The 288,358-nt window shown below is 42.8% G+C and overlaps 2 protein-coding genes across 2 annotated transcripts; both read left to right on the forward strand.

Moving 5' to 3' along the window:
• The first annotated feature begins 34,772 nt into the window (after positions 1 to 34,772).
• On the forward strand, positions 34,773 to 213,138 carry CNR1 (cannabinoid receptor 1). Its single transcript, XM_073589592.1, has 2 exons — positions 34,773 to 35,612; positions 208,348 to 213,138. The coding sequence occupies exon 2, from the start codon at positions 208,406 to 208,408 to the stop codon at positions 209,792 to 209,794; it is 1,389 nt and encodes a 462-aa protein (XP_073445693.1). The 5' UTR covers positions 34,773 to 35,612; positions 208,348 to 208,405; the 3' UTR covers positions 209,795 to 213,138.
• Positions 87,050 to 96,388, forward strand: LOC141100930 (uncharacterized). The gene is made up of 3 exons (XM_073589705.1): positions 87,050 to 88,681; positions 90,195 to 91,857; positions 96,376 to 96,388. Exons 2-3 carry the CDS (start codon positions 90,695 to 90,697, stop codon positions 96,386 to 96,388), a joined length of 1,176 nt encoding a protein of 391 aa, XP_073445806.1. The 5' UTR covers positions 87,050 to 88,681; positions 90,195 to 90,694.
• Positions 213,139 to 288,358: the final 75,220 nt, after the last annotated feature.

The following is a 288,358-nucleotide window of genomic DNA, read 5'->3' on the forward strand; positions in this document are numbered from 1 at the left end:
TAGTAATGGAGAGCCATCTATAAGATGCCCAAATTACTAACCCCATAGTCATATTGTGAAAAAATAGCACCCAAAATAAAGTATTTTATTTGAAAAATGACACAGACTCTTGTATTGCCTCTAAGTTACCGAAAAACAGTACCTTACGCCCAATCCACTGAAGCCAATGTCCCATTTAAAAGAATTCAAATAATAATCATATTCCTCACCTGTTCGAAGTGAAGAGATAATCCATAAAGTCCCATGATGATCCTAATGACTTTGAGAGCAGTCACATCAGCAGTCACTGATGTGACTGCTCTCAAGGACTGCAGGCTCACACTTCCACAGGAAGCAATTGATGAGCTCACTGACAGTGCTGCTGCGTGAGAGCTTTCTCACACAACAGTGGTGCTGTAAGAGAGATCATCAGGGATCATTAGCTGATGAACTAATAATCTTTGGAAATTCGTGGAGAACAGGAGAAGTCCCAGAAGACTGGAGAAGAGCAAATGTTGTTCCTGTCTGCAAAAAGGGGAAGAAGGTGGACCCAGGCAACTATAGGCCGGTGAGTCTGACTTCTATACCAGGAAAGATCTTTGAGCAAATTATTAAACAACATGTATGTCAGTCCCTGGATAAGAATGAAGTGATTAAACAGAGTCAGCATTTGTTTGTAACTAATAACTCATGTCAGACTAACTTAATTTCCTTCTATGACGGAATCACTGATTGGGTGGATCAGGGAAATGCTGTAGATATAGTATATCTTGACTTCAGCAAAGCATTTGACAAAGTATCTCGCACAATCCTTATTGAAAAAATGACTAGGTATGGAATGGACAAGGCAACTGTTAGGTGGATTCATAACTGGCTTAGTGATCGGACCCAAAGAGTGGTCGTAAATGACTTCACATCCAGTTGGAAGAATGTCTCAAGTGGGGTACCACAGGGCTCTGTCCTGGGCCCTGTATTGCTCAACATCTTTATCAACAATTTAGATTAAGGAATTGAGGGTAAACTGATTAAATTTGCTGATTACACAAAGCTAGGAGGGATAGCTAACACTAGAGAAGAGAGAGAGAGAATTCAAAAAGATATAAATAAACTGGAGCAGTGGGCAGCAACTAACAGAATGGTTTTTAACAGGTAAAAATGCAAAGTACTACATCTGGGCAATAAAAATGAAAAAAGCATATACGGAATGGGGGGAATAGGGCTAAGCAACAGCACATGTGAAAAAGACTTGGGTATACTAATAGATCACAGACTGAATATGCGTCAACAGTGTGATGCAGCAGCAAAAAAGTCAAATGCAATTCTAGGATGTATTAACAGAAGCATACAGTCTAGATCACGTGAAGTCATTATTGCCCTCTACTCCTCTATGATCAGACCTCATCTGGAATACTGTGTCAAGTTTTGGGCACCACATTTTAAAAAAGACATCAACAAACTGGAGCAAGTTCATAAAAGAGCGACCAGAATGGTGACCGGTCTGCAAACCCTGTCATATGAGGAAAGGTTGCATGATTTGGGAATGTTTAGCTTGCAAAAGAGAAGACTGAGAGGAAACTTAATAGCTGTCTACAAATATCTCAAGGGCTGTCACATTGTAGAAGGATCAACTTTATTCTCATTTGCACAAGGAAAGACTAGAAGCAATGGGATGAAACTGAATGGGAGGAGACACAGATTAGATATTAGAAAAACTTTTCTCAGTTAGAGTGATCAATGAGTGGAACAGGCTGCCACGAGAAGTGGTGAGTTCTCCTTCAATGGAAGTCTTCAAGCAGAGCCTGGACAGACATCTGTCTGGGATGATTTAGCAAATCCTGCTTTGAGCAGGGGGTTGGACCAGATGGCCCAGGAGGTCCCTTCCATCTCTACGATTCTATGATTCTATGAACTCTTGTGAACTATCGCAGCTCAGCACTACACACTGCAGGAGCGATAACATGTTCCTAACAGTGTATAGCTGGGTAGAGCTGTTGCATCAGCTGATGTGACTGCTCTACAAGTGATCTAAATCATAATGGAACATTATGGATTATGGTGGATAGGTGAAGAGTACGGTTGTTTATTTTTGTTTCCAGGTGACACCGGCATTGGGGATTAGGAGCTAAGGTTTTCATTTTTTTACAGGAGACAAGGGCTTTAGGGATTTGTTGAATGTGAATACACTGTGTTTTTTATTTTTATTTCAATACTTATATTTTTTAACATTTTTTTTCTTTACTTTAAGCACAGGTGCTGGCTGATGACTACGCTCATCAGCAGCGCCTGCTCTCACTCTTCTCAGCAACAGTAGGCATAGGCTGATGGGATCAAGAAAGGAATATCCCACTAGTAATGGACAAAAGAAAATTTTGGACTGAAATAATTTTGATTAAAAATTGTCTTTATTTTATGTCTTTATGTATATGGCTGGCAAATAGTAGTATAAGGCTGGTTTCACATTTACGTCTGTTTGCGCAGCATTTCATCTGCAGCAATCCGTATGTGTCATGTTTCCCTATCTTTAACATGGTGTACGCAGGGGCTTGTGTTTGCATCAGTTCGCATGCATCAGTGTACACATGCGTTGTTTTTCAATGTGCGGTGGGGTCCAGCAAATGCAACATTTTGGATTTTTGGAAGCGGCAAAAATCCACCAAATATGCATGTGGATGAGTGCGTCAAATAAACGCATTACTGTCTATGGGAACGCATGTGTATGCAAGGACATGCGTATGCACATGCGTTCTATACGCATGCATTTTTTTAATGAGTTGGTCCATTAAGTGATTAAACCACCTGATAATTGAGAGCTCTATAAAAGGAAATGTGGACTCTCTGGACTCTGGACGATACCACAACACTGGCTATGTAAGTATAGAACCTTAGAAAATGTAATCCTCCCTCACTGCTGTTTGTACTTTGTACTAAATTTTTTTTCTGTTTACTTTTAGACGTGTCGACTGGCCTGGTACAGTGTTTGGCTCCTGGTTGGCTCCTGGTGCAGCGGTTTTCTCCAGTTTGTCTCCTGGTGCTCCTTTCTGTCATGGTGAGGACAACACTGTCTATGTAAGTATAGAAGCTTTGGAAATGTCTGTCTCACTGAATGCTTTTTCTGTTCCTTGTAGACTGGCTGATTCTCTCTGGCGCAATGGGTGTCTCCTGGTGCAGCGGTTTTATTCATTTCATCTCCTGGTGCTGCTTTCTGTCGTGGTGAGGACAACACTGTCTATGTAAGTATAGAAGCTTTGCAAATGTCTGTTTCTCTGAATGCTTTTTTTGTTCCTTGTAGACTGGCCGATTCTCTCTGGCTCAGTGGGTGTCTCCTGGAGCAGCGGTTTTCTACTAGTCGTCTCCTGGTGCTGTGGTTATCTCCTGTTGCTGCCATCTGTCACTGGCCTGTGCTGACTGCTGTGGTGTTGGACTACTGCCTGTAATGTAATTATTGTCCTTTTTTTTGGTCTACATTATTTTTGGATGTTTACAAGTTTAATTTTTCTTCTGTTCTTTTCTGTAATGTTTCACTTGCCTGCTGCCTGCTCTTCAAAATGTCCTCAAGTGTAGAGCAGACTTCTTCCCAGGTTGGACCGGATAAAGATTATGTAATTACATTTGCTGTACTGATTGGTATGTATTGACTGGCAATACTACATGTGTTAAATCATTTAATTTCTTTACAGGTACCTGGCAGTGATGAAGAGCAGGAGCAGTCCAGTGGAGAGGATTCTTCCCAGGATCGTCAGGTTCTTGTGTCTCAGGAGGAAAGACGGGGTGTAAGTATTCCTTTCATCAGAGTTGTAATATAATTTTTTTTCAATTTTACTTAAAATTCTTTTTTTCTATTTTATCTATAGGTTTCACAATTGGAAGAAGCCACACTCGACATAGAAAACAAGCAACTTATTCATCTTGTGCAAGAGAGAGTACTGTTGTGGGACACCCGTGACCATCAGCACTCCGACAATGTGGTGATTCGACGGCTCTGGGAAGAAGTGGCAACATCGCTGCTGCCTGGTTGGGACCCTGCCACGCTGCGAGACAGAACTGATTTTGGTAGGTATTTCAATGTGGTCTAGACCGGCAGTGAAGCTGTGAATGGATGTGCATTGTTTTCTATTTTTTTTTTCCCTTCACAGTGAAGTGAATTAAAACCCCTTGGCGCTCAATGAAGGATAGCTTCAACAAGGACATGAGAGAGGAGGTTCGGGTTTGAAGTGGTTCTGTTGCAAGGTCCCGCAAATACAAGTACCACCGGAACCTTGCCTTTCTGAGGCCTGCACGTGCTCAGTGAATGTAAGTATATCATTTTTTTTTCTTTTTACTAATGTTTATTTTTTTTCCACACGCAGAACCAGGAGCAGCACATTTTGATTTTTGCACTAATGTTTTTCTCTCTTCCACACAGAACCTCGTGCAGCATCACACAACCCGGATCATCCTTGGTTGAAGCTGCCCCTCATCTAGCAGCCACTGAACAGATGCAGTCCCAGTCATCCACCAGTGATGGAGTAACTTTGCAGGTTTCACAGGCTGGGGAACAGGCAGCCTGTTCATCAGGTTTTCCCCTCTCCCAGCCCTCTGCCTCTGCTTTTGCTGGGTCTTCTCGTCAGCGGCAGAGGGCCTGGGAGAGGTCAGGCATGCCCGAGTTTCTGCAATTAAGTTCGGTCTTCCAGGATGGGATTATGTTGATTGCTGACAGAGTGAAGAGTGGGTTCAAGGAAGTCAACAAATGTCTTGACCGCCTGGAAGCTGACCTTGAGAGACCGGCGCAACATTTTTTTCTGCAATTGAGTGGAGCGTGTCGGAAAACCTTACACCTCAACTCCAGCTGAACGTCATGCAGGCCTGCCAGTTTGCTTACAGCCATGCATTACAGCAGCAGCAGTCCCAGCAGCAGTCACAATCCTACAATTAACAGGCCGGAGAATATTACCAACAGCCAATTTACTTTCCAGCTCCCAAAGCACTGAACTATCCACCACCACAGTTCACCAAGTGACCACGCTGCCACGTGTATCAACCCTGCAACCGGCAGAATCCACCATGCTCCAGAATCCAGCACCCATGCAGTCAGCAGTATCAACAATGCTGCCCAGTCCACCACCCCTGCTCACTACAGCACCCCTGCCCAGTCCAGCACCCCTGCCCATTCCAGCACCCCTGCCCACTACAGCACCCCTGCAGCCAGCAGTATCCACAATGCGGCCCAGTCCAGCACCATGACAGATGACTGCTACAGAGCCCAGCACTCCCACTCAGCCAAGAAAAGTGAGGTCCAAAAGAAAAATTCTTCGCATCAGGACAAAAACCAGGAGCCAAAAAAATATGCCCAAATTGAACCCACCACCTCCACCCTCACCTACCAAATTGTCAATACCTTCCCTTGTGTCTCTGTCTGTTCCTTCCAGTTTGTCTATCGATTCCCATGATTCCTCTTTGCCATCCCTGATCCAATCCTTCAATTTGTTGCCCCTTCCCCTGTAGACTCTTCCCCTGTAACTCCTTCCTCATCAACTACCACCCAATCCTCACAGCTCCACACCCCCAAGGTCCTCCCCATTTCACCCTCACGTAAACCCCGGAGAAAAAACAAATCACCCCAACCTTAACAATTTTTTTTGTAAAAGTGTTGAAAATAAAAGTTGTATTTTGTTAGCACTATATCTTGTTTTTTTTTTTATCTTTAAGCGCCGCTGCCGACACAAACACACTTTATTTTTTAGGTAAGGTACGACACAAACACGCTTTATTTTTGAGGGAAGGTAATTTATATTTAACTCAGCAAACATTAAGGGGTACATTTTTACATTACATGTACATGTTAACATCACAGGTACATTTAAACATAACAGGTATGCAATATTTGACATTACAGGAATGTTTTAAACATAACAGGTACAAAGCATAGCAGGTATATTTAACTTAGTGGCTTAAATCATTTCATCTTGCCATGCCACATGTCCATTATCTGAAACAAAGTAAGTGGCAAACTTATCCCTTATCTAGGCAAATTCCACTGTGGTTCTCAGAGGGTGAAATTGGTAATCATGCAATGTAACAGGTTCCTCAGGTTGTACGCTTGGTCGCTCTTTTACCATGATTTAGTTGTGCAGAACAACAAATGCTTTCACAACCTCATCAATATCGTCAATTTTTAGATTAATGGATGTGCACAAAATGCGCCATTTTGATACCAGCAGTCCAAATGCACACTCCACGGTTCTTTGTGCCCTTGTCAGTCTGTAGTTGAAATTTTTTTGTGTGATTTAAGTTCTGACTTTAGTATGATTTAATGAGGTTGGCACACATTTGGAATGCCTCATCACCAACAACAACAAAAGGCATTGGCGGTCCATCAGTGTTGGGCAGAGGTTGTGGCGTGGGGAAAATTAAAATCAATCCCATACAGACGTTGGCCCATGTCTGAATTTTTGAACATCTGCGAGCCATTGCCTCGTCCAAATGAGACAATGTCCACGGCAACAAATCTACAATCGGCATCCACAATAGCCATTAGAACAAAGAAAAAATATTTTTTATAATTGAAGTACTCTGTTCCACTTCCTGCTGGTTTCATAATCCTAATGTGCTTGCCGTCCACAGCCCCCACACAGTTAGGAAAATTGCAAATTTCCTGGAATTTGGAAGCATTTTCAATCCAGAGTTCACTTGTGGGTTGGGGGAGGAATTCTTGCCACAGAATGCCCACTAAAGTACGACAAGTGTCTACAATAATCTCAGAAAGGGTGGATACCCCAATCTGGAATTGGGAAATGTAGCGATGACAATGTCTCTCCAGTAACCAGGAATCTGAGGAAAAGAAAATGAGAAACAAAAATCAGTACACTGCTTAGGGTTAGGGATAGGGTTAGGGTAGGGTTAGGGTTATTTGTGACAGGAGTTTCTTTTTCAACACTACATACCTTAGGGTGACCAAGAGACGTTCCTCAGCAGCAATTGCTCGACGGAGCAGTGTGACCTGCCTGGTGATGGATCCTTGGACACGTAGCAGCAAGTCATGAAAGCTCTGTTGCAATATCATGTAGTCAAAAAACTTCTCCGGGTTTTGCTGCAGCTCGGTGTACAAAGAGTGGTAGGCTCCACTCTCTCGGAGTTCAAGGATGGGGTGTTGCCAATAGCGATGATGACATCTTCTCCGTCTTTCTCTTCTTCTGTGTTCTTGCCAAGCAAAAGCAAAGGCAGCAGAGAACTTCAGTTGTAAATCCAGGAAGCTGTCCAGGTCAAGATCCATCTTGCAACTAGATACAGCAGCCAAAGATGAGTGCAGTGTGTCTATATACTGTACATAGAAATCCCATGCGACATGCCTACTGGGTGTCTGATGTCAAGGAAAAGCTACTGGAAAAAATTGGAAATTTCTAACGCATGCGCATAAAAAGCGCAAACGCATTCAATAACGCATATACACACATGTAAACGCTGCGTATTTTGCCATCATGCGTAAGATGATGAGGATAAAAAGCGCTGCATTAACATGTGTTTGCATGCATTTTTGCATGCATTTGGGAATGCGGATGATACGCTGCGGAATCAAACGCAAATGTGATCCTATCCTAAGTTTTAAAAACAAGTGCCTGTGCTCGGAAAAAAAAATATATATGTAAAAATACAAATAGAGTAGATTAAATATCATAATTGATGTATGAATATACTGTATATGTGACGGACCCATAACAAAAATTATTAATCAATTCATGATGTTATATGTTATAGGTAAAATATCCAGAAATGTATTGTTTTAAAGTAGAAGAATCCCAATTAGATCAAGGGTGAATAAAATAAAAAAATAAATATACTGTATATACTCGTGTATAAGCCGATCTGTGTATAAGCCGACCCCCCTAATTTTGCCACAAAAAACTGGGAAAACTTATTGACTCGCGTATAAGCCTAGGGTGGAAAATGCAGCAGCTACTGGTAAATTTCAAAAATTAAAATAGATACTAATAAAAGTAAAATTAATTGAGACATCAGTAGGTTAAATGTTTTTGAATATCCATATTGAAAAAGGGGCCCCATATAATGCTCCATACAGTTCATGATGGGCCCCATAAGATGCTCCATACAAAATACACCCCATATAATGCTGCACAAAGGTTAATAATGCACCATAAGATGCTCCATAGAATAATTTGCCCCATATAATGCTATGTAAAGGTTATGGCCCCATAAGATGCTCCATAGATTATGCCCGATAAGATGCTCCATAGATTATTCCCCCATAAGATGCTCCATAGATTATGCCCCATAACATGCTCCATAGATTATGCCCCCATAAGATGCTCCATAGATTATGCCCCAATAAGATGCTCCATAGATTATGCCTCCATAAGATGCTCCATAGATTATGCCACAATAAGATGCTCCATAGATTATGCCCTCATATGCTGCCCCATAGAATATGCCCCCGTATGCTGCTCCATAGAGTATGCCCCCATATGCTGCCCCCATATTCTGCTCCATAGAATATGCCAGCATATGCTGATCCATAGAATATACCCCCATATGCTGCCCCATAGAATATGCCCCCATATGCTGCCCCATAGAATATGCCCCCATATGCTGCTCCATAGAATATGCCCCCATATGCTGCTTCATAGAATATCCCCCCATATGCTGCCCCATAGAATATGCCCCCATATGCTGCCCCATAGAATATGCCCCCATATGCTGCCCCATAGAATATGCCCTCATATGCTGCTCCATAGAATATGCCCCCATATGCTGCCCCCATAAGATGCTCCATATATTATGCCCCCATATGCTGCTGCAAAAAAAAAAAATGCCATACTCACCTCTCCTGCTCAGGACCCGACACCTGAGATATTCACCTGTCCCCCGGTCCATCGCTGCTCACCGCTGTCTGCCACGTCGTCTGTCAGTGAAGTTCAGGCAGCAGAGGGCACTGCATGCACTAACCACGTCACCGCGCCCTCTGCTGGCTAAACGTCACAGACAGAGGACGCAGCAGAGACCGGTGAGCAGCGATGGACCGGGGACAGGTGAGTATTGCTATACTTACCCCCTCCTGGCACAGTCTCTGCAGCCCCATTTCTCCACGGTCTCCCTTCCTGCCTTCAGCGGTCACGTGATGCCGCTCATTACACTCATGAATATGCTCATATTCATGAGTTTAATGAGCGGTACCACGTGACCACTGAAGGCAGGAAGGGAGAATGTGGAGAAGCGGGGGGCTGCAGAAACCACGCTGGGGGGTAAGTATGATCTGTGACACAACCACTCACCCTCCTCCGCCGACCCCAAGGAATATGACTCGTGTGTAAGCCGAGAGGGGGACTTTCAGCCCAAAAAAATGGGCTGAAGGGCTGAAAATCTCGGCTTATGCACGAGTATATACGGTAATGATTTATAAAAGAAATGAAAAACTTATATTGATTGCATATATAAGTGCAGTGAGTGATAAAAAAATCCCAGTAATATGGAGAAAACAGTATAAAGTGTCTTTGTGCAATAAGAAAGGTAAAGTGACACTATGCAGGGATTCAATGATAGGATAAATTACCATGGTGAAACTTTAGGGTCCGTCTGATGGCCGGCACAGCGCACTCCCCTAAATTTTTTATCTGGATATTTTACCTATAACATATAACATCATGAATTGATTAATCATATTTGTTTATGGGTCCATCACATATATATTCATACATCAATATATGTATGAATTATAATATTTAATTTATTTGTATTTTTATATATTTTTTTTTCTGAGCACAGGCACTTGTTTTTAAAACTTATACTGCTATTTGCCAGCCATGTAAATAAAGGCAATTTTTCATCAAAATTATTTCAGTCCAAAATTTTATATTGTCCGTTACTAGTGGGATATTCCTTTCTTGATTTCAATTTGAGTGGTTCTTCACTCCTCTTATCCAACACACCTAGCAATTAATAGATACTGTATATATTCTATTGTTATGTATTTTTTCTTCCAGAATTGTTGATTTCTCTATAATATGTAGGTGTGCTGTATTTATTAGTAGGCTGATGGGAGTAGTAATCTCTCATCAGACAACGCCTGTGACCAGCAGTAAATTTTTTACCGTGAGTCACAGTCAGAGTTGTGGGTTCACGCTGACATCTTACAGCATGAGCCAGCAGTGCTCTTACTGTCGGTAACGATCTTACCGCTGGGCAGAGCCGCCGATGTTTTTTGCACTGTCACACAAATGAGAGCATGGGAAACACCATAAGAAGTCCGTAAAAACACAAGCAAAAACTCAGCAAATCTGCAAACATTTTTATACCTGTGTATTTACTGCACATTTGACTGACTCAATTGAAGTCAATGATTGAAAAATGAGGCAAAAATGCACAAAGAATTGACATGCTGAGGATTTCAAAGCAGCACAAATCCTGAAATGAAAAATACTGATTATGTGCACAGCACTTCAGGATTTTCATTGAATTTGCTGGCATAAGGATTCCCTAACATTTTTGGGCCAATTTTATGCAGAAAAAACGCCCCAAAACACACCAAAAGTGCATCATGTGCACACAGCCTAAGAGGTTTCGGCTTGATGGTTAAACACATCGGCACATTACATAGCTTATTCAGTACAATTTCACAGTGATACAGATCCGATACCCTCATGACATTTCTTTCTACCTTCAGCAATCCAGCTTCCGGCAGCTATTTCCTCAGATGCTCCTCTAAGGCAAGACTAGAATTCCTTTCCTAAATCTTCCATAGTAGGTTTGCACCTATCAGTCCATCACTGGTACAGGACAACACACTCAGCCATCAGCAGTCTGAGGACACCTAGCAGCTCATCTCCCCTCTTCTCCCTCTATGGCTTCTCCTCATTTCCCACTGATCAGTACTCACTTTCTCCTGGATAAGTACTTCTGCCATTTTTTAATCACTCCGTTTCTGCTGGACTTGCTGTCACTGATGCTCACTGTACTTCAATAAATGGAAGTCTGGTTGTCCAAGCCTTTACAACCCTCAATATGGTTTAAGCCACTCCTCAGGTTCTGAACCAGCTATTAACTCTTTACTGTTCAAATGCATTTTATCCCTTTAAATTTGCATGAAAAGGTACAATTTTAAAAAATCATCACATTCCACATCAATCTACACTACAGATATCACAGAAAAGACATATAAGCACAGAAGAACATAGTATTAGATCAACACCAGCAGATCTTCAAAGAGTGTAAACGATCTTCCGCTCCTTTACATGACCTTCAGTGATCCTGAGACTGAAGGACCAACAGTGCAACTGTTCTGCTCTCAGTGTAGCTTTGTACGTAAAATAGTGCAGGGGATGCAACACTGAGCTATCACTGCAGTTCCTTCATTCTTAGGATCAGTGTAAATCCCAGATGTTGGATGTCGGTAAAGTTAGGGCAATTATTTGTTCTAAGGTTGGAACACTCTTTAAAAGTATCACTCCAGCATTAGCTATCAGTAAGATAGGTTTAGTGCATGCTCTAAAATACTGTCATGTAGTGACTTGTCCTGTGTGACGCGACCAGCAAGTCGGTAACTGAAACAACAAGACAAACAAGAGAACCCCGGGGACACAGTTACAAAGGTGGGCCCTACAATAGGGAACGGGGATGTAGACACCTCCTGCACTCTTCTGAGGCTGTGTCCCTGAACACTCCTAGCATTACCTACACAGGCTCTTAACCTGTTGCCGACCAGGATACCTAGTCCCTCACTAGCCCTGCACGTATCCCTCAATAGGGAACTGGCTAGTGCGGACACTGGTCCCACTGCTGTACTAATATAACATTAGGGAAAACAATGAACAGGGGAAAACAAACAACTTAGCTTTCTCTTTTGCCAGTGCTCCTGAGGCAACAGAGTATGGCACCCGAATACAGCTTCCAACTGAACAGCTGAAACACCAAAGCTTTGGATGGGCTGCAAAGCACTGATCCCAGTAGCTCCTCTCTCCTCCAAGGTTGGTTAGGAAATGACCAGTATCACCAACAGTGATCCAGAGCACCTGACACCCTTTTATAGGAAGGAGGGGAGGGTTAACACCTGCTGGCTAATTTAACGTGTAGCAACCCCAGCGGCCACCGGAGGCAAAACCCATTAGCAGCCACCAAGGTTGTAATAATACCGGCAGCCACTGGGGCCAAAAACTAACATGAAGCCAGAGGCTTGAAGGAAAAAAAAGGTTATATGTGAGCCCAGATTTGCCACAGATCTAAGCATGGATTGTGACAGTACCCACTCTCAATGAGGGGCCTCTGGACCCTCAAGACCGCACCTCACCGGAAAACCACCTACAGTGAGCATGCCCAGATCCACCAGAGTTCACTTCAGCAACTACCCGACTCTCAAGTTTATGGCAAACATGGGCAGATGGAAGTGGCAATGTATGCTCCGGAGGCACCACAAATCTCCAGAGCGCCGACCTGGGGAACGAGTTGTGCATGGGCATATTTAGGGTTAACTCCATCTGGTAAGTCCCCGGGCCGAGGATGGCCGACACCCGATATGGCCCGATCACCTGAGAACTCCTGACCCCAGCAGCACACTTACACTGGATGTTTTTGGTGGCCACCCATACATACTCGTTCACACACACAGGTCTGGACCTGAACGTTTATTGCCACACATACGTTTGCCACAAGACGGTGAACTCTTTACGGAACTGACAACAGAGGCATCCCCCTGTGTCACCACACTCACACCCCGCAATTCACAGAGGGAACCACCACCCTCCTCCAACCCCTACTCCTATGAGGCCTCCGCCTCTCAGGGTTGGCTAATGGCGAGGGTTGAGACTTGCCCCTACTCCCCGGCAGCACCTCTGCTGCTCCCACTGGAGATGAAGGGGACGGTTGTAGAGAGACGGCAGAGACAGTAGCCCCCAGGCAGCAGCCCTCACACAACTGATCCCAGATGAATACTTCCCTAGACCGCCAATCTATGACAGGGTTGTGTTTCTCCAACCAAGGGAGGCCTAAAACGATAGGTGATGGCATTCCCCCCAAGACATAGCATGACAAGGACTCTACATGAGTTCCTAAACACAGATGTATATTTTCTACAACTTGGGTCAACCTCCCCTGGCTCAGTGGGACAGAGTCAATGGCCTGGATGCTTAGAGGTTTGGCCAGTGTCCTACACTTCAGGCCATGAGACTGGACAAAGTGAGCATCCACCAGACTGACTCCAGCTCCACTGTCCACAAGCACTGCTATTCCCTCAGGTACCCCGCCAACCACCAATTCTGCTGACATAGTACCTTGAGAGGGCAAAATGGAGGAAATATACACTCCCTGGTCGTCTCCCTCCACACTAACAGGGGCACGCGGCTTCTTAGCTGGTACAGATGATTTGGCACACGTTGGGCAGGCTTTGAGAAAATGATCATTCTGCCCACAGTAAAAACATGCCCCCACCACACCTCGAACCGTAGGTGACACTGTTTAGAAACTAGCTCTTCCTACATGTATGGGTTCGTCCGAAGGTTTGGCACGCACTGGGCAGGCTCCAATAAAATGGTTAGTCTGCCCACAGAAAAAACATGCCCCCTCATCACGGCGAACCACAGGCAACCCCTTTTTAACACCAACTACTCCGAGCTGCATGGGTTTCTCCGTCCATACTGGTGTGAATTCCTCCCTAGTAAGGACTGTAGGGGGCACATATGGTGTATGTCTCTCCCTGAGGTGTCTATCCACCAGGATGGCAAGGGATATGGTGGCCTCCAACGACCTGGGAGTGGAGTACTGCACCAGAGTATCCTGCAACTTGGGAGACAGACCCTACGCAAAATGACTCCTAAGTGCAGGGTCATTCCACTGCGTGTCAGTGGCCCACCTCCTAAACTCTGAGCAGTACTCCTCAGCAGGCCGGCCTCCCTGCTTAATCTTATGGAGTTGGGTTTCCGCCAGGGAGACGCCATCAGGATCTCCATACACCAGTGCCAATGCTGCAAAAAACTCGTCCACTGATTGTAAGGATGGTGAATCGACCGGCAGGAAGAAGGCCCAGGATTGGGGATCACCCTTCAGAAGGGACATACTAATACCCACCCATTGCTTCTCACTCCCTGATGAACGAGCACGGAGCCTGAAGTATAACTTGCAGGCCTCCTGGAAAACCAAGAATTTATCTCCCCCTCCAGAAAACCTGTCAGGGAGGGATATCTTGGGTTCTGGCTGAGCCTGAACCAAGGCCCCAAACCCCACCAATTGCTGCAGCTGCTGCACCACCTCCCCACGCAGCAACCTAAGCTCATCAGTGAGGGGCTGAAGCAGTTGGTAGAGACCTGTATATGGGTCATGGCTCACCAGAAATAATAGGCAGGGGTTGGTGATAATGTCACGTAGTGACTAGTCCTGTGTGACGCGACCAGCAGGTCAATAACTGAAACAACGAGGGGCGTGGTTTGCAGGGGAAGGGAGCAGACCTGTTCATCAGGAGCTCCTGCAATTCCCCTATTTGAAGCGGCTTAAATCTACTAAAGGTGGAAAATTTTGTGACTTAAAACCTTTAGAACATGCCTGGATCCACCTACAAGAAGAAAGAAGCTGATATTGCTGAGAAAAATCATATGCTGGGACGAGAAAGCAGTGGAAGACCAGGCAGAGGTCTGACTTCAGCCGGAGGTAAACAAGCTGTACCTGCACCTCAAGCCAGACAAGCCTTGGTGAAGTCAGAGCCTTCCAAAGCACCTTGGATTCATGGGACACCTGTAGGGAAGAAATCCTCCCCTAAAGCAACTCCAGTACTTGAAGACAGACCTAGGAAAGAAAGTCGGGAGATCGCAGTGAGCCCAGGTGCTGGGAGGCAGAAGAGAGGAGCCAGAGATGACTCAGCAGTTCTCACAAAGCCAAGACCTGTTGGTAGATCTACAATCAAGCAGGCAGGAGGATTAAGAGTGGAAGCGCCAGCTTTTGTTCCTTGGACACAAACAAAAAATGGATTTACAACAGAGGATGCGACTAAGGAGGAGCAGGAGACAGTGACAAGCACATGGAACCGGCCTGGGGAATCCCTAGGTCTCCGGACAGAGAGGGAGCCACCTGGAGTGCATTTTGGAGAACGGGAGCAGGAGGGGAGAGCCATGACAACAGGGAAGGAGAAAGCAGGACAAAGGAGTACACAAAAGTCTGAAAAAGTTCAGCAGACAACTGAAGGGGTAAGCAGACTCATACAATTCATTTCTACATCCCCTATTATGAAGCGGAGTACCTCTATTAAATCTTCCCATAAGAGCCCTAAAGTTACAGATCGCGTGGAAAATAGTTATGTATGTAATGAGAAGCCATGCAATAACAAATTTAATAGAGGGGAAGATAGAGGGAATGTTCATAACAAGGAAAAATCACAGCAGTCTCTGATTACATGCTTTAATTCTTGTGAGTCTGGTCTGCAGTTAAATGGGACTAAACCTGCTCCTTCTGCTGATAAGAGTGGAGTACATATGGGACTGTTGGTTGAGGGGGGCTCTACTTCCGATCCCCAAGAATATATGGTAAAAGCTAATGTAAAACTTAAAGGGGCACCCCTAAGTAAATCCTCAAAGCACCCGGAATCTTTGGTTGGGAGATCAGATCAATTGGAGGACTCTCTTTATTTATCAGAAGAACTGGAGAGTGTATATTCAGAGAAGATTTTTAAAGGGACAGATTTTTTTGAACTCAGTAAAAGTGATTATTTTAATGATGATTCTGATGAATCTTCATCCACAAATTCCTACTTGGGAGTTGATGATATACGGGGAAACTTAGAGCCTATTGAAAATTCTTTACAACAACTGGACATAGCTAAATTGGATCAGGGGAAACATGGAAAATCCTCTTCCAATTTGATAGACGAGATACCTGCATCTGACGACTATCCAACAGAGGCCTTTATGATTAGCATGTTTAAAGCTCTTCTTACATCAGTGGAACTTTTGGGGAAAGAAGATAATGCTGATATCATCTGTAATGTATCCTGTGATCCCACTCTTAAAAACATTGACCTTAAGCAATTAAATAAATCCAAAGCCTCTGAGGCTTTCATAAAAATACTTTTTAGTGATACATTAATGATTTTGACCGACGACACCCATTCAACCTCGTCTAGAGTCTCTGATGGTCCTCTTTGTGGTCGGAAAATGAAGATCCCCTCTAATAATAAAAAATGCGAAATAACGCAACATAGAGATGTTCATATTTCCCCTACATTAACAGATTCATTAGATAAGATTCGAAAAGATATTGCTTCTCTAGAAATTCATATGGCTAACTTCGAGGACTTTAGAAGAAAAAATAATGTCAAGATCAGAGGGATTTCTGAGTCAATACACTCTTCTCAATTAAAAGATTATATATCCTCGATGATCTCTCACTTGATCCCTGACATTAATGAGAGATGTTTGGCTGAGAGAGCGTTTAGGATACGAAGGCCGCCCTCTCTGCCGCAGGGCTTAACAAGTGATATAATTGTATCCTTTTACCCCAACTGGATAAGAAGTGCGCTCCTGAGTATTTCAAAAGAGCCAAGATTTCTATCTTCCAAATACAGTCATCTGATCTTCCTCAAGGACCTTTCAAGAGAGACTTTACAAAAAAGGAAAGCGTTTGCACACACCACACGTGAACTCCGGCGAGCTGAGATACCATACACCTGGACTCTTTCTTCAACTCTTCAAGTAAAATATGCATCAAGAGTGATTCCTATTTCTTCTCCGGATGAGGGAAAGGACTTCCTCGAGTGCGCTGGAATAAGTACTCAAAAGGTTATCCCAAGACTTTCAACGTCGAAATCGGATCTTCCTCTTGGCTGATGGTCTTGTAATTTATTTGTTGCTGTTCAATCTAGAGTTACATATAGAATTGTATAAAGAAATATTTTCCACTTTTATATAGTTTTTTTTTTTAAAGAACCAATTTTTTGCCTCCGCTCAGTCCTAGGGACATCACTGGATGTCCCGGACAGGACAGGCTTTCATATTCTTTATATTCAATTTAATATGATTTTTTTTTAGGTATAGCGGTATCTATGATATATATAACGTACCTAGCTATTTAAAAATTTTTCTGAAGTATCAGGAATATAATACGTGTATTGATCTTTTTTTTTTTTGAGCTACCACAATTGTGTAAAATTTAACACAATATGTGTACTGTTTTTTTTTTCTGACGGCTATTATAAGTATATTGATCTTTGCATTTGTATTGTAATCCTTTCTTCCTACAGGTTTTTTGCTAAAAAAGCAAAAATTGATTAGTACATTCTTACAGACATAGGTACTTAGAGTTGAATAGCATACAATTTGCTTTGTGATTTGTTACACTACTTGTACAACACGTATGTTTGCCTGTCTAATTCCCCACTTTGTGGGGTATCCCTGTCTTTACAGGGATTATGTTTTCCCTACCCTAATCCCTTCGTTTTGTTCTGTACCCTTTTCCCCTTCCCTCAAAAAATTCTAAAATTAATAAAAAATATTGAAACAATAACTGAAACAACAAGACAAACAAGGGAACCCCGGGGACACATTTACAAAGGTGGGCCCTACAATAGGGAACGGGGATGTGGACACCTCCTGCACTCTCCTGAGGCTGTGTCCCTGAACACTCCTAACCTTCCCTATACAGGCTCTTTACCTGTCACCGACCAGGATACCTAGTCCCTCACTAGCCCTGCACCTATCCCTTACTAGGGAACTGGCTAGTGCGGACACTGGTCCCACCGCTGTACTAATATAACATTAGGGAAAACAACAAAAAGGGGAAAACAAACAACTTAGCTTTCTCTTTTGCCAATGCTCCTGAGGCAACAGAGAACGGCATCCGGATACAGCTTTCAACTGAACAGTTGAAACCCTTTTATAGGAAGGAGGGTCTTGAAGGAAAAAAAAAGGTTGTATGTGAGCCCAGATCTGCCACAGATCCAAACATGGATTGTGACAAATACTTACCGGTCTCTTTCTTCTGTTACTTGCAGCACTGCTCTTGTCCCTCTCCTGTATCAAGTGACCACAGTCCTTTCTTGCTGTCTCACAAGGTTGACCATTACTTCCTTACATTAAAGGGGTGGTCCACTACTAGGACAACCCCTTCTTAAACTAAATGTTTGGCCCCGATAAAATAATAAAACCTGTACTCACCTCACATGCAGAGGTGTTGGCACTCGCAATCCTGGGGCTGTGATGAGGTAGAGTGACACGTGAAGCCGGCATCCAATCAGCCCTTGCGTCACTGTATCTGCCTTCAGACAAACTGAACATGAAGAGGAAGTCAGAGATCAGTTGCAGCTTGGGCTTCCTCTTCATGTTCAGTTTGTCCGAAGGCAGAGACAGCAACGCTGACTGGCAGCTGGCATCACGTGTCACAACGCATCAAAGCCCTGGGGAGAGCAAATGCCGAAACTGCGGGAATGACACCGGCATGGGAGGTGAATACAGGCTTTATTATTTTATCAGGGCTGAATATTTCAATTAAGAAGGACTTATCCTAGTAATGGACATCCCCTTTAATGTAAGTGTATGAGAGCCTCGCTGTGAATCCCATAGACTTACTATATTTGACTTTCGGTCCCCAAAGACATGTTGCGTGTGCTATGTGGTCATAGCTGTGATTACACAGTGTAGAAGAGGACTGCAGAAGTGCTGAAAATGGTAAGTATTTTAATGTGTACTTCATATGTAGACTTTAATCTAGGAGAGGATTCACATTAGGCAGGTCCCAGCACCGAGAATCGAATATCGTGGATGCTGGGTACACATGAATTGCCAATTTAGGCTGGAGTCACACACAGCGAATAAAAAATCGGTCCCATTTTAACGGTACGAAATCGCACAAAGAATTCTTGTCCAGGGATCCGTCTGTCATCCCATTTTCCGGCGATGAACCGATTTTATTCGCATCTAAGCATCAAATTGACATCCAATGTCAATGCCTGATGCTCTTTCCTGTTGACCTGGAGAAGTCTTGCGATTTAATCGCAAGTCACACATGTGGTGTGTTTTCAATGCGTTTTTTAATCGCATCCATAGACTTGCATTGTCGAATCCGATCCGAAAGTCTCCAGGTCCAGATGAATTACACCCCAGAGTACTGAAGGAGATAGCAGAAGAAATTTTTGAACCCCTCTCCATAATATTTGAAAATTCTTGGAGAACAGGAGAAGTCCCAGAAGACTGGAGAAGAGCAAATGTTGTTCCTATCTTCAAAAAGGGGAAGAAGGTGGACCCAGGCAACTATAGGCCGGTGAGTCTGACTTCTATACCAGGAAAGATCTTTGAACAAATTATTAAACAACATGTATGTCAGTACCTGGATAAGAATGAAGTGATTAAACAGAGTCAGCATGGGTTTGTAACTAATAAGTCATGTCAGACTAACTTAATTTCCTTCTATGACGGAATCACTGATTGGGTGGATCAAGGAAATGCTGTAGATATAGTATATCTTGACTTCAGCAAAGCATTTGACAAAGTATCTCATACAATCCTTATTGAAAAAATGACTAAGTATGGAATGGACAAGGCAACTGTTAGGTGGATTCAAAACTGGCTTAGTGATCGGACCCAAAGAGTGGTCGTAAATGGCAGCACATCCAGTTGGAAGAATGTCTCAAGTGGGGTACCACAGGGCTCTGTCCTGGGCCCTTTATTGTTCAACATCTTTATCAACGATTTAGATGAAGGAATTGAGGGTAAACTGATTAAATTTGCTGATGACACAAAGCTAGGAGGGATAGCTAATACTAGAGAAGAGAGAGAGAGGATTCAAAAAGATATAAATAAACTGGAGAAGTGGGCAGCAACTAACAGAATGGTTTTTAACAGGGAAAAATGCAAAGTACTACATCTGGGCAATAAAAATGAAAAAAGCATATACAGAATGGGAGGAATAGGCCTAAGCAACAGCACATGTGAAAAAGACTTGGGTATACTAATAGATCACAAACTGAATATGAGTCAACAGTGTGATGCAGCAGCAAAAAAAGCAAATGCAATTCTAGGATGTATTAACAGAAGCATACAGTCTAGATCACGTGAAGTCATTATTTCCCTCTACTCCTCTTTGGTCAGACCTCATCTGGAATATTGTGTCCAGTTTTGGGCACCACATTTTAAAAAAGACATCAACAAACTGGAGCAAGTTCAGAAAAGAGCAACCAGAATGGTGACCGGTCTGCAAACCCTGTCTTATGAGGAAAGATTGCAGGATTTGGGATTGTTTAGTTTGCAAAAGAGAAGACTGAGAGGAGACATAATAGCTGTCTACAAATATCTCAAGGGCTGTCACATTGTAGAAGGATCATCTTTATTCTCATTTGCACAAGGAAAGACTAGAAGCAATGGGATGAAACTGAATGGGAGGAGACACAGATTAGATATTAGAAAAAACTTTTTGACAGTTAGAGTGATCAATGAGTGGACCAAGCTGCCACGAGAAGTGGTGAGTTCTCCTTCAATGGATGTCTTCAAACAGAGGCTGGACAGACATCTGACTGGGATGATTTAGCGAATCCTGCTTTGAGCAGGGGGTTGGACCAGATGGCCCAGGAGGTCCCTTCCAACTCTACGATTCTATGATTCTATGATTCTATGATTCTATGACTCTATGATTCTATGAAAATCGGTGACAATCGCAGCATGCTGCGATTGTCTCAATCCGAGGAACGGATCCGATAAAAAAACGCATGATTGGAGCAGCACCATAGAATAACATTGGGACGAATGCAATGCGATTTTTTATCGCATTGCATTCGTCCGATTTTATAGCTAGTGTGACTCCGGCCTTATGCGCTAAGTATTCTCAATTTTTCATATGTTCTAGTGCAGTAATGCAATTCAATTTTCATATTTCATGTTTGCATGCTATAGCGCTACAGATTGCTTCTTTATTTGTTTAGTTGTATATGGAGATGGCTACTCTTAGTAAGCACCTGTTCACACCTGATTTCTGTTTGAAAGTGACAGTCAGTCTTTTGATATTTATTTTAATGTATACACTGAACGTACATTATTGACATCTAATGAATGCATAAAAAGAAATGCTGGAGTGATATTTTAACTGCAGTATAGTTATCAAGTGAACTAAAAGGGCACTTCCCCACAGCATTAAAGAGGAAGAGTGGCCGTTTTTTGCTGTTTTTTTCCCCATAGTATTCAGTTTTTATTAATACATCATATGATTCCTGAGATACACCCCAGAGAATCTGTGGGACCAAAGAAAATCAGCACTAAATTAAAAGACCCATAACTCTGGATCCGTATGATGGATCTATAAGTACTGTACATATATATATATATTATATACTGTATATATAGTAGGGATTCGACTCGCTTTGGTGCAGTGGGAGACAAATATGCGACAGGTTCTTCCCAAAGTTCATGAGGTTTATTTGCATCTTAAACCCACAAGGCAGCACATTACCAAAATAGCCTCTAGCTTAGGCCAAAGAACACAAATGTCCATGGTTGGAGACTCGGACCGAGAGTCTCAGCACATGCTGGGAGGTGTAGTCCTCCCCATATACAACTTTCTGTAGTGTCCCACCTGAACACATGGAAGTCTGTCCACACTCTGACAGACTCCCTCTCACTCTCTCCTATGTGCCAAACACCTCAATTACATAGCCCTGTAACCACACCCACAGGTGCTCACCTGACTATGACATCACTAAAGGTTGTATTGCACATAGACACACACAGGCTTCCCTGACACAGTGTAACAGAAATATCAGCAGTACCTCTGCTGATCAATACACCCTGGAGCCTGCATCCCAAGGCCACCCACCTTGAGACCCATAATGGTCATTTAGGACCCTGCTCCTGTTACCACACTGAATGTGCCTGTACACCCGTCCTGGGACACCCACACAGCACCCCCTAGCTGACATAGTGGTCACTACACCACAATATATATATATATATATATATATATATTATGTGAGACAGTGAGGGGGATCATATGCAAGAGTCGCTATGTATCCTGTAGGACACGCATAGAAGCATATCGAGGCCGCTGGAGTACATTGCAGTCATAGGCATAGCTGTGATTGCAGTGCAAAGTAAAAGTAAGTTTGGTCTTAGACAAGCTATTTTCCCAAGGCAGATTGAAGAAAACCCGGCATGGGCTTTTATTTCACAGGTCTGCAAAAAAAAATTTTTCAAGAGCTGTTTTGGTTATTCCACGTAATCTTTATGTTTTTGAGTGTGCTGAATCCGAAAATGACCTCCGTTTTGTCATAGGACATCACGTTTTCTGACAATTTACAGTCATATGTTAAAGTTTGGGCACCCCTATTAATGTTAACCTTTTTTCTTTATAACAATTTTGGTTTTTGCAACAGCTATTTCAGTTTCATATATCTAAAAACTGATGGACTCAGTTATATTTCTGGATTCAAATGAGGTTTATTGTACTAACAGAAAATGTGCAATCTGCATTTAAACAAAATTTGACCGGTGCAAAAGTATGGGCACCCTTATCATTTTCTTGATTTGAACACTCCTAACTACTTTTTACTGACTTCCTGAAGCACTAAATTGGTTTTGTAACCTCATTGAGCTTTGAACTTCATAGCCAGGTGTATCAAATCATGAGAAAAGGTATTTAAGGTGGCCACTTGCAAGTAGTTCTCCTATTTGATTCTCCTATGAAGAGTGGCATCATGGGCTCCTCAAAACAACTCTCAAATGATCTGAAAACAAAGATTATTCAACATAGCTTTTCAGGGGAAGGATACAAAAAGTTGGCTCAGAGATTTAACCTGTCAGTTTCCACTGTGAGGAACATAGTAAGGAAATGGAAGAACACAGGTACAGTTCTTGTTATGCCCAGAAGTGGCAGGCCAAGAAAAATATCAGAAAGGCAGAGAAGAAGAATGGTGAGAAGAGTCAAGGACAATCCACAGACCACCTCCAAAGACCTGCAGCATCATCTTGCTGCAGATGGTGTCACTGTGCATCGGTCAACAATACAGCGCACTTTGCACAAGGAGAAGCTGTATGGGAGAGTGATGCGAAAGAAGCCGTTTCTGCAAGCACGCCACAAACAGAGTCGCCTGAGGTATGCAAAAGCACATTTGGACAAGCCAGTTACATTTTGGAAGAAGGTCCTGTGGACTGATGAAACAAAGATTGAGTTGTTTGGTCATACAAAAAGGCGTTATGCATGGAGGCTAAAAAACACAGCATTCCAAGAAAAACACTTGCTACCCACAGTAAAATTTGGTGGAGGTTCCATCATGCTTTGGGGCTGTGTGGCCAATGCCGGCACCAGGAATCTTGTTAAAGTTGAGGGTCGCATGGATTCAACTCAGTATCAGCAGATTCTTGACAATAATGTGCAAGAATCAGTGACGAAGTTGAAGTTACGCAGGGGATGGATATTTCAGCAAGATAATGATCCAAAACACCGCTCCAAATCTACTCAGGCATTCATGCAGAGGAACAATTACAATGTTCTGGAATGGCCATCCCAGTTCCCAGACCTGAATATCATTGACCATCTGTGGGATGATTTGAAGCGGGCTGTCCATGCTTGGCGACCATCAAACTTAACTGAACTGGAATTGTTTTGTAAACAGGAATGGTCACAAATACCTTCATCCAGGATCCAGGAACTCATTAATAGCTACAGGAAGCGACTAGAGGCTGTTATTTTTGCAAAAGGAGGATCTACGAAATATTAATGTCACTTTTATGTTGAGGTGCCCATACTTTTGCACAGGTCAAATTTTGTTTAAATGCAGATTGCACATTTTCTGTTAGTACAATAAACCTCATTTGAATCCAGAAATATAACTGAGTCCATCAGTTATCAGATATATGAAACTGAAATAGCTGTTGCAAAAACCAAAATTGTTATAAAGAAAAAAGGTTAACATTAATAGGGGTGCCCAAACTTTAACATATGACTGTAAGTAACTATGTTAAATAAGACAATACCTCAAAATAAATGAAAATAATAGACTCATAAAATTAATTTTTTATTACAAATGTTTCATGAAAATCATTTTTTTAACTGCAATGAGCTCACTAACACACACTAAAATCGATTCTTCTTCCCTTTGAGGCTTTTCTTGGTACATTTACGCTTGTGAGTAGCATCTGTAATGTCTCTCTGAAGCGTCCAACAGTAGTTTGCCATCATTGTAATGCTCCATCTTCCCTGGTATCTTCTTTCCATCTCTTTAATGTCCTTGTGGAATCGTTCACCTTGCTCTTCACTCACAGCTTCCAAATTTTCAGGAAAGTTGTCAAGGTGGGAATGGAGGAAATGCACTTTCAAACTTATCAGGCAACCAAAAGCTTGAAACGCTTTCAGCATTCGTCAGACGATTTTTTTGTAGTCAGGGTCTTTGTTATTGCCTAAAAATGTCTCTACGACCTCTTTAAATGCAATCCACCCTTCTTTTTGAGGATGCGTCATGGTATTGATAAACTCTTGATCAGCTATATGTGACTTCTGTCTGCGAATCTGGGCTGCAGTAGGAACAAGACCCCAAGACCCTTAACCCCTATACAGGGATCTGGAATTGTAGCAAGGCCAAGGGGGTAGCTGTTTAGGGGAGCAGTGGACCAGAGCAGAGCGGTCGTCCAGGGGTTAAAACTAAAAACCCGTAATCGTGGTCCGGAGGCAGGAGTCGGAGGCCGGCGGGCAGCAGAGGTAGAAAATCAGCAGGCAGAAGAAGGGTCTAAAGTCCGGGCCAAGGTCAATAAAAAACCAGGAGGGCAGCAAAGGTACAAAATCAGCAGGCAGAAGAAGGGTCAGGAATCCAGCCTAAGGTCAGCGTCACAAATCGGGAGAGAGGAAGAGGTACAAAAACGGCAGGCAATAGAATGGTCAGAAATCCAGGCAGAGGTCAGAGTTAACTATAGCAAATCACACAGTAGCACGCAGGGGAACCAAGAATATATACGGCGGCTTGCAAGACCAGTCCCAAGGTACTTGAGGGATCAGGTCATCCCTCACAGGTTCCCGGATTAATGATGTCATTAGGACCGCCCCCAGGGCTAGGCCAGATGGTGATGCAGTAAGCCCCTGATGACTGACAGAGGGGCGGAGCCTGCGCCCACCGGATGCCTGCGCAGGAGCCCCTTCTCTGACACCACCATCACCCACGGGCGAACCACGGCGCCTCCCAGTGGCCAAGGCAGGATCAGCCATCCCCGAGTCTGACGGCGAAGTGACGGTCCGGCGCCTCCTAGTGGCCGAGACCGGAACAGCAGGCCCCGAGTCTGATGGCGACGTGACAGACCGGCGCCCCCTAGTGGCCGAGGCCGGAACAGCAGGCCCCGAGTCTGGCGGCGGCATGCCAGTCCGGCGCCTCCTAGTGGCTGAAGCTGGAACAGCAGGCCCTGAGTCTGACAGCGACGTGACAGTACCCTCCCTCCAAGAGGGGCCTCCGGCACCTCAAAACCTGGTTTGTCAGGGTGAAGGAGGTGAAACCTTCTGATTAACCCCTTGGCATGGATGTCACTAGCGGGGACCCAGGACATCTCCTCTGGACCATAGCCCTTCCAATGCACCAAATATTGCACGGACCCTCTCACCAAACGGGAATCAAGGATATCCTGGACTTCGTACTCCAAGGCACCCTTGACCAAAACTGGAGGAGGAGGGGACTGGACGGGATGAATTGGGGAGCGGTACATCTTGAGGAGGGATTTGTGGAAAACATTGGGTTTTTTAAAGGACTGAGGGAGCTTTAAATGAAAGGCTACCAGGTTAATTACCTCTAATATCTCATAGGGACCAATAAACCTGGGACCCAGTTTGGCAGATGGCACCTTAAGCTTAATGTTCTTGCTAGACAGCCAAACTTTGCCCCCAACTCTTAGGTGTGGCTCCGTGGACCGCCGTCTATTTGCGGCCGAAGCCTGCCTGACCTGGGACCCTTTCAAGTTTGTGTTCACCTCCGACCAGATTGTCCTTAAGTGACATATGGATTTCTCTACCCCCTGGGAGTTCCGACATCTTGGCCGAAAATGAACCAAAACGTGGGTGCAAACCGTGATTGCAGAAGAACGGGGTGGTTGTGATAGATTCCTGGTATTGGTTTTTTAAGGCAAATTCAGCTAACAGGAGATGTTCCACCCAATCGGACTGATGTTCTGAGATATAGCAGTGGAGATATAGAATCATAGAATCATAGAATCATAGAATCATAGAATCGTAGAGTTGGAAGGGACCTCCTGGGCCATCTGGTCCAACCCCCTGCTCAAAGCAGGATTCGCTAAATCATCCCAGTCAGATGTCTGTCCAGCCTCTGTTTGAAGACTTCCATTGAAGGAGAACTCACCACTTCTCGTGGCAGCCTGTTCCACTCATTGATCACTCTAACTGTCAAAAAGTTTTTTCTAATATCTAATCTGTGCCTCCTCCCATTCAGTTTCATCCCATTGCTTCTAGTCTTTCCTCGTGCAAATGAGAATAAAGTTGATCCTTCTAAAATGTGACAGCCCTTTAGATATTTGTAGACAGCTATTAAGTCTCCTCTCAGTCTTCTCTTTTGCAAACTAAACATTCCCAAATCCTGCAACCTTTCCTCTTAAGACAGGGTTTGCAGACCGGTCACCATTCTGGTCGCTCTTTTCTGGACTTGCTCCAGTTTGTTGATGTCTTTTTTAAAATGTGGTGCCCAAAACTGGACACAATATTCCAGATGAGGTCTGACCAAAGAGGAGTAGAGGGAAATAATGACTTCATGTGATCTAGACTGTATGCTTCTGTTAATACATCCTAGAATTGCATTTGCCTTTTTTGCTGCTGCATCACACTGTTGACTCATATTCAGTCTGTGATCTATTAGTATACCCAAGTCTTTTTCACATGTGCTGTCACTTAGCCCTATTCCTCCCATTCTATATCTGCTTTTTTCATTTTTATTGCCCAGATGTAGTACTTTGCATTTCTCCCTGTTAAAAACCATTCTGTTAGTTGCTGCCCACTTCTCCAGTTTATTTAAATCTTTTTGAATCCTCTCTCTCTCTTCTCTAGTATTAGCTATCCCTCCTAGCTTTGTGTCATCAGCAAATTTAGTCAGTTTACCCTCAATTCCTTCATCTAAATCGTTGATAAGGATGTTGAACAATACAGGGCCCAGGACATATTGCTCTAGAGCCTGGTTGGTGCACTCAGTTTGACCATTGGTCTCAGGGTGTTAAGCTGAGGAGATGGATAATTCAGCGCCAATGCGTTTGCAGAATGCCCTCCAGAATTTAGAAACGAACTGCGTACCTCAGTTGGACACGATATTCACTGGAGCGCCATGCAGTCGTTATACATGAATAATGAACAACTTACTCAAAGTTTCTGAATTAGGTAGTCCAGACAGGGGAACAAAATGGCATTGCTTACTGAACCTGTCCACCACCACCCAGATACATGTCTTCCATTCTGAGGGCGGCAGGTCAGTAATGAAGTCCATGGAGATGTGGGTCCATGGACTCACAGGGGCGGGCAAGGACTGAAGCCAGCTGGCAGGCCGAATCTGGGGGGACTTGGTGCGAGCACAGATTTCGCAAGCTAGTATGTAATCTTTACAGTCCTTAACTACCGTCGGCCACCAAAAATTCCAAGGCACTAGTCTGGCGGTATTATTGACACCAGGATGGCCTGCCAGGACAGAGTCATGCGACTCCTTCAGAACTTGTAGACGAAACAAGGCTGGAAAGAACAATTTCTGGGGGGGCGTCATGTCAGGGGCTGGTTCTGAGGACCTACGGATCTTCTCCAGAAGGTCCAGAGACACTGCCGACACAACGATCCCATTGGCCAGTATTGGAACTGGTTCCGAGTCCTCGGCCTGTGAGGGGCAGAAACTTTGAGAGAGGGCATCAGCCCTTACATTTTTAGTCCCTGGACGAAACGTGATCACAAAGTTAAACCTTGAGAAGAATAAAGTCCACCAAGCCTGCCTAGGATTCAGTCGTTTAGCTGACTCCAAGTAGGTCAGGTTCTTGTGATCTGTGATCACTGTAATCTTGTGTTTAGCACCTTCGAGGAAGTGGCGCCATTCCTTGAAGGTCCATTTTATGGCCAACAATTCCCAATTCCCAATATCATAATTTTTCTCAGTAGAAGAGAATTTTCGGGAAAAGAAGGCACATGGACAGAGTTGAGTGAGGGAGGCAGTGCCTTGGGAAAGCACTGCCCCTACTCCAACCTCAGAGGCATCGACCTCTACCACAAAGGGGCGGTTTAGATCAGGCTGGATTAATATCGGGTTGGCAGAAAAACAATCCTTTAAAACAGAAAATGCCTGAAATGCCTCAGGCTTCCAATTAACCACGTCTGCCCCCTTCCGGGGCAAGTCCTTGAGCGGTTTGGCATTCTCCGAGAAGCCTTTGATAAATTTACGGTAGTAATTTGTAAACTCCAAGAATTGCTGCAGCGCTTTTAGAGTTTTGGGTTGCACCTATTCTCTAATGGGTCGGATCTTGGCAGGATCCATGCGGAACCCCTTAGCAGAAATCATGTACCCCAAAAATTGTACCTTAAAAACACACTTTTCCAGCTTAGCAAATAGAGAATGTTCTCGAAGTCTCTGGAGCACAGAACAGACATGTTGTGCGTGTGTTAGAACATCAGCAGAGTAGATCAGGATGTCATCTAAATAAAGCACTACATATACCCCACAGATATCCCTGAAGATATCATTCACAATGTTTTGGAACACGGAAGGTGAGTTACTTAACCCGAACAGCATAACAAGATACTCAAAATGACCAAGGGCTGTGTTAAACGTGGTTTTCCACTCATATCCCTCTCTTATGCGGACAAGATTGTAAGCTCCTCGGAGATCAAGCTTAGTAAACCAACAGGCTCCCAGTAGCTGATTAAAAAGATCAGGGATGAGTGGAAGCGGATACTGATTCTTTACAGTAATAGCGTTCAGCTCACGATAATCAATGCAAGGTCTGAGTCCACCATCTTTTTTTTCTACAAAGAAAAACCCAGCCCCTACAGGTGAGGTGGATGGTCTAATAAAGCCTTTTCGTAGGCTGTCTGCTATGTAGTCATTCATGGCTGCACGCTCTGGACCAGAGAGATTAAATATTCTCCCCTTAGGGAGACGGGAACCTGGGACCCAGTCTATAGGACAGTCATACTCTCTATGAGGAGGTAATTTCTCAGACTCCACTATGGAAAAGACATCCTCATAGTCCCTGAATGCATATGGTATAAAGGGTGTTTTAATTTTAATTTGGTTCACTGACACTGACATACAGTTATTCTGACACTGTGGACTCCAGCGCATGATATCACCTAGGTGCCAGTCAATAACAGGATTATGCTGGTGCAACCATGGCGTACCTAAAACAACTGCATGTGATAAATTGTGAATAACAAAAAATGACATCTGCTGTTCGGTCTGTAATGTCCCCACTGACATAGCAATTTCTGTAGTGATTCAACTGCACCCTGGATAATAGATGTACCATTAATCACAGTGGTCTGGACAGGGGTATTAAGCCTTAGCAGAGTTACACCAAGATTCCTTGCAAGCAAAAAATCCATAAAGTTGCCTGCAGACCCACAATCCACATAAGCCTTTACACACAGAGATTTCTTAGAAAACGAGAGAGAGACGGGTAACAAAACTTTAGCCACATTTGCGGGCAATACGTGAGCCCCCGGGCAGGTTTGACCAGAACTGCCCAGGGGCTGATGTCCCAGGAATGTGGATTTCTGATGCCCAGCATTTCCCTTGAAGTCTCCAGGCTGCAGCATGCTGGTATAAGAAGATGGGAGTGTTCCTTCAGGCTGTGCTCTGAAGCAGGTGTTAGGCCAAGAAATCAGCTCAGGCAGGAGAAGAAGGGAAAAAAAAAAGTTCAGGAGACTGCTTTTATATATACTGGACATACATACAAAAATCAGTCTTTTTTGGGCCGGTTAAAATGTGACGTCTGTCTGCGAATCTGGGCTGCAGTAGGAACAGCGCCCCGAGTAACCCCAAGACCCTTAACCCCTATACAGGGATCTGGAATTGTAGCAAGGCCCAGGGGGTAGCTGTTTAGGGGAGCAGTGGACCAGAGCAGAGCGGTCGTCAAGGAGTTAAAACTAAAAACCCGTAATCGTGGTCCGGAGGCAGGAGTCGGAGGCCGGCGAGCAGCAGAGGTACAAAATAAGCAGGCAGAAGAAGGGTCTAAAGTCAGGGCCAAGGTCAGTAAAAAACCAGGAGGGCAGCAAAGGTACAAAATCAGCAGGCAGAAGAAGGGTCATGAATCCAACCTAAGGTCAGCGTCAAAAATCGGGAGAGAGGCAGAGGTACAAAAATGGCAGTCAATAGAATGGTCAGAAATCCAGGCAGAGGTCAGAGTTAACTATAGCAAATCACACAGTAGCACGCAGGGGAACCAAGAATATATCCGGCGGCTTGCAAGACCAGTCCCAAGGTATTTGAGGGATCAGGTCATCTCTCACAGGTTCCTGGGCTGATGATGTCATTAGGACCGCCCCAGGACTAGGCCAGATGTTGATGCAGTAAGCCCCTGATGACTGACAGAGGGGAGGAGCCTGCACCCACCAGATGCCTGCGCAGGAGCCCCTTCACTCACACCACCATCACCCACGGGCGAACTATGGCGCCTCCCAGTGGCCAAGGCAGGAACAGCCGTCCCCGAGTCTGGCGGCGAAGTGACGGTCAGGCGCCTCCTAGTGGCCGAGACCGGAACAGCAGGCCCCGAGTCTTACAGCGACATGACAGACTGGCGCCTCCTAGTGGCTGAGGCCGGAACAGCAGGCCCCGAGTCTGGCGGCGACGTGCCAGTCCGGCGTCTCCTAGTGGCTGAAGCCAGAACAGCAGGCCCTGAGTCTGACAGCGACGTGACTCTATAAGCCTTCTAATGTCTGGTGCGACGAACACACCTTCCTTCACTTTTGCCTCTGAGAGGCCTGGAAAGTTGGTGACCAAGTATTTGAAGCATTCTCCATCTTTTGGAAGTGATTTTACAAATTGCTTCATCAATCCCAATTTGATGTGGAGAGGTGGTAGAAGAACTTTATGGGGAGGAACCAAAGTTTCTCGGAGGACATTTTTTTCACCAACTGTGAGCACCCTCAGCTGCCAATTCTTCTTGGTCCAGTGATTTTGTCGGTCTCGACTGTCCCATAGACACAGAAAACAAGGGTATCTGGTATACCCAGCTTGTTGCCCGAGCAGCATGCACAAGACTTTCAAATCCCCTCACACTTGCCAACCGTGGTCTTCATATTTAAGTTTACGAAGAACCAATTCCAAGTTCTCGTAGGTTTCCTTGAGGTGTACGGAATGACCTACAGGGAGGGAAGCATAAAAACCACCGTTGTAAAGTAAAACTACTTTGAGACTTCTTTTTGAAGAATCTATAAAAAGAAGCCATTGCGCTGAATCATATTGGATTTTGAATTGACCCATCAAACCTTCTACATTGATGCAATAAACCAACTTATCTTCCTGGGCAAAGTAAGGAACAAACTCGTCTTCACGATCTCTGAACCATGAAAAAGACACTCCTGGCAACAATAAATTCTTGCCTTTGAGCCTTGATCCGAGTAACTCAGCGGCATCTTTGGGAAGATTCAAGTCTCTTACCAAATCATTCATCTCCTCCTGGGAAAACAATTTTGGTCTTGTATCATCTTCAAAGTCAGAACATGATTCATCATCTGGTTCAGGTATGACTCCACCTTCATCAGAGCAAGTTATCTCTTCCTAGGTAGCAGGGGCCTTGGGTACTGGTATATCTGTGCCATGGGGGATGGGACGAATTGCTGAGTGAATATTGGGGTATGAAATGGAATGCTTCCATTTTGAATTATACCCTTTCACATCGCATGAACAAAAGTAACAATCGTCAATATGGTTCTTTTGCTCTCGCCATACCATAGGAATCCCACAACGGAAAGCTTTTTTCTTACCCTTGAACCAATTTTGGAGGTCCTCAACACACCGTTTGCACACTTTATGAGGCGCCCAAGCTTTATCTTGATCTCCAAGCTTTAGTCTGAAATATGCGGAGTATACTTTTTTCACAAAGTCTGTAATATTCAGCTGTTGCTTCAACACTGTATATTCACCACAAATGTAACAGAAACTGTCAGGCGAATTAATACACTTCCGCTGAGCCATAATGCTAATTTTGGGAAACACGGTTGAATATGACGAGCTAACACGAACTGAGATTAAAAAGTGTGAACAGGCGAGAACCAAGATAAAACAATTGAAACAAGCCCGGGCCTGTCAGAGCCCGCTTGTTCAGCTTGCAACTTGTTGATGCTGGTTTCATTAGATCACTCTGCAAGTTCTTTTCTTTGAAAGTTATTTTTTTTTGGCATTGTATATCTTCAATGCATTGATGTGAATTAATTAATAGTAATTTTGACTTTCAAAACCCTAAGATAAAAAAAACAAAAATTGAGAAAAATTTACTAAATTTGAAGATAATTTTGCATCTTGTGTCAAATCCTGACGTCCAGTATTTTTTTCAATATTTTTTTTGTTTTCTGCACACCAAAATACATGGAAATTAGATGAAAATAATCAAACAGCTTTTAAGTCGCAGTCCTGTGATTTTTGGAGCAAAATACAGGATGGCAGTGGGGCGGTTTGCTCCCTCCAGACCGGGTCTTACAAGTGGCCCCTAACCACAGACTCTATTTAAAAATCTGCAGCAAGGGTTGGGTGGGTCAGTATTGGTTTTTGCAAATTGCAGAGCAGGTGGCTCTTCCACATCCAGCTTAGGTGCGCAGTAACACAGAGCCAAGGGAAGCAAATGCCTGGCACCCCCTCAGCATTATTACACGGTGGTGCAGTCGCCCACGGCAATTGGACTCAGATACGTACTGTTTTGATGCCCCGACTTCAATCCGGAGGATACCATTTCTTTTCCAGTTGTGAGTTTCTTTGGACATTTGATTTGAACTTTCATATGGCCCCTGCCTATCTATTGCACTGCACCAACTATGCTGCACTACAGTATATATATATATATATATATATATATATACAGTATATATATACATATATATACCGTTTATATATATATATATACATATGTTGCTCAGGGGAGCAGCAGGAATAAAACAAGAGGTACAACTGGTGGCAGGTTCTCTTCATTATTTAATCACTATATTTGCATACCTGTGAATCAACCTGTAAATCCTACTGAAAGCAGCAATATCATGAAGCACTTCACTTACTTGAATGATAGGGCATAGGAAACCCCAGGTGTTACAATCATTTTCCCTGTTAATTGAAAGTGCTCTGATCATAAATTTCTCAAGTGGAAGGCCAGCTTAAGTCCCAAAAGGCAAGATCCAATATATTTTAAAAAGAACAATCATCCTTCCTCACCCAAGGTTGTGATAAGACTGGATCCTAATTCCTCTGTGCGGGAGTTACAGAAACAGTTGAGCAGGCGCACACCTCTCCAAATCCTTATCCTGATGTGGCAGCTAGTAAATGCCACATCAGATGAGAGAAGGTTTAAAGGGCTTGTCCACCACTCGACAACCCTTATGAATGCACCCTAGTGTGCTTAATGAAATCAGAAAAGTATACTTCCCATTCTGGAGTAGGTGTGGGCATCTACACCTCCTGTATCTGACCTTTATGGCATAAGCTACACCTTAAATGTCTAAAAGTGGAATGCCATTTCAAAGTAAAACTTTAGAATCCAAGCAATTTTTATTTAAAATATCTTTATTTGGTTAACTATAATTACAAGTCATTCTGATATGACAACTAGTTTGTGAAACTGGCTATTTCTAATCACTTGCTTGCAATACAGAAACATATTGAAGAATGGTTCATAAAAATATTAAAAGTAAATTACGAGAGGCTTTAGGTTATTCTAAAGAGGTGTGCCCTCTGTCAGTTTTGTGGTGAACTGCATTGGCAGTTTTCTGGAAGCCTAATAGCTAGAGTCGTTTTTATGGCAACTTCACATTTCCACTGTAATCTGAATGTTACTGTTACGACACAGAGTAAACAGATGCGCTCAATTATAGGACATGACAAACGTCCGACCTAATTCTGTTTCAGAGAAAGTAGATGATCAATGTCATGAAGTGTCAAATTGGCAAAGAATCAGTATCATCGGTTGCAGAAGTAAAGTCTTGCTACACGTATGTATAGATTGCAACACTATGGTGGTGGAGAGAGCTGTAGTATCCAGCCTTATTGTGCCTGCAGATTTTAGAGATATAACACATCTTCACAGAATCAGTGCCCTATGGATTCAGAAGTAAAATCTCCCTATAAGCGCTCCTCTTGGAGACTTTACATCTGATACTGATTCTGTGAAGATGTGTTCTATTTTTTAAACCTATAGGCACAATATGGCTGGATACTACAGCTCTCTCCGCCACCATAGTGTTCCAAAAAGAGCTGTAGAATCCAGTCATATTGTGCCTACAGGTTTCAGGAATCTTCACAGATATATAAATGGAAAAAAACATGCACTGAGTAACAACAAGTGTAAGGTACAACAGTAACAAAAACAATACCGCTGATTAGGACATATCAACACATATAAGGAACAGCCAAAAATCACACACTAAACATACTGATGGCTGACGTGATGAGCTCTGAGAAGTCGGAGTGTCTGGGGGACTATGTGTATAGGTCATACCTTAGTCTCTCTATGAAAAGGTTCATGTGTGACGAGGGCTGGGGGAGGGGATGCTCACTATAGGATGCACTAGTGTCAGTGATGGGTGGGATGTGTGGGAGTAATGAGAACACTTGTGTATTGCATCCAAGGAAGGCAATAAACGAAGTGTAGTGCCTAGAAGGATGACTGTGCCCTTCTGTAGGCATGCAGAGCCTTACTGTATATTCCTATCTATGGTCCTTGCTAGCATTAGTCATCTTGTGATAGAGTATGCACAGGGTAAATAGAATGGAGTACTCCTGCATGGGCAGGGCATGCCAACTTCAGGCCGTGGGAGCTGATTATTGGAGGCGGCTTTGGGATGGGTGTTCCTGTTGTGTAGTGCTGTGACTGTCCAGGCTCCTGTTCTCCCAATGCCTCACACAGCTCCTAGAGTACTTGGTATTGCAGTCTGTGCTAGTGATTGTGACGGTGCCAGAACTAAAACAGATTAACACGTGATGAAGAGCAGCTTGATAAATGGGACCTGAGAGCACTGGGACCAAAAGGAAAAACACAAAGCAGACGAGAGGAGCTGGGAGTGAAGGAGGGAGCTGGCTGAGCAGAGGGGAGCAAATCAGCTGCAAGCAAACAGCAGGCAAGCACAAGTGTCAGTGACACAGGCGACTCAGAACATGAATGCCAGCAAGTGCCAGGCAATCCCACATAGCAGGGTGTGTGACTTGAGCTGAAGCAGATCTCCAGTGCAGATACATGAAGTGGAGAACGACGCCTTGTCTTTTCACCAGAGCTGTGGGCATCGTTTGCTTTCACCCAGTGAGCTGAGTAGTGTTTGTGCTATAACTAAGGTCTGTGCCCGGGGCACTGCTCTGTGGCATCTCCTTCCAGTGCTTCCTCTGGGGGGCAGCAGTTCAGCACCACATTAGTGGACAGCGCGAAAAGCTCAAGCGCAGAGCCCTGCAAGTGGATCAAAAGAGCCCTGCTGGAAGGAGAGCTGGAGCCTGAAGCAAGGGACAGGAGCATCATACATGGAGAAGGGCTCCAGACACTGACATGTGAACAGGGGTAAGAGCTGCTCATTCATCATGTATGACCTCCATATCCATGTGCTGCTGCTGTTCGGAGTGGGTTTGATCTCAGATTGCTCTTGTATGATTATCAGGAAACATGTTACAGATTAGAAACTTTTTGATTTTCATTAAAATTCTATTCAGCTGGATGGAAATGACAAGCAGAATGCTACCAGCAGCAGAAGAGCTGGATGAGAATCAGCCCATTAATATTAGATTAAAAAGACATTCCCTCACATTCCTTTTATCTGGGGATGATTTCACTCCATGTGTCTCTTCTAGATAGATAGATCAATATAGCCATATCCATATCTATATACACATATTGGTAAGGATTCTGTTATGTAATCTTACATGCCTTGTATAAATATTGATCACTCTAAACAAGCAAAAGAGTACATTTATTTATTTGGGTGTGATATATTTTGTATATCTACAACCTAAACCACAATATCAGATATTATTAGGTAGATTTTGGGCGTCTTTTCCAGAAAAAGAGGTTATCTAAGATATCTTGCATTATTAATATGACACATAATGAAGGAGTCAAGGACAAGACAAGCAGAGAGAACTGCAGACAACACTTGAGTACAATTGTTACTGTCATATGAGGATTACAAAGGAAAAGGTAAAGGTTCCTCTTCCATTTCAGGTTACAATTTACTATGATATATTTCATATTAATCCCTAATATGCATGGAGCACAGCGATCAAGTCTGAAGCAATCCTAGAACACGTTCACCAGAGTTTGGCATGTTTTCCTCCTGACAGATTGGAATATTGTAGATTTAGCTGAAATGTCTTGATTGGGCATCTGTTAGTAACTGGTGAATGGGAGGTTTCAGAAAGGAGTCTTGCTTCCACAGTGAAGTCTGTGGAGTTCGTCCTATTCGATTCACACCTCTATAAGCTGAGAACTGACATAAATGTTTGATCAAGGCTGTGGGGCTGGGTTCTAGAAGGGATCGGGGCTTAGGACCATGAACTTTGAAACTGAAGGACAAGGAAAATTCTTTAAATATATATATATATACATATAGTATTTGTCATAATTTAGAGACACCAATAGAGGTATATGCTGACCTGCTTTGCTGGGTTTTCTAGACTGTGACATGATATATTATGTGAGAGGTAATAACTATGAAGCTATGCTGTTAATACCATCTGTAGCGCTTGGTTCTACGTACAAATTCAATATATGTTTCGTAAAGCAGAGCCTTTCTTTGCCCTGATGTCCAGTATTATGTGTAATGTTCAACATTGGAAACATTATTAAGTTTTGTATTTATGCAATAACTTCATTTTTGCTCTTTAAAATGGCCTTTTTTTATTTATTGACATACAATTTATGTTTAAATTATCATAAAATTGTATTTTCGGTTAACATGTAATCCATATTCTCTGAGGCTTTAAATGCTTCCCTGGAATAAATGTCATAAGCCTTCACTCTACCTTGGTCAACTACTGTTTGGAATTTAAATAATAAGCTAATGATAATGTTATGGTGAGCTGTGGTATTTTAACTACATGGCAATAAATGGCATCTGATGGGGCTAAAAACTATCATGATATGTAATCAATTCACATAACATAGCTTTCAATTTGTATACATTTGTTGGTGTTAATGGTATATAGACTTATAGCACTAATTCACTACTTTCCTATCCTGTCATCCAGCTTAATAAATGATAGATTGAATTAATTCCATCACCTTTTACAAGTTGCGTTTTACTATATATCTGATATAAAATCCATTTGTTACCCCCTTGTAAAACCTGTGCACAGTAGTTGTGCTGATCATCTTTAGCAGGGTATGCTTTTGATGTTCCCGTGTGATGAATGTGATAATTAGTTTTTTTGCATAACATGTGAATACATGGTGCAGCTGTTGTGATCCGGATAGACACATATTGACAAAGATGCTCCTCATCATCTACTGTTAAGAGAAATGTTAGTTTTTCGGGGAGGGGAGTTGACACAGTGATTGTCTCATTTAAGATCATTATTTGGTTTTCTATTTTACAGTTATTTCAAATGCAACCTTTGAACTTTGTGCCTGAGAGTTTATGTGATCAACAAATATACAATTCAATGTATATTAGGTTTTTCAATATGACTTGCGAGATAATCTATGTACGTTGGTTTTTCCAAACTTCCCTAACCATCACCATACAATAAAGCTAATTACCGTGCTATGGGTCCCATATCAATGCTGATGTGTAAAATTTCTGCAAAGCTCCAATATTGGAATACCAGATATAAATATAGATATTAGATATCTATTGCTTTCTCTACGAATATCATACTAATAAGAAATGGAAAACCCTTTGCAGTATATAGAAAGAAAACTATAAATAAGACTGTATTCTGTGATTAAAAAATAAGAGTATAAGAGTTTATAAGACTATCCCTTTGCCGAATGCAAAAAGTTGTTTAAACTGGTAAATTGCTTTATATGTAAGTAAAACTAAAGTCAGTTCATGTGACATTAATTTCACATACTGGGTCCTTTTTAGAGGATGTATTGAGTGTCTGTGCTACTTCCTATGAAATCTAGGGTTTTTAAAATGTTGGTATACTATAGATTATTAGGAGCTTGTCTTTATTAGTTGCTTTTTTTGTTCACCAAAGTTTTTATGCAGTTACATGTCAGTAAACAATAAATAATATTTCCCGTCTACTTATGATAGTAGGAATAGCTGCTGTAGTATATAGTGGACTTCCCATAAAATAGGCTTTCCGGTACATAGGTTGGCTAAAAAACATGTAGATACTAAGAACTAACTAGTCATTCAAAATGAAAATTCAATATGCAAATAAATATCACCAATACTGTAAAACATTTACTGATATATATGGTATGTGGGAGTGTTATTAGCTCCGCTGAGAGTGTTGCCTGGCCTATAAGACTCCATTTACCATCCAGTAGCCTCCACAAGGAAAAGCAGTGCCATATCCCCCTAGATCTATTGGGGTCTGCAACAGTAACTTACTAGAATGGCACGAAAGCTACAGAAAGGCAAAATAAACCAGTTACTTTTGTGAGTTTTTTTATCCTAAAGGGATGTACAGATATAGCAGAGCTGTAGTAAATTGTCCATTAACTGATAATCAGTTACTTACCCCTGAGAGTCATTTATAATGTCTCTCTGGGGTAGCATAATGCTCTTGGTTTACAGCCATAGCTATCCAAAATTAGACACAACACTTTGTGATTTAATACCGATCTAAGCAACATCTGGGGTATTTTTTTTTTAGCTGTTTTTCTAGAAGAGTCAACAATACCTTTTGGTCAAGACAAAATAATCCATGAGGTTTCCATATCAATTTTAATCATTTTTTTTTTTATTTATCCTCCAGCTCCAACATTTTTTCTGGTGCGTTCCAAAGAGTAAATCCAAAAGCAGAATCAGGGAAAACAAAGTACATATTGAATGGCAGACATTGCGGGCAATGTGAACTAATATTTTGTTAGACGAGGAGACACAAGGTTAGAAGGCCTCTCTCATTAATACTATAATCTAACCATTGCAATAAAAAGTATCCCTCTATAGAGGAGTTTGGCGAACCTATGAATATGTTCTTTTTTCTATTCATTGTATAAATGGAAGAATAGTATAGAATAGTACTGCCTATCCTACCTATCAGTCACGGCTTTCCTAATTTCTTGATCACTATAATTTTACATATTGTTTTGAAACTGCCAGAAGAAGAAGCCGTAATAGTCCCTGTGGATTTTGCCATGACAATGCCTACGGGAAGAGTGAATAATACACATAGTGGGTGTGAGTGATTCTCTTGCTGTTAGAAGGAATACAATAATGAGTATGGCATGAATTTTTAATTATCAATATTTTTGTTTGCAAATCCTAATTTTGCTCCTTTGTTTGTTGCAACCTACAAGGAAAATATGATGATACAGATTCTGAGTCAATAAAATCAAGATGCTAAACAGAAGATATAATATGTCAAATGATAGAACAGAATGATGTCTTATGGACTTGTCATAAAACAACCTGATAGGTAAATTGATGCAACTATTATTGTAGCTACCTTTAGTAATATGTATTTATGTATTATTGTACCTTACTAATATGTGTGTATTTATACACACATGTACGAATATATATATATATATATATTTGTGTGTGATATCTTTAAGTTTAGTAGTCATAGTAATACAAACACGGCTCACACGCAGGAAGCAAGGGATTATGTGTCTGCTTAATAATTACTGCACTCTGCATCAGGGGAGCAAGCATTGGATATTCTATGTATGACTGCATGTATGTGACAATATGTTGCTTTTGAACCCTCGGGCGGAAAACCTGAAATCATTGAAACGCAATAGAAACAGTCATTTGATCCCACAATTCGACTTCAGCCATGTAATATGGGGGGTAAACAGTATCTCTTATGTAAGCATAGTTTTACTTAGAGAGCGTATTTGCTAATCAATAAGCAAAACAGAGATATTCCTATAGATAGATCATTTACAGTACTGTGATTGGGAGCATCAACAGTGAATGCCTTTATCTATAGGCATCATGGCTCGTCCCTGACTGATCATCATTTTGAAGATGTATGCTAAAGACATTCGTGATTTATAGGGGACATTTTCTCTATGGATTTCTGGTTTTATAAGTGGCATGTGTTCTCAGTTAACTTGTGCTTTACATACCAATCAGGCATTTAATTGAGCTATTAACATAGCATATAATAATCCATCATAGCCCTTATCGCATTTTTGCCATTATCAGAAACTATTTGGCTTTTTCTATGTTAAACTCATTGCTTATAATTCCTAAGTCTGTATAAGGAAACTGCAAAATAGCAATAACAACATGAAGTCAGGTTATAATGTACAATATATTATTAGAATCAACAATATTTTTTACCCTATCAAAAATTTAAAAAAATCTATGTTTTGTTAGTATTCATCACAATACTTTATTTTCTCAAATTATTAACTGCTTTGTTAGTATAATAGATGGTGAAGTGCTTCCAGTAATAGTAATGGAAACCATAACATTAAAAGCAATAGCCTAATATTTTAAAAGTCGCATTGCACCACAACAACTTTTCTGACCCATGAAGGTGTCTTGTAGTATCTACAACTAAGATGTTTTCTGCAGATCCTTCTTAATAGTTGTAAAATGGGGCCTCAATGGATTGGATGGCCTTTAATGAGCTTTGAGTTCTCCTGACCTTGCTGCGGGTTTAATGCCTCTCCGTCCTTGGACCCCTGTTGATAAATGCTAAATAGAGTTGATCGAAAAGTTTGAAATTTGAATATGCCAACTTTGCCAAATCTTCCCAAAGGATTTGAGTTTCAATACTGCAAAGCCTCTAGTTGCCCTAAGAATAGGGGAAGCACACTCAGAGGCCTCCTAGGATTGTATTGAACCAATTTTGAGCTCTCTAATGCGAACACATCTTTGTAGTCTGAAGACAGTAGACGATAGAAGCTGAGACACAGAGTTCAATGATGTATCATTTATTATCCTGTGTGGTGCTGTTTACTTATAGTCTTATAGCATAGGTTTTATCACCTTGTGATTAGACCAAAGAGAGCCTGATGTGGAAGGAGACAGCTTTATGATCTCTGCTGCATTCTACATCTAAAAGCTCTGGTTGTGTCAGAACTGCTGCACACAGAAATCTAAGGGATACATGGTTGGAAACAGATTCTCTTTCCCTAAATTATTTTGCTCTCAGATGATATAGAAAAATCCTGATGACAGATTCCCTTTACTGTCAATTTGATCCCAACCTATCTTGCTAGGAGAAAACAGATGGTAACTGGAGGTAAATAGCTGAATTCAGGCGGCTTGTATGTGTCTAAATTTCTCGATTCTGGAAATATTTATTTAAAAAAAGACAATTTTTTTGTCTGTGAAACACAAGCCTAGGTTTCAAGATTCTTCTTTAGTAGTAAAATTAGGGGACAGTGAATTAAACTGCCCTCCTATTTGCAAGTGCAGTGTGTGAAGATTGAAAGAAAACTGCTATTAAGGTGCTCTTCTTTTACTGCAATATATCTCAAATCAATAATTTCACAGTCATGCTAATTATACAGGTACAGCATCTCCTTATATCACTGGGAATCTTTGGGTTAGTATTCACAGATTGAAAACCACTCACATTTTCTATGTGCTTCAACAATAATGCAGTAGTACAACGCAATCCAATTTGGCACTTTTTCTGTCTTTATGTCGAATTAGATGTGCGCACCGACCTCCTATCCTTACATTGTAAAAGCATAAAGTGGGGCTGCTTGGCTGGCTCTCAGCTTTTATACTGGCTGTGATAGTCTGCCCTGATTGGCTGCGCTAGACTATTTAATGTGATAGCTGAAGGGCATTATGGGGAACACTAGACTGCCTGGCAACACTAGACTTCATTAGCCAACTCTGTGACTCTTCAGAAATCTGTGACTTTTTTGGGGGGGGATAATCTATATAAATCAAAACTGTTCAAGTCTCTGGGCATTCAGGAAATTTGACTCAAAGTGGATTCTTTATGGATCACTTCGATAATCTTCTGTACTAAATAATGAATATGATGATCACCCCACAATACTTGTCACAATTTTGAAGAATTTGACCTAGTTATTTAGCCATCTCAATGTATCCCTTGTAAAAAAAAGCACAGATCTTTATGTTTGAATATTTCTCTGCTTCAACATATTAAGAACAGACTGTCCATTTGCTGCCTAATAAATCCAGCAGATGGAAATCTCATTAGATAATCAATGCTTTTCCTTACTTAATTCAAGGAAAAGGCAGCACAATCTCTGGTGTGTGCTAGATTCTACAAGGGAAACCAATACAGGTTAGCAAATTTATTAGAGTGAATTTCAATTCAACTGGATTATATGAAAAAATCAGCATTTTGAAAACATGGATTTTTGTAAATTTGCTGCTTAAGGATTTAGCAAAATGGTGGCCATTTGGCCGCCATTTTGCTGAACAGTAGATGGCTGGCAAAAGATTAGAAAAAAACCCTGTACTTACCTCACTGCTTACTTGTTTTACCCTTCCTCTACTTGTTGCCCTCTGTCAGTTTCTTAGAGATGCTTCTTTCCCTTATTGCAAGCCATGTTTTAAGGCCTTTTCACTCAAGGCCAGGACTTCCAGCTGCAACCAGGCCTCAGAGATCACTCTGAGGTCTGGTTGCAGCTGAAAGTCTCACCCAAGATTGAACAGGTCAAAGATGCAATAGCAGAAGAGATAGGTCCAGACAGCAGGCAGCGCTGCTCGTTGCCTCAGTGCCCCTTCATTTTTCCTTTGTAGCTGCAGCCTGTTTACACATGCCTGGGACTTCTGGCTACAATCAGGCTTCATAGGTCTCTCTGACATCACGTTTGTGCCACACACAGTGAATTCCAAGGCCGGGTAGAGGACGGGAGTCCCGGCCTAGACTGAACAAGCAAGGAGATGCAGCTTGTAAAGGCAGAATGAAGTGTGTGCTGTCAGGGCTAAACAAGAGGCAGAGAGCAACAAATGAGCAAGACAGGTGAGTGGTCAGTATAATTTTTGTTACATATTATGTTTATTATGCTTTTGGGGCTGAGGAGACCCCAGAGCATAATAAGAGATATTCAATTCACAGAAAATATCCTTACTGCAAATTGAATTTTTTGGTAAAATTTGCATGACTTAACGAACTTGAATTTTGTCAGATCCTCGTTTCTTTAAAACCCAGCTCAGTAATCTCTCCAAAAATATCCAGAGAAAAGATGATGCAGCACATCCAATTGGTGAAAAGTAGTGGTGAGCGAATATATTCGGCACTATTTGTTACTCGCACGAATAGTACGCTATTCGGGCTATTCATTACTCAGCAAGTAATTTGGTATTCACCTCGGTATATTCGAGTGACCCACTCCGCGTATTTGGCGCTTTATTTGCAGCCAGTCACAGTAATGCTATTTCAATCTTTGGTGTGGAATCACTGTGATTGGGTGCCCGAACACCGGGTGTTTGTTACGTTGTCATGAGCATGACAGCGCGGCAAATACCCCTTTTTATCGGCGGTGATGATTTCAGAGGATCGCTGTTCCCAAGCTGTGATCGAAAAGTTTAACTCTGATCACTGGTGTCAGCTGATGGGACTACAGCTCCCATCCGCTGATACCTTCTGCCTCTAACAACAGAGAAATCAGGATCGGCTGATGGGAGTATTCATTAGTCGGCTCCTGCACTGTAAATGAATAACTAAATAAAATGGCATGGGTTCCCCTGTATTTTTGATAACCAGCCAGGCAAAACTCACAGCTGGGGTCTGCAACCCTCAGCTGTCAGCTTCTGCAAGTCTGGTTATCAAGAATAGAGTGGTCCTCACCCATATTTTTTAAATATTTAATTCTTATTGCTATATTGTAAATAAAGACAGTGGAATTAGGCGTTAGGTGAGTATACCTATGTTTGTTATTTTTAAATACTGTAAAAATGGAAAACTATGTTTGTTTTATTTCTAATTAAAGACTTTATTTTGGCTGTATCTTTATTTACAATATAATTATAGGATTAGTAATGGATCAGTGTCTTATAGACGCCTTTCCATTAATAATCCATGGGCTTGATGTCACCAGACAATACAAAGGTAACATCAACCCCACAAACATAAACCCCACTTGCTACCGCTACAGGGTAAGTGGGAAGAGTCGGACAAAGCGCCAGAAATGGCACATCTAATAGATGCACCTTTTATGGGTGGCTGCCGGCTGCTATTTTTAGGCTGGGAGGAGGCAATATCCATGGCCCCTAATGCCTAAGAATACCAGCCCCCAACTGTCTGCTTGTCAAAAATGGGGGGGTCCCCACACCATTTTTAAAGTTATTTAAATACTTAAAATATGGCATGGGGACCCCTCTATTCTTGATAACCAACCTTGTTAACACTTACAGCTGAGGTTTGCAGTCCCCAGCTGTCAGTTTTGCCTGGCTGGTTATAGAAAGTACAGGGGAACCCATGCCATTTTTTTAATTTATAGTGCAGGTGGCAGGTGAGGAATACTCCCATCAGCCGCTCCTGCTGTCATTGTTATTAACAGCTGCAGGTGTTAGCTGATGGGAGTAATAGTCCCAAAAGCCACCATCTGCTGTCATTGTTCTCACTTGAATACAACTCTTATTCTCCCCTGTTCGTGCTGAGTCATCTTCAGCACCAGGTGCCGGGGAACAGAGCTTACTGTACCGCTGCTTCCCTGGCATACACCATGGATACTGATGTGGCACACGGGCAGCACATGGTTGCTACACAAATTACACACATGGGGAAGCGCCGTGGGAAAATTTCTAACGGTGCTTGTGCTAACATCAGAAAAGTGAAGTGAGTTCATTGGCTGTGAACTCTCATGAGCTTTCTGAAGGCACCCAGAGCATGAGAACTTTCTCACACTCGCGGTGATGACAGACAGGTCCTAACAGTTCATTGCAAAACACTGGGCAGTGGTAGCAAACGGTGCTCAGTTTCTTTGCTGGATGTCAGGCTGTATGGTCGCATCATGCAAACATGCAGCCTGCCATCTAGATGTAGCAGAGCTATACCCACCATGGGACACATGGATTATCTCTGCGGAAAGGTGAGAAATATTGTTGCCTTCCTAGGCTATGAATATCAGGACACAGCTATCTGCATAGCCTTTGCTGGTTATTAATTAAAGGGGGGCCCTACATCATTTTTTTGGAGGGTCCTCAATTTTAATAGCCAGTAAAGGCTAAGTATAGAGCAGTGAACTGATATTAACAGCCTAGGAAGCTCCATGGGTATTGCCCCCTTCCCAGGCTATAAACAACTGCCCCCAGCCATCGGCTTTCCCTCTGCTGGTTAAGAAAATTATGCAGGAGCCCATGCCATTTTTTTCTGAAAAATAACCTTTTAATAATTAAGTACTTGTACAGTAAGCTGCACACACACTCTACTAATTATATTTGTCACTGACATCTATATATCTACCTATTCTTTGTGTACTTAGACTATTACTATATATATTCCTATACCGTGTATATATATATATATATATATATCTACTGTATATATATATCTGTATATATATACACATATATATATATACAGATATACACTCACTGGCCACTTTATTAGGTACACCATGCTAGTAAGGGGTTGGACCCCCTTTTGCCTTCAGAACTGCCTCAATTCTTCGTGGCAGAGATTCAACAAGGTGCTGGAAGCATTCCTCAGAGATTTTGGACCATATTGACATGATGGCATCACACAGTTGGCGCAGATTTGTCGGCTGCACATCCTTGATGCGAATCTCCCGTTCCACCACATCCCAAAGATGCTCTATTGGATTGAGATCTGGTGACTGAGGAGGCCATTTGAGTACAGTAAACTCATTGTCATGTTCAAGAAATCAATCTGAGATGATTCGAGCTTTATGACATGGCGCATTATCCTGCTGAAAGTAGCCATCAGATGTTGGGTACATTGTGGTCATAAAGGGATGGACATGGTCAGCAACAATACTCAGGTAGGCTGTGGCGTTGCAACGATGCTCAATTGGTACCAAGGGGCCCAAAGAGTGCCCAGAAAAAATTCCCCACACCATGACACCACCACCACCAGCCTGAACCGTTGATACAAGGCAGGATGGATCCATGCTTTCATGTTGTTTACGCCAAATTCTGACCCTACCATCCGAATGTCGCAGCAGAAATCGAGACTCATCAGACCAGGCAACGTTTTTCCAATCTTCTACTGTCCAATTTCGATGAGATTGTGCAAATTGTAGCCTCAGTTTCCTGTTCTTAGCTGAGAGGAGTGGTACCCAGTGTGGTCTTCTGCTGCTGTAGCCCATCTGTCTCAAAGTTCGACGCACTGTGCGTTCAGAGATGCTCTTCTGCCTACCTTGGTTGTAACGGGTGGCAATTTGAGTCACTGTTGCCTTTCTATCAGCTCGAACCAGTCTGCCCATTCTCCTCTGACCTCTGGCATCAACATGGCATTTCTGGCCACAGAACTGCCGCTCACTGGATTTTTTTTCTTTTTCAGACCATTCTCTGTAAACCCTAGAGATGGTTGTGCGTGAAAATCCCAGTAGATCAGCAGTTTCTGAAATTCTCAGACCAGCCCTTCTGGCACCAACAATCATGCCACGTTCAAAGGCACTCAAATCACCTTTCTTCCCCATACTGATGCTCGGTTTGAACTGCAGGAGATTGTCTTGACCATGTCTACATGCCTAAATGCACTGAGTTGCCGCCATGTGATTGGCTGATTAGAAATTAAGTCTTAACACACAGTTGGACAGGTGTACCTAATAAAGTGGCCAGTGAGTGTATATATTTGTGTCACTGACATCTATACATCTAACTATTTTATGTGTATATAATATCTATTCTATCTATTCTATTCTATCCTATGACACTGTGATTTTACTGTGCGTGGTAGATGAATTGCCAGCTTTTCATCTGTATCTATCCATCTATCCCATGCATTTCAGCTTTTTACTCATGCCCCCAGACCTGCTTGTTGGGTCCAGCAGAAAAAAAGTCGGCTTTTCATTTACTTGCATTGGATCCATTGTTCGGTACAAATACATGGATATTAGAAAGTATTTGTGCCGGTTTTCCCGAATCCTAATATTTCACTATTCGCTCATCACTAGTGAAAAAGATTAAATCACTCTTTACCTATTCAAACTCAATTTAGACTTTCTATATGGAGCCTTTTCACCAAATGTATAATGTTGCTGCCTCAACTGTTTTTTTGGATATTGTGTGCAAAAGATTAGGCAGATGTGGGTAAAATGCAGCAAAGGAAGAATGCTTTCAAAAACAGAAATGTTCATAATTTATTTTTATCAGCTAACAAAATGCAAACTGTATAAACAGAAGAGAAGTCTAACCAGAGAGATCTTCTGTACATGTGAACGTGTGGAATCTTTTCTTTCTCTTCATGTAATCACAAAACAGTCTTGATAATGTTACCTCTTTAGGTGGTATTGTTGATTAGCATCTGCATGTATTTCTCAGCTTTTAGTACACCATTAATCATGACCAAATTGCTAACTCCATTCACTGAAACACAGCCCCAAGATTGCAAGGTACCTCCACCATGCTTCATTGTTACTGTAAACACATTATTGCACGGCTCTCCAACAAATTGATGAGCAAACGACCTTCTGTTACAGCCAAATATTTCACATTTTGACCAATCAATTCAGTGCACTTGCTACCATTTTGTTTCACCCAGTTTCTGTATTTTCATGTATACTTGATTCACCTGGCCTTGTTTCTATATCAAAGGTATAGTTTTCTTGGCCACAGTTCTCCCATGAAGACCATGTCTAGTCAGAGTTCTCTGAACAATAGATGGATGTTGCTTTTTCCCACTAATTGCTGGGTACTCATGGACATATCCTGATTTTGAAGGAATAATGTATCTTTCACTTGCTGCACTAAGTTTTCCTAACCAATGTGACTATGATCCACAACAATGCCAATTTCTTGGTATCCTGCATATGATTATCTCCAAATTCATTGTGCAGTAGCACAATGAATCGAAACATACAGCCAGTGTCATTAAGAACTATCATCAGAGTAAAGAAGAACAGGGAGACCTGTAAGTGATAATGTGGTGTCCACAGAGCCCTGATATGAACATCATTAAGTCTGTCTTGGATTCCATGTAGTGTAAGAAAGATTTGCACAAGAGTAAATATCCTTACTGCAAATCAAATTTTCTTTGAAAATTTGCATGATTTGTCAAATTTGAATTTATGGATAAAGTAAACAATAATGAAAAATGCAGAATGTAGGTCATGTAATGGATGAATTTTTAATATTACAAAAGCTAATTTTGCAGAAAAATATTAATTCAAATAGATCAGGTAGTATTTAGAGTAAAAATAAATGATATCTAATGCATAACGCTTATATCTATTTTAAGATATGAGTGAGTTAAAAACAAACTCAAAAGAAGTGATCAACAGTCTTGCCTATAGCAAAGGTCTCACCTCAAAATTGTACCCATAGTTTCAGATGACAGATATACAGTGGGGCAAAAAAGTATTTAGTCAGTCAGCAATAGTGCAAGTTCCACCACTTAAAAAGATGAGAGGCGTCTGTAATTTACATCATAGGTAGACCTCAACTATGGGAGACAAACTGAGAAAAAAAAATCCAGAAAATCACATTGTCTGTTTTTTTTCCATTTTATTTGCATATTATGGTGGAAAATAAGTATTTGGTCAGAAACAAGCAATCAAGATTTCTGGCTCTCACAGACCTGTAACTTCTTCTTTAAGAGTCTCCTCTTTCCTCCACTCATTACCTGTAGTAATGGCACCTGTTTAAACTTGTTATCAGTATAAAAAGACACCTGTGCACACCCTCAAACAGTCTGACTCCAAACTCCACTATGGTGAAGACCAAAGAGCTGTCAAGGGACACCAGAAACAAAATTGTAGCCCTGCACCAGGCTGGGAAGACTGAATATGCAATAGCCAACCAGCTTGGAGTGAAGAAATCAACTGTGGGAGCAATAATTAGAAAATGGAAGACATACAAGACCACTGATAATCTCCCTCGATCTGGTGCTCCACGCAAAATCCCACCCCGTGGGGTCAGAATGATCACAAGAACGGTGAGCAAAAATCCCAGAACCACGCGGGGGGACCTAGTGAATGAACTGCAGAGAGCTGGGACCAATGTAACAAGGCCTACCATAAGTAACACACTACGCCACCATGGACTCAGATCCTGCAGTGCCAGACGTGTCCCACTGCTTAAGCCTGTACATGTCCGGGCCCGTCTGAAGTTTGCTAGAGAGCATTTGGATGATCCAGAGGAGTTTTGGAAGAATGTCCTATGGTCTGATGAAACCAAACTGGATCTGTTTGGTAGAAACACAACTTGTTGTGTTTGGAGGAAAAAGAATACTGAGTTGCATCCATCAAACACCATACCTACTGTAAAGCATGGTGGTGGAAACATCATGCTTTGGGGCTGTTTCTCTGCAAAGGGGCCAGGACGACTGATCCGGGTACATGAAAGAATGAATGGGGCCATGTATCGTGAGATTTTGAGTGCAAACCTCCTTCCATCAGCAAGGGCATTGATGATGAAACGTGGCTGGGTCTTTCAACATGACAATGATCCAAAGCACACCGCCAGGGCAACGAAGGAGTGGCTTCGTAAGAAGCATTTCAAGGTCCTGGAGTGGCCTAGCCAGTCTCCAGATCTCAACCCTATAGAAAACCTTTGGAGGGAGTTGAAAGTCCGTGTTGCCAAGCGAAAAGCCAAAAACATCACTGCTCTAGAGGAGATCTGCATGGAGGAATGGGCCAACATACGAACAACAGTGTGTGGCAACCTTGTGAAGACTTACAGAAAACGTTTGACCTCTGTCATTGCCAACAAAGGATATATCACAAAGTATTGAGATGAAATTTTGTTTCTGACCAAATACTTATTTTCCACCATAATATGCAAATAAAATGAAAAAAAAACAGACAATGTGATTTTCTGGATTTTTTTTTCTCAGTTTGTCTCCCATAGTTGAGGTCTACCTATGATGTAAATTACAGACGCCTCTCATCTTTTTAAGTGGTGGAACTTGCACTATTGCTGACTGACTAAATACTTTTTTGCCCCACTGTATATAAGATATATATAAGGGATGTGTACTTATTTCACACGTGTCAATGGTGGAAAAAAAGAACAAAATCTAAAACTTTACGCATAACCATAGCTCATATTAAAAGGAATCTGTCAGTAGGATCAACCCTCCTAAGCTGTCTAAAAGGGCATGTAGGTCATAGATAGTTGAATAAAATGATACCTTGATATGTGTAATCTCATGTTTAATTCTAGAGACATCTACATTTTTCATAAAAAGTAAATGAGTTGTTAAGATCTGTGGTCAGGAAACTGATCTCCCTGAGAATCTGTCTCAGCTTATTTAAATGAGAGGGGGCTTTACCAGTGGGAGACACGTAGGTCAGGTGAGCAGACTGTCAGTCACTACATCTCTCATACTAGCAATGGCCCCTTTCATTTATAAAAAGGAGGCAGATTCTCAAGGACATCTACAGGTGATTCTCACAAGGGCTTACCCTCCTTGTGCAGCGTGTCAATGACAGTCTTCTGGATATCTGTCAAGTCAGGAGTCTTCCCCATGATTGTGGAGCCTACTGAGACAGACTAAGGGACACTTAGGAAGCCTTTGCAGGTATATTTGTTAATTTTTTTATTTACTTAGATAATGACCCCTGCGTTTTCAATAGCTGTAAGCCATAGTCATCAACATTAACAGAAATAAATACTTGAAATAGGTCACTCTATTTGTAATGGCACTATATGAGTTTTACTTTTGCATTGAAGAACAGAAATAAATTAACTTTTTGATGATTTTCAAACTTTGTGAGAAGAACCTGTATGTACTGCCCATGGATCTTAACAGCTATCTTACATATAAGAAAAATATGGATTTCTCTGGAATAAAACAGACTACAGAAATCAAAGTATCATTCTATTCAACTTTCTATGACCTACACGCCCATATAGATGACTTGAGAGGGTTAATCCTACTGACAGATGCCCTTTAATAGGATAAAGCATGAAAATACTGGAAGCCATAGTATTCATATAATGGATAAAAATTGTGTTATACCTCAAGTATACACACAAAGCAGCATATTCTGAAAAGTAACTAGAAATGATAAGTAGCCTTTAACAACCTGGTTTTGATATTTGGTCCTACTTGTAATATACCTACTGTTCCCAACCCTTTGTGAAATGCTCAGGGCTGCATCTTCTTCTCTTCAGTCATTGTTTGCTCATTTATTAAATGATAATTTGACTAGAAAAGAACCTAAAAGAACTCCGAAAAATCCAAGTGTAGACTTTCTAATCATATTTAAACCCATCTAATGTTGCTACTTATTTACAATACCTATATAGTATTGCTAGCCACAGTAAGTGGCTCTATAACATTACTGTCATGTGTGTACAAAGTCATGGCAGAATAGTTTTCAATTATGGACTGAGACTCTGACTAAGCTCTGTAGACTGTGTGCGTCACTACTAGTAAAAATACATTTCCCATGCATCTATATGTAGACTATTCTGGACATGTAGAAAAAGAAGACGATAGATTATTAAAAAAAAAATGAATATGTAATTATGAAGAAAAAATAAAACTCCCAAATGTATTTCTATGGTCAGTAAGCAGGTTTTCAGATGTAATGAGTGTGACATTGTAACACAGAGGCTAAAGGTAAGAAGTAAAAGACCAATTTTTAACTATAATTACAATAAATTATGGTATTGGAGTAATGGTTACACTGAAAATAACAATAGAAGAAAACAGTACAAAAATCTCAGTTTGAAGCATTTAATATTCCAGGAATAGAGAAGATATGTCAAAGGACATAAGTAAAAGTCTGTGTTATTCAAGAAAGCAGGAGAGATTTCTTGGAAGTTATTTTTGGTTGTGTTTTCTAGTGAGGTTTTACAAAGAGATACAAGTGGGGGCCCTGCATTGATTTATGAAGAATCAACTTGTAGTAAAAGATAGCGTAATATTAATTTCAGTAAAAAGTAAAAACCTAAGAATACTAATGAGAAAGGAAATGTTTAGAGAAGAGAAATCAAAGAAAAAAAGTAATTAGTATTGACTTCTTGACTTGTCAATGATGTTTGTGAAATCAACTTAGTGAAAGCTAAATCATAAAAAACAAATGAATATGACTTACCCAATGGCTTACTAGTATGAAAAGAGAAGAGGACATTTTTGAAGCTAGATTTAATGAGTAGGTTTTGAGAATTTGAATAAATAGGGTATTCTTTGAAGTGATTCTGACGGCTGATGCATTTTGCCCCGTGCGTGTTATGATTTCAGGAAAGTATGTTTGACTCTCTGGTGCTGTAGAGTTTCAGACAAAAACATACTGTAAAACTCGATGGAGACCGAGTAGCTCTGAAGACAAATAAGACAGGTGGGTCCCCGGTAGCTTCTCCCCTCTCGCTGCCCTAGATTGACAGGTCTCTGCCTATTTGCATAGTAAGGTTCACTTTAATGAAAAGTGATAGTTATAACTAATGCACTAAAAAGAGAAGAGGACCATTTTAGAAAATAGGTAAACTAACAAAATGTATTAGCAACACAACAACTGTGACTGCTGCTTTGTACATTTTCAAATGGTATTTTACAAGCATTTTTTATTAGATATTCTGATGACTGCTGTTCCTCCCCAACGTTTGCAGAGTAGCGCTAGTTATTATGAATAGTTACTAGATATAAGGAAAAGCTCACCATTAATTAAGTGCATGTAAGGTTTATAAAATGCAAGTATATGTCCTACCATTTTTGTCTATAGCCTCCTATATAGATATACTGTATGTGCCTCCATATTTGCAGTTTACGCACAAACATTGTGTTGTCTGATTCTTCAGTCATATTTCCTTTTAACTGTCCCTTATGTTTTGCTAAACTTCAAAATATTTATCAGTAAGAAGTGAAGAGAGAATGGAAGGGAATGTTATTAAAGGATCGATCTATACAGGTTTATAGTTTATTACTATTGAGATGTTGAGGACTGCATTATTATTATTTATTATTATAGCGCCATTTATTCCATGGCATTTTACATGTGAGGAGGGGTATACATAATACATACAAGTACAGAAATCTTAAACAATACAAGTCATGACTGGTACAGGATGAGAAAGGACCCTGCCCGTGAGGGCTCACAATCTACAACGGGATGGGTGAGGATACAGTAGGTGAGGGTAGAGCTGGTCGTGCAGCGGTTTGGTCGATCGGTGGTTACTGCAGGTTGTAGGCTTGTCGGAAGAGGTAGGTCTTCAAGTTCTTTTTGAAGGTTTCCATGGTAGGCAAGAGTCTGATATGTTGGGGTAGAGAGTTCCAGAGTAGAGGGGATGAGTGGGAGAAATCTTGTATGCGATTGTGGGAAGAGGAGATAAGAGGGGAGTACAGAAGGAGATCTTGTGAGGATCGGAGGTTTCGTGCAGGTAAGTACCGGGAGACTAGGTCACAGATGTACGGAGGATTCAGGTTGTGGATGGCTTTGTATGTCATGGTTAGGGTTTTGAACTGGAGTCTTTGGGTAATGGGGAGCCAATGCAGGGATTGACAGAGGGGAGAGGCCGGGGAATAGCGGGGGGACAGGTGTATTAGTCGGGCAGCAGAGTTAAGAATAGATTGGAGGGGTGCGAGAGTGTTAGAGGGGAGGCCACAGAGCAGGAAGTTGCAGTAGTCAAGGCGGGAGATGATGAGGACATGGACTAGGGTTTTTGCAGATTCTTGGTTGAGGAATGTACGGATCCGTGAAATATTTTTGAGTTGAAGTCGGCAGGAAGCGGAAAAGGCTTGGATATATGGTTTGAAAGAGAGATCAGTGTCAAGGATAACCCCGAGGCAGCGAGCTTGTGGGACTGGAGAGAGTGGGCAGCCATTTACATTAATGGATAGGTCCATTGGGAGGGGTCATGTGAGATGGGCAAAAGATGATTAATTCTGTTTTGTCCATATTAAGTTTTAGAAATCTAGCGGAGAAGAAGGATGAAATAGCAGACAGACATTGAGGGATTCTGTTTAGTAGGGAGGTGATATCTGGTCCAGAGATGTAGATCTGTGTGTCATCAGCATAGAGATGATACTGAAAGCCATGAGATTCTATGAGCTGTCTGAGGCTGAAGGTGAAAATGGAGAAGAGCAGGGGCCCTAGGACTGAACCTTGCGGGACTTCGACGGATAGGGGGCGCGGTGAGGAGGTGGTGTGCGAATGGGAGATGCTGAATGTCCGGTTTGCTAGGTATGATGCAATCCAAGATAGGGCCATGTATGTGATACCAAGAGATGAGAGGGTCTGTAGTAATAGGGAATGGTCCACTGTGTCAAAGGCAGAGGACGGTTCAAGGAGGAGGAGGACAGAGTAGTGTCGCTTGGCCTTGGTGGCTAGTAGGTCATTGGAGACCTTAGTTAGGGCAGTTTCAGTGGAGTGGTGTGGCCGGAAGCTGGATTGCAAGTGGTCAAGGAGGGAGCAAGAAGAGAGGTGGGAGGATAGTTCAAGATGGACATGTTGTTCCAGTAGTATTGAGGCATGGGGAGAAGTGATATAGGGCGATAGCTAGATACAGAGGATGGGTCAAGAGAGGGATTTTTGAGGATAGGTGTGATTGAGGCATGTTTCACGCTTGAGGGAAAAACACCAGTTGTTAGTGTTAGGTTGAAGAGATGGGTTAGTGTTGGGATTAAGACTGCGGTGAGGTTTGGGATGAAGTGGGATGGGATCGGGTCAAGTGCACAGGTAGTGAGATGTGATCTTGAGAGTAGAGTGGAGAGTCGATCTTCTGTAATGGTGGAGAAGTTGGTTTTGGGGGAGGAGGGCAGGGCAGGTAGGAGGAAGGGCACTGGGGGTTGTTGACCAAAACTGTCTCTGATGTTATCAATCTTCACCTTGAAAAATGAGGCAAAGTCTTCAGCTGAGTTGAGTGTAGAGGGAAGAGGTGCTGGAGGGCGGAGGAGAGAATTGAAGGTGTTGAATAACTGTTTAGGGTTGTGAGACAGGGAGGAGATGAGAGATGAGAAGTAGGTTTGTTTTGCTGCAGCGAGTGTGCCCTTGAAAGTAGTGAGGGACTGTTTGAATGTGATGAAGTCCTCATTGGAGTGGGATTTTTTCCATCTCCGCTCAGCAGCCCTGGAAGCCCACCTCAGTTCTTTGGTCAGACTAGTGTGCCAGGGCTGTCTGTTGATTTTGCGAGCTTTGGTATGTTTGAGAGGGGCAACTGATTCCAAAGCTACAGCTATTGTGGTGTTATATAGAGCGGCAGCGGCATCCGCATTGTGTAGGGAACTTATGTCTGTAAGAGGGAGGAGGGATTCAGACAGTGAGTGTAGATCGAGGTGTTGAAGATTTTTGAGAGAGTGTGCGAGTTTTTGAGGTGGGGTTTGTGGACCTGAGGAGGAGAGGGAAGAGAATGTAAGTAGGTTGTGGTCAGAGAGAGGAAGAGGTGAGTTAGAGAGGCTAGATAGGGAGCAGAGGCGGGTGAAGATGAGGTCTAGTGTGTGGCCATCTTTGTGAGTGGCTGCAGAAGACCATTGAGTGAGGCCGACGGAGGAAGTGAGAGATAGAAGTTTAGTGGCAGCTGAGAGGGAAATGTCAATGGGGATGTTGAAATCGCCCAAGATGATAGTGGGGATATCAGTGGAAAGGAAATTAAGTAGCCAAGTGGTGAAGTGGTCAAAGAAGGTGGTGGCTGACCCTGGAGGGCGGTATATGACAGCGGTATATGACTGCATAGATGTCGTATACACATATGGTCATTTGGACAGGTGCGCTGGAGATCCATCTTACATAAAATTATGTGTCACACACCAGCTTTTGTTCTTTAATAAAAATGGCTCTTTCAGGGATGCGAAAAAATTAGGCTAGACAATAATTGCCATAAAATAGCAAAACATCTATTACATTTTGAATTCTGTCATTCCTGTGTTGCTGCTCTGTTTTTTCCTCACCTTTCTCCATTTATGTCTCTGCAATTGACATAAAGTTATGTTTGTATATATATTGACATTTTTTGACATAGATGTTTTGAGACCTCTCAGGCTAGTGATTGGCTAAAGAGATGGCATGTGTAGATGCCATTTGACGCCTGCAGAAGTGAAAAGAGCGCTCTGGTAAATACATGATAGGCCACATTCACACGTTCAGTATTTGATCAGTATTTTACATCAGTATTTATGAGCCAAAACCAGGAGAGGAACAATCCTGGGAACAGTATAATAGAAACACGTCACCACTTCTGTATTTCTCACCCACTCCTGGCGTTGGCTGACAAATACTGACCAAATACTGAGTATGTGAACGTGGCCTAATAGGACCCTAAAACATCAGTGAAAACAGGTCTCAAGTATGTGTATAGTGTTTGCTTGTAGCTGTCCTGTAGGTGGCTGTAAACATCTGGATGGTGTGTATCTTGGAAAACTTTGGTTGCAGAATAAAAATAATGACTACGTACTTAAAAATCAAATTCTATAACAGAAGAGTATAGATCATAACATTCACAGTTCTATTACTTACAGATTCTACTTGCAATAGATGTATCTCCTTGCTGATAGCAAGTGGCAGCATATTACCTTACAATTGCAATTTGGCTTCACAGTACAGCACGATTAGTTCCCTCAATCTTCCTCTCACTTTGTCTCTATAATATGGCATCGACACAGTCCCACAAGGTCCCTGTCTCGCTAGTCTAGCATTTTTTCACCATCTCCTTAGACCCGGCCAACAGTTGGTTCCCAGTCCCACCTTAGCAAGGTGCTACTGCCAACCCCAGGTTGCCATTGGACTCTTCTTAACTGAAGCAATCCCTTCTCTCAGTCTTTGTTCTAGGGAGTACTGGATTTTCTCCCCTTTCTGTGTTGTAACTTCACCTAAACTCCAATTCTTCCTTTACAAATTTTGATACTCTAAAATCCAGTTGCTTCTTTCTTCCTATTACAGATTTCTCTCTCACACACACTATGACCCACTCTGAAACTCTCAACTATACTCCCCACTTGATATTAACTAAACTCCTCCACTTTTCCAGAGCTTTCTGCATCTTAATTAGTTATTAACTCCCTTTTGCCTAGTGTGTTATACATATGCAGAACATATTCTGCCAATAACACATTTATGCAGTGTGATTAGTAAAAGGCAAGATATACTGTATAGTACAATTCTATATTTAAAAAATTTTATACTTCTAATCCTTTGAGGGTGCTGGTACATCTGCCACTCCTTTATAAAAGTGCACACCGATCAGCCGGAGCACTAGACTGGTAGTGCTTGAGTGACAGTGGATTCTTTAAGAATGTATCGGATTTAGTTTTTTTTATAACATTTACTGCCTTTGGAACACCCCAGGTAACACTACAACAAAATTATGTTGCTAAACAGTTTCAGAAAAGTATAGAATTTGTCGTCATTGAAATCTCAGTGCAATTTAAAAATGTGTTTTTTTTCACCCTTTTCCCTCAATCATATAGTTTAATTCAATAACAGAATTCAACAACATCCCATCTCTTACCGAGCTGAAATATTTAGTATGAAATATGATATTTGGAAGCAGCAGCATACACATGATTGACATTGCCTTTTTTTTACTTTAATAAAATATTTACAAGACTGAATCAAAACCGAGCAAGAAGATTTGAGCAGAAATCAAGAGGAGGCACTTTGTGGTCACCAGCAGTACACAGCTTGTGCTCTTTGGATGCCCTTCAGATGCTGTTAAAGCTTCTGACTTTCTACAATCCTGAGGGATTCGAATATAGAAGCAGCACAAAGAAAGGGAGGTTTGAAGTATAAATGAAATACTACCTATTTAGTCACATATCAACATATTAAATTACAAATAATAATTTTCCTAATAATTTATCTAAGTTTATATACTAGGCATGTCTATTTTGAAAATCTTAAATTAGTCACAGGCTTAGCTCCAAACCTATAAACCTACTCACATTTGTTTCTTAGTTTTTAAGAACCTTTCATATACTGTATATTAAAGTATGAATTAATGGTTGTGCAATTTTTGGACAACTTTTCAAATTGTGAGTGTCCTGGACCCCCCTTGATTCACTGCTCTCACTATAGGAATTAGAGCATAAATGCGCATTACAAAAGTTTACAAAAGGTTGCATTCACACATCCTTGTGACAAGATTTTTTTTATTAGTATTATTATTATTTATTTTTATAGTATCATTGATTATATAGTGCTGTACATGTGAAAAGGGGTTGCATACAAAATACAAGTATAAATTACAATGAACAAACTAACATTGACAGTCTGAAAGAGAGCGGGAGAGGGCCCTGCCCTTGCGGACTTACTATTCAGTCTTCAGGATAACGAGACAGTAGGTTGGAGGGTTTGAAGGTGGTCAGGTGGCAGCAGTTTCATTGCAGGCTGTAAGCTTTTATGAAGAGATGTGCTTTCAAGTTTCATATGAAAGTTCCAAATGTAGTGGATAATTGGACGTGTTGGGGTACAGAGGATTTCAGAGATGGGCAATGCTCAGGAGAAGTCTTAGATGTGATTTGGTGAGGATTGTATGAGTGTGTAGTAGAGAAGGAGGTCTTGGGGGGACTAGAGTGGAGATTACATGTGGGAAATTATAGGAAGATAAGCTCAGAGATGTATGGGGGAGACAGATTATGGACAGCTTTGTAGCTCAATGTTAGAATGGAGAGTTGAAAGAGAATCAGCAGGAAGGCCACAGAGGTTATTGCAGTAGTCAAAGTGGGAGATGATGAGTAGTGATGAGCGAATTTGTTCGGAAAACAATCGCCAAACATAAGTTTGGCACGAATATGGCACATTCGGATTTGTAATCGGAAATCCAAGCAAAATTTTATAAAATCGGTAAAAATTGGTAAAAGTGCGGGAAAATATTTGCGTTGCCACTAAAATATTTTCTGCACTTTACCAATAATAATGGTGGTCTATCATGAGCACTTGGCACATGTTTGAGGGCAAGAGGTTTGCAGAGCTCAGAAGTATGGTGTTCTTGTAAGCACAGCAGTCATTTTTTTCCCTAACTTTATGTGTGCACATTTCAGCTAACCAATCAGGACGCAGGAAACACCCACAATGTCCTGACACAACAGCTTGGGTCACTGGCTGATGAAATCACATGTCCCTTTCCATTTAAATAGTGGACATCTTGTTTTAGCACCATTTTTGCACTGTAACAGCACAGAGTGGCTGCTCCTGATGCTGCCATTGTTAACAGCAAGTTAGGCGGTTGTATATCAGTCAGATAGCGTAGCTAGATAGTGTCTAGTGTGTCTGTTAAATTTACCTTCCAGAATTTTTTTTTTTTGGGGGGGGCATTGCTCAGGTCTATTGTGCTCCATGCACAAGTATAGCATTCTAAATAATATTTTTTCAATAGCTAAATGTGAAAAAGCCTGTTGTATCCCACTTTGTCATTTATTGCTGTGGTGATATTAAACTGTCTGCAGACTTAAGGCGCATTAAAAAAATGAGAATTTTTTCTGTTGCTGAATGAGATACAGCCCGCCATATTCCACATTGTCATGTTGTGGTGGTGAGATGAACCTGTCTGCAGACCTAACGCGCATTAAAAAAAATTATAATTTTTTTCTGTAAACATGACACGGCCGCTATATCCAACGTCTTCATTTAGTGGCAAGGAAATTGTTCTGTATGCAGAGCTGTTGCACATTAAAATTAATTTATTTTATTTACAAATGTGATACAGCAGCTGAGTTCTGAGTTTGAAATTGTTTTGAGCCTATCTTCTACATTATGTGCATATTTAGCATCCAGTTTCTCATGGACATCTTTTATACCTAGCTTGAGACACACATCTGTTACATCTATCTTCTGACGAGCATGAAATGCTCTCTGGTAATTGGTGTTGGGTAGATGAGTAATAATTCTAGACTGGATCCTGGATCTTGTATTTCCCATAGCAGCCCTGTTGTTGATCCTGTTGTACGCTCCCATTCCTGCCCAAAAAATTTCTTCTGTTACTAACGTGATACAGTAGGGGACATGTCATGTCACTTTTAAATTGTTTGGCGCATCCACTCAATCTTATACAGGCCTCATCTACAAGCCCCCAAAAATTCTTCTGTTACTAAAGTCATACAGAAGGGGAGATTTTAAATTGTTTGGAGTACATCTTCTTTGTCAAACAGGTCTCATCCACACAGATTGTTTTTTTCTGTGACTAATTCGATACAGCATGCCAAATTTCACCTTATCATTTAGTGCCACTGAAATTCAGCTGTGCAGAGTAAACATCTAATTTTTAGTTGCTAGTACTGTTCTCATAGCACTCTATGTGAGCAACATGACTGGTAAAAAGTGAGGTCATGCTGGAAGGTGGATTAGGCTCGGTGTTCATGGTCTAAATGAGGTAGGTGATGAAATTCATGCCACTTTATTGGTGTCTGCCACTAATTTTTGGAAATGTGTACACTCTTGGTTGGGTGTCCTTTAGCTGGGTTAGCTATAGTGGAAGATGCATCGGTCCCTATTATACTATTTCTATTCTCTTGAAATTGATACCACTTTGTTGGTGTCACCAACTAATTTTTGGAAATGTGTGCACTCGTCATTGGGTATACATCTACACATCTGGTTTGGCTGTAGTGGAAATTTGTCGGTCCCTATTATACTATTTCTACTTTGGTGAAATTGATGTCACTTTGTTGGTGTCTGCCAATACATTTTTAGAAATATATAGACTCCTGGTTGAGTCTCCTTCATGTGCTGCCTGTAGCAGTAGGCCTCTGAGATCGGCAGTCCTCCACTGTCATGGAGTCAACTACCCGTGTTTACTATTCTTTCATTTTTCTGACAATAGTAATCAATAAAACTGATATTTGTGCTATCTGAGTGTGGCTGAGCATCAATTTCAAATGTTTTTATCATCGACATTCACTTTACAGACATTACTGCCACTGTCACCATTGGGACTCACAATCAAAAATTAATATCTGTATGTCTTTGGAGTGTGAGTAGAAAAACAAGTACTGAGAGGAAACCTTTGCATACATGGTTAGAACATACAAACTCTTTGCAGATGCTGTCCTTGATGGGGTTGGAACACAGGACTCCAGCGCTGCAAGGCTGATAATGATTTTGCGTTGATGACTCAACATTTCTGTGGTTGTAAGCCTATCACGGTGATGCAAAATGTGTGCGTCACTGCTGTTGGGGTAAAGCACTGTCAAGATTGTCTTCAAGCATATTTTGATACTGCAGAATGGGCGCTTCCCTTTTTCAGGTGGGGAGCTAACTGGCAAAATGTACTTTTGTATCATGGATAGAACACACTGGCACCCAGAAGTCAGCACTATTTTGAAGCATAACTATACGGGTAACAATGATGCTGAAGATAGTGCAACACAGTGTGTTGGTGGCGGGATAACACTCAAGCTTTCTTCCTCCATCCTTTTGTGGTAACAGAGAGGGAATCATTATCCTCTTCATTTCCTACCTGGTGCACATCCTCCATCAACTATTCCTTCTCATCCTTTTCATGGTCCTTCTCCATTTGCTTCTCCTCCATTGGTTCCTCCTTTGACCACCACCTTTGAGACAACAGACCTGAACTTAGAGATATTGTTAACCCTAAAGGCATCCTCCTCTTCTTCCTTGTCTTTCCCTGGGACCACCACCACTTCCTCACCCAGACTATTTAAAAAATGTGGTCCGGCCTTTAGATGAATGTAATAGTAATGCTGATGACAGCATCGTCACCGTTAACCACCTAAGCAGTCATTTCGAAAACATGCAGAAGGGTGCAGAGGTCCTTCATCTGTGTCCGCTACGCAAGTGTGAATTGCACCACGTCCATACTGCGATGTGCCATGGTATGCAAAATGTCATACTGTACCAGGTCTCGGTGCAACTTCCACAGTTGCTGCAACATGTGCAGAGTTGAAATCCACGGGTGGTCACTTCGCATATCAATTGGTTTCCCAGTAGTCTGAAAGATCTCTGTACCAACTTAAGTGGAATGGTGAAAGTGAACACACAATGACAGTGTTTTCTACAGCAGCACATCCATGCTTAGACAGTGGTGTAGGAATTGTTGTACCATCAGGTTGAGGATGCGAGCCATGCAAGGTACATGTGTAAAGTTGACCTGATGTAGGGCCGCCACCAGGTTTGCACCGTTATCGCACACGACCTTCCCTGGCTCCAGGTGGAGTGTAGGCAGCCATTGCTCAACCTCGGCATGGATAGCTGTCCACAACTGTTGATCCGTATGAATTCGATCTCCAAAGCATATTAATTTAAAAGCTGCCTGATTGCGGTGAGCCATGGCTGCATAGTACAGAGGTGGGGGGATTCCCTCTGCAGTGTTGTAACGTCTGTTTCATTAAGGCGGAGGTTGAGGGCAGAGGTGGAGGCGCTAAAGGAGATGGAGGAGGCAGAAGCACTGGAGGAAGTATTAGATACAGAGGTTTGTTCCACAAGCCCTGGGGATTCCAAGACCTGGTGTCTAGTGACACCTTGCTGTCTAGTGCTTTAAGTCTCCAACCCCTGGGTGTATTAGCTTAGTTCTCCAACCTCTGTTGTCTAGTAGTTTAGTTATCCATTGTATGTTGTGTAGTGGTTTAGTTCTACAACCCTAGCTGTTTAGTAGCTTAGTTCTCCAAACCTTGTTATCTATTAGTTATACATCATGTGTTGTGCAGTGGTTTAGTTCTACAACTCTAGTTGTTTAGTGGTTTAGTTCTCAAATCCCTGTTGTCTAGTAGTTTAGTTCTTCATGTTCTGTTGTGTATTTGTTTAGTTCTCCAGTCATAGCTGTTTAGTAGTTTAGTTCTCCAACCCCTGTTGTGTGATAGTTTAGTTATCCATCTTGTGGATGTGTATTGGTTTAGTTCTACAACCCTAGCTGTTTAGTAGTTCAGTTCTCCAACCCTTGTTGTCTACTAGTTTAGTTATCCATCATATGTTGTGTATTGGTTTAGTTCTAGAACCCTAGATGTTTAGTAGTTTAGTTCTACAATCCCTGTTGTCTAGTAGTTTAGTTATCCATCTTATGGTGTGTAGTACCTTATTTTTCCATCCCCAAGCGCTCTGCAAGCCTTGGAGATTACAAAACTTGTGGAGCAGCCCCTTCTCTGACTGCCCCTACAGCCACCAGAGTAACCCAGTGCCCAGTCATGTAGCTGTAATTCCCCTGTACATGCTTGCTCGTCCTGGTGTCATTGTTGGCGGTATACTATGCAGCTAATCTCATTTCCCAATAAGGAGTACACACTATAAGGTGGAGTGAGATTAATAGTGGCTCTGGTCTAATTAATAACACTGCATTTATTTTCATGTAGTGATATGGTAATTGCATGATAAGAGACAACCTATGTTAGTATACATAATTATTGGCATATGCTTTTTCTGCCAAATTTTTCTCATTTTACTCAGAGGATATAATTGACCAATAATTTATGGGGACAATGGTCAAAATCTCCTCAGATTAATCATATAATTCTCACATAGTTCTGCCTATTAGAATCAGTGTGGTCACTTATGATATTGGAGACCCAATATACATCCATTTGATGTATGTAAATGATTTTATAATTATTTTAATTAATGGAATAAAGGTTAAATTTTAGTTACACATTATCTTCTCTTTTTTCTATATTGTATTCAAAAGTGGTTGTGTCATGATCCAGGACGGGATTTCGCTTTGACCTGTCCTGGTTAGACTAGGGGTTAATTGTGCTGCCTCTCTCTGGCAGCAGGAGGCTATTTAGTGCTCACTGGACCTGGGTCCGGTGTCAGTTATACTCCTGCCCTCGGCTGAGTTAAGTGACCTCTTGTATACGTGTGCCTTGTGCCTGATATCTTGCTTGTTTGTTCGGTTGTGATCTAGTTCTGTCCCTGTTACGAGTTCTGCCTGACCCTCTTGTACTGCGCTACCTCTCGTGTATGACTCTCTGCTTGTGACCCAACTCCTCTCTGCTTGTCCCCTTGGTACCACGTCGCCCTCTTGTGTATAACCTTTGGCTCTGTCTGACTACCCGTCTGTTCGTCCCTCCTGTACCTCGTTCGCCCGTACTGTGTGTGACCTCTGTTTTGCCTGACTCTGAGTTGTTGTATGGTGTCCTGTCCTATCTGAATACAGGACGCTAAGCCCCGCCCCCTTGCAGTCACATGACCATAGGTCCCGTGCACATTATTCAGTTTTAGTGTCCGCAGGTCCTATGCACCTTTACTTTCCAGCACTGACTGGATCCTGACACTATTAGCCTGAAGCACGCCTGGTCACCTCTGCTGCCCTGCTCCCCAGGTATCTTTTAGCACTGCTTCTGTTCTCAGGACACGCGCACTGGCTCTATGAGCAAGTGTAGTGCGGTGTCTCTGACATTATAACTGAACCATACCATTTTTTTTTCTCTGCTCCCATTCACCTGTGTGTGTGATGGATCCTATGCATGCTCTTTCTGAGCAGGTTAAGCATCTGACGCAGATGTCTCAGAAACTCTTTGGAGAACAAAGAGTCCTGGCTCAGTCTCAGCAGCTGATCGCCGACACTGTGCAGGGGGTTCTTTCATTGGGGGATCGGGATGTTGCATTAATTTCCCCTGAGTCTCCAGTGAAGTTACCAGATACCTTTTCTGGAGATAAAAATGACTTCAGAGTGTTCAAGGAGGGCTGTAAGCTTTTTTTTTCCTTAAGACCACACTCTTCTGGGGATGAAAGTCAGAGATTGGGGGTCATTATGTCTCTGTTAAGGGGAGCCCCCCAAGCTTGGGCTTTCTCCCTTCCTACCACGGCCCCTGAGCGTATGACTGTGGATGCATTTTTTGAGGCCCTGGGGCATATTTATGATGAGCCTGATCGGGTGCGTATGGCTGAGGACAGGCTGATGAATGTTTGCCAGGGGAAACACTCAGCCGAGTGGTTTTGCTCAGAGTTCAGACGCTGGGCTGCTGAGGTCTGCTGGAACGACGCTGCTCTCCGGGGGTTGTTCCGCAGAGGCCTGTCTGAGCATCTGAAAGACGCCTTAGCTCTCCACCCCCCACCTGATGCCCTGGAGGAAGCTATGACACAGTCCGTCCGAATGGATCGCAGGTTACGGGCAAGGGGAGTGATACAAACCGAGACATCATTGTTCTCCCAAGGAAGGGGAGCCAGTTCTTCACTGAAAATCACGGCGATGGGAACCATCAACCGTAAGGAGGAAGAAAGGAGGCAACGGCACGTGAAAAAATGCTGTGTTCACAGTGGCGAGTCTGGACATGGGAAAAAGGATTGCCCCTCCCGGCCACTAACCAACAAACGACTGAGCCCGGGTGATTATCGTGGAGGTCACCCAGGCTCTCAGGTACCCTTTTCTGCATTTTCTAAAATGTCATTCCAAGTGGAACTTTGTTGTGGGGGTGTCTCCACATCCACAACTGCCTTCGTGGATTGCGGTTCATCATTGAACTTTATTGACTCTGACTTGGTGGCCAGGTGTAAGTTAGGGACAGTTAGGTTGGAGACTCCGATTCACCTTGTTGCTTTTGACAAAACACCACTGGGTAAGAATGACATTGTGTTTTGTACTGAAGAGTTTCTCCTTAAAGTGAGTTCCTTACATCAGGAACGTATTTCATGTTTTGTAATGAACAACCTGCCTGCGGGACTGGTGTTGGGGTTCCCCTGGTTACAGCTGCATAATCCTGTGATTAATTGGGAATCTCGGGATATTGTTAAATGGGGTCCCTATTGCTCTGAGAAATGTCTTGTTTCTGTGTCTGTGTCGTCCGTGGGTCTAGAAGGCATTCCGGAGTGCCTGATAGATTATACTGACGTTTTCTCCGAAAAAGAGGCTGAGGTTTTACCACCACACCGCCCATTTGATTGTGCCATTGACCTGGTTCCAGGTGCTAAATTGCCCAAAGCCCGCCTGTATAACCTCTCGGGTCCGGAACGGGCTGCGATGAAGGAATATATTTCTGAGAGCCTCCGTAAGGGACATATTTGTCCTTCTGTTTCTCCTGTGGCGGCAGGGTTCTTTTTTGTAAAAAAAAAGACGGTGGTTTGCGCCCATGCCTCGATTTTCATGAGTTAAATAAAATAACTGTGAGGAATACTTATCCCCTTCCACTTATTCCTGATTTATACAATCAGTTGTCCGGAGCTAAGTGGTTTTCGAAATTAGACCTACGGGGAGCGTATAACCTTATCCGAGTCCGGGATGGAGATGAATGGAAGACCGCCTTTCTCACTACTGAAGGGTTGTTTGAAAATTTGGTAATGCCCTTCGGCCTGACCAACGCTCCAGCGGTCTTCCAAAATTTCATAAATCATGTGTTCTCCGATTTGATTGGACGTTTTATGATGGTGTATTTGGATGACATTTTAATCTACTCGCCTGATAAACAGACTCACATTGGTCATGTTCGGGCAGTTCTCCAAAGGCTCAGGGAGAACTGTCTGTTTGCTAAACTTGAAAAATGTTTATTTTTTGTTCAGGAACTGTCCTTTCTGGGGTTCATCATGTCTGCTGAAGGGTATCGCATGGATCCTAATAAGGTGCAGGCCATTCTCGAGTGGGTTCAACCGTGTGATTTGAAGGGTCTGCAACGTTTCCTAGGGTTCGCTAATTATTATCGGAAATTTATAAGGGGGTTCTCACAGGTGGTTAAACCCCTCACAGACATGACTCAAAAGGGGGCCGATATCAAGAATTGGTCAACCGCAGCGGTAGCGGCATTTCAGTTTTTGAAAAAATGTTTCATGTCGGCCCCGGTTCTTATCCAACCGGACCCCTCTGAACCATTTATTGTTGAGGTAGACGCCTCAGAGGTGGGGGTGGGGGCGGTATTGTCCCAGGGACCCGCCATTTTGACCAATTTAAGACCTTGCGCCTTTTTCTCAAAGAAGTTCTCTCCGGCAGAGAGAAACTATGATGTGGGGAATCGGGAACTTCTGGCCGTAAAATTGGCTTTTGCAGAATGGAGGCATTTTTTGGAGGGGGCTGTCCATCCTATAACGGTAATCACGGACCACAAAAACCTAGCTTACATCGAGTCTGCTAAAAGGTTGACTCCCAGACAGGCTAGATGGTCACTTTTTTTTTCTCGATTCAACTTCTCGATCACTTTCCGACCAGGATCCAAGAATATCAGAGCGGATGCGTTGTCACGCAGTCTAGATCCGGTGTCCCCCCCGGAACCTCCATCCTCCATTCTTCAGCCTGGGGTGGTGGTGGCAGAGGTTTCTAATGTGTTTGAACGAGAGATTCGAGAAGCCCAGGCTCTTGCACCTCCAGCTAAGCCGGTGGATAAACTTTATGTGCCAGCTCAGTTTCGTCTCAAGGTCCTCCAGGAGTTCCATGACTCAGTTCTGGGTGGACATCCAGGGATCTCAGCGACTCGGAAGGCCATTGCTAGAATGTTCTGGTGGTCTTCTTTAGCCTCTGATGTTGGGGAGTATGTGTCTGCGTGTGAGGTTTGTGCCCGTGCGAAAACTCCCCATAACCGGCCGGCCGGGGAATTGGTACCACTGCCAATTCCTGAGAGACCATGGACTCATCTGTCCATGGATTTCATCACCAACCTTCCCCCTTCCAAGGGTAATACCGTGGTCTGGGTCGTAGTGGACAGGTTTAGTAAGCAGGCACATTTTGTACCTTTGGCAGCTCTATCTAATGCGGAAACATTGTCCAGATTGTTTGTGGAGCATGTGGTGCGGTTGCATGGGGTACCCCTGAATGTGGTGTCTGATAGGGGAGTGCAATTTGTGTCCAGATTTTGGAGAGCTTTTTGTAGGAGGTTGGGTATTAGTCTGTCCTTTTCATCCGCCTACCATCCGGAGACTAATGGGCAGACTGAGCGGACCAATCAGTCTCTGGAGCAAATTCTGCGTTGTTTGACCTCAGCCCGACAGGATGATTGGTGTTCTGTGTTACCATTGGCTGAGTTTGCTTTTAACAACCGCACTAACCAGTCTACGGGTACATCTCCTTTTTTTTGCAATTATGGGTTTCATCCTCATTTTGGAGAATTTTCCCGCTTGAATTCTGGGTGTCCTGGGGCGGACGAGTCGATCCAGCGGTTGGGGGAGGTATGGCGGGAGGTCCAGAATAACATTACGAAGGTCCAGGACAAATTTAAATTTTTTGCGGACAAAAAACGATCCGTGGGTCCAGTGTTTCAGGTCGGGGATAAGGTATGGTTATCCACCAAAAATATAAGGCTCAAGGTCCCCTCTGCGAAGCTTGGACCCAAGTTTATAGGTCCCTATGTAATTACCGAAGCAGTTAACCCGGTGGCTTTTCGGTTGTAGCTCCCGCCATCTCTGCGGATCCCAAATGTTTTCCATAAGGCCCTTTTGAAACCTGTGAGGTCCAGTGGGGAGGGATCATCATCTTCCCCGACACCGGTTCTGGTAGATGGGCAGGCTGAGTACGAGGTGGAACGAATTGTCGACTCCAGGTTGGTCCGTCGCGCCCTTCAGTATTTGATACATTGGAAGGGCTACGGTCCTGAGGAACGCTCGTGGGTTCCTGCTCGATCAGTTCATGTGGATCGGTTGATCCGAGCCTTTCACGCCAAGTACCCTGAGAGACCTGGGGGTCCGGTGGCCCCCCATTGAGAGGAGGGTACTGTCATGATCCAGGACGGGATTTTGCTTTGACCTGTCCTGGTTAGACAAGGGGTTAATTGTGCTGCCTCTCTCTGGCAGCAGGAGGCTATTTAGGGCTCACTGGACCTCGGTCCAGTGTCAGTTATACTCCTGCCCTCGGCTGAGTTAAGTGACCTCTTGTATACGTGTGCCTTGTGCCTGATATCTTGCTTGTTTGTTCGGTTGTGATCTGGTTCTGTCCCTGTTACGAGTTCTGCCTGACCCTCTTGTACTGCGCTACCTCTCGTGTATGACTCTCTGCTTGTGACCCAACTCCTCTCTGCTTGTCCCCTTGGTACCACGTCGCCCTCTTGTGTATGACCTTTGGCTCTGTCTGACTACCCGTCTGTTCGTCCCTCCTGTACCTCGTTCGCCCGTACTGTGTGTGACCTCTGTTTTGCCTGACTCTGAGTTGTTGTATGGTGTCCTGTCCTATCTGAATACAGGATGCTAAGCCCCGCCCCCTTGCAGTCACATGACCATAGGTCCCGTGCACATTATTCAGTTTTAGTGTCCGCAGGTCCTATGCACCTTTACTTTCCAGCACTGACTGGATCCTGACACTATTAGCCTGAAGCACGCCTGGTCATCTCTGCTGCCCTGCTCCCCAGGTATCTTTTAGCACTGCTTCTGTTCTCAGGACACGCGCACTGGCTCTATGAGCAAGTGTAGTGCGGTGTCTCTGACAGGTTGGTGGTGTACACCTATGTGTGACTTTGTCTTATAAGGATGGACTAACCATAAAGCTATCATTCACCACAACAGTAGGGGGTAAACAAGTGGAGGTTCTTTGGCCGGAAACCTGTGTGACAACACTTGCCACGGTGAGGGAGGAGGAAGAATCAGAAGATGCGATTGATGGGGTGGTGTTGTGAACTCTCTTGATCTGACTTCTGAGTCGGGGCTCCCTCTGGTATTTACAGTGGGTAGTGGAGCTGGTCTTATTGACAGAAGTCTATCACCTGAAGATGATGATTGGAAGTCAGGGGTTACAGACTGGGAGGATTTAAGTGAGCAAGCTTCCTTCAGTTGCTGCCAGTGACTTGTTTGTCTTCCTGTGCATTGTGAAGTCTGCTTTTTCCCCTCCTTGGTCTTGCATCATTCAGGTAAGTTATTTGTTTGCTGAATCTTTTGCATTTAATATAGTTTTTGCCTTTGTCTGCTTTCTGCTTTGCTGTGCGAGTTCAGCATTATTCCCTGCTGGGATTTGTGCTGGACCCTGCTCATATGTCACAGTTTATGTCATTCTGTTCAGTATTGCTAATCCCCTGTTATAATTAGTACCTTTTGCTTTGCTTCCAGTTCACACCAGAATGCTGATCTAGCGGGGAGAGGTCGTGTCGCCTCAGTGTTTTTGTATATCAGACGTGTTGGATTTTTTAGGGTTTTTGCGTGATTGCAGACAATATTTTTTCTGTCCTATCCTATCTAGACAGTTTGGGCCCCATCATTTGCTCACTCTATTTTCTGCCTGCGTTTGTGCCTCATCTTGTCTCACCGACAATATATGTTATGGGGCTGTCTATTCTTTTGGGGTTCTACTCCGGGGCAGTTTAGCTTTCCCCTTTCTTGCTTTAGGCCTAGTTAACTCTTTGGCTGCGTCTAGGGCATCGTAGGCACGTCCCACGGCTAATGCTAGTTGTGTTGTTAGGTTTAGGGGTCTGCAATCCGCTAAGTTGCTAACCTTTCTGGTTTCCTGTTTGCTTAGCTAATTCCCCGGTAATCCTCCTCAGTGACCGAATCATAACAGGTGGACAGTGGGTGGCGAGACCTGCCAGGCTGCATTTTAGCACAATGACATTCCCAGATTAACACGTTGATCATGCATGTAGTACTGAAATTATTTACTTTTTTTACTCTACTTGGTTGTTTTTAAAAGAGTTGACAGATAACATGATTTTTTAGATTTTTGCCAATTTGAAAAAAAGACCCAAGCTAGGTAACTGCAGAACCATGAACGCTGCTGTCCACTGCCAGAGTTGGGCCTCAGGATGCATTGGTTGTCATGGTTGAATAACTGTGTCTACGTAACCTCCTCATCTTCCACCTCCTCCTGCTGAGCTACTCAGCTGCATGCCTCTGGATTTACACCAAGCGCGTGTCACGTCCGCCATGTCTGTTTTGCCTCATGACCCCTGGAGCGGTGTGCACGCGCATCTCATGTCTGCTATCCTGCATGTTCCCTAGAGCAGTGTGCACACTCACCTCATGACTGTTGGGCTGCAAGATGCCTGCGTTTCTGCTCTGCCTTCTGTGATCATCTCTGTGTTCCAAAACCCCTGATCATGTGACCTTTCCTAGGCTCCAGTGCTGTCTGGTCCTGCAATCATCTCTGCATGTCTGGAATCCTGATCATGTGACCTTTCCTAGCTTCCAGTACTGTCTGGTTCTGCAATCATCTCTGCATGTCTGGAATCCCTGGTCATGTGACTGCTCTCTGTGATCCTGGAGGACTGAACTGGAAGCTCTCCCCTGGTCCTGACCCGGAAGTACTGATGCTATGGTGCTATATGAGACCGCCCCTCCCTATGGTCAGGGCCTGATTATTGTGTTGCTTCCCTGCATGGCTGCTTGGTCTGCTGGGTCGCTCCCTCTATTCTGTGCCCTTGCTCTCTGCCCTGTCGTATGTCTCTGTACACGCTCCGTGCTTGTACTCTGCCTCTTGTCTCGTGCCATGTCTTGTGTTGTCTCTCGTGCCATGTTTGCCCTTGCCTTGCTTTGTTTTGTGGTACTTCCGCTATTCTCTGCCTTAGCCTGTTTTGCTATGTCTTGCCTTAGCTATTCTTTGACTTGTAGTCCTTCCTCTGTTCTCTGCCTTGCTTGTTTCACCATGTCTGGTCTTTGCTATTCTGAGCCTATTCTGAGCCTTGTAGTACTTCTCATGTTTTTTGTCTCAGCCTGGTTTTCCGTACTCTTCCCTATGGTGCTCTCTTGCACGTCTCCAAGTCTAGTCCCAAGGTACTCCCTTGGCCCAGCTCTGGGCTTCGGCCTACGCTCCGCTGCTAGACTCTGTCCTATGGTGCTCTCTTGCACATTTCCATGTCTAGTCCCACGGTGCTCCCTTGGCCCGGCTCTGGGCTTCGGCCTACGCTCTGCTGCTAGACTCTGTCCTCACTCTGTCCAGGCTCTGTCTCTGCCTATGTTCTGCTCTGTGTTCCGTACCTTGTCTTGCCTTGTTTCTCGCCTAGTCTTGCCTTGTTCCTTGCCTTGTTCTTGTCTTGAACCCCGGCGTGGGTTCCCCTTGGCCGTCACCTGTGCCGTGGTAAGTGCATCGTGTTTGTGTACAGCCGTGTGCACTGGCCAGTGAGGCATGCCTCCTGCGTGGCTCCTAGCATGCAGCCCTTCCTTGAACCCTGGCGTGGCTCCTATCACGTACCCTGCCTTAAACCCTGGCGTGGCTCCTAGCCCGCACCCTGCCCTGAACCTGGGGTGGCTCCTAGCGCGAAGGTTCCTTTGCCCGCCTCCTGTGCCTTAGTCATGCCTCATGCTGGTGTTACAGCCGTGTGCACTGGCCAGTGAGGTGTGCATCCCGCGTGGCTCCTAGCATGTGTCCTGCCCTGAACCCTGGCGTGGCTCCTAGCACGCACCCTGCCTTGAACCCTGACCCTGGCGTGTCTCTTTGCACGTGCAGGACTCTGCTTTGTTACCTTGTGCTTTGGCGTGTCTCTATACATGCACCCTGTCTTGTTTGTTACCTTGTGCCTTGGCTTGTCTCTATACACACACCTGGTCTTGTTTGTTACCTTGTGCCTTGGCATGTCTCTATACACGCACCCTGTCTTGTTTGTTACCTTGTGCCTTGGCATGTCTCTACACACACACCTTGCCTTGCACCTTGCTTTGTACCTTGGCGTGTCCCCTACACACGCACCTAGCCTTGCACCTTACCCTGGACCCTGGTGTGCCCCTAGCACGCACCCTGCCTGGAATCCTGCCTTGGACCTCGGCGTGTTCCTTAACATGCACCATGCGTGAACCCTGGTTTGCCTGCTGTATGCCCGGAACCTGCCGATCGCTGCCAGAGATCGTAAGCATGATGACTGCGGCCTGATGCCCGGAACTGATGTCCGCAGCCTGATGCCTGATCATGTTGATCGTTGCCAGCTGTCCAGAGTCCGATGCCATTGTGCCATTTCCTATACCCAGGCATGCCTCCTGGCACATACCATGCTATGGACCTTGGCGTGCCCACGCACGCACCTTTCCGTGTTTGCTTTCTCACATTTTTACACTGAATGTGATCCTGAGTTATCCTAATGAAGATACCTTGCACCTACGTCTTGTCTTATCTTGCTTCCTGCTCGTCCTTGTCGTCATACACTTGCACATAGTGTTCCCCTGAGCTGGCCATCTGGTCCCAGCAGTCGTGGTGGCTCACCCCCTTGGTCTTGCCCCTGACACTCCCTGTATAGGGGGGGATTCTCACAAGGTCAGCTCGCCCTCGGTGGGTGGGTGCCACGACCCAGACGGTTCTACTACCTCATCGTCATCCTCTCTGTTCTCCCACTCCTCGCCCTGAGTGTCAACCTCCTCCTCTTCCTGCCTTGTCAGCAAAATACAGTCCATGGGCGCCTCAAATATCTGAATCTCGTCACAAATTGGTCACCATCACCCAACGGGGTTAACGTTTGTTGAAGAGGGTTTGGTTTATGCTCGGACAAAGCTTCATTCGGCCAAAGATCTAAGTCAGAAAAAATTTGGCCATCTGTGCAGATGATTTTCTCCTCTTGACTATGTAAATCTTTAGAGCAGACTTCTGATATGCATGAAATAGAATGTGTGAATAGCTCTGCAGAATGTCCCATTTGTAGTTCCCCACAGTTAGTTGGGTGCTTGGAGAGTTGTAATGTGGGGAAAAAAGGTTAATTGGGGTGCCACCACTGAGGACTGTACTGTGTGTGATGTTAAGGTGGAGGAAGAGGACCAGAGGCCACTTGATGCAGCATTTGCCATCTACTGGAGCACATGTTCTTTATGGCTCTCATCTACTACAAAGCATACCGTTTTACTGCTGCCAAAGAAAAGGAGCGGAGTTGCCCGGCCAGTAACAGAAGTTGTAAAAATGCTGCGCAAATTCTGACTGCAACAAATCAAACCAACTTCTCATCCCTCATATCATACCTGTCTCACAACCCTAAACAGCTATTCAGTACTTTCAATTATTTCCTGCATCCACCAGTTCCCCCTCCCTCTGCTCTCATCTCAGCTTAATACTTTGCCTCACCACCTGTGACTTTACCACAGTCTTCATCACAAGCATAACCCACCTCTTTAACCTGTCACTAACAACTGGTGTCTTCCTTCCTGATTGAAACACACCTCGATCACACCCATCCTCAAGAAGCTCACCCTTGACCCATCCTCTGTGTATAGCTATCACCCCATATCATTTCTCCCCATATGCCACAAAAAACTACTGGAACAACATGTCCATTTTGAACTGTCCTCCCATATCTCCTCTTGATCCCTCTTTGACCGCGAACAATCTGACTTCAGACCTCACCATTCCACTGAATCTGCCCTTACTAAAGTCACCAACGACATACTAACCGCCAAATGAAAGCAACGCAAGTTTTTACTCCTCCTCCTGAACCTGGCATCTCTCTTTGACACAGTGGACCATTTCCTTTTACTAAAGATTTTCTGATCTGTTGACATTACAGACTTGGCCCTTTGTTGGATCTCCTCCTACCTAACAGACAGGATGTTTAGTGTCTTCCACTCACACACCACCTCCTCATCTTGCCCCCTATGTATCGGTGTCCACCAAGGTTCAGTTGTAGGACCGGAAACTATACTTAGAGAGTGCACTCGCACCCTCCCTCCTTCTTAAAGAGACCGCCCGCATGAACCTAAGGTATCCCCAACCTGTAGCTAGCTGACACCTTTTATTTAAGGCTTCTCCAATATGGAGGTGCCTGAGCTACGTTGTTAGTTTGCCTTGCATGCTCGCTAGTTGTCAGGTTCCCCAGGTCTGTCTGTCTGCTTGTATACCCTGTACCCTTCTGCTCTTACCTGTCTGTACCCATCTACTCGTACCTGTCTGTGCTCTTCTGTCCAGCAGCCATTCCAGATCGCACCTCTCAGCAACCATCTGTGTAGCACCTGGTCCAGCCCACACCTGCTAGTGCTTTTCTGTTCCTCAGCCGGTCCCATCTGCGCACCCATGGTTCCAGCATCCCTAAAGTGCCTGCCTGCATTTTTCATCCCTCCTTTGGGTCTTCTCAGCTTTCCCACTGTAGGGGGCCAGCTGGTAGATTCTGTAGGTCAGCGATAGAGTAACACCTGGTGCCACCTTTTTGTACCTTTTGGGCCGCAGTTTTCACCTGCTGCCACTTGTTTGTGTGGGATTTGGTAGGCCACCTAGTTACGCCCCTTCCAGGCTTTCAGATGGATACAGAATAGTGATTCCACCACCTTGCCCTTTACAGTCTCCATCTGCTGAGTTGGCTGTAGTGGAAGAGGTGTCGGTCCCCGCTATATTAATTCTACCGTATTGCAATTGATGCCACTTTGTTGATGTCTGCCATTATTTTTTGTAAATGTGTAGACTACTGGTTGGGTCTGTAGCAGTAGGGCTCTGAGACTGTCAGGTCTCCATCTCCTTGGACTCAACTACCCGTGTAACTATCCTTAAATTTTTCTGACAATGGTAGTCTAGAATACTGATATTTGTGCCACCTAAGTGTGGCTCAGCATGAAAGCAGGTAGAGGTGTTGCATGTGGTATCACCGCTCCCTGCAAAGTGGCCCTACATCAATCCCTCACCCACCCTGTCTTACTGTGACGTTCAATTGAAAGCTGTAAATGCTGTCCCAGACCCCGATACCTCATTCCTGGCTGATTACTGCAGTTCCATGCTGCAATTTGTACTGTGGGTGAATTGAGGCCACTTTCCTGATGTTTGTCCCCTCATTTGATGTGTCTTGGCAGCATTTGGGGCCATTCTAAGGTGTTATATATGCGTTTGTTCTAGCCTCTCATTAAGGTGAATGGTGTTCGGTTATGTTCAGTTAATATTCGATGAATTAATTGGCGAATATTCCAAATTTGGCAAACATAATCTTAACATTGAAATATTAGCTCATCTCTAAGGCTATGTGCACACATTGCAGATTTTGATGTGGATCCGCAGCATTTTCGGATGCATGTAATTGCATCAAATCCGCAGTGTAGTGCAAAACCAATGAGAGCCAATGGGAAATTCAGAATTGGTGTGCACATGCTGCAGATTTGCAGTGTTTTATTTTCCGCAGCATGTCAATTCTTTTTGCGCATCTGCAGCGTTTCTGCACCCATTGACTTCCATTGAGTCAGTCAAATCCGCAGCAAAAAACGCAGGTGTAAAAGATTTGCAGTTTTGCTGCAGTGTTGCGTGCAAAAAATGTTGCACATAGGGAGGAGGAAGAGTGTTTGGGTGGAGACTACGTGTGTGGGCGGAGGCTGTGTTTGCGGAGAATATGTGTGGGTCTGTTTGCCGGTGTCTGTGTGAATATGTGTGTGTGCGGGTCTCTGCATGTATCTGTGTGTGTGTGCGGCTGTGTGTGTGTATGCAGGTCTGGGTATAGGCAGGCATCATCCGATGGGACTACTAGTCCCATCCTGCTATGTCTGCTACAGTGACAGCATTAGCCGATGATGGGACAGAAGTCCCATCATCTGGCTACTGTGTTGAATAGTAAAAAAAATACACATACAGTACATACTCACCAAACAGCTAATCCCCAACGCGCTTGATCACCTGCAAAAAAAATAAAATAATAAACCAACAGTATACTCCGTGTTCCGATGTAATCCATTTAATAATGATTGTCCCACAACGATCTCCCGTCTAGAGCTGTCACATCTGGAGATGTGACCATTCTACAGGGGCTCTGGTGTACAGGGACCAGAGGTGATCCTCTGCAGTGTATCCCTCCACCACCTAGAGGTCACCTGGGTTCATACTGTCACTTGCGGCACTGCTGCGTGAGAAAATTCTCATGCTGCGGTAGTGCTATAAAGTGACAGCACAAACTCTAATGAAGTACACTGCGGGAGTATTATCTCCGGTCAGTGTGTCATCTTAGAGATGCGCCATTTCTGGGGTGGCTGAGAGCTGGTGTATGTAGTCGGGGGGGCAATATCCATGGTCCCTTTCTAGGCTATTAATATCAGCCCGCAGCTGTCTGCACAGCCTTTTCTGGTTATTAATTACAGGGAGACACCATGTAATTTTTTGTGGTGCTCCCTTATTTTAATAACCTGTAAATGCTAATTATACAGCTGTGAGCTGATATTAATAGCCTGGGAAGCTCCATGGGTATTGTCCCTTTCCCAGGCTATAAACATCTGCCCCCAGTTGCTGGCTTTCCCTGTTCTGGGTTTGCCACGCAATATTTTTTTCCCTTTTTTTAAAAAATTAAACAGATATTGCATTTAAGGCCGGGGTCACACTCGCGAGAAACTTGAAGTGGATAGATAGCTATATAGAGAGATAGATATATCTATAGAGAGATAGATATCTATAGATATATAGACAGATAGATAGGTATATCTAAAGATAGATATATCTATAGCTAGATATAGCTATAGATATACTGTATCTATCTATAGATATTTCTATCTATCTATAGATATATCTATCTATAGATATTTACTTATATATGTTTCGTGTGTGTAAACATTATATGTGAACATGGTATGTAATGATATTATGGTCTTCAATGGAGTATGTAAAAAAAGAGGTTGTACAAAGAAATGACATCACAATTCTTTTTTTGTTAAATAATAAATCTTTATTTAGCTTAGAAAAATGCATATAAATCTGCATGGAAAAAACGCATGAAAATCCGCATCAAAAGCGCATCAAAAGCGCATCAGATCCACATGGATTTTCAATTGCGTTTTCTGCCAAGAGAGGAAGAAAAAAAATATATATATTTTTGAGTTAGAGACAGCAGGAGGTGGGTGGCAAGAGCTTGGATGTGAGAGTTGAAGGACAATGCAGTCAAATGTTGCTTTAATGAAATGGACTTCCGGTACAGGGGAAGTATGATATCACCTATTATTATAGCTAGATCAGGTTGGGGAATTAAGTGGGATGAAGGAAAGTTGGATGAGTTTATCAGACAGCACAAGGAACCATAGAGTTGAATGGATCAATTCACACATCTGCTAAAATTACAGATCTGAGTGTAAGGCTCCGTTCCCAGGATGAGCTCTTGGTGAGTTTTTGATGTTGCAGACTTTCTGCACCATTTCTACACTCATTAAGTAAGATAGGTTACTTGATTTTTTGAAAATTTGCAGCAACAAAAACTCACCAACAGCTCATCGTGGGAGTATACCTAAGATCTATCTATCTGCTGACATTCCCACCATCATCATTGGTGAATTCAACATCCCCATTGACACCCACTAGTCGGCAGCCTTCAAACTCCTGTCCCTTACTTCTTTTGGACTTACTTAGTGGTCCTCCGCAGCCACCCACACAGACGGACATACATTAGACCTGGTCTTCAACCGTCTCTGCTCCCTATCTAACTTCCTCCCCCTCCCTCTATCTGACCACCATCTACTCACTTTCTCATCCCTGTCCACCTCACCTGTCACCCATATCCAGCAACATACGCACCCCTGCAGAAACCTTGCACTCCTAGACCCCACACGCTCTCTGACTCTATTCAACCACTGGCATCCATATCCTCACTCCACGATACAGACACTGTCACTAGTTTCTACAATGCCACTCTTTCATAAGCCATCGACTCGGTCGCCCCTGTCATGCATAGCAGATTGCAACAAATCAATAGACAACCCTGGCACAATAATATCACTAAAAATCTTCGGCAAGCATCCAGAATTGCAAAGCGGCATTGGAAGAAAACGCATTCGCAAGATGATTTCACTGCACTCAAACAAGCAACACTCACATTCAAATCATCTCTCACCTCTGCTAAACAGTCCTACTTTACATCCTTGTATCTTCCTTATCGCACAATGCCAAACAGTTGTCCACCACTGCTCCCTCAGACTTATCTAATCTCTGCCAAGGACTTTGCCACTAACTTTAAAAATAAGATAGCCCAAACAAGGCAAGTCTTTGCTGTCCAACCACCACAATCCTTTTGTATGCCAGACCATTGAATCCTTCAAACAGAACCTGAAAACCCATCTCTTCAAGAAAGCTTACAACCTGTAATGACCACATGGCCACCCCAGCACCATCGGAGCTACTACAACCCCCGACCTACTGTGTCCTTCCCCATAATCCTGGAGAATGTAAGCCCGCAATGGCAGGGTCCTCTTCCATCTGTACCAGTCTGTCATTGTTAGTTTGTTTACTGTAAGTGATATTTGTATTTTAATGTAACCCCATCTCATGTACAGCACCATGGAATTAATGGTGCTATATAAATAAATAATAATAATGAGACTCAGAGCATGTCTTATTCTAACCTGTCTTTTCTGATCAGACTTAGCCAAACAACTTAATGGGTATCCATAAAAAATTTGAAGGCTTCGATTTGCTGCTGCCTTACTTTTATGTCCAACAGATTTATTGCTAAGTGATAATAAGTAAAAATGTGACCTTCTCAGAGTCTTTTTATTGACTTGGAGGCAAGCATGCCTCTTGAGTGAATAAAAAAAGGAAAATTAAAAATTGCAAGCAAATAGGATACAGCTAGAGTGACACATGAGAAAAAAAATCAGCCTGTTTTTTTCAAACGAAACTCACACGGATGTGTAAATATAGCCTTAAACCAATCAAAACTATGGTAATGAAACCATCCTCAAAACCAGAGAGATAACTATGTGTATAATAACTAACAAGAAGGAACTCGTTATTGTAAAACAGCTAGTTCCTTGTTTTTTAAACCAGATAACTGATGATAGAAATATGCTTGTTGTTTATGAAATTACTGCAAAACTGGTGCAACATCATTCAGTCTGTTGATGATTATGTTTTGGATTTTATATTCTACAAGAATTAATGACATACATTGGGTCAAATAAGTATTTCATACACTGACGATTTTGCAAGTTTTCCCACCTCAAAAGAATGGAGAGGTCTGCAATTTTTATCGTAGGTACACTTCAACTGTGAGAGACAGAATCTTAAAAAAGTCCCAAAAATTACATTGTATGATTTTTACATAATTAATTTGTATTTTATTGCATGAAATACTGTAAGTATTTCAAACAATAGAAAATCAGAATTTAACATTTGGTTCAGAAACCTTTGTTTGTAATTACAGAGTCCAGACGTTTCCTGTAGTTCTTAAACAAATTTGCACACTGCAGCAGAGAATATGGCCCACTCCTCCATATAGATCTTCTCCTGATCTTTCAGGTTTTGTGGCTGTCGCTGGGAAATACTGAGTTTCAGCTCCCTCCAAAGATTTTCTATTGGGTTCAGATCTGGGGACTGGCTAGGCCACTCCAGGACCTGGAAATGCTTATGGAGCCACACATTAGTTGCTGGAAGACCCAGCTATGACCCATCTTCAATGTTATTACTGATGGAAGGAGGTAGTTGGCCACAATCTTGCAAAACATGAACACATCCATCCTCCCTTCAACACGGAACAGTTGTCCTGTCCCCAAAGTTTTTCACAGTTGAGAAGGTGTTCTTGGAGTTGTACTCAGCCTTCTTCTTTCTCAAAACACAATGTGTATAGCTGATACCAGAAAGTTCAATTTTGGTATCATCTGATTACATGAATTTCACCCAAGCCTCCTCTGGATCATCCAGATGGTCACTGGAGAACTTCAAATGGGACTGCACATATGCCAGCGTGAGCAGGGGGACCTTGCATGCCTTGCATGATTTTTCTCCATGACAGCATAGTTTGCTACTAACAATAATGTTTTAGACTGTGGTCCCAGCTCTCTTCAGGTCATTGAGCAGGTCCTCCCTTATAGTTCTGGGCTTATTCCTGACATTTCTCAGAGTTATCCATCCCCCAATGGAATGAGGAAGATTCACAGTCATCTTGTGTTTCTTCCATTTTCTAATAATTGTGCCAACAGTTGCCTTCTCACCAAGCTGCTTGCCTATTGTCTTGTAGCCCATCCCAGCCTTGTGCAAGTCTATAATTTTGTATCTGGTGTCCTTAGACAGCTCTTTGGTCTTGGCCATGATGGAGAGGTTGGAGTATGATTGATTGAGTGTGTGGAGAGGGTAACTAGTTCAAACAGGTGCAATTAATACAGGTAATGAGTGCAGACTAGGAGGGCTTCTTAAAGAAAAACTAACAGGTCTGTGAATTCTTGATGGTTGGCAGGTGATCAAATAATTATTTCATGCAATAAAATGCAATGTAATTATGTAAAAACTATACAATGTGATTTTCTGTTTTTCATTTTTAAAATCTTTCTCTCACAGTTGGAGTGTACATGCGATAAAAATTGCAGACCTCTCCTGTCTTTGGAGGTGGAAAAACTTGCAAAATCGACAGTGTATCAAATACTCATTTTCACCGCTGTATATAATAAAGATAGCTATTTTATTTTACAGCAAATGTGAACAGATCCAGGTTGGATATTATTATGGTATACTGTTTTATGAGCGAGTACATTTACATGCAAAGGAACTGCATACATAGTGCTGTATTTTTGTGTCATACCAATCTTTTATTATAGAAAAAAAACTGTACCAAATGTTTATGGCATAATTTGAAGAGAGCTTTTATGAGATTATGAGATCACAAAAAAATTATATTCTAAATGGGTGCTTTTAGCTGTGAAGGAGAACACTAACTGTGAATTTAACGCCTGAGCAATCTTAGTAATAATGCATAAACAAGCATAACACAGCATATGTAGTCAGAAACATTTTTTTATACATGCACAAATCTTAATGATGAAGATGTCTTCTCATAAGACAGCAGCATCGCAAGTTGTCACTTTACTCTAGGCTTGTGGTAGCTTAGGGTTTTTACTAGGAAATTCACAAAATGAGTACATGCCATGGAGGTACACCAATATCTGAGGGAGTACATGCCATGGAGGTACACCAATATCTGAGGGAGTACATGCCATGGAGGTACACCATGCAGGTTTCATGTGTTATATTATAGTGGGAAATCCAGTTCGTGTTTTTCTTCATGAAAAGTATGCACCCACTGTATATAATTCTCCTTATATTCATTAAGAAGGACTCATGGAAAGGTTTGCTTTAGTATAGGGATATAGTGGGATTATTGATAAGGTTCCCAATATGATGTTTGATATGGGGCACATTTTCTTCTGTGTATCTGCCTTTGCTATCAACTCTACAAAAGGAAAGAAAAAATCTTCTAAAATGGTTAATGTCTGCAAGGGCAGAGATCAGGGCTGCCCCATACTGGCAAAATTTTCGGGCCCCATTGAAACTCCACCCAGGCTTCACCCCAGCTCTGCCTCAACCCTTCAAACCTTCCACAGTCCCACCACCCACTCTTGGAAAAACTCAACTTCTCCACCATGTCCTCACCAATCAGATGTTAACAGTTCCCATCAAACACCAGATCACATTCATAACCAGCAGCTTTTGTTCTGGCGAAAATAATTTTTAAGCCACCACCACCACAACAGGATAGACTCTTTTAGCCTGTCCCTACTCTACTCTAACCTATGAAATATAATTATATTTTTACTAGCTGAAGAGCCCGGCGCTGCCTGGGCATAGTAACTAACTGTGGTTAGTTATAACAAATTATAATTATCCTCCATCCCATAGGCCCGTGCCCATATACCCATCATACATATCCTCCATCCCATAGTCGAGTGCCCATATACCCATCATACATATTCTCCATCCCATAGTCCCAAGCCCATATACCCATCATACATATTCTCCATCCCATAGTCCCATGCCCATATACCCATCATACATATTTGCCATCCCATAGTCGAATGCCCATATACCCATCACACATCCTCCATATCATAGTACCATGCCCATATACCCATCATACATATCCTCCATCCCATAGTCCCATGCCCATATACCCATCAAACATATCCTCCATTCCATAGTCCAGTGCCCATATACCCATCACACATCCTCCATCCCATAGTCCCATGCCCATATACCCATTATGACATCATCATCACCATGGCAACCGTTATGACATATCCGTCACCATTGCAACCTATTAAGACAACATCGTCACCATGGCAACCATTATGACAGCATCTTCACCATTGCAACCAATTATGACATTAGCGTCACCATGGCAACCATTATGACATCATAATGAGGGGCGGGCTTGCAACCTATGATGACATCAGCGTCGCCATGGTAACCATTATGAGATCATAATGAGGGGAGGGGCTTGATACACACACACTTTTTCCCCATTATGTAGATAGGGGCAAAATTGTTTGGTGAAATGGAACGCGCGGGGTTAAAATTTCACCTCACAACATAGCCTGTGGCGCTCTCGGGGTCCAGACGTGTGACTCTGCCAAATTTTGTGGCTGTAGCTGCGACGGTACGGATGCCAATCCCAGACATACACACACACACACATACACACCCACATTGAGCTTTATATATTAAATGTATTTTTCTTTGAGGGAGTCACATACATTTTTTTTTTAAAAATAACCATTAATAGCACATACAAAGAGCAAATACCGCAACACCATGTCTAGATCACATATTACCATCACATAGTGACCAAATAATACCATATACAAGGAACAAACACCACCAGATAGTGACCAAGTACTACAATACTGATCATTAATTAAAGAAAACACAATACTAAGTGTCATTATACACAGGAACTCTGTATACAGTGTCAGTATTCAGGTAATACAGTGATCACTAGTGACATTATACACAGAAGCTATGTATATAGTATACAGTGTTAATGTACTGGTAATACAGTGATCACCAGTGACATTGTACACAGGAGCTTTGTATATAGTGTCAATGTACAGGTAATACAGGGATCACCAGTGACATACACTGGACTTCTGTATACAGTGTCAGTGTACAGGTAATACAGTGATCACTTATGACATTATACACAGGACCTCTGTATATAGTATACAGTGTAAAGTGTCAGTGTACACATAATACAGTGATCACCGGTGACATTATACACAGGACCTGCATATACTGTAGTTTACAGTGTATAGTGTCAGTGTGCAGGTAACATACTGACTCACCAGTGACATCTCTAGCTGAAGTCCTTCATCTTTGCTTTTCTTTTACGTCCAGCGCAGACTGCCACCACTTCTTCCAGCCAGGACTTGTCCCTGCATAAAAGAACACAGTTATCTAGAGCACCACTTCCAGAGCACATTCCCCACTTTCCCTTTCTTTTACACTACACATCTGAATAGAGATGTGCACCCACCATTAATCTATAACTGGCTGTTATTATGCAACCCACCATTCTAAATATAAATTATAATCCACCACTGTGGTGTCACTAACTATACATAGCCACTTTCTCTAACTTAATATATAAATTAATTAGCACCTGAACTCTTTTCCCCAAATCAATATGAGTGACTGCATCCTCAGCGTCCCCCCACAGCCCTGATTCATTATATTTACATGCCCCTTCCACCCAGTTCATTATGGGATGTCTTCTCTCTCTCCCACCCTCACCCTCTGCTCATTATCATTACCAGTCACTTCATCCTCAATGCCCCCCACTACTGTATGTCCCTAACCCCGATTCATTATATTTACTTGCCTCTTCCACCCCAATTTATTGTCATGTCTTTCTCTCCACCTGCTATTCATTATCAACTGCTCTACCCCACATTCAATACATCATTTACTCCCCCACCCTCAAAATTCATCATTATGTGCTCTCCAACAGATCATCATTTGCTCTCCCAATCCCCACCTTCAATTCATTTGCTCTCCCCACTCCTCACCTTCAATTCAATTGCTGTCCCCTCCCTCACACTCAGTTCATCATTTACAGTCCCCCTCACCCCACTTTAATTTGCAGTTCCCCTTCATCATTTGGAGCCCCCTATCCCCCTCTCATTTCATGTGCAGTCTCCACTCAGACACACTTCATCATGTGCAGTCCCCCTTATCCTCCCACTTCATCATGTGCAGTCACAGTCCCCCTCACCCCCCCTACTTCATCATGTGCAGTCACCCTCACCCCCCACTTCATCATGTGCAGTCTTACTCCCCCCACTTTATCATGTTCAGTCCCTCTCACCCCTCCACTTCATCATGTCCCTCGAGCCCTCACCCCCCACTACTTCATCATGTGCAGTCACCCTCACCCCCACTTCAACATGTGCAGTCCCCCTCAACCCTCCCACTTCATCATGTGCAGTTCCCTGGGCCCTCACCCCCATTACATCATGTCAGCATGTACGTGATGATGACATTGGGTACGTGACATCACCTGACCGAAAGTACAGAGAAGACAGAGGGAGTGGGAGCTGCACAGCCATCAAGGTTAGACAGCTGTGCACAGCTCCAAGAAAGCTCCCATGCCCCAGCGCTGACATGTGTGCCGCAGTGCACAGCACTTTACTGAACGATGGGGCCTGGTGAGCAGAAGCACAAGAGCGCGGCATGGGTCCCACTCTGTTCTGCTGCTCTTCAGGCCACATAGGGCAGTAAGGGCAGTATTGCCCTGATGGTGGTCCTGGTATAGATGGTGTTTTCCAAGTTGGAATGCTACAATAATCTATTGTACATGGCAGCATTATTAGTACTACTGACTATAATGTATGATCTCCTGTGCTAATGAATGAAGGGAAGGAGTATGACTTTCATGTTACATGTCTGTAGTTCTGTACATGGACCACATGTACATAATTAACCATGGAAACAAGTCTCAGCATGTCAGCAATACTTTATAAAAATTGTGAAACACAAGATGAAATTGGTAATCATCCTATGGATATCAGAAACTGTTACTATAAAGTATTGAGCTTTAAGGGGAACAACATCTCTAGGTATAAGGAAACAATAGGGAATGGGGCACAAATCCAGTGCTACAATACTTAAAACACAAAGCTGAAAGTATTAGGACACTAATTTACCAGACAATTTAAAGGATTACTTGAATTTATATTGGGGTAGTTTAAGAAAAATTTGCTCCAGAATGTAGTGTCCCTGCCTTTCATGTGGACTCACAAGTTGGCCTGCATCTTTCCCAGCAGATGATGGCTAATTTACACAGCCATCATCTGCCTCTAACAGCCACGTTATATGTGTTTTATATGCAGATTTCTCCTATAGACTTGCATTAGATGCATAAAATCTGCAAGTAAAAAAGACACATGCGTTTTAATTGCGTTTCCTCAGAATAAGCGCACTCAAAAGTACAATGAGAAAAGGCAAGTAACCTAATTTACACAATAGGAGCAGAAATGGTGCCTCAAAAACTCACCAAAACCTCATTGTGGGAACGTGGCCTAGAGCAGCTGCATTTTAGCACCAGAACAAGAGAAGTAGTGTCACATTTACGAAGTTACTCAACTATTTCGTTAGATTATGGTGAAAGCAAACAATGTAAAGAGAATAAAGCTGAAATATGGCTTCACAGTGCATGGCTTAACTAACCCATATTTTTCAGATATACTGAGCGTAGTTCTAAGATTTATCTTCCATCAAGTTGTGAAAACAGAAGAGAATAACTTTAATTTACCCTTATCTAACATGAGTTTGAGCTGCTTTTTCTGTTTTTCTTCTCATTGGGTAAAAAAGCAAAATGGTGTTAAAACCATAAATTGTGATAATCCACGCCTCACATTTACAACATCTGTAATGATGTAATGTATTAAATTGGGAGGAGAGCTGATCTTTTCCTGAAAGGAAATTCAGTAAAGTAATAATTGAATTGCTTTCCTGTTTTAGCATTAGTGTAATATGACAAGATTTATATACAGTATAATTGGGAAGGAGAAAAGGATTGCCCTGTTTTTCAATTCTGTTCCCCGCCTTTTTGACTTATTATGAAATTTTATTTATAGATCATGTGGAACAAAGTCCTTCAATTCTCAGCATATTCAGCAATGTCTATTCATGCAGGGCAAAGATCAGATAGTAATTACCTTTCTTCCCCATGTTGCTGGTATCAGCAAAAACTATTTTTTACCAATGGATAAAGTTAAGGAAAGGTTAAAGGTAGCACTATCTAAAAAATATGAACCATAGCTGTAATATACTGTATAGTTTATGTATTCGCAAGAAAAGTCCAGTGAATTCTGGACAGATTTGTATAGGAACTTGTACATGAAAAAATGCAGTATGCTCAGTCAGGAATTTTATGACTTTAAGGCTGTAGCAAGGTAAATTAGTCTCTGTTGGTCTGCACCATGGAGCTGTAGGCAATTTGTGTGCCATATGGTGTCTTAAAACGGTTCTCTTAGAGAGACATTCTGCTCCAATAACAGTGTTTCTAGAGTAGAATAATCATATTATATGGATTTTTAGGGAACAATAATTTTTTTTGTGGGGATTCATAAAAAAAATCTAACAACAAACACTGAATGTATGGAATTGGGGACATACTGTTGTTAGGTATGGCCTTGTAGGCTATGGATTATGGGCAGTCTATAGCAGACATAATACGGTACTTTGCTTGAGACCTTAATGACTTATAATAGATCATTTAGTACACTATATAAATTTTTAGCCGACGCTGCTTACGGAAGAATTGCTATCACTCCGGCTAAGTCCTGGAATCGATGAACGTTCTTCACTCTGTTCTTTTTATTACAGATACAAGCCATTTCCTGTCTTAATATCTAATGGTTTGTGGTTTATTATGCCTGTCCTTGTCAATAATGAGACAGGGGTTTTGAATTTGATTTGATATTTTAACCTCATGTGAAATTTTGAGAGATTCAAGAAAAGGGTACATCTATATTGACGTCCATTCCCTGCACTTGTAACCTGTTTTGCTTTATATTTCACCACTTTAAATCATCTGAGTCATTTAATAGCATCGTGAGTAGAAGATAGGGGATAGAGAAGATGTCAGTAATGTATCGTACAGTTTAGCATGGTATGACATCAAGTTGAAAATGAAAAAACACGATACAATGGTATATGAAAACTGGCAATAGTAATAACATATGGTAGAGCATATTTTAAATGAAATGCTAGATAAAGGTTAAAGTTCTAACCATAAAAATACTATTATATTACATCTTGCCCTAGGGCCCTATTTATCATAATTAGCCTTCTCTGGGTGTTATTAATTAATTAATTTATTAATTGATTTGTGCCAGTTGTGTGGCATAAAAAAGTTGTAAATTATTATACTCACCTTATTTGATAGTATTCTCATCTCTATGCAGAATGGGATTTGGCCACACAGAAAGAGGAGTACAGCCAAACATTTTTTTTATTGTAGCGTTGGAGTGATGCTACTAATCTAAGTTCCCTGCCCCTAGCCTTATACTTTTCAGCTCCCGTATTCAGGCTTTATTGGCGCTGCACTGGTCATTCTCCAGCTGTCTGTGACATTCCGAAAGGCTCTAGTGTTTGGTGGACCGATCCGGAAGTCACAACTCAATGTAAATCTATGAGAGCTAGATAAAGGCCAGAATGAGGCTCCCACAGACTGACATTGAGCGCCTGTGACCATTAAATCTGACTTTGGGTCAGACAGAAGTTGCAGTCACAAGATGATGGAGTGGGATAAAAGTGGCGCCGGGATCAGCTGAAGATGTTGGCTGTTGAGTATAAGACTAGGCTTAGGGAACTTAGGTTGGTAGCACCACTCCAGCTTGAAAAAAAACAATGCTGGAGTGGTACTTTAAGCCTGCTTAGTGTTCATATATTTTGTTTTCTCTTTAGCGCTGCCCATGATATGCTAAATCAAACGGAAGAAATGGGCCAGCACACCTTTAGGTATAAGTGCAATGTGGAGGTGTAAATTCAAAATGTGGCCAGTAACACACAAAATCTAAAATAAATACCCTGCAGTAAGTAGGTAAGTAAATAAATAGTAATGGTACATTTAAATAATAAAGTGTACTTGGCTAAAACTATTTTGATCAAAAAAGTGTAAGTCATCCCATTGTGACAAGGTGTACTCATTCAGGATATCTCTATCTCAAGTAGTTTTACTTCTCTATGTGCCATCAGGCCTCAATTAACGGGGAGCAGAGCAGAATCCATGCCTGACTGTAATTCCCTTGTCTGTGTAAAGTCATATATATACAAGTGGAAGGCGGGGCATGCCCCTATATGTACAGAATGGAAGGAAATATAGCAAAACCAAAGAAATGGGCCAGCACACCTCTTGGTATAAGCACAATGCATAAGTACACATTCACACTGCGGCCATTAACAGACAAAACTTAGGATAGAAGCAACGAGCAAATACCCTGTTGTAAGTAAACAAGTAGGAAAGTAAACAGCAGAGATGAGTGAGTATACTCATTGCTTGGGTTTTCCGAGCATGTTCGGGTGTCCTCCGAGTATTTTGGCGTGCTCGGAGATTCAGTTTGTGTCGATGCAGCTGCATGATTTGCGGCTGCTGGACAAGCTGAATCCATATGGGGATTCCATAACAAACAGGCAATCCCCACATGTATTCTGCATGTCTACAAGTCGCAAAGCATGCAGCTGAGACGACGAAAACTAAATCTCCGAGCACGCCAAAATACTCGGAGGACACCCGAACATGCTCGGGAAAACCCGAGCAACGAGTATACTCGCTCACCACTAGTAAACAGTAATAGTACATGTAAATAACTTTGTTGACACTATTTTGATTAAAAAAGTGTAAAGGCCATCCCACCTCAACAAGGTGTACCCAATCAGGATGGTAATATCTTAAGCATTTCACCTATGTGCCAGGAGGCTTCAGTAGACAGGGACAAACCGACTATATGATGTGCTAAATGAATTAAGATAATTGTGCCTCTTAATAAATTTGGTAATGTTTAAAAATAAAAAAGAGTGGGAGTAACACAGCACTGCTGAAAAAGAAGAATGATCCAGTGGGTATTCTTTGTAAGAATTACTACATTGATAAAAAGGCAGGGCTATATATTTCAGCATTGGACTAGTGCCTTCCTAATGGCACAATGTGTTATCAAATATCAGATTTTTGTATACAAGGTAAAACAGAAAAAGGAAAATATATTGTACCTATGGGTCAAAGGTCATAATATCAGAAAGGATGTGCTGCAGCTGATTCTTCTATATCCAAGGTAGTAACACCTTTCATATAGGCAAGCATCCTACCTCTAGCAACCTGTTCATGTATGAAGTGCACAATTTTTTCGTTATGGTTCTGCATTATGTAGCATCCCGTTTTTTTCTATTTCTCTTTTGTCATGATTTGTAGTTTTGCCCTGTCCTGTATTTTGTATAATATGTCATTTAACTTTTCTCTGGTTCATTTGCTGTAAATTAACCATGTCTCCTTCCCCCAATACTTTGTAATGTCTTGTGATGTACCTGGACCATAATCTAATTTAGGCTTGTGTCAACAGCTAGTGGAACTTTGGCTATTGATTTCCTAAGCAGAAGATAACCGACAATAGACATCCTGTAGACTAAGTGGAGCCCTTACATTTCTAGAATCTTCTGATGGACCAAACCATTGAATAGTAGGTGTGACCCCTACCCCCCTTCAGATGGGCTGATCCCAGGAGCCCTGACAATACGTTCTTGTTTTAAGATCAGATGTGAGTTGGATGCTAAAAGAGAAGGACGAGGCTGTCTGAGGAAGCTTCGGCCTCTGTGTGATCGTGGTGGATTTCTGGGACTCTTAAAGGACTATGGTTTTGTGATCTGGCACAAGGATTGTCGGGAGGTGCCCCCGAATCAGTTTCCTGTGGACTTATTTTGGGACTCTGCAAATTACCTTCGTGTTGTTCCTGTTTTTTGGTCAATAAATCTGTTGGATTATTCCCAGGCCTGTTGTCCCTCCTTGCTCTGGAGAATACTCCCGTCACAAACTGGTGGCAGCAGTGGGATCAGAGCAGAAGGAATGAAGGACAACGGCCCATCAACATCTGGAACCAGCCCCGCAGAGTACAAGAACTGGACTGCGGTGAACCTACAAACAAAGGCCCGTGAACTGGGAGTCAGCTACAAGGGACTCTCCAAGAAGCAGCTGATTGAGGCTTTGGAAGAAGTTCACCTGCAAGATGATGCTGAGGAAGGATCCTCACAGCAAAGAGAGGAAAGGCGGCAGTCGGAGGTAAATACCCAAAAAAGTCAGTGGGTTGTGTGGTACGAGGAGGAGATGGCCTTGCTGGGAGAAGAGGCTACCATAGAAGATAAGAGGGAGGTCATGCGCACAGCCAAGGAGAGGCAGCGCAGGATGGAGGAGAGGGCAATGCTGGAGAGGGAGATCATTTTGGAGGCAGCGAGAAGCTCCAGACAGACTGTACCCACAGCATCCCCCATGAGGGAACTCCCCAGAGTGTCCCGCAAAGACTTCAAGCCGTTTAATGAGGCTTCTGGTGACATTGAGGGCTTCTTCCTGGACTTTGAGCATCAGTGTCGATTAATGGAAGTCCCGGAAAGGGAGCGCGTCCGACATCTTGTGGGGCTCTTAGAGGGTGGAGCTGCCGCAGCCTATAGAGCTATGGACCCTCGGTTGAACTGTGAGTATGCGGAGATTAAACAGACTATTCTAGAACATTATGCTGTGACCCCAGACACTTACAGGACTCAGTTCCGTACTTTAGCCTGTGATGAGGAAGTGTCCTTCAAGATGTATGCTCACAAACTCAAACATATATGTCATCGCTGGCTGGAGGCAGAGGAGGCCATAACCTGGGAAACGTTCCTGCAGGTCATCCTAAAAGAGCAGTTTTATTTTAAGTGCCCCGCTGAGATACGGGAATGGGTGCGTGAAAGGAGACCAGCAACAGTGGAGGAAGCTGCAGCTCTAGCTGATGATGCTCTCACCATCAAGCCTCAGTGGAAAAAATTACTACTCAGGGAGAAAAACACTACCAGCCCCCCAACGCTGGCGGCCCCTGGTCCTTCTGCCTCCAATATTCACCATCCCACTAGACCATCAACTCATGGTGACCTTCGTGTGACTGTGCCTCGCATTACTCCTGCTCCACCTTTGGGACTACGACGTGGTGGAAGAATCCCAGAGCGCAGATGCTATGGATGTGGGCAGCCCGGGCATATGCAATTCCAATGTCCAGGTGTACGGAGGCAGAACACCTACAGACCGCCTTTGCCTGTTCATTATCTACAGACCCCCTCACCTGGAGAAGAGATGGATTCAGTGCCTGATGACTTGCCAAGTGACTCTGATATCCTGGCTTCCCTACCAGGAGTCTATGGGGTGCGAGCCCCAGCCACCTGTTCTTCTGATCTTCAGCACAAACATCTACAGGAGGTCGTGCTGGATGGTCAAAAAGTTGTTGGCTTCCGTGACACTGGGGCTTTTCTCACCATAGCCGATCCCCGAGTAATTCAACCAGAAGCAATTCAAAAGGGACCAGGAATTGCCATTGAATTGGCTGGAGATACCCAGAGATATATTCCAAGAGCGAGTGTGACCCTGGATTATGGCTTTGGGGCCAAACAATGCATGGTCGGTGTGATGAGCGGCCTCCCTGCAGACGTTCTTCTAGGAAATGATGTGGGGAATCTTCATTGCCACTTTGTCGGTGCGGTAACCCGAAGTCAAGCCAAGAGAGCAGCAAATGTGGACGTGTACAACCCATCCATGGAAATGAGGCCACCAGAACCGCCGTCACAGCCGGTGAGTGATTCTTCTTGTGGGGATAATATGAATGTTACCTGGGATAAAGTTCAGTTTAGACAAGAAGTGGAGACTGACCCCACCCTAGCTAGTTTTAGAGCTCGAGCTGAAATAGGGCAGCTAGGGGAGAATGGAGAAAGAATTATCAGAGAAAATGGACTTCTGTATCGGGTTACCAATGCCGACTCCCTAGATAAGCCCTGGACTTATAGCAAACAGCTGATTGTTCCTCAGAAATACAGAATTCCCTTATTACACCTTGCTCATGATATTCCTACTGCTGGCCATCAAGGCAAAACCCGCACCGAGAGGCGATTGACTCAATCTTTCTATTGGCCTGGGATTTCCCAAGCAGTGGCGCATTTCTGCCGAACTTGCGACATATGTCAGCGTAGAGGGCGACCCGGAGATCACCCAAAGGCACCCCTGCAACTGCTCCCTATAATAGAAGAACCCTTTCAAAGAGTAGCTGTTGATATCATTGGACCTCTGGCTAAACCAAGTAAATCTGGAAAGCAGTACATTCTCACTGTTGTGGACTATGCCACCCGATATCCAGAAGTGGTGGCCTTGTCAAGTATTTCTGCAGCCAAGGTGGCCGAGGCCCTGGTTACCATTTTCACCAGAGTAGGATTTCCCAGTGAGATCTTGTCGGACCAAGGCTCCCAGTTCATGTCAGAGCTGGTCCAGTGTCTGTGGCGCACCTGTGGAGTACGAGCGATCCGCACGACCCCGTATCATCCCCAAACAAATGGACTTTGTGAACGATTTAATGGCACTCTGAAGAATATGCTGAGGGCCTTCACTGACAGAGATTCAAACTGGGAGAAGTACCTACCCCATCTCTTGTTTGCCTATCGGGAAGTTCCCCAGGAGTCCACTGGGTTCTCCCCCTTTGAACTACTCTATGGAAGAAAGGTCCGAGGACCCTTAACCCTGCTCAAGGAATACTGGGAGGGGCAAGTTGAAGATACAGGGGCCCCTGTTGTCCCTTATGTCCTAAAGCTGCGAGAAACCCTGGCCCAACTTGCTAGTTTTGCCCAAAGTCATGTGCGGATGGCTCAAACCAGACAGAAGACATGGTATGACCGTAAAGCACGCTACCGGGAGTTTGTAGAAGGACAACAGGTCTTAATGATTGTTCCCCATTGGCAGAATAAACTGCAGACAACATGGGAGGGTCCCTTCCGGGTTCTCAGAAAACTGAATGACACCAATTACCTTCTTGCTTTAGATGATCAGGGGCTAAGACAAAAGACTGTCCATGTGAATATGATTAAGGAGTACCATGACCGGACCCTTCCAATGATAGCAAGCTGTCGGCTAGCTTCAGAGGACGGTCAAGAGGATGAGGACTCCCTACCTGATCTCGTGGAAGCAGCGAGAGCCCCATCCACTGTGGAACAGGTTCCTCTGGGAGATCATCTGGATTCCTTACAGAAAAACCAGATGCTGGGAGTGCTTCAACAGAGACGTGCTGCTTTCTCATCCCAACCAGGTCGAACCACCATCACCCAACATCATGTGGACACTCAGGGCATCCGTCCCATACAACAGGCTCCTTACCGGGTACCTGAATCAGTTCGAAACACCATGCAGCACGAACTGGAGGAGATGCTACAGCTTGGGGTAATCCAGGCCTCCCATAGCCCTTGGGCCTCTCCTGTGGTGTTAGTACCCAAGAAGGATGGGAGTACTCGATTTTGTGTGGACTATCGACGACTAAACGACCATACCGTCAGTGATCCTTACCCAATGCCTCGTATTGACGAACTTCTAGACCGACTGGCTGGATCCCGATATGTCACTATCCTTGATCTCAGTAAGGGATACTGGCAAATCCCTCTGACGGAGGAGGGGAGAGAACGGTCCGCTTTTATAACCCCCTTTGGTCTGTATGAATTCCTAAATATGCCCTTTGGAATGAAGAATGCCCCGGCCACCTTCCAGAGAATGGTGGACCAGATCCTCCGGGGATGTGGTGACTTTGCTTGTGCCTACTTGGATGATATCGCCATCTTCAGCCAGACGTGGGAGGAACATCTGAACCAAGTAGCCGTTATTCTTGACCTGCTTCTTGCAGCAGGCCTAACCATTCGACCAGATAAATGCCAATTGGGGATGGGTGAAGTCCAGTACCTAGGGCATAGAGTAGGAGGAGGGAAGCTCCGTCCCGAACCTGCCAAAATCCAGGCTATTAGAGACTGGCCTGTACCCCAAACTAAGAAACAAGTTATGGCTTTTTTGGGCACTGCCAGTTATTACCGAAAATTTGTTTCTCATTTCAGCACTGTGGCCAAGCCTCTTACCGACCTGACCAAGAAAACGATGCCCCGGCTGGTGATCTGGACTCCAGCCTGTGATGAGGCTTTTAACCAGCTGAAGGACGCTCTGGTCTGTGACCCTGTTCTGGCTGCTCCAGATTACAAGAGGAGATTCATTGTGCAGACGGACGCCTCTGCTTATGGACTGGGAGCTGTCCTCAGCCAGGTGAATGCAGCTGGGGACGAGCACCCCATTGCCTACCTCAGCCGGAAACTGCTGGACCGAGAAGTGGCCTATGCAACTGTTGAAAAAGAATGTCTGGCTGTAGTGTGGGCCCTTAGTAAACTAAGGCCGTATCTGTATGGACGAGAATTCACTGTGGTTACTGATCACAATCCCCTCACCTGGCTGAACAGAGTCTCTGGGGACAATGGACGCTTACTACGATGGAGCCTGGCACTGCAGCCCTATAACTTTACCATACAGTATAGAAGAGGCAGCCAACACCAAAATGCAGATGGACTGTCCAGGCAAGAGGAGCCCTGAGTCCTGTCAGCCATGCCTGTGTGTACTTAACAAGTGACCTGTAGAGGTCCCTAGTACGTACACAAATTGGGAGGGGAAGGGATTGTCATGATTTGTAGTTTTGCCCTGTCCTGTATTTTGTATAATATGTCATTTAACTTTTCTCTGGTTCATTTGCTGTAAATTAACCATGTCTCCTTCCCCCAATACTTTGCAATGTCTTGTGATGTACCTGGACCATAATCTAATTTAGGCTTGTGTCAACAGCTAGTGGAACTTTGGCTATTGATTTCCTAAGCAGAAGATAACCTACAATACACATCCTGTAGACTAAGTGGAGCCCTTACATTTCTAGAATCTTCTGATGGACCAAACCATTGAATAGTAGGTGTGACCCCTACCCCCCTTCAGATGGGCTGATCCCAGGAGCCCTGACAATACGTTCTTGTTTTAAGATCAGATGTGAGTTGGATGCTAAAAGAGAAGGACGAGGCTGTCTGAGGAAGCTTCGGCCTCTGTGTGATCGTGGTGGATTTCTGGGACTCTTAAAGGACTATGGTTTTGTGATCTGGCACAAGGATTGTCGGGAGGTGCCCCCGAATCAGTTTCCTGTGGACTTATTTTGGGACTCTGCAAATTACCTTCGTGTTGTTCCTGTTTTTTGGTCAATAAATCTGTTGGATTATTCCCAGGCCTGTTGTCCCTCCTTGCTCTGGAGAATACTCCCGTCACATCTTTCAGTGATTATTAATACATTTAGAGCATTTTACTCCATCCAATTTCAGTTTATGACTGACATGCGAATCATACAAATTCCCTATGTCACATTTTTTTCCAGCAAAGTAAGTAAAAGAAGATTATTTGCTGTAACAAAGTCATATTGCCCCACCACATGGGGTCCAAGGTGTTTCAGGAGCTCTTTGAGATTACGGAATGCTGGGCATATTCCAACAGGCCATCACACAGCATTTACATTTTGCTGCTATTGTAGACCTGCTGAGCATCATTCATCTTCCTTCCTCCATTAAAACAATTGTATTTTATTGCAGCGTTATCTAGAGACTGCGTTATCTAGGGACTGCGTTATCTAGGGACTGCAGATGCAAACCTTGTCTTTTCTTTATCATGTTAACAATCTCTTTTAGATGCTTCAAATAAATTACAGGACTGGCAAAGCAATTCCATCTGGCTCAGTTTCTATTCTGTGGGAAGGGACATATAGGAATTCATAGCACAAATGTTTAGTGTTATTCATGGACAAGTGCAAAATGATGTATTGGGAACTTGCACATTAATGGGTCAAGATGTGGGTCCTGTTTGAGAATATTAGGTCCAGTTCACTTTGCCATTTTAATATAGTGCTGAAACAATGAATTGATTGGAAAAACAGGAGACCTTTACATGTAGATTCATGTGCCCATAAATATGTCAGAAATTATTGTTTTGACATAAATTTGGTCAGTATACACTACTGTTCAAAAGTTTGGGGTCACCCAGACAATTTTGTGTTTTCCATGAAAACTCACACTTTTATTAATCAAAAGAGTTGCCAAAAGAATTTAAAATCTAGTCCAGACATTGACAAGGTTCAAAAAAAAGATTTTTATTTGAAATAATAATTTTCTCCTTCAAACTTTGCTTTCATCAAAGAATGCTCGCTTTGCAGCAATTACAGCAATGCAGACCTTTGGCATTCTAGCAGTTAATTTGCTGAGGTAATCTGGAAAATTTCACCCCAAGCTTCCAGAACCCCCTCCCACAAGTTGGTTTGGCTTGATGGGCACTTTTTGCGTACCACACGGTCAAGCTGCTCCCACAACAGCTCAATGGGGTTGAGATCTGGTGACTGCGCTGACCACTCCATTACAGATAGAATACCAGCTGCCTGCTTCTTCCCTAAATAGTTCTTGCATAATTTGGAGGTGTGCTTTGGGTCATTGTCCTGTTGTAGGATGAAATTGGTTCCAATCAATCGCTGTACACAGGGTCTGGCATGGCGTTGCAAAATGGAGTGATAGCCTTCCTTATTCAAAATCCCTTTTACCTTGTACAAATCTCCCACTTTACCAGCACCGAAGCAACCCCAAACCATCACATTAAATCCACCATGCTTGACAGATGGCATCAGGCACTCTTCCAGCATCTTTTCAGTTGTTCTGTCTCTCACAAATGTTCTTCTGTGTGATCCAAACATCTCAAACTTGAATTCGTCTGTCCATAACACTTTTTACCAATCTTCCTCTGTCCAATATCTGTATTATTTTGCTCATATTAATCTTTTCTTTTTATTAGCCAGTCTCAGATATGGCTTTCTCTTTGCCACTCTGCCCTGAAGGCCAGCATCCCGGAGTCGCCCCCTCACTGTAGACGTTGACCCTGGCATTTTGCATGTACTATTTAACCCCTTCACCCCCAAGGGTGGTTTGCACGTTCATGACCGGGCCAATTTTTACAATTCTGACCACTGTACCTTTATGAGGTCATAACTCTGGAACGCTTCCATGGATCCCAGTGATTCTGACATTGTTTTCTCGTGACATATTGTACTTCATGTTAGTGGTAAAATTTCATTCAAATAACTTGCGTTTATTTGTGAGAAAAACAGAAATTTGGCGAAAATTTTGAAAATTTCGCAATTTTCCAACTTTTAAATTTTATGCCCTTAAATCACAGAGATACGGCACACAAAAAACTTGATAACTAACATTTCCCACATGTTTACTTTACATCAGCACAATTTTGGAACCAAAATTTTTTTTTGTTAGGAAGTTATAAGGGTTAAAAGTTGACCAGCGATTTCTCATTTTTACAACACCATTTTATTTTTAGGACCACATCACATTTGAAGCCACTTTGAGGGGTCTATATGATAGAAAATACCCCAAAGTGACACCATTCTAAAAACTGCACCCCTTAAAGTGCTCAAAACCACATTCAAGAAGTTTATTAACCCTTTAGGTGCGTCACAGGAATTTTTTTGAATATTTAAAAAAAAAATGAACATCTAACTTTTTTTCATAAAAAAAATACTTCAGGTTCAATTTTTTTTATTTTACCAAGGGTAACAGGAGAAATTGGACTGCAAAAGTTATTGTGCAATTTGTCCTGAGTACGCAGATACCTGATATGTGGGGGGGAACCACTGTTTCGGTGCATGGCAGAGCTCAGAATGGAAGGAGCGCCGTTTAACTTTTTCAATGCAAAATTGGCTGGAATTCAGATTGGACGCCATGTCACGTTTGGAGAGTCCCTGATGTACCTAAACAGTGGAAACCCCCTACAAGTGACCCCATTTTGAAACTAGACCCCCCAAGGAACTTATCTAGATATGTGGTGAGAACATTGAACCCACAAGGGCTTTACAGAAGTTTATAACGTACAGCGGTACAATTAAAAAATCATATTTTTTCCACAAAAATGATCTTTTCACCCCAATTTTTATTTTCCCAAGGGTAACAGGACCCTAAAAGTTATTGTGCAATTTGTCCTGAGTACGCTGATACCCCACATGTGGGGGTAAACCACTATTTGGGCGCATGGCAGAGCTTGGAAGGGAAGCAGCGCCATTTGACGTTTTTGGCTGGAATTGAGATCGGACACCATGTCGCGTTTGGAAAACCCCTGATGTACCAAAACAGTGGAAACCCCCCACAAATGACACCATTTTGGAAACTAGACCCCCTAAGGAACTTATCTAGATGTGTGGTGAGAACTTTGAATGGGCTTCACAGAAGTTTATAACATAAAGCCATACAATTAAAAAATCATATTTTTTCCACAAAAATGATCTTTTCACCCTCAATTCTTATTTTTCCAAGGGTAACAGGACCCTAAAAGTTATTGTGCAATTTGTCCTGAGTACGCTGATACCCGACATGTGGGGGTAAACCACTATTTGGGCGCATGGCAGAGCTCGGAAGGGAAGCAGCGCCATTTGACGTTTTTGGCTGGAATTGAGATCGGACACCATGTCGCGTTTGGAAAACTCCTGATGTACCAAAACAGTGGAAACCCCCCACAAATGACACCATTTTGGAAACTAGACCCCCTAAGGAACTTATCTAGATGTGTGGTGAGCACTTTGACCCCCCAGTGCTTCACAGAAGTTTATAACGCCCGGGCGTGAAAATAAAAATTCGTATTTTTTCCACAAACATGATCTTTTAGTCACCATTTTTTTATTTTCCCAAGGGTACCAGGAGAAATTGGACCCCAAACGTTGTTGTCCAATTTGTCCTGAGTATGCTGATACCCCATATGTGGGAGAAAACTACTGTATGGGCACACGTCGGGGCTCGGAAGGGAAGTAGTGACGTTTTGGAATGCAGACTTTGATGGAATGGTCTGCGGGTGTCATGTTGCCTTTGGAGAGCCCCTAATGTACCTAAACAGTGGAAACCCCCCACAAATGACCCCATTTTGAAAACTAGACCCACTAAGGAACTTATCTAGATGTGAGGTGAGCACTTTGAACCCCCAAGGGCTTCACAGAAGTTTATAATGCCAGGGCATGAAAATAAAAAAATCGTATTTTTTCCAGAAACATGATCAATTAGTCCCCAATTTTTTCATTTTCCCAAGGGTAACAGGAGAAATTGGACCCCCAAAAGTTGTTGTCCAATTTGGCCTGTGTACGCTGACACCCCATATGTGGGAGAAAACTACTGTATGGACACACGTCGGGGCTCGGAAGGGAAGCAGTGACGTTTTGGAATGCAGACTTTGATGGAATGGTCTGCGGGTGTCATGTGCGTTTGGAGATCCCCTGATGTACCTAAACTATTGAAACTCCCCACAAGTGACCCCATTTTGGACACTAGACCCCCCACAGAACTTATCTAGATGTGTGGTGAGCACTTTGAACCCCCAAGTGCTTCACAGAAGTTTATAACACTCGGACGTGAAAATAAAAAAATCATTTTTTTCCACAAAAATGATATTTTTGCCCCCAATTTTTTATTTTCCTAAGGGTAACAGGAGAAATTGGACCCCAAAAATTGTTTTGCAATTTGTCCTGAGTAGGCTGATACCCTACATGTGGGGGTAAAACACTGTTTGGGCGCATGGCAGAGCTTGGAAGGGAAGGAGCACCATTTGACTTTTTCAACTCAGAATTGGCTGGAATTGAGATCAGACGCCATGTTGCATTTGGAGAGCCCCTGATGTGCCCAAACAGTGGAAACCCCCCAATTATAACTCCAACCCTAACCCCAACACACCCCTAACCCTAATCTGAGCCCTAGCCCTAACCCTAGCCCTAACCCTAACCCTAGCCCTAACCCTAGCCTTAACCCTAACCCTAGCCCTAACCCTAACCCTAATGGGAAAATGGAGATAAATACTTTTTTTTTAATTTTATTATTTTTCCCTAACTAAGGGGGTGATATCGGGGGGTTTGATTTACTATTTATGGCGGTTTTTATATTTGGAAGCTGTCGCACGCTAAAAGACGCTTTTTATTGTAAAAATAGTTTTTGCATCACCACATATTGAGAGCTATAATTTTTCCGTATTTTGACCCACCGAGTCATGTGAGGTCTTATTTTTTGCGGGACGAGTTGACGTTTTTATTGGTACCATTTTCGGGCACGTGACATTTTTTGATCACTTTTTATTCCTATTTTTGGGACACAGAATGAACAAAAACCAGCGTTTCATGAATTTCTTTTAGGGGGGTGCGTTTACACCGTTCCGTGTGCGGTAAAATTGATAAAGCGGTTTTATTCTTCGGGTCAGTACGGTTACAGCGATACCTCATTTAGGTCTTTTTTTATGTTTTTGTCGGTTTTATGCAATGAAAACTATTTTATATAAAAAATAATTATTTTTGCATCGCTTTATTCTGCGAGCTATAACTTTTTTATTTTTTTGCTGATGATGCTGTGTGGTGGCTCGTTTTTTGCGGGACAAGATGACGTTTTCAGCGGTACCATGGATATTTATATGTGTCTTTTTGATCGCGCGTTATTACACTTTTTGTTTGGCGGTATGATAATAAATCATTATTTTTTGCTTCGTTTTTTATTTTTATTTTTTAAGGGGTTCGCTAAAGGGGTTAACTAATGGGACAGTTTTATTGGGCGGGTCATTACGGACGCGGCGATACCTAATATGTGTACTTTTATTGTTTTTTTTTATTATTTCTAAAAAATGGATTTATTGGGGGAATATTTTTTTTTTTTTTCTAATTTATTTGGCGATTTTTTTTTAATTATTTTAACACTTTTTTTTATTTTTTTTTTACTTTATTAAATAGTCCCAGGTGGGACATCACTGTCCTGTGACAGATCGCTGATCTGTCACATCACATCACTGTGACAGATCAGCGATCTGACACAGGCACTGCAGAAGGCTTCCTCATGCCTGCGCTTTGCAGGCACTGAGGAAGCCAGCTTCCTCAGGCCCCCGTCGCCATCTTGGATTCGGGGGCCTGGAGGAAAGGAGCCCCCCGCAGCAGCGCTGCACATTGCGCTGCCGTGGGGGGCTCAGGGAAGCACGGAGGGAGCCCCCTCCCTGCCGATGCTTCCCTTTAACCCCCGGTACACCGCGATCATGTTTGATCGTGGTGTGCAAGGGGTTAACGTGTCGGGGGCGGTCCGTGACCGCCCCTGACACATTGTGCCGGGTGTCAGCTGTGATAATCAGCTGACACCCGGCCGCGATCAGCGGCGCTCACCACGTGGGCGCCACTGATCGCGCCGACGTACTATTCCGTCCATGGGCATAGGGGCCCAGGTCCCATGGACGGGATAGTACGTCGGATGGCAGAAAGGGGTTAATGAAGCAGTCAGTTGAGGATCTGTGAGGCGTCAATTTCTCAAACTACAGACTTTAATGTACTTGTCTTGTTGCTCAGTTGTGCAGCAGGGCCTCCCATTTCTCTTTCTACTCTGGTTAGAGCCTGTTTGTGCTCTCCTCTGAAGGGAGTAGTACACACCATTGTAGGAAATCTTCAGTTTCTTGGCAATTTCTCTCATGGAATAGCCTTCATTTCTAAGAACAAATGGAGCGCCCCCCAGGGCCGGGGGTACTCGGTACCGGGCCGGGCAGGCTCTTTTACAGGGGAAGTGTGTCATGGTGGGGATAGTGACCCAGTCCGTGGCCCTGGGTGTCCAATGTAAATGATGGAAGTTCAGATGAAGGGGGAAGATGAATAGGTGATAGACATATTAATGTGGAGGCCAGACAATCAATGGTTGTAATGGCTATAAAAAATGATCAATAATATATATTTTATATCATGATCCACATAATGATCTGAACAATCTAGGAAAAACTGCACATTTGATAGAAACAACCCAAAAGAACCAGCAGTCAAAAGATCCATAAAATGAAATATTTTATTAAATGATGTTTAAAAATATTATGGACATACAGTGTATTGGTAGGGAGAAACAGAAAATATGGACACACCATGGTCATAGGACCAGCCACACTGCAGACACAGCACCAGGAAACAGCAATGATGGAATAATTACACAATGCTAGTAATAAATCAGGGACACATGGAGAAATAATGATCTTGTTGCAAGGAGAGTTAAGAAAACATCACCATGTAGCAAGTGCTACTGCTAACTAAAAAAGTTCCCTGATAGTTGGAGACACACATTATGGCTCAACCGATGCTCTAAGAGCATCGCAAGTAAAATAGCTGATAGCTACATTAATGTACCTGGAAGCAGTGGTGGCAGTGGGGGTCGGTCCAGTCCCCGACGCGCGTGTTGGAGCCAAAGGACTCCTTCCTCAGGGAGCGTGGAGAAAGGCGCGACCACCGGGTTTATATAGCGCGCCCGCCAGAGGCCGTCTGCGCGCATGAAATGCCCGCCCTGCATCAGCCGGATCCATGCTGCAGCGTCACCGGAAACACGCGGGCCCACGTGATCCAGCGCGCTAAGCAAGGAACACAGATGACCGCACAACGGACACAGCGCATGCGCGCAGACAGCGTCGGGCCAGAGCCGCCATATCTAAGAGGGGCAGGGGTGAGGGCAGAATAGAAGTGCATCAAATAGTACTCATTATATATACATAAGTAGAATATACCATCTGTGCACTGCATATTAATCAGTACATAAAGAATGGCATAGAAGTAAGGGGCTTGGCATAGCATATGGAATTAATACATTACACGTATTCATAAATAGGCCACGTCCGTAGCATATGATAACATGTAAATTCCTATTATCAAGATTAGAGCTAAAAAGGACTCACAATTTAGGCAGAATTCATTATCCGGTACATAATATATAAATGCACTATGTAGATATAGCCATAATGATATAGGAAATTTATATCACATTTGCTAATGCCAAAGCACCTAAATGGCATCAAAAGATACCCCATAAAACTGCACATATATGAAGAGAATACGCACAGATATGTATATATATATGTAAATAATCAGAAAAATATACAAAACACGACACAAAATACAAAAATGATAATAAACAAAATTAAGAAGACAAAGTGCATATAAATACATATAGATCATATGCCAATATGGATAACACCCAAACCCATCACTCATCATAAATAGGTGTACACTGCCCCATATGTATATAAAAAACACACACAAAGAAGCAGAAACATCATCGTGGATCAATCCGTCAAGCTGCTTTTATGATTCCAAAGAACCCTCGGACACCTTCCACAATTTCAAGAGACAATATGTCATGTTCAAGTCACTAAAAAAAATAAAAAATTACATATTAATAAAACGCAAGACCACAATGCTCACATTAATGTCCACCCAGATGGATTACAAGTATGGGGCATACGAAATATTTTCATTTAATCCACGTGGATAAATGGTACCTAAAGTCCAGATCCATCTGGTTTCTGACCTAGCCAACCGATTAGACAATTTACCACCCCTTATATTGATGTTAAGAGCATCAATACCCCTTACTCTAAGGAGTGTAGCATTGCACTGATGAAATTCCTTGAAGTGCCTGGGTAGCGTCTTCAAGCTTGAATCATCAGTACAAGTGGCAGCAGCCAATATACCCAAGACATGCTCCCTTGTGCGTACCTTCAACTGCCGTGTGGTCATGCCCACGTAAATGAGCCCACACGGACAGGTGGCATAATATATCACGTACCGAGTGGTACAAGATATACGTTGCTTAATGGAAAATGTCCTGGTACCATCAAAGTTAGTAAATGAGGTACTTCGTTTGAAATTGGGGCAGGCTATACATCTGCCACAAGGAAAGCATCCATGTCTAATCGGAAGGTCATCCAGAAAAGTATGTACTGGATGATCAACATAATGACTAGCCACCAATTGATCACGTAGATTCCTAGCCCTTCTAAAGGTGATGGACGGATACTCCGGGAGAAATTTATTCAGAATGGGATCCACCATAAGGATAGGCCAAGCCCTCCTCATCGCATCTCGCATCATTCCATGTTGGGGATGAAAAGAAGTGACAACTCTAACAACATCATTCCCCTTAGATTTATTGCGATCCCTGTAGAGCAGCTCATTACGAGTTACATGTTTAGCACGTTGATAGGCTTTTTTTATGCTCCGTTTACTATATCCACGTGATAAAAACCGAGTTTTTAATTCATTGGCACGGTTCTCAAAATCTACATTAGTGGAACAAATACGACGAAGTCGTAAGAACTGTCCCACAGGGATAGCTTTAATGAGATGATGCGGGTGACAGGATGAGGCATGTAGTAAGGTGTTAGTAGATGTCTCCTTACGGTAAATATCAGTCTGAATTATTCCTTCTAAATCCTTTTTAACGGAAACATCCAAAACGTTGATTTTTTCCGGATCCCAAGTCAATGTAAGCTTAATATTTAGATCATTATCGTTCAAAGTAGATATAAATTGCAGGAGGTCGATGGAGCTGCCCTGAAAGATAAAGAAGATATCGTCGATGTAGCGCGCCCATAAATGTACACGCTCAATCAACCCCTCTCCATCAGACAGGAAGAGATCCCTCTCCCACAGCCCCAGGAAGAGATTAGCATAGGACGGCGCAAAGGCCGCACCCATGGTGGTCCCCTGGAGCTGTAGGTAGAAGGATCCCTTAAACACAAAAAAGTTGTGTGTGAGAGTGAACTCTAAGAGCTCCAGGATGAGGTCCCTAAGTCCCACTGGAATAGTGGAGGTGGTCAAATAAAATCGTACGGCACGTAGGCCATCGATATGCTTAATGTTGGTATATAGGGACTCAACATCAACAGAAGCAAGAAGAGAATCACTCTCCAAACAGAGTCCATTGACCTTCCGCAAGAGATCTCCAGTGTCCTTGAGGAAGGAAGGCAAACTGGATACCAACAGCTGAAGATGATGGTCAATCCATTTGTTGATGTTCTCAAGGAAATTCCCACGACCAGATATAATAGGTCTACCCGGTGGTGATCTGATGTCCTTATGAATTTTAGGCAAGAGGTACAATGTGGCTATGGTGGGCTCTTTTACAGTAAGTGCCGAAGCCAGCTGTTTGGTGACAATGCCGTTAGTCACGGCCCTATTGATGATCAAATCTAATTTAGCAGTAAATGCCGAGAGAGAATTATAAGTAAGTTTTTTATAGCATACTGAATTGTTTAGTTGACGGAATGCCTCTCTCTCGTACATTGATATAGGCCAGATTACCACATTGCCACCTTTATCAGCCGGCTTCAGCACCACATCTGGAAGATTTTTAAGATACCTGAGCCTCACCCTTTCATTCTTAGTCAGATTGTCAACTCTGCAATATTTCGGGATCTTCCTAAACTCATCAGTCACCACACGCACAAACAAATCTATGCTGGGACATGATGTAAATGGGGGGAATTTCAATGATCTAGGACGAATGGATGGGGGAATTTTACCTCCCTCACCATCATGTTCAGCCGCTAGCGCCTCCAGAGTTCTTATTGCCTCCTGCTCCTCTTCTGTGGGAAAAAGGTGTCGGAGATCATTAGTGGAAAAATATCTCTTGAAAAGTAATGATCTAGCAAACAAGTTAAGATCCTTTACAGCGGTAAAGGTATCGAAACTGGAAGTAGGTGAAAAAGTAAGGCCTCTTTCCAATAGAGACAAATCCACCCTTGTGAGATCATACTGACTTAAATTAATCACCTTATTATCCTTCTGATGTGATTCAGATTGATTCATTAGGTGTCTTTTATAAGGGTGGAAAGAGTACCCACCAGTACCATGGGAAGAGGCCGAGACTTGAGATCCATCTGATTGCCCACCTATGGAGGTAACTGAGGTACTAGAAAATGTACGATGCAATTTAGGATTGCTACTATTTCTCCATAGGTAGACTTTTTTCATTTGATAGTCTTTGAGGTCCCTATTGAATTTGGTCAGTTGGTTTTGCTGGATTTTTTTAACCACCATATCCATGGACTTATCCAAATAGGTTTCAAACAATTGGATTTTATCAGAAGAACAGCCCTTGCGTACCTCTTCTTGGGTTAAATCAATAGATTTATCCAGCATCTCAATGTTACTAGAATAAAAATTAACCAAAAGTTGTAAAAAAGTTAGGGATCACAAATTGGATGCTTCCTCCCATTTGGCAATGAATGTGTCATCCTCAATGGAAAAAGTGGGGATGACTTTAACTCTCAAGCCTCTGGGAATCATTTGATTGGATATATATTTCTCCAGGAATAACCTGTTCCACCACAGTCTAGATCGTTTAAGAAGTAGTGTTTTCATATGTTGTAATTTAACATCCCAACTTGAGTCAACCATCTGTGGAGCACTGCTCCCCCCAGAACCAAACACCTGGTCCACTTGATCGAGCCAGACTTTGTCTCTTGCTCGATAGTCCATCCTGTCCACAACCAGAATACCTGTGCATAACACAGTAAGAATATAATAGAATGAATAGGTGATAGACATATTAATGTGGAGGCCAGACAATCAATGATTGTAATGGCCATAAAAAATGATCAATAATATATATTTTATATCATGATCCACATAATGATCTGAACAATCTAGGAAAAACTGCACATTTGATAGAAACAACCCAAAAGAACCAGCAGTCAAAAGATCCATAAAATGAAATATTTTATTAAATGATGTTTAAAAATATTATGGACATACAGTGTATTGGTAGGGAGAAACAGAAAATATGGACACACCATGGTCATAGGACCAGCCACACTGCAGACACAGCACCAGGAAACAGCAATGATGGAATAATTACACAATGCTAGTAATAAATCAGGGACACATGGAGAAATAATGATCTTGTAGCAAGGAGTGTTAAGAAAACATCACCATGTAGCAAGTGCTACTGCTAACTAAAAAAGTTCCCTGATAGTTGGAGACACACATTATGGCTCAACCGATGCTAAGAGCATCGCAAGTAAAATAGCTGATAGCTACATTCATGTACCTGGAAGCAGTGGTGGCAGTGGGGGTCGGTCCAGTCCCCGACGCGCGTTTCGGAGGCAAAGGACTCCTTCCTCAGGGGGCGTGGAGAAAGGCGCGACCATCGGGTTTATATAGCGCGCCCGCCAGAGGCCGTCTGCGTGCATGAAATGCCCGCCCTGCATCAGCCGGATCCATGCTGCAGCGTCACCGGAAACACGCGGGCCCACGTGATCCAGCGCGCTAAGCAAGGAACACAGATGACCGCACAACGGACACAGCGCATGCGCGCAGACAGCGTCGGGCCAGAGCCGCCATATCTAAGAGGGGCAGGGGTGAGGGCAGAATAGAAGTGCATCAAATAGTACTCATTATATATACATAAGTAGAATAAACCATCTGTGCACTGCATATTAATCAGTACATAAAGAATGGCATAGAAGTAAGGGGCTTGGCATAGCATATGGAAATAATACATTACACGTATTCATAAATAGGCCACGTCCGTAGCATATGATAACATGTAAAGGGGGAAGATGGTAGGATTATTAATAGGGGAAAAGGGGATTTGTGACGCCACCTGTTATGAGCTCATTTTCTGCTCCACCAGCTGGGAGTTCTCCTTCCATTCTCCCTCTGGTAGTGACAGGAGGTAGTGAGGTTAGTTTAATTGGTAATAGTCTGTCACCTGACGAGGAGGACAGTAATTTGGATTTCTGGAGTATCAGACTGGATATAAGACAGCCAACGCCCTATCCTGTTGCTGGTGATTCAGTCTGTTTCTCAGGTCTTGGACTTCAGCTCTGCTCCAGTCATCTCAAGTTAAGTTTGTTTTTTGCTAATGTTCACACTTGCTCTTGTTGGTCAACTCAGTTTTTGTGTGGTCAGCCAGCCCAGCTGGGCTGTGCTGAATTTCCACTCTTATTTATCTGTATTTGCCAATTTGCCTTTTTGTCCTTTATTAGATTGGCCTCTTTTTGCTCTGTCTCAGAATATTCCAGAGTGCTGATATAGTGGGAGAAGTCTAGTGACTTCAGGGTTAATTTTGTTATCAGAAGCGTTGGACATTATTTTTGGTAGGGTTTTTGGCAGATTGCAGACAGTATCTTTCCTTTCCTGTCCATTCAAGTTAGTTTGGCCCCATCGGTTGCTCAGCCTATTTTTCTGCCTTTGTTCGTGTTTTCATCTTGCTTCACCGTCAATACATGTGGGGGGCTGTCTTTCATTTGGGGTCTGCTCTGGGGAGTTAGTTTTCCTCTTTTCTTACTTTAGGTTTATTTAGCTCTCCGGTTGTGACGAGGCGTCCAGGACCACTGTAGGCACGCTCCACGACTGCTTCTATTTGTGTTTTAAGATCAGGGCTCTGCAGTCTGCATAGTTACCAACCTCTCTGGTTTTCTGAGACTTAGCGTGTGTTGCTTTTTTCCTCCTCGGTGACCCATTCATAACAGCCACCCGTGGCACTCGGCTAGGATAGCCGACGCTGCGATGCAGACCCTCTGGGATGATGATTTAGCGGCTAAGGTGGTGAAGCTCTCTACGGGTAGATCTGTGTCCCAGGGCAGTTGAGCCGGTGATGTTGATGGTGATGTTTGCAATATGAGGCAGGCAGTTGTAAAATAACTCGTAGGACACGGTTGGGTGCAGTTTCTGGGTTTTTACTCACAAATTTCATGTACATGTTGGTCCACTTAGTGCTGCGCCTCCGAGGGAGGGGTCCGGGAAACTCCCAGGCAGATTGGGTACACCTTTCAGGACTCCTCCTTGTGTCTTCTCTCAAGGCCGTGTCTCTGTGCTGAATTCTCCTTACTTTCCCTGCCCTGCGCCTTCACAAGTAGTGCCCCCAGCTGGTAGCCACAGATCTCCTCAGGCAACGTGTGTCAGGCTCCGAGGTCGGTTACTCATACCGCTGCCTTTTGGAGGGTGCTTGTGGCTGTGGCTGAGGCACTTAAAGTTACCTCATCCTCTGGCTTTCTAGCTGAGTCCTATAATCCTCCACTACTTTCAGGGGCCGGCTCCCCCACTTCGGCCAGATCCTTCCCTTCCAGGATGCGGGCTCCACGGGTGGCCAGTCACACTACCCATGCCCCTAGGACCCCTGCTTCCCAGTCCAGGAGCGTGGACAAGATGTTTCTCTCACTTCCACCCACAGTCCTCTACAGCAATCCTGCTCTCTCGCTGGTCCTGTCACCGTCTGACTAGTTTCTGGAAGGATCTCTTTACCTCAGAACTAGCTCCTCCCACCAACTGTCACCTTTCTCACTCTGATTGGATGCTTAACTATCACTCCACTACCTAAGCTCCTCCCACTCTACCTACCTTCTACACTAACCCCCCACAACCTTTCCTAGCCAGTCTGGGATGAGGCCATCCTCCCGAAGTGTACGCCCAGGTGCCCTGACTAGCTAATGTGTGTATTGAGTGCAGTGTTAGGACTCCTGGGTGGTGATCCCTCATTACCTGAGGGTGAGATACTCCTCTGGATGAGGTGCAGTACCTCTGTGGCGACCAAACCCCCAGGGGCACCACACAAGAATAGGCTATCGAGTTTCACATGAAAGTTCTTTTTTTCTGGCCATTTTGAGAGTTTAATGGAACCAACAAGTATAATGCTCCAGATTCTCAACTAGCTCAAAGGATGGCCAGGTTTATAGCTTCTCTAATCAGCCATACTGCTTTCAGCTGTGCTAACATACTTGCACAAGGGTTTTCAAGGGTATTCTAGCCATCTATTAGCCTTCTTACACAGTTAGCAAACACAAAGTACCATAAGAAAACTGGAGTGATGGTTGTTGGAAATGGGCCTCTATACACCTATGAAGATATTGCATTACAGACCAGAAATTTGAAGCAGAATAGCCATTTACCACATTAACAATGTATAGAGTGTATTTCTGAATAATTTAATGTTAGATTCATTGGAAAAACTGTGCTTTTTCTTTCAAAATTAAGGAAATTTGAAAGTGACCCTAAACTTTTGAACGGTAGTGTACATTGGGATTCCACAGTGCCAACTGAATTGATCAGCACTGATCCATTGAGACATGGGTTTTTGAAGATCTCTGCAGATGTGTTGTGTGAATTCACGGGTCAGGTTTTCCAGCACATTCTAAAGATGCTTTATCCACATGATGTAAAAGAAAACATGATTAATAAAATCAGTTTATTTTTTTCCATTTCTCTATGGCCTAGTTCTCATTTGCCTAATGTTGCTGAAGAGAGATCACCTTGGGTATTCTGACCTATCTGTTGCTACTCAGCACTACGAAAGAAGTCCAAGATGCACTGCATTTTCTGAAACTTTTTTATCATAACTAGTTTTACATTTTTTGTGCAGCATTAGTTCTGCTGTAGGATTGGGCCAGACTAGATTAAATTTTACACCTCATGCTTTGTTAAACTTTGATTTCTCATGATCCTGTAGCTGTGCACCCAAGGCTCACCCAAAGCTTTACTTCATTGAACCACTTTTGGGCACACTGGTGAGATCCCACAACACTTGACATTTTAGACTTGCGTTAAACTAGTGTCATCACAATTTGGCACACATCTTTACATTTTGCCCATTTTTCTTGCTTCCAGCACATCAAATTCAAGAACTGTTTGTTTCATGCTTAGTATGTGGTGAACCACAGGAGAGGCATCATGTTTTGCAGAGGGGCCAGCTTGGTCATGTTGTTCCATTGGCCGCAGATTTTAATGTCATGGTAGCTGAAGTGGGCTGTTGGACCACTAAACACTTTCCTCATGTGCACAGCAAATGTCAGTAGTGAGAGCTGGCACTTATGGTGATGCCATAGGACTCCACAGGAATCTCCTTTAGAGGTGATGTCTGGATGAAGATGTTGGAGCACCGGTAATGTTCGTGCATTTACAAGCAACCAGACATGTGTGAACTTGATAAAAAATGTGATAGAGAATGAGATGCATTAATAGACATGTAAATGTTTAAAAGTCCAAATTTTATTTAAACATTTAATAAATCAATGATCTTGTGTACACAACAGAATACAGGTAAATAAGCTAAAATTTGGTGGGTGGACAAAATGTGGGAGAAAAAAACTAAATGTTTGAATATTTGTAAGCATATACCGTGCATGCTCAAAGTGCTTTAATATACACTCACTGGCCACTTTATTAGGTACACCTGTCCAACTGTGTGTTAAGACTTAATTTCTAATCAGCCAATCACATGGCGGCAACTCAGTGCATTTAGGCATGTAGACATGGTCAAGACAATCTCCTGCAGTTCAAACCGAGCATCAGTATGGGGAAGAAAGGTGATTTGAGTGCCTTTGAACGTGGCATGATTGTTGGTGCCAGAAGGGCTGGTCTGAGAATTTCAGAAACTGCTGATCTACTGGGATTTTCATGCACAACCATCTCTAGGGTTTACAGAGAATGGTCCGAAAAAGAAAAAAAATCCAGTGAGCGGCAGTTCTGTGGCCGGAAATGCCATGTTGATGCCAGAGGTCAGAGGAGAATGGGCAGACTGGTTCGAGCTGATAGAAAGGCAACAGTGACTCAAATTGCCACCCGTTACAACCAAGGTAGGCAGAAGAGCATCTCTGAACGCACAGTGCGTCGAACTTTGAGGCAGATGGGCTACAGCAGCAGAAGACCACACTGGGTACCACTCCTCTCAGCTAAGAACAGGAAACTGAGGCTACAATTTGCACAAGCTCATCGAAATTGGACAGTAGAAGATTGGAAAAACGTTGCCTGGTCTGATGAGTCTCGATTTCTGCTGCGACATTCGGATGGTAGGGTCAGAATTTGGCGTAAACAACATGAAAGCATGGATCCATCCTGCCTTGTATCAACGGTTCAGGCTGGTGGTGGTGGTGTCATGGTGTGGGGAATTTTTTCTGGGCACTCTTTGGGCCCCTTGGTACCAATTGAGCATCGTTGCAACGCCACAGCCTACCTGAGTATTGTTGCTGACCATGTCCATCCCTTTATGACCACAATGTACCCAACATCTGATGGCTACTTTCAGCAGGATAATGCGCCATGTCATAAAGCTCGAATCATCTCAGATTGGTTTCTTGAACATGACAATGAGTTTACTGTACTCAAATGGCCTCCTCAGTCACCAGATCTCAATCCAATAGAGCATCTTTGGGATGTGGTGGAACGGGAGATTCGCATCAGGGATGTGCAGCCGACAAATCTGCGCCAACTGTGTGATGCCATCATGTCAATATGGTCCAAAATCTCTGAGGAATGCTTCCAGCACCTTGTTGAATCTCTGCCACGAAGAATTGAGGCAGTTCTGAAGGCAAAAGGGGGTCCAACCCCTTACTAGCATGGTGTACCTAATAAAGTGGCCAGTGAGTGTATACTGTATATTACAAATACTTTTAATTAGAGTATATGTATGTACAAATATGTTTATCATTTTAAAAGATATTAATAAGTTTAATAGTAATAAGGAAGTTCTCCTAATACAGGTATACACCTTAGAAAAGAAGTACAGTTAAAAATACATAAGTATGCACCCTCAGACAGTGAGGATAAGCATTTCCCACATGTTAGCGGTAAAAATCACATGATAAACAATAATATTTAAGTGAAAAATCTGACCCATCAAACCCCCAAAGCATGGTTCACCAATGCTTCATCAGGGTGTTTGACCCCTGACAAAGCATTGGTGAAACATTGGTGTTTAGTGGGTGAGCTTTTTCACCTAAATATTGGTGGTTAACCTGCATTCTGGTGTTTACTTGTACTCATTGTTTTATTATATATTTGAATATAATTTGGACTTTTTAACCATTTACTTGTCTATTAATGAGTCTCTAGCACATTGTTTCTCTTTTTAGTGGTAGTTGCTTCTTCTGTGCTTTATGGAGACATTACCAACAGTAATTTAGGTTGCAAAATTTTGATAATCTGTAACATGTGTGGAGTTGCAAACAACACTTTACTGAAGGAGGCAACAGGGTATAGTCTCTCTTAAAGGCCCACTTGCTGTAGCTCACACAATAGGATAGGAAGGAGGTTTCATCTCCTTGTGAACCAAGCATGTTTCGGGCCTGTTAGTGCGATTGGAGCACAATTCTCTTCACTTGCTATTGAAGGAGTTGCTATAAGAAAGCACAGTCAAAGTAATATGATGATGGATTGATCTCCATGGGTTGGCTCCCTATGGCGTAGCGCAAGTTGTTTGGAGTTAATCATGGTTTTGGCACTACCATTCTTACTGCATGGGGTAGGGTGGACAAAGATTGTGGTGTGGAGGTCACGTTGCACTGTTTCCATCTGGAAGTGCATAGAAAAACCATTCTGCAGGAGAGCAATTGTTCAGCCTTATCTTTCCTGACTGTATACAGCCTCACTCCTTTATGGAGGCAACTATAATGAGAATAATGTCGCCTCAGTGTGGACTAGAATAGTTTATTGGAGTAATGGTGCTTCCTTCCTCTACGTTGACTATACTAAACAGGACAAAACTGCCAGGTCACAGGAAGTGTGTCAGCACTGAGCTGGGAGGCTCCTCCCAGCTGTTCCTATGGTAGTTTATTGTGAGGAGACTGCATACCTTTTAAGCACAAACATTGACCAGTAGATAGCAGCAAAGTGCAAGGCATAATGCACATTTATCAGTCCTGTTATACACTCATTACAACATTCAATGTATTATACATCTCCTAACCCACAGTGCCCAAAGTAATTTTGGCACACTGAAACAGATCTACTGCCACAAGACAACTGTTTCAATCAGCAGTAGTAAAATGGTTACCTAGATACCACAATTTATCCCTTCTCTTGAAATGTGTCATTGTCAGAAGATAATCTGTGTTATTCATTTAATCAGTCAGTGATTTTAATATGATGTCTGATAAGAATATACATATCAATACGCATATTTATAGCATGTACATCTGGATAATCTTAACCATGGGTGTTCTCTTCTGATATTGAAGAATAGTGTAATTGTCATTTCTATTGGTCCTGTCATTATTGTAAAGTGTAAAACATTTTGTTAGTTTTATGTAATTTACCAAAATTTTGTTTTTTTTTTATGAAATATTGTTCTTCATGATAGTGTTATAGTGGTTTATTTCACAATTTTCATTCTTTTATGCCCTATCAGAGCGATGTATCAAACAAAATATTTTAAAAATAACATTTCCCACATGTCTACTTTACATCAGCGCAATTTTTTAAACAATTTTTTTGTTAGAAAGGTTAAAAGTTGGCCAGCAATTTCTCATTTTTCCAACAAAATTTACAAAACCATTTTTTTAGTGACCGCATCACATTGGAAGTGACTTTGAGGGGTCTATATGACAGAAAATACCCAAAAGTGACACCATTCTAAAAGCTGCACCCCTGCAACCACATTCAAGATGTTTATTAACTCTTTAGGTGTTTCACAAAAACTGAAGCAATGTGGAAGGAAAAAATAAACATTTATTTTTTTCACAAAAAAATTTACTTTAGACCCAAACTTTTTTATTTTCTCAAGAGTAACAGTACATGGAACCCAAAATTTGTTGTGCAATTTCTCCTGAATACGCCGATACCTTATTTGTGGGGGAAATCTACTGTTTGCGCACACGGCAGGGCTTGGAAGAGAAGGAGTTCCATTTGACTTTTTGAATTTAAAATTTGCTAGAATAATTAGCGGACGCTATGTCACATTCAGAGTGCCCCTATGTGCTTAAACAATGGAAATCCCACAAGTGACCCCATTTTAGAAATAATACCCTTCAAGAATTTTATATGTGGGTATAATGAGTATTTTGAACCCACAGGTACAGCACAGAATTTGATAACATTAGGTCAACATTTTGAATATGTCGTCATTAGTAGTGATGAGCGAAAACATTTGGCATTATTTGTTACTCGCACAAATAGTATGCTATTCGTTACTTGGTGAGTAACTAGCTATTCTCCTCTGTATATTTGAGTGACCAACATGTTTTAATAAAACTAGGAAACAAAAGAGCGCAATAGGGTCTTATCTGGTGATAAATGGAATAGATGTGAAAAAAGTCTACTCACCCTTTCCAGGAGAGGTATAAGCATATAAACTCGCCGTCAGCTTGCTGCACGCCCGAAGGTCCACTGCGTGACCTCCAATGCAAATCCTTAAGGATATAAAGTTATTCTCGGGCTTACTGTGCGCTGCTTGACCGGAATGAAATCACCACAATATGAGAAATTTGACCATTTAAATGGTCAAATTTCTCATATTGTGGTGATTTCATTCCGGTCAAGCAGCGCACAGTGAGCCCGAGAATAACTTTATATCCTTAAGGATTTGACCAACATGTTTGGCGCTTTATTGGCAGGCAATGAACATGCTGGGCTTGCTTGCCAATCACTGTAATGCCGATGCCATCTTTGGTGTGGCATCACTGTGATTGGCTGGCCTTACAGCATCATAGGGGATATTTAATCCATGCCTGCACCATCTTGAGCACATTTCATCCGGAAACAGCATAGTGAGAGCATAGAGCATGAAGATTAGTTCTCTGTCAGTGTCATAATATACAAAATAGCTCTTTTTAGAACCAAACAATATTACTCAGTACCAGAATATATTAAACAATTTTTTGAGCTACATAATATTCCTGTGTACAAGCATATACTAAACTGCTTTTATTGCAGCTAAATAAAGTTGCTCAGTGCCAGCATATATCAAACATCTTTTTTAAAAAGTCACTATTTACCAGTAATTTCCCTGAGTCTGCTGTTAGCATGTGTCATAAAGGTGATATATATATATATATATATATATATATATAAAATTCTATTGGTTTAATAAACAGCGTATATTTATCTAGCATTGTGGAACTGGTGCAAAGCATGCAGAGATATGCAAACATCACTACCAGTAATTTTCCGGGTTCGGCTTTTGACATGAAGGGGATATAAAAAAATTATCTGCTATTAGTTAAATAAATAGCGTATATTTATCTACCAGTTGTGCAACTGGCGCAAAGCCTGATGAGATACGCAAATGTCACTATTTACCAGTGCCACTAATTTTCTTGAATCTGCTTTTGGCCTGTGTCATGAAGGTGATAAAACAAAAAAATTACTCTGCTATTGGTTAAATAAATAGCGTATCTTTATCTAGCGGTTGTGCGACTGGTGCAAAGCCTGCTGAGATATGCAAATGTGACTATTTACCAGTAATTTTCCTGAGTCTGCTGTTTCCGTGTGGCATAAAGGTGATATAACAAAAAATAGCTCTGCTATTGGTTAAATAGTGTATATTTATCTAGCATTTGTGCGATTTGCGCAAAAGCCTGCAGAGATACTCAAACGTCACTATTTTACCAGTAATTTTCCTGACTCTGCTGTTGGAGTGTGTAATAAAGGCGATATAAAAAAACTACTGTGCTATTGGTTTCTTAAATAGCATAGATTTATCAAGCAGTTGTGCAACTGGTGCAAAGCCTGCTGAGATATGCAAATGTGACTATTTAACAGTAATTTTCCTGAGTCTGCTGTTGCCGTGTTATAAAGCTGATAACTAAAAGAAAAATTACCCACACATTGATAGATACAGGGAATTTGTACACAACACCTCTGTGAGGGTACTCGTGAAAAAAAAGGCCAGGAGATTTTTTTTCATAACGCATTCAATATAGGAAAGGGTGACGTTAAGGAATGGGGACGTGGATGTGGTGGTGCCGGCCAAAGCCATGTGACAGATCAGAAGTACAGATGGGTGGACACCAGGATGTTCAGGTCCGGCAGGTTTGGCTGAACAGTTACAAAAAGTTCAGGTGCCAGAACAGTACCTGGACTCAAACCCAGACCCCATTCACTTGAATTGGTGACTGAACATCCAGTGTTTGCTGCGCTGTTATGTGCATAACAGAGCGGCAAACACTGCTTCTGATCTGCGGGGAAATTATCTGTATAACGTTTACCTCCGGTCACTGGTGTCAGCTGATGAGACTACTGATCCCATCATCCAACACCTGCTACCACTAGTCACAGTGAGAGCAGGAGCTGCGGATGGGAGTATTCATTAGTGGCTCATAATAGGTGAGTTCTAGGAAACAATGAAAGCATTATCAAAAATTTGCTGAACCTAAAGAAATATATTAAGAAATCACGTTAGCAGCAATTCTTTTATAAAGTCTCCTTTAGCAGATGGATAATTCTAATAATACATGTGCGCAGAGCAGAGCTGCAGAGATTTTTCCAATATTCTACCAATATTCAGCAAATATGTCAGCACTTTATAAGGCTCATGTTGATGGCCAAAGTCACAACACAGTAGTAACACTGTCTCTTACAGGGAAATATATGAAAAATATAAAGTACTCTGCAAAAGATTTGGTAAGGGTTGGAAATATTGCGGAAATATTGCTGCAAAGTAAAAATGTCAACAGTTTACTATATCAGTTAACTAAATGGAAAGTAAAACTTCCATATTTGTCTAAAAAAATACCTAGAATAATTAGTGCTGTTTTGAAGGAAAAAGTAGTAGCACCAGTTTTTTAAGGAACTCGGCAGTGAGATTATTTCAAACATCTTGGAAACCTAAATACAAATATATGGATGGAGGCTTACACAAAAACCTTCTGTCTCTTCTTGTAATCCCAGACAGACTCTATGATGTTCAGATTAGTGCTCTGTGTGGGGCCATGTCATTACTACCAGGACTCAATGTTCTTCTTTACACTCAAGAGTTATTAACCCCTTAGTGACAGAGCCATTTTGCAGCTTAATGACAGGCCAATTTTTGCAATTCTGACCACTGTAACTTTATGAGGCTAGAACTCTAGAATGATTTAACAGATCCCGCTGATTCTGAGATTATTTTCTCGTGACATATTGTACTTCATGCTAATGGTAAAATTTCTTTGATATGACTTGTGTTTATTTATGAAAAAAATCGGAAATATGTCGAAAATGTTTCAAATTTAGCAATTTTCAAACTTTAAATTTTTATGCCCTTGTGAGATATGTCACACAAATTACTTAAAAAATAACATTTTCCACACGTCTTCTTTACATCAGCACAATCTTGGAAGCAAAATTTTTTTTGTTAGGAAGTTATAAAGGTTATAAGTTGACCAGCGATTTCTCATTTTTACAACAAAATTTACAAAACCATTTTTTTAGGGACCACATTACATTTAAAGTCATTTTGAGGGGTGTACATGACAGAAAATACCCAAAAGTGACACCATTCTAAAAACTGGACCCCTCAAGGTACTCAAAACCACATTCAAGAATTTAATTAACCCTTTAAGTGCTTCACAGGAACTGAAGCAATGTTTAAGGAAAAAAATAACATTTAACTTTTTTTACAAAAAATTTATTCAGAACCAAATTTTTATATTTTCAAAAGTGTTAAAAGAGAAAATTAACCACAAAATTTGTTGTGCAATTTCTCCTGAATATGCTGATACCCCATATGTGGGGGTAAACCACTGTTTGGGTGCAGGGCAGAGCTCAGAAGTGTTTCACTAAAGTTTATAATGGAGAGCTGTGAAAATAAAAAAATCATATTTTTTTCCAGAAAAATGATTTTTTAGCCTGCAATTTTTTATTTTCACAAGGGTAGCAGGAGAAATTGGACCCCAAGACTTGTTTTCCAATTTGTCCTGAGCAAGCTGGTACCCTATATATGGGGGAGAAACCACTGTTTGGGCAGACGTCGGGGCTCGAAAGGGAAGTAGTGTTTTTTGGAATGCAGACATTGATGGAAAGGTCTGTGGGCATCATTTAAAGAGATGTCTCCTGATGTGCCTAAACATTAGAAACCCTACACAAGTGACCCCATTTTGGAAACAACCCATCAAGGAGCTTATCTAGATGTGTGGTAAGCACTTTGAACCCCCAAATGCTTCACAGAAGTTTTTAACGCAGAGCCGTGAAAATAAAAAATCTTTTTTTTCCACAAAATTATTTTTTAGGCCCCAATTTTTTTCCCCAAGGGTAACAGGAGAAATTAGACCCCCCAAGTTGTTGTGCAATTTGCCCTGAGTACGCTGATACTCCATATATTGGGGAAACCACTATTTGGGCGCATGGCAGAGCTCTGAAGGGAGGGAGCACCATTTGACTTTTTGAATGCAAAATTGCCTGGAATCAATGGTGGCGCCATGTCACGTTTGGAGACCCTCTGATGTGGCTAAACAGTGGAAACCCCTCAATTCTAACTCCAACCCTAACTCCAACACATCCCTAACCCTATTGCCAACCCTAACCATAACCCCTAATCACAATCCTAACCCCAACACACCCCTAACCCTAATCCCAACCCTAACAATAACCCTAACCACAACCCTAACTCCCACACACCCCTAACCCTATTTCCAACTCAACGTAAACGTGGGGATCCATGACAAGGATTACGAGCTTACATATTTTGGCCAAAATATCAACTAATGCCTCACATTTTTTAATGTGTTTTTTTGCACTTTTTTATTCGGGGTGCAGTTGGGCCTATTTGGTCTTGTAAACTGTGGTGTCTGTTCACATGGTATGCATCTTGATAGCGCTGGGCAGCCCACCTGATCTAACTAATAGGCTGTTAACCTGGATGCTGTGCATTGCCACAGTGTGAACAGTGCCACATATAAGTTTTCATTGTGCATTTATATACCAAGCAGCCGCCCCCTCCATGGATTCATAGGGTACCGTTACACCTAGCGATGCACCAGCGATCCCGACCAGCGATATGACGCAGTCAGGATCGCTGGTACATCGCTAGGTGGTCGCTAGTGAGCTGCCACACAGGCAGATCTCACCAGCGACATCGCTGGGGACGGGAATCGTTACTTACCTGTCAGACGCGGCGATCCTGCGTCCTCCCGCCCGGCTCCACACGTCGCTCGTCTCCACAGCAGGAAGCGCCGCAGGAAGTGACCGACGAGGAATGATCCAGGAGCTTCTCGCGCGATCAGCGATAACCAGCGGGGGAGCCGGTCGGAGGTAAGTATCACATGCAGCGATATCGCTAGTAATATCGCTGTAACGTCACAAAATCGGTGACATTACAGCGATATTGCTAGCGATATCGCAGTGTGTAACGGGGGCTTTAGGATGTGAGTGGCTGTTTCATTGGTATTTTTGCACCTGTGTTGCTGCCATCTTAACTATATGGGTCCCTCCCTTCTGAGCCCTGCCATGCATCCAAACAGTGGCTTTCCCCCACATACGGGGTATTGGTGTACTCAGGAGAAATTGCACAACAAATTTTGTTGTCTATTTTCTCTTGATACCCTTATGAAAATAAAAAAAATTGGTTCCAAAGTAAACTTTTTGTGAAAAAAGTAAAATGTTCATTTTTTCCTTCCTCAAGTTTGTGACACGTACACTTTATGAGATACACAGTCTTAGCTGACTATCTAGAACTTTTAAAATTCTCCTTTGTATTTTCTAAACACAATTACTTCCCCTCTTCCCAAAATGTAATGAACAATAAATGCTGGGTATGCGTGAAAAAAAACATTCAGAAACAAATCACAGTATTGGTGTTTCATATATGGTTGGAAAATTAGAGAAGTATAACAAGTGTGTAACACCTTAGTGTAGTAATTTGTTACACACACACTTGTCTCAGCAGACACTGACTTAAGATTCCATAACACCTCAGCAATGCCACAGGCTGATAGCCTCTATGCCATGCTGCAATGATGCAGTAATTGATGCAAAAGGAGTCCCGACCAAGTATTGAGTGCATTTACAGAACATACATTCCAGTAGGCCAAGATTTCGGATTTTAAAATCATTTTTCAAGCTAGTTTTATAAAGTATTCTAATGTACTGATATAATGACTTTTTGGGTTTTTATTGGCTGTAAGCCATAATCACCAACATAAACATAAATTAACACTATAAAAAATGGTTTTGTAAATTTTGTTTTTGCTAGTCAACTTTTAACCCTTATAATGTCCTAACAAAAAAAATTAAGTTTCCAAAATTGTGCTGATGTAAAGTTGACAAGTGGGAAATGTTATCTATTAACTAGTTTGTGTAACATAATTTTCTGATTTCAGGGCACAAAAATTAAAAGTTTTTAAAAATTGCAAAATTTTTGCAAAATTTCTGTTTTTTTCATAAATAAACGCAAGTCTCTTCAAAGTAATATTACTACTATCATGAAGTACCATATGTCACAAAAAACAATCTCAGTGGAATCCATTGAAGCATTCCAGAGCTGTAACCTCATAAAGTGACAGTGATCAGAATTGTAAACATTGACTTTGTCATTAAGGTCAAAATTGGCTCAGTCACTAATGGGTTAAAGACTATTGTTCTGCAGCGCAAGATGGCAATGGAGGCTGGAATGGAGGTTCATTTTCTTTAGAGATGAGTCCCTCTTTTACCTTAAACACAATGGTAGCTATAGTAGATAACGGTTTGAAGACCACATAAGCAATGCCATGGAGAGGCCTTCACAAGGGAACTTGACAACATTACTACTTCTCCATTATCATCTTTTGGATGTAAACAGTGTGAAGAAGAAAACAATATACAACAATGTACATTGTATCTTCGCTTCTGCTGGGTACTGGAGATTAAAACTTTTTTCATTCATTAGAAGTTGATCAACAGAGCTTAGCAGTGCCAGTAATTTACAATGAACACTATGATACCACAACAAAAGTTTGGTGAAGAAAAATTGGCCTGGAGTGAGCCAATTAAGTGATGGCATAAAGTTAGACAAAAGTGCCTAAACATGCTCTAAATTTCTACTACAGTGCAAAAAACTAGTTTAAATTTGGTAAATGCAGCCTCGATCTAAACTGTCTTAATATTTAAGACAATAATAACTTCTAAACAATGACCATCATACATGACACAGCTCCTGAGCCTGCTGCTTTTCTGTCAGCTGATGACTGTGTTACTCAGCCATCATTTGTCATTAATTGGAGGATAAGAGGAGCTCTACCCGCTGCTGTTAACCTATTGAAAGCTTCTGTTATTTTTAGACAGTGGCATATTTAGTGTGCAGCCCAGGAGCCACGCTGTTCTAACGGCCCTTCAACACTCCTCTGGATGTAATCGCAGGGCGTTGATGGGTTGCCATGACAGCCGAGAGCATATTGAAGACACCCGGACCTGTCATGACGATGCTCCTGTCTTCATAGAAGACCGTGATTTGGGCGACAGCAGTGCTGTGGTATTGCAGTATTATATATGCATAGTATAAGCAATCGGATAATCATAGGTTTAAGTGCCCTATGGGGACTGCAAAATACATTAGGAAGTTTAAAAAATGGTTGAAAAAATGGTTGAAAAAACAAAAAAACCCATAAAAATTGCAATCACCCTCTTTTCCCTATTTAAAATAAAGATGATTTTGTAAATCTATAAGGAGGGATAGAATCTAAACACCAGAAGTGCAGTTTTTTTAGACTAGCAACTAATAAAAAATTACAATAAGAAGCGATGAAAACATCATATATACCCCAAAATGGTATCAGTAAAATAGGTTGCACTACAGAAAACAAGCACTCACACAGCTACATTGACTTAAAATTAAACTGTTACGAGGCTTGAAAAGTGGCGACAGAAGCAAAACTTTTCTTTGAGATTCTGATTTTGTTTTATCACTTAAAGAAAAACCTATGCAAATTTGGTATTACCATAATCGTACTGACTTTGAAAGTCATATTTTCAGGATATTTTTGCGAGCAATGAATGCCATGAAAACAAACTAAAAAAAAAACAAAAATAGAATTACATATTTTTCACGATTTCACATCACGTGAATTTATTTTTCTCTGTTTTCCAACACATTACCGTATATGATACATTTAATGGTGACATTCAAAAGTACAATTAAAAAAAATCCCTCATATCTTTATGTGGGCTAAAAAATTAGAAAAAAAATAGATGTTGAAAAAAGTGGATGCATAAATTAATGGCTAAGGCTATGTTCATATAGCGTTTTAGAGTTCTTTTTCTGACTCCCCTAGGGCTTATGTCTAAAGCCCTCGAAAATGGGATTCAAGCGTCAGCTCTTGGGTCATTGATTGTAATGATGTTGAGGGCACACGGATGGCACACGTATGCCATCCATGTACTGTATGTGTTTTTCACAGACCCATAGATTTGTATTGGCCCTTGCTATTGGTGCTGCTGGAAAAAACGGACATTTGAAGATCACCACAGGAATGGGTAATCGGAAACATGTGCATGTGATGGTTTCCTAAGAAATACCTAGCTATAGCTTGAGGCCACATTCAGTGTTTTACATCAGTATTTATAAGCCAAAATCACACTTGGAACAATCCGCGCCACGGAAACTTATAATAGAAACACATCACCACTTCTGGATTTCTCACCCACTCCTGGTTTTGGCTTACAGATACTGAGGTAAAATACTGACCAAATACTGAATATGTGAATATGGCCTTAAAGGAAATCTGTTACCAGGTGTTAGCTACTTAGTGTAATTTGAATAATGTAGGGGCAGAGACCATGTTTCAGCAATGTATTATATATAACAAATTCTCTACTTAATTTTATTTATTTCAGCCATTTCAGAGATGAGAAAGTCTGCCAAAATTCAATTTGCCAGATTTTCGCTAATCAAGCCAGGAAACTGAATTAAATCAAGGGGTTAAAAAATATAACAATATTATACATTATTAATCCCCACTTGTCCTGGCAGTGCAGCTCTCTACTCAGTCATCTGTTGCCTTGCTACCTTCCGCTGGTTCCATCCTTCTCTTCTGTCTTCAGTCCTACTCCTTCAGAATGTAAGCCAACATAGGACCAAGCAAGGAACTGTAGCACCTGGACAAGTCAATCATAACTTCTGGCAAATCAGAATTTATTGTAAAAGTGAATTTGATTGTCCTCTAATCTATTTGCTTTTCGGAAGTTAAAAAACTGACAAAAATAATGGCAACTTTCATGATCTGAAGGCGATCACATTTTTACTATACTGTATGAGATCACACACTTTTATCACTGACTACAAGCACGGAAAGATTAAGCACTTTCTGACATAAGACATTATATTCCATCCATGTGCCCTGGGCCAATTTGACCATGGAAGGAATATTACATCATTGCGATCGGCTGCACAGACAGGGGGTGCACGGCCAATCGTGGCCCAGGTGTCAGCTGATTCTCACAGCTAACACCACAGACCACTCCTGGCACTTAAACCCCCGAAGTACTGCAATCAAACAAGATCATAGCAGTCCAGAAGGCGGCACAGGACTGAAAGCCCTTCTGCCTTTGGATCGTAGACCTTGTGGCGTGACACGGTGTCACGATCATTGCAATGATGACATCCGGCTCACCAGAGCTAGGAAACTTGCTGATGATGCGCAGTGCATGATCAGCTGATCAGCAAGTCTCCCTGTGTCAGTGCAGTGCTGACAGCTTCTATTGTTTGCAGATGCTGCTTCAGAAGTGACCACCTGCAAAAAATGATTGTCCCATAGTGGGACTAAGTAAAAAATTTAGGAAAAAGTAAAAAAAAAATGTAAATAATTGTAAAAATATTAAAAAAAGATAAAAAATAATATTTGAAAAAATCAATATATATTCTATCAATAAATAAATATTTGAATGAAAAAAAATCTAAACAATAAAAGAACACATATTTGGTATCGCCGCATCCGCAATGATCCGATCTATACAACTGTCCCAATAGATAACCCCTTTAACGAACACCATAAAAAACAAGGCAAAAAACAATGCTTTATCATCATACCACCGAACAAAAATTGGAACATGTGATCAAATAGACAGATATAAATAAACATGGTACCACTGAAAACGTCAAACGAGCCACCATACTGCATCATCCGAGCAAAAAAAACAAAGTTATAGCTGTCAGAATAAAGTGATGCAAAAACAATTATTTTTTCTATAAAATAGTTTTTATTATATAAAAGCGCCAAAACATAAAAAAATATAAATGAGGTATCTCTGTAATCACATTGACCCAAAGAATAAAATTGCCTTATCAATTTTACCACACAAGGAACGGTATAAACGCCACCCTGAAAGAAATTCATGAATGGCTGTTTTTTGCTCATTCTGTGTCCCAAAAAGTGGAATAGAAAGCGATCAAAAAATATCATGTGCCCAAAAATTGTACCAATAAAAACTTAATCTCGTCCCGCAAAAAACAAGACCTCACATGACTCTGTGGGCCATAATATGGAAAAATTATAGCTCTCAAAATGTGATGCAAAAACTATTTTTTGCAATAAAAAGCGTCTTTTAGCGTGTGAGAGCTGCCAAACATAAAACACCCGCTATAAGGCCTCTTTCACACATCATGATATTTCCGGTACCGGAGACATCAGAGTGCATGTGTGTAATACGTGTGGCAACCGTGTGCCGCATCAGTACCATGTGGACGGGCGCCATGGAAGAAGTGTTGCAGTAAGCGCTGTTCCCCGGCGCTGGGTGCTGAACACGGCTCTCATCATTCTCCCCTGCTTTGCCGGCGATCGGCGCGAGCGGGGAAGAATGATGAGTTACATTTAAGTGATAAAAGAGACAGCAGGCGGTGGCTGATGGGACTATTACTCCCATCAGCCTACCCCTGTTGCTGCTAATTACAGTGACAGCAGGAGTGGTTGATGGGGGTATTCATCAGCTGCTGCCTGCGCTATAAATAAATAAATGACAAAAATGGCATCGGTTCCCCTGAATTTTCTATAACTAGGCAGGCAAAACTCATAGCTGGGCACTGCAATCCTCAGCTGCTAGCTTCAGCAAGGTCGGTTGGTTATCAGGAATAGAGGGGTCCCCATGCTGTTTTTTTAAACTATTTAAATAATTTAAAAAAATGGCATGGAGTCCCCCCTATTTTTGACAACCAGCCTTGCTAAAGCTCACATCTGGGGGCTAGTATTCTCTGGCTGGTAAGGGGACATTGATATAGGCCCCCCCAGCCTAAAAATAGCAGCCCGCTGCTGCCCAGAAAAGGCGCATCTATTAGAAACAAACAGTAGTTGTCTACCACATATGGGATATCAGCGTACTCAGGATATATTGGACAACAACTTTTGGGGTCCAATTTCTCCTGTTACCCTTGGGAAAACTAAAAATTGGGGACTAAAAGATCATTTTTGTGGGAAAAAATATGATTTTTTATTTTCACAGTTGGATGTTATAAACTTTAGTGAAACACTTGGGGGTTCAAAGTGCTCACCACACATCTAGATAAGTTCCTTGGGGGGTCTAGTTTCCAAAATGGGGGGTCACTTGTGGGGTTTCCACTGTTTAGGGCACATCAAGGGCTCTCCATACGTGACATTATACCCGCAGATCATTTCATCAAAGTCTCATTCCAAAACGTCACTACTTCCCTTCCGAGCCCCAATGTATCAGCATATTCAATAAAAATTGGACAACTTTTGGGGTCAAATTTCTCATGTTCCCCTTGGGAAAATTAAAAATTGGGGACTAAATATCATTTTTGTAGGAAAAAATATGATTTTTTATTTTCACAGCCGGGCATTATAAACTTTAGTGAAATACCTGGGTGTTCAAAGTGCTCACCACACATCTAGATAAATTCCATGGGGAGTCTAGTTTCCAAAATAGGGTCACTTGTGGGGGATTTCCACTGCTTAGGCACATCAGGGGCTCTCTAAATGCGACATGGTGTTCGATCTTAATTCCAGCCAATTTTGTGTTGAAAAAGTAAAACGATGCTCCTTCCCTTCTGAGCTCTGCTATGTGCCCAAACAGTGGTTTATCCCCACATATGGGGTATCAGTGTACTCAGGACAAATTGAAGAACAACTTTTGGGGTCCAATTTCTCCTGTTACTCTTGGAAAAATAAAACATTTGGGGCGAAAAGATAATTTTTGTGAAAAAAATATATTTTATTTTTACGGCACTATGTTATAAACTTCTGTGAAGCACTTGGGGATTCAAAGTGCTCACCACACATCTAGATAAGTTCCGTAGGGGGTCTAGTTTCAAAATGGTATGACTTGTGGGGGGTTTCCACTGCTTAGGCACATCAGGGCCTCTCCAAACGCGACATGGCGTCCAATCTTAATTCCCGCCAATTTTGCGTTGATAAAATAAAACGGCTCTGCCATGCGTCCAACAGTAGTTTACCTGCATATGTGGGGTATCAGCATACTCAGGACAAATTGTACAACAACTTTTGTGGTCCAATTTCTCCTGCCACCCTGGGTAAAATAAAAAATTGGATCTGAAGTAAATTTTTTGTGAAGAAAAGTTAAATGTTAATTTTTTTAAACATTCCAGAAATTCCAGTGAAGCACCTGAAGAGTTAATAAACTTCTTGAATGTGGTTTTTAGCACCTTCAGGGGTGCAGTTTGTAGAATGGTGTCACTTTTGGGTATTTTCTATCATATAGACCAGTGGTCCCCAACCTTTTTTGCACCAGGGACCGGCTTCAAGCAAGACCATTCTTCTATGGCCCGGCAGGGCAGATGGAGGTGTGACGGGGCAGGGCTTTGGTTGTATGGGGGGCGGGGCTATGGATGCGGTTGTAGTTTAGCAGTGCATGCTAATCATTTAATTATAACATTTATAATGTGACTCAACTCACCATTGGTTTTGAATGAGTGGGAGCACCTGGCTTGTGTCTCTGTTTCAGTGGGAGCACTGGGCTACTTCTACTGATGACTGTCACTGCTAATGATGATTGGAACCTACAAGGAAATGGAGCATTGAGCACTTAAGAAAAATTGTACTGGAGTACTGTACATGCTGATTATTTTCTAATCATCAGAAAATGTATGTGTGGGTCCCCTCGTCCTGTCCAGCTCTGTGTGGCTCCCCCTGTTGTATGCATGGCTCCCCTGTCCCTTCCTTATATACATGGCTCTGCTCCCATCCTCCCATCCTTGTATACATGGCTCCGCTCCCACCCTCCCATCCTGTATACATGGCTCTGCTTCCACTCTCCCATCCTGTATGCATGGCTCTCCTCCCACTCTCCCATCCTGTATACATGGCTCCCCTGTCCTATTCTGTATACATGGCTCCGCTCCCACCCTCCCATCCTGTATACATGGCTGTGCTCCCACCCTCCCATCCGGTATACATGGCTCTGTTCCCACCCTCCCATCCTGTATACATGGCTCCCCTGTCCCATCCTGTATGCATGGCTCCCCTGTCCCATCCTGTATACATGGCTCCGCTCCCACCCGCCCTCCCTTATATATATGGCTCTACTTCCGCTCTCCCTCCCTTTTATTTATGGCTCCGCTCCCACTCTCCCTCCCTTGTATTTATGGCTCTGCTCCCACTCTCCCTCCCTTGTATTTATGGCTCTGCTTCCACTCTCCCTCCCTTGTATATATGGCTTCACTGCCACCCGTGTATGTATGGCTGGGCTCCCCCATCCTCCCCATCCTCCCCCATCATACTTACCCTCATGTCGCTGAACTTCCTTCCCATCGCTGAACTTCCCTCCCTGCATCTCGCGGCACTTCAGCTTCTTCCTGTGTGGAGCGGTCACGTGCTACTGCTCATTAAGGTCCATGAATATGGATGCCACGCCTATGGGAGAGGAGTGGCATCCGTATTCATGACCTTAAATGAGAGGCACACTTGACCGCTCAGCGCTGGATGAAGCCGCCGCGCCGACAGGGATGCAGGGTGAGTATCAGCTGCTGCACCGCCGCCGGCTCCCCTTGTGTCCGTGGACCGGCAAGAGCACTGCAATGGCCCGGTGCTGGGCCGCGGACCGGTGGTTGGGGACCCCTGATATAGACCCCTCAAAGTGACTTCAAATGTGATGTGGTCCCTAAAAAAATGGTGTTGTAAAAACGAGAAATCGCTGTTTAACCAGGGAACTTTATGCCACAACAGTGAAGCCTAACAAACACATTTCTAAATGAGAAAATAATAATGCAAAAAACAGTCTATAGAAATACGATGTGTGTTATCCAGCTCTCACCAGCATCGGTTTTCATGATGTTCTTACTCAGAGCATCACAATAATGATGTTAGTTAATTACCTTTGTTATCTGCCAGCATTAAGTTATCTCTACGTGAATCCTGTGGATTACACAATGCTGTTCCAATATCTAAGGTTAGATTACCTTACACTTCTTTTAATAACAGGTGCTAGAAAGAAAATTCGAGGAAGTCAGAAGATAACTGAATTAATAGCTGATAAGAGATGAGCAAATTCATTTCAGTGATTCTATTTGAATTTTACAAAAATTAATATTATCCAGAATACATTTTTTATTTTTGTAATTCACTCATTGCTGAGCTTTAGATATCTGGCAAAAGTAAAAAAAAAAATGAAAAAAATAATAGCTCAACGCTCAACTTTCCAGCCTCCATATGGCATACAATTTTTTCGCTCACCCATAGACTTGGATGGGTGAGTGCCATTCGATTTACAGTAGAAATTAATGCATTGTCCAAGTTTTTTTTCACATGCAGATTTGGCCAGTGGAAAAAATCCATCCTTTGCCCCACCTCATTAAATTCATTGGTTCAAGTGCTGTCCATTTTTTCACCAGAGAGCACTCTAACTGAAAATACGAGAGTCCTCATTGTCACCGCTCACTGCACAGATTACACCTTGCCAGCCTTCTCTATACACATATACTGCACCCCCCCCTCCCCTGCAGAGCAGGCTGGCAATCAAAGTGGAGGAGGGTGATTACAGATAAGCTCACTGTGTAGTGAGTGGTGACAGTAATCTCTACCTTGCACTGGCTCCTTGACACTGACTTCAACTGAGTAGTAACAGGGGAATAAAACCAGTAATCCAGTTAAACAAGGGTTTAAACACTTGTTCAACTGGCAACCCTATAAAGTTGCAGGTCAATAGTGTTTCTTGACTTGTTAGGTTAATGTTAACTGTGTATATCAGTAAAAAGGGACAGAGGAACTGATTATTTTTTTCTCCACAGTATGGGCTTTTGAGGTTTGCAAATTTCCCCTTCAACCAATAGTGCATTAACAGAGTTACAGAGATACATGGGAGGATAGTGGCAGCATCCCAGCAGTGAATATCTTTATGGGTGAAGCATTTGTCAAACAGAATGCTCTGGATAAAGGCCCCGTCACACTTAGCAATGCAAAAGCGATCCCGACAACGATATGACCTGGTCAGGATCGCTGGTGCATCGCTAAGTGGTCGCTAGTGAGCTGATACACAGGCAGATCTCACTAGCGATGTAGTGACACAGCAGCGGTCATTACTTACCTGTCAGACGCGGCGATGAAGACGTCCTCCCGCCCACGTCCACGCGTCGCTCGTCGGCGCCAGCAGGAAGCAGCCGACGAGAAATGGCCCAGGATGTTCTCGCGCGATCAGCGATAACCAGCGGGGGAGCCCGTCGGAGTTAAATGTAACACATAGCGATATCGCTAGAAATATCGCTGCTGCGTCACAAAATCGGTGATGCTTTAGCGATATCGCTAGCGATCTCGCTTAGTGTGATGGGGCCTTAACACTGCTCCAAGGATGACATTCTTTTCTCGTGCGCTACAGTTTTTTTCCTCCCACGATACTGTAAGAACAAGAAACGAGAGTGAGGAGTTGTCAGCATGACAAAACAAGATCAGTAAGTTCTGCCCTTCTCATTCCTTTCTTTTTCCTGTGTGATGCCACCTTCTTATGATTGGGTAGTATCTTACAGGGGATAAAGTAAACACTCCCAGGGGGCTACTTGGTTAATGGGCAAATTTGCATATGAACTTCACAAGCCTATATCTCTGCAATGCTGTAGAGATTTACTGATATATATAGTTTAAATTTCAAAGTTATCATGAAAGATCCTCTTTAATGTTTTACTTTCCTGTGTCTCCCCAGCTGCAGAATTATGACTCCCAATAAGTGTAGAAAATAGAGTGCAAATTTATTCATATGTCTCACTATATTAGCCACCATAGTGGTCTTTGGCTGCTGAGTGGGAAAGGGAGTACTGCCTCTAAGGCCTGTTTAGCATGTCAGTGGCTCCGGTACGTGTAGTGACAGTTTTCTCACGAACCGGAGACACTGACACACGTAGATCCATTCAAATGAATGGGTCTATGCAGATATCAGCATGTTTTCACTGACCATGTGTCGTGTGGAAAGCACGCAGACATGTCCGTTTTGACACGGACACATGGGCCGCAACAGGTGCAGCACACATGCACATAGAGAACATATTCATGGCCCCTTAGCAGCCTGAGAATAGCAGCCCCACTCCTGTCTCCGGTACCGTGTTTTCCAGTAACGGAAATATCTGGACGTGTGAAACAGGCCTTACCTGATGTAGTCTGTAGCTGTTATTTTAATTAGCCAGCCTTACCAGACGTCACATGTGCATCATGCCACAATGATGATGTTGCGCAATATTGGCTAATCAAAAGAAGATCCATCTATGGCACCAGGTAAGAGGCAGTAATCCCTCTCCCATTCAGAGGTCACAGATAACTGTCATGGTCAATGGGAATGGACAGACATATCAATTTGCACCATTTCTATTAGAAAGGCTGTCTGGGCATACCAGAAGTCAAAATTTTTGCAACAGCAAACATCTTTTTGCAAAACAAAAATTGTCCTTTTTACTCCTGCAACTGAAAATCTTCAGCAACAGACAGAGCCCTTGTACCCTGTCTCACAAGTACCCTATATCCAGAATATAGCCTCACTTTGCTGCAATTTCTTTTGCAATCAATATAGCACTGAGAGAGCATAATTAATGTAGGAAAAAAAATACCTCTCTGCTCACGTGTCCCGCCATTGTAGTACTCTATCTGGTCCTCTGTGCAGCTCCCTCCTACACCATATTTGGCTCTTCTGCATTTTAACTCGGTGTTGGCGCGTCCAATGTTCAGACCTCTGGCTTCGTGATGTGCATTGGAAGCCCTGGCATTAAGTAAAGATGCTAAAATATTTTTTTTCTAGGCAGGTTTTTTGTGCACACATTTTGACCTAATATTTATATCATTCTATGCAGTAGCACTTCATCAGCAGCTCTAGTCATTACTCCTTCACCTGGATATTTTTACCAGCAGTTTTCTCTATTGGATATCTCCACTTTTTATGTGTTTCTTGTGCTTATGTATGTTTTTATTTATATCAATAAATATGCACTACTTTTATTTTTTGGGCCTTGTACTTAATTTGCTTTGTAGGGTTTTGTTGTATTTTTGAAGTGCCCTATAACCTTTATAGCCTACCTTTTTAGGATTTTGTGTCCAATATATTGTATGGATGAAATTTATCTTGTGGAGACTGACTGGATGCAGCCTGGAGAGGTGTACCGCATGTCCATCTCCGAGTTGAGTCGCGGGCACCTCTTGAAATCCCATCCACTATGCTGTAACATCTGGACGCTGCGGGTTGGATGCTACAGAAGTACGCAGTGCTCAACCCGCAGCATTTACTCATTGTTTGCACATACCCTAATAGTTTTCTGCCTCAGTGTGTTTCACATGCAGTTTATTCATTGCAGACACATCAGGAGATACCTTTACATTTACATGAGTCACTGGATCCATACAGTGATTGACCCCGAGAACTACAACGAGTGCCATGGAGTCACCATGGCTTCTTATCTATTTTTTTACCTTAAACAATAATATATTTTAAAAATAATTTTTAAAGCAATTTAATGGGTCTAATCCAATTCTGTACAAATATTGATGTGTGTGCTTTTTTATAAGTATGGATGTGGTATATGTCCCATATCCAGATTTTGTGTTATGTGTATTTATATACCTTTACATGGGCTTTTTTACATGCCTCTGGTCAGTTTATCTATCCCTTAATACAGTATGCCTATAAGGCCGTGTAATGTCTCTGGGTGAGGGTTGGATTGATTAAGTTAATGGCACTCTTTTCAAACTCTGCTCCTTATTTGATCAGAGTATCAGTTTAGCGTGATACAATTCTTTTGATGAGAAAATCGGAGCACAGGTGTGGAGAAGAAACTAATTTCTCCATCTTCTCCATTGTCTGAGTCCACAGATGTCGGACTGCACTCAGATGTTTTGCATGCACACTTAGACTTATATGGGTGCATGTCATCCGATTACCTGATCCACTTGCACTATGTTGCGATTTTTTTTTCATGCTGAATTGGAGACATGAATTGACATGAGAAAAATAATGCAGATCTGAACCGCTCCATGGTATAACAATGGGCCAAGAGCTACCTGATAAAACATCGGATAACATTCCTTCAATGTATATACTAATGTGAGCTAGTCCTAATTGTTTATGGCTAAATAAAATCCATAAAAATCAACACTAGCCATAAAAATTATTTGTAAAACAGTCAAATAAAGATGTGTTCATCCTTAACTTTTCTTGAATTGTGCTCAGCTATATAATATGTCATGATACCAATTTACTGCAATATCATGCCATCCAGCAAATGTATATATTTAAAATGGAAGCCTTTGCGTGACAGATGGCTGAGGAAAGGCTGACAGATGCTATTTGCCAGAGGCATCTGTCTAAGCAATCAAGTTGGATATACATTTTATTCCTATTTAACTTCTAATTCCATACATTTTAAAGGGAACCTGTCACCCTTTACTTGTCCCAGGAGCTGCTGGCTTTCAGTCACACAGGCGTGTCTAGAGTTGCTTCAGTTAGTGCCCATCAAGCCTCAGAGCTTTGACTGACAGCTAGCTCTGCACTGGTGCATTGTGAATCCTGCTGTCAGTCAAAGTGATGGTGGCATTCTTACAGATGCTGCTCACTGTGCTGTGAGTGGTGACTGTAGCCATGCCAGCACATGACTGAAAGCCGGGGGTTCCCAGGAGAAATAAAGTTAATTATCTCCCTGGGGCTGCATCAGTACATTAGCCATTCATCTTTCTAACACTATCAATCTGCAGATTGATGCAATATGTTCAGATTCAGGCATTATTCGTGGGTTCCTACCACTTGACATTACTATGACTATGAAGTATGGCTCCTTGATGAAGTCAACAGCCACGCAGCAGTACAGAGCCTTCACAAAGCATGTGAAAACAAATATTTTTAATTAAGATTCTTCCAGAAAAGGAAGTATTTTTCCCAGGAAATTATTGCAATTACACATTTTGTTATACACATTCTTTCCTTTGTGTGTATTGGAGCAACCCATAAATAGAGAAAAAAGGTAAATTGGCCATAATTTCACTCAAAACTCTAACAATGAGCCGGACAAAATTGTTGGCACATGCAACTTAATATTTGATAGCAGACCTTTTGGAATAAATAATCACAATCAATCGCTTCCTCTAACCATCAAAAAGCTTCTTACACCTCTTCAATGTAATTTTGGACCATGTTCTCATATTTGAAGGATGCCTTCTCCCAACAGCAATATTAAGATCTCTCCACAGTTGTTCAATGGGATTTAGATCCAGAGTCATTGCTGGCCACTTCAGAACTCTCCAGTGCTTTGTTCCATCCATTTCTGGGTGGTTCTCGAAGTATGCTTGGAGTCATTGTCCTGCTGGAAGACCTATGACTTAGGACTCAAACCCAGCTTTCTGACACTAGGCACTACTTTATGACCCAGAATCCTTTGGTAATCTTCAGATTTTTTGATGCCTTGCACACAGTCAAGGCACCCAGTACCAGAAACAGCAAAACAGCCCCAAAACATCTTTGAACCTACCTCCACCATATCTGACTGTATATATTTAAAGGGTTTGTCCAGTGCACATGCATCTGTGTGACTGCAGACTTATGAATCCACTCAGCGCACGCACTGTTCTGTGAGGGGAGTTGCCAGTTTCTGAGCCGGGACTGTAGGGTATGCATGAGTTATCCATACTCCCAGCCAGAGTCCACCTAGTTGGCATGGCCTCATTCTAAACACTTGAATTGAGTGAGGCTGCACCCCATCGAGTGATGCGGCCATCCAGTGACCGACTGGTGGGCTCGCACTCGCTCCAAAAAAGTATAGAAATGAGGCCTCGCTCACTAGATAGGAGTAGGTATAACTCATACAAACCCTCCGGTCACAGAAATCGGCAAATCCCCCCAGCACACAGTATGTGCACTGGGGGTTTCATAAGTTTGCAGTTGCACAAAGTGACCGCAGACTTATTGATTTGGACCGGACAACCCCTTTACGTTTAAAAATATGTGGGCTGATAAAATTGCTCTGAAAGGTTATTAAATGGTAATATAACAGCCATGCATATACCTCAAAGTAATAAAAAACAACAATTAAACTTAGAGGGCTTTTATGATGATAAAAAAGCCATTCTGGGCACAAATGCAAAAATGAAGAATTTTTCTCTTGCAGGCTTACTTGTGTTGCATGATCCCTTGACTACATATTGCTGCTAATGATAGTTTATGCAGTAACAGTGTTTTACTGTTCAGGTCGAGCATGCGCAAACCTTTCCCATAGGAAATGGGTTATGTGTGTGGAGACTGGGAAATGCACATAAATCATTTTGAAAAGAGTATAGAGTGCATAACAGCCTGCTCTTTATGAGGGAGTCACACAATGCTGCTATATGCAGCTGTCTGTCTGTACTATCGCCATTAGAGCTTCTTCCGTGATTGATGGCTTGTACTGTGCATCTCCTAGTCAGACAGCGCTGTTCTATAAAGCCATCTGGGTGCGCGATACAAGTCATCAGTCACTCACAGTCAAGGAAGAATTCTCAGACAGACTGTATTCCTCACATTGACTTGCAGATTTACCTTCTGTGCAGTCTTATGTGCGCTACTCAAAATTGGTTATCATGTCTGCATCCCGGTGTCAGTTCACATTACCCATTTACCAAAAAAAATGTGCGCATGCTCAACCAGGGCAAGAGAATAATGATATCATTAACAATATGAAGACAAGCAATCAGGCCGTGTGAAAGCTTACATTAGAAAAATGATGTATTTTTTTTAATAATGAATTGCATTTGAAAAGTTTATTATTTCTCCAAAATCTTTCACATAGAATGGATTTATTATTGCAGAAAAATTCTCTTTAACTTTTAGTATATTCTCCTGAAGTTTTCCATTCTTGGATTTGTATAATGTCCCTCTGAAAATCACAATGCTCAGTTTTCTTGACAGGGTGCTCTGAGAGAAGTCATGTTGTATTTATTGTCACATTTCTCCAATATCACATCCTTGTTAGCACTTAATGAGTACACAGCATTGCTGGAAGAGCATGTTGTCATGTTGGAAGTCCCAGTTATATGTGTGACACTTGACGACTGATTGATACCCCGCTGTCAAATCTTATTAAATGTTCTTGGTTTTCCTCTCGTTGTCCTTACAACTTGAAGGACATTTTCTTTCAATTGATTAGAGTTATAATACTTTCCAGGTCGTAATATAAGACCATCAAGTTCAACTTTTTATTCTGCAGCTTTGGTTCAGAAGAAATAAAAACAACCCTTATAAAATACATACTAATTGCCTCATATTAGGTAAAAAAAAAAAAATACCAGTCCAATTCTAAAGTATAAATTAAGGATTCATTTTTACTTTTCTAGCAATAAATTGTGATAATATTACTTTCGTGAAATGCATCAAGGAATCTTTTAAATTCTTTCAATGAATTAGCCAATTTCTCTGAAAATCCCAAAGTCTCATTGCTCTTACAGTAAATAATCCACATTTATATTGGTGTGGAGTTCATTATAGAAAGTGGCTGCTTGTTATTGTTACAGTCCTGAGTATAAACACATCGTTCTTACATATTCATTAAGTTAAGTCTCATTTAGTCATTAGGATTTTTTATCATATGCAAAACATGGTCCAAGTTTCATCAGCCGATTGCTAGACATATTCATGGTGCACATCAAGGTCAGATTGCGCATCTCAGCTTTACTGCCATTGATAGGGTCTTTAAGCCACAGAGAGGGGGCAACTGTGACCAGTTGCTGTTGCAACGTGAGGCAAAGTGGATTTTTTATTTGGATACGGTGGCACCTAAGGGCCTCAATGAACAAATTAACTATAATTGTTTTATTTGAATTCCTCCCCCCCTTTTTTTGATCCATACGTAGGAACGTTATTAAGCCTAAATCACTAATTAGTCACCTATTTTCTGGTTTTGCAAGTGTATATACATATGTATACATTTATATATGTATCTCCTGTTGTCATTTAACTTCTATGATTTGTCACTTTACTCCCTATTAATTACCCTTCTGTATTTGATGTTAGCTGGACCACTGTCTTCTATTTATGTGCCCTTGTGACGCCTTTTTGGAAAGGAGTTCATTTTTGGTTTTATCTATTTTTGCATCCCTGATGGGAGTTATTCAGCTCTCCCTTGTTGTGGTTGCGCCTGTCAATCGCTATGTTCGCTGACAGGATTATCAGGCGACGCCGTAGATGAAATGTTACTAGAAGTGGGGCATTATTGCAATATGTCCGCTGACCGGAAGTGTGGCATTTACATCTGTGGCGGTTCGCCTCAAAAAACGTCACCGGAAGTGTGGCATTTGCATCTGAGGCGATCCGCCTCCAGATAAACGTCACCGGAAGTGGGGCACTTCTCCATCTTGGTGGTCCAACCGGAAGTGGGGCATCTTTCTTCCCTTTGATTTGCCTGATACTCGTGACGCCGGTGTGGGCGGAGTTAGCGCCGGTCAAGCACTTTGCTCGCTGACAGTATTAGGCGATGCCACAGATGAGATGTTACCGGGAGTGGGGCATTGTCTCAGTATGTCCGCTGACCGGAAGTGTGGCATTTACATCTGTGGCGGTTCGCCTTTAAAAACATCACCGGAAGTGGGGCACTTCTCCATCTTGGTGGTCCAACCGGAAGTGGGGCATCTTTCTTCCCTTTGATTTGCCTGATGCTTGTGACGCTGGTGTGGGCGGAGTTAGCGCCGATTTTGGCGTGCGTTCCACAGATGCTGAACCGCTTAATGACGGACGTTTGACCTATCAGATATGGGAGTGAGGTTTTGTGTGACACATTTATTGTGGCATCAGGTGTTGATGGTTTTACCATATAAATATGCCCTTTGTCCTCTACTCTCTGCAGACAGCAGACAGCATTTATAGTGGAAGGATCCATGTTTTGAGTTTTAGCACTATGGCACTTTGCAACAAGTTAGTCCCCTGAAGATTTACTTGGATGAAACGCGTTGGGACGCTCTTCTAAGGGAAAGTGCAGGGCATGTGCAATATAGGGTGAGCTGTGGACTGCCCTTGTAACGGCAGGAGTCTGGGGATCAGATGATGGTTAGTTTTTGAGGTATTTGACAGGGTATTGTCTTCCTATCGCTACCTCCCTGTGTGTATACAGAGTATCCCTGGAGACTCCTGGCCATCTGCAAAAACCGGTGAGATTGTTCCTATTTTATATATCTCACCTTCTTGTATCTCGTGGCTATAAACCTTTTTTGGTTTAGCCAAACACAATATACATATATGCAATTGGTTATGGCATTGTGTGCTAACTGTTAAATGCTGTATACTTTATACAAACTGTTGCCTGACATGATACATTAGCAACATTTTATATCCTGATTGATGCGGTTGGGTGGTTCCCATCTTTTTCTAGGGATTACCCATCAAATGGCATCCTTTTAATCACTATTGGTGACATTATTTTGGAGCTTTTAAGTTATATATTAAAAGTTATTTTTTAACCTCACTTACTGCTGTATAGATATATTAAGTTTTGGGGTGAGATATATGTGTCATTTTTGACAAAAATTGGCATTCTTTTGCTGTATTTCCAAGTTTCATCAGTGGTCTTGAGCAGAGTGTCATCAGAGTTTTGTCACTTTTTACCATCAGTTTGGTACTTAGATGAGAAAAAGGCTACTTATCCTTCTCATATCAAACAGTCTGTGAAAAACGCCTAGACATAGTTAAATACCTGGCCATTTATACCCATTCCTGGCCCTGTACATATTTGTTTTTCTTCATATAGTACATGCAGTTTCAAGAGAAGATATACTGTAAATATGTGTCTGCTTTTTCACATTTTTTATGACCACAGAGTACCACCAAAACACATTTTAAAATTTGTAACAATTATTTTTATTTATTTGACACAGCTTTTTACAGGGACAGGGCTAGTAACAGCTAGTATGATTTTATTCATTTATTTTTCCTGCTTTTTATTTACTTATGCATTTATTTTTCATTTATTTCACATATTGTGGCCCACTGTAAGGTCATAAAAGACCTTTTGAGGGAGCATTTCAGCTACTTTTAAATACCTTTATCTGATCTGCCCTGTAACTGAGGCTGTTATACTAGCCCCAGTTACAGTGATGGAAATTCTGCTTCCTGGCTATATAGCAGAGCTGAAAAATAGGAAAAATGATCGAGTGCACAGGATCCCAATTCCAAAAGAGAAGCAATCTACAAACAGAGGTTGATTCAGAACTTCAATAAATATAAGACTTTTTATTTTTTAATTTAAAAGCATGTGTCACAAAAACGTTTTGACATCATTAGTATAGTGGTAAAAACAATCAAGGAAAGAGTCCCAGCAAGACTGATTGATTCATTGATTCATTGATTCAAGTTCAGATTGATTCATTTCAATGTGATACTTCTTACTCATAACATGCTTTCAACATGAAGAAATAAAAAGTCTTATATTTTGTTGAAGTAATGGATTAACCTCTGTTTGTGGATAACAGAGCTGACTAGGTCTCCTGGGGCTCAGAAGCTCCTTGTCCATCCTTACACCCAGAAATCACATACTGCTGGGTCTGGAGTAGGAAGCGCTGTTGATTTTTCCAATTACTGTATATATAGCGCTTTTTTACAGCTACGTGTATAGCGATCATGAAGGCAGAGGCGGTAATACGCATCTCTGTCTTCTCTAAGAGGAGTCCAGCTGTGTCTGACAGTGGGGTCCCTACTTTTTCAGATGCAAGATCTCGTAAATCTGCTCTTCTATGCAGTAGCATTTTAGAGCATCACTAAATAGTAGAATGCAAAATGCCCAGACTTTCATATTCCATGAATGATCCATATGAAATTAATAAAGGATTGGTGTCTGAATGCTATGACACGCTCACTGATGGCAGGGAAGTGAATGTGGCTGTCTACTGTGTAGGAAAAAAAGACAAAATGGTAGCTTCAATATTGTGGTGATTTTTCCATTTTTCTGTTCAGCAGAGTGATTTTACAATTACCTAGTAATATTTCATACAGAAACTCTCTTAACTATTTAAATGGTCATTATGGTCAAGTAAATAGCTCCATGCAAATTATATCTTCTGCCAAATAGGTTTCCAAAGTGTTAAAAATAAAAATTACTATTTTTTTCCAGTTTCATATGAATACCATTTCTTTAGATTTTGTTGTTTCTTTCTTCCAGGGTCTTCAGACTTACAGTATTGACGCAGTGTTTCTGTGATTGTAGCTATCCATCTTCCTACTGGTCATCCTACTCCTCTTTTCCCTTCCAAACGTTATCCCTTAATAGCGCATCTGAAATTTCTCATCTGCAATACATAACAACTAGCTAAACCACAAGGGAAGGATAAGATTATGCAAACTATTCATAGCCTTGAGCTGGCATCTTCCTGTTATTGTATTTTGTTACCTCTCTCATTTTCAGAATCCTATGCTTTTATAGAGGTTTTAGATGGCACATGCATAATAATGTTTCTCTACTGCCAAGCTAAATATTGCAGTGATTCTTAATACCTGTACACTACTCAATGTTTTAGTCAGGGCAATCTAATTAGCAGCCATATTAGAAAGCCATCTCTATTTGATTCCTGTTCTTGTTGGGTTAATAATAATGGCAGCGATGGTATGCATTGTAATAAATTCACATCATCATATATTTTATTCAAATATGATGCATGTTTCTTTAAAGCAAAAAGCAAAATGAAACTTAATTTATACATGGAGAAAGGGAGCATTTGATTGCCTTTCTTAGAGGGGAAAATTTGATGCAAAGTCCAAGGAAAAAAATTCAGCATGCCAGAGTTTGATCTGATACTCGGATTGCACGCACCCATGCAAGTCAATGAGTCTGTGTAAAACATTGGACTGCGCTCGGATGACACTAAGTGCTATCCAATTTCCATGGACTGACAAAATGGAGAATATGGAGACATTTTTTTCGCCATCTTCTCCTCATATGAGAAAATCAGATCACACTGTGATCACATTCTGAGCAAACTCTGATCAGAGTGTGGTTTGTATAATCGACTCGATTCTCTCGGATGAGAGACTGCGAGTTTTTGTTCAAGATTTCTGCAAGTGCGAGTTCCCACCCTTCATGCCATATCCTTACAGAGTGTGTGATATGAGGAACACATCAGACGGAGGAAACAAAGGCTTGATAGGTTATGAAAGCAGTATGGTTGGCTTGCATGTAATGTGCTAACATTGGAAGTACAAGAACCTCCCTCAAAGGATTTTTCAAATCTGCTATGAAAGCTGTAAAATCCTTACAGCCCTCCTGAGGATACTTGCCCTTTTTGAAGATTCATGAGTCTTGCAATGGTGATTTTTATGATTAGATCCAGTTTAGAGGTATTAAATTCATTTGATACAAATATAAATGTTTCAACTTTAGAATAACATGCATCATATTAAATTATTGCTATTTTAATGGCAAAATTATAAAAGTGAGTAAACAAATGGTTTACAGTAGTATGATAATAGCACACAACGCAATAGGACAATAATGCTGAATTTCTTATTTTAATATTATTTTTAGCAAGAAAGCTGTAGCGCAGGCAGCATATGCGGTATGTGCTCGGTAGTTATCGATTATGTGTTCAGTAATTATCGATTATCTGCATTCTGTGACATCAATACCCATCTGTTATAACATTAATATAATTTAAGTCCATAGACACTAGCTTCTATTATTTGGCAGATAGAAGCAAAATGGATTAGACCTCTTTGTGTTGCACCCTGTAAGTAGCACCTACATGTATTTTGGGATAATGCTATTTTGATAGATAGGGAAATTCTGCAGCTTTATTCATGTGTCTACTTGTAAATTACAGAAATCATTGACTCTACTTTGAATAAGACTCACAACACTACATTTCTTGCTGATTTGATTGTTTGCAATTTTTGACTTCCCCATTGAAGTTAATGGAAAACATTGTTATCAAATCCATCATCAATTTGCAGCAGAAATTGCATGCCCATCTGGGAGGACGAACAGGATCTCATTGTTTTCAAGCACCAGAGCATCACTCACTCTCTGCAGACCACAAGAGAGAAATCTAAATAGCAGCAGCCCAACAGAGACTCCCAAAAGTAGCCCTCTCCCACAGTCAGTATGTATCTTGACTATATGGTCGCATGCCTTCTAACTTATGTGTAAACATTTAGTATAGGATTCTTTAATCGGTTATTAGTGATGGGCAGCACTAAAATGCTTGGGTGCTCGTTGCTAAGGTCGAGCATATTGGAATGCTCGGGTGCTTGACCCGAGCAACGAGCCCAATGCAATGAGCATTTTTACCGCGGCCACCCCCCCAGTGGACTTTAGAGGGACTATAAATTGCAGAAATCGCTGGGAACAATGCTCAAATAACATAGGAACATCATGAGGAAGACCCCTGGAAGCATTTCTGACTCCCAGGTCACTGATGGGAACAATGTTGTCAAAGTCTTACACCACTTTTACAGACTCACAATAAAATAAAACATACAAAAACGAAACCAAAATGGATTTTCCTGGGAAATATGTTTAGGAACATCCTTTCCAGGGTAATGACTTGTGTATAAGGCAAAATTAATAACCAAAAACAAAAATGCTTCTCCACACCTTGGGCTATGTTCACACGTATCTTTTTTTATGTATTTTTCAACTTTAGCATTGCTTTCAACCAAGACAAATGCATTCACTGGAAAATGTCATTTTAACATTTTATAACCTTATCTGACCATGTGGTGTGTGACACATCATCAAACACATAATGTTTCATTTGTGAAGGAGGTATTCTGAAAGTCACAAAGCCTAATTTTATAGGGCCATCAGGCAGTCTTTACTATTCTTAAAGGGCCAGCAGTCGGCATTCACTGTTATTAGAGAGCCATCAACCGGCTATGCTTTGCTGTTCCCATTATTAAACAGTGGGTCTCCTATACAGTTATTGCCTATGCAGTGAGTGTCAGGGCTGCAAAAAATTTTGATGCACCCCAAAAAGCCTTTGAAGAGACATACAGGAGGGCCACCTAAAAGCAAGGTTCCCATTACTAGGAAGTTGGACACCCATACTGTTTGCCTATGCAATGAACTCAACACCTGCCCCAAATTTGGATGCACCCCAATAACCATTTGAGGAGACGTACAAGAGGGCAACCTGAAAGCAATGTTCCCATTATTAGGAAGTTGGTACTCCCATACTGTTTGCCTATGTGGTGAATTGCAGTGTTGAGGCTGAAGAACCTGCAGTGGAAAATTGTAGTGTTGAGGCTGAAGACCCGGCAGTGGAGAATTGCAGAATTGAAGCTGAAGAACCTGCAGTCAATTGCAATTTTGAGGCTGAACACCCGCAGTGAAGAGTTGCAATATTGAATCTGAAGAGCCTACAGTCAATTGCATTGTTGAGGCTGAAGACCCAGCATCGGAGAATTGCAATATTGAAGCTGAAAAACCTACATTCAATTGCATTGTTGAGGCTGAAAACCCAGCAGTGGAGAATTGCGATATTGAATCTGAAGAACCTGCAGTCAATTGCAGTGTTGAGGCTGAAGACCCAGCAGTGGAGAATAGCAATATTAAAGCTGAAGAACCTGCAATCAATTGCAGTGTTGAGGCTGAAGACCCAGCAGTGGAAAATTGCAATATTGAACCTGAAGAACCTGAAGTCAATTGCAGTGTTGAGGCTGAAGACCCGGCAGTAGAGAATTACAATATTGAAGCTGAAGAACCTGCAGTCAATTGCAGTGTTGAGGCTGAAGACCCGGCAGTGGAAAATTGCAATATTGAAGCTGAAGAACCTGCATTCAATTACATTGTTGAGGCTAAAGACCCGACAGTGGAGAATTACAATATTGAAGCTGAAGAACCTGAAGTCAATTGCAGTGTTGAGGCTGAAGACCCGGCAGTAGAGAATTACAATATTGAAGCTGAAGAACCTGCAGTCAATTGCAGTGTTGAGGCTGAAGACCCGACAGTGGAGAATTGCAATGTTGAAGCTGAAGAACCTGCAGTCAATTGCAGTGTTGAGGCTGAAGACCCGACAGTGGAGAATTGCAATGTTGAAGCTGAAGAACCTGCAGTCAATTGCAGTGTTGAGGCTGAAGACCCAGCAGTGGAGAATAGCAATATTAAAGCTGAAGAACTTGCAATCAATTGCAGTGTTGAGGCTGAAGACCTGGCAGTGGAAAATTGCAATATTGAAGCTGAAGAACCTGCAGTCAATTGCAGTGTTGAGGCTGAAGACCCGGCAGTAGAGAATTTCAATATTGAAGCTGAAGAACCTGCAGTCAATTGCAGTGTTGAGGCTGAAGACCCGACAGTGGAGAATTGCAATATTGAAGCTGAACATCCTGCAGTCAATTGCAGTGTTGAGGCTAAAGGCATTGAAGAATTGAGGTGTTGAAGCTGAAGAAACTTCAGTGGAGAATTGCATTGTTGAAGCTGAACAACATGCAGTGTAGAACTGCATTGTTGAGGATGAAGAATCTACAATGGAGTATTTCAATGTTGATGCTTTCCTGACGGTACTTGAAAGGGTCGCCGAGAGGGAGAAACTCCTGCCAGTGCAATGGGCACAGGTAGTGGTGCCATACTTGATGGGTGGAACCACAGAAACCATACTATGATTTAGCTTTGCAGGACACTAAAGAGTACGGCAAGCTAAAAATGGAGATTATTGCATGCTTGGGGGTAACAATGACAGTCAGGGCCTAGCGGGCTCACTGTTGGATGTATCACAGGGACAAACCACTGCACTCCCAAGTGTTTGACATGTTGTACCTGGTCCAGAAGTGGCTGCAGCCAGATTCCTCTGTGCCTGCACAGATGGCAAAACTGGTGGTGATGTACTAGTTTGAGCACTCCCTGTCGAGGCCCATGCAGACTTGGGGTACCCAGGGTGATCCCTGGAATGCTGACAAACTGGTTGGACTGGTCGAGAGATTCCAGGGGATGGAAGTTTCTGTGGAAAAGCAGTCCACTCCATACTGGGGGTCCTAACAGGGGGTGGAGGCCCAAAAAGGTGTGGGTCTCCCATACTGTTTGCCTCTGCAGTGAATGCTTGAGCTGGCCCAAATTTGGATGCACCCCAATACCCTTTGGAAGAGATGTGGAGGAGAGCCTAATAAAACAATTTTCCCATTATTAGGAAGTGGGTCTCCCATACTGTTTACCTATGCAGTAAATGCAAGGGCTAGCAAAAATTTGGGCACACCCCAATACCCCTTTGACGAGGGGTAAAAAAAATGTTCCCATTAGAAAGGAGCGGGTCTCCTATACTTGTAATGCCCATGCACTATGTGTATGGGCTGACAAACATTTACTCTTAGGGGGTATACATGAACATACTGTATAACCATTTTTTGGTATGGGCATCATAAACACCTTATAAAAAATTATGTGGGTGTTGCATCACGGGCGACGGTCACCCTGGTGATCTGGTGGTGTAGGATGAGGAGGAGGACAACAGCAAATAGCCAAAATCAGGAAGCATATATCCATGTGTGGGTGCGAAGAGGTGCATGGAGATAGACCTCCCAAAAAACACACTCGATTTCAGTTTATGTTACGCTGCTATCATTTGGTCGTGTAGAGAAGTCTGGCCCAATCCAGTCCTTGTTCATTTTTATAAGAGTCAGCCTGTCAGCATTTTCAGTTGTCAGGCGGATGCACTTATCAGTTATAATTCCACCAGTGGCTCTGGCAAAACGCTAGCTGCAGGGAAGGCCTGGACCATGCGTCCAGCTTGGATACTAAATATTTATAAGGCACAGAAGAATCACGGAGGACATTGGTACGGTTAGCAAGATACTCCCTCAGCATCTTCCAAAACTTTGCACTCCTTGTGAGAGTACCCCTCAGGGGGAGTGCAATGGGATGGTCTGAGAAAATTTTCCCAGAACTTTGCCAGTGTTCCTCTACCTCTGCTGGATTGGAGTTGGAGAACCCGAGGATCACGGGAAAGGCAGCGTAACAAACTCAGCCATGCGTGCCAGACTGCTAACAGGCAAGACTTCCGTGTCCTCATCAAGAGGGTGACTGACCATGCTCTCCTCCTCCCTGTCCTCAGGCCATCCATGCTGAACAGACAGTATGACAGTTGTGCTTGTAGTATTCTCTATAGCGCATGAAAGTAGCTTCTGTTCTTCCTTCTACTCCAATTAGGATGTGAATAAGCTCAAAATAAAGCTCAGAGTCTGCACTTTAAACTCATATTGATTTTATATCTGTACCGTGAATATGTATTGGTAAACTGCTAAAATGGCAAACCTTATACACAGATATATACAGTCATGGCTGAAAGTGTTGGATCATTCTAAATTGTTCATGAAAATAGAGTATTTCTTCAAGGAAATTATTGCAATTATACATGTTTTGTTACACAGCTGTTTATTTCCTTTGTGTGTATAGGAACATCACAATAAAAATGAAAAAAAGGCAAATTTTACATAATTTCACACAAAACACCAAAAAGGGCTGGATAAAAATGTTGGCACCTTCAACTTAATATTTGGTTGCACACCCTTTGGAATAAATAACTGCAATCAGTCACTTCTATAACCATCAGCAAACTTCTTACACATCTCAGTATATTTGGGTCATTATCCAGCTAGACGATCCATGACCTAGGATGCATACCCAGCTTTCTGACATTGGGCATTACATTACGATACAAAATCCTTTGACAATCTTCAGATTTCATGATGCCTTGCACACAGTCAAGGCACCCAGTACCACCAGTACCAGAGCCAGCAAAACACCCCCAAAACATCTTTGAACCTCCATAATACTTGACTGTAGGTATTGTGTTTTTTTGCTTTGTAGGACTCATGTTTTCAGTAAACAGTACAGTAGAATGATACAGTGGGGAAATACAAATTTTATACACTGCAAATTATGCAAGCTTTCCCACTTACAAAGAATGGCGAGGTCTGTAATTTTTTTTGTGGGTACACTTCAACTGTGAGAGACAGAATCTTAAAAAAATCCAGAAAATCACATTGCATGATTTTACATATTTAATTTGCATTTTATTGCATGAAATAAGTATTTGATACAATAGAAAAACAGAACTTAAAATTTGGTACAGAAGCTTTGTTTTCAACTACAGAGGTTAGAATTTCCTGTAGTTCTTGACCAAGTTTACACAAACTACAGCAGGGATTTTGACCCACTTCTCCATATAGATCTTATCCAGAGCTTTCAAGATTCATGGCTGTCACTGGGCAACATTGAGTTTCAGTTCCCTATAAAGATTTTCTATTGGGATCAGGTCTGTAAACTGGCTAGGCCACTCCAGGACTTGAAATGCTTCTTTCGGAGCCACTCCTTAGTTGCCCTGGCTGTGAGTTTCAGGTCTTCAAGCTCTTACTGAGGGAAGGAGGTTGTTGGCCAAAATCTCTTGATACATGACCCCATCCATCCTCTCTTCAATACGGTGCAGTTGTTCTGTCCCCTTTGCAGAAAAGCACACCCAAAGTATGATGTTTACCCTACCGTGATTCACAGTTGCGATATTGTTCTTGGGGTGGTACTCATCTTTCTTCTTCCTCCAAACACGGTGAGTGGAGTTGATACCAAAAAATTTTATTTTGGTCTCATCTGTCCACCTGACTCTTCCATGCCTCCACTGGATCATCCAGATGGTCTTTGGTGAACTTCAAATATGCTTGCATATGTGCCGACGTGAGCAGGATGACCTTGGATGCCTGCAGGATTATAATCCATGATGGCGTAGTGTGCTACTAACGATAAGATTTAAAACAATGGTCCCAGCTCTCTTCTGGTCATTGACCAGGTCCTCCCATGTAATTCTAAGCTGATTCTTAACTTTTCTCAGAATCATCCTCTTTCCTCAAGGCGAGATCTTGCATAGATCCCCAGACTAAGGAAGATTCACATTCATCTTGTGTTTCTTCTATTTTCTAACAATTGTGCCAAAAGGTGTTACCGTCTCACCAAGCTGCTTGCGTATTGTTCTGAAGCCCATGCCAGCACTGTGCAGGTCTACAATTTTATCCCTGGTGTCTTAAGACAGCTTGTTGGTCTTGGCCATAGTGGAGGGGTTGGAGTGTGATTGATTGAGTGTGTGGACAGGCGTCTTTTATACAGGTAACGAGTTCAAACAGGGGCAATTAATACAAGTAATAAGTGCAGAGTAGGAGAGCTTCTTAAAGGCAAACTAACAGATCTGTGAGAGCCAAAATTCATGCTGGTTGGTACAGTTGTGGCCAAAAGTATTGACACCCCTGCAATTTTGTCAGATAATACTCAGTTTCTTCCTGAAAATGATTGCAAACACAAATTCTTTGGTATTATTATCTTCATTTAATTATTCTTAAATGAAAAAACACAAAAGAATTGTCCTAAAGCCAAATTGGATATAATTCCACACCAAACATAAAAAAGAGGGTGGACAAAAGTATTGGCACTGTTCGAAAAATCATGTGATGCTTCTCTAATTTGTGTAATTAACAGCAACTGTAACTTACCTGTGGCACCTAACAGGTGTTGGCAATAATTAAATCACACTTGCAGCCAGTTGACATGGATTAAAGTTGACCCAACCTCTGTCCTGTGCCCTTGTGTGTACCACATTAAGCATGGAGAAAAGAAAGAAGACCAAAGAACTGTCTGAGTATGAGAAACCAAATTGTGAGGAAGCATGAGCAATCTCAAGGCTACAAGTCCATCTCCAAAGACCTGAATGTTCCTGTGTCTACTGTGCGCAGTGTCATCAAGAAGTTTAAAGCCCATGGCACTGTGGCTAACCTCCCTAGATGTGGACAGAAAAGAAAAATTGACAAGAGATTTCAATGCAAGATTGTGCAGATGTTGGATAAAGAACTTCGACTAATATCCAAACAAGTTCAAACTGCCCTGCAGTCCGAGGGTACAACAGTGTCAACCCGTACTATCCGTCGGAGTCTGAATGAAAAGGGACTGTATGGTAGGAGACCCAGGAAGACCCCACTTCTTACCCCGAGACATAAAAATGCCAGGCTGGAGTTTGCCAAAACTTACCTGAAAAAGCCTAAAACATTTTGGAAGAATGTTCTCTGGTCAGATGAGACAAAAGTAGAGCTTTTTGGGCAAATTAATCAACATAGAGTTTACAGGAGAAAAAAAGAGGCATTCAAAGAAAAAAACACGGTCCCTACTGTCAAACATGGCGGAGGTTCCCTGATGTTTGGGGGTTGCTTTGCTGCCTCTGGCACTGGACTGCTTGACTGTGTGCATGGCATTATGAAGTCTAAAGACTATCAACAAATTTTGCAGCATAATGTAGGGCCCAGTCTGAGAAAGCTGGGTCTCCCTCAGAGGTCATGGGTCTTCCAGCAGGACAATGACCCAAAACACACTTCAAAAAGCACTAGAAAATGGTTTGAGAGAAAGCACTGGAGACTTCTAAGGTGGCCAGCAATGAGTCCAGACCTGAATCCCATAGAACACCTGTGGAGAGATCTAAAAATGGCAGTTTGGAGAAGGCACCCTTCAAATATCAGGGACCTGGAGCAGTTTGCCAAAGAAGAATGGTCTAAAATTCCAGCAGAGCATTGTAAGAAACTCATTGATGGTTACCGGAAGCGGTTGGTCGCAGTTATTTTGGCTAAAGGTTGTGCAACCAAGTATTAGGCTGAGGGTGCCAATACTTTTGTCTGGCCCATTTTTGGAGTTTTGTGTGAAATGATCAATGTTTTGCTTTTTGCTTCATTCTCTTTTGTGTTTTTTCATTTAAGACAAATTAAATGAAGATAATAATACCAAAGAATTTGTGTTTGCAATCATTTTCAGGAAGAAACTGAGTATTATCTGACAAAATTGTCAATACTTTTGGCCACAACTGTAGGTGATCAAATACTCATTTCATGCAATAAAATGCAATTTAATTATTTAAAAATCATACAATGTGATTTTCTGTTTTTTATTTTAAGATTCTGTATCTCATAATTGAAGTGTACCTTCAGTAAAAAGTACCGACTTCTACATTCTTTGTAGTGGGAAAATTCTGAAATTGGGAGTGCATCAAATGCTTATTTTCTTTACTATATGCTTTACCAAAAAACTCTATCTTGTTCTCATCTGTCCACAACATGCTTTCCCAGAAGGATTTTAGCTTACTCACATGCATTAGATTTTTGCAAATACCAACATCCCGGATATACAGTGGGGAAAAAAGAATTTAGTCAGCCACCAATTGTGTAAGTTCACCCACTTAAAAAGATGAGAGAGGTCTGTAATTGACATCATAGGTAGACCACAACTATGAGAGTCAAAATGATAAATCAAATCCATAAAATCACCTTGTCTGATTTGACAAGATTTATTTTGCAAATTATGGTGGAAAATAAGTATTTGGTCATTAACAAAAGTTCATCTCAATATTTTGTTATATATCCTTTGTTGGCCATGACAGAGGTAAAACATTTTCTGTAAGTCTTCACCAGGTTGGCATACACTGTTTGAGCTATGTTGGCCCATTCTTCCATGCAGATCTCCTCTAGAGCAGTGATGTTTTGGGCCTGTTGCTGGGCAACACAAACTTTCAAATCCCTCCAAAGGTTTTCTATGGGGTTGAGATCTGGAGACTGGCTAAGCCACTCCAGGACCTTCATTTGCTTCTTGCAAAGCCACTCCTTCATTGCCCTGGCGGTGTGCTTGGGATCATTATCATGCTGAAAGACCTTTCCATGTTTCATCTTCAATGCCGTTGCTGATGGAAGGAGGTTTGCACTCAAAATCTCACGATACATGGCCCCATTTATTCTTTCATGTACACGGATCAGTTCTCTTAGTCCCTTTGCAGAGAAACAGCCCCAAAGCATGATGTTGCGACCATCATGCTTCACAATAGGCATGGTGTTCTTTGGATGCAACTCAGCATTCTGTCTCCTCCAAACACGACGAGTTTTGTTTCTAAAAAACAGTTCTACTTTGGTTTCATCAGACCATATGACATTCTCCCAATACTCTTCTGGATAACACAAATGCTCTCTAGCAAACTTCAGACGGGCCCGGACATGTACTGGCTTTAGCAGTGGGACACATATGGCATTGCATGGTCTGAGTCCCTGGCGGCGCAGTGTGTTACTGATGGTAGCCTTTGTTACGGTGGTCCCAGCTCTATGCAGGTCATTCACTAGGTCCCACAATGTGGTTGTGGGATTTTTGCTCACCATTCTTGTGATCATTTTGATCCCATGGGGTGAGATCTTGCGTGGATCTCCCAGATCGAGGGAGATTATCAGTGGTCTTGTTTGTCTTCCATTTTCTTATTATTGCTCCCACAGTTGATTTCATCACACCCATCTGTTTGTCTATTGCAGATTCAGTCTTCCCAGCCTGGTAGAGGGCTACAATTTGGTTTCTGGTGTCCTTAGACAGCTCTTTGGTCTTCACCATAGTGGAATTTGAAGTAGGACTGAGGTTGTGGACAGGTGTCTTTTATACTGATAACAAGTTCAAACAGGTGCCATTACTACAGATAATGAGTGGAGGACAGAGGTGCCTCTTAAATAAAAAGTTACAGGTCTGTGAGAGCACGAAATCTTGCATATTTTAGATGAAGAAATGCTTATTTTCCACCATAATTTGCAAAAAAAATTCTTGCCAAATCAAACAAGGTGATTTTCTGGATTTGTCTTCTCATTTTGACTCTCATAGTTGTGGTCTACCTATAATGTCAATTACAGGCCGCTCTCATCTTTTTAAGTGGGAGAACTTGCACAATTGGTGGCGACTAAATACTTTTTTTCCCCACTGTACATACAGTATGTGCACAGTGTTCCCTGACAGGAACACAGTAAGGAGAGTAAGGGGGGGGGAACTCTTACAATAATGAGATCCTACATAAATTCTGGAGTATAATGCCCCATAATATTAATGAGAGCAAAATATCACAAATATGTTAAGAAATACACATTTTTATCATTATAGATAAATAACAGAATAAGACAAACAAAATATATGTGATGAGTATTGGTGAATGACAAGGGTGGGCAACCCCAGCAATTTGATATGGCACACTATATAGTTAGCAATTAAGGTTTAAGTAGATTTTATGACACCATATATCCTTTTAGTGAGTTGCAATATGGGTAGTAAGGAGTGGGACAGAAACTGTGTGCACCTTAGCAAGCAGAAAAATATGTCAGGTAGTGGTTAGTAGCAGATGTATTGGTGACCCACATACTGCTCCCAAATACTCCACCCATTATTTGCACACAGGCCAATCAAGGTGCCTACATAGGTATAAAGTGACAAGAATAGTAAGAAAAAGAGGAAAAAGCATTCAGTCTACCGAACATCAGTGTCCATATAGTCCATAAGCGGTCTGATGCCAGGAGATGTCCAGTGCGGTCCAACTGGCGCTATAAATCCAAATCCAAAGGAAAAAAGAGGGGGTCTCCAGCACCAAAATTAGTGAAAAAAAGATAAAACTCACATTTATTAGGAAGGTTTTAAAATCATATTAATAAGCCACCATTACAGGCAAGGCTACCTTACGCGTTTCAGACAGATATTACATGTCCTTAGGCTACTTTCACACTTGCGTTTTTTTGCTGCGCATCTTTTTGCACACACAAACGCATGAAAAAAATGCATCATGCGTTTGTGTGCGGTTTTTTTGCGGGCTTTGGTGCATTTTTTTTTTTTTAAACGCATTTTTTTGCGCATACGTGCTGCGCACCCATAGACTTTAATTGGTGTTTTGCTGTAAAAAAAACGCATTGCGTGCGCATACATTTTTGGGGGGCAAGTCGGACGCACAAAAAATGCAACAGGATGCATTTTGTGCGCCCGAGCGCACACTACAAAAAAAACACATGCGCATACAAACGCGTACAAACGCATGTGTATGCGCACATATGCTCACCCATATTAAAGTATAGGGAAAAAAACGCATGCTTTTTTTGTGCTAAAACACAGCACAAAAAAACGCAAGTGTATAACCAGCCTTAGTCATAGGTATATATGAATACATGAGGAGACAGCAAAGTAAACACCCAGTTTCAGGTAATTAATTAGCTCCACCCTATTCAGACCTAAACAATTAATGTTGCTAACAAAGCTAACATATAAATAAGAAATATATGTTTGCAAATGTAAATGAATACATGCAAAAACAGCAATAAACCATAAATCACAATAGACGTAAATAGATGAGTATTGCAAAAAAAAACAAAACAAAACATATTACATTATATATTGCAAATATGATCTATAATTGAAACCTTTCGGTGCACGAGCATCAAGAAGCAGGATCCATTTAGCCTCAGCTGATAATAGCGCAGCAAACCAATCACCACCTCGCTCTGCTCTGTTAATTCTCTCTATGCCCCTCACGGACAACGTAGATAGATCACCTCCATGCACTTCTGAGAAGTGTTTTGATAAACAAGAGCTAGGTCTTTTATTGCTATAGCGATCAGTAGTCTCCACAGGGGCAGAAGCAGAAATATGTTCAGCTAATCGTTTCTTTAACTTACGTGATGTACAACCAACATAATATTTGCTGCATGCTTCACAGCTAGCTAAAGTTGGGTCGCCCTCCCAGGGCTGTGGGTTACTCGGTACCGGGCCGGTATCAGTGGGACGTGTCACAGCAGCAGTGACCCGGACCGTGGCCCTGGGCGCCCAAGTAATGGGGGAATGTAATGGTTTGGATGTATAGTTCGTGACGCCACCTGTGGTATTCGGCAAAGGAGGTGTTAAGCCGACGCTGCATGCAGATCCTCCAGGACAGATGGTGTGGTGCAGCGATGATGGTTTAGCCCTCCACAGGCAGGGCTGTTGTCCCAGGGCAGTGTAGATGTGGAGACACTTAGGTGATGTAGTGTCTGGCACAGGGAATGTAGCAGTGTCAGGCGGGCGGACGCAGGAAGGAATGGAGGACACCAGAGCATGTAGTTCCAAAACTTTACTCACAGTATGTAGTGCTCGCTTCTGTGCCGTGTCCTCCGGGTCAGTGACTCAGTCAACCTCCAGGCAAGATGGAAAGATCCCTTCCACACTCCGCCAACTTATGTGCCTTTCCTGAACGTCTCCTCTATAGCACCTTTAAGTGTGAAGATCTCCAGTACCATGGTACTCTGGAGTTCCTCCTGACAGATGTTCCCAAGAACTCTACTTGCACGGCAGACAGCTGTAGCCTGCTTCGGGGACTCTCTACTCCTAAGTCCCGGCTCTCTATCCGTATTGCTGTTGTGCCCTCAAGTCTTAGATGGAAGTAGTGCATTTACAGCCCACTACTCCACCGGTGTCTGCTGCAGAACCATTAGTGTTCATACAACCTCGGGGACCGGGCCCCGGCCTTGCACTTTGAACTTCTAGGCAGGGTTCTTCCTCTAACCCACGTCCTCTGTGTTCCCTTTTACTCCTACGTTCCGTACTTGTCCTTTCCCTTCTATGGAAGTTCAGGCTTCAGGTCAACATCCTTCTCCTTCTCTCCTTTCCTTTCCCGTGCCAGCTGGCTCAGGTCACTGAGGCAGCTGCAGCACTCCTTCTTCCATCCCTTCTTCCAGGGATCCCCACTCCTCCCGAGTGGCTTCCTTCCTCACTGACCTCCTGTCATACTAACCTGTCATCCCAAACCATCCCTCTCAATATATATATCCTGAACTCCACCCACCTCCCAGCACGTCTAGTGTTCCAAGCAGGGAACCACCAAATGTGCTCTGCTTCTCTCTAAGCAAGGAGCTGCAATGTGGTTGTGCTGAACTACTCTATTGTGTGGGGTGCGAGTGTTGGAGCGTGGTCAGGAGCCTCCAACTTACCAGATTGGTGGGGCACCACACTTTAGGAGAGAGGAAGGTGCAGTACCTCTGTGGCGACTGAGCCTCAGGGGCGCCACATATACACTACATAAGTTGTTGAACAGTTTATAAATGTTTTTATCTTATAAATTTTACCATTATTATCTGAAAACTCTTTACAATTAGTCATATACAGTGGGGAAAAAAAGTATTTAGTCAGTCAGCAATAGTGCAAGTTCCACCACTTAAAAAGATGAGAGGCGTCTGTAATTTACATCATAGGTAGACCTCAACTATGGGAGACAAACTGAGAAAAAAAAATCCAGAAAATCACATTGTCTGTTTTTTTTTCATTTTATTTGCATATTATGGTGGAAAATAAGTATTTGGTCAAAAACAAAATTTCTTCTCAATACTTTGTGATATATCCTTTGTTGGCAATGACAGAGGTCAAACGTTTTCTGTAAGTCTTCACAAGGTTGCCACACACTGTTGTTGGTATGTTGGCCCATTCCTCCATGCAGATCTCCTCTAGAGCAGTGATGTTTTTGGCTTTTCGCTTGGCAACACAGACTTTCAACTCCCTCCAAAGGTTTTCTATAGGGTTGAGATCTGGAGACTGGCTAGGCCACTCCAGGACCTTGAAATGCTTCTTACGAAGCCACTCCTTCGTTGCCCTGGCGGTGTGCTTTGGATCATTGTCATGTTGAAAGACCCAGCCACGTTTCATCTTCAATGCCCTTGCTGATGGAAGGAGGTTTGCACTCAAAATCTCACGATACATGGCCCCATTCATTCTTTCATGTACCCGGATCAGTCGTCCTGGCCCCTTTGCAGAGAAACAGCCCCAAAGCATGATGTTTCCACCACCATGCTTTACAGTAGGTATGGTGTTTGATGGATGCAACTCAGTATTCTTTTTCCTCCAAACACGACAAGTTGTGTTTCTACCAAACAGTTCCAGTTTGGTTTCATCAGACCATAGGACATTCTCCCAAAACTCCTCTGGATCATCCAAATGCTCTCTAGCAAACGTCAGACGGGCCCGGACATGTACAGGCTTAAGCAGTGGGACACGTCTGGCACTGCAGGATCTGAGTCCATGGTGGCATAGTGTGTTACTTATGGTAGGCCTTGTTACATTGGTCCCAGCTCTCTGCAGTTCATTCACTAGGTCCCCCCGCGTGGTTCTGGGATTTTTGCTCACCGTTCTTGTGATCATTCTGACCCCACGGGGTGGGATTTTGCGTGGAGCACCAGATCGAGGGAGATTATCAGTGGTCTTGTATGTCTTCCATTTTCTAATTATTGCTCCCACAGTTGATTTCTTCACTCCAAGCTGGTTGGCTATTGCAGATTCAGTCTTCCCAGCCTGGTGCAGGGCTACAATTTTGTTTCTGGTGTTCTTTGACAGCTCTTTGGTCTTCACCATAGTGGAGTTTGGAGTCAGACTGTTTGAGGGTGTGCACAGGTGTCTTTTTATACTGATAACAAGTTTAAACAGGTGCCATTACTACAGGTAATGAGTGGAGGAAAGAGGAGACTCTTAAAGAAGAAGTTACAGGTCTGTGAGAGCCAGAAATCTTGATTGCTTGTTTCTGACCAAATACTTATTTTCCACCATAATATGCAAATAAAATGAAAAAAAAACAGACAATGTGATTTTCTGGATTTTTTTTTCTCAGTTTGTCTCCCATAGTTGAGGTCTACCTATGATGTAAATTACAGACGCCTCTCATCTTTTTAAGTGGTGGAACTTGCACTATTGCTGACTGACTAAATACTTTTTTTCCCCACTGTATCTGCACAGATTACATCTGGAAGTACCACACCTAAATGAACCCACTGTGCTGAGCCACATATTACTGCTTCTAGAGGTGATATACAAACTTGGTGATAGCAAATTGCCCAAATTTGTGGATTTTCTAGCTACAATGTTCACACCATTTGACAGAATTTCCTTCAGAATTGGATCCTGTTCCTACATAGGAATATATTTAAGAAAAGCCTTTTTTATGTTAATAAAATCCAGACTATATGGGGTAGAAAATGTAAGCTGATTTTTATCATCTAATCCTGGTTCATTATCGCTCAAAACATCTCAGCTTGATTTTTTAGTAGCAATAAATAAAGCCCTCTTAAGAGATTTATTAGAGTACCCTCTCTGTTTCAGTCTATCAAATATAACTCCGCATTCTGAATGAAAGGAAATTTCAGTCGAACACAATCTACGTGCCCTCAAAAATTCTCCAATAGGTAAATTACGGATGGTATTAGCCGTGTGTGAACTAGTAGCATGTAATGTAGAATTACTGCTTGTAGATTTTCTATATAAAGCAGTGGTGATTAGAGTTGAGCAAAACGGGTTGGTTAATTTCAAAAGTCGCTGACTTTCGCAAAAGTCAGGTTTCATGAAATGAAACCCGACCATAGCGTGAGGTCAGCCATGAGGTCGGCGACCAGAGCGCCAAAGTCGCATTTCAATAGATGCTTCCAGCGCCCTTTTTCAGCCAATGATGGAGGACGCACACTGTGGGCAACGCGATGACATAGGCAGCGGTCACCACCATCTTTGAGAAGGGCATGCAAGTGATTGGCTTGCTTTGTGTGGTGTCACAGGGGCTATAAAAGGGCGTGCACGCCGACTGCCATCTTACTTCTGCTGATCTCAGAATAGGGAGAGCTGCTGCTGCTGATTCTGTAGTGAGAGCGTTAGACTGGGAAGAAGATATAAAAAACTGCTTCTGCTGCTAGCGATTTTGCCTGTACAACACACCAGTTAGTGTGCAGTGCAAGGGGAGGCTATATTTTGGTGCATCAGCTCTGTTGGTTATTAGGCTGCCTTATAAGGCTCCCTGATAGCTGCATTGCTGCTTTCACACTGCTGTGCAAACTGCTTTTTTAAAAGCAAAAATACTTTTCATCCTCTTTTTTGCCCAGTTACCAAGGGTTCATTTTTCCACACTTTTGTGTGCAGCAGTCCTGCTTATTAGGCTGCCTGCTGCCATACTTGGGACTGAGAGCATCATTGTCAGCTTGCTAAAATCTCTAGGGAGATTCAAATACTCCCCAGTCCTATATAGACATTTTATACACCATCCAATTTCAGCCTGTTATATTGAGGTGTAATCTACACTGGGCCTGAGATATTAGTTCAGTGTCCTCAAGTCTGTAGGGAGATTCAAATTCTCCCCAGTCCTATATAGACATTTTATGCACCATCCAATTTCAGCCTGTTATATTGAGGTGTAATCTACACTGGGCCTGAGATAATAGTTCAGTGTCCTCAAGTCTGTAGGGAGATTCAAATTCTCCCCAGTCCTATATAGACATTTTATACACCATCCAATTTCAGCCTGTTATATTGAGGTGTAATCTACACTGGGCCTGAGATAACAGTTCAGTGTCCTCAAGTCTGTAGGGAGATTCAAATTCTCCCCAATACTATATACACCTTGAACCTTGTTTTACAGTACCATATTGCTGGTGGTATTTTGGGTACATTTTCCCAAAAATGAGGAAGTGTGTTGGAAGAGGCCGTGGAAGTTGTGGGCGGAGGTTGCCAGCTGGTAATGATGGTGTTGTTGGTGGTGGTGGATCTGCTGGTAGTGGCAAAAGCACAATAGCACCTAATGCAGGAGTTGTTGAGCCTGCGTCATCGTCTGACTCCACAAGGCCTCGAAGGCTCCCTTTTCTGGGAGAAGGTAAACCGCTTTTAAAGCCGGAGCTTCAGGAACAAGTTTTGGCTTACATTGCTGACACAGCCTCCAGCTCTAACGCCTCCTCTTCTGAACTTTCAAAAAATAAAAGCACTGAGTCTTCATTGGAGGCTCATGGTCAGGAGCCACACATTTCCTTGTGTCATTCACCCCTACCAAAAGTAATGGATGCGGCAGGCCAAACTACAGATTACTCCATGGAGCTCTTTTCACATACCATGTCTGTGTTATCAAGTCAAATCATGAATTACCCAGTCCAAGAAGAATCTGACATGGAGTGCACTGATGCACAGCCACTGCTAGACTTTTCTACTGGTACATTCACTCAGAGGACTACATTGTCCTCGCAGTGTACTGAGCCAGAATCTGACCCTGGTGAAACTCAGGTGCCCCTTCCCGCATGCTATACCACCTTACATGGTGACACAGAAGAAGGTGCACATGACATTGAAGAGGAGGTGATGGATGACCCAGTTGTTGACCCAGATTGGCATCCATTGTGGGAATAGGATGCCGCTGCCAATAGCTCAGAAGAGGAGGAGGAGCATCCGCAGCAGGCATCGACATCGCAACAGCTGTTATCTGTCAGGCCCGGAGCAGTCCAAAAACGGGTTACAAAAACCAAAAAAGTTGCAGGACAGCTAGGTCAGATGGTCAAATTAGCACAGCGTGCAAGGCCTCAAAATGTCTTCCATAGTAGGAAGAGTGCAATGTGGCACTTTTTTTAACAAAATCCTAATGATCAGGCAAAGGTTATCTGTAAGAAGTGCGCAAAGACCTTTAGCCGAGGGAAAAATCTGAGAAATTTGAATACCATTTGCATGCTTAGACATTTAATGACCATGCACTTGCAAGCATGGACGGGCTATCAAACCTCACATACCACATGTGCCAATGCTCCCAATGAAGGTAGTCAGCAACGCTACATCGTTTCCCCCACTGTAAGCCCACCGGTTAGCACACCACAGCAGCAAATGTTGAGGTGTCGTCGCAAGGCCAAAGCAGTCAGGGAATCACAATGTCATGGCTACGAAAGACTGAATCTAAGCCATCAGAAAGAACACCAACTCCATCACCATCATCAACCCTCTCTCAGTCCGCCATGTCCACCGCTAGTTCCACCATATGCAGCTCTCAAGTCCAGCTCACCCAACCAGAGACTATGAGTAGGACAAGAAAGTACATATCCTCTCATCAGCGTACACTGGGTTTGAACGCCCACATTGCCAAACTAATCTCGTTAGAGATGATGCCCTCATGGCCTGCGCAGTACCACGCTATGACTTACCCAGTTGGCACTTCTTTTCTCGCAAAGCCATCCCAGCCCTCCACCTTCATGTGAAAGACCAAATTGTCCATGCACTCAAGCAATCAGTGAGTGGAAAGGTGCACCTCACAACAGATGCATGGTCCAGTAGGCATGGCCAGGGCCGTTATGTGTCCATCACTGTGCATTGGGTTAATGTGGAGGATGCAGGGTCCACAGGGAACAGTGGCGGTGGGACAGTGCTGCCTAGCCCACGGTATAGGAAACAGTTGGGTGTAGGCGTTCGACCCTCCTCCTCCTCCAGAAGCGAAAGCTCGTCCACAGAGCGCAGTCGCACGAGCACTCCATCCGCAGCTGCCAATGCTGCACACTCGGTGTCCCACTATCGAACAGCTACTGATAAGCATCAGCAGGCTGTGTTGAAGATGGTGTGTTTGGGCGACAGACACACAGCGGAGGTACTGGTCGACTACTTGCAGTGACAAACTGAGTCATGGCTGGGCAGTCTACATCTTGAGGCAGGCAAGGTAGTTAGTGATAACAGCCGGAATTTTGTGGCAGCCATAGCCCTTTCAAAACTTTGACACATACCTTGCCTGGCTCACACCTTGAACCTGGTGGTGCAGTGCTTCCTCAATTATTATCCGGAGTTAACAGGCCTGCTCCAGAAGGTCCGAAGACTGTGCTCGCACATCCGCAGGTCGCCCGTACACTCCAGTTGTATGCAGAAGCTGCAGCAATTGCTCCAACTTCCCAAGCACCGTCTAATTATCGACGTTGCAACAAGGTGGAACTCCACCCTGCACATGGTTGAGTGGCTGTGCGAACAGAGGCAGGCTGTATTGCATTTGTGGGAGGATACACGGCCAGGCACTTTGAGGGCAGACATGGAGTTGTCGGGTGTGCAGTGGTCGAAGCTGAAAGACCTCTGTAAAGTCCTTCAGTGTTTTGAGGAATGCACACGACTGGTAAGCGCAGACAACGCCATCATAAGCATGAGCATCCCATTAAAGCGTCTGCTCATGCAAACTTTGATGCACATTAAGGAGCAGGCGTCTGCAGCCGAGGAGGATGAGGATGAGGGAAGCCTTGATGACAGTCAGCCATTGTCTGCTCCGGGACCTCTCCTGGACGAGTTGGAGGAAGAACAGGAAGAGGAGGAGGAGGATGATGATGGGGATGATTATTTAGGGGAGGAGGATGCTTCTTGTGGGGCAAGAGAAAATGTTGGCATGGCATGGTCTGGTACAGGGTTTGTGCGTGACTGAAGGGATGTGGATTTGCCAGAAAGTGCACCTCCACCCAGCACTCACAGTGCATCATTGACACCAGGAACATTGGCCCACATATCAGATTATGCCTTGCAGATCGTAAAAAGGGACCGCCGCATTGCCAAAATGATGAACGATGACGACTACTGGTTGGCCAGCATCCTGGATCCATGCAAGAAAGGCAAATTCCAAAACATCATGCCACAGGAGAACCTTGACCTAATATTGGCTAACAAACAAGCAACTCTGGTAAACCGTTTGTTTGAGGCATTCCCAGCACACTGCAGCGGTGATGGTTCTCCAACGAGCCGTAGGGGGCAACACGGAAGAGGTGTTCATGGTGCACACATCAGAAGTGGCGTTGGAGACAGGGGTTTCATGACCATGTTGTGGACTGATTTTTCAAGTCCCGCTTACACGACTGGTAATACTGCATTGACTGAAAGTGACAGGAGACAGCAGTTGTCAACTATGGTTCCAAACTACTTCTCGTCCCATATCGATGTTCTCCCTCACAGGTCTTTCCCCTTTGACTATTGGGCCTCTAAACTGGACGCCTGGCCTGAATTGGCACAATATGCCTTACAGGAGCTCGCTTGCCCTGCTGCTAGTTTGCTATCGTTAAGAGTCTTCAGTGCTGCTGGCTCAATCCTGACAGAGAAAAGGACCCATCTGTCTACCCAAAATGTTGTTGATCTAACCTTCATTAAAATGAACCATGCATGGGTTTCAAAGGATTTTGTCCCACCTTCCCCTGATGACACATAGGTTGCCAGAAAAATGGCTCGCTTTTGTCCTCCTCTTCCTCGGACTTCTCCAATTCCTCCATTTGCAGCTGCTGAATGTCCAACATCAACATATGCCATTTTTTAAACCTCCCTAACTGGGCTGCCTCCCCCCATGGCCGGGGTCACCACCTAGCGTACGCAACCGTGCGAGTGCCATTGCCCTGGACAGGTGGGTGGGCCGACTCTTGGGCGCCGGCACTGGCACAGAGTCCCTCATAGTGCAATCAAGTGTCTCTGATGGTGGGGGTGCACACCCGCCGTCAGACACACCGGCGTACTATGAGGGGCCCAGTGCCAGTACCAACGCCCATGAGTGGGCCCCCCTTGCTTGGGCAGGGCCCCAGCATTTGCAATATTTACCTCTCCCTGCTCCTCCGCTGTGTAGTCTGGGCTGTCAAATCATTCCCTGGGACTGCCACTACAAATTTGGTGAACTGATAGATGATGGTTAAGATATAGCTATGCCCTGTCCTGCTGGCCGGGCTCTAGCTTCAGATGATCAATGGCTTCCATTTCTTATGGACGTCGACTCACAATGAGATGCAGTGGTGGTTTATCATCAGCTTTCACAGTTTTCCTACTCACAGACATGTGACATTCCTTCCCACATTTTTAAATGTGCCCTCTCATGCCAATCCAATAGAATCGCCTACAGCCTGTGGCTTCTGTCTTTTGCACTCCAAAGTTACCTGACAGATCATGATAGGCAGTGAGGACCATGTCTACATCTCTCTCTGTGATCAAAATTTGATGGAGATGAGTAACGGTGATGGGATCAACGGTACTGCGATACAGCAACCCTTTCTTCACAAAGAACTGTTTTCGCTTTCTCCACAAACAAAGTAATTGAGGGTCAGCATCGCCTCTGAGAATTCTCCCGGGAGTTTTTCCCCTGATTAGTAATTCCAAAATTTCTGCAATCACTCGACTTTCCGTCTGTACTTTTATCCATCTCGTTTCCTCTTGCGGAGAGTCTGGACTGTCTTACTGAGACAGAAATATATATGAAGATATAAAAATACCCCAACAGTGTATACTGGTGTACGCTTCAAAAATATTTATTTTTTTCTACTTTTTAGATTGTTGTCTAATCCATACTGAGGCTGGGAGTGTCTTTGTCGGACTCCGAAAATAAACACAGATATTTTAAATGTTTAAACTATGCTATATGTACCTGTTATCCGGTGATACTGTACCCTTTCTCAAATTTCTGCAATCATGTCGAATCCATACTGTGCCTGAGACCGTCTGAGTCTGCCTCCTGTTTACAGATGAGTGGTGTTTGAGTGGAACTGTTGGCCAAGTTCAAATTCTAGCTGTTTTGGGCGGTGTTAGATCCGTTCATCGAACTACAACACTTTGATTAAAATTCGGCTGTTCGAGTTTCCGTTCGAGAACATTTCGTTGAACAAAAGCGTATCTTTTTTTCACATTAATAATGGTTTTCAATGATAATAGACAGTTTTAGGGCATAGTAGCGGTGTCTGGTAGCCAGCGGTGTAGTACACCTGTGAAGGAGCTACACCGTGTGTGTTTCTAATAATTTTTTACTGCATATTGTCCTGAAAATCCTATTGGGCCTAGTAACTCTGTCTGCTACTCAGAAGAGGAGCCCAACCGTGAACCGAGCTATGCCGCCTGTTTATGAAAGAACCAGTTTTTGACTGCATTTAATACTTTGGGTCTAGTAACTGTGTATGCTACTCAGCAGAGTTGGCAAACCCATGAACCAAGCTATGCTGCCTGTTTATGTAAGAACTGTGTGCTACTCAGCAGAGGAGCCCAGCTGTTAAGCAAGCTACAGCACCTGTGGTTTGGACACTTAATTTTTTCACATTCTTTCTGGAATGCCGTTTAGGCCTAATTCCGGAAATACGGTTGACCTGCACTTACTGGGAAATGCTTGTTCGCGGGGAAGAATTGTAATCCCAGATCCCCATCACTAACGGGGTTCAGCGTGCTATCCGCACCTGTAAGCGATACATTCTGGTCCTTTCATTGTAGCATGCGTGCAGCCCCGGACATGTAAGGGCATGACAGACCTGTTATTGGCCGATCTCACATGCCAGAGCCTCGCGTGTCCCTCTAGTAAGCTGGACGCGGACCGCGGGGGCATGCCTGAGTCTCGTTCGTTAACGGAATTAAGCTTGCAATCTGTGCAGCTTTTTTGTGGATGGCATGGTTGAGGTTGCCCGTGTTGAGTCCAATTAAGCCGCAGGCTCCACTCCAGGTGGTGTCCTTCTGGACATTCCTTTAAGGTTCAGCTTTGCAACCATATTGCCCCCGGAAACCAAACACTTCTCCTGACAGTAGCATGCTGGTCAAAGAGCGTGATGACATCACTTCTGTACGCCCTCTGCCTAAACATTCCTAGTGCAGAGAGATGGAAGATGGGGATGATAAGGAGTCCAGAGTACAGGGATCCCTAGCGAGGAGACTTATTTAATTGTTTTAAAGGTTGGGAGCAATTTTTGGAGAGCACGATACTCTGGAGAATGATATCTGGAGCCCACCATACACTGGAGCATTCCAAAGGTGGACATCAGTCACTGGAGCAGCATTTACAGGGCCCATTATACACTGGAGCATTAGAAATGGGGCCCATTATATATGGAGCATTATTTGGGCCCAGAAGGCACTGGAGCTTCATCCATGGTGAACAATATATACTGTAGCTGTCACGGTCACGTGTGTCTGGACGCAGCGAGTACCGCAAGGCGAACCCATATGACACACGTGACCCTGGATACACCGCCTCCAGTTGGGCGAATTTAAATAATAAGATGTGTAGCTGGATACAAGGCCTCCAACTGGCGAATTTAGGTATTACACGTATTTCTACAATAGTCTGGAAACCCTGCCTCCAGTAAGGCGAATTTAAATAATAAAGGGGAACTTGGGTAACATTAACAATGGTGGGCCCTGCAATAGGGAATTGGGAAGTGGAGACCTCCTGTACTCCCCTGAGCCAGTGTCCCTGCACTCCTAACGTTCCCTATGTCGGTTCCGCACTGGGCGACGCACAGGAACCTAAAAACCCTAGCTCGCCCTGAACCTAAACCCTCACTAGGGAATTGCTCGGTGCGGAAACTAATCCCACCACTGCACTAAACACACATGAGGGAAAATGACAATACAGGGGAAACACCACTTAGCTTTGCTCTGTTGCATACGCACCTAGCAACAGAACCCACCACCTGTGTGCATCTTCTCCACCCGGATCCATCACCATAACTAGATCCTTCACCATAGTGCAGCCTTGGAGCAGAGTCCACCACCAATTGCAGAAGTCCAGTAACAGAGTCCCAAAGATGAGTTCAGCTCCTGCCCAAAAAGTCAAGCATGCTTGAGTCCAACTCTCAGCAACCAAGTCCCGCATGCTGAGTGCAACTCTCTCCATAGTCGCCACTCCACCAAGCCATGCCAGCCCTTCTTGCAGACCACATAGCTGCCACTCGTCCCCTCTGGCTGGGCTGCGTAGGACTCATGTTCAGCTCCTTCATCACCCAGGCTTGCTTCCCAAATGAACACACAATATCACCAAGAGTCATCAAACACACCTGAACTCTTTTATAGAGCATCACACTTGATTTATAACTACGTGCACTAAACCAAAGAAACTAAAGTGCACTACCACTCACCACCACCGGGGCAACTTAGAATGAATGACACCACGTGTAATAATTCTAATGGCCACCGGGGCAGTCACATCACTTTGGCACCTAGCCAAAGGAAAAAAGTTCACTTATCCATTTAATCTGTCAGATCCACACTGGATGGATCATGACAGTAGCATTGTGTGGAGCTCATCATATACTGTATCGAACATTATATGGGACCAATGATTCTGTAAGGAGAAATATATGGGCCTCATTACTCTGTATGGCGCACTATGCGGTGGCCATAATACTGTATGGAGGAATTTACTGTCTGTTTTTGGAGCTATTGGAGAATTTAAAATGGATATCAGTCATGTGATGTAAGAATTGAAGTATTTTCCATTGTACTATACCGCTATTTCTCTGCCGTATCAAAGATCATGAATTGTGTCATGTGTTAAAGGAGCCCAGTGACACTCTTTGGCCCTGGGCCCACGAAAATCTGGAGCCAGCACTACCCCCCCTCAACTTTAGCCAAATAACCCCCAGTTTTCAATGCCTAACTATTATTATAAAGTAAATTAAGGTTGACAAGCTTAAGGAATAAGAATTGATGTTTTTGGCATTAAAATGGGCACTGTAGGTGTGTTTCCTGTCCTCCTCTCACTGCCGACCTTGGTTCCCCATTGACTTGCATTGGGTTTCGTTTTCGTGTTTCAGTCGGCCTTTGACTTTGAGAATATAGGGCTTCAACATCACAAGTAACCTAAATCGAATCTTTGGACCAAGACATATTTGACAGTGCTTGTAATAAGTGGGTTGCTTGTGATGTTGAAGCCCTATATTCTCATATCCCCCACCATTTAGCTATCAGAGCTCTCAATTTCCATTTGGAACAATATGGGGATTTTGAGGCTTCCCACACTGAGTATATTCTACAGGTTGCAGACTTTCTGCTTAAACATAATTTTTTTAGTTTTAATAAGCAGTTTTATATTCAGGTGTGTGGTTGCCCTATGGGATCATCTTTTTCACCAGCTTTGGTGAATTTATATACAGTGGGGAAAAAAAGTATTTAGTCAGTCAGCAATAGTGCAAGTTCCACCACTTAAAAAGATGAGAGGCGTCTGTAATTTACATCATAGGTAGACCTCAACTATGGGAGACAAACTGAGAAAAAAAAATCTAGAAAATCACATTGTCTGTTTTTTTTTCATTTTATTTGCATATTATGGTGGAAAATAAGTATTTGGTCAGAAACAAAATTTCATCTCAATACTTTGTGATATATCCTTTGTTGGCAATGACAGAGGTCAAACGTTTTCTGTAAGTCTTCACAAGGTTGCCACACACTGTTGTTGGTATGTTGGCCCATTCCTCCATGCAGATCTCCTCTAGAGCAGTGATGTTTTTGGCTTTTCGCTTGGCAACACGGACTTTCAACTCCCTCCAAAGGTTTTCTATAGGGTTGAGATCTGGAGACTGGCTAGGCCACTCCAGGACCTTGAAATGCTTCTTGCGAAGCCACTCCTTCGTTGCCCTGGCGGTGTGCTTTGGATCATTGTCATGTTGAAAGACCCAGCCACGTTTCATCTTCAATGCCCTTGCTGATGGAAGGAGGTTTGCACTCAAAATCTCACGATACATGGCCCCATTCATTCTTTCATGTACCCGGATCAGTCGTCCTGGCCCCTTTGCAGTGAAACAGCCCCAAAACATGATGTTTCCACCACCATGCTTTACAGTAGGTATGGTGTTTGATGGATGCAACTCAGTATTCTTTTTCCTCCAAACACGACAAGTTGTGTTTCTACCAAACAGTTCCAGTTTGGTTTCATCAGACCATAGGACATTCTCCCAAAACTCCTCTGGATCATCCAAATGCTCTCTAGCAAACTTCAGACGGGCCCGGACATGTACAGGCTTAAGCAGTGGGACACGTCTGGCACTGCAGGATCTGAGTCCATGGTGGCGTAGTGTGTTACTTATGGTAGGCCTTGTTACATTGGTCCCAGCTCTCTGCAGTTCATTCACTAGGTCCCCCTGCGTGGTTCTGGGATTTTTGTTCACTGTTCTTGTGATCATTCTGACCCCACGGGGTGGGATTTTGCGTGGAGCACCAGATCGAGGGAGATTATCAGTGGTCTTGTATGTCTTCCATTTTCTAATTATTGCTCCCACAATTGATTTCTTCACTCCAAGCTGGTTGGCTATTGCAGATTCAGTCTTCCCAGCCTGGTGCAGGGCTACAATTTTGTTTCTGGTGTCCTTTGACAGCTCTTTGGTCTTCACCATAGTGGAGTTTGGAGTCAGACTGTTTGAGGGTGTGCACAGGTGTCTTTTTATACTGATAACAAGTTTAAACAGGTGCCATTACTACAGGTAATGAGTGGAGGAAAGAGGAGACTCTTAAAGAAGAAGTTACAGGTCTGTGAGAGCCAGAAATCTTGATTGCTTGTTTCTGACCAAATACTTATTTTCCACCATAATATGCAAATAAAATGAAAAAAAAACAGACAATGTGATTTTCTGGATTTTTTTTTCTCAGTTTGTCTCCCATAGTTGAGGTCTAAATATGATGTAAATTACAGACGCTTCTCATCTTTTTAAGTGGTGGAACTTGCACTATTGCTGACTGACTAAATACTTTTTTTCCCCACTGTATGTCATGGTGGGAAGAGACTTATATTCATTCGTCATTTAACCCTTTCTGTGACAAAATTTGCTGGTACGCCAGATACTTAGACGATTTGGTGATTATCTGGCGTACTAACACACAACACGATGTATAGATGTCTTGTGTGCATTTTCAAGGATATCTGAATGATAACCCCCTAAATTTGAAATTCAAGATGGATATTCATAAAAATTCTGCTCCTTTTTTGGATGTTTTTCTACATGGAGATGATAAGACAGGTTTGATCACCGCTTCTTTATATAGAAAATCTACAAGGGCACGTAGATTGTGTTCGACTGAAATTTCCTTTCATTCAAAATGTGGAGTTATATTTGATAGATTGAAACAGAGAGGGTACTCTAATAAATCTCTTAAGAGGGCTTTATTTATTGTTACTAAAAAAATCAAGATCAGAATTGTTGAGGGATAATGAACCAGGATTAGATGATAAAAATCAGCTTACATTTTCTACCCCATATAGTCTGGATTTTATTAACATAAAAAAGGCTTTTCTTAAATATATAGCTATGTTGGAACAGGATGCAATTCTGAAGGAAATTCTGTCAAATGGTGTGAACGTTGTAGCTAGAAAATCCACAAATTTGGGCAATTTGCTATCACCAAGTCTGTATATCACCCCTAGAAGCAGTAATATGTGGCTCAGCACAGTGGGTTCATTTAGGTGTGGTACTTCCAGATGTAATCTGTGCAGATATATGGCTAATTGTAAAGAGTTTTTGGATAATAATGGTAAAATTTATAAGAGAAAAACATTTATAAACTGTTCAACAACTTATGCAGTGTATTTAGCTAGTTGTGAAGCATGCAGCAAATATTATGTTGGTTGTACATCATGTAAGTTAAGGAAACGATTAGCTGAACATATTTCTGCTTCTGCCCCTGTGGAGACTACTGATCGCTATAGCAATAAAAGACCTAGCTCTGGTTTATCAAAACACTTCTTAGAAGTGCATGGCGGTGATTTGTCTACGTTGTCCGTGAGGGGCATAGAGAGAATTAACAGAGCAGAGCGAGGTGGTGATTGGTTTGTTGCGCTATTATCAGCTGAGGCTAAATGGATCCTGCTTCTTGATGCTCGTGCACCGAAAGGTTTCAATTATAGATCAGATTTGCAATATATAACGTAATATGTTTTTTTTTTTTTTGCAATACTCCTCTATTTACGTCTATTGTGATTTATGGTCTATTTCTGTTTTTGCATGTATTCATTTACGTTTGCAAACATATATTTCTTATTTATATGTTAGCTTTGGTTAGCAACATTAATTGTTTAGGTCTGAAGACGGTGGAGCTAATTAATTACCTGAAACTGGGTGTTCACTTTGCAGTCTCCTCATGTATTCATTTATTTAAGCTTCCTAGTTTTGATAAGATATACATATACCTATGACTAAGGACGTGTAATATCTGTCTGAAACGCGTAAGGTAGCCTTACCTGTCATGGTGGCTTATTAATATGATTTTAAGACCTTCCTAATAAATGTGAGTTTTATCTTTTTTCACTAATTTTGGTGCTGGAGACCCCCTCTTTTTTCCTTTGGATTTGGATTGAAAAGAATAGTGCTTACCCATAGTAATGAATAACTGAGAATGTCCACTTTAGCACTGACGCACGTTTCACGTTGTGGGCTACATCAGGGGGCTCTATGGGCTATTTTATGTGTAGTGCATTAAATACCTCCATGCCAGCTGTGCACGATGACTGTCGCGATTAGTGAGCACATGGAGGGCAAGTTCAAAATCCACGACCGCGTCACTTCCATCAATTACAGAGATGCACGGGTCAGGAAAAAGTTTGGCAAATTGGAGGCTAGCTTTTCTATTTCTCTGTGTCAGCAGTGGGGTCCTCATGGGTCTCCTGCCATAGTATTTTATTTAATTCAAATGGATAGTTTGCTCTAACACTTATGTACCATGAACCTGTAGGACAGTTTGAATTTCTTTGTAACTTGATTGAGGCTGCTTATCCACCATCCAGACTAACTTGCATTGCAACCTTTCATTATTTTTTTTTCTGCAGTCCATGTCCAGGGAGATTAGCTATAGTGCCATGAGTTGTAAAGTTCTTGATTGTGTTGCTCACCATGGACAACGGATAATCCAGATCTCTGGAGATAGACTTATAATCGTGAGATTCTTCATATTTTTTCAACAATTTGGGTTTTCAAGACCTGGGATGAAACCGAATGGGAGGAGACACAGATTAGATATTAGAAAAAACTTTTTGACAGTTAGAGTGATCAATGAGTGGAACAGGCTGCCACGAGAGGTGGTGAGTTCTCCTTCAATAGAAGTCTTCAAACAGAGGCTGGACAGATATCTGTCTGGGATGATTTAGCGAATCCTGCTTTGAGCAGGGGGTTTGATCAGATGGCCCAGGAGGTCCCTTCCAACTCTACGATTGTATGATTTTATGATTCTATGACCTCAGACAGTTCTCTACTCCTGTTTCTGTTCTTCATGCTTATTGTGGGAACTTCTCCCTTTTTATCTGGTTTCAGGTATGATTTTCATGTTGCTCACACCTCTTATTTGGCAAAGGTGAGTTTGAATGAGCATCACGTGCTTCAAACAAAGTTGTTTAGCCACAATTTTACAAAGTGACAACAATTTTGTATTGGCCTTTTATGGAGTTTTGTGTGAAATTATGTTCAATTTGCCTTTTTTTGTGTTGTTCCAGTTTACACAAAGGAAATAAACATAAGTATACCAAAACATGTGTAATTGCAAAAAATTTTCTGGTAGAAATACTTTATTTTCGGGAACAATTTCAAGGGTACTACCTGTATATATACACAGGCAAACAGACACACACTTTTTAAAAAGATAGGTGAAAGCATGTACCTTACTTTTACATGACCCAGCTGTCAGATTTTGCTAGTTAGTTTTAAGCAACACCACATTAACATAAGGTACATGTCAGCAGCTTGTCACTTTTTGCAGTATGAGCCCATCCACATATTTTTATCAACCATCATATTATTTATCCATAAACTCCTAAAACAGTCTATATGCTGTGTAAAATAAGTAAATAAAGTTGCATATTTGATGGTAAGAAGTTTCAAAATATGACTTAGTTTTAAAAGTAAATTAATAGAAAATAAAAACAGATATGTAACGTACAAGTCTTATCATAAATGTCACCTATACATATACGTAAGGTCATTTGATTCACCACTATGAAAAACTCATAAATACACTGTTTCTATGGCACTAGATGACTGTTAGATTAACATCTCCCTTTTGTGGAAGAAATTTATAATATAACGTGTACCATCAAAAATAACTTTCACTGTGTATATGGGGAAAATAGTAGCTTTGCTCGGAGTTCTTTATTAACCTCAAATCCCTCCTACGCCTGTGTCACCATCAGCAATGAAAATAATTACAGCTAGTGACATTTTGTTTAATCTGTGAAGAAAAAAATGACCACAGATTCTTGAGGGGGTTTTACACATAGTGATATTGCTAGCAATATCGCTAAAGCGTCACCAATTTTGTGACAAGCAGAGATATTGCTAGCGATATCGCTATGTGTGATACTTACCTCCGATCGGCTCCCCCGCTGTCTGTCGCTGATCGCGCGGGATCGGCCGGGTCCATTTCTCGTCGGGCGCTTCGTGCTGGCGCCGATGAGTGACGTGTGGACGTGGGCGGGAGGACGTCAGCATCGCTGCATGTGAAAGGTAAGTAACGACTGCTGCTGCGTCGCTACGTCGCTGTGAGATATGCCTGTTTGGCAGCTCACTAGCGACCATTTAGCGATGCACCAGTGATCCTGACCGGGTCGTATCGTGGTTGGATCGCTGGTGCATCGCTAAATGTAAAGGGGCCTTTAGTTTAATCATGTACCTGGGTGGCTGGGTCTGTCCCAAATGTTTAAGACTTAAAGAGGTTGTCCACTTCTCAGATAACCCCTTCCCAATCACTATTTTTCCCCCAAATAAAATAATAAGGCTGGAATCACACTTGTGAGAAACTCGCACTAGTCTCAAGCCTCAATACCCAGCACTTTTGCCGGCACTGGGGACCAGTGTGTGCGGCTGCATGTATTTCTAGTGTCGGACATTGAGACGTGAGACTTGTGCAAGTTTCTCACAAGTGTGACCCCGGCCTAACAGCTAAAGTCTCCTCTGGTGCCGATGTAATTTCAGCGGTGTTGACAATGGCTCTTCAAGGACTTGTACAATGTTGTTATGTCACATAATCCCTGCAGACAATCAGTGGCTGCTTCACTCTCCCTTCCTTTGGACATATCAGACATCTGGAGAAAGTCAGAGAGTATCCACAGATGTTACTTTCTCTGGATGTCAGTGTTAGGGTTGGCGGAATTCACCAACTAAAATATAATAATGAGATGCGCTCACAACCCAGGGTCCACCGTGCAAAGATGTAACCTGCTGCTAAGTGATGGCAGACCAAGATGGTGCGTGAGCACCAAAAAACACTCTGGTTAAATGTCACCTGGTGTGAACAGCGGCAAACTCTGTTGCACCACAGAGCCACAGCAACAACGTAAAAGGAGGCTATTCCTTGTTAACTGTCACAGGGCACAGCAGATATGGCATAAGGTCAATAGGCTTAGCCCCTAAAATGCTGAGGGAAGAGCCTGACCAGACCCACAATGCGCATGGCATCGCACAAGCGATGCCACTACTTGGCGCTAACGCTAGGCACTGACTCTGCCTCCTACCTGCACTATCAGCCTAGGCACTGGCTGGCAGGGCTGAGAAAGTCATGCATTCCAAGGGTAGGGGTTTCATAATGAGTCAGTCACCTGAGACAATCATACATGCATACAACACACACCACATGGTCTGTACTAGTTGCACGGTGGACCCTGGGTTGTGAGCGCATCTCATTATTATATTTTAATTGGTGAATTCCGCCAACCCTATCACTGACATCCAGAGAAAGTAACATCTGTGGAGAAATGCAGAGAAATGCAAAGTACTACATCTGGGCAATAAAAATGGAAAAAGCATATATAGAATGGGAGGAATAGGGCTAAGTGACAGCACATGTGAAAAAGACTTGGGTATACTAATAGATCACAGACTGAATATGAGTCAACAGTGTGATGCAGCAGCAAAAAAGGCAAATGCAATTCTAGGATGTATTAACAGAAGCATACAGTCTAGATCACGTGAAGTTATTATTTCCCTCTACTCCTCTTTGGTCAGACCTCATCTGGAATATTGTGTCCAGTTTTGGGCACCACATTTTAAAAAAGACATCAACAAACTGGAGCAAGTTCAGAAAAGAGCGACCAGAATGGTGACCGGTCTGCAAACCCTGTCTTATGAGGAAAGGTTGCAGGATTTGGGAATGTTTAGTTTGCAAAAGAGAAGACTGAGAGGAGACTTAATAGCTGTCTACAAATATCTAAAGGGCTGTCACATTGTAGAAGGATCAACTTTATTCTCATTTGCACAAGGAAAGACTAGAAGCAATGGGATGAAACTGAATGGGAGGAGACACAGATTAGATATTAGAAAAAACTTTTTGACAGTTAGAGTGATCAATGAGTGGAACAGGCTGCCACGAAAAGTGGTGAGTTCTCCTTCAATGGAAGTCTTCAAACAGAGGCTGGACAGACATCTGACTGGGATGATTTAGCGAATCCTGCTTTGAGCAGGGGGTTGGACCAGATGGCCCAGGAGGTCCCTTCCAACTCTACGATTCTATGATTCTATGATTCTACGGCCGTGCGGCTGTGAGATCCCATTATATATCCTAGTCTGCCAGGACCTTGCTAGTGGACCAATCCGGACTTGCTTGAGGACGTGAGCAGCTGACTGCCGATCACCAATGAGTGGTAGTCTCACGGGCATTCTCAGAAGGGCAAATCCTGGACTTAGTCCCAGGGACGTCTGCTTGCCGCTGTCTAATGCTGGTTGCTGTAGCTGAACATGGAGAGGCAGCAGCAACCAAACACACAGCTCAAGACTGAGCAAGATGCTGAGACCGACGTCCCTGCTGAGCAGGCTCCAGTACGGTTGAGACTGGATGGGAGACCGCAGGAGAAGACAGGGCTTGGGATTCCTCCTGTGCAGAGGAAGAATCCCGGCGCCTAAGAGTCAGTTACATCCAAAGGAGGGAAACGTGTAGTGGCTGCTGACTGGCCTCAGGAATCCTTTGACACACAAATGTCTTGCAAGTCCCTTATTGCCAGTGGCGACACCGCTGACATGGCAAATGCACTAGAGGTGAGATTAACTGTTATTATTTTACTTTGGTGAAACCAGCTTAAATAAAACCTTCCACAATATTTTTTAATTGAACCCCTTTCTGACATCGGGCATAATAGTATGCCGATGTCAGACCCCCACCCTTTGATGTGGTTTCCGGTGGTGAGCCCACATGTTTTCCAGCACATGTCAGCTGTTTTGAATGGTGTCACTCAAAAGTACAACTTGTCCCGCAAAAAACAAACCCTGACATGGCCATATTGACTGAAAAATAAAAAAGTTACAGCTCTGGGAAGAAGAGGAGAAAAAAACGAAAATGCAAAAACGAAAAATACCTCCGGGGATTAAGGGGTTAACTAAGATTCTTCTTGAGGAGTTCACTTTTTCTCCCGAGACAAGAGGAGAGCTTCAGTATGTAAGGATAATGCGAGCAACATTCTGTCACTTATAGAACTCTAGAACTACTACAGGTATTTTCACTGGGAGCCGCAGCTGTTCTCCTCTACTGGTACTGTTATCACAGTACAGCACTCCTCCTCTCCTGGTGTTGTAATAACAAATAAGGAGTGAGGAGGTGTCAGGATGATCAGGTAAAGATACCTGTAATATTTTGCAACAAATGAACCTCAAATGATGCACAGATGCTGCAGCTCTCCTCCTCTCTTTGCTCTTTAATGGCATTACCTTACAGTGCAGCTCTCCTCCTCTTCAGAAGCTGGGAGGCTGATCACCATATCTCCGCCACAGGGTGGAGTCCACAAGGTAAGTACACAGCCTTCTGTCTCATTCAGGGTTTGGTGTGCCTGGAAATCAGAGCTGTGTGTGCTCTTGATAAGGGAAGCTGGACCTTTTTATGTTTGTTCTTGAGTGGTTGGATCTGAGCAGCAATATGGGCTGTGCCATATGCTGTTTTTTTGTTTGGTTTTCCTGTTAGGCCAGAAAAACCAAGTTTCTTTTGATAACTGCACTGGTTTATGCAATACTTTTAATAAACCAGTGGGTGATTTAAAGAGACAGCGTTCCTGTGTCTACCTCTATGTGCAGATGAGTGAGCCGATCTATCATGTATGTTAGACATAGGACCCTTAATGAATTTATAGTTTAAACTAAACTAATTTCTTAGTTCTTTTTTACCACCTGTGGAATCGTTTAGAGCTCAACAAATGTACATTTTTGTACAAATCCAGTCTAGATTGAGACATAGTAGGAGATTGGTATGGTGTAAACTGTGGACAGACATGCACTGTCAGATTGTGACCACGAGTATTCATATTACATACTTGTATTCCATTGAATCCTCGCTGCGTGCAGTACACGCAGTGTGAGGATTGACAAGTCTGTAGTCACACAGTGACTGCAGACGTGTAGTTTTAGACCTCACATTCCCTTTAAGTATATCACAACATTTTAACAAGGAAAAGAGAGAGAGGAAGGGAAGGGGTGTGTTGAAGAGAAAGAGAAAATATGATTTTTTAAGTGGTTTCATAGGTAATCTGTCAGCAGGTTTTTGTTATATAATCTGAGAAAAGCATAATGTAGATGTTAAGCACCAGGATTCTCCTGCAGGGGTTAGATCCCAAGCCTTGTCTGCCTCTGCAGTCTCCCATTCAGTTTCAGCCGGACACTCTGGAGTCTAAGTCCAGAAATCACCTTACTGAGCATGTCCGTGATGTGGCGGTGTCTCTTTGGTGGTTGGACGCTTGCTGCATGAGTGATGTGGCAACTTCGGATTGGCCCGTGTGCGATGTCTCGCCCGATTGGACCTAAGTATTTGGGGTGGAGTCTTTGATATTAAAAACCCCCAGCCGCCCACGCGGGCATGCTAGTATCATTGATGTGTGGTTGTGTGTGGAGACTATACCACTCTGCCTGCATGTGCTATTCATCCATCTAGCTTGGGACTGAACCTGTAGGTAGGCAGGTAGTATCAGTGGGGACAATTAGGCACTTGGTATAGCATCTGAAGTTTGCACAGCATGTCCAACCCATAGTTAGGGCTCCATACTCAGCGCCTGTTTCATTACTGTGTGCTACTCACACGGTTCTGTTGCAGTGTGGGTTCCGTCCACATTTTTTGTCTTGTGACGGATAACAGGACTTAGTACTCGTTTGTATTTTTCCTCTCTGTGGAGTAACAGAGCTTGGAACTCTGCATTTTGTTCACACTGAGTGGCGTTAACTCTGTGTGTACGAGCATTCGCTCGCAGTGTGCGCAGCCATTGTTCACACTAGCAGCGGTTTCACATCTCTGCACGGTGGACCCCGGGTTGCGATTGCACTTTATAATTTATTTTAATTTGGTGCAATCTGCCAAACTCTAAAAATAGATTCAGAGAGCCTGATTCTAGTGCTGTGTCACTTAGTGGACTGCTTGGTGCAGTTTTGATAGAATCCTTTCTTTTTCTCATGTAGATTTAGCAGTGGTCAGAACAATTTAATGCAGTCTCTCTAGAATGAAGAAGTATTGCTCACATAAATCATTACACACATACCCATTTTTCACATTTTCTTATTACAACTTGTAAGCTGGCTTAGCAGAAGAAATCACACTAGTTTGTTATAAGAGGTGATAGAGAAGCACTATTGAGATTTCTCTATTCTCTTTGTGTTGAATTGATATAAGAGATTTTTATAGTGTGATATTTTCACCTGATTTTAAAATTGTCCTCTCCGCAAATAACTTTTCGACATACTGTATTATCTTACATTGTCGGAGAGCATAATCCATATTGATGAGACCGTATACATGAATACATGTTAATGCACACATTCTATTCACGGCGAGCAGTTGTACAGCCAAACCTGCTCGGTATATTAATCAATATTTCAAAACATCCCTATATAATAGAATCTTGATAATAATTTTCATGGGAATAAACATTTTCACAAGTGCATTTAGATCTATCTATTTTCTTGATAATTGTCTTTAGTTTTACTTACTATATTAGAATGCTTACATTTAACAACGAATATGTAAAATTGCAGGATTGTATCATTATTGAAGATGTCTGAGCTATATTTCTGGACAGGAAAATTTTTTTCTGTCTTCAAACTTGCTGTCCATTCAGTAATCTCACTGGGGGATACTATTGAGCATTATTCCCAGTCACTTACTGAAATTTTAAAACATTAATAATAATAATGCATAAGCAAAGAATTTCAGATTGTTATTTTACAGTCAAGTCTCTTTCTGCACTAGACACAATTTCATAGACATGACTGCATTTAGTAAATTTCTTATTCAAAGGAAATTACAGAAGTAAGAAAAAAGTAATGTACAAATTTGAAATTACTTTATTGTTCATTTGCTTCCTAAAAACATAATTAAGAAACTTTTGAAATATTCTTTATATAGGTTTGCTTCTTCAGAGTGTCTGTAAGACCTAATCCAGTAGAGCTCTGCACTTTTCTGTTATGTCTGTCTGCTTTTCCCTTCTCTTAATGTTAGAGATAGAAGCGGGGTGTAAGTTTGAGCAATACACAACAGATCATAGCGTAGAGCAGTGGTCCCCAACCTGTCTTACCTTGAGAGACACATTCAACTCTGAGAGATAGTCATGAGACACATACAGTGCCCCCTATTACTGGTATATCTGACAAAACACATCCCCAGAGACCAAGACCATGTACAACCATCCATTATACGTAGTATACTTGCATCCAAGTGTTCGTACTTTACCTGCACTTTGGTATTTTTGCGTGCATCAAGCAGACTTAACACTATTGAATCAATCTTCATTCACCATTCTAACTGATATCATCCTACCTCCAGCTTGCCATTTTTATCACCCATCAGCATTTTTGGTCACCATCTGGAGACTTCCTTTTAGAATCTTATTAGAGCTGGTGCTAAGGCATCAACATTGTAGTGCAGCGGTGTCCACACTATGCGGTGATGAGGCAGTGACCCAGAAAAAGTTCAAAGTAAACGTGGTTTAATGTCCAAACTCACAACATAAACAACATGTGGCATCCTTTGGATCGCAGTCTTGAAAACAAAACAGTCCATATCCGTAGGCAACTGCACCGTCGTGTACACTGAGGGGTGCCAGGCTTGCTGGCTCTGCTGGACTCTGTGTTGCTTCATACAGGTAGTGCTCTGCAGAGCCTCCTGCTCTGCATGCTTGCAAAACCAAAACTGACACACCCAAACCAATTACTGAAGGGTTTTTCACTGGAATCTGTGGCCATGGGCCCCATGGAAAACCAGGGCCGGGGGAGGAAATGGACCGCCCTGCTACCTTCCTGTAGACTGTTTCAAAAATGAAAGACCATGGCAGTTTTTTTTAATCTGCCTTGGACAAATAGCTTGACCAAGACCACTCACTTTAATTCTGCATTGCAATCACAGCTACACCTGTGAATGCAATACACTCCCATGGCCTCAATATGCTTCTTTGTGCATCCTGGGGGACATATAGCGACCCTCGCATATGACCCCGGTCACTGCACTCCCTCACAACACATAGACTTGAGCCCCACACCATGGACCTGCAAGCCACATGTGGCTCGCAAGCTCCAGGTTGGGGATTCCCTGGTGTAGAGTGTGGGGGCATTCATGCTCCAAAGTCCCCAATACAAACTAGATGACTGTCGGCCGCTGAACGATGGTTCAGCTAATTGTCCAGCCGGCAGCTATTTTGGGCTTTCTCTAATACACAGTATCACTAACTTGGCTGGTGTCATTTTCACCAGGTTTGGCTGGCATTAGTCTAGTGTGTATAGGGGCCTAAAGAAGGAGGGAGAAAAGAGGGTGTAGACAGGAAGGAAAGCATATAAAAGAGAAAATAGTACAGAAAAAATGTGTTGCCATATGAGAACCGATGAAGAGAGCAGCACCATGGCACACAGAACTCATATTAGGAATGTATTGTACAACTCTCTTATTTTCTTGTAAAAGTGTCTCTAAGCCTAAACCCTTCACTACGGGGCCAAATTTCATATTTGCTTTTTTATTATTTTTTCTACCCTTCTTCAAACAGGTATAACTCTTTTATTTTTCTAAAAAAGAAGAAGCGGGCGGCACCGCTGTTACCGTGCTAGGATCCGTGGCTTGCAGCAGGCGGTGAGCTCACATGGAGGATTCCCGGGTGCTTGACCTCATAACAAATCACTTGTGGTTTCCAAAGAAAGAAGGTCGCACTCTGCGAGATAATAGTGAAGATTTATTGACACATAATTACATGTCACGTCGGGGATGTGATAACAAGAGTGTCAAATGGCTGACAACGGCCGTTTCGCGCTACTCGAGCGCTTCCACGGGTCAAAGTGCAGGGGGAAATGACGGATTCTTAAGCATATCATGTCATCCAGTCACTCCTCCTACCTCAGCCGCTGTATAACTAACAAGTAAAACAGACAGGTGCTCAGTGCAAACATATAAAAAACACACATATTTCACCGCTGCAGCGGGAACAATAATCTTACATATAAAGACAAATATTACAAGGACTATTGAGTGATTATCAACATAACTAAAGGACCCCTATTATCAAATTAACCCTTCTGGGTAATCTGTTCCAAAGGAAACAGCTTATTAATATAAATCCGAGAGCTGCATGATACTAAATCCATAGGAAGTGTGTGCTTCCATACATTATGATCTAATCAAGATATATATATGCAATTTTACCATGGCTCCAGCAATTAAAATAAAAAATTACTGACACCTATCTTTTGGCCATTTATGTCACAATGATGATCTAAGCCCATTGTATTGTCCTTGTTAAAACGATTTTAGGGCAAATTATACCGCATGATTCAGAACTAACCAATTAAGGAAATACCTATATATTTTTTTAATTATATTTTTTTATATTTTTTTATGAGATATGTATTACTTAACACCAATAATTTACATTATCCCCTAGATATTTGTCTATTTGTCCTTAATTTATAACCTGCCAGTATTTACGGAAAAAGAAATGCATTATTTAAATCAGTTATCACAAAAAAATGGCCATATCTATTTTATCATTGAAACCTATGGGACCAGTTGCCCGTGTATCCATAATCCATTTGGATTCCCGCTTCAATAATAATTTATTCAAATTCCCTCCTTGTGGGGGTAACATGACTTTTTCAATACCAGCAAAAGAAAGGACACCTGGATCCATCCCATGTACAGTCCTAACATGATCAATAAGACGTGGCACACCTTTTCCCGTTGTTATCGACTTGAAGTGTTCCCGAAATCGAACATAGAGTGGACGTATTGTCTTTCCTATGTAAAAAAATCGACATGTACAGAAGATGACATAAACCACATGATCGGTCTTACATGTAATTAGACTGGACACTGTATGTCTAACCGCACCTATTTGTAGTATATGGTCAGTGCAATGATATCTACAATAAGGACATTGTCCACATTTATAATTTCCCTTAGGTATTCCTTGATTCAACCATGTATCACGTGGAGTTATTAACCGGTTCTGCACTAGAACATCCCTAATCCTTGTACTACGTTTATTAGAAATAAGTGGTCCTCTTGACACTATATCAAACAGCTCTCTATCTTGTTCCAAAATGTGCCAGTGTTTCCTAATTACCGATCTAACCTGCCTATCCATCGGACCATAACGGAAACAAAATTTCCAAATTTATATTTGTGGAATTTGTTAATTATCTCAATGATGTGAACCAAATGAATATGGTATTCACCCATAAATTTGGAGGTGTTAAATTAGAGTTTTTAGATGTCCTGTTGGAGATCAAAGATGATACTATTTGTACTTCGGTTTTTAGGAAACCTATAGCCACCAATTCCATATTGCGGTTTGATAGCTATCATCCCACACATACCGTTAATTCAGTACCATATAGTCAATTTTTCCGAATATTTCGTTTGAATAATACAGTGGAGGGTCGGGAACGACAATCCAGAGAACTATATGAGAGATTGAGGCAACGAGGATATCCTGACCATTTATTGGACACCACACTTCAACAAGTGAGATCACATTGGGATGACAGTAGGAGATGTGTAGTTTATCAACAGAGTAAAGAGAGTAAGAAGGAAAAGAGATTCACCTTTTGTTTCCGTTATGGTCCGATGGATAGGCAGATTAGATCGGTAATTAGGAAACACTGGCACATTTTGGAACAAGATAGAGAGCTGTTTGATATAGTGTCAAGAGGACCACTTATTTCTAATAAACGTAGTACAAGGATTAGGGATGTTCTAGTGCAGAACCGGTTAATAACTCCACGTGATACATGGTTGAATCAAGGAATACCTAAGGGAAATTATAAATGTGGACAATGTCCTTATTGTAGATATCATTGCACTGACCATATACTACAAATAGGTGCGGTTAGACATACAGTGTCCAGTCTAATTACATGTAAGACCGATCATGTGGTTTATGTCATCTTCTGTACATGTCGATTTTTTTACATAGGAAAGACAATACGTCCACTCTATGTTCGATTTCGGGAACACTTCAAGTCGATATCAACGGGAAAAGGAGTGCCACGTCTTATTGATCATGTTAGGACTGTACATGGGATGGATCCAGGTGTCCTTTCTTTTGCTGGTATTGAAAAAGTCATGTTACCCCCACAAGGAGGGAATTTGAATAAATTATTATTGAAGCGGGAATCCAAATGGATTATGGATACACGGGCAACTGGTCCCATAGGTTTCAATGATAAAATAGATATGGCCATTTTTTTGTGACAACTGATTTAAATAATGCATTTCTTTTTCCGTAAATACTGGCAGGTTATAAATTAAGGACAAATAGACAAATATCTAGGGGATAATGTAAATTATTGGTGTTAAGTAATACATATCTCATAAAAAAATATAAAAAATATAATTAAAAAAATATATAGGTATTTCCTTAACTGGTTAGTTCTGAATCATGCGGTATAATTTGCCCTAAAATCATTTTAACAAGGACAATACAATGGGCTTAGATCATCATTGTGACATAAATGGCCAAAAGATAGGTGTCAGTAATTTTTTATTTTAATTGCTGGAGCCATGGTAAAATTGCATATATATATCTTGATTAGATCATAATGTATGGAAGCACACACTTCCTATGGATTTAGTATCATGCAGCTCTCGGATTTATATTAATAAGCTGTTTCCTTTGGAACAGATTACCCAGAAGGGTTAATTTGATAATAGGGGTCCATTAGTTATGTTGATAATCACTCAATAGTCCTTGTAATATTTGTCTTTATATGTAAGATTATTGTTCCCGCTGCAGCGGTGAAATATGTGTGTTTTTTATATGTTTGCACTGAGCACCTGTCTGTTTTACTTGTTAGTTATACAGCGGCTGAGGTAGGAGGAGTGACTGGATGACATGATTTGCTTAAGAATCCATCATTTCCCCCTGCACTTTGACCCGTGGAAGCGCTCGAGTAGCGCGAAACGGCCGTTGTCAGCCATTTGACACTCTTGTTATCACATCCCCGACGTGACATGTAATTATGTGTCAATAAATCTTCACTATTATATCGCAGAGTGCGACCTTCTTTCTTTGGAAACCACAAGTCTTTTATTTTTCTGTTCACATAGACATATGAAAGCTTCTTTTTAAGAGATATATTATACTTTTAAAATACTTCATTCATTTTCCCACACAGTGTACTGGAACACGTGAAAAAAAAATCCAAGTGAAGAGAAATCGTGAAAACAAGTAATTCTGATGTTATTTTTTGGGAATTTTTTTACGGTGTACATTTTATCGTATAAATTACCTTGCAATATGATTCTGCTCATCGGTATGATTATGGCGATACCAAGCATGTCCAGTTTTTTAATTATTTTACTGGTAAAAACAAAAAGTTTTGGGGCTGTTTCGACATTTTCCGAGACCTGTAATTTTTTTTATTTTTCAGTCGATGGAGCTGAGTGATGGCTTATTTTTTACAGGTCGTGATGGTGTTTTTATTGATACCATTTTATGATACATGTGGGATTTTGATTGCTTGATACAGCGTTTTTGGTGGAATTGCAGAGACCTTAAAAACATAATTTTGGCATTCTTGATTTTTTTTCATTTACAGCATTTACCTATCTGGTTAGTTATTTTTATATTTTAATAGATTTTCTAAATGTGGCGATACCCCATATGTGTATTTTTTATCTTTACGTTTAATGGGGGAATTTAGGTGACTTGAACTTTTTTCCCCATATTTTTGAAAAGATTTTTTTTCCTTATCACTAGAGTTGAGCGATACCGTCCGATACTTCAAAGTATCGGATCGGAATGGATCGGCCGATCTTAAAAAAAAGTATCGGTATCGCCGATTCCGATACCGGAAGTCCCATTCAAGTCTATGGGACTTCCGGTATCGGAATAAGAAAAATCCTGTTTTTCCCTTGTACAGCCTTTCTGGGGTCTGTACGGGCCTTTCGGGGGGCTGGGCCGGCCTGCCAGGGGGTCTGTGCAGGCTCCGGTGGTCTGTGCCGGCCTGCCGGGGGGCTGTGCAGGCTCCGGTGGGCTGTGCCGGCCTGTCGGGGGGCTGTGCCGGCCTGCCGGGGGGCTGTGCAGGCTCCGGGGGGCTGTGCCGGCCTGCCGGGGGGCTGTGCAGGCTTCGGGGGTCTGTGCAGGCATCGTCCGATGGGACTACAAGTCCCATCGGGCGATGCCTGCTACCATGACAGTGATTGACACATTAGCCAATGATGGGACAGTAGTAGTCCCATCATCCGGCTAATGTGTTGAATGTAAAAAAAAAAAAAAAAAAAAATTACATGCTACATACATGCTATATACATACAACATGCATACTACATACATGCTACATTCATACTACATACTACATACATGCTACATTCATACTACATATATACTACATGCAACATACATACATATATACTACATGCATGCAACATGCATACTACATATATACTACATGCAACATACATACTACATATATACTACATGCAACATACATACTACATATATACTACATGCATGCAACATTCATACTACATATATACTACATGCTACATACATACTACATATATACTACATACATACTGCATGCTACATACATACTACATGCTACATACATACCACATACATACTACATGCTACATATATACTACATATATACTACATGCTACATACATACTACATATATGCTACATACATACTACATACATACTACATGCTACATACATACTACATATATACTACATACATACTACATACATACTACATGCATGCTACATACATACTACATGCTACATACATACCACATACATACTACATACATACTACATGCTACATACATACTACATATATACTACATGCATGCTACATACATACTGCATGCTACATGCATGCTACATACATACTACATACATACTACATGCTACATACATACCACATATATACTACATACATACTACATACAATACATTCATACAATACATACATAGACATACAGTACATATAACATAGAGTAACATACTTACCAATACTTGTCACATTGTTCCCCGAAGCCATTGTCTTTTACGGAATAAATATTAACATAACAAACCACAAAAATACTCACCCACGATCCGAAGCAGTCCACGAGTGTGTCCCACGACGATCTTGGGTAGAGAACTGCAGCATCAGCTGTTGCTGCCGTTCTCTACGGGCTGCAGGAATCCAATGACGGAAGGTAGGTATCCTTCCGCACTGTATTCCTCCGCCACTTAAAAAAAAAAAGTCCCTAGTCTCACTTTATGCCATTGCTGCGTGGGAAATTCCCACACAGCAATGGCATAAAGTGAGACTAGGGACTTTTTTTTTTTAAGTGGCGGAGGAATACAGTGCGGAAGGATACCTACCTTCCGTCATTGGATTCCTGCAGCCCGTAGAGAACGGCAGCAACAGCTGATGCTGCAGTTCTCTACCCAAGATCGTCGTGGGACACACTCGTGGACTGCTTCGGATCGTGGGTGAGTATTTTTGTGGTTTGTTATGTTAATATTTATTCCGTAAAAGACAATGGCTTCGGGGAACAATGTGACAAGTATTGGTAAGTATGTTACTCTATGTTATATGTACTGTATGTCTATGTATGTATTGTATGAATGTATTGTATGTAGTATGTATGTAGTATATACAGTATGTGGTATGTATGTAGCATGTAGTATGTATGTAGTATGTATGTAGCATGCATGTAGCATGCAGTATGTATGTAGCATGCATGTAGTATATATGTAGTATGTATGTAGCATGTAGTATGTATGTAGTATGTATGTGGTATGTATGTAGCATGTAGTATGTATGTAGCATGCATGTAGTATGTATGTAGTATGTATGTAGTATATATGTAGTATGTATGTAGCATGTAGTATGTATGTAGCATGCATGTAGTATATATGTAGTATGTATGTAGCATGTAGTATGTATGTAGCATGCATGTAGTATATATGTAGTATGTATGTAGCATGTAGTATGTATGTAGCATGCATGTAGTATATATGTAGTATGTATGCAGCATGTAGTATGTATGTAGCATGCATGTAGTATGTATGTAGTATGTATGTAGTATGTATGTGGTATGTATGTAGCATGTAGTATGTATGTAGCATGCATGTAGTATGCATGTAGTATATATGTAGTATGTATGTAGCATGTAGTATGTATGTAGCATGCATGTAGTATATATGTAGTATGTGTGTATGTAGTATGTATGTAGTATATATGTAGCATGTAGTATGTATGTAGCATGCATGTAGTATATATGTGTTATGTATGTAGTATGTATGTATATATGTGGTATGTATGTAGTATGTATGTGGTATGTATGTAGTATGTATGTAGCATGTAGTATGTATGTAGCATGCATGTAGTATGTATGTAGTATTTTTTTTTTTTTTTTAACATTTAACACATTAGCCGGATGATGGGACTACTACTGTCCCATCATTGGCTAATGTGTCAATCACTGTCATGGTAGCAGGCATCGCCAGATGGGACTTGTAGTCCCATTGGACGATGCTTGCACAGACCCCCGGACATCAGCACAGCCCCCCGGCAGGCCGGCACAGCCCCCCGGCAGGCCGGTACAGACCCCCACAGGGTGCACAGACCACCGGCAGGCCGGCACAGTCCCCCGGCAGGCCGGTACAGACCCCCACAGGGTGCACAGACCACCGGCAGGCCGGCACAGCCCCCCGGCAGGCCGGTACAGACCCCCACAGGGTGCACAGACCACCGGCAGGCCGGCACAGCCCCCCGGCAGGCCGGTACAGACCCCGGGCAGTCCACACAGCCCCCCGGCAGGCCGGCAGAGACCCCCGGAAGGCCCGAAATGACGGCGCATCATGATGCGCACACACCGCGCATCATGATGACGTCAGGCTGTCAATCAACTTTGAACTTCCGATTCCGATGCCGACTTCCGATATTGAAAAAATATCGGAAGTCGGTATCGGAATTCCGATACAGCAAGTATCGGCCGATACCCGATACTTGCGGTATCGGAATGCTCAACACTACTTATCACTATTCTTAATATTCCCCTTGGGGGACTTGAAGGTACAATCATCTGATCGCATGTGCTATATACAGTGATGCCATAATGTAGCAAAAACCTGCTAACAATTCCCTTCAAATCCATTGCACTAAAACTATATAGTCTAGTTTTCAAAGTAAATATACTAGCTTCATCAGACCTAAGTTTTATTTAATAATTTGCTTTGTGGAAACATATTTGCTTTAATAGGTTCATTTGATTATTAAACGTTACGATTTTATATTTTGATTAATTGCATTTCTTTATAGCCAAAATGACAATACTGTCTGTAATACTGTGTTAAACAAGTTTAGACTAGACCAACAGTGAACTGGAATTTGAGATAATAATGTGCTCTAAAGCAACAATTCCTCAAAGACAAGCTTATTTTAATCTGACTTTGGAGCCATTTTAATAAATTGATTAATCTATTGATATGTAATAAAAGCAATGAACACAACCAACCTTAACCCATTTATCCTCCAAGCCTGTTTTTACTTTTATGGAATGGCCAAATTTTACAAATGAGATTGATTTTTTAGGGACCACATCCCTTTTGAAGTGACTTTGAGAGGCTGATATGACAGAAAATGCCTAAAATTGACACCATTCTAAAAACTGCACCACTCAAGGTGCTCAAAACCACACTCAAAAAGCTCATTAACCCTTCAGATGCTTTACAGGAATTTTTGCAATGTGGAAGGAAAAAATTAACATTTAACTTTTTTCACCAAAAATTTATTTTAGATCCCAATTTGCTTATTTGAAAAAAATTGAACCCCAAAACTTGTTGTCGATTTTCTCCTGAGCACGCTGATATGTGGGTGAAAAACACTGTTTGAGTGCATGGCAGGACTCGGAAGGGAAGGCGCACCGTTTCACTTTTTGAACTCAAAATTATCTGGAATCGAAAGCAGACACCATGTCCCACTTGAAGAGCCCCTCATGTGCCTAAACAGTAACCCCCCAACAAGTGACCCCATTTTGGAAACTAGACCCCTCAAGGAATGTACTTAGATGTGTGTTGAGCACCTTGAACTCCCAGGTGCTTCACAGAAATTTATAACGTTGAGCTGTGAAAACAAAAAAATCACATTTTTTCCAGAAAAATTTCTTTTAGCCCCCAATTTTTCTTTATTTTCACAAGGGTTACAGGAGAAAAGAGATGACAAAAATTGTTGTGCAATTTCTCCTGAGTATGCCAATATCTCATATGTGCCAAAACAGCAGAAAAATCTCACAAAAGACCCCATTTTGTAAACTAGACCCCTCAAGGAATGTATTTAGATGTGTATTGAGCACTTTGCAGCCCCAGGTGCTTCACAGAAGTTTAACGTTAAGCTGTGAAAATAAAAAAAAACTTATTATTCCCACAAAAATGTTTTTTTTAGTCCCAATTTTTAAATTTCACAATTGTAACAGGAGAAATTGCACCATACAAATTGTTGTGCAATTTCTCCTGAGTGTGTATTCAGATGCTTTGCTCAGTATTGAGTAGAAGCACCCTTTTTAGCTAGTACAGCCGTGAGTCTTCTTGGCAATGATGAATAGTTTTTCACAACTGGATTTGGGGATCCTCTGCCATTATTCCTTGCAGATCCTCTCTAGTTCTGTCAGGTTGGATGGTGAATGTTGGTGGACAGCCATTTTCAGATCTCTCTAGAGATGCTCAATTGGATTTGGATCATGGCTGGGCCAGTCAAAAAAGGTCACAGAGTTGTTCTTAAGCCAGTCCTTTGTTATTTTAGCTCTGTACTTAGGGTCATTGTCTTGTTGGAAGGTGAACCTTCAGCAAAGTCTGAGGTCCAGAGCACTCTGGAAAAAGTTTTTTATCCAGGATATCTCTGTACTGGGCTGCATTTATTTTTCTTTCAATTGAAACCAGTTGTCCTGTCCCTGCAGCTGAAAAACACCCCCAAAGCATGATGCTGCCACCACCATGTTTCATTGTTGGGATTGTATTGGGCAGGTGATAAGCAGTGCCTGGTTTTCTCCACACGTACCACTTAGAATTATCACCAAAAAGTTCAATCTTCATCTCATCAGACCAGAGAATCTTATTTCTCATGGTCTGGGAGTCCTTCATGTGTTTTTTAGCAAACTCTATGAAGGCTTTTCATGTCTTGCACTGAGGAGAGGCTTCCATCGGGCCACTCTGCCATAAAAGCCCGACTGGTGGAGGGTTGCAGTGATAGTTGACTTTGTGGAACTTTCTCCCATCTCCCTGCTGCATCTGTGGATCTCAGCCACAGTGATCTTGAGGTTCTTCTTTATCTCTCTCACCAAGGCTCTTCTCCCACTATTTCTCAGTTTGGCTTGACAGCCAGGTTTAGAAAGACTTCTGGTGGTCCCAAACTTCTTTCATTCAAGGATTATGGAGGCCACTGTGCTCTTAGGAACCTTGAGTACTGCAGAATTCTTTTCTAACCTTGGCCAGATCTGTGCCTTGCCACCCTTCTGTCTCTGAGCTCCTTGGCAAGTTCTTTTGACCTCATGATTCTCATTTGGTCTGACATGGACTGAGCTGTGAGGTTTCATACAGACAGGTGTGTGCCTTTACAAATCATGTCCTATCAGTTTAATTAAACAGCTGGACTCCAATGAAAGAGTAGAACCATCTCAAGGAGGATCACAGGGAAATGGATAGCATGTGACTTAAATATGAGTGTCTGAGCAAAGGGTCTGAATACTTATTACCATGTAATAGTTCAGTTTTTCTTTTTCAATAAATTTGAAAAAATTTCTACATTTCTGTTTTTTTTCAGTCAAGTTGGGGTGCACAGTGTACATTATTGAGAAAAAAATGAACTTTTTTGAATTTACCAAATGGATGCAATGAAATAAAGAGTGAAACATTTAAAGGGGTCTGAATACTTTCCATACCCACTCTATGGGAGAAAACTAATGTTTGGGCACACGATAGCGCTCAGAAGGGAAGGAGCGCCATTTGACTTTTCAAACTCAAAATTTGCTGGAATCATTATCGGACGCCATGTCCTATTTGGAGAGCCCCTGGTGTACCTAAACAGTGGAAAACCCCCACAAAGTGATGCCAGTTTGGAAAATAGACCCCTCAAGCAATTTATCTAGATGTGTGTTGAGCACCTTGAACCCCTAGGTGCTTCACATAATTTTACAACATCGATCTGTGAAAATGAAAATAAAAAGCCCACACAAATCTGTAGTTTTAGCCATATTTTTGTCATTTTCACAAGGATACCAGAAGAAAATGGACCCCACAATTTGTTTTGAAATTTCTCCTGAGTACACCGATACCCCATATGTGGTTGACCATATGGACCTCAATTTGTTGTAAAAATACCCTCTATGCCAATACTGTACATATAAACAGGAAATACTTTTCAGGGACAGTGCAAAGCTCAGAAGAAAAATAACACCATAATATAGTAAAAAACTGGAGTCTGAACTGAGAAAGTAAGATAATGTGTATGCACAATGTAAGTGCATATTAACACATGACTATTAACCAGAGAAAACAAAAAGCAATAAACACAAATATCCTGAACCAAAAAGTAAAAAATAAAAATAAAAAATAAAAAAAAAATAAACTGCAAATAATGCATAAAGGTAATAATAATAATAATAATAATAATAATAATGATAATAATAATAGTATTTAGTAAACATAATTTTGATCAAAATAATGTACAAGCCATCCCGCCACATCACGGCACCCCTTGTGGGATAGTCTTAACTTACTTTCTCAGTTCAGACTCCAGTTTTTTATTTATTTTATTTCTGCATTCTGTGCATATATGGGTGTGACCGCCCTCTTTCTGAGCTGGGAAAACCATCCTGTCTGGCCTAAGCTTTTACTAGTGGTTCAGTCGCTCGATCCTTGTTCACATTCACGTCACTTGGCAAGTGAAAAGGTTTTAAATAGAGTAGGGACTGTCCCACAAGGGTTGTCGTGACGTGGTGGGATGGCTTGTACATTATTTTATCAAAATTATGTTTACTAAATACCCTTTATTATTATTATTATTATTATTATTATTATTACTACCTTTATGCATTATTTACAGTTTATTTTTTATTTTTTACTTTTTAGTTCAGGATATTTGTGTTTCTTGCTTTTTGTTTTCTCACCATAATATAGTGCAGATTTTACTGTTATGGTTTACGGGTGCCATGACCCACTAGTTGAGCCCCTGTTGTGCCAGAGCAGTACAACTCCTCAGAAGTGACTTCATTTTAGAAACAACACCTCTTGATGAATTGTTCTAGGGGTGCAGTGATCAAATTGACACCACAGGTGTGTCACGGAATTTTATACTATTGGGTAGTGAAGAAAAAATAATTACATTTTTACCACATGATCGTAATGTGGCAAATAAATAGTTAAACAGCAGCACTGATAGTGGCATCTGAATGATTAAACAGCAGTGAAAGAGCTAGCTCCTATCACTGCTGCTAGTATTTGATGCTAGCCATATGACACAGATGGCACCCACTTTGTATAGAGCGGACTCAGCTTTTGAGCCTGCTCTTCACACCTGTAACTGACTTCAGAAGTTGTGGTATGCATAAGTCAAGAAAGGGTTAAGATGCAATTAAAAGCCAGGAAATTGTATGTACAGTTAAAGCATGGACTATTTGTTTTTTAATGGAACCCCAGCCTAACATTGGCAAAGGTCTCATTGTCTCATTTGTACATTGCACACAATAAATTTAGGTAACAATTATAAATTGAAACCTCTGATGCAAAACAAGAGTCATTATGGGTTGGTACAAAATGTATTCAAGGTCTGAATGAGCCGTCAAGTGCCATCGACACAATCTTTATCCAAGTGTTATATGTCAGCGCTGTAAGGGTATGTTTCCACAGTCCGGAATCCCTGCGCTTTGGACGCAGCGGAAAGCCCGCTCCACCCAAAGCGCTGCCCCCTGTTGTACGCATGGTGATTCCGCAAGGGTTCATTGAACTCATGCGGAATCACCGCATCATATCCACAGACTGTATTATTTATCTTGCTGCAACAGAGCGTCTCCGCAAGATAAATAGACATGCTTCGTTCTATAAAGACGCACCACATGTCCGGATTCGTGGGTGTGTCACCCACGTTTTATTACGCATAGTGGTGATGGGATTTCTTAAAATCCCCTCCACTATGCTGTTACATCGGGATGCTGCGGATTTAACGCTGCGGCTGTACGCAGCATTCAATCCGCAGCTAATCCTGATGTAATTCGGACAGTGGAATCATACCCTAACAAGAATAATATGACTTTTTGTTATACCTTGTTAGCATTTAATAACAATGATTAGTGCCATTTAAACAGTTTTGTCTTTTGGAGCAAATTATAGTATGTAGTCTTTGTTGTGCTAAATTCTGCACCAGATGCCAATAATCCTATCATATCGGGCACACCATTGTACCATTTTCCTGGTATTAGTCATGGACAACGGAAAAAAATATAAGCATTTATACCATTGCATCAGGATTAGCGGAAACTGAGAACTCCATTAGATTTGTCTGGCTAACTTCCAGTTACGAATTAGAAGCAGCCTCTATAAAGATCGATATTTATACAGCCTCATAATAAGACAACAAGGATAGGGTTACAGAATACCAGTTGCCACCTGCAGATCTGATGACAATATTGCTTCTTATATGCAGAGGGACAACAGTTACAATATTATAACAGTATCATGGGTATGATTGTAAAAACTGACGTGGAATTATCACTTCCATATTATAGAACTTTTTCGATTCACAGCACACTCGGTGCGTCTTTATGACAATAATTTTGCCTTCCTCTGTTTCAGCTGTTTTAAGTAGAAATTAAAATGTGGTTTCCCTGCAAAACAATATTTGATAAATGGTTTGTGGACTAATGGGACAGAGAAGTAGGCATACAAGTTTATGAATATTTTAGCAGTTGAGGATTTGTATCTCTTAAATAATTACTGAGCCCTACTGTGTGCTACCTATGGTTTTATATTTGTAATGTACAGTAAGTACAATAGTCATTTTCTGGAAAAGAAGCACAAGGATAGAATTGTAGATAGCTCATACATTTACGTTATTGACTTTGCACATCTCACTGATAGAAATCCTAGAGTGAGCACATAAGAACAGTCGCTATACAATTCCGATATGAAAACGAGAGCATTGAATAAGAAGCATTGCGAAGAAACACTATGGAGAAAATGCGTTGTACAAATCCGATTGTGCAGACTCCCGGGCATGCACACTTACAATCTCAGCACTCCTCCAAAGCAGATGATATTTTAGAGCTTGTGTATAAACCTTACTGAACATCAAATACTTGGACATATTTTATAGATCTCGTAGGACACAGCGTACTGAACCTTTTCAGGCAGGATATCATTTTAAGTATATTGCAAACTGGCATAGCATGCCGATTGGCAAGAACAGAAAGTGTCTCTTGCTCTGACAGTCCCAGCTTATCCATGCTTTACATGGATGGCAAATTATTTTAATGGCAGGCATGCAATATTACATTTTCCCAGCAGCACCCGAAAAAAATGGTTGCCAAGGTCTACATACCCTTTACAGATCAGTGCTTTTATTTCAAAATAATTGCTTTCTACTGTACAGCACTTGCATTAGTTTTCTGTGACTGATTGCACTTCTGCACTTCCTCTCCAGCCTTTGGAGAAGGCATAAGCTGTAATATAAATAAATAATGTGCGCTTTCCCTAAACAGTCACTGCTTGTGCTACCTGCCGGCAATGAGTCAGGACTGTAAGATTAAGAATAAGCTTTTTATGCAGTTCCCACTTAAGTGGGATTTCATAGATTTTCTATTTACTCAAACACCTCCAGTAATATGCAAATCTCAGACCCCTACTAATAATATTAGGGCTTGTTCACGCATTACTTTTTTGATCTATGAACTGTTCCAATATTTATGGCCATAACAGTTTATCACTCTCCCATAATGATAGTTCTGCTTCACGTCACTTGTCTTATCTATTGCATTATTCCTGTGTCCTGTTGTGTGTAAATATGTGATTCTTCAGCTGTTGTATTAAGGTACTGTCACACTATGCGATATCGCTAGCAATATCGCTATAACTTGTGACGTTATAGCGATATTGCTAGCGATATCGCTGTGTCTGATACTTACCAACGACCCGCTCCGCCGCTGCTTATCGCTGATCGCGCGAGAACGTCTAGGACTGTTTCTCGTCGTCAGCTTCCTGTGGCGCTTCCTGTGGAGAGACGAGCGACGAGCGTGGAGCCGGGCAGGAGGACGCAGGATCGCCTTGTGTGACAGGTAAGTAGCGACCCCCGACCCCAGCAATGTCGCTGGTGAGATCTGCCTGTGTGGCAGCTCACTAGTGACCACTTAGCGATGTACCAGCGATCCTGACCGCGTCATATCGCTGGTCGGGATCGCTGGTACATGGCTAAGTGTGACAGTACCTTTAGTCTTTGCCTGATGAAGAGACCTGAGAGGTCTTGAAAGCTTGCAATGTGTTACCATCTTTACAGTTAGCCATTAAAAGGTATCAATCATTGAAGACTTTCAATTCTAAATATTTTACTTTTGAGGCATTTTTGCTGTATTTCTCATCAAAACCAAAGAACTGAGCCGGAGCAGAAAATGGTATATGTGCAGTGTGTAAGCGCACATTCACACTGTGGCCAATTAGCAGTCTAAACGCAAGATAAAAACAAAATGAGCATATACTCTGTACTAATAAGCGAATAGTAAAAGTACAGGTAAATAATGTACTTAACACTATTTGGGTCAAAAAAGCGTAAAAGCCATCCCATCGTTACAAAGTGTACCCAGTCAGGATGGTCCTGTCTTCTAGTATTAAAATCTCACCTAGTGTCAGCCAACCACAATATACATGGGGGGCAGTGCAGGACCCAAGTCCGACTGTTCAAATACCTGAGCATAGGAAGTTACATTGGTGTGAAACAGTGTTTGCACTCTTTCTGATTTCCTTTTCTTTTGTATGTTTGTCACACTGAAATTTTTCAGATCACCAAATAAATTTAAATATTAGACAAAGATAACACAAGTAAACACAAAATTTAGTTACTATTAAGGGAAAACTAAATCCAAACCTACAGGGCATAGTGATTGTCCCCTAAACCTAATAACTAGTTGGGCCACCCATAGCAGCAATAACTGCAATAAAGCGTTTGCAATTACTGGAAGTGAGTCTTTAGGCTTTTACAATGCTCTGGAGGAATTTTGGCAACCTCATCTCTGCAGAATTGCTGTAATTCAGCTACATTGGAGGGTTTCCGAGCATGAACCGCCTTTTTAAGTTCGTGCCACAGCATCTCAATCGGATTAAGGTCGGGACTTTGACTAGGCCATGCCAAAGTTTTAATTTTTTCTTAAGCCATTCAGAGGTGTGTTTTGGGTCATTGTCTGATGGGCAGATGATCTGAAATATTTAACTGTAACAAACATGCAAAAGGATAGAAAATAAGGAAGGAGGCAAACACTTTTTCACGCAACTGTATATAGATTTTGAGATAGGCATTTCATGTACAGTGCGTTCACAAAGTATTCAGACCCCTTTAAATTTTTCACTCTTTGTTTCATTGCAACCATTTGGTAAATGCAAAAAAGTTAATTTAATTTCTCATTAACATAACTCTGCACCCCAACTTGACTGATAAAAATCAGAAATGAAGAAATTGTGGCAAATTTATTAAGAAAGAAAAACTGCAATATCACATGGTCATAAATATTCAGATCCTTTGCTCAGACACTCATATTTAAGTCACATGCTGTCCATTTCCTTGTGAGCCTCCTTGAGATGGTTCTACTCCTTCAATGGAGTCCAGCTGTGTTTAATTAAACTGATAGGACTTGATTTGTAAAGGCACACACATGTCTATATAAGACCTCACAGCTCACAGTGCATGTCAGACCAAATGAGCATCATGAGGTCAAAGGACCTGGCCAAGGAGCTCAGAGACAGAATTGTGGCAAGGCACAGGTAAGGCCAAGGTTGCAAAAGAATTTCTGCAGTACTCAAGGTTCCTAAGAGCACAGCGGCCTCCATAATCCTTAAATGGAAGAAGTTTGAGACCACCAGAAGTCTTCCTAGACTTGGCACTCCAGCGAAATTGAGCAATCGTGGGAGAAGAGCCTTGGTGAGAGAGGTAAAGAAGAACCCCAAGATCACTGTGGCTGAGCTCCGCAGATGCAGTAGAGAGATTGGAGAAAGTTCCACAAAGTCAGCTATCACTGCAGCCCTTCACCAGTCAGGCCTTTATGGCAGAGTGGCCCAATGGAAGCCTCTCCTCAGTGCAAGACATATGAAAGCCTGCATAGCGTTTGCTAAAAAAACACATGAAGGACTCCTAGACCATGAGAAATAAGATTCTCTGGTCTGATGAGATGAAGATAGAACTTTTTGGTGATAATTCTAAGCGGTATGTGTGGAGAAAACCAGGCACTGCTCATCACCTGCCCAATCCAATCCAACAGTGAAACATGGTGGTGGCAGCATCATGCTATGGGTGTGTTTTTCAGCTGCAGGGACATGACTACTGGTTGCAATTGAAGGAAACATGAATGCGGGCAAGTACAGAGATCTCTTGAATGAAAACCTCTTCCAGAGTGCTCTGGTCCTCAGACTTGGCAAAAGGTTCACCTTCCAACAAGACAATGATCCTAAGCATACAGCTAAAATAACAAAGGAGTGGCTTCAGAACAACTCTGTGACCATTCTTGACTGGCCCAGCCAGAGCCCTGACCTAAACCCAATTTAGCATCTCTGGAGAGACCTGAAAATGACTGTCCACCAATGTTCACCATCTAACCTGACGGAACTGGAGAGGATCTGCAAGGAAGAATGGTAGAGGATCGCCAAATCCTGGTGTGAAAAACTTGTTGCATCATTCCCAAGAAGACTCATTGCTGTACTAGCACAAAAAAGTGCTTCTACTCAGTACTGAGCAAAGGGTCTGAATACTTATGACCATGTGATATTTCAGTTTTTCTTTTTTAATAAATTTGCAAAAAATTTTACATTTCTGTTTTTTGTAGCGTCTGTCACATTGGTGAACCATATGTTTTTTATGCATCTATTCTGTTTTTAATCATTTTTTTGGAATAAAGTCTTTTGATTTTAACCATCCTTTGGTCGAAGTTGCTGGAACCTCTCCCAAGTATTGTGCCTACTAGATTTTCCGGAATCCAAGTTCCCTGCACCGCCCAGGATTGATTGCATTCCTCCAGACTTCGCATTTGCTACGGTTTGGTGAGCTGACAAAAAACTTTTTCCTTTGAGTATTTTGCATCAGTATTTGTAAGACAAAGCCAGAAGTGGAACTTGCAGAGAAAAACTATAATTGAAAGATTGACCTTTGTTTTGTGGAGACACTCCTGGTTTTGACATACAGTACAAATACTGATGAAATACTGATAAAATATACTGATGTGGTGTGAATAAAGCCTTACACTAATTCCACACAGCCAATCAGTAATAAGGTTCCATTTGTTCTATGTATGAGGGGCACCTGAAAAATTCGAGGCCCACCCATGAAATCTTTTTTGCATGGTCTTGTTTTGCAATGCAATATGTTATTTAGTTAGTTGAATGGTCTCATGAGCAATCTGGATTAATTTTGTAACATAGTAACATAATTTTGAAGGCTGAAGGAAGACCTTATGTCCATCTAGTTCAGCCTATTTTTAGTGCAGCTGTTCTGCATTGTTGATCCTGGGGAAGGCAAAAAACCCACAGAGTAGAAGCCAATTTTCTAAATAGGGAAAAAAATTCCTTCCCCTAAGCTGGGTCAACCATCTACCTATAATATTCTGTTATTCGTAACCTTCTATACTGTTACTCACAAGAAAAGCATCCATTCCTTTCTTAAATTCATTCAGTGAGTTGGCCATCACCACTTCCTCAGGAAGAGAATTCCAGAGCTTCACTGCTCTTACTGTGAAGAACCCTTTTCTATGCTGGTGCAGAAATTGTCTTTCCTCCAAACGAAGAGAATGCCCCCTTGTTCTTGTCACAGTCCTTGGTATAAACAGTTCATTGGAGAGATCTCTGTATTGCCCTCTGATATACTTGTACATATATATTAAGTCTCCTGTTATGATTGAGTCACCGTAGGAGGCAAAAACAGAAACGCTAGCCAAGTCCAGAAAACCAGAGAAGTTGGCAGCTATCGGACTGCAGACCCCCGAACCTACCAACACAACTAGCAGTAGCCGCGGGGGGCCCCCACGATGCCCTAGACCCCTTGATCAGAGCCAGAGAACCAAATAGGCCCAAAGAAAGAAAGGGGAAATCCAAACTGCCCCAGGGCAGACCCCAAAGCAACAGGCAGCCCCCCACATACAATGACGGCGAAGCAAGACGAAAACACTAACACAGACAGAAAGACAGACTGAGCAAAGACGGGGCCCAAGCTAACTACATAGGAAAGGAGAGGAAGGCCGCTGTCCGCAATCCGTGAAAAACCCCATGAAAATAAGAGCCAACAGACTGACAGTGAAAAAGGCCCCGAAGACGCTAGGCCCCAAAAAGCCACGTCAGCGATCAGGAAAATTCCGAAGACAGAGCAACAGGCAAAAGGAGATTCAGCTCACCCCAGCAGGGAATGGCAGAATCCAGAAAAGCAAGGAAAACAAAAACAAAACACAAATGCAACAGGCAAAGCAAAAAAACCCAGCTCTAGGGGAGCAGGAATCAGACTGGTGTCCCAGAAGTCAACAGAGAAATCACCCGCAGGGCAGAAGGGCGTCGGCAGCCTTACATCCAGTCCGTGACTCCACTCAGCCAGTCATCCTCATTAGACTCAGGTGCCTGATAATCAGGCTCATTACCTTCCTTTACCAGAATAGGGAGTTCACAAGACCTCAGTGACGAAGGGGAAAATGAACTCACAACAGTCTCCCCTAAGTCTTCTCTTTTCTAGAGTAAATAGACCTAATTTTGATAACCTTTCGGGGTATTGTAGTGAACCAACTCCATTTATCATTTTAGTAGCCTGCCTTTGAACCCTTTCAAGTTCAGTAATGTCTTTCTTGAGCACCGGCGTCCAAAATTGCACACAATACTCTGACGAGTGATTTGTACAGAGGGAGAATTATGTTTTCATCACGTGTCCCCAGACCTCTTCTAATGCATCCCATGACCCTATTTGCTTTGGTGGCAGCTGCCTGACACTGGGCACTCCAATTTAGTTTCTTATTGACTAAGATGCCCAAGTCTTTTTCCATGTCTGATTTCCCCAGCAGTTTCCCATTTAGTAAGTAATTGTAGCATCTGTTTCTCCTTCCCATGTGCATAACCTTACACTTATCTGTGTTATTAACATTGAGATATTCCATAATGGTATCCCTTAGAAACCCTTCAAAAATTTTACCCACAACAGATGTTAAGCTTACCGGCCTATAGTTTCCAGGTTCCCTTTTACACCCCTTTTTGAATATTCGTACCACATTTGCTTGCCGCCAATCAAAAGGAACATACCCTGTTTCTATAGAATCTTTAAATATAAGGAATAGAAGCATGTCTATCACATTACTTAACTCCCTTAATACCCGAGGGTGAATGCCATCAGGGCCTGGTGATTTGCCAATTTTAATCTTACTAAGGTGGTTCTGCACTTCTTCCTGGGTTAGGCAGGTAATACTTAATGGGGAGTTTACATTATCACTCTGCATTTCCCCTGGCAAATCCTTTTCCTGTGTGAACACTGTTGAGAAAAAAGTATTTAAAACATTTGCTTTTCCCACATCGCTCTCTATGATTTCACCCTCATTGTTCTATAAAGGGCCGACACCATCAATTTTAATCTTTTTACTGTTTATATAATTAAAGAATAGTTTGGGGTTTGTTTTACTTTCCTTAGCAATGAGTCTCTCAGTTTCCACTTTTGCTAAATGTATTTGTTTTTCACACATTTTATTTTTTTCTCTAAAACTTTTTAATGCTTCTTCATTGCCTTCTTGTTTTAGCTTCATAAATGCCTTGTTCTTGTTATTTATTGCCCTTTTTACATCCTTATTTAGCCACATTGGTGTTCTCCTGTTCCTAGCCCTTTTATTTCTGTACGGTATGGCTAGCTCGCAGTGGGTGTGTAAAACTGATTTAAATATTTCCCATTTATTTTCTGTGCTCCTATTTTTGAGGACATTGTCCCAATCAATTCAGAGAAGGTCCTCTCTAAGCTGATCAAACTTTGCTTTCCTGAAATTCAGCATTTTCGTAACCCCCTTCCAGGGCACCTTACTGAAGGACAAGTGGAATTGTATTATATTGTGGTCACTGTTCCCTAGGTGCACATTGACTCGTACTTCTGTTATTCTATCTGGCCTGTTGCTTAAAATTAAGTCCAGAAGGGCTGTCCCTCTAGTTGGGCCCTGCACAAGTTGTGACAGATAATTATCCTTGGTTACTGACAGAAATTGGTTTCCTTTCTGAGATACGTAGGTTTCAGTTTCCCAGTCTATGTCGGGGTAGTTGAAGTCCCCCATAATAATCACCTCATTGTGATTTGCTGCTTTGTCTATTTGTTTCAATAATACATTTTCAGTGGTCTCTGTTATATTTGGTGGCTTATAACAAACCCCTATGAGGATTTTATTACTTTTCTCTCCTTGTATCTCCACCCATATAGACTCCACCTCTTCATTTCCCTCTTGTATATCTTTTCTTAGTGTGGGCTTTAAAGTAGACTTTATATATAGACAGACTCCACCCCCTTTCCTTTTTTCCAATCCCTCTTAAACAAATCATATCCTTGCAAGTTAGCCGCCCAGTCATAGCTGTCGTCTAACCATGTCTCAGTTATTCCTACTATGTCGTATTTTTCCTCATACATTACAAACTCCAGATCTTCAATCTTATTGGTCAGGCTTCTTGCGTTGGTCAGCATGCAGGAAAGAAGTTTTGCTTCATTTTTCTTAGCTTCCTTCTGAGTACCCTGTCTTGGGTCCTCTTTACCACATCTAGTATCCTTGATTAGTTTGTCCTTCTGCTGCATGTTCTTGTTTTGATTTTTTTTGTTTCCGTTACAGCATTTTAATTTGGGTCGCAAGGCAGAAATATGGAAATGGAGAAGTTGGCAAAGTTCACACATCGGCTGCTGCAATTCACTCCTGTGGTTTCCAACTGCTTCAGCACCCACCCTATTCCCCTGATTTGGCTCCCTCGGACTATTACCTATTCCCACAGATGAAAAAGCACCTTGGTGGAAGGTGGAATTGCAGCCAATTGCAACAGCCGATGTGTGAACTTTGCCAACTTCTCCATTTCCATATTTCAGCCTTGTGACCCAACTTTAAAATGCTGTAACGGAAACAAAAAAAATCAAAATTAATCCATATTGCTCTTGAGATCATTCAACTAACTAAATAACATAGAATCATAGAATCATAGAATCGTAGAGTTGGAAGGGACCTCCTGGGCCATCTGGTCCAACCCCCTGCTCAAAGCAGGATTCGCTAAATCATCCCAGTCAGATGTCTGTCCAGCCTCTGTTTGAAGACTTCCATTGAAGGAGAACTCACCACTTCTCGTGGCAGCCTGTTCCACTCATTGATCACTCTAACTGTCAAAAAGTTTTTTCTAATATCTAATCTGTGTCTCTTCCCATTCAGTTTCATCCCATTGCTTCTAGTCTTTCCTTGTGCAAATGAGAATAAAGTTGATCCTTCTACAATGTGACAGCCCTTTAGATATTTGTAGACAGCTATTAAGTCTCCTCTCAGTCTTCTCTTTTGCAAACTAAACATTCCCAAATCCTGCAACCTTTCCTCATAAGACAGGGTTTGCAGACCGGTCACCATTCTGGTCGCTCTTTTCTGAACTTGCTCCAGTTTGTTGATGTCTTTTTTAAAATGTGGTGCCCAAAACTGGACACAATATTCCAGATGAGGTCTGACCAAAGAGGAGTAGAGGGAAATAATGACTTCACGTGATCTAGACTGTATGCTTCTGTTAATACATCCTAGAATTGCATTTGCCTTTTTTGCTGCTGCATCACACTGTTGACTCATATTCAGTCTGTGATCTATTAGTATACCCAAGTCTTTTTCACATGTGCTGTCACTTAGCCCTATTCCTCCCATTCTATATATGCTTTTTTCATTTTTATTGCCCAGATGTAGTACTTTGCATTTCTCCCTGTTAAAAACCATTCTGTTAGTTGCTGCCCACTTCTCCAGTTTATTTAAATCTTTTTGAATCCTCTCTCTCTCTTCTCTAGTATTAGCTATCCCTCCTAGCTTTGTGTCATCAGCAAATTTAATCAGTTTACCCTCAATTCCTTCATCTAAATCGTTGATAAAGATGTTGAACAATACAGGGCCCAGGACAGAGCCCTGTGGTACCCCACTTGAGACATTCTTCCGACTGGATGTGCAGCCATTTACGACCACTCTTTGGGTCCGATCACTAAGCCAGTTATGAATCCACCTAACAGTTGCCTTGTCCATTCCATACTTAGTCATTTTTTCAATAAGGATTGTATGAGAGACTTTGTCAAATGCTTTGCTGAAGTCAAGATATACTATATCTACAGCATTTCCTTGATCCACCCAATCAGTGATACCGTCATAGAAGGAAATTAAGTTAGTCTGACATGACTTATTAGTTAGAAACCCATGCTGACTCTGTTTAATCACTTCATTCTTATCCAGGTATTGACATACATGTTGTTTAATAATTTGTTCAAAGATCTTTCCTGGTATAGAAGTCAGACTCACCGGCCTATAGTTGCCTGGGTCCACCTTCTTCCCCTTTTTGAAGATAGGAACAACATTTGCTCTTCTCCAGTCTTCTGGCACTTCTCCTGTTCTCCAAGAATTTTCAAAGATTATGGAGAGGGGTTCAAAAATTTCTTCTGCTATCTCCTTCAGTACTCTGGGGTGTAATTCATCTGGACCTGGAGACTTGAATTCATTTAGGTTAGCTAAGTGTTTCCTCACTATCTTTCTGTTTATAGATATCCTGGATTCTTCTATTCCCTTAATAGGACAGTGAATAACAGTTGATGTTGCATTTCCTTTCTGAGAGAAAACAGATGCAAAATAGGAATTTAAAAGTTCAGCCTTCTCAACATCCTGTCTTACCATTTCATCATTTTCATCCTGTAAAAATCCTATAGCATCTTTGACTTTTCTTTTACTTTTGACATATCCCCAAAATCCTTTATTATTGCTTTTGACATCTCTTGCAAGCCTCAGTTCATTTTCAGCTTTAGTAATCTGATTTGTGCCCTGCAGGTTCTGCAGACAGCATTATATTCTTCTTTAGATATGCCTCCCTCTTTCCATTTTATAAACATTTTTTTCTTCCTTTTTAGCATGTGCTTAAGTTCTGTGTTCATCCATCCTGGTTTCCTTAAATGCTTCCTATTCTTCCCTCTTTTCGGAATTGTTAACAACTGTGCTTTAAGAATTTCATTTTTCAAGATTTCCCATCCTTCCTGGACATTTTTGTCTTTAAGGATATCCAGCCATTGGATCCCTCCAATTCTCTTTCTGAATCCCTTAAAATCTGCCTTTCTGAAATCTAACCTTGACGTCTGAGTCTTCACAGGTCTTCCACCTCTAGTTATCCAAAATTCTAAAATAGCATGGTCGCTACCTCCTAGGGTCCCAGCCACTTTTACCTCCTCAACCATTTCCTCCCTGTTTATAAGGATTAGATCCAAGGTAGCAGTTCCCCTTGTTTTCTCCCCTACCTTTTGGAAGATAAAGTTGTCAGCAAGAGAGGATAAGAATTTCCTTGTCCTGTTAGTTTTGCCTGAGAGAGATTCCCAACAAATGTCTGGATAGTTGAAATCTCCCATGACAACTATGTCATATTTTTTGGAGAACTTGGCCATCTGATGCATAAAGAGTTCATCTATATCTTCGGCTTGCACAGGCGGCCTGTAGTAAATGCCTACAATGGTGTCCTTTCCATTGTTCTGTCCTTGTATTCTTACCCAAACAGTTTCCACAGAACTCCCAGTCTCTGAAGCTTCAATCTCTGTGCAGATATACGCGTTTCGAACATACAATGCGACACCCCCTCCTCGTTTATCAAGTCTGTTTCTTGCAAATAAGTTGTATCCTTCTAGTCTTGTATTCCAATCATGTGTATTGTCCCACCAAGTTTCAGTGATTCCAATTACATCATATTTCTTTTCCTGTGTTAGTAGTTCCAATTCTCCTTGTTTGTTGCCCATGCTTTGTGCATTAGTATAGAAACATTTTAGTTTGTGATTGGTTTCTCTTTCTCCAATATTTTTATTAATTAGATTCTTTCGTCTTTGTTCTTCCTTTCCACTTCTAATAGCAGAGTTCTCAATAGCATTTGTCAGGTGTATGGCTTTTTCTGGTCTTTTGCTTCCCTTCCCATGTTGTTCTAGTTTAAAGCTCTCCTTACAAGTGTAGCAAGGCGACTTCCAAATACATGCTTTCCAGTCTTCGTAAGGTGCACCCCATCTCTAGCAAGTAGTCCATCGTATAAGTAGTTCACTCCGTGATCCAGAAATCCAAATCGTTGCTGACGGCACCATCGACGTAGCCAGTTGTTCACCTGCAGAATCTTATTCCACCTCCTTGTTCCATGGCCATCCACTGGGAGGATGGAAGAGAAGACCACCTGCGCTCCCAGTTCTTTCACTTTCTTGCCTAAGTCTTCAAAGTCTCTGCAGATGGTTTCCAGGTCGTTTCTTGCGGTGTCATTTGTCCCCACATGTAGTAGCAGGAATGGGTAGTCATCTGTAGGTCTGAAGAGTCCTGATATCCTGTCAGACACATCTTTAATTTATTTTTAATTTTAATGCATTGCAAAACAAGACCATGCAAAAAAGATTTCATGGGTGGGCCTCAAAGTTTTGAAAGGATACTCTGTCAACTCCAGAACTGCACAAAGTATGAACGAGGTCCTCAGTTAGTAGGAAGGTAACATAGTGTGGGAGGGGGTCCTCAGTTAGTAGGACTGTAACATAGTGTGGGAGAGTGGTTGTCAGTTAGGAAGGAAGGTAACATAGTATGGGAGGGGGGTCCTCAGTAGGTCTGCAGCATAGTGTGAGAGAGGGTCCTCAGTTAGTAGAAATGTAACAAAGTGTGGGAGGGGTTTGCTCAGTTAGTAAGACTGTAACATAGTGTGGGAGAGGGGTCCTCAGTTAGTAGGAAGGCAACATAGCATGGGAGGGGGGTCCTCAGTTAGTAGGAAGGTAACATAGTGTGGGAGGGGGGTCCTCAGTTAGTAGGAAGGCAAGTGTGGGAGAGGGGTCCTCAGTAGGAAGGTAACATAGTGTGGGAGGGGGGTCATCAGTTAGTAGAAAGGTAAGATAGTGTGGGAGGGGGGTCCTCAGTTAGTAGGAAGGTAACATAGTGTGGGAGGGGGGTCCTCAGTCACTTAAGGGTTAACATAGTGGGAAAGGTGGGACTTTCTGCCAGCTAGTAAATGGGCCTTCCTTTTTAAGAGACAATAGGCTATATTAGCAGCGCACGCTTTACAGTATAGCAACATTTAAAAGTATTTTCCATTTCAACATTTTTTTCTGCTGACAGAATGTGCTTGATAAATATATTTCAACATTTTTTTCTGCTGACAGAATGTGCTTGATAAATATATTGAATTAGCTGTTAGTCGCACCCCTCCTCCTCCCTTTTAGGCATAGCACTGCGATGCTGATGCTAGTCCTGCAACTGTATATCTGCTTAGTGGGGATGTTAATACAGCAACACACGGGTCTTCGCATCCAGTCAGTGAGCTCAGCGGCTTGTACCAGCTACATCCGCAGGGCCACTGAGCTCAGGAAATGTCTGTAGATTCATCGGTCACTGCTGCGACTGGTAGACAATCACTAAAGCAGCAACAGAGATTATTATTTATGATACTATTTATCATAAATATTAACATGTAAAGCGCCGTGGAATAAATGGTGCTATAATAAATAATAATAATAATAATAAAAAGAGAGCGATAATTACTGAAAGGGTAGAATGTGCCTATCTTTGACGGTTATTTTATAAGATTATACCCAAGGGGAGGCTGCATTTTATATTTATACTCCATGGGACATCAGTATACTGCAAAATGAATATATGATTACACCCTGTGGGGAAAATGATTTTACTGCATGGGGTTAGCATGCTTATACATGCATAAATGCATATGTAAATGCTTACCTATATGTCTACAGGATATGCTGCTGAGTGTCACTATGTATCGTATGTTTGCGTCCCAGTGTGCGTAAATAAAAATGTACATGTGGTTTTAAACATACTCAAATAGGACATAATTACTAAGTCTGTACCATAATTGGCACTTATGCGAGCAATACAAGTCAAATAGGCTATATTGCCATGGCAAATTATTGATTTTCTCAGGTATTTTCTTGCAGCATGATCTGGGAGTAGATTGTTTACAAAGTATATTCTGTAGATTTCACTATATGGAAGAAAAAACAAATGAGGAAGAAATCCCAAATCAATTTTCTAAGATATAATAAATGGCCTCCAGCCCAAGTATATGTCCTAGGGAAACTGAGTAAAAATACAATTGAGTGTAGGCACCAAAGGGCATTTATGCATAGGGCCTCATTCAGCCTAAGTCCGGCCTTGAATATTGACATCACACTGACCAATGTGGTAGTTCACATAAATGTTTTGGACATGAACCTATGACCTGTATGTAAAAAGTTGCAGTATATACTACTTTGATCCATTTTTTTTGCATCAGATTCACCCATTATAAGTCAATAGATGCCCAAATATGGATCATATACCTTCCGGGTTAATGTCCATATATAGCACTTATATCTAGTATGAAAAAATTAATGACCTAACCTTAGGAAAGGTTCTTAGAATCTGATTAGTGAGGGACAATCTCATTAATGGTCATTTAATCTGTAAATGACTGAAACTAAAGATTGGTCTGAACAGTACTGTAGATAATATGCTGATCAGACATGATATCTACTTTCTTCTTCTGCCAACTATTTCTCATGCAGTATGGATGAAATCGAATATTATTTCCATGTATTAGATAAAGTTTCAACACTGCAACTGACACAAATCAGCAGTCATTCAATCTTCTTTTAGCATGTGCATTATTATCATAGAAGATGTTTGAACAGGTATTTTAAATTTAGTGTTATTTCACATGTGGATGACTATCCAGCACCTGACATGTCTACTTATAGTCCCTAGAATAGACCTAAACGGTCCTCACCAAGAAAGCAGGTTGTAGATTCCTGTATCAGTAAGTAGATGCATTTTTATATAATGTAAATACTTACAATTTTTATATACTTTCTGCATTATTCACATAGCTCTAAAGATCTCGGCTTGCTGTCACTTAATATGAACTTTTATTGTTTACTTTTCGTCAGACATTCTGGAGCTGGGTTTGGACCGCAAAGCACGGACTTTCCGGTGGCTCTCCCGACCTGAGTGTGACAGATTCATATTTTTCTATGCATATATTTCTGTTACAGTCATCTGGCTACGCCCTTAGAGTATAAACACCTAGCCTGGTCATGTGATGGATGCGAAACCATATATAATTCAGCTTAATGTCTTTGTTTCTACTGTAACAAGACATAATCTAGTAGGCCTGTCATGTCTGCTTTAAAAGGATAAATCCACAAATACCATTTATCACCTATCCACAGGATAGATGGTAAATATATGATAGCTTTGGGGCCAGCTGTAGGGACCACTGAAATTTTAATAATTTGTGGCCTATGTGAATGGAGGGGGAAGTTGTGCATTTGTGACCACTGTTCCATTCGTAGTCTGTGGAAGGGATGGTGCCATCAGTCCCATGGACCCATGTAAGCTAGTAAAGTGATGGTTACTCATAAGAACTACCATAACATTCACACACGAGACCCCTGTTCTTGAATTGATGGAGAATACATCAGTCAGACTTCAGTGATTATAGGTATACACCTAATGGGAAATAGGCAATAAGTGTTATTTATGGGATGATCCCTTTACTGTAGACTTAATGAAATACATATTAGTGTTATCCCCAGTTCTATGATTGCTTATCTTATTTTTCTGTTGTTCACTACAGGTGGTGATCATCCACTCCTTTCTTTCCTGTGGAAGAATTTTACTTTAAGTCCGAGGTAATGAAGTCTATCTTGGATGGCCTGGCGGACACTACATTTAGAACAATTACCACTGACCTTCTCTTTATGGGAGCAAATGAAGTTCAGTATGAAGATTCAAAGAGTGATATTTCAAAGCTGGGTCATTTCCCACAGAAAATGGCTTTATCCTCCTTTCAAGAGAAAACAAGTGATGGGCAAAGTACTCATCATCTGGATGCATTTAACGGAACTGATATTTTCAACAATACTATAACATCTTTTAAAGACCGTGAAGACAATGTACAGTGTGGGAACAACTTCATGGACATGGAATGCTTTATGATTCTTTCCCCCAGTCAGCAGCTAGTTATTGCTGCCCTTTCCATCACCTTGGGTACATTTACTGTCCTGGAGAACATGCTTGTGCTCTGTGTCATCTTGCACTCGCGTAGTTTGAGATGTAGACCCTCTTATCATTTTATTGGCAGTTTGGCAGTGGCCGATCTTCTAGGCAGTGTCATTTTTGTCTACAGTTTTGTTGATTTTCATGTTTTTCATCGGAAAGACAGTCCTAATGTTTTTCTGTTCAAACTAGGGGGCGTCACTGCTTCATTTACAGCCTCAGTTGGCAGTCTGTTCCTTACTGCAATAGACAGGTACATCTCAATACACAGGCCTTTGTCTTATAAAAGAATAGTCACTAGGACAAAAGCTGTCATTGCATTCTGTATGATGTGGACCATAGCTATAGTCATAGCTGTTCTTCCTCTGTTAGGATGGAATTGCAAAAAGCTCAAATCTGTATGCTCTGATATTTTCCCCCTTATCGATGAAACATATCTAATGTTTTGGATCGGGGTAACCAGTGTTCTCCTGTTATTTATAGTGTATGCATATATGTATATATTATGGAAAGCACACAACCATGCTGTGAGAATGTTGCAACGTGGCACTCAAAAAAGTATCATAGTTCACACATCAGAAGATGGCAAGGTGCACATTACTAGGCCGGACCAGACCCGTATGGATATTAGGTTAGCCAAGACACTGTTACTAATACTAGTTGTGTTAATTATTTGTTGGGGTCCTCTTCTTGCTATTATGGTTTATGATGTTTTTGGTAAAATGAACAAGACAGTAAAGACAGTGTTTGCCTTCTGCAGCATGCTTTGCTTGCTTAATTCAACTGTGAATCCCATCATCTATGCCCTTCGAAGCAAAGACTTGAGAAATGCATTTTGTAGCATGTTCCCTTCATGTGAAGGGACTGCACAGCCTCTTGATAACAGCATGGAGTCAGACTGTCAGAATAGACATGCTAATAACAGCAATGTCCACAGAGCGGCTGAAAGCTGCATTAAAAGCACCGTTAAGATTGCCAAAGTGACCATGTCTGTGTCCACAGATACAACTGCAGAAGCAGTATAAGACAGTATAATGTCAAAAATCAAGCTAGGGAAAAGCTTGCCCCCTTTAACACTGCTAAAACGCAGAGAAATATATCCGGTAGTATGTCTGCTACCCATAAAAAAACTGAAATAATGGGATATACATTAACATCAATGCCACTTACAATTATTTCTCTTACTCCCCTTAGTTTAGAAAAAAAAGAGCGCTAATTTTATTATACAAAACTATTTTTTAATTATATAGTTTCATTTATTTTGAAAACGAAGTGAACTGAACAATTGAGATATAGATTTACATTTTTTAAAGCATTGTGTTGTAGTCTTTGGCTATATGTGTTGTCCTTCTGGACCTTTTACTTATGTATTGTACTTGTCAAAAGGAAAAGAAAACAATACTGGAAGACTTTTTTTTTTAATACCTCACATTACTTGTAGAAAAATTTACCCTGAAATAAAAGGAGTTAGAGGTAATCTTCTAGTTTGATCATCATAAGAAACAAAATGGATATGATGTACTAAACTTGCACAATATATGGTAACCTTAGTATGCATTTGGGCTTTTTATGGAATGTAGAATGCTGTTTGACATTGAGCATCAGTATAAAGTTAATTAGAGGGGGAGTGGAACTATAGCGGATATACAGTTTAGTAATTTTCCATTGACAGCTAAAAATCTAGACTTGTCTTACAACAGTCTATATGGCAGGGAACCAATGGCTCCTGCAGGCAAGGACAATGAAGGCCAATGAGTTTGTGCAGAGAAACACACCGTACAATGGTATTGTGAATATTAATGTACTTTTCTTAGAAATAGGTTAGCAACGGTAATATACTGTACTGATGTCCGTCATGTGCTACATGTACAGGATATCTCATGTAATCTATTAAAAACTACAACCTTGTAGTAGGTTTGTTCTAATGTCACAACTAATTGTATTTTCTGTGTATAAGTCAATGTAACGTGCATGTCTCTTTGTAAATAATGAAATAGGTCATCGTATTAACAAATGACTGCTACTATGACTACGTATAACTTATAGCTCTTGTTGCACTATTTGCACATGAATTCAGTTTCTAAGATTGAGTTCTTACGAGGCTTCAATAGGACTAACAATTACTTTGTGATTCCGTTATTAGTTATTGAGACCTCTAAACAACAATAGTTTGTGAAAGAACTGCATTTTTCTTGACTGGAAATAAATAGCACAATAATATTCCCCAAAGTAAAAGGTAATATGTGAGGTTTTTCCACTCACATTAGAATTTATGTGCAACCTGTATATTGTCAATTTATTAGAAATGCCAATTATTGTTGGAAAGTAATAGCATTAAAATACATGAATCCTTGATTAGATTTTCCATTGGCTAATACATGGATCATTAGCTGCACTTTAAGACAACGGTATATCCAATTTATTGATACCGTTGATACAAGCACTACATTAAGATCCCTATTTTTATATCTCCAAATCATTTGCACATTTTCTCCATTGCAAGTAATCACAACCAACCTGTTATCTACATTTAGTCACACTGAACTTCCTAGTAGGTCACATTGACTGTTCATGGTTATGTGATTTTATTAATGTTCAGCTTAGTAAGATAGCCTAATTATAATATGATAATGCACACTAATTATTATTTTTAGAGCACCGTTGATTTCATGGTGCTCTACATGAGAAGGGGTTACCGGTACATACAAAATACAAATATAAATTACAGTGAACAAAATAACAATGATAGCTTGGTACAGAGAGAAGAAGACCCTGGCTTTGTGGGCTTACAGTCTACAGGATAATGGGACAGGAAATACTAGTTTGGGGGATTGCAGTAGCTCCTGTGGTTGTGAAGTAGCAGCAGTGTCATTTGAAGTTGGAAGTTTTCTTGAAAATATGGATTTTCAAGTTCCAACTGAAAGTGGTAGACAATCTGACATGATGAGGCACAGAATTCCAGAGGATGGGTTATGCTTGGGAGAAGTTTTGGATGCAGTTGTGTGAAGAACATGAAAGTGTGGAGGAGAGAAGGTATACCATGTACCCATTTATTTATTAAAAGGTACATTTGACATGTGGAGTAATTATATCAAAAGCTCCAGAATATCTTGTAATTTAATAAAAAAAATATTTTTTACAATTGGGTTTCATTAAAAATGTTGCACTTCTTGGTTTTAAAGACCTTTTGTTTCCCTTATCGATCAAATTTCATGTGGTCTCTGAGCATAAATCAGCTTAAGAGAAGCTCGAAAAAAGATAGGGAAAGAGAATTACAAACTCACTTTCAAGATAAGCTGACTGACGGATTCTCAGTTAATACAATCTGCAACCAGCAATACATAAGGGAAACAAGGAGGCTATAGAAAGCAAACTGTGCAACATTTTTAAAGAGGATCCAATTGCAAAGTTTGCCAATACTGTAGAAAAAGACATAAACTGCACATCCAAAAATGACACACTGATCTAATGCTGCTAGGCAAAAATAGGCAAAAATGTGCAGAACTGAACATGAGGTTCTTAGTTAAAGGTTCACTGGGACGTGGCAGTGGGCTTCATACAATATGATCAGGATGTTAATCTAAGAACCTCATGTTTAGTCTTGTAAGTTTTTGCCTAGCTGCATTAGATCAACGCATGAAGTTTTCGATGTGCAGTCCAGGTCTTTTCCTACTGCAGTGGCCAAAAGCAAATTTTATTTTAATCCTAAATGACATTCATTTAAGTAAAAAAAGAGGTGGACAACCCATTTAAGACTGTGCTCACACTTTCCAAGGCGTGGCCACAATCCACAAATTCAAAATGATCATATATAGTCAGGTGGTTTTACAGCTAAGTCAACCTACATATCGGATAATTTGGGGTCAAATAGTAGAGCTGCAATTTGAGAACTCAGCCTAATAAAATAAAGAAGCTATAGATTGCCTTTCTCAGGTACAGTTTTGGTATTTGCCATACAGTATGTATCTGTAGATTCAAGTATATGACACTGTTTTGACATATCCCCAAGAGCTCAAATCTCTGTTGGAGGTGATTGAATGGAGAGTGATTGTCATAAATGTAGTTGAAAACATATTTTGGATAAGAAATAAATTATAAACCACTCTTACAAGCTTACTTTATTTCTACACAATGGTATGTGATGGTATGAGATTAAGGGTGGGCCTCTTTCACTTACTGACCTCGGAAACTAATCAACAGTATTGCATATATGTTTTATTAATTAGTTATTTTATTTATTTATTGATTTATTTATTTTTTTATTTATAAAGTACATATTTCCAAAGGGTTAATTCTAGATATTTCACTGATAAAACTATCATGTGCTAACTGTATTTCTAAAATGTTATATTAAAAACTCCAGTAACAAGATCTTTTCTTGAAATCTTCTTGCATATTTAGATTTACATTTACACATTCATGCAATCGTGCTGTGTAGGATTATTTTTTTCCTAACACAGTACTTATCTATGGTTATATTTTACGCTAAAGGAAACTGAAACAGATTGAGCTTCATAGCTTCAATGAGATTATAGGCACATTTCAACATACTTTTCTGTAGAATGGCCCCTTTTTATTTGAGTAATACATATCGGTATGATTAGTTTTTTAAATTATGTTTTAATTATTAATATAACTTAGACTGTGACTCCTTTACTTGTCTATAAGGAAAAGAATAATTCTAATTTTCTAATGGAATAAAGATAGTGTGACTAATAATGCACTGGCTCATTGAGGGCAAATATTTTGCCTCTAGTTAAAAATATTTTTTGGGCCAAGCGCAGCTCAGAAAGATACTGTACTTTAGATGTGTCTTTACCAGCAACTGTTAAAGCAGAACTGCTTACAAATTAGAAAAATAGAAGCTACATCCTTATAGACATTAATATAGAGTCTGCTTAGATCACACAATAGCATTGACATGACTTTGTCATGATAAGCCATGCATTTTAAGCTCTATGGCCCTTATTCATCAAATTGATAATACCAGATTTCTGGCGTAAAACACTTTGAAAAGTTGTAAAAATGTGACTTTTCAAGTTTTTTCACTTGAGTTTGGCTCAGCTCCACCAAAATGAGGCAGGATAGGGGCATGATGCCACAGCCCATCTAATTTATGACGATCTGTAGTGTAACTTACATCAGAAATCTTACTCCAGTTCCTGGAGTAGATAAGATTTATTAGATTTGAGAAGAGGCGCACAGAAGGGCATGCCACATTTCAGACAAGCTTGATTCAATGCAAGGCATGCATCGTTTAATGAATCAGGTACCTACTGTATGATCCCAGCATACCCTTTCATCAAGACTGGCGTCAGCAACACCAGTCTTGATGAATCAGAGCCTATATGCACTTAATTATTGAAACTAAGTCTCTTCAGGCAGGGTTGCCATTATGGAAGTACAGATAATACTATTGTTAAGGACCTTGACAAATCAAACCAAACAGACTTTCCGCTATCATCTACTGTCCACCAATGATAGTACAAATACCATTATGTCAAAATTCAAATAAAAATGCTATGATCATCAGTTACGTTTTGTTTGTATCGTTGCCAGGGATTCACAAAATTTACTGTATGACTGACAAAAAGTATAGTAATTATATTATGTCTCTTTCACACCAATGAATAATCAACTGAAACAGTCAATCATTAAAGGGGTTGCCCGTTATTTATTTTACTTTAACAAATATGTTGATGGACATGATTTTGTGGAAGGTACAAATATACAGTGAGGAAAATAAGTATTTGAAACACTGCCAATTTTGCAAGTTTTCTTACCGACAAAGAATGGAGAGGTCTATCATTTGTATCATAGGTACACTTCAACTGTGGGAGACAGAATATAAAAATAAACAGAAAATCACATTGTATGATTTTTAAATAATTAAATTGCATTTTATTGCATGAAAAAAGTATTTGATCACTTATCAACCAGCAAGTATTCTGGCTCTCTCAGACCTGTTGGTTTTTCTTTAAGAGGCTCTCCTACTCTGCACTCATTACCTGTATTAAGCACATCTGTTGAAACTTGTTACCTGTATAAAAGACACCTGTCCACACAATCAATTACACGCCAACCTCTCTACCAAGGCCAAGAGCAAAGAGCTGTCTAAGGACACCAGGGACAAAATTGTAAACCTGCACATGGCTGAGATAGGCTACAGGACAATACTGAGATGGCAACAACTGTTGGCACATTTATTAGAAAATGGAAAAAACAGAAGATGACTTCAAATCAAATCTTCAAATCTTTGGTCGGGGGCTTTGTGCAAGATCTCGCCTCTTGGGGTAAGGATGATTCTGAGAAAGATCAGGTAATCAGCCTGGAACTACATGGTAGGACCTAGTCAATGACCTGAAGAAAGCTGGGACTACAGTCTCAAAAATTACTATTAGTAACACACTACACCGACATGAATTAAAATTCTACAGGGAGAGCAAAGTCTCACTGCTCCCACCAGCACATGTCCAGGCCCGTTTGAAGTTCGCCAATGACCATTTGGGTGATCCAGAGGAGGCATGGGAGAAAATCATGTAGTCAGATGAGACAAAAAATAGAACTTTTTGGTATCAACTTCACTTGGATTAAGAAGAAAGATGAATACAACCCCAAGAACACCATCCCAACCGTGAAACATGGTTGGGTAAACAGCATACTTTGGGGGTACTTTTCTGCAAATGATATATAATGACTGCACTGAATTGAAATGAGGATTGATGGGGTCATGTGTCATGAAATTTTGTCCAGCTACCTCCTTCCCTCAGTAAGATCAGTGAAGATGGGTCATGGCTTGATTTTCCAGCATGACAATGAGCCGAAACACACAGCCAGAGCAACTGAGCAGCTTCATTAGAAGCAAAGTCCTGGAGTAGCCTAGTCAATCTCCAGACCTGGAAACAATAGAAAATCTTTGTAGGGAGCTGAAACTCAATGTTGTCCAGCGACAGCCATGAAACTTGAAAGATCTGGAGATGATTTGTATGGAGAAGTGAGCCAAAATTCCTGCTGCATGTGTGTGCAAACTTGGTCAAGAGCTACAGGAAACGTCTGACCTCTGTAATTGAAAACAAAAGTTCTGTACCAAATATTAAGTTTTGTTTTTCTGTTGAATCAAATACTCTGTTTCTCATAGTTGAAGTGTACCCACGATAAAAATTACAGACTGCTCCATACTTTGTAGGTGGGAAAATTAGCAAAGTTGCACTGTATATTGGGTTGTTTGTGACCTATCTGTCTTCCTTTTGTGAGTGATGGAACTGGCACTTCCAGTTTCTGAATGGCTCTCACTAGGAGTAAAATGAAGGTGTTCAGCTGTCAATATGACTGAAAACCCAACCAATTAATTTGAGACCACGCTCAACCAACAATTTCATTGATTGGCTGCAGGTGGGCATGGTTTCATTTGCATAGGACATTGGTAATTTTACTTGATAGGTGAACACATTATTATTATTATGCTTTGCTTATATAGCGCTATCATATTCCGCAACATATATTATCATCAAGAGAAAGAGAAAAAAGTGATCCAGCTGGAGATGGAGGCGGCTGCAATTTACAAAGCTTTATTGGACAACTTAAAAATATGTTGGTTCTGTAAAAATTTCTGATAGCAAACACCAAGCACACCAGTGAGGAGGATCAACGCGTTTCAACTAAAAAATAGTCTTAGTCATGAGTAAGACTATTTTTTAGTTGAAACGCGTTGATCCTCCTCACTGGTGTGCTTGGTGTTTGCTATCAGAAATTTTTACAGAACCAACATATTTTTAAGTTGTCCAATAAAGCTTTGTAAATTGCAGCCGCCTCCGTCTCCAGCTGGATCACTTTTTTCTCTTTCTCTTGCTCCTAATTCATGTGGATGCTCACCACAGTCCGTGCTGGGCGTTGGCAGGCTTGGGGATTGCTTTGCAGACGGGTAAGCTGACTACAACTTATTTTTTTCAACATATATTATCATCGGTGTCCCCAATGGAGCACACAATATAATTTCCTTACTTAATAGAGATCCATTTGAGATCCAAAAGAGCCACATCATCTGAATCACCAAAATAATCTGGTTGTCCATCAGTAATATATAAGTATTACACTTATTAAAGGATCGCCCACTTTGTGAACCATCTTTCACTTGTTAGTGTAACCTTCCTTACAGACTGTGCAGCACTTCTGTTGTCAAAATGACTGCGTATAGAGGGGAGTATGATTAGATCTGAACATCAGCCTCCTCCAATCAAAAATTGCTTTCACATAAGCAGTGTTTTTCAATTGGAGGGAGCTGGTGTGTAGTTCTGGTCACATGCCCCTCTGTAATCAGCCATTTTGAGAACAGGAGCCCTGTTCAGTCTGTAAAAAAGGCAGCACAAAGATTTGAGTAATACAGAACAAGAGATCATTGCAGAACCTGTTGTTAGGGGCAAAACTATAGAAGGTACTGGCGTTGCAATCACACCTGGGACCTGGAGACTAGGAATCCCCAAAAGTACCTTTGCCAATATACTGTAAAAAAAACCTCTTAATATTAAAGACCCATGATATTTGAGGGCGTTTTTGGAGATTTTGCATTGAGGCTCACAAGTTTCAAGCTGTGCTACTGCCTATAATACCCATATATAAGGAAGTGATAAAAAAGTTGCTGGCACATTTGTTAAAATATAAAGATGACAAACACTTTAAATAAAATTTAGAAAATGTTATTAATGCTCACCTTTTGGTCCCACAGTCCCACACGTAACAGCACGTAAGAAACATAAAACTATATGCACTTTTAATTCCAGACTGTTAGAAGTCAATGCTGACCTACCATCAGCATGGGCATCAACCTGATCTTTACAGATATAACAAGCTCAAATGTTGTCTCTGGCCTTAACATATCCATGTGTATGTTCCACATAGAGCTCATTAAAAAAATCATTGTAATCTGAAGGACTCCCTAATGAATACTTAAAATGAAAAATGTTGTAGTGCAACGTTAAATGAAAATCCTCTGGTAATGAGATAACTTCTCTATGCTTTTTCTCATAGTTTTCTCAATATATGTTTTTAAATTATCTACAGTTATTTCCGTATAATTATTATTTGCTCTTTTACTTAAACATCTGACCTTCCCTGCATTTCTGCAGAATGAGAAATACACAATTCCCAAGAAGTGTGCAATCTTTGCTAGCTTATTAGTGAGCAATATATTAACCTTCTACAGTCATTTAGCCACGAGTACCGCAAGGCCTACTTCCATTTATAATTCACAGAACTGAGCGTATGATTGTCCCCACAATCTCCCGACCTTTACTGACTATGCATTTTTTCATCACTTCTTAAAGTAACGTCATCGCCTATCTTTTATTTCACATATATATTGATATATTGGGTTGCATTAGAGATATGCATGCTGCAAGTTCAAAATTAGTTAAAATATAAAGTATGCCATGTGACAGAAGGTTAAAAACTTATTAAAAAAAGTAAGAAAACATCTTGCCCACATGGGTATTGACAGTGGTATAGTTATCCACTAGGTGTACCGCAAATTAATAGGTTTAAGAAATAGAGCTTTTTTTGAAACTGTTTTCTTGTACAAGCAACAAAACTTTTACAGGTTGTTTTATATAACTACGATTTAAATAAATCATGGGACAATGGGGCTGTCTGGCACTTAACCTAGTGCTGGATCTTGTGACAAATTGTATCGTGTGGTATATATATTTCCATCTGTTCATGATTCATTTCCATGCCAAATCTTTTTTGGGGGCTAAGCTAGTGTTATGCTAAAAACCAGCTACAGTACCTAACTTAATGTAGTAGTGTTCTGTGTGGACTTTGTATGGTGTTTTTAAAGAATCATCTCCTCCAATATTGTTTTCATTTTGTATAATGGGCCTTATACAACATCCTTCTCACCTTAGTTATGACTGTTTGAAATTATTCAGTGTTAACGTATGATTGACATGACTTTTCCTAAAAGGTGTACTCATTTTTAGCTAAAAGTCGATACAAATTCATTAACAAACAGCAAACACCAAACTTAGAGTATCTTGTAAAATATATTCTTAAAAAAAACGTCCCTATGTCTTAAAAACAAAAAAATTAGGCCATTTAAAATATATACTGATAAATGAATATCTCATTCATTGTCCGATGCGTGACAATCCTAAAACTCTTCATTGATGGCCATGGAAATATTCTTGGTAGTACACAATACTTTACTATAGAGCATACTCATGATAAAGATACTAGGGCACTTCTACTAATGTTGTTGCACTCAAAATTTTAATGTTTTCCACCCCAAAAAATGACACAACCTTGCTCAAAGTTTTAGTGTTTTTTAACTTGTAAGTGGATGTAGATGAAAGGAATCATAATTAACTACCTATTTATTATTGCCATGTACCTATTTTTGTGGCTAAAATTATTAGTCTAAAATAAACCAGTCGATAGTTGGATTAAGTAATAGAACATTTTCAAATATTAAGCAAGATTTGCCAAAAATCAAAAGTTAAGCAGCATTTTTATAAATGTGGTGTATTTCTAGAATATCTGCATTGTTATTTGGACAGTTTTAATATATGTGGACCATTATTTTAGAAACTAGACAATACATAAAAAACTTCTGAAGTGTATAACCTGACCATGAGTAATGAAATTATGGCCTGTGATGGATATCATATGCTAAAAATAACAGCAAGTATGAAGGCGTTACTGCTAAAATGGATACATCACGTTCCATATGTTGATACGGTGAATAGTAAAATGAGTTAAGAATTGATAAAATTTGACTACATCTAGAATATTATTTTACCCAGACAATTTTTGTTTTAAAACTATGATTGATAAGTAAGCTAACATGAAAATGAGATGTAAATCAAACCTTCTACTTTTCTGAGGGGCAACATACTTAATGATTAGGCTCAACGTTATGTATCATGGCTATAAACATGTGACTTGCTAAATCTAAGGCTGGTTTCACATTAGCGCTTTTTAAGCGCACGCACGGCCGGGGGTAGCTCCGCCCCCGAGCCGGCTCTCTGCCCGGCGTGCCCGCCCCTTGCTTGTAGCGCCGCCTCCTAGCGCACAGCGGCGCCTGCGATCGGCGCACCCTATCTTTAGCATAGGGTGCGCAGATCATGCGCAGGCCGTGCGCTAGTTGCGCTTTGACCTGCGCTGCGCACTTTTGACGGTGCGCCGTGCGTGCCAAAATCCGAAAAGTTTGATTTTGGCGTGCACAGCGCACCGTCAAAAGTGCGCAGCGCAGGTCAAAGCGCAACTAGCGCACGGCCTGCGCACGATCTGCGCACCCTATGCTAAAGATAGGGTGCGCCGATCGCAGGCGCCGCTGTGCGCTAGGAGGCGGCGCTACAAGCAAGGGGCGGGCACGCCAGGCAGAGAGCCGGCTCGGGGGCGGAGATACCCCCGGCCGTGCATGCGCTTAAAAAGCGCTAATGTGAAACCAGCCTAAGTGGCGAATCATAAGGGAAAACTATATTTGACATTCTGTAAGAATGAGTACACTTTTCTAACACATTCACTACATCCATGTATCCATATATCATTATCATATTTTCTTATCTGTCTGTAAAGTGTAATAGTTATTGTTGTCTCTACTCAAGTGTTGTCCATACAAAATGATCATACAATGTATAAATTTATATTTTAAAAATAAAAGAATTGTATATTTGTATCATACAGAGATTACCTTGTTGTTGCAATTGCTGTAAATGTTTTTCTTACACCGGCCTTTTGATAAACTTGTTCGGATGGTTTAAGGTGGACAGACAAGTCATCTGCTCTCACAAGACTGAATGTATGTAAATATGATAGCTATATATTGACTGGTCCAGATGACAAAGAAGCTCATTGCAAACACAATTTCCAGATTCGGGTTGGACATGATAAGCATTGTTACAGTCTTCTGAATTGTTGTGTCCTGTAGACCTGCTAAAATGCTCCGAAAACAAAGCCTGTTATTCAGTCAATAGAAATAGACATTAAAATAGCCCAACTTCTATTTCCACAGCTACAGTAAGTACATTGAGTGGGGTTCATTGAAGGTGAGGAAGCAATATCAGTTCTTAGTCCTAATTATTATTTATATTCACAAAGACAGGACAGTGCTGCAATGGCTTACTTCACGCTTCATATTTATGGAGATTATTCAATATTGTCTGTGGTTCGAACATTAAACTTCCTTTGAGAAGAATATTGTGTAATTTGATGTTTGTTCAGCTAGTAAGACCCTGTGTAACTGCTACAATATCTTTTGTTCAGTAACCTGTTTCAACCGATGTACACGAGTACTAGTATAAATGTCTTTTAAAGTATTTTCACTCTCTGTAGAAAGTGTATTTCTGTACCACTTCCAATGTAAAACTGCCATACCATATTTTATTTATACTCTACTGTAATTAAACTTATTTCAAGAAACATAATAGTGTGCTGCGTTTTAAATTTTGATCAATTGTATTAAACTAGCTCCCTAGTTTGCTTATCATGTTTTATAGAAGCACCAAATATATTATGAAGATAGAGGATTAATGATTAATGATGTTAATGCTGATGTTAATTTATTATTTAATTTTTGTTACTCTTCCGGTGCTAAAATACTCCATGTGCAACAATTGTCATCACTCAGTTCTTTTCCTACTTAGGATCACACTTTAAAGGGAACCTGTTTTGTAGAATAAGTAGACTAACACTATTAAACTGCAGATATAGGGTTAATATGTAGGTTAAAAGTGTTCTGACACAGTGAAAGCACTGAGAGCCCCACTGCCAGGATAAAATTAAATTTTATTCCCCCCGACAGCCTTCAGGTTCAGTCATAGTGGTGGCGTGAGCACTGTTTCAGTCACTGTTTTAGGCTTAGAGAGTGGTGGCTGACACTGTGCTCCAGCACTAACTGACAGCTCAGCATTAAAGTCAGGTGTCAATCAGTCCTGGGGGCTCGAATAAAGCCACCGCTCTCTATAAACTGAATGGTGAATTAAATTGTGCTTGCACTAAGCTATTACCTTGAAGCTAAAAGGTGCAAGAAAGAATAAAGTTAATTTTCTCACAGCAGCGACTCTCTCAGTGCTGTCCCTTCACAAGATCAGAGCCCTATCAACCTGCAGATTAACCATAAATCTGCAGGTTAAACATGTTATTTTACATGACATTTTCCCTTTAAATTACCTGTTCCTAACTAGTTCTCAAGACTAGACAATTTTCACCCTTTCTTCACCAAGCATTTATGGGTTTTTATTGTGCATGTGGTATAAAGATCTGTTTTTTCTCGTTTGGATGTTCAAATAATTTTTGCATCTTTTTTCGTGATATATGATGTTTAATTTTTATATTATTTTTATAATTCTCTTTTTATTTTTTCTATATTTTGCCACTTTTGGGCAACGGTTGAAAAATAAAGGAATCATATGTCTATTTATCACAATTTTTCATTTTTTTATGACCGCAAAGGACCTCTAAGATGCATTTTATAATTTGTTCCCCTTTCTGTAACAATAGTAATAATAAGCATCGGACATATACTGCATTTTCGGATTATAAGACATACAGTGCTGTGCAAATTAATTGGGACAAAGCATTTTTTTAAGTAAAATCGTAAGTTGGTTACCAGTCAGTGATTCAAACCAGTTTTAACTGCTTTGAGCAGGTGTGAGTGCTGGGAGGAGGGGGTGGGAGGAGGGGGTGCTTGGCAGTGTGAGGCTTCGGTGTGCTGCGGTCTTTTGCAATATGTTGGCTGAAGCCTCACACTTCCCATCATTTTCGCTATTGGGATCATGGCTGTCAGAGGTGGCGCATGTGCACATTGAGATCTCAACTACCAAGATTTCATCTCTCCAGAGATCTCATTCGGTGCATGTGCCGCCTTCGGTGCGTATTTTCCCGAAATCCACTGCATTGAAAATGATAGGACTTGTGGGGCCAACATTTTGTGGAAGCCCAGAGCACAGCCGAACACACCCTATTCCAAGCCTGAGGTCCACAGCTTTGCGCCACTTCTGTCGCTGCCACCAGCTTCCTGCAGCAGCAACTCTGCCTCCTGGAACTCCGCTTCACTGCAGCCACCTCAACCATAAAAATAAAAAACACATCACCATTTTAAAAAACAAAAAATTGTTCCTATTTTTCTCCCAAAAATTTGGGGTGCATCTTATGGTCCAGTACATCTGATAGTTTGCAAAATTAGGTTCTTTTTTCCCATGGGAGCAAGGCATGTAACAGTAATTTGGATTGGATTGGCCTCAATTTTTTCTTTTATTTTGAGCCTGATTTTTATTTTTTTATTTCTCTTGAATTTATTTTAAAGACTGACCTCCACCCAATAACGTTATAAAAGACATGTGAAAGACATTTCAATATTAAAGTATTCTTTTTAAATCTTATTTTTCCTTGAACTGGGATTGGTATATTAACACTAGTTACAGAGAAAAAGACATCCTACACACTCTCTACACCCAGTGATCACATGATCACTGGATCTACTGTAAATGAGGAAACCATAATGTGAATACAGCCAAAGAGAAGACAGAGACTGTAATAAAAAACTGTCTTCTATACAGGAAGTCTAATTATATTTGTCTGCCAGCTCCCCACTCCCTCATTTGCATATCGTATTACAGCTGCTCTACTCTGCAATGATTTTTGACAATGTCACTGCAGAGTAAATCATGAACCGCATGCACATTGATAGACAATGGGTGATCCAAAGGTAGTTAAAAAAACATAGAAAACTGGGGCTAATTTCATAGGAATCCAACTAAGTAGTCTACAGATAATAGGTTAATCAAAATACCTGGAGGAAAAGCACATATGGAGAGAAAATACAAACAACTTACTTTGGCTTAACTAAAGCCCAGCAAGTCATCATGTTAACTACTAAGCTAATATGTTAATGTGCAAAGGTTCAGTGTTCATGTATGATTACGCCAGCTTTCTTATTCCCAACCAAAAAATGAGTCATCCCAGTGATTATGTGATTTTTTTTATTATATATGTTATTGTTCATAGTAAATTTAGTTCAACATGATTTGCCTTTATTTATGAAAATTTTTAAAAATTCACAATTTTTGGGTTTTGAAATTTTATCCCATTAAAGGGAATCAGCCACCAAATTTTGGCCACATAGTCTGAGGGCAGCATAATGTAGAGGAAAAACTCCTGATTTAAGTGATGTTTCCATTCCTGGATTTCTTATTATAATTGCAATAAAATCACTGTTTTAGGCTATGTGCCACATTAACACACGGAAAACCCAATACAAATCAAGGGCAAAAACTCTTATTACAAATATATAAAACACAGCAGAAAATAGTTTAAATTGTCAAAATTACAAATTTTATTATGCACAATGTGCTACAGATAAAATACCCAAACTATTCTTTTTACAAATAACATATCAGGAATACTGCAATATAAACAGGGAGCCATAATGCATATGTGCCCAATAATCCAATAAATTAGACCTATAAAGTTTTATCATACACAGGCATAACCTGTAGTTGAATACAACAGCATACCACTAAATGGTATAAATGCCATACCCGCATGTGCTTGAATAATGTGCAAGAAAGTGAATATGTAAACGTGTTCACATGAAAACAACTCTTTAGTCTCAATCAGGCATAGCCTGTATGCAAATACATAGTGAGTGCCATTTCCAAACAGTCTACTAGGGATTATTAGAGTTGAGCGACTTTTGCTTTTTTAGGGTCGAGTTTCGTTTCATGAAACCCGACTTTTCCAAAAGTCGGGTCGAGCAAAATCGGCCGACTATAGGGAAAAGTCGGGGGTCCGACCGAAACACGAAACCCAATGTAAGTCAATGGGGAATTAAAGTCGGCAGTGAGAGGAGGACAGGAATCACACCTACAGTGCCCATTTGAATGCCAAAAGCATCAATTCTTATTTCTTAAGCTTGTCAACCTTAATTTACTTCATAATACTAGTTACGCACTGAAAAATGGGGGTTATTTGGCTAAAGTTGTGAGGGGGTAGGGCTGGCTCCAGGTTTTCATTTGCCCTGGGCGAAAGAGGGCCCCTTTAACACATACCACAACTCATCATGCTCCGATACGGCAGAGAAATAGCGGTATAGTACAATGAAAAATACTTCACTTTTTACATCTCATGACGAGGCCCATCTATTTCTCCATACAGAATCATTGGTCCCATATAATGTTTGAAACAGTATATGATGAGCTCCACATAATGCTACAGTATATGTTGGTCCCCATGGATGAAGCTCCACTGTCTTATGGGCCCAAATAATGCTCCAAACATAATGGGCCCCATTTCTAATGCTCTAGTGTATAATGGGCCCTGTAAATGCTGCTCCAGTGTCTGATGTCCACCTTTGGAATGTTCCAGTGTATGGTGGGCCCCATCTATCATTCTCCAGAGTATAGTGCTCCCCAAAAATTGCTGTCCCTACATTGAAAACAATCAATTAAGTCTCCTCGCTAGGGAATCCCTGGACTAGTCTGGACTCCTCGTCGTCCCCATCTTCCATCTCACTGCACAGTATTTCAACCTTGCAAGTGCTGTGATCCTGAGCAAGCAGGGGGTCCCACTCGGCGACGGCACTGGCACAGGGCCCCTAATAGTACGGTGGTGTGTCTGATGGCGGGTGGGCCGAACCTGCACTTTCATCTGCAGCTTCCTCTTTGTCACCATGTAAGATGGAACTGTATATGGGAAGGGTAACCTGAGCTTCATCAGGGTCAGATTCAGGCCGTGTAGCGTGCGAGGGGAATGTAGTGGTCTGGGTCAATGTACCAGCAGATTCGTCGAGCAGTGGCTGGGCATCAGTGCACTTGTGTCGCCCCCAGGAGTACGGTCACCACAGTGGCATTACCTTCCTCCTATTGAGTGTGATGTCATGCTTGGGAGCAACGAAGGATCTCTCTAGCAGGTTAACTGATTGGGCGGCGTTATTCCCACGAGTCACGACCCTCCAAACAGCGTTCATGAAGGCAAAGTGTTTGTTTTACGTGGGCAGTATGGTTGCAAAGCTGAACCTTAAAGGAATGTCCAGAAGGGCACCACCAGGTCAATGTACCAGCAGATTCATCGAGCAGTGGCTGGGCATCAGTGCACTTGTGTCGCCCCCAGGAGTACGGTCACCACAGTGGCATTACCTTCCTCCTATTGATTGTGATGTCATGCTTGGGAGCAACGAAGGATCTCTCTAGCAGGTTAACTGATTGGGCGGCGTTATTCCCACGAGTCACGACCCTCCTAACAGCGTTCATGAAGGCAAAGTGTTTGTTTTACGTGGGCAGTATGGTTGCAAAGCTGAACCTTAAAGGAATGTCCAGAAGGGCACCACCAGGAGTGGAGCCTACGGCGTAATTTGACTCAACACGGGCAACCTCAACCATCCAGCAACAAAAAAGATGCACACATTGCAAGCTTAATTCCGTTAACGAACGAGACTCTGTCATGCCCCGCGGTCCGAGTCCGGCTTACTAGAGGGACACGCGAGGCTCTGGCACGTGAGATTGGCCAATAACTGCTGTGTCATGCCCTTACATGTCCGTGGCTGCATGTGCGCTACACTGAAAAGGCCAGCGTTTGTCGTTTACAGGTGCAGATAACCCGCTGAACAACGTTAGTGATGGGGATCTGGGATTACAAGTATTACCCGCGAACGATGATTTCCCAGTAAGTGCAGGTCAACCGCAGTTCCGGAATTAGGCCTAACCGTCATTCCTGAAAAAATGAAAAACTTACGTGTGCAAACCACAGGTGCTGTAGCTTGCTTAACAGCTCGCCAGCCGTTCTCAGGCCCAGTATGGATTACACGTGATTGCACAAAGGTGAGAAAGGGTACCGTATCCCCGGATAACATGTATGGATAGCATAGTGTACACATTCAAAATATATGTCTATAGATCAGGAGGCAGGCTCAGACCGTGTCAGGCCCAGTATGGATTACACGTGATTGCACAAAGTTGAGAAAGGGTACCGTATCACCGGATAACATGAATGGATAGCATAGTGTACACATTCAAAATATATGTCTATAGATCAGGAGGCAGGCTCAAAAGGTGTCAGGCCCAGTATGGATTACACGTGATTGCACAAAGGTGAGAAAGGGTACCGTATCCCCGGATAACATGTATGGATAGCATAGTGTACACATTCAAAATATATGTCTATAGATCAGGAGGCAGGCTCAGACGGTGTCAGGCCCAGTATGGATTACACGTGATTGCACAAAGGAGAGAAAGGGTACCGTATCACCGGATAACATGTATGGATATCATAGTGTACACATTCAAAATATATGTCTATAGATCAGGAGGCAGGCTCAAACGGTGTCAGGCCCAGTATGGATTACACGTGATTGCACAAAGGTGAGAAAGGGTAGCATATCCCCGGATAACATGTATGGATAGCATAGTGTACACATTCAAAATATATGTCTATAGATCAGAAGGCAGGCTCAAACGGTGTCAGGCCCAGTATGGATTTGACGGCCCAGACTACACAGCGGAGGAGCAGGGAGAGGTAAAGATTGCAAATGCTGGGGCCCTGCCCAAGCAAGGGGGGCCCACTCGTGGGCGTCGGTACTGGCACTGGGCCCCTCATAGTATGGCGGTGTGTCTGACGGCGGGTGTGCACCACCACCGTCAGAGACACTTGATTGCACTATGAGGGACCCTGTGCCAGTGCCCGCGCCCAAGAGTCGGCCTACCCACCTGTCCAGGGCAACGGCACTCGCACGGTTTCGTGCGCTAGGTGGTGACCCCGGCCATGGGGGGAGGCAGCACAGTTAGGGAGTTTTAGAAAGTGGCATATGTTGATGTTGGACATTCAGCTGATGCAAAAGGCGAAATTGTTCAAGTCCCAGGAAGAGGAGGACCAAAGCAAGCCATTTTTCTGTCACCCTATGTGTCATCAGGGTAAGGTGTGACAAAATCCTTGGAAACCCATGCATGGTTCATTTTAATGAAGGTTAGATCATCCACATTTTGGGTTGACAGACGGGTCCTTTTTTCTGTCAGGATTGATCCAGCTGCACTGAAGACTCTTTCCGATAGCACACTTGCAGCTGGGCAAGCGAGCTCCTGCAAGGCATATTGTGCCAATTCAGGCTAGGTGTCCAGTTTAGTGGCCCAATAGTCAAAGGGGAATGACCTGTGCGGGAGAACATCGATATGGGAGGAAAAGTAGTTTATAACCATAGTTGACAACTGCTGTCTCCTGTCACTTTCCATCGATGCAGTATTACCAGTTGTGTGAGCGGTACTTGAAAAATTAGTCCACAACATTGTCATGAAACCCCTGTCTCCAATGCCACTTCTGCTGTGTGCACCACAAACACCTCTGCCAAGCTGCCCCCGGCCCGTACGGCTCGTGTGAGAACCATCACCGCTGCTGTGTGCTGGGAATGCCTCAACCAACCGGTTTACCAGAGTTGCTTGTTTATTAGCCAATATTAGGTCAAGGTTCTCGTGTGGCATGATGTTTTGTAATTTGCCTTTATAGCGTGGATCCAGGATGCTGGCCAACCAGTAGTCGTCATCGTTCATCATTTTGGCAATGCGGGGGTCCCTTTTTAGGATCTGCAAGGCATAATCTGACATGTGGGCCAATGTTCCCGGTGTCAATAATGCACTGCGAGTGCTGGTTGGAGGAGCACTTTCTGGCAAATCCACATCCCTCCAGTCACGCACAAACCCTGCACCAGACCTTGTCACGCCAACATTTTCACTTGCCCCACGAGATGCATCCTCCTCCCCTAAGTAATCATCCCCATCATCATCCTCCTCCTCCTCTTCTTCCTCCACCTCGTCCAGGAGAGGTCCCTGAGCAGACAATGGCTGAATGTCATCAATGATTCCCTCCTCCTCTTCCTCCTCATTAACATTGGCTGCAGATACCTGCTCCTTAAGGTGCGTCAAAGTTTGCATGAGCAGACGCATAAGTGGGATGCTCATGCTTAGGATGGTGTCGTCTGCGCTTACCAGCCTTGTGCATTCCTCAAAACACTGAAGGACTTTACAGAGGTGTTTCAGCTTCGACCACTGCACAGCTGTCAACTCCATGTCTGCTCTCAAAGTGCCTGGCCGTGTATCCTCCCACAAATGCATTATGGCCTGCCTCTGTTCGCACAGCCGCTCAACCATGTGCAGGGTGGAGTTCCACCTTGTTGCGATGTCGATAATGAGGCGGTGGTTGGGAAGGTGGAGCAATCGCTGCAGCTTCTGCATACGAATGGAGGGTACAGGCGAACCGGCGGATGTGCGCGCACAGTCTTCGCACCTTCTGGAGCAGGGCTGTTAACTCCAGATAATTGTTGAGGAAGCACTGCACCACCAGGTTCAAGGTGTGAGCCAAGCAAGGTATGTGACTGAGTTTTGAAAGGGCTATGGCTGCCACAAAATTATGGCCGTTATCACTAACTATCTTGCCTGCCTCAAGATGTATACTGCCCAGCCATGACTCAGTTTGTCCCTGAAAGTACTCGGCCAGCACCTCCACGGTGTGTCTGTCGCCCAAACACATCATCTGCAACACAGCCTGCTGACGCTTTACACTAGCTGATCGATAGGGGGACACCTCGTGTGCAACAGTGGCAGCTGCAGATGGAGTGCTCGTACGACTGCGCTCTGTGGACGAGCTTTCGCTTCTGGAGGAGGAGGAGGAGGGTCGAACGCCTACAGCCAACTGTTTCCTATACCGTGGGCTAGGCAGCACTGTCCCACCACCGCTGTCCCTTGTGGACCCTGCATCCACCACATTAACCCAGTGCGCAGTGATGGACACGTAACGGCCCTGGCCATGCCGACTGGACCATGCATCTGTTGTGAGGTGCACCTTTCCACTTACTGACTGCTTGAGTGCATGGACAATGCGGTCTTTCACATGATGGTGGATGGCTGGGATGGCTTTGCGAGAGAAGAAGTGGTGACTGGGTAGGTCATAGCGTGGTACTGCATAGGCCATGAGTTCACGGAAAGCTGCGCTTTCCACCAACCGATAGGGCATCATCTCTAACGAGATTAGTTTGGCAATGTGGGCGTTCAAACCCAGTGTACGCGGATGAGAGACTGAGTACTTTCTTGACCTACTCATAGACTCTGGGAGGGTTAGCTGGACTTGAGAGCTGCATATGGTGGAAGTAGCGGTGGACAGGGCGGACTGAGAGAGGGTTGATGATGGTGATGGAGTTGGTGTTCTTTCTGATGGCCTAGATTCAGTCTTTCATTGATATAACAGTGGGATTCCCTGACTGCTTTGGCCTTGCAACGACACCTCAACATTTGCTGCTGTGCTAACCGGTGGGCTTACAGTGGGGGAAACAATGTAGCGTTGCTGACTACCTTCTTTGTGATCAGTTGCACATGTGGTACTTGAGGTTTGGTGTTGTGTCCATGCTTGCAAGCGCATGCTGGTTAAATGTCTAAGCATGCAACTGGTATTCAAATTTTTCAGATTTTTCCCTCGGCTAAAGGTCTTTGCGCACTTCTTACAGATAACCTTGGCCTGATCATGAGGATTTTGTTAAAAAAAGTGCCACACTCCACTCTTCCTACTTTGGAAGACATTTTGCGGCCTAGCACGCTGTGCTATTTTGACCGTCTGGACAAGCTGTCCAGCAACTCTTTTGATTTTTGGAACCTGTCTTTGGAGTGCTCCGGGCCTGCCAGATAACAGCTGTTGCGATGTCGATGTCTGCTGTGGCTGCTCCTCCTCCTCATCTGAGCTATTGGAAGCAGCACCCTCTTCCCCCAATGGATGCCAATCTGGGTCAACAACTGGGTCATCCATCACCTCCTCTTCAATGTCATGTGCACCTTCCTCTGTGTCACCGTGTATGGTGGTATAGTATGTGGGAAGGGGCACCTGAGTCTCATCAGGGTCAGAATCTGGCTCATTACACTGCGAGGACAATGTAGTGCTCTGACTGAATGTACCAGCAGAATCATCTATCAGTGGCTGTGCATCAGTGCACTCCATGTCAGATTCATCTTGGCCTGGGTAATTCCCCATTTCACTTGATAACCCAGGCATGGTATATGAAAACAGCTCCATGGAGTAATCAGTTGTATGGCCTGCGTCATCCTTCAATCTTGGTTGGGGTGAAGGACACAAGGAAAGGTGTGGTTCATAAACATGACCCTCCAATGACGACTCAGTGCTTTTATTTTTTACAACTTCAGAAGAGGAGGCGATAGAGCTGGAGGCTGAGTCAGCAATGTAAGCCAAAACTTTTTCCTGAAGCTCTGGCTTTAAAAGCGGTTTGCCAACTCCTAGAAAACTAAGCCTTCGAGGCCTTGTGGAGCCAGACGATGATGCAGGCTCAACACCTCCTGCATTCGGTCCTATTTTGCTTTTGCCACTACCATCAGATCCACCACCAACACCATCATTACCAGCTGGCAACCCCCGCCCAATTCCACGGCCTCTTCCACCAGCCTTCCTCATTTTTATTAGAAATGTACACTAAATCCCACAAACTATATAGTAATGTAAAACAAGGTACAAGGTGTATATAGGACAGGGGAGATGTAGAATTTCTGAACACACTTGTGGACACTGTTGGATTGTGTGAGGCCCAGTTAATATCACAACGCTATGTCACAGGCTCAATGTCGCAGGTGTGAAAAATGTCACTATAGGACAGGGGAGATGTAGAATTTCTGAACACACTTGTGGACATTGTTGTGTGAGGCCCAGTTAATATCACACCGCTATGTCACAGGCTCAATGTCGCAGGTGTGAAAAATGTCACAATAGGACAGGGGAGATGTAGAATTTCTGAACACACTTGTGGACACTGTTGGATTGTGTGAGGCCCAGTTAATATCACACCGCTATGTCACAAGCTTAATGTCGCAGGTGTGAAAAATGTCACTATAGGACAGGGGAGATGTAGAGTTTCTGAACACACTTATGGACACTGTTGTGTGAGGCCCAGTTAATATCACACCGCTATGTCACAGGCTCAATGTCGTAGGTGTGAAAAATGTCACTATAGGACAGGGGAGATGTAGAATTTCTGAACACACTTGTGCACATTGTTGGATTGTGTGAGGCCCAGTTAATATCACACCGCTTTGTCACAGGCTCAATGTCGCAGGTGTGAAAAATATCACTATAGGACAGGGGAGATGTAGAATTTCTGAACACACTTGTGGACACTGTTGTGTGAGGCCCAGTTAATATCACACCGCTATGTCACAGGCTCAATGTCGTAGGTGTGAAAAATGTCACTATAGGACAGGGGAGATGTAGAATTTCTGAACACACTTGTGGACACTGTTGGATTGTGTGAGGCCCAGATAATATCACACAGCTTTGTCACAGGCTCAATGTCGCAGGTATGAAAAATGTCACTATAGGACAGGGGAGATGTAGAATTTCTGAACACACTTGTGGACACTGTTGGATTGTGTGAGGCCCAGTTAATATCACACCGCTATGTCACAGGCTCAATGTCGCAGGTGTGAAAAATGTCACTATAGGACAGGGGAGATGAAGAATTTCTGAACACACTTGTGGACACTGTTGTGTGAGGCCCAGTTAATATCACACCGCTATGTCACAGGCTCAATGTCGCAGGTGTGAAAAATGTCACTATAGGACAGGGGAGATGTAGAATTTCTGAACACACTTATGGACACTTTTGGATTGTGTGTGGCCCAGTTAATATCACACCGTTATGTCACAGGCTCAATGTCGCAGGTGTGAAAAATGTCACTATTGGACAGGGGAGATGTAGAATTTCTGAACACACTTGTGGACACTGTTGGATTGTGTGAGGCCCAGTTAATATCACACCGCTATGTCACAGGCTCAATGTCGCAGGTGTGAAAAATGTCACTATAGGACAGGGGAGATGTAGAATTTCTGAACACACTTGTGGACACTGTTGTGTGAGGCCCAGTTAATATCACACCGCTATGTCACAGGCTCAATGTCGCAGGTGTGAAAAATGTCACTATAGGACAGGGGATATGTAGAATTTCTGAACACACTTGTGGACACTGTTGGATTGTGTGAGGCCCAGTTAATATTACACCGCTATGTCACAGGCTCAATGTTGCAGGTGTGAAAAATGTCACTATAGGACAGGGGAAATGTAGAATTTCTGAACACACTTGTGGACACTGTTGTGTGAGGCCCAGTTAATATCACACCGCTATGTCACAGGCTCAATGTCGTAGGTGTGAAAAATGTCACTATAGGACAGGGGAGATGTAGAATTTCTGAACACACTTGTGCACATTGTTGGATTGTGTGAGGCCCAGTTAATATCACACCGCTTTGTCACAGGCTCAATGTCGCAGGTGTGAAAAATGTCACTATAGGACAGGGGAGATGTAGAATTTCTGAACACACTTGTGGACACTGTTGTGTGAGGCCCAGTTAATATCACACCGCTATGTCACAGGCTCAATGTCGTAGGTGTGAAAAATGTCACTATAGGACAGGGGAGATGTAGAATTTCTGAACACACTTGTGGACACTGTTGGATTGTGTGAGGCCCAGTTAATATCACACCGCTTTGTCACAGGCTCAATGTCGCAGGTGTGAAAAATGTCACTATAGGACAGGGGAGATGTAGAATTTCTGAACACACTTGTGGACACTGTTGTGTGAGGCCCAGTTAATATCACACCGCTATGTCACAGGCTCAATGTCGCAGGTGTGAAAAATGTCATTATAGGACAGGGGAGATGTAGAATTTCTGAACACACTTGTGGACACTTTTGGATTGTGTGTGGCCCAGTTAATATCACACCGTTATGTCACAGGCTCAATGTCGCAGGTGTGAAAAATGTCACTATAGGACAGGGGAGATGTAGAATTTCTGAACACATTTGTGGACACTGTTGGATTGTGTGAGGCCCAGTTAATATCACACCGCTATGTCACAGGCTCAATGTCGCAGGTGTGAAAAATGTCACTATAGGACAGGGGAGATGTAGAATTTCTGAACAAACTTGTGGACACTGTTGGATTGTGTGAGGCCCAGTTAATATTACTCCGCTATGTCACAGGCTCAATGTTGCAGGTGTGAAAAATGTCACTATAGGACAGGGGAGATGTAGAATTTCTGAACACACTTATGGACACTGTTGGATTGTGTGAGGCCCAGTTAATATCACACCGCTATGTCAGAGGCTCAATGTCGCAGGTGTGAAAAATGTCACTATAGGACAGGGGGGATGTAGAATTTCTGAACACACTTGTGGACACTGTTGTGTGAGGCCCAGTTAATATCACACCGCTATGTCACAGGCTCAATGTCGTAGGTGTGAAAAATGTCACTATAGGACAGGGGAGATGTAGAATTTATGAACACACTTATGGACACTGTTGGATTGTGTGAGGCCCAGTTAATATCACACCGCTATGTCACAGGCTCAATGGCGCAGGTGTGAAAAATGTCACTATAGGACAGGGGAGATGTAGAATTTCTGAACACACTTGTGGACACTGTTGTGTGAGGCCCAGTTAATATCACACCACTATGTTACAGGCTCAATGTCGCAGGTGTGAAAAATGTCACTATAGGACAGGGGAGATGTAGAATTTCTGAACACACTTGTGGACACTGTTGGATTCTGTGAGGCCCAGTGAATATCACACCGCTATGTCACAGGCTCAATGTCGTAGGTTTGAAAAATGTCACTATAGGACAGGGGAGATGTAGAATTTCTGAACACACTTGTGGACACTGTTGGATTGTGTGAGGCCCAGTGAATATCACACCGCTATGTCACAGGCTCAATGTCGTAGGTTTGAAAAATGTCACTATAGGACAGGGGAGATGTAGAATTTCTGAACACACTTGTGGACACTGTTGGATTGTGTGTGGCCCAGTTAATATCACACCGTTATGTCACAGGCTCAATGTCGCAGGTGTGAAAAATGTCACTATAGGACAGGGGAGATGTAGAATTTCTGAACACACTTGTGGACACTGTTGGATTGTGTGAGGCCCAGTTAATATCACACCGCTATGTCACAGGCTCAATGTCGCAGGTGTGAAAAATGTCACTATAGGACAGTGGAGATGTAGAATTTCTGAACACACTTGTGGACACTGTTGGATTGTGTGAGGCCCAGTTAATATTACTCCGCTATGTCACAGGCTCAATGTTGCAGGTGTGAAAAATGTCACTATAGGACAGGGGAAATGTAGAATTTCTGAACACACTTGTGGACACTGTTGTGTGAGGCCCAGTTAATATCACACCGCTATGTCACAGGCTCAATGTCGTAGGTGTGAAAAATGTCACTATAGGACAGGGGAGATGTAGAATTTCTGAACACACTTATGGACACTGTTGGATTGTGTGAGGCCCAGTTAATATCACACCGCTATGTCACAGGCTCAATGGCGCAGGTGTGAAAAATGTCACTATAGGACAGGGGAGATGTAGAATTTCTGAACACACTTGTGGACACTGTTGTGTGAGGCCCAGTTAATATCACACCACTATGTCACAGGCTCAATGTCGCAGGTGTGAAAAATGTCACTATAGGACAGGGGAGATGTAGAATTTCTGAACACACTTGTGGACACTGTTGGATTGTGTGAGGCAAAGTGAATATCACACCGCTATGTCACAGGCTCAATGTCGTAGGTTTGAAAAAAGTCACTATAGGACAGGGGAGATGTAGAATTTCTGAACACACTTGTGGACACTGTTGGATTGTGTGAGGCCCAGTTAATATCACACCGCTATGTCACAGGCTCAATGTCGCAGGTGTGAAAAATGTCACTATAGGACAGGGGAGATGTAGAATTTCTGAACACACTTGTGGACACTTTTGGATTGTGTGTGGCCCAGTTAATATCACACCGTTATGTCACAGGCTCAATGTCGCAGGTGTGAAAAATGTCACTATAGGACAGGGGAGATGTAGAATTTCTGAACACACTTGTGGACACTGTTGGATTGTGTGAGGCCCAGTTAATATCACACCGCTATGTCACAGGCTCAATGTCGCAGGTGTGAAAAATGTCACTATAGGACAGGGGAGATGTAGAATTTCTGAACACACTTGTGGACACTGTTGGATTGTGTGAGGCCCAGTTAATATTACTCCGCTATGTCACAGGCACAATGTTGCAGGGGTGAAAAATGTCACTATAGGACAGGGGAAATGTAGAATTTCTGAACACACTTGTGGACACTGTTGTGTGAGGCCCAGTTAATATCACACCGCTATGTCACAGGCTCAATGTCGTAGGTGTGAAAAATGTCACTATAGGACAGGGGAGATGTAGAATTTCTGAACACACTTATGGACACTGTTGGATTGTGTGAGGCCCAGTTAATATCACACCGCTATGTCACAGGCTCAATGTCGCAGGTGTGAAAAATGTCACTATAGGACAGGGGGGATGTAGAATTTCTGAACACACTTGTGGACACTGTTGTGTGAGGCCCAGTTAATATCACACCGCTATGTCACAGGCTCAATGTCGTAGGTGTGAAAAATGTCACTATAGGACAGGGGAGATGTAGAATTTCTGAACACACTTATGGACACTGTTGGATTGTGTGAGGCCCAGTTAATATCACACCGCTATGTCACAGGCTCAATGGCGCAGGTGTGAAAAATGTCACTATAGGACAGGGGAGATGTAGAATTTCTGAACACACTTGTGGACACTGTTGTGTGAGGCCCAGTTAATATCACACCACTATGTCACAGGCTCAATGTCGCAGGTGTGAAAAATGTCACTATAGGACAGGGGAGATGTAGAATTTCTGAACACACTTGTGGACACTGTTGGATTGTGTGAGGCCCAGTGAATATCACACCGCTATGTCACAGGCTCAATGTCGTAGGTTTGAAAAATGTCACTATAGGACAGGGGAGATGTAGAATTTCTGAACACACTTGTGGACACTGTTGGATTGTGTGAGGCCCAGTTAATATCACACCGCTATGTCACAGGCTCAATGTCGCAGGTGTGAAAAATGTCACTATAGGACAGGGGAGATGTAGAATTTCTGAACACACTTGTGGACACTTGTGTGAGGCCCAGTTAATATCACACCACTATGTCACAGGCTCAATGTCACAGGTGTGAAAAATGTCACTATAGGACAGGGGAGATGTAGAATTTATGAACACACTTGTGGACACTGTTGGATTGTGTGAGGCCCGGTGAATATCACACCGCTATGTCACAGGCAGAAATTGGCTAGTGTATGACGAACTACAAGGTGTATATAGAATTGGGCAGAATAGGAATCTCCCTAGAGTGTAGGTCTGTAAGAACGGAACATGTCCTCGACTTATCCTTACAGAGTGACACACAGATAGCTTCACTGTGGCCGTGATAACAGCCGTTACACGGTACTGAGAGAGGAGCGTGCACGTACACCGCTGTCCGGTGTCCGTAAAATTGTCAAGCTCCGTGTTTTTTAAGTATACGGACTGACACACGCTGTCTCTCTATAGTTTTGAATGTGATCAAACAGCAAATATACTTAACTGTTTGAAAAGCAGACAAAACTAGAAGGTGGAGGTGTGTAAGAACGGAACATGTCCTCGACTTATTCTTACAGAGTCACACACAGATAGCTTCACTGTGGCCGTGATAACAGTCGTTACACGGTACTGTGTGAGGAGCGTACACCGTTGTATAGTGTGAAAAAATGCACGCTCAGTACCTCACCAGGACAAAAAAAAAATTTGGATTGCTTTTAAAAAAGCAGTTTGCAGAGCAGTGGGAAAACAGCAATGCAGCTATCAGGAAGCCTTATAAGGCAGCCTAACAACCAACACAGCTGATCCAGCAAAATATAGCCTCCACTTGCACTGCACACACAGTGACTGGTGTGTTGTACAGGCAAAATCGCTAGCAGCAGAAGCAGTTTTTGGTGTCTTCTTCCCTGCCTAACGCTCTCCTTACAGAATCAGCAGCAGCAGCAGCTCTCCATATTCTGAGATCAGCATGAGTAACATGGCAGTCGGTGTGCACGCCCTTTTATACCCCCTGTGACGCCCCAAAGCAAGCCAATCACTTGCATGCCCTTCTCAAAGATAGTGGTGATCCCTGCCTTTGTCATCACGTTGCCCAAAGTGTCCGTGGATCCTGATTGGCTGAAAAAGGGAGGAAAACAAACTTTTGATACGCGACTTTGGCGCTAAAGTCGCCGAGCTCGTGGCCGACCTCACCCTAGGGTCGGGTTTCGTTTCATGAAACCCGACTTTACCAAAAGTCGGCGACTTTTGAAATTTTTCGACCCGTTTCGCTCAACTCTAGTGATTATATATACACAGCACCTTGCAGGCAATCCCCAAATGAATCAATAAGGAGATAAGCATATTTATAGTATCAGGAGAGACTCCAACGGGTACTTACATGAAGTATAATGGTCACGCTGGCTTCCTCGTCGCCCCAACGTGCGTTTCGCTTCTTCATCAGGAGGCGTGTCATAGGGCACGGTGAGTACACGTTATATAGGATGGATAACCAATCAGGATCACTAGCGGTAATAAGCGTTATCTAATTACAAAGCCAGCCTGCTGTGGAGTGTGATGCTACTTTCTGCCTGTTACGGTGCATGTGCCGCTGATGTCACCCTCCAGATAACAGACACCGGGTTTGCGGCCGTGGAGATCTAGTCGCGTCATGCCATCATTGTGACCGCGCACTCTCACTAGTCTCCTAAAGTCCACTCACCCGACAGTTGGAGAAGACACAGCCAGACATGCGCACTAGGCAGTATTACTCCCCATTATCTAAGAGCGCTAGGGAATAGAAGATCTAACAGATCCGGCATGTGCATTATGCAGGGGCGTATCACATTAACTCAAAGGCGCTAATGAATAGAAGGCATATAAAATAAGTGATACAGAATGTACTATAATCTAAATTAAAATGCTTATATGCAAGTGAAATAATACCTATTGTTAATAAAGTGAAATACTTATAAAATAATAATACATGATATACAAAAGTATACATTATAAATTATGCAATATGCACATGAAACTAGTACATTAATAAATCCTACTATGTGAAATACAATTTAAAGTGCCAATAGTGCTTATAAATAAAGTTCTTATATATATAAAAATATACACCATCTATGGTCTATGGTTTTCATAGTCTTCTTCTTATTCATAGAGACCCAGGTCAAATAGAGTCTTTTTCAAACGCTTGAAAATATTCACATCTGTGGAATCCCAATCCCAGAATGTCTCCAAGGAGAAAACAGGCAAGATCCATCCTATCTGATTGGCAAAATCTAAATTAATAAATGTATTAAAAGTGTAAATTAAACACCAATAAAAAGCAACAAAAACAACCCATCCCTCCCCCAAAAAAAACTCTAAAATATTATAAAAATGAACTAAACCCGAAATTTTCATTCAACACAAAGGGAGTAATGGTCTGCAATCTATATATCCACCGACTTTCTACCTGTGATAGACTTTTAACCCCTTTCTGCCATGAGACGTACTATCCCGTCCATGTGCACTGGGACTTAATCCCCAGGGACGGGATAGTACGTCATAGAGATCAGCGGCGCCCACGTGGTGAGCGCCGCTGATCACGGCCGGGTGTCAGCTGATTATCAGAGCTGACACCCGGCACAATGTGTCAGGGGTGGTCACGGACCACCCCCGACACGTTAACCCCTTGTACACCACGATCAAACACGATCGCGGTGTACTGGGGGTTAAAGGGAAGCATCGGCAGGGAGGGGGCTCCCTCCGTGCTTCCCTGAGCCCCCCACAGCAGCGCAATGTGCAGCGCTGCTGCGGGGGGCTCCTTTCCTACAGGCCCCCGGATCCAAGATGGCGACGGGGACCTTCGGGGGCCTGTAGGGAGCTGACTTCCTCACTGCCTGCAAAGCGCAGGCATGAGGAAGTCTGCAGCAGTGTCTGTGACAGATCGCTGATCTGTCACAGTGATCTGTGATGTGACAGATCAGCGATCTGTCACAGGACAGTGATGTCCCACCTGGGACAATGTAATAAAGTTAAAAAAAAATAAATAAAAGTACGCATATTTGGTATCGCCGCATCCGTAGTGACCCATCCTATAAAACTTTCCCATTAATTAACCCCTTTAGCGAACCCCTTAAAAAATAAAAATAAAAAACGAAGCAAAAAATAATGATTTATTATCATACCACCGAACAAAAAGTGCAATAACGCGCGATCAAAAAGACGAATATAGGTATCCATGGTATCGCTGAAAACATCAGCTTGTCCTGCAAAAAACGAGCTGCCATACAGCATCATCCGCAAAAAATAAAAAAGTTATAGCTCGCAGAATAAAGTGAGGCAAAAATTATTATTTTTTATATAAAGTAGAGTTCATTGCATAAACCCGCCAAAACATAAAAAAAGACCTAAATGAGGTATCGCTGTAACCATACTGACCCGAACAATAAAACCGCTTTATCAATTTTACCACACGTGGAACGGTGTAAATGCACCCCCCCAAAAGAAATTCATGAAACGCTGGTTTTTGTTCATTCTGCGTCCCAAAATCGGAATAAGAAGTGATCAAAAAATGTCACGTGCCCGAAAATGGTACCAATAAAAACGTTAACTTGTCCCTCAAAAAATAAGACCTCACATGAGTTGGTGGGTCAAATTATGGAAAAATTATAGCTCTCAATATGTGGTGATGCAAAAACTATTTTTACAATAAAAAGCGTCTTTTTAGCGTGTGACAGCTGCCAAACATAAAAACCGCCATAAATAGTAAATTAAACCCCCCGTTATCACCCCCTTAGTTAGGGAAAAATAATAAAATTAAAAAAAGTATTTATTTCCATTTTCCCATTAGGGTTAGGGCTAGGGTTAGGGCTAGGGTTAGGGCTGAGATTAGGGTTAGGGGTGTGTTGGGGTTAGAGTTGGAGTTAGAATTGGGGGTTTCCACTGTTTGGACACATCAGGGGCTCTCCAAATGCAACATGGCGCCTGATCTCAATTCCAGCCAATTCTGCGTTGAAAAAGTCAAATGGTGCTCCTTCCCTTCCAAGCTCTGCCATGCGCCCAAACAGTGTTTTACCCCCACATATAGGGTATCAGCCTACTCAGGACAAATTGCAAAACAACTTTTGGGGTCTAATTTCTCCTGTTACCCTTAGGAAAATAAAAAATTGGGGGCAAAAATATCATTTTTGTGGAAAAAAATGATTTTTTTATTTTCACACCCAGGCGTTATAAACTTCTGTGAAGCACTTGGGGGTTCAAAGTGCTCACCACACAGCTAGATAAGTTCTATGGGGGTCTAGTTTCCAAAATGGGGTCACTTGTGGGGAGTTTCAATAGTTTAGGTACATCATGGGCTCTCCAAACGCACATGACACCCGCAGACCAATCCATCAAAGTCAGCATTCCAAAATGTCACTACTTCCCTTCCGAGCCCCGACGTGTCCCCATACAGTAGTTTTCTCTCACATATGAGGTATCAGGGTATTCAGGACAAATTGGACAACAACTTTTGGGGTCCAATTTCTCCTGTTACCCTTGGGAAAATAAAAAATTGGAGACTAATTGATGATGTTTGTGGAAAAAATATGATTTTTTTATTTTCATGCCTGGGCATTATAAACTTCAGTGAAGCCCTTGGGGGTTAAAAGTGCTCACCACACATCTAGATAAGTTCCTTAGAGGGTCTAGTTTCCAAACTGGGGTCATTTGTGGGGGGTTTCCACTGTTTAGGTACATTAGGGGCTCTCCAAAGGCAACATGACACCTGCAGACCATTCCATCAAAGTCTGCATTCCATAAACGTTACTACTTCGCTTCCGAGCCCCGACGTATGCCCATACAGTGGTTTTCTCCCACATATGGGGTGTCAGCGTACTCAGGACAAATTGGACAACAACTTTTGGGGTCCAATTTCTCCTGTTACCCTTGGGAAAATAAAAAAATGGGGACTAAAACATGATGTTTGTTGAAAAAATACAATATTTTTATTATCACGCCCGGTCGTTATAAGCTTCTGTGAAGCACTGGGGGGTTCAAAGTGCTCACCACACATCTAGATAAGTTCCTTAGGGGGTCTAGTTTCGAAAATGGGGTCACTTGTGGGGGGTTTCTACTGTTTAGGTACATCAGGGGCTCTCCAAAAGCAACATGACACCCGCAGACCATTCCATCAAAGTCTGCATTCCAAAACGTCACTACTTCCCTTCCGAGCCCCGACGTGTGCCCATACAGTAGTTTTCTCCCACATATGAGGTATCAGCATACTCAGGACAAATTGGACAACAACTTTTTGGGTCCAACTTCTCCTTGTATCCTTGGGAAAATAAAAAAATTGGTGACTAAACATCATGCTTGTGGAAAAAATACGATTTTTTTATTTTCACGCCCGGGCGTTATAAATTTCTGTGAAGCACTGGGGGGTTCAAAGTGCTCACCACACATCTAGATAAGTTCCTTGGGGGGTTTCGTTTCCAAAATGGTGTCATTTGTGGGGGGGTTTCCACTGTTTTGGTACATCAGGGGCTTTCCAAACGCGACATGGTGTCCGATCTCAAATCCAGCCAAAAACGTCAAATGGCGCTGCTTCCCTTCTGAGCTCTGCCATGCGCCCAAATAGTGGTTTACCCCCACATGTGGGGTATCAGCGCACTCAGGACAAATTGCACAATATCTTTTAGGGTCATGTTACCCTTGGAAATATAAAAATTGAGGGTGAAAAGATCATTTTTGTGGAAAAAATATAATTTTTTAATTGTACGGCTGTACGTTATAAATTTCTGCGAAGCCCTTGAGGGTTCAAAGCTCTCACCACACATCTAGATAAGTTCCTTGGGGGGTCTAGTTTCCAAAATGGTGTCATTTGTGGGGGGTTTCCACTGTTTTGGTACATTAGGGGTTTTCCAATCGCGACATGGTGTCCGATCTCAATTCCAGCCAAAAAAGTCAAATGGCGCTGCTTCCCTTCCGAGCTCTGCCATGTGCCCAATTAGTCATTTACACCCACATATGGGGTATCAGTGTACTCAGGACAAATTGCACAATAACTTTTAGGGTCCTGTTACCCTTGGAAAAATAAAAATTGGGGGTGAAAAGATCATTTTTGTGGAAAAAATATGATTTTTTAATTGTACCGCTGTACGTTCTAAACTTCTGTGAAGCCCTTGTGGGTTCAAAGTTCTCACCACATATCTAGATAAGTTCCTTGGGGGGTCTAGTTTCCAAAATGGGGTCACTTGTGGGGGGTTTCCACTGTTTAGGTACATCAGGGGCTCTCCAAACGTGACATGGCATCCGATCTGAATTCCAGCTAATTTTGCATTGAAAAACGGCGCTCCTTCCCTTCTGAGGTCTGCCATGCGCCGAAACAGTGGTATCAGCATACTCAGGACAAATTGCACAATAACATTTGCAGTCCAATTTCTCCTGTTACCCATGGTAAAATAAAAAAAATTGAACCTGAAGTATTTTTTTGTGAAAAAAAGTTAAATGTTCATTTTTTTTAAATATTCAAAAAATTCCTGTGACGCACCTAAAGGGTTAATAAACTTCTTGAATGTGGTTTTGGGCACCTTAAGGGGTGCAGTTTTTAGAATGGTGTCATTTTTGGGTATTTTATATCATATAGACCCCTCAAAGTGGCTTCAAATGTGATGTGGTCCGTAAAAATAAAATGGTGTTGCAAAAGTGAGAAATCGCTGGTCAATTTTTAACCCTTATAACTTCCTAACAAAAAAAATTATGGTTCCAAAATTGTGCTGATGTAAAGTAAACATGCAGGAAATGTTATTTATTAAGTTTTTTGTGTGCCGTATCTCTGATTTAAGGGCATAAAAATTCAAATTTGGAAAATTGAGAAATTTTCAAAATTTTCACCAAATTTCCATTTTTTCACAAATAAACGCAAGTTATATGAATGAAATTTTACCACTAACATGAAGTACAATATGTCACGAGAAAACAGTGTCAGAATCACCAGGATCCATGGAAGCGTTTCAGAGTTATAACCTCATAAACGGACAGTGGTCAGAATTGTAAAAATTGGCCCGGTCATGAAAGTGCAAACCACCCTTAGGGCTTAAGGGGTTAAAGAGATTCCCACCCCTTACACCAAGAGACACTTGGTCAATAGCCCGAATTACCAGCTTACTTGAATCTGAGTTATGATATTCTTTAAAATGCCTAGGCAATGTCTTCAAAGGCTCCATCAAATCAGAACTTGTAGCCTTCTCAATGTCTCGTACGTGTTCACGTACACGAGCTTTTAATTCCCTAGTGGTCATGCCTATGTAAATCAGCCCACACGGACATTGAGCATGATACACTACCCCTGTGGATGAGAAAGTGAGACCATGTAAGATTTTAAATGTACGAGACCCATCGAAATGAGAAAATTCTTTACATTTAATTAGATTTCTACAGCCCTTACAAAATCGACAAGGGAAAAAACCTTTCAAAGGCTGACTATTAGACTTAGTTCCGGAGCCTACATAATGACTCTTCACTAGTAAATCTCGTAGATTCCTAGACCTTTTGGCTGTGACAAGGGGAGAGGGGGGAATGATATTTTTGATAATGGGATCGATTTTTAAAACTTCCCAATGTCTTTGAAAGATCCCCTTCAAAGCATCCCATTGGTTATTAAATGGGATAATCAGTCGAATCAGTTAAGCACTCTTACGATCATGATTAGAAGATTTATGTAGTAACTCATTTCTGGTTACGCCACATGCCCTTTGATAACCCCGCCCAATCGCTCTATGACTGTATCCTCGTTCTCGGAATCTGGAATACAGATCTTTGGCCTGGTGATCAAAAGCTTCCTTGGTGGAACAAATTCTCTTAATTCTCAGTTGTTCCCCAATTGGGATACTGTTGATGGTTGACCACAGATGTGAAGAGTCAGAATGCAGGAGGGTATTTGTGGATGTAGGTTTTCGGTACACATCCGTTGACAGATGTCCATCAGTCATACATAGAATGCGCAGCATTTCCGCAACTCCCTGTCATGGGTAAAATGCATACGGAATTCGCATGCGTTTTCCCACAAAATACAAGCGTTATGCAAGCGTTTTTAGCTTGCAGAATTCAAGCGCTTTTCCAAGCGACTTGAAGCATCACTTGGAAAAGTGATTGACAGGTTGGTCACACTTGTCAAGCATAGTGCTTGACAAGTATGACCAACTTTTTACTATTGATGCTGCCTACGCTAAAAATAATAATAATCAAAAAGACAATATACTCACCTTCTGTCGGCCCTCGATCTTCTCAGCGGAGCTCCCAGTCCTCAGCGGCGCTCCCGGTCTGTTTCGTCCCCATGCGTGCTTTGCGAGAATGACCTCTGATGACATACCAGTCACGCGACTGTGAAAAAACAATAAAGACAAAAGTATAGACTTTTTTAGTTCATTGCACTAAAAATTGCAGCAAAATCCACAAGGCAAGAAAGAATAGTGACTAGAGTTGAGCGAAACGGGTCGGTCAAATTCAAAAATAGCCGACTTTAGCTAAAGTCTGGTTTCGCCGATCGAAACCCAACCATAGCGTGAGGTTGGCCATGAGGTCGCCGATCAGAGCGCCAAAGTCGCATTTCAAATAATGCTTCCAGCGCCTTTTCTCAGCCAATGAAGGTGGATGCACACTGTGGGCAATGCGATGACATGGGCAGTGGCCACCACCAGCTTAGAGGAGGGCATTGAAGTGATTGGCTGGCTTTGTGTGGCGTCACAGTGGGTATAAAAGGCTGTGACCGCTGACAGCCATCTTACTTCTGCCGATCTTAGAATAGGGAGATGTGCTACTGCTGATTCTGAACAGGGAGAGCGCTAGGCAGGGAAGAAAAAGAAAACTGCTTCTGCTGCTAGCTCTTTTCACTGTACAGTTAGTGTGCAGTGAAAGGGGAGGATATTTGCTGTGTGCAGAAGTGCTGGTGGTGATTAGGCTGCCTTTTAAGGCTACCTGCTAGCTGCATTGCTGTGTGCACACTGCTGTTCAAACTGCTTTTTTCAAAGCACTCCAACTTTTATTATTTTGTCATGGTGAGTTACTGAGCGTTCATTTTTTCACACACCGTATAGCGGTGTACGCTCCTCACACACTACCGTGTACCGGCTGGTATCACGGACAAACAGAAACTATCTGGGTGTGACTCTGGAAGAAAAAGCCGAGGAGTTTTTCCATTTTTCCAGACCTACACCTTAGAGTGCTGTCCGCTTTTCAAACAGTTTCGTATATCTGCTGTTTGATCACGGTCAAAACTAAACAGAGACAGCGTGTGTCAGTCCCTATACAAATAGACTGAGATTGACAATTTTCCATACAGACACCGTATAGCAGTGTACGCTCCTCACACACTACCGTGTACCACCTTATATCACGGACAAATAGAAGCTATCTGTGTGTGACTCTGGAAAAAAAAGCCGAGAAGTTTTTCTGTTTTTCCAGACCTACACCTGAGAGTGCTGTCTGCTTTTCAAACAGTTTTGTATATCTGTTGTTTGATTATGGTCATAACTAGACAGAGAAAGCGTGTGTCAGTCCCTATACAAATAGACGGAGATTGACAATTTTCCATACAGACACCGTATAGCGGTGTACGCTTCTCACACACTACCATGTACCGCCTTGTATCACGGACAAATAGAACCTGTGTTTGACTGGAAGAAAAAGCAGAGGAGTTTTTCTGTTTTTCCAGACCTACACCTTAGAGTGCTGTCCGCTTTTCAAACAGTTTCGTATATCTGCTGTTTGATTACGGTCAAAACTAGACAGAGACAGCGTGTGTCAGTCCCTATACAAATACACGGAGATTGACAATTTTCCATACAGACACAGTATAGCGGTGTACGCTCCTCACACACTACCGTGTACCGCCTTGTATCACGGACAAATAGAAGCTATCTGTGTGTGACTCTGGAAAAAAAAAGCAGAGGAGTGTTTCCATTTTTCCAGACCTACACCTCAGAGTGCTGTCTGCTTTTCCAACAGTTTTGTAAATCTGCTGTTTGATTACGGTCAAAACTAGACAGAGACAGCATGTGTCAGTCCCTATACAAACAGACGGAGATCGACAATTTTCCATACAGACACCGTATAGCGGTGTACGCTTCTCACACACTACCGTGTACCATCTTGTATCACGGACAAATAGAAGCTATCTGTGTGTGACTCTGGAAAAAAAAGCCGAGGAGTTTTTCCGTTTTTCCAGACCTACACCTTAAAGTGCTGTCCGCTTTTCAAACAGTTTCGTATATATCTGCTGTTTGATCAAGGTCAAAACTAGACAGAGACAGCGTGTGTCAGTCTGTATACAAAAAGACGGAGATTGACAATTTTCCATACAGACACCGTATAGAGCTGTCCGATTCTCAAACAGTATTGTATATCTGCCATTCGCATTACAGTCACACCTATACAGAGTCAGCGTGTGTGTGACACTCTGTAAATACATATACGGAGATTGTTAGTTACACAAAAAACTCATACAGCTGTACACTTCTGATACAGTTCCGTATATCTGCTTGTTGGATTACGGTCCAATACATACTGTGAGAGCGTCTGTGACTTCCAAAATATATACGTAGATTTAATTTTTTTAATACACCTTACACAGTTGAACGCTCCTCATACAGTATCATTTCTCTGCTGGTATTTTTGGTACATTTTCCAAAACATGAGGAAGCATGGTGGAAGAGTCCGCGAAAGTGGGCGCAGCTGGTACTCATGGTGGTGGTGCATCGCTGGTTCTGGCAAAAGCACAATAGCAGATAAGGCTGGAGGTGTTGAGCCTGCGTCATCCTCTGGCCCAAGAAGGACTGTAAGGTTGCATTTTCTTGGAGTAGGAAAACCACTTTTAAAGCCGGAGCAACAGGAACAAGTTTTGGTGTACATTGCCGAAACAGCCACCAGCTCTATTGCCTCCTCTTCTGAACATTCGAAACCTGCAAGCACGGAGTCATCAGTGCACGGTTCTGGTCAGGAAAAACACCTTTCCTTGTGTCCTTCACCCCCACCAAAAGTTAAGGATGCGGCAGCCCACACTTCAGATTTCTCTATGGAGATCTTTTCACATACCATGCCTGGTTTATCCAGTCAAATCCAGAATTCCACAGTCCAAGATGAATCTGACTTGGAGTGCACTGATGCACAGCCTCTGGCCTGATGATTCTGCTGGTACATCGACCCAGAGCACTACATTGCCCTCGCAGTCTATTGAGCCAGAATCTGACCCTGATGAAACTCAGGTGCCCTTTCCCACATACTATACGACCTTACACGGTGACACAGAGGAGGGTAAAGAGGAAGGTGCAGAAGACTTTGAAGAGGATGTGATGGATGACCCAGTTCTTGACACGGATTGGCATCCATTGGGGAGGAGGGTGGCGCTGGCAATAGTTCAGATAAGGAGAAAGATCCGCAGCAGGCATTGACATTGCAGCAGCAGTTATCTGCCAGGCCTGTAGCTGTCCAAAAACGAGGAACAAAAACTAAAAGAATAGCAGGACAGCTTGGCCAGACGGTCAACTTAGCACAGCGTGCAAGGCCAGAAAATGTATATCATAGTAGGAAGAGTGCAGTGTGGCACTTCTTTGTCCAAAATCCTACTGATGAGCCAAAGGTTACCTGTAAAAAGTGCGGAAGGACCTTTAGCCGAGGTAAACAAATCAGAAATTTGAATACCAGTTGCATGCTTAGACATTTAATCAACATGCACTTGTAAGCGTGGATGGACTACAAAACCTCAGGTAGCACATGTGCACCTGCTTCGACTAAAGGTAGCCAGCAACGCTCCATCGCTTCGCCCACTGTTAGACCACCGCCACCGTTAAGCACACCATCAGCACTAAATGTGGAGGTGTCGTCGCAAGGCCAAAGCACTCAGGGAATCACAATGGTTTTGAAACACAACATTGAATCTAGGCCATCACCACCAATACCATCACCAACCCCCTCTCACTCCATCCGGTCCACTGCTACTTCCCCCATATGCAGATCTCCAGTCCAGCTCACCCTACCAGACACTCTGAGTAGGACAAGAAAGTAATCATCCTCTCATCCGTGTACACTTTGTTTGAACGCCTATATTGCCAAACTAATCTCATTAGAGATGCCCAACCGTTTGGTTGAAAGCAAAGCTTTCAGTGACCTCATGGCCTACGCTGTCCCACACTATGACCTACCCAGTCGGCACTTCTTTTCTCGAAAAGCCATCCCTGCCCTCCACCGGCATGTGAAAAGCCGCATTGTCCATGCACTAAAACAGTCAGTGAGTGGAAAGGTCCACCTCACAACTGATGCATGGACCAGTAGGCATGGCCAGGGCCGTTACGTGTCCATCACTGCGCATGGGGTTAATGTGGTGGATGCAGGCTCCACTGGGGACAGCGGCGGAGGAACAGTGCTGCCTAGCCCACGGTATAGGAAACAGTTGGCTGTAGGCTTTCAATCCTCCTCCTCTATCAGCGAAAGCTCGTCCACATAGCGCAGTCGCACGAGCACTTCATCCGCAGCTGGCAGTGTTGCACACAAGGTGTCCCACTATCGAACAGCTAGTGGTAAGCGTCAGCAGGCTGTGTTAAAGATGATGTCTTTGGGCGATAACAGACACACCGCGGAGGTACTGGCCGACTACTTGCAGCGACAAACTGAGTCATGGCTGGGCAGTCTACATCTTGAGCCAGGCAAGGTAGTCAGTGATAACGGCCGTAATTTTGTGGCAGCCATAGCCCGTGCAAAACTCACACACATACCTTGCCTGGCTCACACTTTGAACCTAGTGGTGCAGTGCTTCCTTAATAATTATTCGGAGTTAACATACCTGCTCCATAAGGTGCGAAGACTGTGCTCGCACATCCGTCGCTCAAACGTTCACTCCACTCGTATGCAGAAGCTACAGCGTTTGCTCCACCTCCCCAAGCACTGCCTAATCATAGACGTTGCAACAAGGTGGAACTCCACCCTGCACATGGTTGATAGGCTGTGCGAACAAAGGCAGGTTGTAATGCATTTGTGGGAGGATACATGGGCAGGCAGTTTGAGGGAAGTCATGGAATTGTCGGGTGTGCAGTGGTCAAAGCTGAAAGACCTCTGTAAAGTCCTTCAGTGTTTTGAGGAATGCACACGGCTGGTAAGCGCAGATGACGTCATCATAAGCATGAGCATCCCACTTATGCGTCAGCTCATGCAAAGTTTGACGCACATTAAGAATCAGGCGTCTGCAGCGGAGGAGGAGGAGGAGGGAAGCCTTGATGACAGTCAGCAATTGTCTGGTCAGGGAACTGTCCTGGATGAGGTAGAGGAAGAAGAGGAAGAGGAGGAGGAGGATGAGGGGGATGATTATTTTGGGCAGGAGGATGCTTCTCAGGGGGCAAGAGAAAATGTTGGCATTTGAAGGTCAGGTACAGTTTTTGTGCGTGACTGTAGGGATTTGGATTTGCCACAAAGTGTGTTATGAATGGGTCACCGAGGAGAAAAAAGCAAAATAAGCTAAGTCACAGAAAACCAGAGAGGTTGGTAACTATGCAGATTGCAGATCCCTGATCTTACCACACAACTAGCAGTAGCAGTGGAGCGTGCCTACGATGTTCCTAGACGATTCATCACGGCAGGAGGACTAAATAAGCCTAAAGCAAGAAAAGGGAAAACTAACTGCCCCAGAGCAGACCCCAAAGGAATAGATAGCCCCCACACATGTATTGATGGTGAAACAAGATGAAGGCACAAACACAGGCAGGAAAATAGACTGAGCAAATGATGGGGCCCAAACTAACTAGACAGGAAAGGAAAGACACTGTCTGCAACCTGCAAAAAACCCTACAAAAATCATGTCCAACACTTCTGATAGCAAAATTAACCCTGAAGTCACTAGACTTCTCCCACTATATCAGCACTCTGAAATATTCTGAGACAGAGCAAAAAGAGACCGAACTAGTAAGGGACAAAAAGCCAATTGGCAAAATACTGATAAATAAGAGTGGAAATTCAGCACAGCCCTCAGCAGGGGCTGGCTGACCACACCAAAAAACTGAATAGCCCAACAAAATCAAGTGTGAACATTAGCAGAAAAACTTAGCTTTAGATGACTGGAACAGAGCTGAAAACCAAGAGCTGACAAGCAGAAGGAATCACCAGCAACTGAATTTGGCGTCCGCTGTCTTAAATCCAATCTGAGACTCCTGAGATCCAATCGTCATCCTCATTCTCAGGTGGCAGATCTCCACCAATCAAATCAGCCTCTCTACCTCCTGTTACCACCAGAGGGAGTCTGGAAGGAGAACTCACAACTGGTGAACCAGAGAATGAACTCACATCAAAAGTGCTCCTCCACCCACCACTGGCAGTGCATCATTGACACCTGGAACTTTGGTCCACATGTGCGATTATGCCTTGCGGATCCTAAAAAGGGACCCCCGCATTGCCAAAATGATGAGGGATGACGACTACTGGCTGGCCAGCATCCTCGATCCACGCTACAAAATCAAATTACACAACATCATGCCACAGGAGAACCTAGAGATAATATTAGCAAACAAACAAGCAACTCTGGTAAACCGTTTGTTTGAGGCTTTCCCAGCACACAGCAGCGATGCTGGTTCTCCCACGAGCCGTAGTGGGCACAATGGAAGAGGTGTACGTGTTGCACACAGCCAAAGTGGTGTTGGAGACAGGGGTTTAATGACCATGTTGTGGAATGATTTCTCAAGTACCGCTCACACGACTGCTAATACTGCATCGATTAAAAGTGACAGGAGACAGCAGTTGTCAACTATGGTTGCAAACTGCTTCTCCTCCCATATCGATGTTCTCCCTCACAGGTCATTCCCCTTTGACTATTGGGCTTCTAAACTGGACGCCTGGCCTGAATTGGCACAATATGCCTTACAGGGGCTCGCTTGCCCTGCTGCTAGTGTGTTATCTGAAAGAGTCTTCAGTGCTGCTGGATCAATCATGACAGAAGAAAGGGCCCGCCTGTCTACCCAAAATGTTGATGATCTAACCTTCATTAACATGAACCATGCATGGGTTTCAAAGGATTTTGTCCCACCTTCCCCTGATGACACATAGGTTGCCAGAAAACTGCCTCGCTTTTGTCCTCCTCTTCCTCGGACTTGCCCAATTCCGCCTTATGCAGCAGCTGAATGTCCAGCCAACACATCAGCATATGCCATTTTTTAAACCTCCCTAAGTGGGCTGCCCACCCCCCCAAATGGCTTGGGTCACCACCTGGCGTACCCGGGCAAGTGCCGTTGCTCTGAACAGGTGGATGGGCCCAGAGATGGCCAACGGCACTCGCACAGGGCCCCTTATAGTACAATACAGTGTCTCTGATGGTGGAGGGGCTCACTTGCTGTCAGACACACCAGCATATTATGAGGGGCCCTGTGCCAGTACCGTCAACCACGAGTGTGCCCCCTCGCTTGGTCATGGCCACAGCACTTGCAAGTTGCAATACTTACCTCTCCGTGCTCCACCGCTGTGTAGTCTGGGCAGTTAAATCCTTCACAGGGACGGCCACTAGAAATTTGGTTTATTGATCGATGATGGGTTAGATGTAGCTATGGCCTTTCCTGCTGGCCTCTACCTTCAGCTGATAAATGGCTACCATTTGTAATGGACGTCAACTTACAAGCGGATGCAGTGATGCTTTATGATCGCCTTTCACATTTGTGATAGTCACAAACGTGTGACATTCCTGCCACCATTTTTCAATGTCTCCTCTCATGTCAATCCAATAGAATCGCCTACGGTCTGTGGCTTCTGTCTTTTGCACTCCAAAATGACCAGACACATCAGGATAGGCAGTGAGGACCATGTCTACATCTATACCTGTGATCACAGTTTGATGGAGATGAGTAACAGTGATGTGATCCACACTACTGCGATAAAGCAATCCTTTCTTCACAAAGAACTGTTTTCGCTGTCTCCACAGACACAGTAATTGAGGGTCTGCATCGCTTCTGCAACATGTACCGGGAGGTTTTCCCGCGATGAGTAATTCCCAAATTTCTGCTAACACTAGACTTTCCGTCTGTTCTTGTATCCATGTAGTTTCCAGTAGCGGAGAGTCTGGACTGGGGGGACATCTGACACTGGAGCATCTTCCATGAGGCCCATCATATACTGGAGCATTCTAAATGGGGCAGATCAGATACTGGAGCAGCATCTATGGTACACATGATACATTGGAGCATTAGAAATGGGGCCCATTATATATGGAGCACTATTAGGGCCCATAAGGCACTGGAGCATCATCCATGAGGCCCATCATATACTGGAGCATTCCAAATGGGGCAGATCAGACACTGGAGGAGCATCTATGGGGCACATGATACACTGGAGCATTAGAAATGGGGCCCATTATATATGGAGCACTATTAGGGCCCATAAGACATTGGAACATCATCCAAGAGGCCCATCATTTACCGAAGCATTCCAAATGGGGGACATCAGACACTGGAGTAGAATTTACAGGGCCCTTTATACACAGGATCATTAGAAATGGGGCCCATTATATATGGAGCATTATTAGGGCCCATAAGACACGGGAGCATCATCCATGAGGCCCATCATACACTGGAGCATTCCAGATTGGGGACATCAGACACTGGAGCAGCATTTACAGGGCCCATTATACACTGGAGCATTAGAAATGGAGCCCATTATATGTGGAGCATTATTTGGGCCCATAACACACTGGAGCATCGTCCATGGGGACCATCATATACTGTAGCATTATGTGGAGCTCATCATATACTGTATGGAACATTATATGTGGCCAATTATTCTGTATGGAGAAATATATGGGGCTCATTATTCTGTATGGCGCACAATGTGGTGGCCATAATACTGTATGGGGTAATATACTGTCCTTTTTTTGAGCTATTGTACAATTTAAAATAGATCAGTCATGTCATGTAAGCAGTGAAGTATTTGTCATTGTACTATACCTATTTTTATGTGCCGTATCGGAGTATCATGAGTTGTGGTATGTGTTAAAGGGGCTGTGGTGTAATGACCACTGTGTCCACGAGGGGGCGCTGTGTGGATGTCCCAAGAGTGTGAGTGGTTGAAGAGCCATTAGGTATCTCAAGGTGGGTGACCTTGAGATAGAGACATATGTATGTTTATGAATGCTATTGTAAAGTATATATGTCTGTGTGAAGGACCTGTGGTGAGGTCATAGTCATGTGACCCGGTGGGCGTGGCTATGGACCATATAATGTGGCCAGGTTAGGTCACATGGAGTGAATGCTGGGACCTGATTGGTCCAGTTTGGAAGGTCCCGTGAGGAGAAGGATCTCCTCACTAACAGCAGCCTGTGGAGCGGCTGTGTGTGTAATGGCGGCCAGTATCTGAGAGTCCCTGAGGAGTGAGTGGACTTCTGCAGCCTGGAGAAACAGCCATATGGGAACCCTGACGTGGGTGAGATAACCCTGGGGCTAAATAGCCTGTATAATGGACGCTCTCCTGTAATGCGGTGTGTATTGCTGCTGGAGGTTTATGAAGGATGAATAAACCTCATAGACTATGATTTGTTGGAAAATCCTGTGCCGGATGTGTTTTTCGATCGCTGCAAGCGAGAACCCCTTACTTACATGACAGGGCTACCTCACATATGGTGGAGAAAGCAAAGGGCAATATTGTAGCCTTGTTGCTAGGGGCAACGGAAAAGGACTGCAGATTCGGTTGCTGGGGGCAATGCTGAGCCAGGAGGGCTGACGGTCTTAAAGCCATGTGATGTGCTGACAGGAGTCAGTGGCAAAGACTTATAGGATACCTCTGCGGTAGAGAGGTCCGAGAACCTGCGCGGCTAGCAGGTGCCGGTCGGGAAAGAAGAAAAAAAAAAAAAAAAAGTGTTTTAATGACCTGGGTCAGTGGTAAAGACTGTGTTCCTGGAGGGTTCAGTGAGCAAGGTCCTGGAGGGTCAGTGTTGGGAAGAGCCCTGGAGCACATGGTAGGACCTTGGACCTGGTGAGGCTTAAGTGTTGGGCAGTCTCAGGCCGAGACGGATGTCCTGAATAGCACCCGCTGAGCCCCTGGACCTGGGGAGGCTGGTGTGTTGGGAGACCCTGGGAGGAGGGCTGCTCCCTGAATAGCACCCGGTGCGCCCTGTGTGGTGGACGGTCTCAGGCGAAGACGGTACGTCCTGAGTGGCACACGAACAGGACACGTGAGAGACTGTGCATGTGTTTTTTTTTCCTTTTCCTCGTTTTCTCTGCAAAAACCTGAAAGTGCTTGCTGTGGCTCAGTGGGGTCACGAAGGTCTCGCAGCACAAGGACCTGGTGTTTTCTTTAAGGGATCTGCCCTGGGAGCATTGGTAGCAGACGCTGTCTGTCTACACCATCCTGCTGCAGCTTTATTGCATATGACTAAGCGGATACAGTAGTTGTGGCTTTACACAACTATTAAGGGTGAGTACCCTGTATTATTGCTGCGTAACCCATTATACCTGCACTGGTAAGGCCCTATGGGCGCACTTTTATGGTTTCTTTTATCTTTGAGGGTGACAAGCGGCTTCCAGTAACCCGGCGGGGTTACGAAGGTGACAAGCGGCTTCCGGTGGATCGGCGGGTCCACGAAGATGGCGCAGCAGGAGCTGCAGTGACACCAGCTGCTGTGTATGTGTGTGAACAGCAGCCGGAGGTGCCGGTGATCAGTGACAGCAGGAGCTGTGGTGGTGCCAACAAAGACTTGTGTGGTATCGTTAAAAGACAAACTGTACTGTGTGAACTGTGGCCTAAGAGGTTCTGCAGGACGGACATGGGGAAATCCCAAAAGGGGGCGGTGACCCAAAAGGGGGCGGTGACCCAAATTGGAGTGGTAACCCAAAAGGGGGCGGTGACACAAATTGGAGTGGTAACCCAAAAAGGGGTGGAGTCACAAAAGGGGGCGGTGACCCAAATTGGAGTGGTAACCCAAAAAGGGGTGGGGTCCCAAAAGGGGGCGGTGACCCAAATTGGAGTGGCAACCCAAAGTGGGGTGGTGGTCCAGAAAGTGGCCAAGTGTGAAGAAGTGACAGCACTGGGTGACTCAGTAGGTATGTCTGGAGTACCGCAGTGTATGTGCAGGTCTTTTTCAGAATGTGGAATATCCTTTCCAGGTAGTAATGATGGGCCACAGATGTGTACAGTGATGCTGCACCGGGAAGGAGCCTTTGGTCGGCTGGAATCAGAGAGTCAGGTGACTCTGACAGGAACTCCTCTCGTTTTCTCTCTGACTGAGAAAAACATCAGGGTTCGCTGTAAACACGGGGTCACGGTGAACTACGCAGTAGACAGAGTAGTGTTTGAGGGGACCAAAGGTGGTGAGTGCCAAGGTAGAGGAATACCACGGGACTTAGTCTATGCCTGGGAGAGGGGCCGGGACTTTCTTTTGTTTGATGACGTTTGGTCTGACGATGGAGATGCTTCGACTGTGGGGCAAGCGGACACTGAGACAGTGACGGCTCCTGACATGGACAGGTCAGAGGTAGAACTGACCAGAGGAAGAAGTACATCTGCCCAAGTGACGGACCTGACGTCTCGTGATAAGACAGATGGTGGGCTGGGAGATGAGACTACTGGACTAGACACATTGGTGCTGGACGGTAACTGGAGGGTTCACTCGACTGGGGTGACTGACCCAGTGGTACCCTTTGATGATATAATTAAAGAGGTAGTGGTGAGACACGTGCTGGCCAAAAGAGAACAAGATCATGAGATACAGCTGATAAAGGAGACTGTAACAGAACATGTCGAACGGGAAAGAGTCCTAAGGCAAGCAGCTGAGCACAGAGTGGATGAGCTGGAGAAGGAAGTCTCTGAGCTCAGAGGTCACCTGTCAGCATGTAAAACCATGAACAAGACCCTGTTGGAAGATATGGAGGTGCTCAGAGAGGCCCAAGAGAAGCATCAACAGGAGATTCTCAGGAGAGAGGATCAGCATCGCTACCTGGCAGAGGAGCGAGATAAAGTTCTGCAAGAACTCAGTGGAGTAGTAAAAGGTCTTCTGCAGAAGAAGTGGATGGGTGAAGACGTACAGCGGCCGTGCCCAACTGATAGCAAGGCAGAACTGCCAAAGCCCATCTTGGAAAAGGGTCCTGAGGACTGTAAATCTCAAGAAGATGGTGAGCCAAGAGCTGCACAAGACAGTCACCCGGTCTTGGCAGATACCTTGAGGGAAGTGTCCGTGGGGAACCCAGAGCCATCTGTCCAGGATGAGAGCAAGTCCACGACCTTCAAGGTTGTAATTGATGTACCAGAAGACATGCAAGAAGCCTGTGCTGAGGAAGGTGTGCATGAGGCTTTCAAAGAGGCGGTCAAAGCGTGTAAGGTGCACTGGGCACCTGAGACTCGGCAGTTGGTGATAGTATCAGCTAGGGAAAACACATCAAACCGAGTAGCTGTCCTGAAAGAGATGCATTTGCAGTGTCTACGTGTCAAACAATTGGTTAGGCGGAGTAATATGAAGGCTGCTCGACGCCTAGAGATGGCAAGAGAGGCTATGGATCGGTTGGGTTTGAGGAAAGATGTGGTTCCGGTACCCAAAGCTCTGATTGGGAGAATCATTGGAAGGTCCGGGAAGGTGATGCAGGACCTTGTGAATGTCTCCGGTGTGGTGAGGGTGAGGATCCCTCCTGATGACGAAGACCAGGTGTCTGGTGAAGTGGGAAGGATTCCCATGATGGTGGTTGGCTCCATGGAAAGCCTGAGGAACTTTCAATTGCTCTTGGAGTATAGAGTGGGGTACCTGCAAGAGATTGAACAGTTGAAGCTGGACCGCCAGCGGATTAATAAAGAAGTGCGGAATACCAGGTGGCGGCCGCCTTCATACCAAGATGTAAGGACCCCAGGGGTACCGCCAAGAAGTGACATGGCAGATGGCCGAAGAATGTCAGCGAGTGGCAATTCGACAGACCGTACGAGGTTGAAGGGCTGTAGTTCCTGTGAGACGTTGACTGAGTCAGACTCGTGCCAGACAGCAGGATCGACTAAGACTTATGACCGCACCAACCGAGAGAGACGGTCAATGAGAGAAAGATCAGGTGACAAGGGGCACTGTAACAGTGTGGTGACTAAACAGTGTCTGATGATGCAGACAGACCGTGACTGGAGGGTCAAAGACAATGACCGGTATTATGACCGCTGGGGGCGGGGGAGGCCTAATGTAGAGATGAGGCCGTATGACAAATGGAGACAGTTCTCTCGACCTGTGGGGCAAGGTGCAATACGTGCCCGGTCTCGAGACCCTGGTGTGATGTTGTGTGTTCAACCCCACAAGTTTGAACATAGGGGGGAGGTATGTGGTGTAATGACCACTGTGTCCACGAGGGGGCGCTGTGTGGATGTCCCAAGAGTGTGAGTGGTTGAAGAGCCATTAGGTATCTCAAGGTGGGTGACCTTGAGATAGAGACATATGTATGTTTATGAATGCTATTGTAAAGTATATATGTCTGTGTGAAGGACCTGTGGTGAGGTCATAGTCATGTGACCCGGTGGGCGTGGCTATGGACCATATAATGTGGCCAGGTTAGGTCACATGGAGTGAATGCTGGGACCTGATTGGTCCAGTTTGGAAGGTCCCGTGAGGAGAAGGATCTCCTCACTAACAGCAGCCTGTGGAGCGGCTGTGTGTGTAATGGCGGCCAGTATCTGAGAGTCCCTGAGGAGTGAGTGGACTTCTGCAGCCTGGAGAAACAGCCATATGGGAACCCTGACGTGGGTGAGATAACCCTGGGGCTAAATAGCCTGTATAATGGACGCTCTCCTGTAATGCGGTGTGTATTGCTGCTGGAGGTTTATGAAGGATGAATAAACCTCATAGACTATGATTTGTTGGAAAATCCTGTGCCGGATGTGTTTTTCGATCGCTGCAAGCGAGAACCCCTTACTTACATGAGAGCGCTACCTCACAGGGCGCACTGACACTCTTTGGCCCAGGGCACACGAAAACCTGGAGCCTGCCCTACCCCCCCACAACTTTAGCCAAATAAACCCAGTTTTCAATGCATAACTATTATTATGAAGTAAATTAAGGTTGACAAGCTTCAGTAATAAGAATTGATGTTTTTGGCATTGAAATGGGCACTGTAGGTGTGTTTACTGTCCTCCACTCCCTGCCGACTTTGCTTCCCCATTGACTTGCATTGGGTTTCGTGTTTCAGTCGGCCTCTGACTTTTCCCTATAGTGGGACGATTTCGTTCCACCCGACTTTTGAGAAAGTTGGGTTTCATGAAACCCGACTCGACCATAAAAAAATGGCGCTCATCTCTAATAGTGACTTAAAAAAATCACAAATGATGAATCAAGTCCTTAGTTTTTCCCTACAGTTTAGTATTTATTGCTTTTGTCTGATTGGAGAATGCAGGTTTGGGCATTTTCTTCAGTGCATGTTCTGCGATAAGTATGCACAACCGAAGAAGAGCTTCAGATCATACTTGAATATTACTGTGGTGAATGTAAGCATGCTGCCCATCTTGAAGCTAGTATTATATACAGTAGAATTGAGACCCTAGTTTGGTGGCTTATGCACACAGATGTTCTTCCCATCCAGGGCTCCAATACAATTTGGAATCTGTCATGTCTCCTCAAATCCATGGCAAATCCACAACCAGTCTTCCATATTTGGCTTAGGCGTGACCACTTGATGAAGTCGTGACGATATTTTTGAAGAGGTAGAGCAGACTATGCCTGATATTGTGGATTTCCCGAATAAAAATTCATGAAGCAGTGCCGCATATGAAAGACCAGTTGTGAGGAAGCTAAAAGAAAATAAAAAAAATTAAAAAATTACCATATATACTTGTGTATAAGCAGACCCGAGTATAAGCCGACCCCATAATTTTGCCACAAAAATCTGGGAAAACTTATTGACTCGCGTATAAGCCTAGGGTGGAAAATGCAGCAGCTACTGGTAAATTTCAAAAATAAAAATAGATAGCAATAAAAGTAAAATTAATTGAGACCTCAGTAGGTTAAATGTTTTTGAATATCCATATTGAATCAGGAGCCCCATATAATGCTCCATACAGTTCATGATGGCCCCATAAGATGCTCCATACAAAGTACACCCCATATAATGCTGCACAAAGGTTAATAATGACCCCATAAGATGCTCCATAGAATAATATGCCCCATATAATGATCCATAAAAGTTATGGCCCATAAAATGCTCCATAGATTATGCCCCATAAGATGCTCCACAGATTATTCCCCATAAAATGCCCCATAGAATATGCCCCCATATGCTGCCCCATAGAATATGCCCCCATACACTGCCACGTAGAATATGCCCCCATATGCTGCCCCATAGAATATGCCCCATATGCTGCTCCATAGAATATGCCCCCATGTGCTGCCCCATAGAATATTCCCCCATATGCTGCTCCATAGACTATTCCCCCATATGCTGCCCCAAAGAATATGCCCCCATATACTGCCCCCATATGCTGCTCCATAGAATATGCCCCCATATGCTGCCTCCATATGATGCTCCATATACTGTATTATGTCCCCATATGCTGCTGCTGCAAAAAAAATGCCATACTCACCTCTCCTCGCTGGGGGCCAGGTGCCGGTGTTGCCGCTAACTCAGGACCCAGCACCTCAGATATTCACCTGTTCTGGGTCCATCGCTGCTCACCGCTGTCTGCTGCTTCCTGTGTCAGTGACAGTTCAGCCAGCAGAGGGCGCAGCATGCACTATCCACGTCACCGCGCCCTCTGCTGCCTAAACGTCACTAACACAGGACGCAGCAGACAGTGGTGAGCAGTGATGGACCTGGGACAGGTGAATATTGGAAATACTTACCCCCTCCTACCACAGTCTCTGCAGCCCCGCTTCTCCCATAGTCTCCCTTCCTTTCTTCAGCCGTCACGTGGTACCGCTCATTAAAGTCATAAATATGCCCATATTCTTGAGTTTAATGAGCGGTTCCACTTGACCGCTGTAGGCAGGAAGCTCCGGAGACTGTGGAGAAGCTGGGGGGCTGCAGATACCGCACCAGGGGGGTCAGTATGATCTCTGACACCCTCGCTCCCCCTCAGACCCCCAGGTATATGACTCGTGTATAAGCCGAGAGGGGGACTTTCAGCCCAAAAAATGGAAAATGGACTGAAAATCTCAGCTTATACATGAGTAGATATGGTAGATAACATTTTCAAGGTTAAAACAAAATCACATTACTCAAAGTTACAGTGTCTACCCAACAAGCCATGCCATTACAACATTAAAAGAGTTCTAATGGCTATGTGATTTTAAAAACAACTAAATATTATGATTAATGAGAGTTTGGAATTTTGAATTTAATTCAAACAAAATCCACAAAAATTTTTGTACATAAATATATAATACATTTAGAAACATCATCAACATAGAGTATGAGGAGGAGGAATACATACCGTAACGTAAGGAGAAGGCGCTCATCAGCAGAAATACATTTGCACATCCTGGTGTCCTGAAAGGTGATCCCAGGGCGCACTGTCTCCAACAAAATATCAAAGGTGTCAAGGCTCATGCGACAATATTGGTAAAACTTCTTGGGATGGGTCAGCAGAGATACATAGAGACGGTGGAAATGGCCTTTAGTGAGGCGTTGCTTCAAAAGCAGATGGACCCATATTCATCTCCTCATCGGATCCACAATCACTGGGTATGGCTGGCCAAAGCGGCGTGACAAAACCCAGTTGTAAAGCACTCGCTCAGTTGGGTTGAAGCTAAGTCTGTCGGACATTTTCACACAAACCACAAATACACCAACACAAGCACAGCACCAAAATGGCCAGATTGGAGGCTGCCAAATGTTGGAGAGGCAATAAATAGGGTTGCTGATGATGATTTAAATTATTTTCAGGCCTCAAAACCGTTAAATGTCTATTTTGCAAGGTTGCGAGAAAAAAATGATATGCGGATGTCATACGGATGCTTACATGCGTAAAAATCGCATCCTCGCATTGCCAAAGGATGACATATGGATCACTGTTCACAGTGTTCAGAGAACATTTCTGCATATTTCGAACGTAAAATATGGGCCATATTTTTATACATTGTGTGTGACTCCGGCCTTATCCTCAAATACTGAAACCTTGGGTTCATATCTAGGTATGAGCTCGGTGATACTTAGATATAAATCAAGTATATGGGTGCTTGGATATACTCGGCTTTCGATGAGCATTGGCTGGCGCTCGGATTTGAAGCTTAAGTCTCCGCCTCTCAAGTTTGGCACTTGTTACACAGCCAATAAGTATGTGGTGATTGCCTGCCAATTATTGTAATGCCGTAAACATCAAAAGGCACCAAATGGATCCTGTGTCGCTTCATCCCAATGCCATTTTACCTCTTTCACGTCCCTGGAAAAAGCAAGGTGAAACAGGACAAGGTGATGACTGTCTGTGGTGAGGTGTCTGCGCAGCTCAGGTGCGTGGACGTGTCGACTCGTGTGGTCCATCGGAGTATGTCACTACCTTGCTTGCTGCCAGTTCACAAAGGAGGGGAGATGAAGTGGATGTGTGAGGCAGAGAGTGAGGTTGAGGAGCTGGAGCGGAAGATGAAGGAGACGGCTGTGACCTTGGTGAAGGCAGACCAACAGCTGCAGAACTTCGTAGATGGTCAGGTGAAGAGTCTGATGCTGGAGCTTTATGACCGCACAGAAGATGAAATTGAGTGTGTTGAAAAAACCCTCCAGAAATGGAGTGGGGCTGCAAGGTGTCGACCAACTACTAGCGGAGACCTAGTGTCAGCTGAAGGACATGCGGAGAAGACAATGGAAGCAGTTGAAATACATAATGTAACAGTGGAAAGTTTGTCTGAAGAATTTGCTCCTACAGCTATTGATGATGAAGAGGAAACATTTCTCAACTTGACTGACAAGCAACTCCTAGACCGTTTCTTTTAGCAGATGGTGGAAGAAGAAAGGCAGGAGAGGATGTGAAAATTGTGGGAATCTGTCCCCCCTCAGAAGAAAAGAGGAGCACAAAGAGTTCTTGCCCGTAGAATGGTAAGGTAAAAGAGAGGGAGAATATAAGGAGGTCGATGAGATCGTGGATACCTGCATACCGGGTCCAGAACTAAAAGGGCTACATCCTCTGTTTCCGGGGGGAAGCTTGAGAAGACCAGACCTTCCCCTGCAGCCTGGGGGAAGCCCTAGTGAGATGGAGTTTCCTGCTGTCCCAGGAGGGCAGGTAGAGCCAAAAAAGGGAGCACAGCATTGGAAGCATAAGAGGATAAAGCACGCGAAGCAGAGGAGTCTGGTGCCGGCGGAGAGCAGTGCAGAGAGCAGCATGAAGAGCAGTGAGCGGTGCGCCCTGCTTCCCCCACCAGAGGGTACCGGTGTGGTGATGAGCCATATAGGAGGAGCCGTGCAGAGCAGATCCATGTGGAGCAGAGCCATGCAGAGCAGAACCGTGCAGAGCAGAGCCGTGCCAGCAGAGAAGAGCCAAGCTGGGTGCTGCAGCAGCCAGAGAGAGGAGTGCTCCATCCGGGGAGCACCAGCGCCACACAGACCAGCGTCCGCTGCTGCCCGCCATCAACAGCAGGGACCAGAGAGAGAGAGAGAGAGACGGGCAGTGAGTGTCTGGTGACTATCATAAAGCCAGGTGCCAGACACTTCAAGATCGTGAGTGTCGTATGCGTGCCACCTGAAAGAGACCGGGAGCGTGACCGCTATCCACACTCTGACTGCGCTAGAGAATATCTGCCCAGACACATTTGACCTGACTTTATCAGCGCATATTTTGTGGAACCACGCTGTGCTCGTACAGGACTGTGGCCCTCACCGTTGTTTAGCAACTACAGTACAGTATATGGACTAGGGACTGTGGAAGGTACCAGAGACTGATCACTGTCACCAGAAGATGGGGTATAGTAGTTTACCGGACTCCACTAGAAAAGACACCATACCCTCCGTTGCCGACGCTATTGAGTTCGCAGCAGGAGCTGCAGTGTTAGGACTTCCTTATGCGCTTGCTACCACATTACCGTTATTTGAACCGTTGCACTTCACTTTGCCATTTATATTGTTTAACCCTTCTCCTCCCTGCGTGGAGTATTCCCTTGTAAATAAACCTGTTAACCCTTGCTCTGCCTCCCATCCATCACTGCATCACTCATTCCTGTGGTTTTTACACTGGCATGCGGAGTGAGGCCAGCATGGCTGAGGGGGATTGGCAGCACTTAAACAGGCATGAAGTGGCAGTGGAATGACCAGAAGGAGAAGACAGGCAACTGTTCCGCAGAGTACTGGCACTTGTGAATTTCTCTGTCACAGAATTAAGTGTTCTCCAGTACTTTTTTAAAGAGAGTTCTGAGACAAAAAATGGTCATTTGCAACCTGTGCCATCCAAGATCCGCAATGGCCAATAAGAGCCCAACACCACTGGCATGGTCAGGAACATATCATGTAAGCACCTGGCTTTGCATTTATGAATGTACAAGTTTCACAACTACACTTTCTTAATTTTTTTGTATTATGCACTCCAATTGGTGACTTGAAGGGTGTATGGATGACCCTGCTTGTAATTTTTGGCAGGCTTTGCACTTAGTGTAGACCTTTTATGAGTATTGGAGTGCCACAACTAGAGTTGAGCGAAACGGGTCAAAAAATTCAAAAGTCGCCGACTTTCGCCAAAGTCGGGTTTCATGAAACGAATCCCGACCTTAGCGTGAGGTAGGCGACCATCACGCCAAAGTCGCGTTTCAAAAGATGCTTTTGCGCCCTTTTTCAGCCAATCAGGAAGAACGGATACTGTAGGCAACGTGATGACATAGGCAGCAGTTACCACCATGTTTGTGAAGGGCATGCAAGTGATTGGCTTGCTTTGTGTGGCGTCACAGGGGGTATAAAAGGGCCGCCATGTTACTTATGCTGATCTCAGACTAGGGAGAGCTGCTGCTGCTGATTCTGTAGGGAGAGCATTAGGCAGGGAAGAAGATACCAAAAACTACTTCTGCTGCTAGCGATTTTGCCTGTACAACACACCAGTTACTGTGCAGTGCAAGGGGAGGCTATATTTCGGTGCATCAGCTCTGTTGGTTATTAGTCTGCCTTTTAAGGCTCCCTGAAAGCTGCATTGCTGTTTTCACACTGCTGAGCAAACTGCTTTTTTCAAAGCAATCCAAATTTTAATGCTTTGCCCTGATGAGTTACTGAGCCTTCATTTTTTCACACACCGTACAGCGGTGTACGCTCCTAACACAGTACCGTGTACTGGCTGTTATCACGGACAAATTGAAGCTATCTACGTGTGTGACTCTGTAAGGAAAAGTCGAGGAGTTTGTCCATTCTTACAGACCTACACCTTATAGTTCTGTCCGTTTCTCAAACAGTTTAGTATATTTGCTGTTTGATTGCATTCAAAACTAGAGAGAGACAGCGTGTGTCAGTCCGTATACAAAAACACAGAGCTTGACAATTTTACATACACTGTACAGCGGTGTACGTGCACGCTACTCTCTCAGTACCGTGTAATGGCTGTTATCACGGCCAAATTGAAGCTATCTACGTGTGTGACTCTGTAAGGAAAAGTCGAGGAGTTTGTCCGTTCTTACAGACCTACACTCTAGGGAGATTCCAATTCTGCCCAATTCTATATACATCTTGTACAGTGGGGCAAAAAAGTATTTAGTCAGTCAGCAATAGTGCAAGTTCCACCACTTAAAAAGATGAGAGGCGTCTGTAATTTACATCATAGGTAGACCTCAACTATGGGAGACAAACTGAGAAAAAAAAAATCCAGAAAATCACATTGTCTGTTTTTTTTTATCATTTTATTTGCATATTATGGTGGAAAATAAGTATTTGGTCAGAAACAAGCAATCAAGATTTCTGGCTCTCACAGACCTGTAACTTCTTCTTTAAGAGTCTCCTCTTTCCTCCACTCATTACCTGTAGTAATGGCACCTGTTTAAACTTGTTATCAGTATAAAAAGACACCTGTGCACACGCTCAAACAGTCTGACTCCAAACTCCACTATGGTGAAGACCAAAGAGCTGTCAAAGGACACCAGAAACAAAATTGTAGCCCTGCACCAGGCTGGGAAGACTGAATCTGCAATAGCCAACCAACTTGGAGTGAAGAAATCAACTGTGGGAGCAATAATTAGAAAATGGAAGACATACAAGACCACTGATAATCTCCCTCGATCTGGTGCTCCACGCAAAATCCCACCCCGTGGGGTCAGAATGATCACAAGAATGGTGAGCAAAAATCCCAGAACCACGCGGGGGGACCTAGTGAATGAACTGCAGAGAGCTGGGACCAATGTAACAAGGCCTACCATAAGTAAAACACTACGCCACCATGGACTCAGATCCTGCAGTGCCAGACGTGTCCCACTGCTTAAGCCTGTACATGTCCAGGCCCGTCTGAAGTTTGCTAGAGAGCATTTGGATGATCCAGAGGAGTTTTGGGAGAATGTCCTATGGTCTGATGAAACCAAACTGGAACTGTTTGGTAGAAACACAACTTGTCGTGTTTGGAGGAAAAAGAATACTGAGTTGCATCCATCAAACACCATACCTACTGTAAAGCATGGTGGTGGAAACATCATGCTTTGGGGCTGTTTCTCTGCAAAGGGGCCAGGACGACTGATCCGGGTACATGAAAGAATGAATGGGGCCATGTATCGTGAGATTTTGAGTGCAAACCTCCTTCCATCAGCAAGGGCATTGAATATGAAACGTGGCTGAGTATTTCAACATGACAATGATCCAAAGCACACCGCCAGGGCAACGAAGGAGTGGCTTCGTAAGAAGCATTTCAAGGTCCTGGAGTGGCCTAGCCAGTCTCCAGATCTCAACCCTATAGAAAACCTTTGGAGGGAGTTGAAAGTCCGTGTTGCCAAGCGAAAAGCCAAAAACATCACTGCTCTAGATCTGCATGGAGGAATGGGCCAACATACCAACAACAGTGTGTGGCAACCTTGTGAAGACTTACAGAAAACGTTTGACCTCTGTCATTGCCAACAAAGGATATATCACAAAGTATTGAGATGAAATTTTGTTTCTGACCAAATACTTATTTTCCACCATAATATGCAAATAAAATGAAAAAAAAAACAATGTGATTTTCTGGATTTTTTTTTCTCAGTTTGTCTTCCATAGTTGAGGTCTACCTATGATGTAAATTACAGACGCCTCTCATCTTTTTAAGTGGTGGAACTTGCACTATTGCTGACTGACTAAATACTTTTTTGCCCCACTGTAGTTAGTCATACACTAGGCAATTTCTGCCTGTCACATTGCGGTGTAATCTGTCCTGGGCCTGAGACAATAGTTCAGCGTCCTCCAATCTACATTGAGATTCAAATTCTCACCAATACTCTATACAGCTTCTGCCTTCTCATACACCAGCCAATTTCTGCCTGTCACATTGCGATGTAATCTATACTGAGCCTGAGACAATAGTTCAGCATCCTCCAATCTACATTGAGATTCAAATTCTCACCAATACTCTATATAGCTTCTGCCTTCTCATACACCAGACAATTTCTGCCTGTCACATAGCGGTGTAATCTATACTGGGCCTGAGACAATAGTTTAGCGTCCTCCAATCTACATTGAGATTCAAATTCTCACCAATACGCTATACAGCTTTTGCCTTCTCATACACCAGCCAATTTCTGCCTGTCACATTGCGGTTTAATCTATACTGGGCCTGAGACAATAGTTCAGCGTCCTCCAATTTACATTGAGATTCAAATTCTCACCAATACTCTATACAGCTTTTGCCTTCTCATGCACCAGCCAATTTCTGCCTGTCACATAGCGGTGTAATCTATACTGGGCCTGAGACAATAGTTCAGCGTCCTCCAATCTACATTGAGATTCAAATTCTCACCAACACTCTATACAGCTTTTGCCTTCTCATACACCAGCCAATTTCTGCCTGTCACAATGCGGTGTAATCTATACTGGGCCTGAGACAATAGTTCAGCGTCCTCCAATTTACATTGAGATTCAAATTCTCACCAATACTCTATACAGCTTTTGCCTTCTCATGCACCAGCCAATTTCTGCCTGTCACATAGCGGTGTAATCTATACTGGGCCTGAGACAATAGTTCAGCGTCCTCCAATCTACATTGAGATTCAAATTCTCACCAACACTCTATACAGCTTTTGCCTTCTCATACACCAGCCAATTTCTGCCTGTCACAATGCGGTGTAATCTATACTGGGCCTGAGACAATAGTTCTGCGTCCTCCAGTATACATTGAGATTCAAATTCTCACCAATTCTCTATAGACCCTGTTATGAATGAGTCACCGAGGAGGAAAAAACAAAAAGCAAGCTAAGCCCAGAAAACCGGAGAGGTTGGTAACACAGACACAGATAGAAATATAGGCTGAGCAAACGATGGGGCCCTCACTAACTAGAAAGGACAGGAAAGAAAAGCTGCTGTCTGCAATCACGCAAAAAACCCTTCCAAAAAAAATGTCCAACACGTCTGATAGAAAAAGGCCCTGAAGTCACTAGACTTCAAATCACTATATCAGCACTCAGGTATATTCTGAAGACAGAGCAAAAGAGATCAACTGATCAGAGACAAAATGGGGATTCAGCCCAGTCCCAGCCAGGGCTGGCTGAACACAAAAACTAAGTATACCAGACAAAAACTCATATGAACAATAGCAGAGAAAACTTAGCTTTAGGAAGGCAGGAACCAAACTGGAAACCAGAAGCCACAGTCAGGAAAAATCACCAGCAAGAAATGAGGGAGTTGGCTGCCTTAAATCCAATCAGAAACTCCTGATGTCCAGTCGCAGTCCTCTTCCTCAGTGGCCGGTCTCTGCCATTTAGATCAGCTTCATTACCTCCCTTCACCAACAGAGGGAGTCCAGATAGAGAACTCACTACTCCTCTGTCAGCACAGCCAGCTCCATACCCCTCACCAGAAGCCAGAGGCAAACCTGAAAATGAGCTCACAACAAGACCCTTTACTTTGTTTTACAGTACCATATAGTTGTTGTTATTTTGGGTACCTTTTTCAAAAAAATGAAGAAGTATGGTGGAAGAGGCCGTGGAAGTGGGTGGGGGTTGCCAGCTGGTCCTGATGGTGGTGTTGGTTTTGGTGCTTCTGCTGGTTGTGGCAAAAGCACAATAGCACCTAAGGCAGGAGGTGGTGAGCCGGCGTCATTGTCTGGCTCCACAAGGCCTCGTAGGCTCCCTTTTTTGGGAGTAGGTAAACCGCTTTTAAAGCCGGAGCTTCAGGAACAAGTTTTTGCTTACATTGCTGACACAGCCTCTAGCTCTATCGCCTCCTCTTTTGAAGTTTCAAAAAATAAAAGCACTGCATCGTCAGTGGAGGCTCCTGGTCAGGAACAACACCTTTCCTTGTATCCTTCACCCCTACCAAAAGTGAAGGATGCGGCAGGCCATTCTACAGATTACTCCATGCAGCTCTTTTCTCATACCATGCCTGGGTTATCAAGTCAAATCGTGAATTCCCCTGTCCAAGATGAATCTGACAGGAAGTGCACTGATGCACAGCCACTGCTAGATTTATCTGCTGGTACATTCACTCAGAGCACTACATTGTCCTCGCAGTGTACTGAGCCAGAATCTGACCCTGATGAAACTCAGGTGCCCCTTCCCGCATGCTAAACCACCATACACGGTGACACAGAGGAAGGTGCACATGACATTGAAGACGAGGTGATGGATGACCCAGTTGTTGACCCAGATTGGCATCCATTGGGGCAAGAGGGTGCCGCTGCCAATAGCTCCGAAGAGGAGGAGGAGCATCCGCAGCAGGCATCGACATCGCAACAGCTGTTATCTGGCAGGCCCGGAGCAGCCCAAAAACGGGTTACAAAAACCAAAAGAGTTGCAGGACAGCTTGGCTAGACGGTCAAAATAGCACAGCGTGCAAGGCCTCAAAATGTCTTCCATAGTAGGAAGAGTGCAGTGTGGCACTTTTTTGAACAAAATCCTAATGATCAGGCAAAGGTTATCTGTAAGAAGTGTGCAAAGACCTTTAGCCGAGGGAAAAATCTGAGAAATTTGAATACGAGTTGCATGCTTAGACATTTAACCACCATGCACTTGCAAGCGTGGACAGACTACCAAACCTCACGTACCACATGTGCAACTGCTCCCAAAGAAGGTATTCAGCAACGCTACATTGTTTCCCCCACTGTAAGCCCACCGGTTAGCACACCACCAGCAGCAAATGTTGAGGTGTCGTCGCAAGGCCAAAGCAGTCAGGGAATCACAATGTTATATCAATGAAAGATTGAATCTAGGCCATTAGAAAGAACACCAACTCCATCACCATCATCAACCCTCTCTCAGTCCACCATGTCCACCGCTAGTTCCACCATATGCAGCTCTCAAGTCCAGCTCACCTTACCAGAGACTATGAGTAGGACAAGAAAGTACTCATCCTCTCATCGGCGTACACTGGGTTTGAGCACTCACATTGCCAAACTAATCTCGTTAGAGATGATGCCCTACCGGATGGTTGAAAGTGCAGCTTTCTGCGAACTCATGGCCTACGCAGTACCACGCTATGACCTACCCAGTTGCCACTTCTTTTCTCTCAAAGCCATCCCAGCCCTCCACCTTCATGTGAAAGACCGCATTGTCCATGCACTCAAGCAATCAGTGAGTGGAAAGGTGCACCTCACAACTGATGCATGGTCCAGTAGGCATGGCCAGGGCCGTTACGTGTCCATAACTGCGCACTGGGTTAATGTGGTGGATGCAGGATCAACAGGGGACAGCGGTGGTGGGACAGTGCTGCCTAGCCCACGGTATAGGAAAAAGTTGGCTGTAGGCGTTCGACCCTCCTCCTCCAGAAGCGAAAGTTCATCCACAGAGCGCAGTCGCACGAGCACTCCATCTGCAGCTGCCAATGTTACACACGAGGTGTTCCCCTATCGATCAGCTAGTGGAAAGCATCAGCAGGCAGTGTTGCAGATGATATCTTTGGGCGACAGACACACCGCGGAGGTACTGGCCGACTACTTTCAGTGACAAACTGAGTCATGGCTGGGCAGTCTACATCTTGAGGCAGGCAAGGTAGTTAGTGATAATGGCAGGAATTTTGTGGCAGCCATAGCCCTTTCATAACTCAGACACATACCTTGCTTGGCTCACACCTTGAACCTGGTGGTCCAGTGCTTCCTCACTAATTATCCGGAGTTAACAGGCCTGCTCTATAAGGTTCGAATACTGTGCTCGCACATCCGCCTGTCGCCGGTACACTCCAGTCGTATGCAGAAGCTGCAGCGATTGCTCCACCTTCCCAAGCACCGCCTAATTATCGACGTTGCAACAAGGAGGAACTCCACCCTGAACATGGTTGAGCGGCTGTGCGAACAGAGGCAGGCCGTAATGCATTTGTGGGAGGATACACGGGCAGGCACTTTGAGGGCAGACATGGAGTTGACAGGTGTGCAGTGGTCGAAGCTGAAAGACCTCTGTAAAGTCCTTCAGTGTTTTGAGGAATGCACACGGCTGGTAAGCGCAGACGATGCCATCATAAGCATGAGCATCCCACTTATGCGTCTGCTCATGCAAACGTTGATGCACATTAAGGAGCAGTCGTCTGCAGCCGAGGTAGATGAGGAGGAAGAGGAGGAGGGAAGCCTTGATGACAGTCAGCCATTGTCTGCTCCGGGACATCTCCTGGACGAGGTGGAGGAAGAAGAGGAAGAGGAGGATGATGATGATGGGGATGATTATTTAGGGGAGGAGGATGCTTCTCGTGGGGCAAGAGAAAATGTTGGCTTGGCAAGGTCTGGTACAGGGTTTGTGCGTGACTGGAGGGATGTGGATTCGCCAGAAAGTGCTCCTCCACCCAGCACTCGCAGTGCATCATTGACACCGGGCACATTGGCCCACATGTCAGATTATGCCTTGCAGATCCTAAAAAGGCACCCCCGCATTGCCAAAATGATGAACGATGATGACTACTGGTTGGCCAGCATCCTGGATCCACGCTATAAAGGCAAATTCCAAAACATAATGCCACGGGAGAACCTTGACCTAATATTGGCTAACAAACAAGCAACTCTGGTAAACCGGTTGGTTGAGGCATTCCCAGCACACAGCAGCGGTGATGGTTCTCACACGAGCCGTAGGGGCCGGGGGCAGCTTGGAAGAGGTGTTCGTGGTGCACACATCAGAAGTGGCGTTGGAGACAAGGGTTTCATGACCACGTTGTGGACTGATTTTTCAAGTCCCGCTCACACGACTGGTAATACTGCATCGATTGAAAGTGACAGGAGACAGTAGTTGTCAACTATGGTTGCAACCTACTTCTCATCCCATATCGATGTTCTCCTGCACAGGTCATTCCAATTTGACTATTGGGCCACTAAACTGGACACCTGGCCTGAATTGGCATAATATGCCTTACAGGAGCTCGCTTGCCCAGCTGCAAGTGTGCTATCAGAAAGAGTCTTCAGTGCAGCTGGATCAATCCTGACAGAAAAAAGGACCCGTCTGTCGACCCAAAATGTGGATGATCTAACCTTCATTAAAATGAACCATGCATGGGTTTCCAAGGATTTTGTCCCACCTTCCCCTGATGACACCTAGGTTGCCAGAAAAATGACTTGCTTTGGTCCTTCTCTTCCTTGCACTTGCCCAATTTCGCCTTTTGCAGCAGCTGAATGTCCAACATCAACATATGCAATTTTGTAAACCTCCCTAACTGGGCTGCCTCCCCCCCATGGCCGGGGTCACCACCTAGCGCACCCAACCATGTGACTGCCGTTGCCCTGGACAGGTGGATGGGCCAACTCTTGGGCGCGGGCACTGGCACAGGGTCCCTCTTAGTGCAATCAAGTGTCTCTGATGGTGGGGGTGCACACCCGCCATCAGACACACCGCCGTACTGTGAGGGGCCCAGTGCCAGTACCGACACCCACGAGTGTGCCCCCCTTGCTTGGGCAGGGCCACAGCATTTGAAATGTTTACCTCTCCCTGCTCCTTCGCTGTGTAGTCTGGGCTGTCAAATCCTTCACTGGGACTGCCACTACAAATTTGGTGAACTGATAGAAGATGATGGTTAACACGTAGCTATGCCCTGTCCCGCTGGCCGGGCTCTAGCTTCAGATGATCAATGGCTTCCATTTCTTATGGACCTCGACTCACAATGACATGCAGGAGTGGTTTATCATCAGCTTTCACAGGTTTCCTACTCACAGACGCGTGACATTCCGGCGCACATTTTTAAATGACAGATCATGATAGGCAGTGAGCAACATGTTTACATCTCTCCCTGTGATTAAAATTTGATGGAGATGAGTAATGCTGATGGGATCAATGGTACTGCGATACAGCAACACTTTCTTCACAAAGTTATGTTTTCGCTGTCTCCACACACAAATTAATTGAGGGTCAGCATTGCCTCAGAGAATTGTGACGGCAGTTTTTCCCGTGATTGTTAATTCCTAGATTTCTGCAATCACTAGACTTTATGTCAGTAATTGTATGCATCTCATTTCCTATGTCGGAGAGGCTGGACTGTCTTACTGAGACAGAAATATATACTGTATGAAGATTTAAAAATACCACCAAAAGTGTATACTGGTGTACGCTTCAAAAACATTTCCTTTTCTCTACTTTTTAGATTGTTGTCTAATCCATACTGAGAACACGGAGATTTTAAATGTTTAAACTATGTTATATATGCCTGCTATCCAGTGATAATGTACCATTTCTCACCTTTGTCCAATCACGTCTAATCCATACAGGGCCTGAGACCGTCTGAGCCTGCCTCCTGATCTATAGACATAGGTTTTTAATGTGTAAACTATGCTATACATACCTGTAATCCGGAGATACGTTACCCTTTCTCACCTTTGTCCAATCACGTCTAATCCATACTGGGTCTGAGACCGTCTGAGCCTGCCTCCTGATCTATAGACATAGGTTTTTAATGTGTAAACTATGCTATACATACCTGTAATCCGGTGATACGTTACCCTTTCTCACCTTTGTCCAATCACGTCTAATCCATACTGGGCCTGAGACCGTCTGAGCCTGCCTCCTGATTTATAGACATAGGTTTTTAATGTGTAAACTGTGCTACATATATACGTGTTATCTGGTGAAACTGTACCCTTTATCAACTTTCTATAATGTTGTCGAATCCATACTGGGCCTGAGAATGGCTGCCGAGCTGTTAAGCAAGCTACAGCACCTGTGGTTTGGACACGTAATTTTTTCAGGAATGCCGGTTAGGCCTAATTCCGTAATTGCGGCTGACCTGCACTTGCTGGGAAATCATCGTTCGCGGGGAATAATTGGAATCCCAGATCCGCATCACTAACGGTGTTCAGCAGGTTATCAGCACCTGTAAGCAACAAAAGCTGGTCCTTTCAGTGTAGCGCGCATGCAGCCCCGGACATGTAAGGGCATGATAGACCTGTTATTGCTCGATATCGCGTGCCAGAGCCTCACGTATCCCTCTAGTAAGCTTGACGCATACTGCGGGGGCATGCCGGAGTCTCGGTCGTTAATGGAATAAAGCTGAGAAATCGCTAGCACAACTACAAACGGACATACCACACCACACACAGAAACGACAAAGCTTGCAATCTGTCCATCTTTTCTGTAGCTTGTATGGTTGTGGATTCCCGGTGGAGTCCAATTAAGCTACAGGCTCCACTCCTGGTGGTGCCCTTTTGGACATTCCTTTAAGGTTCAGCTTTGCAATCATACAGCCCCCGGAAACCAAACACTTTGCCTTCATGGACGCAGTTTGGAGGTTCGGTGGAATAACGCCGCCCCATCGGCAGTTGCCATAATTTATTGGTGGGCAATCCGACGGTATATGATCTGTTTGATTTCAGAATTTTTTATTTTTGGTTTGTATTTTACATTTTTATTCCAGCCTTTATTGACTTCATAAGGGCATGACAAGCCTATATCTGTTTCTCCTCCACCTCCTCCTTTTACTCCTACACCTCTTTTCTAAATGTAGTTGCCCTTTTCCATTTGTTATTTTTGTCTTCTGAGCATTTTGTCTGCTTTGGGACACCTTTAAAGGTGTTTTGTAATTGTTTTCTATGTGTTTGTATGTGTTTGTGTTTGCCTGCCATTGTTTTGAATGGGTTTCGATGGTGTTCTTCGAATGTTCGACGAACATTCGACGAACTTGCCTCCTGTGTGATGAACCAAAACACTAGCGGGGTGGCTCAACACTACTCCTGATATATCGAAGTACGTTGTTAATGTTTAAACTATGCTATATATACCTGGTATCTGGTGATACTGTACCCTTTCTGCCAGGAAGTCCTCCTCCAACCAACACTCTAAGTGTATCATTGACACCTGGAACATTGTCCCACATATGTGATTATTTCTTGCGGATCTTCTTGTTATATTGTGGTGTGATCCATCCTGAGCATGTGAGTGTCTATGGGTTACTCCTGCAATTTAGATGTACATTTAAAAATTACCCCAACACTGTATACAGCTCTACGCTTGGGATACATTACCCATTTACTGCTTGTTATATTCTGGTCTAATCCAAACTGACGAAGTGAGAGTTATTTTCTGACTGTGGAAATAAATACTGAAATTGACAACAATGACACCTACACTGTGTACAGCTGTACTCTTGAGATCCATTACCGTTTTACGGCTTTTTAGATTGTGTTGTAAGCCAATACTGAGCCTGAGAGTGTCTGTGTGTGCCTCCTCAAATATCTACGGAGATTTAGAATGCTTAAACTATACTATATATACCTGCTATCTGATGATACTGTACACTTTGTCTAATTTTTATATTCTTGTCTAATCCATACTGAGCCTGTGAGCGTCTCTGTGTGACTGATGGAATAAATAGGGAGATTAACAATTATCCTTTGACTGAATAGAGCTGTACACTTCTGATACAGTGCCATATATCTGATTTTATTTTGGGTCCATTTTCTGCAAAATTTTGAAGTTTGGTGGAAGAGGCTGCGGACGTGGGTGTGGGGGGGCCAGCTGGTGCTGATGGTGGTGGTGCATCTGCTGGTAGTGGCAAAAGCACAATAGCAGCTAAGGCAGGAGGTGTTGAGCCTGCATCATGGTCTGGCTCCGGAACACCTGGAAGGCTACCTTTTCTGGGAGTAGGTTAACCGCTTTTAAAGGCGGAGCATGAGGAACTGGTTTTGGCTTACATTGCCGAAACAGACTCCAGCAAATATGCCCTCCTCTTCTGAAGTTTCAAAAAATGCATGCACTGAGTCGTCAAGTGCTGGCTCCTGGTCAGGAAGAACCCCTTTCCTTGTGTCCTTCACCCCCACAAAAAGTGAATGATGCAGCAGGCCACACTTCACATTAGTCCATGTAGCTCTTTCTATCATACCGTGCCTGGGTTATCAAGTCAAATCGTGAGTTCCCAAGTCCAAGATGAATCAGACATGGAGTGTGGGTGGCCAGCCAGGGCAGTGGGGTTAATTGGTACCGGGCCGGTGTCTCACAGGGATGTGTCACGGTGGTGGTGACCCGTTCCGTGGCTCTGGGCGTCCATGCAAAGGGGTGAATTACGTTTATAGGTGAATGATACATGACGCCACCTGTCGTTTCTGATTAGATTGACCAGCGCTGCAGTGTCGCTTCTCTGGGACAGATGTTGTGGTGCAGCTAAGATGTAGAAGACCTGCACAGGTAGGGCCGTAGTCGCAGGGCAGATGAAAGAGTTTGTAGATGGTGTGCAGTGCAGGATGTAGCAGAGCCGTGCGCCAGGCGCAGGAGAAAGATGACAGACACAGTCATGCAGTTCCTTTACCTGTACTTGGTAAGTGCCATCCAGGACCCAGAGTACAGATGGAGAAGGAGTTGGTCAGCCTTGAAGCCAATTTGGAATTCTCTCTCTGCAGATAGGTAGTGTAGCCTCCATTCTAGCGCTTATCTGAGGTATTCGCAGTGCTGAGTTTAATGAAGTTCCCCCTGTTAACTCTCTTATGGAACTTTCCCGTATGGAAGGCAGCCGTAGCCTTTTCCTTCTGGCTCCCACACGTCGATGCTGGGGCCTCCGAGCCTTAGTTGGGTGCAGAGGATTTACAACTGCTACTTCCTCCGGTTTCGGCTGCAGGAACATCAGTGTCCCTACGAACTCGGAGACCGCAATCCGGACCATGCGCTCCAGCTAGGAGTGAGCCTTAACTCTGCTCATCCTCCAGCTCCCCTTCTCACGTCCACATACTTCCCCTTCCCTGCATAGAGTGCCCTAACTTACCTCCTCCCGACCACAGAGAGCAGCTCCTCAACAGTCAGGTTCAGAGGTCTCCCTGCTGGCCTGGAGTGGGAAATGTGTTGTTTGTTGGTTGAACTGCTAGAGAGATCCTTCGTTGCTCCCAAGCATGACATCACACTCCCTAGGAGGAAGGTAATGCCACTGTGGCGACCGTACTCCTAGGGACACCACAAGTGCACTGATGCCCAGCCACTGCTAGATGATTCTGCTGGTACATTGACCCAGACCCCTACATTCCCCTCACACTCTACACAGCCAGAATGTGACCCTGAGGAAACTCAGGTTCCCCTTCCCGCATACTATACCACCTTACAAGGTGACAAAGAGGAAGGTGCAGATGAAAGTGCAGGTTCCTTGAGCAGGTGGGGGGCATACTCATGGGCGATGGCACAGGCACAGGGCCCCTCATAGGTCCCACCCACCGTCAGACACACCGCCACACACCACCGTACTATGAGGGGCCCTGTGCCAGTGCGGTCACCAACGAGTGGGCCCCCCCTGCTTGCTCCGGATCACAGCACTTGCAACGTTGAAATACTTACCTCTCCCTGCTCCTTCGCCATGACGTCTTCCGCGTGTCCTGACAGTGATATTCTGATCAGAGAGCGCAATGACATCACGTCTGTACACCCTCTGCCTAAACAGCCAAGTGCAGTGAGATGGAAGATGGGGACGACGAGGAGTCCAGACTAGTACAGGGATTCCCTAGCGAGGAGACTTATTTCATTGTTTTCAATGTTGGGACAGCAATTTTTGGGGAGCACTATACTCTGGAGAATGATAGATGGGGCCCACCATACACTGGAGCATTCCAAAGGTGGACATCAGACACTGGAGCAGCATTTACAGGGCCCATTATACACTGGAGCATTAGAAATGGGGCCCATTATATATGGAGCATTATTTGGGCCCATAAGACAGTGGAGCTTCATCCATGGGGACCAACATATACTGTAGCATTATGTGGAGCTCATCATATACTGTTTCAAACATTATATGAGACCAATGATTCTGTTTGGAGAAATATATGGGCCTCATTACTCTGTATAGCGCGCTATGCGGTGCCCATAATACTGTATGGAGTAATATACTGTCTGTTTTTGGAGCTATTGGAGAATTTAAAATCGATATCATAGAATAGAATCATAGAATCATAGAATCGCAGAGTTGGAAGGGACCTCCTGGGCCATCTGGTCCAACCCCCTGCTCAAAGCAGGATTCGCTAAATCATCCCAGTCAGATGTCTGTCCAGCCTCTGTTTGAAGACTTCCATTGAAGGAGAACTCACCACTTCTCGTTGCAGCTTGTTCCATTCATTGATCACTCTAACTGTCAAAAAGTTTTTTCTAATATCTAATCTGTGTCTCCTCCCATTCAATTTCATCCCATTGCTTCTAGTCTTTCCTTGTGCAAATGAGAATAAAGTTGATCCTTCTACAATGTGACAGCCCTTTAGATATTTGTAGACAGCTATTAAGTCTCCTCTCAGTCTTCTCTTTTGCAAACTAAACATTCCCAAATCCTGCAACCTTTCCTCATAAGACAGGGTTTGCAGACCGGTCACCATTCTGGTCGCTCTTTTCTGAACTTGCTCCAGTTTGTTGATGTCTTTTTTAAAATGTGGTGCCCAAAACTGGACACAATATTCCAGATGAGGTCTGACCAAAGAGGAGTAGAGGGAAATAATGACTTCACGTGATCTAGACTGTATGCTTCTGTTAATACATCCTAGAATTGCATTTGCCTTTTTTGCTGCTGCATCACACTGTTGACTCATATTCAGTCTGTGATCTATTAGTATACCCAAGTCTTTTTCACATGTGCTGTTGCTTAGCCCTATTCCTCCCATTCTGTATATGCTTTTTTTCATTTTTATTGCCCAGATGTAGTACTTTGCATTTTTCCCTGTTAAAAACCATTCTGTTAGTTGCTGCCCACTTCTCCAGTTTATTTATATCTTTTTGAATCCTCTCTCTCTCTTCTCTAGTATTAGCTATCCCTCCTAGCTTTGTGTCATCAGCAAATTTAATCAGTTTACCCTCAATTCCTTCATCTAAATCGTTGATAAAGATGTTGAACAATACAGGGCCCAGGACAGAGCCCTGTGGTACCCCACTTGAGACATTCTTCCAGCTGGATGTGCAGCCATTTACGACCACTCTTTGGGTCCGATCACTAAGCCAGTTATACATCAGTCATAAGATGTAAAAAGTGAAGTATTTTTCATTGTACTATACCGCTATTTCTCTACCATATCGGAGCATCATGAGTTGTGGTATGTGTTAAAGGGGCGCTCTTTGGCCCAGGGCACATGAAAACCTGGAGCCAGCCCTACCCCTCCACAACTTTAGCCAAATAACCCCCAGTTTTCAGTGCGTAACTATTATTATGAAGTAAATTAAGGTTGACAAGCTTCAGTAATAAAAATTGATGTTTTTGCCATTCAAATGAGCACTGTAGGTGTGTTTAATGTCTTCCACTCCCTGCCAACTTTGCTTCCCCATTGACATGCATTGGGTTTTGTGTTTCAGTCGGCCTTCGACATTTCACAATCATCGGTCGATTTCGTTCGACCTGACTTTCTCAGTTGGGTTTCATGAAACCCAACTCGACCCGAAAAAAGGCAAAGTCGCTCATCTCTAGCCACAACTACTCCTTGTTCACAATATTTGAATGAGATACTACAGTTGGTGCCTTGAAATATGTATGGATGGCCCTGCTTGCAATTATTGACAGATTTTGCACTGTCTGCAGAGATTTTATGAGCATGGGAGTACCTCAATTACACTTTGTTCACAATATTTGAATGATATACTACAGTTGGTGCCTTCAAGGGTGTAATGGATGACCCTGCTTGTAATTTTTGGAAGGCTTTGCACTTAGTGCAGACTTTTGCAATTAGTGGAAACTTTTTATGTGTGTGGGAGTAACACAACTACACTTTGTTTACAATATTAACACAACTACACTTTGTTTACAATATTTGAAGGAGATACTAGAGCTGGTGGATGGATGGTGAAGGGTGGATGGATGACCCAGCTTGTAATGTTTGGCTGGCTTTGCATTTTTTGTAGAGCTTTTATGAGGGTAGGAGTACCACAGCTACACTTTGATCACAATATTTGAATGAGGCACTACAGTTTGTGCCTTCAAGGGTCTATGAATAACCCTGCTTGTAATTTCAATCAATCAATCAAATTTATTATCGCCAAGTACATATTACATATATACAAGGAATTCTTTGTGGCAAAGAGGCAACATAATATATAACAACAGATACAACAAGTAACATCTAACAAGACAGATACAGTATATAGTCTACACATGACGATTTAATTGTTGAACAGAGAGTGGATAGAAGCTGTTCATATGGCGGTTGGTGCTGCATTTGGGGACTCTGAAGCGACGTCCTGAAGGGAGTAGTTGGAATGAGGAGTGTCCTGGGTGAGAGGGATCGGATGAAATTTTCAATGCGTGGGATCGAATACTCTTATCATAAAGATCCTGGATTTTAGGCAGGGGGGAACCTATAATTCTCTCTGCTGTTCTGAAAGTCCTTTGTAAGCAGAGTTTGTCATGCGCAGTGGCTCCCCCATACCAGACTATCAGAGAGGAACAAATCACAGATCTGATGACAGCATTAAAGAATAAGATCAGCAGATTCTTAGACAAACCATATCTTTTCAGCTGACGCAGGAAGAACATCCTCTGTTGTGCTTTTCTTATAACAGCATCCACGTTTTTCCCCCATTTAAGATCATGAGAGATGATAACACCAAGGAATTTGGTCTCTGTGACCCTAAGAACCACTTCGTCATGGATGTAGATTGGAAGTATCTCATGTTGATCTTTCCTAAAATCCACAACCATCTCAGCAGTTTTTTTAGTGTTGAGTACAAGATTTATGGCATTATGATTTATGGCAGTATTTGTAAATGTAAATGTATAAAATTCTTGGTCTTAATATTGATCCAGCTAATTGACTCTTTGGATCAGGAGGAAAAAAATTGCGCTTTAACATATTCTGGATCTTGCATCATGGATAAACCTACTGTATGTCGCAACTGCAGGAATCTAGCAGTGGCAGCAGGAGTGGGGCAAGGCTGCGAGCCCTGGGCTGTCAGAAAATGTCGGCACTTCCCATTCATTTCCCAGCGGTGGCCAAAGGAATAAAGGCCCACAGAGGTGGCGCATAGACAGATTGACATCTCGGAAGACAAAATTATGCATGCAGTGCCTATGGCGACCACGTTCCTGAAGGGGACACCCCCTTCTTCCAGCTCGGAGCCTATAAGCATTGCCCCACCTCAACTGCTGCCAGCCTCCTGCAGCTGCGACCCTGCCTCCGGTGATCCTGCTCCCCTGATAAGCTACTTTTGGATTATAAGGCGCACACCCATTTTCCTTCCTAATTTGGGGGAAGAAAAATTTATCTTATCCGAAAAATACGGTTTAGCCCTTTTCTTTGTCCATTTCAACCTTTGGATGAACTTTATGGATATGTCTTTTTCTCAGCTGTGCTAACTATGTAACTATGTAATGGATGATGATGGATTCATAGTTTAATGAAAAAAGTATTTGCAATTCTTCTTGCAAGTTAACTGCAGTCCATTGATTGAGATATTTATCTTAAAAAGCTTAAACTACAGTAGATTAAAAAGTAAAATAATATGATTGCTTCTAGTTTCCATTCTGAAGCTTACCTGGTCCCCATTGGTCTCAGTTTTCTGATCTCATTTTGACATACAGTAAATGGCTAGAAATGTCAAATAGCCCGTCAGTGGCTAAAATTATTCATTGTAGGTAAATTTTTACAATGACTCATCTCTGCAGCATTTATAGTAGCTGCTCTGGTGCCATACTCCCAGTTTCCCAAATGGAAGTACCAGCATGATGTCAAGCACCAATCAACATCTATAGAGGATCTAAGTAATTAGCTGAAGTAACTAAATCCATTTTATTTGCCTTTTTTGCAGTGATTTGTTTTCTAAAGAAGAAAATTTACTGTGGTTAGGAGTGATGGGCGAGCGTGAGTTTCTGCTGGAGAAGGGACAGTGTGCTATTGCGTTGCGGTTCCAGCTGGTGCAACATTAAACCAGCAGTTATTTTCATGGCTAATTCAAAACAATACCATTCTTAGCTACAATTAGTGTAGGGTTAGCTGCTGGAGCAGAGATTGTGTATTAGAGTCATTTAGGCAGGGTTCATTGCATTACAGTCCTTGGTGCTGCTATGTTAAACCAACAGTCCTTTTCAGGGCTAATTCAAATAGATTCTATTCTATAATACTGGTCTTAGCTGCAGTTAGTATAGGGTTAGCTGCTGGAGTAGGGATAACCTATTAGAGGTAGCTAGTCTAGTATTATTGCCTTACAGTCCTTTGTTCTGCCAAGTACAACAAAATGTCCTTTCAGGGCCAATATAAATATATTCAATTCAATAATAATATCACTCTTAGTTGCAAGTAGTGTAGGGTTAGCTGCTGGAGAAGGGATAGCATATTAGGGAAATCTAGTCACGGATTATTGCCTTACAGCCCTTGCTGGTGCTGCGTTTAAACAAATTTTTTTCAGGTCTTCTTGCAGTATGTTTTATTCTCTAATAATACTGCTCATGGTTGAAATTAGTGTAGCCCTAGCTGCTGCAATAGGGATAGTGTATTAGAAGCATTTAGGCAGTGCTTATTGCCTTACAGTCCTTGCTGCAGAAACCAAAAACCAAAATTCCTTTAGAGGGCTGCATCTTCTTTAATCTATTCCCTATTAATACCATTGTTAGCTGCATTCAGTGTAGTGATAGGGCCTGAAGAAATGATCATTTTGGAATAGAGGAGGAGGAAAAGAAAAAGAAGAAATCATGAACCATATACCATTTTTTGGGTGGGAAGAGGTGAGTGGGAATACCCCAGAAAAAAAGAACATTTTAATTGTTTTTATGTTCCGCTGCTGTCATCCAGGAGAGTTGAGAAGTCTTGAACAATCCAGGCCATGTTAATTTTGAGAACAGTCAGCCTGTCAGCATTTTAAATTGACAGGCCCCTGGCAGCACTAAAAACCAACTAAGTCAACTTAAACAGGGAGGGAGCAGTGATTATGGCCTGCGAGCCTCAGATTTGCCTTAAATCTGTGTAAAATAAAACAAATATGCCTTCATACAATGGGAGAAAGGAAAGAAACAAATCTTGTGTGAATAAATGGACAGAGGACTTGTTGCGATCTTTCTGCAGGATGCGTTGGAGAAGTTTCCCCACATAATCATGGATGTTCATTGACAAAGGTCTCCAAAGACAAAAAAAAATGTTTTGAAACCCTTATTTCAATCTATTTGAAGCCACAGTGCTGCCTGATGCAATGAGCTGGCACAGAAGAAACTGCCGCAAAGCTTTAGCTGGAGCAAAATCGGAGTCGGAAGCCTGAAGGTCCTTGTTGTGCCAATTGTGCTGTGAGTAGTGGCTTCATATCCAGGACTCACTGTTGTTGGCCACAGAAGTCTCACTCCTAAATGTAAATGTTTTCTGAAACCCTTACTCTTATTGTGTTCCAGGTTTATTTGAGTGTCTGCTTCTAGTTTTTGGAAGCCCTTCCACATAGGGCTTACTCTTCCCCAGTCTTGGAGTCACACTCCTTCCAAATGGGGAAACATGTTTTCTAATGCTATCCTCTATGTGTATTCCAGACTATATTGCAGTCCCGCTTTTCAATTTTTGATAGGCCTTACACTTAGTGCATAGGCTTCACCAATCAAGAATTCACATTCTTTAAAGATGAGAAAAAATTTCAGAAATCTCATGTAACGCCGGTGTGTTTGTACTTTGCTTCCCCGGCGTTACTCTGCATGTCTGCATTAACCCTTTGCTCCTCTCCTCCTAACTAGCAGGGATACTGTTGCCTGTTACCGTTATGGATGCTACTCAGGTCCCTGCCCCGCTGCGTAGCCGTACATGCGTGCGTGGCTCCGTTGCTTTGCAAGACCACCCGCTGGTGCGGTCCCTGGCTGCTGCTGTGGAAAGCTATCCGTGGGTTAATAGGTCCTCTACATTGTGTATGGCTTACCACGTTTGTTCAGGCTTGCAGCTCTCGCCAGGTGTCCTCTGCAATGCTGATTTGTTTGGCCTTGCTTAGGGTGCGCACGGCCACACCTCCCCTGCTTTTATGAGGAATGGGTGTGCTACAATTGCTGCTCCAGCCTATCACTGTGAGGCAGCTGCTATATAAAGTTCCCTCCCCCTTTGGGGCGTCGCCAGAGCTTTGCATTGAGTTCCTGAACCTAGCGATGTGAGTATATGTGTTCAGCTCCTGCTCTGATTGTGATCAGTTCTGGGGGAGCTGTTGCTCTTTATCCCCGTGTGAAATGTGTTTTGTCGCCTGCCAGGAGGCAGAATATCCTGGCCCTCATTCCTGTCCGCCTTCCCAGGAGGCAGAATATCCTGGCCCTCGTCCCTGTCCGCCTTCCCAGGAGGCAGAATATCCTGGCCCATGTGTTTGTGTGGAGTCTTGCCTTGCACCTGTGTCTTGTTTCCTGAATCCTGGATCCTGGATTTGTTCCTGCACCTGACTCTGTCTGAATTGTGTCTTGTTTCTTTGCCTGCTCTGGGGGCAGTAATACCCAGATCGCCCTTCGTGGAGGCTGCATATCCAGGCCCGTCTATGTTGTGTCTTGTTCCCTGAATTCTGGACCTGCTCCTTTACCTGACCCTGTCTGAACTGTGTCCTCTGTGGGATGTTCCTGAGGTCCCTCCGTGTCTTGAACCCTGTGCCCAGTGACTGTGACTCTTTGCTCCCTGACTTGCTGTGATTTAACCTGGGTTCATCTTGGAAGTAGGAGTCTGGTGTGTCCGCTGGGTTTCTGCCACTCTGTGCTCAGCTGGGGATTCGGTGCAATTCCCTGCCGGTTCCAGTCCAACCCGGCAGGGTTTGCACCAGACCGCTGGGGTTCCTTTCTAGGTCGCTGCCAGATGACCGGAGCCTGATGACCGTGGCCTCTCGTCCGGAGCCTGATGACCACGGCCTGATGTCCGGTGTCTGATGACCTCTTCCAGATGTGCTGTGCCTGATGTCCTCTGCCAGATGTCCGGATCCTATGTTTCTCTGCCCGATGTCCGGAGCCTGCCGATTGCTGCCAGTGGTCCGGAGCCTGATGACTGCGGCCTGATGTCCGGAGCTGATGTCCGCAGCCTGATGTCCGGATCCTGTCGGTCGCTGCCAGATGTCCGGAGTCCGATGCCAGTGTGCTGATGCTCTATCTAAGATCCGAGTCCTGATGCCCTGCCTGTGTCCTGATGTCCAGTCCGTGTTCCTTGTGTCCTGATGTCTGTGTTCCTGGTGTCCTGATGTCTGTGTTCCTGGTGTCCTGATGTCTGTGTTCCTGGTGTCCTGATGTCTGTGTTCCTGGTGTCCTGATGTCTGTGTTCCTGGTGTCCTGATGTCTGTGTTCCTGGTGTCCTGATGTCTGTGTTCCTGGTGTCCTGATGTCTGTGTTCCTGGTGTCCTGATGTCTGTGTTCCTGGTGTCCTGATGTCTGTGTTCCTGGTGTCCTGATGTCTGTGTTCCTGGTGTCCTGATGTCTGTGTTCCTGGTGTCCTGATGTCTGTGTTCCTGGTGTCCTGATGTCTGTGTTCCTGGTGTCCTGATGTCTGTGTTCCTGGTGTCCTGATGTCTGTGTTCCTGGTGTCCTGATGTCTGTGTTCCTGGTGTCCTGATGTCCGTGTTCCTGGTGGCCTGATGTCCGTGTTCCTGGTGGCCTGATGTCCGTGTTCCTGGTGGCCTGATGTCCGTGTTCCTGGTGGCCTGATGTCCGTGTTCCTGGTGGCCTGATGTCCGTGTTCCTGGTGGCCTGATGTCCGTGTCCCAATGTTCCGCCAATTCCCTGAGGTCCACCCAGTGATGACGTCCTTCTGGGATCGGTGTTTGATGTTCTCCTGCTGAGCCTGTGCAACGCCTGAGGCCTGAGAAAGAGGCCGTCCTAGTATGCCCGTGCCAGACAACCCTGGACTGCATCAACCCATGATGACTCCTGCCATCGTCTGACGTCTGTCCTGGGTATGTGTCTGATGTTCTCCTGCTGAGCCAGTGCTATGCCTGAGGCCTGAGAGATAGGCCGTCCTGATATGCCCTTGCCAGACGACCCTGGACTGCATCAACCCGTGATGACCCCTGCCATCGTCTGAAATCAGTCTGAGGTCGGTGTCTGATGCTCTCCTGCTGAGCCTGTGCTACGCCTGAGGCCTGAGGAAGAGGCCGCCCTAGTATGCCCGTGCCAGACAACCCTGGACTGCATCAACCCGTGATGTCCTCCTGCCTTTGGCTGTTATCCTGAAACGTGTACCCTTCCCTGATGTGCGGAACCGGGAGCCTTGCATAACTGTTTTGTTTCTGTACCATGTCTTGTTCAAGTAAACTTTGTCTATACCTGAAGTTGTGCGGTGTCGTTCTGCCTCCTCGTCCACATGCTCAGCTGCTACAGACCCCGGTCACTACTCTCCCCTAGTCTGGGTATGCCAGGGTCCCCCCCCCTGTGGTCTAGTGGGTCCACATTCCGTTCCCACCTGGGATGCTCGCCCCACGTCGGCGTGGTCGGTCGACGTGGAGGCCCCGGCTCGGCCGCGAACGCGGTCACTAGTCGTGACATCTCATATACACGATTTCTTTTTTTTTTCCTGATTAAAATGGAAAACTGCTGCATTTATGAAAGAGGGAGCATGTCAAATCTTTTAGCAATTTTGCAGTGTTTTTTCACTATTGAGAGTAATGAAAAAATGCAAAATAAGCAGGGAAACCGCTGTGTGTGAACATAGCTTAAGGAGTGGAGGAGAGAGTTTTTCTCTTTTTAATTTTGCCCTGTATACAAGTCATTATACAGGAAGAAATGTGTGCTAACATTTTTTCTGTAAAATCTACTTCATGTTTGGTTCGGTATGTGTTATTGTCAGTCAGTAAAAGTGACGTAAGGGTATGTGCACACGCTGCGGATTCTGCTGCGGATCCGCAACGGATTTGGCCTTGCGGGTCCGCAGCAGATTCTGCTGCTTTGTACAGTACCTTTATTTCCTATGGAAATAAAAAAACGCAGTGCACATGCTGCGGATTTTTCTGCGCGGATTTGCTGCGGGTTACAATCCGCAGCATGTCAATTCTTTGTGCGGATTTTGCTGCGGTTTCCTACCTTCACCATTGTGAGTTGAGAAACCGCAGGGCAAAGCCTCAGGCTAATCCTCAGATAAACCGCAGGACTTTTGTCCTGCAAATTTACTTGTGGATTTTTCAACAAAATCCACACAACCTAAAAACAAACGCGTGCACTTACCCTTATACTCTGACAACATTGTTCCCAGTAGTGATCTGGGAGTCAGAGATGCATCCAGGCATCTCCCCTATGCTGTTCCCATTCCATTTGAGCACTTTTTTCCATCCATTTCAGCAATTTTCCTGCCCCCCAGACCTCCTGGGAATGTAATTGGGGCTTTAGTGCGTTCCGTGGACATTCCTGCTCCCACTTAGGATCATGGCACAAGGTATTTCATATTATTCAGTTTAGCTGGGTTAGCGTTACTATCTCATTTTTTGCAGCACCTGACATGCGGTCATAAGTGCAGATATTTTTGCCTCCCCGGCAGTTTTGTTATATACAGGTATATGTGATTTCAATTGAGTATAACTAGATTGCCTGTACCTTTTTGATATTATACTGGGCATTATATGAGTAGGATTACATTAAGGTACTACCGGGGACTACAGCTGATACATAGTTGAGACATAATTTCTGGGTCTAATTTTTCATGCCTTGAGCATGCCTAGATAACACTGCTCCCTATAATCTGCTTTGGCTGCATCAACTGATCTGGTACTTTGTCTGTTACTTCGGACTTAAGCCTCTTTCACACATCAGGTTTTTGCCGTCAGGCGCGATCCGGCGCTTTTGACAAAAACCGGATCCGGCGAAATGCAATGCCGGATCCGGTTTCCCCCCCATTAACTTGCATTAGAGCCGGATCGAGCCGGATGGCCATGCGTTTCATCCGATTTTCGCCGGATCCGGCAATGTGACGCGATCCGGCGTCTGGAAGAAACGGCTACTGTAACGTTTTTTGTCTCCGGCGAAAAAGCCGGACACGCCGGATCCGGCATGTCCGGCTTTTTCATACAATGAAAGCCTATGAGCGCCGCAATGCGCCTGATCCGGCGACTGCCTGATCCGGCGACGGCCGGATCCGGTTTCTTTGGTCTGAGCATGCTCAGTAGCTCTGCCCACAAGACATATATAAAAGCAAGACAGTGGGACCCTCAGCCACACCCAACATGCCACCCAAGCCAAGAACCAGGAGCAGGAGAAGGCAGCAGACATCTGCAGCAGCACCAGCACCACCCCAAATGGAGCAGCATGCTGAACAACGGGAGGGGAGTCCAGCAGCAGATGAGAGACGGTAATTATCAAATCCCCCATTCCTCCAAACTAGGGCTATGGAATATCAAGATATTCATT

The sequence above is a fragment of the Dendrobates tinctorius genome, unplaced genomic scaffold (assembly GCF_039654945.1).
Source record: "Dendrobates tinctorius isolate UK_male_01 unplaced genomic scaffold, ASM3965494v1 ptg000111l, whole genome shotgun sequence".
In the NCBI taxonomy this organism is placed as follows: Eukaryota; Metazoa; Chordata; class Amphibia; order Anura; family Dendrobatidae; genus Dendrobates; species Dendrobates tinctorius.

Bases quoted from the DNA above. Each gene is read 5' to 3' on its own strand.
- LOC141100930 (XM_073589705.1), top strand. From the start codon at position 90,695: ATGAAGGACAACGGCCCATCAACATCTGGAACCAGCCCCGCAGAGTAC.
- CNR1 (XM_073589592.1), top strand. From the start codon at position 208,406: ATGAAGTCTATCTTGGATGGCCTGGCGGACACTACATTTAGAACAATT.